Below are 288,358 nucleotides of genomic sequence, written 5' to 3' on the forward strand. Positions count from 1 at the left end.
GTAGTTTAAATCGGCCGCGGTCCATGTAGTACATGTCGGACCCGCGTGTCGCCACTGTGATCGCAGACCTAGCGCCACCACCAAGGCAGGTCTCGTGATACGAGAGTGGACTCGACCCCAGTTGTACGAGAACCAAGCTACCGCCCAGTTGTACGCGAACCTAGCTATCGCCCAGTTGTACGAAGCCTTTCTCTCTCATTAGCCGAGAGACAGAATAGCCATCAGAAGTTAATGGCTACGAACTAACAAGGAGCCATTTGTATCAGTGCCTATAGCTTCGAGTATTCAAGAGAGATGTATTCCAAGGAATAAATAAAAGTTAAGTAAAAAGCATCTACATACTTTTCTTCGTATTCATTTATAAGTTCTCATGTTCCAGACTTCACGCCCGTCTGCCTTAATCTAGCGTGCCTTTATTTTGGCTACTACCGTGTGGCGTAACAGTCTTGTTACGTCACTACAGATTGGCGACGAGGGAAAAGTGACCTTTTTTCTGCTTGCTTACATTTATTTCTGATTGCTTACATTTCATTGTGTCATGGCTTCGCCACAATCTCCAGATGTACTGTCCGAATTTTATCGCTTGCAGAATCAGCAGACGCAGGCGTTACTGGATGCCCTTGGACAGCTCGTCCAGGGTCAACGTGCGCTGCACACCGATGCGGCCGCCGCCGCTTCTTCGCTACCGCAGCCACAACCTGCTGTTGCACCTCCCTTTCGACCATACGTGGCAGCCGATGAGACGTGGCAAGAGTGGTCTCGCCAGTTCAACTTTCACATGGCTGCCTACAGAATTCAAGGTAATGAGCGGCAGCCGTTTTTGCTTTCTTGTGTCGGTGTGTCCACATACCGTGTGATAGTGAAATTGTTTCCCCGGCGAGACGTAGCAACTCTGTCCTACGAGGAAATTTTGTCTGCATTAGATGCCTATTTCAAAGAAACAGTTAATGTGGTTGCAAAACGGTATACGTTTTTTCGTACAAAACGTACGGCCGGTCAAACTAATAGGGAGTGGGTAGCAACATTGCAAGGACTTACTAGGGACTGTGCCTTTGAATGTGACTGTGGTCTTTCTTATTCAGATACAATGGTGCGTGATGCAATTGCACAGAACGTTTCTGATGTTCGCATACGGGAGCAAATTTTGAAACTAGTTAATCCCTCCCTTCAACAAGTGATAGACATATTGGATAGACAGGACACACTTGACTGTGCTCAGGAATCTTTTGAAACTTCGCCAGCCGTGTGTAACATTGACCGGCCCGCTGGACGCGCTGTGCGACCCGGTAACCGGGCCTCGCGCACGGACGCACAGCGACCGCCGCGTGCTAAGCCAGGTGTGCCGCGCCAGCCCACAAATGTCGTGAAATCATGCCCGCGGTGTGCTACTAGACATTCGCGTGAACATTGCCCGTCACGCCAAGCTATTTGCTTTTTCTGCAATAAGAAAGGACATGTTCAAAGTGTTTGCCAGAAAAAGCTCAGATCAGACAATCACAATCATTCCAGGCCCTTTGCTTCGCGCCGGAATCGAACCAAGGACACTCAGGCTCGTGGACCTTCGCCTATGGACATTCATGTCGTTAATTCCACTTCGTCCAGTGACACTTTCTCTAACAGTGACTGTGATCGTCCCACAAAAACTGTGCGTCGACGTCGCCGGAAATCACGTCAATTAGCAAGTGATTCTGTACCAGTGTCTGTTCCAATTGCACAAAACAGTCGCTCTTGTCGTCAGCAGGACGATAAACTTTTTGTGGACTTAGACTTTGAAGGCAGAGTGATACCATTCCAGCTCGATACCGGAGCTGTAGTTTCATTGCTCAATCACGACACATACAAACAACTGGGCGCACCTCCGTTGCGTGCCGCAAATGTTAAGCTAACTACATATTCCGGACAGAAAATTCCTGTGTTAGGACAGTGCAGTCTTCTTGCAACATACCAGGGACAAACAAAACTTGTGTCATTTTACGTTCTTCGTTCTTCTTCTGCAGTGAACTTATTTGGTCTAGATTTATTTAAGTTGTTTAACATGTCTGTTGTAAATCAGGTCCTATCAGTGAATCAGACTGTGCCTACAGACAGTGTTTCTCGGCTGTGTGACGAATTTGCAGACATTTTTGCACCGGGCTTAGGTTGCGCTAAAAACTATGAAGCACATTTAGAACTGAAGGTAAACGCGCAACCGAAATTTTTCAGGGCGCGCAATGTTCCCCACGCATTGCGTGATGAGGTCGCAAAAACGTTACACGATCTCGAATCACAGGGTGTAATTGAACGAGTGCAAGCTTCTCTCTGGGCCTCACCCTTAGTAATTTTGCCAAAACCTTCCGGAAAATTGAGACTTTGCGTGGACTTCAAGGCCACAGTGAATCCACAGCTAGTGACTGCTACTTTTCCTTTGCCCCGCCCGGAAGATCTTTTTGCTAAACTGTGCCCGGGAAAATATTTTTCAAAGTTGGACCTAGCCGATGCGTACTTGCAAATACCGGTGGACGACGAATCCCAGCGCGTATTGGTGGTTAACACGCATCTTGGATTGTACCGCTTCAAAAGACTGCCATTCGGGTGTGCATCCGCCCCTGCCTTGTTTCAGCAATATTTACAAACTGTTTGTGCGTCGGTCCCTACTGCAGCAAACTATCTGGACGATATAGTGATCTCCGGACAGACAGAAGAAGATCATCTTGCGAACTTACGAACATTATTTCAGGTCTTGCGGCAAAATGGTCTTCGCTTGAGGAAGGACAAATGTGTGTTTTTTGCTCGTGACTTACCATACCTGGGACATGTCATTAATGCCCAAGGCATACATCCGAGTCCAGAGCACCTCCGTGCCATACAAGACTTGCCGTCCCCTCAAAATCTCAAACAGCTACAGAGTGTGTTGGGTAAAATTAACTATTATCATAAATATGTGCGCAATGCCTCTTCCATTTCAGCTCCGCTTCATCGCTTACGCCGTAAAGGTGTTCCGTTCGTCTGGACGACGGAATGTGAACGCGCCTTTCGCCAGTTGAAATCGGCGTTGCTTTCTAATACTTGCCTTACGCCATTCGATCCCCAGCAACCCCTTTTGTTGATGGTAGATGCATCGGATGTCGGGATCGGTGCTGTGCTTGCGCACAAAGTTGGCTCACATGATCGCCCTATTGCCTTTGCGTCCAAATTGCTCTCGTCTGCGCAAAGAAATTATTCACAGATAGAGAAAGAAGCTTTAGCTCTCGTGTTTGGTGTTACTAAGTTCCATGATTTCTTGTATGGTCGTCACTTTACCATCATCACAGACCACAAACCTTTGACATCGCTTTTTCATCCGACCAAGCCTGTACCTCCACGTACAGCGCAGAAATTCATTCGCTGGTCTATTTTCCTCTCGCAGTACCGCTACGATATATTGTATCGGTCCACTGCTAAGCACGGAAACGCCGATGCGTTGTCCCGTTTGCCTGTTGCTGAGGATAAAGCATTCGATTCTTCCGAACTTGCTTGCATGTTCATTGATTCGGAAACCGATGTAGTGGTCGAATCGTTTCCGATTGATTTTCGTCGTGTCGCTACAGCCACAGCTGCTGACCCTGTCCTTGCTACTGTTTTACGTTTTGTTGCTACGCAATGGCCTTTGTCAAAGTCTCGGATCGAGGATCCGTTGGTTCGCCGATTTTTTGCTCACAAGGAGAGACTTTTTGTTCGACGTGGTGTTTTGTTGTTGCGTTCTGATAATGATCAGTCCAGAGTCGTGGTCCCACGTTCGTTACAGTCCTCTGTTTTACGGCTTCTTCACCAAGGACATTGGGGTATAGTGCGAACGAAACAACTTGCTCGTCAGCACTGTACTTGGTTCGGAATCGATGCTGCGATTACGAATATGTGTTCTTCGTGCCCGGCGTGTGCCGACCAACAGTCCGCACCGCCGCGGAAAGTCTTTGCATGGCCAAAAGCCACTTCCCCTTGGCAACGCTTGCACATTGATTTTGCTGGTCCATTCTGGAATGCTCGATGGTTGGTTCTGGTCGACGCCTTCAGTAATTTTCCTTTTGTTGTCCGGATGTCTTCCACGACGTCCTCCGCCACCATCCAAGCGTTGTCTGCTATCTTTTGCATTGAAGGTCTTCCGCAGACTATTGTTTCCGACAATGGCCCACAATTCATGTCCGCAGAATTTCAGTCATTCTGCCAGGCCAATGGTATTCAACATCTGACATCCGCGCCGTTTTCGCCTCAGTCCAACGGTGCCGCTGAACGATTGGTCCGGACTTTCAAGTCCCAGATGTTGAAATTGAAAGAGTCGCATTCTCGGGAGGACGCATTGTTGCTCTTTTTGTCTTCGTATCGCTCTCAGCCCCGAGATGGTCGCTCGCCGGCTGAGTTGCTCCACGGTCGTCCTCATCGCACCTTGATGTCTTTGCTGCATCCGCCGCATCAGGTTCCTGCGCAGCGGCAGACTCCTGCTTTTGCTCCAGGCGACGTTGTATTTTATCGCAACTATCGAGGTTCACGGCGTTGGCTCGCAGGGCGCATTCTTCGCTGCCTCGGCCGCGCGATGTATTTGGTTTTGGGGGCCTCTGGTGAGGTGCGTCGGCATCTCAATCAGCTGCGCCTCTGTCGTCGCTCGGGTTCTGCCGCTCCCCGTCTGCTTTCAGCGACGGTGCCGTCCGGTCAGCGCCCTGGGGACCCATCTACTGGCTCGCCTCATCCCCAGGTGTTACCGACGATGCCTTCCATTTTGCCCCATGGCGACGCGCCGCCGCCGCCGCAGCAGCAGCAGCACCAGCAGCCGCCGCCGCCGCCGACCGCATTCGACGCTTCGTTGCAGCCGCCAAGCGCCTCCCAGGGTCACGCGCCGCCGATCGCTTCCCGTGACCAGCTGTCCTCCGCCATGGCACTCCCGCCCGCTCCGGACCACGTGACGTCATCGCGCGTCGGCTCCCCCGACGCAATGGAGGTCGACACTTCGGCCCCTCATGTTTCTTTACGGGCGCATACACCACATGTTGACGTGCACCCTGGACTAGTTTTGCAGGCGTTTCCTAGCTCCCCTCGGACCGGATGGCCGGGTGCGGGTGGCACAGCCTCGCCTGTTGTTAGGCTCCCCACCTCATCGCATACGTCAACATGTGGTCCTCCCCACGGCGGGCGGAAGCCTTATTACACGACCGTTCGCCGATTTGCGGGGGAGGAATGTGGTGTCACCGCCAGACACCACACTTGCTAGGTGGTAGTTTAAATCGGCCGCGGTCCATGTAGTACATGTCGGACCCGCGTGTCGCCACTGTGATCGCAGACCTAGCGCCACCACCAAGGCAGGTCTCGTGATACGAGAGTGGACTCGACCCCAGTTGTACGAGAACCAAGCTACCGCCCAGTTGTACGCGAACCTAGCTATCGCCCAGTTGTACGAAGCCTTTCTCTCTCATTAGCCGAGAGACAGAATAGCCATCAGAAGTTAATGGCTACGAACTAACAAGGAGCCATTTGTATCAGTGCCTATAGCTTCGAGTATTCAAGAGAGATGTATTCCAAGGAATAAATAAAAGTTAAGTAAAAAGCATCTACATACTTTTCTTCGTATTCATTTATAAGTTCTCATGTTCCAGACTTCACGCCCGTCTGCCTTAATCTAGCGTGCCTTTATTTTGGCTACTACCGTGTGGCGTAACAGTCTTGTTACGTCACTACAACCTCACTGTTTGGTCCCCTCCTCCAAATCTAAAAACCAGGGCTACTCATCGAAATCAGGTACCTCAATGACGAGAGACCAGAGTACTCACCAAAATCAAGCACCTCATGGTAAGAGGCAAGAGGACTCATTGAAATCAAGCATCCCGTTGGGAGCAGGAAGCTATTACAACCATGTCGTTGCTCCCAGATCGCGCTATACACGGTTTCTAACCAGGCATTGAAACGGCTAACCGTATTGTGCTCAAATTTGTGACACCCAAGTAACAATAAATGAAGGTGTGACAAAGTGACATAGGAGGTTGGGGACCATTCCCGTAATTATGCGTCGATTTGTCGTTAAGCTGGCTGGGTCTCATAAAAGTCATACAGCAGGTGAAGATTGACTTTATTGTCATAAAGCAAAGGGATTCTGAATTATTTCCATCTTCAAGTGCAAAGTTAGCACAAGGATGAAGAGTCCCAGCAGAGAAATTACATACAATACATATACGTGTTCTCGTGTCCACTGTCAGCGAAGTTGTTGTGAAATGGAAGCTATAAATCCAAATACCGTGCAGAGCGGCAAGGAATAGAAGACAAAGTTATCGGGAATACGGGCTCGTTGGTAGGAAAGAGAAAAAAATAACCGCACAGTTCCGCAATGAATTTCAACAAGTAATATACTGGAATGAGATTTTCACTCTGCAGCGAAGTGTGCGCTGATATGTAACTTCCTGACAGATTAAAACTATGTGCCAGGCCGAGACTCGAACTCGGGACCTTTGCCTTTCGCGGGCAAGTGCTAAGCCATGTCTCCGCAATATCCTTTCTTTTCAGGAGTGCTAGTTCTGCAAGGTCCGCAGGAGAGCTTCTGTTAAGTTTGGAAGATAGGAGACGAGATACTGGCAGAAGTAAAGCTGTGAGAACGGGCGTGAGTCGTGCTTCGTCGGCTTTCAGCCGTGTTACCGTGCGGACGGGCTCGGCGCGCCGGGCAGTGCTCCGCAGGTGTTGTTGTTTACCCGCTAGCGCGCGGTCGCGTCGTTGTCTTGCCGTATAGTACCTGTACCGACCCGACATGGCGTTCTCATATCGAAAAGCTACAATCAAACTAACGTTCAACGCATCTTACACGAGACCGAAGGCCCATGAAATTGAACGGTTTCTACGAGACATCATGCACATCGAACCACAAGAACTGATAGGAATTCATCTGTCTATTGTAACCAGCACAGTGTACCTCAAACTGATTGGCGAAGCGGCCTGCGACAGATTACTCCAAAGATCTGCAAACGGCTTTCGCTTCTGTCACGCAGACGGTAACGTGAGCGTGGTAGGAGTTGACCATGCTGGTCTGGGGGTGCGTACCGTGCGCATCTTTGAACTACCGTTCGAAGTTCCTGCCAACCTAGTCGTTGATGCGCTGCGCCCATACGGCACAGTTCTGAGCCACACACAGGAGAAATGGAACACATTCGAAACGTACCCTGTCCTTAACGGGGTACGACAAGTGCGCACAGAACTTAAGAAGCACGTTCCATCGTATGTTTTCGTTGGTGGCTGCCGCGCAATTGTTATATATGATGGACAACCGAGGACCTGCTCGGGCTGCGGCCAGGAGGGCCATGTTAGAACTGAGTGTCTGCAGCGCCGCCTCGTTCAGGTGCCCCGCAATGAACTTCCCCAACGATCCACTATGACCTCTCTCCCGCTAACATATGTGGAGGCGGCACGACATGATGTGATGGATGGTCAAAACCTGCTACCTCCTCAAGCCGCTGCCAGATCCGTTGGAGAGTCAGCGCCGTCGACGACGCCGCAGCCCAACGGTGCAGAGGTTCCTACAGCCTCCGCCCACCGCAGCGTCGGGGGCACCCAGCCACCGTCACTGTCGGGATCAGACACAGGGGTTCCCAGCGACCGAGACTATGTCGAGCCCCGCCCTCCAGTGGATGTCGAATCTCGGACCCGAAAGCAAAAATCACCCAAGCGACACAAGAAGAGGCGATGGTCAGTTGACGAACAGGACAGGAATGTGAAGCCGGCGGAAGACATCGACTTCGTTGACTCGCCCACAACTGCAACGGACTCCAGTGGCATCATTCACCAGAAGGTGCCTGAAGACAAGGAACACTCTCCTAAATCTGGTAGCCCAGAAAACGAGGCGCACTGCGTCGATTCCCAAAATATGGGCTCCTGTGAAAGCGTCCAGCCCCCAATGACATCACAATCGTCTCTTGGTGATTGGGCAGACGATATGGAGGCAGATGATGCACAGCAAACATCGATATCTCTACCAGAGCCCATGGCAGACATTGAGCCCGGAGGGCTCTGCCAGTCAGGGACTCCTACGGCACAGTAATGCACAGCATGCAGATGGATGGCTGTGTGGTGTGTGAGATCACTGTGGGATTGCACCGGCACACTGCCTCCGCCACTTGATATGTCTCAGTCATACCGTGTGGGAACAGTCAACGTAAATGGTGTCCACTCCACTGTCAAGACACGCATGTTACACGACATGATCAGAGCGGCAGACTTGGACATTGCCCTTCTCCAGGAGGTCCGTCTCGAGCTGTGTTTAGACTTATATGGCTACACCACGTACAGCCTACCCGTAGGTGATGGCGCAGGAGGAACGGCCATCCTTCTCCGAGATGGCATAGACGCGACGGACGCGACGGACGCGACGTACTTGCCGAACGGGCGAGGCATCGCACTCACACTTGGCGCAGTGCGCCTCATTAACGTCTACGCTCCCTCCGGTAATTCGCACCGTGGTGACAGGCATGTCTTCTATTCGGAGGAGTTGGCCCCACTTTTGCAAGGAAATATGGACCATTACATAGTGGGAAGCGATTTTAACAGTGTTCTGCGGCCCGAGGACCAGATACCGAGTTACGTCCCACGCCCGGCTCTACAAGCATTGATACGTGACCTCGCGCTCCACGACACATGGCTCTTACATCATGGGACCCAGAGTGGATATACGCACTTTACCAGCCATTCAGCCAGTCGTCTGGACCGGATATACGTCTCGCGTGCCCTCCGCACAGCAACCCGTGATGCAGAACTCTGGCCGACGGCCTTCACGGACCATCTCGCGTACATCTGCACTGTCACCTTGCCCCGACAACTCACAAGACGCAGCAGAGACCCGTGGACGCTGAACGTCTCCCTCCTTCGCGAGGAAGCGTGTCGGCGAGCAGTCACTGACACGTGGCGTCGATGTATCAGGCGCCTGCCTATGTATGCTTCCACGTTGCTGTGGTGGCTGGGATGTGTCAAACCTGCCCTCCGAAAGACCTTGATGGCCTACGGGCGTGACAGATCGAACTGGCAAAGGGCAACATCGGAATTTTACTATACAGCGTTACGTGAGCTGGCGACGCAACCGCCGTCTCCCGAACGTCAGATGTCCGTACAACGCATCAAAGCTCGTCTACTTCGCATCAGGACAGAGCAGCTAGACGGTGTCCACATCCGTGCGCGAGTGCAAGACTGTATCCCCAACGAAACAGCGTCAGAGTATCACATTGTGCGCGAGAGGTGCCACCGCAAACGTCAGCTCATTACGGCGGTAAACATGGAGGACGGCGGGCGCGCAGTGACACAAACGGACATCGCGCACACGTTCGCCAGACACTATGGGACCTTGTACATGGAAGATCCGCGAAATGTACGTGATTATGACGAGCTGTTGCACGATTTTCCCGCCCCTCGGGACGTGGCACCCGATGATAGTCTGCTGTTGCCCATTACACCCGACGAGCTGACATCGGCCTTGGCACGTGGAGCACCGAACAAGTCGCCTGGACCGGACGGTTTACCCCTGGAATTCTACCGCACTTTTTACCACCTTATGGGTGACAAGTGGCTCCAAATGTTTCAAGACCTGATCCGCCATGATTTCACTGTCCGCACAGAATTCACAGAAGGCATCTTGATCCCAGTTCCGAAACCGAATGGTGGTTGTAGGTGGCAGGACTTTCGCCCACTCACACTCCTCAACAACGACTACAAGATCTTCGCCCGTATCCTCCGCGCGCGTCTCCACACCGCTATCGGGACAGCCATCCACACCGATCAGACATGTTTAGGTGGTGTCAGCAACATTCATACGGCGTTAGGAGCATACCGCGACGTAATTGCTTTGACGGCGGCCTGCAAAATACGAGGCGCCCTTGTCGCCGTAGATTTTGACCACGCATTCGACCGCGTCGAAATTGCTTTGACGGCGGCCTGCAAAATACGAGGCGCCCTTGTCGCCGTAGATTTTGACCACGCATTCGACCGCGTCGAATACGGCTTCTTACGCGCAGTTTTGCAACACATGGGCCTCTCTCCGGAGACTGCACAGGTGGTCCTTCGCTGATCCACGGAGCGCGCTCCCGCATGATGGTCAACGGTTATCAGTCTGGTCACATTGTTGTTGGACGGTCAGTGCGACAAGGGTGGCCCCTGTCGGGCATATTATTTGCTGCAGCGCTTGAACCAGCTTTACAAGGTCTACGGCAGCGATTAACTGGTATCTCCTTGCGGGACGTGACCTTTTGTTGTGGTGCATTCGCCGATGACGTGGTGTTCCTGGCCAGATCAGAGGATGAAATGCATATGGCGCTACAGTGGCTACGCCAGAACGGGGCGGTCGCTGGGAGCGTCATCAACGTGAAGAAGACAAAATACATGGATGTCGGAGGGGGGATTTCCCACACAACGGCGGTGCCCTTTGACAAGGTGCCCGTACTCAAGTGTTTAGGAGTGCAATTCTACAGCAATGTCCGCCGCACGGCGGCGGCTACGTACCGCCGGCTCCTACACCAGACACGTGCTCTGCTGCAGGACAACAAACTGCGTCGCTTGGATATGCTCCTCAGAACACGTTATGTCAACACCTATCTTGTCTCAAAACTGAACTATTTTGCGCATATCCTTCCCTTGACAGCTACGATGGCCGACAGATTTCAAGCAGCATATGGACATTTCGTAAGCACCGGTCTGGTTTTTAAAGTCCGATACGCCACCCTGACACTGCCGCAGCGGACGGGCGGTATCGGTTTAATTCACGTATATAACCATGCGCGATCGCTTTATCTCAACACTATGCGTCGCACGTGGACCTCTGCCCACGCCACTCTGACGGGCACCCTGATAGCGGAAGTGGCACCACACTCTCTGCATCCCCCGGTTTCTGTAGGACACATTTCACCGGCACTCACTCACATCAGAGACTTCTTTATTGACTTCAGCTACTTACGGTCAGAACTTCCGACGACACGGAAGCCCAGCACAAAAGACTATTATCGCCTCTATCAGCAGCGGCAACCTGTAAATACGGTCACCCACAGACATCCTGAAGTTACCTGGAACACGGTGTGGCGAGCGGTACACACGCCTTTTCTACCTACGACGGTGCGTTCATTGTGGTACGTGGTTGTGAATGGGAAGTTCGCTACTCGTCAGAGGTTACAGTCCATACATCTGACGGACGACCCCTTGTGTCCGACATGCTCAGTCGCTGACTCGGATGCACACCGTCTGACGTGTGCCGCGACCAGCGAGTGCTGGCTACTGACGCAGCGCATGCTGGCATTACTCTTGCGGCGATTGCCGGAGTCTATTTCCCCTGATGACGTATTGCGCCCCGACGTCGTATACTTTCCATCAACCAGAACGAAGGCCGTTAACTGGCTAAAAGGCATGGCCGTTTACTACATATTTTGCGATGGTCCCAAAGGCACACTCGACTTTTGCTCCCTATTGATGACGACACGTGCAGCTTTCAGCCGCCACCCGAAGTACAGAACTCGTTTCGCAAATTATTTAGGTTCATTATTTGCGGATCCTCCTGCTCACTGGGGCGTTCCGGGTATGAGACGCTGAAAATGAAGAAGAATCCTGGAGCATATTGATCCTCTACGGACGGAATAGGGGGGAACCCCTCCCAACAGACGAGAAGACAACTCGGACGCTCGGCTACGGCAGTTGTAGGATCTTTCTTTGTAATGAAACAAAAATAAATCTACAATACAAAAAAATGTTATAAAAATTAAAGAAATAAATAAATAAAAAGAACAACATCGACAAACCCACTCCATCCTCTTCCTGATCCTTCGATCCTCGAACTCGAACACGTAAAAAAAAAAAAAAAAGAAGTTAGTAGAGCACTTGCCCGCGAAAAGCAAAGGTCCCGAGTTCGAGTCTCGGCCTGGAACACAGTTTTAATCTGTCAGGAAGTTTCAAGTAATATACTGTTCAAAAGAATTAAGAGAAATTGTGTATCAACATCCAGTATGTTATATCTATTTTGATGCTGGTGGACTGGCGGTATCTGTGGTTTTATTGCATGGCTTGAGATCTTCGCTTTCAGTGTAGGCAACAATTAAAATCATTCGCCATCTATTGGCTAGGTTATGTATGCAGTGTCAGGTGACCCCTCAGGAGAAAGTTACTTCCGGTGTCCCAGTGTTTTCTAGTGCGGTATACAGGTGGCGCATGCACTGTGGGATCTTAATACAGTGCAAGTTGCAAGGGCGCTCTGTTTGATACAAAAAAAATGGACTTACTGTCGCGTTACTACAAATGCCGACACGTCTTCTGTGTCAGATATAGGTTGTGGATACGCTACAGTACACAAGCCGAGTTGGACACATTACAACCCCACATGAAGAGCGATATCTGGCCATCTCTGCAATACGATGATGTGCGGTTAGCGCCAGAGCACCACAAGACGATATCAGCAGGGCAACTGGAACCTTTGTGTCTGATCAGATTATAACGAACAGGTTACGAGAAAGGACCTTATGACAAAGACGTCCTTCTCGAGGGCCCAGCTTGGAACGACACTTTGCAGTTCACCTTCAGTTCTGCCGTTCCCACGCCAAATGGCAACTTCGTGACTGGCAAAAGTGTTATTCCCAGACGACTTGACATATCCTCTGACGCAAGGTGATGCCCGTGTTCGTGTGCGGAGACCCGTTGTGACCGCTACCAGGAAAACGACGACTTCCAAGGTTCTGTGATGTTGCGGAGAGGCTTTGGTGCTGATAGCCACACGGATCTTGCCGGTGTCCATTATCGCCTTACCGCCAGGCAGTGCATCGAACAGATAATGCTCGATCATGAGGTGGCTGCTACATACGGTGGTGCCCCTGAATTCCTTCTAATGCCAGTCCCTACCTGGCGGGCGTCACCGGGGTTGTCTTAAAGTAATGGAACGGCTGCCGGCGAGTCCCGACCTAAACACACTGTGCATGTGTGAGACATCCTTGATAGATGTGATCGCGGTCGTTCTGTTCCACCACAGACTCTCCAAGACATCTTATGGGCTCTCACTGAAAAATGGAAACGGGTACCACAGGGTGACGTCCATCAGACAATTATAAACGGTCACGTTATTGAAGCTCTCAAAGTCCAATGAAAAGCACCCAGGGTGACGGGATGAATGATTGTTTCCTCGTCGTTTTCGACACGTATCAGACATTTCAGTTCCTTCTATATAAATAATTGAGGATATAATGATGTTTTGTTGTGTATTTATTTTGTGAAAGATAAAGGTAACATACCTAGTCCTCAATTATTACTCATCGGACTATGGCACACGCCGAAAGTCATGTTCCCCTAATTCTTTTGAGCAGTGTAGCAAAAGGACTAAAAGGACTATAACTGACTCTGTGGTTGGGACATCCGCAACTGTGGTAGTATGTTTTGCAGCATGGACTTCGCAGACAGCTGTATTTTGAATCAATTTTATTAGGGCACTATCGGTTTCATGGCTTCTGGTCACATCATCATGCGCACATAAACTTTAAAGTAAGGTAAATAGAAGGCCCAACCTTCTTAGTTCGTACTATGATGTCCGTCGGCCGGATAATCAATGAATAAAATGTTGTTTGTCTATTTTAATATCTATATGCCAATGTTTATCCTCGTCAAACTTTTTAATCATTGAATGCCCAGTCTACAGACAGTATGATTTTCACGAACAGTTTCTTTCTCTCTTTCTTTCTCGGGGCCTTTGTCCCGCTCCAACGCGGGGTCGGCTCTGTTAGTACGGATTTGGCAGTGTTAATGGCAGAGGGTGGCCGGAAGCCCTTCCTGACGCCACCCCGAACCCCCCAGGACGGAAGTAGTGTACACCAGCTGTCTGCGCCCAGTGGAAGTCATGAAATAGTGCGAACGTTTTCAAACGTCTGTGAGTCGTGTAACTGAGGCGGAACTTGGGGACCAGCACGGTATTCACCTAGTGGAATGCGGAAAACCGCCTAAAAACCACATCGAGGCTGGCTGGCATTCTGGCCTTCGTCGTTAATCCACTGGGCGGATTCGATCCGGGACGGCGCGCCTACCGGAGTCTAGGAAGCAGCGCATTAGCGCTCTCGGCTACCCTGGCGGGATTTCACTAACATAGTTGGGCCTTCTATATTCTTCGCCAAGTTGTTCACAACGTTTTAATGTTTATATGCTTCTGCTGACGTGGCTAAAAGCCACGAAGCCAGTGGCGCCTTAACAAAATTGGTTTAAAATACAACTGTTTGCTGAATTCTTGCTACAGAGAAAGAGCAAAGAGACTGTTCAAGAATCGCAAGAGGCGTTCGTGAACTTGGAATGGGTATGGAGACACGGGGATACCAACCGGATTACATCAGCATGAGATAGAGATTTTGAAATCAAATACTAGATTTTAAGTGCTACCCAGGAGCTCATATAGGCTCAGACACAATTTACTAACAGTTAGCTGAAGATTAAGAGAGTAGACAGGAAGAATCAGCGTGGAAAGAAGTGGGGTATGCAATTAATAAGGAATGATGATGTGCATTTGAAGTTCTCTAATGCTGAAGATACTCTCATAATGAATGCTGAAGAGCACGGAAATCTCTAAAGAAGGGCCATCACAGAAATTGGACAGACAAATATAAGTACAAGGAACGTAAATGGGAAAAAACTTTGAGTAACAGAAGAAATACTTCAATCAATCAACGAATTTTGTACAGCACACGCGTAGGTGGGTCGCTCTGCGATTTTCGGCAGAAGGCGTTTTAGTATGGCGCCATCTATCTGCAAATCATATAGCATGTGTGATTTCTGTGCCTGGCATTCTTCGTACGCTTGTTCTGTATGTAGGGCGTCGACGTGCGGATATCATCCAATGGTCCCAACGCCTTCTCCAGTATCACCTTGACCTTTTTGCTGCATGGTGTAACCAGTGGCTCCTGAAAATCAAGACCCAGGTAATCATCATAGGCCATACCACTCGCTCCTTCCGGCTCCTGGATTTCTCCCTTACCATCTGTGTCTGTTCTGTCCGCCTCTCCCCCACCCTCACCTACCTTGGCCTCCCCATTGACCATCACCTCACCTGGATCCCTCATCTCCGCTAAATCAAATCCAAAGCCCACAACTGCCTCCAACTTCTCAAACTCCTCTCTGGCTGGACATGGGGGTTGCACCCCTCTATCATCCTCCACACCTACAAATCCTTAATCTATCCCATCCTCTGTTATGCCAGTCCTGCCTGGATATCCGCCCCCCCCCCAAATTCTATAAGTCCCTCCAGATCCTCGAGCGCCATGCACTCCGCCTCACCTTCCGTATACACCTCCCGTCCCCCAAGCAGATACTCTACGACCTCATTCCTTTCCCCCATCTGCTCCTATTCCTCGAACATATCCGCATACTCTACACCTCCCGCTGCCTCGATCCTCCTCACCCCTTGGTTGCTCCTCTCCTCTCCAATCACCACCCTCTGCCACGCCTTTACTGTTGTGTCACCCCTACCCTCCATCTCTACACCCTTCATCTCCTTTCCCAAGGTGGCTTCCGTCAACTCCCCCTCCCGGATGATGCCCTGTGTCCCTCCATTTATCCCTTCTATCAACTCTGATCCTCACCCCTCCCCTCCTTTCCCCTGTCCTTTCCCTGGGCTCCCTCTTCCCCCTCTTCCATCCTGTTTTCTCATCACCTAACTTCTCTCTCTGCCTCCCCTCTCCCCCTCGAGTCCTTTTGTATACCAGTCCTCTGCCTTTCTCCACTCCCTGTCGCGTCTGCCCAGCACCTGCCCCCCTCTTATGGGTCCTCGTCCTCCATCGGATCCTCTCCCCCCTCCCCCCATTTCGTTTTTTCCTCTCCTTCCCCCTCCCCCTTTCCTTTCCCGTCATCTGTCCAGGTTCCCCCCATCTGCCCTCGGATGTGGTGTATCATATTTGTGCCAATTTTTTAGTGCAATGTTCAAGTGACTGTTCAGTGTTGTTCGTCTTTCCAAAGTGTTGCGAACAGAAATCATGTATTTTATTAGCATCATCAATCCTTTGTTCTATGTTTTAAGTTCCACGATTTTCCGCCATTTTACCATTTAAGTCACCGATTTTATTGCCTGCTTTTATTATTTATCATCTTCATCTTTTTAAAACAAATTCTGTAGGCTGAAGAGCGGCGTACTAAGCTGCTGCCAGCCCGCCCCCTTGGAGGGGGAATCTAAACTCAATAAAGAAAAAAAAAGTGGATACCGTCAGTCGTACCTAGCCACCAGCAAGGTAGAACCACCTGAAGACGTCGGACAGTTGCTCTGAGGAAATCAGGACACGTTCATAGTATTTGTTGACCCAGTAAGAGCGTTCGACAATGGCAAACGATGCAAAGTATTCGAAATTATTAGGTCAACAGTCCACAGAAAGCACAACATGTAAACCGAACACAGACGAATGTAAATAAGATTAGTGAGAAAACTACCATCCAAACTGAGGAACATGTATTGGACGAAATGAAGGAATTATGTGATGTTGAAAGCAACATAACCCACGACGCACGCAGCAAGGAGAACATAAAAAATTGACCATTTGCGAGGACTCGCTTACTGAGGATTCCGTACAGACTTAACTACGTATAAAGACAGAGTATCCATTCCGGTAATCAAGAATCTCCACCATTTTTGCCTGACACACTGATACGGGTGAGATATCGGTAACATAGATTTCAAGATATTCGGGTAGTTTTAACTTCAATAATGTAAATGTGATAAAATCATGCAGGAGGCAGGCAACCATTGTTATAACAATCAGTAGTTCTCCATTCAGGCTGACTGGGTCACAATGGTAAAAGGCAAACATCATGCAAGGAAAGACTTTAATGCTCATACGAGGCATTTCGGAATTTATCCATCATCAGAAACACAGGTGCGGTTACTGTACGTAAATACGGCGTTTCTCATACAACGTGAAACGCTATAGGGTAGGGTGGGGCTTTCTGAGACATGGACAGAAATAAGAAAATATTCTACTGCGCAGCCCGCGCGCGGAGCCTGGATGCCATTACGTCACAGAATCTTTGCTAGACAAGTTGTGCACAAGCTGCAGGAAGTGTTTTCAAGTATATTTAACCCAGAAAGAAGGAAACAGAAGAGGTAAGACAGTACTGCTTACAAAAATCCGCCATCTAACATTAAGCCAGTTTGAAATAAGATCTAGTGTTGGAATACATGAATGTTAGTTATCAATCTATCCGCTATTAGTTGTGTAGGATCCAACAGGTCGGTCAACAGAACAACTAACGAGATATGTTGGAAATATGAGCGACTGCTTTAATTAAAAAAAAAAAAAAAAAGGTAATGGGGATATGTGAATCAGTCTTCGTGGGGCTTTCTGAACCCTAATAAATATGTATTATTTCTTCTTTATTGAAGTATTCATGTAGTTTAATTATTGTTGTTGTTGTGGTCTTCAGTCCAGAGACTGGTTTGATGCAGCTCTCCATGCTACCCTATCCTGTGCAAGTTTCTTCATCTCCCAGTACCTACTGCAACCTACATCCTTCTGAATCTGCTTAGTGTATTCATCTCTTGGTCTCCCTCTATGATTTTTACCCTCCAATGCTAAATTTGTGATCCCTTGATGTCTCAGAACATGTCCTACCAACCAGTCCCTTCTTCTCGTCAAGTTGTGCCACAAACTCCTCTCCTCCCCAATTCTATTCAATACCTCCTCATTAGTTATGTCATCTACCCATTGAATCTTCAGCATTCTTCTGTAGCACCACATTTCGAAAGCTTCTATTCTCTTTCTGTCCAAACTATTTATCGTCCATGTTTCACTTCCATACATGGCTACACTCCATACAAATACTTTCAGAAACGACTTCCTGACACTTAAATCTATACTCGATGTTAACAAATTTCTCTTCTTCAGAAGAGTCTACAATTTATATCTTCTCTACTTCGACCATCATCAGTTATTTTGCTCCCCAAATAGCAAAACTCCTTTACTGCTTCAAGTGTCTCATTTTCTAATCTAATTCCCTAAGCATCACCCGACTCAATGCGGCTACATTCCATTATCCTCGTTTTGCTTTTGTTGATGTTCATCTTATATCCTCCTTTCAAGACACTGTCCATTCCGTTTAACTGCTCTTCCAAGTCCTTTGCTGTCTCTGACAGAATTACAGTGTCATCGGCGAACCTCAAAGTTTTTATTTCTACTCCATGGATTTTAATACCTACTCTGAATTTTTCTTTTGTTTCCTTTACCGTTTGCTCAATATACAGATTGAATAACATTGGGGAGAGGCTACAACCCTGTCTCACTCCCTTCCCAACCACTGCTTCCCTTTCATGCCCCTCGACTCTTATAACTGCCATCTGGTTTCTGTACAAATTGTAAATAGCCTTTCGCTCCCTGTATTTTACCCTTGCCACCTTTAGAATTTGAAAGAGAGTTTTCCAGTCAATATTGTCAAAAGATTTCTCTAAGTCTGCAAATGCTAGAAACGTAGGTTTGCCTTTCGTTAATCTTTCTTCTAAGATAAGTCGTAAGGTCAGTATTGCCTCACGTGTTCCACTATTTCTACGGAATCCAAACTGATTTTCCCTGCGGTCGGCTTCTACCAGCATTTCCATTCGTCTGTAAAGAATTAGCGTTAGTATTTTGCAGCTGTGACTTATTAAACTGATAGTTCGGTAATTTTCACATCTGTCAACACCTGCTTTCTTTGGGATTGGAATTATTATATTCTTCTTGAAGTCTGAGGGTACTTCGCCTGTCTCATACATCTTGCTCACCAGATGGAAGAGTTTTGTCAGGACTGGCTCTCCCAAGGCCGTCAGTAGTTCTAATGGAATGTTGTCTACTCCCGGGGCCTTGTTTCGTCTCAGGTCTTTCAGTGCTCTGTCAAACTCTTCACGCAGTATCGTATCTCCCATTTCATCTTCATCTACATTCTCTTCCATTTCTATAATATTGTCCTCAAGTATATCGCCCTTGTATAGACCCTCTATATACTCCTTCCACCTTTCTGCTTTCCCTTCTTTGGTTAGGACTGGGTTTCCATCTGAGCTCTTGATATTCATACAAGTGGTTCTCTTTTCTCCAAAGGTCTCTTTAATTTTCCTGTAGGCAGTATCTATCTTACCCCTAGTGATATGCGCCTCTGCATCCTTACATTTGTCCTCTAGCCATCCCTGCTTAGCCATTTTGCACTTCCTGTCGATCTCATTTTTGAGACGTTTGTATTCCTTTTTGCCTGCTTCACTTACTGCATTTTTATATTTTCTCCTTTCATCAGTTAAATTCAGTATCTCTTCTGTTACCCAAGGAATTCCACTAGTCCTCGTCTTTTTACCTACATGATCCTCTGCTGCCTTCACTACTTCATCCCTCAGAGCTACCCATTCTTCTTCTACTGTACTTCTTTCCCCCATTCCTGTCAATTGTTCCCTTATGCTCTCCCTGAAACTCTGTACAACCTCTGGTCCTTTCAGTTTATCCAGGTTTCATCTCTTTAAATTCCCACCTTTTAGCAGTTTCTTCAGTTTTAATCTACAGTTCATAACCAATAGATTGTGGTCAGAGTCCACATCTGCCCCTGGAAATGTCTTACAATTTAAAACCTGGTTCCTAAATCTCTGACTTACCATTATATAATCTATCTGATAGCTTCTAGTGTCTTTAGGATTCTTCCATGTAAACAACCTTCTTTTATGATTCTTGAACGAAGTGTTAGCTATGATTAAGTTTTGCTCTGTGCAGAATTCTACCAGACGGCTTCCTCTTTCATTTATTACCCCCAATCCATATTCACCTACTATGTTTCCTTCTCTCCATTTTCCTACTCTCGAATCCCAGTCTTCCATGACTAATAAATTTTCGTCTCCCTTCACTACCTGAATAATTTCTTTTATCTCATCGCCGGCCGCGGTGGTCTCGCGGTTAAGGCGCTCAGTCCGGAACCGCGCGACTGCTACGGTCGCAGGTTCGAATCCTGCCTCGGGCATGGATGTGTGTGATGTCCTTAGGTTAGTTAGGTTTAAGTAGTTCTAAGTTCTAGGGGACTGATGACCACAGATGTTAAGTCCCATAGTGCTCAGAGCCACTGTTATCTCATCATACATTTCATCAGTTTCTTCATCATCTGCAGAGCTAGTTGGCATATAAACTTGTACCACTGTAGTAGGCATGGGCTCGTGCCTAATTTGGCCACAATAATGCGTTCACTATGCTGTTTGTAGTAGCGTACCCACACTCCTATTTTTTATTCATTATTAAACCTACTCCTGCATTACCCCTATTTGATTTTGTATTTATATCCCTGTATTCACCTGACCAAAACTCTTGTTCCTTCTGCCACCGAACTTCACTGATTCCCACTATATCTAACTTTAACCTATCCATTTCCCTTCTTAAATTTTCTAACCTACCTGCTCGATTAAGGGATCTGACATTCCACGCTCCGATCCGTAAAACGCCAGTTTTCTTTCTCCTGATAATTTTTAATTATTTTTAATTATTATAGCTTACAATAATAATTGAATAATGTTCTAATTAGGCTACAGCAATTAGCAAGACATACTAATTTAGTAAATACAAAAAGAATTTTTGATTTTTCGCTTTGTTCAGATGGTAAGAACATATAAACGAAGGACTCGACGGTAAGCGCTATAACCAGTGTTTTACATAGGCATATAAGCGCGCTGCAGCTGGGCTTTATAAAGTGCCATTTACGACGCTCTATACACGGGTTCAAGAAACTCGTTTCCTTCGGGGAATGGAACAGAATCAAACGCATCAAGCGATCTCTCAGAGGCCCCTCCCGCCAGAGGTTCGAGTCCTCCCTCGGGCATGGGTGTGTCGTGTGTGTGTGTGTGTGTGTGTGTGTGTGTGTGTGTGTGTATTTCTTAGTGTAAGTTAGTGTAAGTAGTGTGTAATTCTAGGGACCGACGACCTCAGCAGTTTGTTTCCTTAGAAATGCACACACATTTGAACATTTTGATCCCTCAGAGAAGAAGAAAAATGGACCATCTGTCTGTTTTATCACCAGAACAAGAAAAAGATTTGGTTTAAAGATTGAAGAGTTTATCTAACCATGGCTTTGGACAAACCTCACTTAGCGTTAGAAGAGCCGTGTACCATTATACAAAAATCAATGATATTGTGGTTCCATGGGGAGAAGATACGAAAGTGGCTGGTAAGTATTGGTTCCTTTCTTTCATGAAACGACATACAGAAGGTATTTCATTAAGGAAATGTGAGGCACTTTCTAAAGCTCGAGCCATGGATTAAATGAGGAAGCAGTTAAACAATGTTACAATGTTTTGATGTTTGTCGTACATGAATTTTATTTGCAAGGTAAACCACCAAACAAATATATTGTGGACGAAAGCGGTTTCCCAAGAACAATAGGCCTGAAAAAATTGTGGCGGAAAAAGAAAAAAAGAGAAGTAGTTGCACTGACAAGTTTGGAGAGGCGGTAAAATGTGACAGCCGTTGTTGTCTTCGTTCTTGTCTGTTGTGCCGCTGGGACATATCTTTCACCGTTCTTGATCTTCAAATGCGAAAGAATGCGAGAAGAATTCAAGCTGGCAACTCCTCTAGGTACTCAAGTGTCTATGTCAGATTCGGGCCACATAAATGAAGATTTGATTTTGAGTTGACTCCAACACTTTAATAACCACCGTTCACAAGGCAGATATCTTTTTCCTTTGGATGGTCACAGTTCACACCTTTCTCCCCAATGTCTGGAATACTGTGCGAAGAATCACATTGAATTGGCGTATCTGCCACCACCTACTACACATATTCTGAATCCGCTGAACAGAACTTTCAAGACATTAAAGGCGTATTACTACCAAGAAGCAAATTCATTTATACATAATAATCCACCAACCTCCATTACAAAATCTGTTTTTGGTAAAATTTTCGACGTCACCTGGAAGCGAGAAGTTTGTGTAGGAAATGTTGTAAAGCGATTTAAGGGTGCAGGAATTTTCCCCGTCATTCCTAACAAAATACCATCACACAAATTCCTTCTTTTGTCTACATTCCTGAATGATGTATACTGTTCTGTTACCACAGAATCCGAAGTAAACCCAGTCCCTGCAACTCTTTCTAATCCTCCAAGACATTCGGAAAGTCAGAACTCATCGACATCATCTTCATCATTTTCTTCTGTTTTGCCATCTCCAAAGAAAACTCCCGGTACCACACGTGCGCGAAGAGAGAAAAATTTAGCTTGCAATCTGACTTCATCAGCTCGTCTCAGTCTTACGCAAAGGAAGAGAAAATTGCATTTTGAACACTCCCAAAGGAATGCGCTGGATGTTCAAGAGAAACCTTCAAATGAAGAAGGTGATTCATCTTCATAATCGCCGGCCGGTGTGGCCGTGCGGTTCTAGGCGCGTGAGTCTGGAACCGCGAGACCGCTACGGTCGCAGGTTCGAATCCTGCCTCGGGCATGGCTGTGTGTGATGTCCTTAGGTTAGTTAGGTTTAAATAGTTCTATGTTCTAGGGGACTGATGACCTCGGCTGTTAAGTCCCATAATGCTCAGATCCATCTGAACCATTTTGAATCTTCATAATCACCGGATGCTGAGTCTGAGGAAGAAAACGTACTTTGTTGTTTTTGCAGCATCAAATATTACGACCCAGATCTGTGAAGAAAAGGGAATGGATCAGGTGTGATAAGTGCAAGGTGTGGTTTCATGAAATTTGTGTGGAGGCTGCTGGTCTTAAACAGTCCCGCTGTGGGAAATGCGTGTAACAACTACTGCGACATTAAGAAGTGTAACTGAAGTGTAATCTTCCATATATTGTTATTTTGTATAATTGTAGGACAGATGACAATGATTCACATAGATCCATTTACGATTCAAATAGCCTCAGAAATTTTTAATTTTCCCGATGTGTCAACGTTCTATATTTTGTTATCTACAGTGGAGAAGAGTAGGTTTTGAAGCATTGTGCCCGTATCATGCAAAACTTATAACTGTGACCTATTCTCCAACAAAATTTAACATATGTAATGAAATAATTGGGGCCCAGAAAGTTGAAATGATTCATTTAGCCCCACCTTACCATATTTACATGCAGTAATCGCACTTGGATTACTGATGATTGCCTAGACACCCCATATTTGACGACGAGCAGCGAGACGTAACACCTAGTACGTGCAACATTTCTAGTCATACTACATCCAGCCCCAACAGAAGTCACATATTGATCCATTATGTCATATTATTGGAATTGTACAATCACATTTGCAACACTCACGCAACGTTATCAGTGTCAGCCATTAGACTGTGACCTAGTCAGCCTGAGGGCGAAAATAGTGATGCAGAACTACTGATTGAATTCCGAGACTGACATCAGATAACATGTAACAAAAAAATATTTTTACGTGTGACATAATTACAAATTAATGTTTTGGGTATTTTCCCTTACTTGCACTATGAAACTTACTTCTTCCCAAATTTCTTCGCTCTAGATTATTTGCAAGCAACCTATAGGTTTTTATGAGTGAGTTTATATCAAAATATGTGACATAAATGGCCATGCTTTTGCATTAACTTAGAAGGTAACTTTCATTGTACCGCAATGGGATCATAGACCCTAGTATGCGACGTAAATTTCAACTTGAACGTGCGGTTTACTCAAACCATTGTTCCCCATTCTGGTAGATGGCGCTGTAATCGACAAATATCAAGTGTGTTTCTGCAATTAAGATCCGACATATTCGATTCTACATTTCATTTACGGTGTAGATACAAACCTTTGTGGTGGTGATGTAACTTTCTATGGGACCAAATTGCTGAGGTCATAGGTCCCTAGGCTTACACATTACTTAATCTAACTTACGTTAAGGGCAATACACACACACCAATGCCCGAGGGAGGTCTCGAACCTCCGACGGTGGGAGCCGCCCAAACTACGGCAAGGCGCCCTAGACCGCGCTGCTACCCTGCGTGACAAACCTTTGTGTTCTAATGGCTGACACTGATAACGTTGCGTAAGTGTTGCAAATGTGATTGTAAAATTCCAATAATATGACATAATGGATCAATATGTGACTTCTGTTGGGGCTGGATGTAGTATGACTAGAAATGTTGCACGTACTAGGTGTTTCGTCTCCCTGCTCGTCGTCAAATATGGGGTGTCTAGGCAACCTGCTTTCTCGGATCGCTAGACAGCAATTCGATCAAGTCATATTAAAAAAAGTCGTATTTATTAAAAAAAGTATTTTACAGTACTTAACTGTATCATTTACATAGATTTATCGCAAGCAAAGGGCGGCATACAAAATAAGCAATCCTGTTCAGACAAGACTGTGATACATAGTGTGTACAAGCGAAGTAACTGTCGACGCTTCTATCCAAGCCGCTCGTCTTGAAGTTACTCTTCAACTGGGTGTCGCCAATCGGTCGCGGCAATTATGTCCTCTTCACATAGGGACCACTGCCGTCGCGTTGTCGTCCTGGAGAGGGGTCGGTCGGCGTGTCATTGGTTGACGTCTTCTCACAGCCATCTCTGCTCCATCGTTCTCGATTGGTGTGTCGGCTCTTGACTTTACGCTGTAACTCTCACGTCAGACTGAAACTGAACTAGGATGTGTAGGAGGGTGAAAACGTTGTTACATTTATTCTAATAGTATGTGGTGGTGGAATTCTGGCGACGCACGGAGCATACAGCGAATGTGATTTCTTGGAGAACAAGGAATTGCTCAAAGCGAAACGGTCGTTGCAAAACGGATTCTTTTGGTTTGAATAAAGGGGTTTAGTGATAGGGTGGATGGAGGTTTGATGGGAGAGGGTTTAGCCTGGCTTTTATGGGGGCAGATGGGATAGGAGACTGTGCAGGTATTACATAGCGGCGGGGGTTGAAGATTGGGACATTGTTTCAGGTGGCAAATAGCTTTATGGCGGGGAAAAGTACGAGGTTTTTCTTCATTTATCTGTAATTTGAATTTCCATCTAGAGTAGCAAGCTAGCAGCAACCGTGATGCCGCTCTTAAGGTTTTAATCAAAACGATTAAATAGAAATCCATTTATAAGAATAAAAAGAATGATCTTATTTTTTATGGACAGTGATATGAATGATCTTGAGACTTGCAAATAGGGTGCTGCTGTGGACTCCTGGTAATGTTTCATAGGTGAAGGATTTGGGTACAGATGGGTGTATAGAGAAAGTAATATGAGAAAGGATGTGGGGCAAGTACTGAGAATGGTCAAAATATTGGATGCATGCCTAAAGGATGCAGGGAAAGGATGGGTTGGAAACCTCATCTAGAAAAGGAAGAGGCAGGGTAGATTTTAGTTGACAGGATAGGTAGGTTTTAGGAACGATTCTATGGTTTGGGAGGGGATGCCGGTTGAAATGATCCCGAGGAAGGACATGCAATGTGTGGACGCGTCAGGAATTTTAGACTTGCTGATAGATGTCACTCACAAGCAACGCTTCTCAAGAGTGGGAAATACAAGGAGTTGTTGGGAGTCGTGATTGCTGGAGACATAGGACTGGAAAGGATATTCCAGGTGTTAGAATGTGAGCACTTCCAGCTGGGAAAGATATGGGTGGCGGAGGGTAAAATGTCACGAAAAATGGCGCGGAGCGCATGAAGTTCTTAAATTTGTACGCAGTGGAAAAACCAGAGGAGTGGATATTCGTCTATCACTTGCAAAGATGAGGAGGATAGGATGGACGAGCGTCTTGTAGGTTTATTTGATGGTCAAGTCATTTAGTTCCTTTGTTAGTCCAGTAAGTAGTTTTAATCTATTGTGGGCTTTCTTTTTGATGCTTAATAGTTGGCTTAAGATTAGATTTTGGCCTACATCTGCATTTACATTTTCCAAAGCATTGTGAAGTGTTAGTTCAAAGTAAATTCGTGTTTTAGTAATGAGAGTGGGACTGTTGTGGATTTTGAGTCGGAGGTATTGAGAACAGAAAACTCTATGGGTTTTTCTCATAATAATTACATCGGTTTCTGCAGCATTCGTGGAGAGGTACTACTGATTAAACAAGAACGTGTAATTATTGGTTGGTTGGTTGGTTGTTTGAGGTTAAAGGGACCAAACAGCAAGGTCATCAGTCCCTTGTTTCAAATAGACTCCATTCTGCTAACGGGACATCTCAGTATAGTCAGAAAAATAAAACGGATAAAGGGGAAACGTAAAAGGGCAGTCACGTTGTCATTAGTAAAAACAAATGAGGGAAGTTGCAAGAGAACGAACCCAACACTATGCTGAAACAGCATAGGCAAGACCACCTGTGACTTAAAAGGTACAACTGCTATAATGCAGAAAATACGTATGGGAATAGAAAAACTAACCAAGCCTTAAAAAGAAGGGGTAAAAACAGAGTAAAAGGGAAAGAAAAGAGGATTCCGGTCAGGGAGGTGAATCGGGAATCTCTGAACACTGCCTACAGTGGGAGACACCCAAACACTCACCGCCCTGCCCCAACACCAGAGGGAGATTAAAAACTTTAAAACTGAGAATAAAAACCACTCTCCCGGAGGAAACCTAGAACCAGAGAGACCATCCGGGAATCGTCAGCCAACATCAAAGGTAAAGTGTGGGGGAGTCTGTACTTAGCACGCAGAGCCAAAAGAAGGGGGCATTCAACCAAAATGTGGGCTACTGACTGGAAGGCTCCACAACCACATAGCGGGGGTGGCTCATCACGCAAAAGGAAACCATGGGTCAGCCTGGTATGGCCAATGCGGAGACGACACAGCGTGGTCGAGTCCTTGCGGGAGAGGCTAAAGGAAGAACGCCATGGGCCTGTATTCACCTTAATGGCACGAAGTTTATTAGACAGTGGAGTAGCCTCCCAAGAATTGGCCCATGACTGTGCAAAGTGGGATTTGATGTGAAGCCGTAAATCCGCTGCAGGAGGGGTTACAGAAAACGGGGGGTAAGTAACTGCTCCCCCAGCCAAACGATCAGCGAGCTCATTACCCGGGATACCCACATGGCCCGGGACCCATAGGAAGTCAATGGAACAAGCAGCACGGTGAAGATCAGCGAGATGGTCATGGATGGCAGAGACCAAGGGATGGCGCGAAAAACACCGGTCAATAGCAAGAAGGCCACTCATCGAGTCCGTACATAACAAAACGCGGTTGTGTTGGGATTGTTTAATAAAGGTAAGGGCCCGGGAAATTGCCATCAATTCCGCAGTAAACACCCCACATGAGGGTGGCAGTAGATGATTTTCCGTTCCAACAAAGGACGTGAAGGCATACCCAACATGATCAGCAGATTTAGAGCCATCAGTGTAAAAAACAACAGCATCCCGAAACTCCCATAAAATTTGGCGGAAAAAGGAACGGAACACCACCGGGGGGATGGAATCTTTCGGACCGCGGCGGAGATCCATCCGAATTCGAGGCCGAGGAACTAACCAAGGAGGGGTGGAGGGGAGGGAGCGAGGAAGACAGGACAAAGAAGGAAGCCGAAAATCACGGGTAAGAGACGCAAGGCGCAGCCCAACCGGTAAACCCGCCCGAGGGCGGGAGTCAGGCGGGCGACGTCCATGGTCTGGGAATAGGATAGAATAGGAAGGATGAGCGGGAGAAGAACGGATAGTAAGGGCATAAGACACCAGAAGCTGGGACCGCCGAACAGAAAGGGGGGGGATCCCAGCTTCAACCAGGAGACTATCAACAGGGCTAGTAGGGAAGGCACCGGTGGCCAAACGGATACCACGATGGTGGACTGGATCCAGCACGTGCAGCGTGGAAGGAGCAGCTGAACCATAAACTTGACAACCATAGTCCAAACGTGACAGAACTAGAGCACGATAAAGACGGAGGAGGAGGGAACGGTCCGCACCCCAGGAGGAGTGGGCAAGGAAGCGAAGGACATTGAGTTTACGGAAACATCCTACCTTCAGGAGTCTGATATGGGGCAGCCAAGTGAGCTTGTTGTCGAAAAGAAGACCTAGGAAACGAAACTGTGGAACCACAGGCAATCTTTGTGCAGCGAGATAGAGCTCTGGATCAGGGTGGACCGTAGTACGGCGACAGAAGTGGACCACCCGCGATTTTAAAGGAGAGAATTGAAACCCGTGGGAGAGGGTCCATGCAGAGGTACGCCGTATAGCCACCTGGAGCTGCCGTTCTGCAGATGGCATCGAGGAGGAACTAACCCAGATGCAGAAATCATCCACATACAGGGCAGGGGCGACCAAGGGACCGACAGAGGCCACAAGTCCATCGATAGCAATGAGGAAAAGAAGGACACTCAAGACAGAACCTTGTGGGATGCCCGTCTCCTGGGTCCGTGGAGAACTAAAAGCAGTACCAACTCGAACTCTGAATGACCGATGGATCAGGAACTGGCGGATGAAAATCGGGAGGGGGCCCCGAAGACCCCACTGATGAAGGGTTAGTAAGATGTGATGGCGCCAGGCCGTGTCATAGGCCTTGCGAAGGTCAAAAAACACTGCAACCAAATGGCGGCGCTGGGAAAAAGCCTGCCGAACTGCGGATTCCAAGCGAAGCAAATGATCGATTGGAGATCGTCCCTCTCGAAAGCCACACTGGTAAGGGGACAATAGATCCCGAGATTCGAGGACCCAAGTGAGCCGACGGGCTACCAGCCGTTCAAGTAACTTACAACCAACATTGGTCAAACTAATTGGCCGATAGCTGTCAACAGATAGGGGGTTCTGACCAGGCTTAAGGACAGGAACCACAATGCTATCCCTCCACTGAGAAGGGAAGTCACCCTGGAGCCAGATACGGTTAAACACCCGAAGAAGATGGTGCCGTTGTGGAGCACTGAGATGTTGAAGCAGCTGGTTATGAATGGAATCTGGGCCAGGAGCCGTATCATGAGAAGCAGATAGAGCAGAAAGAAATTCCCATTCAGTGAAAGGTTCGTTGTAAGATTCTGACTCACAAGTGGTGAAACATAAGGAGACAGCTTCAGCCTGCTGTTTTTGATGAAGGAAAGCAGCTGGATAGGAGGCCGACGCTGATGCCACTGCAAAATGGGTCGCAAGATGTTCTGCGAGAACTAATGGGTCCGTACAAATGCCATCTGGGAGGTGAAGGCCTGGGAGGGTGGACTGCCGATGGCAACCTTGGAGAGAGCGAAGTGTAGCCCATACCCGTGACAGAGGGACAGTGGAACCAAGGGAAGAAACGAATCGTTCCCAACATATCCGCTTGCTCTGTTTGATTAAATAACGGGCTTTAGCGCGAAGGCGCTTAAAGGTAGAAAGGCTGGCTACAGATGGGTGCCTCTTAAAGTGTTGCAAAGCTCGACGGCGATCACGGATGGCAATGGCAATGGCCGTACTCCACCACGGGACTTGCCGACGACGAAATTGTCCAGATGAGCGCGGGACAGCAAGGTTAGCAGCGCGAACAATCGCGTCAGACACGTCACATAGGACGTCATCAATACAACCCGACAAAGAGGGAGAAAACTCGACCTGTGCAGTATATAGAGGCCAATCGGCACGGTGGAAAGACCAACGAGGTAACCTCTCCATCGGGGAGCGGGAAGGGAGCGTGATAATCAACGGGAAATGGTCACTATCACAAAGGTCGTCGTGTGGCGACCAGTGTAATGAAGGGAGGAGAGAGGGAGAAGAAAGAGAAAGATCAATGGCAGAAAAGGTACCATGACCAGCACTGAAATGAGTAGGGGAGCCATCATTAAGAAGGCACAGGTCGTGGTCTGCAATAAATTGGTCGATAAGAAGACCTCGTCTAGATGGAAAGCCACTGCCCCACAAAGGATGATGAGCATTAAAATCCCCAAGGAGGAGGAAGGGAGGAGGAAGTTGCTGAAGAAGGGTGGTTAAGGCAGCAGGTGTAAGAGTCCTGTCAGGAGGGAGATAAAGATTGCATACTGTGACTGCAGAGTCTAAGTGGACCCTAACAGCAACTGCTTCCAATGTAGTTTGGAGAGGAATCCACGTACTAGCAATGTCTGTACGGACCAACGTACAAACGCCACCAGAAGCCCGCAAGGGTCCGACCCGATTTCGACAGAAAACACGGAACCCACGGGGGGTCGGTGAGTGAGCATCAGTAAAATGAGATTCCTGGAGAACCACACAAGCTGCTGAGTAGGACGAAAGAAGGGATTTCAATTCCGGAAGGTGACGATAGTAGCCATTACAATTCCATTGGAGAACCACAGAACGATGGTTTAAATGAGGGCTGAACACGCTAAATCCAGTCATACCGCCGGGTCCCCACCCGTCACCGACAAGGAGGGGGCGACATCCATAAACGACAGGTCAGAATCCGGTTGTGAAGCCGGGGAAGGGACCTCCGGTGACACCAGAGGCTCTTTGTCCCGGGACTTATGTTTCTTCTTCTTTTCAGGCTGAGATCGAGGAGGGCTGTGTGGCATAATGGAGCCAGCTGCAGCAAGATCAGGAACAGAAAGAGACCGGGCGACCTGGGGGCCGATAGACCGCGGCTCTCGCGGTCGCCGCGCGGCAGCAGACCTTTGACCTGGAAGGTGCCGGGAAGGGGCATCCCGGGAGAGGCGCCCTTGACCGGCAGACGCCGAAGGAGTGGGACACTTCTCCGGCTGGGGAGGGGGAGCGGCGCCCAGAGGAGAAGGTGTGGGAGCCGCAGGGGAGGGGGGAAGGAGAGGGGTCCGGGACGGGGGTAAGGAAGGGGGAGGAAGGGATGAAGATGTAACCAAGGCGTAACTAGATGTCATGGACACAGGGTGCAATCGTGCATATTTCTTACGGGCCTCTGTGTAGCTTAAACGATCAAGAGACTTATACTCCTGTATCTTTTTTTCTTTCTTATAGACTGGGCAATCTGCTGAACGTGGAGAATGACTACCATGACAATTTACACATACAGGAGGGGGAACACAGGGACTCCCTTCATGGAGTGGACGTCCACAGTCACCACAGAGAGGGTCCTGGGTACAGCGAGAAGACATGTGGCCAAAACGCAAGCACTTAAAACACCGCATAGGAGGTGGGATGTACGGCTTCACATCACAGCGATAGACCATAATCTTAACTTTCTCAGGAAGGGTATCCCCTTCAAAGGCCAGGATAAAGGCACCAGTATCAATACGATTATCTTTAGGACCCTTCTGAACACGCCGAACAAAGTGAACACCCCGCCGTCCGAGATTGTCCCGAAGTTCCTCATCAGTTTGAAGGATGAGGTCTCTGTGAAAAATCACACCTTGTACCATATTTAGAGACTGGTGAGGGGTAATGGACACGGGAATTGTGCCAAGATGGGTACAGGCACGAAGGGCCGCAGATTGGGCAGCCGAAACAGTTTTTATCAGTAATGAACCCGACCGCATCTTGCTCAGGGAGTCCACTTCGCCGAACTTGTCTTCAATGTGTTCCACAAAGAATAAAGGTTTGACACTGGTGAAAGTATCTCCATCAGTCCTGGTGCAAACTAGATAACGGGGGAAAGGTTTTGCCCCTAGACGACGGGCCTGACCCTCCTCCCAGGGGGTAGCCACGGAAGGGAAGGCCGAAGGGGCAAGAGAAGCAGCACTTGAGGAATCAGTACCACGCAGAGAGACGGCCGCAGAAGAGCGGCCAGAGGTTTGGACCCTTATGCGTTTCATCTGCATAGCGTCCGCCCTGATACCACCCACTCCGATCAGGGGCTCTCCTCACGGGCGCCACCCAGCCACAGCAAGGGCCGTCTGGCACGGCGGCCATTGCCGGGAGTTCCGATGCTCCAGGATGACGAGCAACCACTCCAAGGCATGCATGAGGAGGTCACAGCTCAGGTATCAGAAGTGTGATCCCTGTGTGTTCAGGGGGCTCAACCAAAAGGGTACATAGCGACCCCACCACACGGGCTGGCTACCGTGCTGGCTATGCATCCTAGCATCAGACAACGACGTAGAAGAAAAGGTGGAATATACTAGGAGGGCACACGTCGGAGACACTAGGTAAGGTGCTCTTCCCCAAATGGCTCACACTACGGAAGAGAAATTTTGGAATGGAGGTCAAACCCCAGAGGGGGACCAAGGAATGCCAAAAGGAGGAGATGATTACGCAACAAAGCCAGAGTGTAAAACCAACAGAACCAGGAGGATAGCGGGAGCCAACATAAGCAAGGACACCAATAGAGGGAGAGGAGAGGGCGAGGGGAAAGGGGTATGGAGGGGAAAAGAGGGGAAGGGAAAGGAAATGCAGCCCGGGAGAGAAAGAAGGCTGCAATGGCTCGGGGCCCCGTGCTCGCCACGCACGTATCCACGAAAGAGTTGTGGACCCCCTGGGGGAGTGTAATTATTATTGTGGAATTGGAAGGATGGCACAGCAAGGAAATCTTAATGTAATACGCGAGGCGATGGTTTTGGAAATGGACTGTGTGTAGGTTATTCGACGGGATGTGGTCTAACCACAGGTGGTATTGTGTGTTGGTGTTACAGCGAGAAGATCAATAAGTAGATAATAAACGTCTAATATAGTTGTGGCACTGGATACAGAACTTTATAAAAAATAAGGCGAGGAAAGTAATAAAAAGTAAATTTTATAAAATCATGGCACTTTCTCTACTTCCATATGGTAGCGGTTCCTGGACACTTACCCAAACGACAGAGAATTAGGATTCAAGCTCTGAAACGAGATTCATAAGCTATGTGAAAGGATGCACAAAATTAGATGAAACAAATATGAACGTAATAGAAAAGAGTCAAAAGTTGAGCTAATAAACGATGTAACAGATGAATGTAGAGATAAATGGGAGATCTACATCTACATCTACATCTACATGGATACTCTGCAAGTCACATTTAAGGGCCTGGCAGAGGGTTCATCGAACCACCTTCACAATTCTCTATTATTCCAATCTCGTATAGCGCGCGGAAAGAATGAACATCTATATCTTTCCGTACGAGATCTTATTTCCCTTATTTTATCGTGGTGATCGTTCGTCCCTATGTAGGTCGATGTCAACAAAATATTTTCGAATTCGGAGGAGAAAGTTGGTGATTGGAATTTCGTGAGAAGATTCCGTCGTAACGAAAAAATGCCTTTATTTTAATGATGGCCAGCCCAAATCCTGTATTATTTCTGTGACACTCTCTCCCATATTTCACGATAATACAAAAGGTGCTGCCTTTCTTTGAACTTTTTCGATGTACTTCGTCAGTCCTATCTGGTAAGGATCCCACATCGCGCAGCAGTATTCTGAAAGAGGACGGACAAGCGTAGTGTAGGCTGTCCCCTTAGTAGGTCTGTTACATTTTCTAAGTGTCATGCTAATAAAACGCAGTCTTTGGTTAGCCTTTCCCACAAAATGTTCTATGTGTTCCTTCCAATTTAAGTTGTTCGTAATTGTAATATCTAGGTATTTAGTTGAATTTACGGCTTTTAGATTAGACTGATTTATCGTGTAACCGAAGTTTAACGAGTTCCCTTTAGTACTCATGTGGATGACCTCATACTTTTCGTTATTTAGGGTCAGCTGCCTCTTTTCGCACCATTCAGATGTTTCTTCTAAATCGTTTTGCAGTTTGTTTTGATCTTCTGATGACTTTATTAGTCGATAAACGACAGCATCATCTGCAGACAACCGAAGACGGCTGCTCAGATTGTCTCCCAAATCGTTTATATACATAAGGAACAGCAAAGGGCCTATAACACTACCTGGGGAACGCCAGAAATCACTTCTGTTTTACTCGATGGTTTTCCGTCAATTACTACGAACTGTAACCTGACCTGTCTGACAAGAAATCACAAATCCAGTCACATAACTGAGACGATATTCCATAAGCACGCAATTTCACTACGAGCCGCTTGTGTGGTACAGTGTCAATAGCCTTCCGGAAATACAGAAATACGGAATGGATCTGAAATCCCTTGTCAATAGCACTCAACACTTCACGTGAATAAAGAGTTGTGTTTCACAGGAACGATGTTTTCTCAACCCATGTTGACTGTGCGTCAATAGACCGTTTACGTCGAGTTAATTCATAATGTTCGCACACAATGTACGATTGCTCAAAAATCCTGCTGCATATCGACGCTAACGATATGGGCCTGCAATTTAGCGGATTACTCCTACTACCGTTCTTGAATATTGGTGTGACCTATGCAACTTTCTAATCTTTGGGTACGGAACTTTCGTCGAGCGAACGGTTGTGTATGATTGTTAAGTAAGGAGAGTATGAATCAGCATACTCCGAAAGGAACCTAATTGGTATACGGTCTGGACCAGAAGATTTGCTTTTATTAAGTGATTTAAGTTGCTTCACTGCTCCGAGGATATTTACTTTTACGTTACTCATGTTGGCAGCTGTTCTCGATTCGAATTCTGGAATATTTACTTTCTTTTGGAAGGCATTTCGGGAAACTGTGTTTAGTAACTCTGCTTTGGCAGCACTGTCTTCGATAGTATCTCCATTGCTATCGCGAAGAGAAAGCATTGATTGTTTCTTGCTGCTAACATACTTCATATACGACCAGAATCTCTTTGGATTTTCTGCCAGGTTTTGAGACAAAGTTTCGTTGTGGAAATCCGCGCTAAATTTCGAGCTTCTGTAAAAGATCGCCAGTCTCGGGGATTTTGCGTCTGTTTAAATTTGTCATGTCTGTTTCGTTTTTTCTGCAACGGTGTTCTAACCCGTTTCGTGTACCAACGAGGATCGGCTCCGTCGTTTGTTAATTTATTTGGTATAAATCTCTCAATTGCTGCCGATGCTATTTCTTTGAATTTAAGCCATATCTGGTCTACACTTATATTATTAATTTGCATGAATGGAGATTGTCTCTCAGGAAGGCGTCAAGTGAATTTTTATCTGCTTTTTTGAATAGGTATATTTTTAGCTTATTTTTCGAGGATTTGGGGATTACAATATTCAATCTCGCTATGACAACCCTGTGTTCACTAATTCCTGAATCGGTTTTGATGCTCGTTATTAACTCAGGATTATTTGTTGCTAAGAGGTCAAGTTTACTACTCGCGGTGGCTCATGAACTAACTGCTCGAAATAATTTTCAGAGAATGCGTTTAGCACAATTTCGGAATTAAACATGTATTTTCGCCAACATATTGAGGGTAAATTAAAGTCACTACCAACTATTATCGTATGAGTCGGGTACGTGTTTAAAATCAGACTCAAGTTTTCTTTGAACCTTTCATCAACTGTATCATCTGAATTGGGAGGCCGGTATAGGGATCCAATTATTATTTTATTCCGGTTGCCAACAATGACCTCTGCCCATACTAACTCACAGCAAGTATCTACTTCAATTTCGCGACAAGTTAAACTACTTCTGTCAGCAACAAACACGCCACCGCCAACCGTGTTTAGCCTATCCTTTCGGAACACCGTTAGGTTCTTCGCAAAAATTTCGGCTGAGCTTATATCCGGCTTTAGCCAGCTTTCAGTCCCTTTAACGATTTGAGCATCAGTGCTTTCTATTAGCTCTTGGAGCTCTGGTTATACCGACGGTTCCTGTACCTACGTTCTTTCTGTGTTCAGCCTGCACGCCTTGTGACTGAAGCCCTTCTTGTGTTTTCCTGAGACCCTCCAACCTAAAAAATCGCCCAGTCCACGCCACACAGCTCCTGCTATCTGTGTAGCCACCTCCTGCGTATAGTGGACACCTGACCTATTCAGCGGAACCCGAAACCGAACCACCCTTTGGCGCAAGACGAGGAATCTGCAGCCTACATGGTCGCAGAACCGTGTGAGCCTCTGACCCTCCCCTCGGCTCTGTACAAGAGGTCCGCAATCGGTCCTGTCGACTATGCTGCAAATGGTCAGCTTTGCTTTCATCTTGCAAGCAAGAGTGGTGGCCTTTACCACTTCTGTTAGCCGCTCGAAACCAGAGAGAATTTCTTCTGAACCAAAGTGACACACATCATTGGTACCGACGTGAGCAACCACCATCAGTTGGCTGCACCCTGTGCTTTTCATGGCATCCCGGAGGACACTTTCCACATCTGGAATGACTCCATCCAGAATGCACACGGAGTGCACATTGGTTTTCTTACCCTTCTTCTCAGCCAAGTCCGTAAGGGGCCCCATAACGTGCCTAAAGTTGCAGCTCCCAACTACCAATAATCCCACCCTCTGTGACTGCCCGGAACTTGCAGGCTGAGTGGTTTCCTCTGAAACAGGACAGGCGACAGCATCTGGCTCAGCGAAAGCATCAGCCACAGACAGCACCTGGAACCTGTTTGTCAGACAAACCGGGGAGGCCTCACGTGCGGCCGCCTGGGAAGTCTTTCGCCGCCTGCTTCGCCCCAGGGCGACCTCCCACTCGACCACAGGTGAGTGGTCGGCCTCAGTGCGAGCAGTAACTGGATTGGCCACCGGTGAGGACCGACCGGAGGACTTTTTGACGTGCTGGACGTCCGTTGGATCCCCACGGCCGGCCCACAACAGTGGTGCTCATCCACTGCAGCCTCAAGCTGTGTAACCGAAGCCATCACAGCCTGAAGCTGGAAGCGAAGTGTCACCAACTCAGCTCGCATCTGCACACAACAATCGCGGTCCCTGTCATACTAAAGACCATGGAAAATTGAACTATGCAGATAAACGGACTATCGGCACATGCTGTGTAACTCTTCTCTAGACCCTGACGAAAACGCACGAACTGTGTCTAGTAATACGCAGATATTCAAAAACCTAACTACCGAAGATAGATGTGGAAATAATGTCAGAATGGCAGTTACCACTATAAGCCATGAAATAGATACCAAGAAACAGAGAAAGTGTAATAGGGAAACCTATTTAGCATTCATTGATTTTATTAAGACATTTGATAATGTTGATAGAAACTGTAGATAATTATGTGGAAAAGAAGATATAAACGATACCTAATAAATGCTTTAAAGATCTGTTTAAGGGCAAGTAAAATGAAACCGAGACATATGGAAAAAAGTAGGTTAACTGTTTATTATTTCAAAACTAATCGCCATAAATGTTAATGCATTTACGATACTGTCAGACAGGAAGGTCTATGCCTTCATATAAAAATCTTTGCAGTTGCCTACGGAATCATGATTGTACCTCTTCGTCAGAAGCAAATCGACGGTCATGAATGTCTTTCTTTATGTCTCCAAAACTATGGAAATTGCGTAGGAGGAGTTCGGTAATGTATGGAGGATGTGTAAGGGCTTCCCAGCGAAACTTCCGCAGCTTATCGAATGGGCATCATTCGGTTGCAGGATAACGCCTGCCCACATGTTGCCAAGGTTGTTTTGACTACGCTGCAGAAGTTTCGCTGGGTATTCCTCACACATCCTCCATACAGCACGATCTCTCCCCATGTGATTTCCATTTTTTTGGAGCCCTGAAGAAAGATATTCGTGGCCATCAATTTGCTTCGGATGAAGACGTGCACGGCTGGATACAATTATGGTTATGTAGGCAACAGCAAAAATTTTTGCATGAAGGCATAGACTGCCTTGTCTTCAGTCGGATAAATGTAGTAATTGTTATGACGATTACTTTTGAAGTAATTAACAGTTTGCATACTTTTTCCCACCTGTTTCGCTTTCATTTGACTACCCGTTATACAAACACACGACTGGTAACGGTACTCTAACACAGCTATTTTTGGCGGGATACGACAGATAGTCATTGGCGCTTCCGGAAGGTCTGCGGAGAGCCAGCAGTGAACAAAATCACAATGAGTCATTGAGCGCAGCGTCTGTCATCAACGGAACAAGATCGTGCGAACCTGTCCGATCTCTCACATGCCAGCCAGCATAGTATAGCATAGCTTAGCAGCAAACGAAGAAATTATCTGATGGAATGCGAAAAAGGAAGGAGATTTTTAACGGGGCTATAAAGATTAACAGAAACTTCCGCTTGAACTGCTTGATGGCGAAGACCGAAGACAACATTTATTAAATAAGATTTGTGATGAGTACCATTTAATGAATTCAGGAAAGAAGACAAAATCAGTGGCTTTTAACGGAAAACGGACAAAAATTGTGATTAACGATATAACAATAAAACAGGTCAAATATTTTAACGACGAGTGGCGTTCAGTACTGAAGTAACACTTTTTTCTGAAAGCAGGTTGGGTCAAAATGGCTCTGAGCACTATGGGACTTAACATCTGTGGCCGTCAGTCCCATAGAACTTAGAACTACTTAAACCTAACTAACCTAAGGACATCACACACATCCATGCCCGAGGCAGGATTCGAACCTGCGACCGTAGCAGTCGCGCGATTCCGAACTGAGCGCCTAGAACCGCTAGACCACCGCGGCCGGCTGAAAGCAGGTTGGTTTGATCCAGGATTTCAATACACAGTATTATTCCGCACTTCTCTGCTAAAAAACCCTATTTTTCAACAGAATTTCTGTTCAGTGCGACTGCCTTACGGCACCTCACTGGAAGGGCCCTTATGCCCGAATGGTACCATTCCACTAGTCAACGTCGGATCCAACGTCCTGCTGCATCAGTAACCTCCCCGTTATCCACGTACTGCTTCCCATGGAGTGAATCCTTCTCTGGGCCAAACAGATGGAAGTGGGTGCGAGATCTGGGCTGTAGGATGGATGAGGAAGAACAGTCCAATGAAGTTTTATGGGCTTCTCTTGGAGGCGCACATTTGTGTGAGGCCTTTCTTTTTCATGGGGAAGGAGACGGTTCATTTGCATTTTTGTGGCCAACAAAACGCTGAAGTCGTTTCATCATTTTCCTGACGGTGGCACAATACACTTCAGAATTGATCGTTGAACCATGAGGGAAGACATCATACAGAACACCCCTTCAGAGTCCCAGAAGACCGTAGTCACCACTTTAGCGACTGAGGATGCTGCTTTGAAGTTTTTCTTCGGAGGAGATGTGGTGAAGCGCCACTCTGTGGATTGCCGCTTTGTTTCCGGTTCTAAGTGATAAACTCATGTTTTATCGCCTTTGATGATGTCCGACAAAAATTCTCACGATTAGCCTAGTAACACGCAAGCAATTCTGTCAGATGGTCCTCCCTTGGTCTTTATGATCTTCTGTCAGACGGCGAAGAACCAAGCAGACACACACCTTTGAGTACCCCAGCTGGTGGACGAAAGTGTCAGCACTACCAACAGAGACATCCAGATGGGCAGCGAGGTGTTTGACTGTGATCCGTCGATCACCTCGATTGAGAGTGTCCGCGCGTTCCCACACTGCAGGAGTCACAGCTGTGTGCTGCCGACTGGCACGCGAGAGACTGGAGAGGTTTTCGCGATCTTGTTGCGTTGATGACAGACGCCTCGCTCAACGACTCTCTGTGCTTTTGTTCACTGCTAGGTTTCCGCAGACCTGCTGAAAGCGCCTATGAATATCTGTCATGTCCCACCAAAAATAGCTCAATGACAGCCCTCTGCTTCGAACGCACCTCTGCTACAGACGCCATTTTGAAGTCTACGTATACTGTCGGCACCTATTGGAACTTCATGAAACTATAGAGGCTGAAGTGGGAATATTCCTCAATGTTAAAAAAAAGAAAAATGTTGCGTTACTTTTTGAACGACGCTCGTCGTGTTTAGGTTGCGAAGTAGTATATAAGCTTGACGAAGACGTAGAGAAGTAGTTGACAAAGTTTGGGGATATATGTGGAACCTTAAAAACTAAAAATAAAATATAAAACGAGGAAAAGAAACTGAAATTTTAGAAAACAATGCCAGTATACTTTTTTACGGGAGTGAGTGGTGGGTTATAAGTAAACGCTAAGAAAGCCACATACAGAGGTTTGTTTTCTAAGACCAGAAAAGGGATGCACAAGAACCAATATATTTCGAAATTCAGAAATTAGGGAAGGACTGAATATATTTAAGATCCTCAATAAAATACAAAAAGGTTGGAAAAATTAGAGTAAACGTAGGAGAAAGATTACCTCTCCAAATAACGAGATTTAAGCGACTTGCTAGAGGAACTCAGGAAGATCAAGGAAGCGATGGGTACCGTAATAGGCAAAAAAGGCCTAGTGCTTGAAATGAAGATTATACATCGTGAATAAGTACGTCTTGGAAGATCCAAGAAGGGACGGCATCAATAAGGCGGAGCAACTACCACGGGGACTACGCCTACTCGTCATCACCTATTTCGAACAAATTTATCGTATACCCAGGACTTGGCCAGAAATGTGAGCGACACAAGTGGGAGCTCCAGATGGCCAAAGCATTTAAAAAGAAAAAAAAATACCATTTTTGTCGGGGGTTGGAAGAGTCATCAGCCATTTATGTCAGCGCACAGTGGTGAAAATCGGTATCTATGCATGGATATTTGCAGGAAAATTAACATTGTCGGTTGGAACAGTTGTGCACAATGTATACGCTGTAGTATGAAATCCAGTATATCGACAAATGCAGTCAAATGGTATCGCATTTGATGCCAGTAGTACTGCATATAACAAGATATCAACGATTTACGTGGTAGAGGATGGAACTCAATGTAAAGGCAGTCGGCTCTGTGGGGTGTGGGTGTGTGCGTACATGCCATTACGGCAGATAGGAAACAGACAGCATTAGTGACATTGAAAATGTTGTGCACATCACGCACAATTGTGCCAATGTCACGCAGAAAACAGTTATCACGTGTTGAAAAAGCAAAAATAAATGCGTACAAGGAAATGGAACTCTAATCGTCAAATTGTCAAGAAGATCAACTGTTCGAGTAGAGTCACTGTTAATTTTGTTAGACTGGACGCACGATGTGTACAGAACAGAAAATATTGGCAAAGTAGAAAATTAACTGAGGCATGGAAAGGGTTACTTTTGCGCAAAGCAAGGGCTGAAAATAACCGTTATTGTTCTCAAATTTTTGCTAATTTACGGTTGCCAGTGACTGTGTACGACGAATTATATCACATGACAATTGTCTTTCATACAATAAACGACATTAACACCGAAGCATAAACAGTCTATATTAGAGTTTGCTAATAAACGTATGTCAGGTACTTCAGAATGAGATAAAGTGATATTTAGTGATGAGAAGATGTTTAGTTGACATGGGAGAGATGGATTTCAGTATTATTGGCATGATCTGAAAACAGAGCAGTAGGCAAGAACGAGCAGAAATTTTGATGGTGGAAGTGTTATGATTTGGGCAGCATTCTGCATTAAAGGGAAATCACGCATTCACTACGTTTACATGCGATACATCTTCCGAAAGACGAAAACCAAATTTCGCTTTCATGTTTACATGTTAAGGTCTGGAGCGGATTTGCTAGCCCAGTGAAATATGGCGTCTGGAAAACAAATGTTCAAGTTTTGGTACAGTCAGAACAGTCATTATTTATTTTCACTTAAATATTAGAGGTAGGCAGAAACAGATGTTCCAAAAATGGTTCAAATGGCTCTGAGCACTATGGGACTTAACATCTATGGTCATCAGTCCCCTAGAACTTAGAACTACTTAAACCTAACTAACCTAAGGACAGCACACAACACCCAGCCATCACGAGGCAGAGAAAATCCCTGACCCCGCCGGGAATCGAACCCGGGAACCCGGGCGTGGGAAGCGAGAACGCTACCGCACGGCCACGAGATGCGGGCACAGATGTTCCAGTTTTTGATATAGTCAACATAGTCATTATTTCTTTTCACTTAAATATTAGAGGTAGACAGTTTCATGCTGGGTCTAATATTTTTACTTTTCCTTCACCGCACAATAAGTTGCCCCGTTCACATTAGTCGAATATTTTGAAAATAAGACGTAACCTGACAATCTAGGCAGGGTTCAGAAACGGTTGAGCATTAACGTGGTAACTAAAATCGGCTGTGGAAGTGGAAAACCGGCAGATAGAAATGGATTTACAGAATCGAATTTGGAGTGTTCATGTAACCAACCAGAAACGTTTTTGTTGAATAGGTTTACGAAACCCGAATTTGGAAGCCCCATGTAAACGTAGCAATTGCTTGGATGAACACTAAAATGGACTCTGTGTACAATGAAATGCTAGAAATAGAACTGATTGGAATGTATGAAGACCTAGGGGACGAAAGTCTAATGCTTCAACAAGATAATGCATCTGTGTATGGTTCTGCTAGAAACAAAAATGTGGTTTGAAGATAAAAGTTATCTCTGTCTTGCCCTGACCTGCGTGTAACCCGGATTTCGACGCCGGGTAAAACCTCTGAGTTACTTGAAATCCGTGTTTATCGCATTGGAAGGCAATATGAGACGGTATGTGAGCTGAAATGAGCGATACGAGAAGAGCATCCGACAATTTCACTACGAGAACTACAAACCCTAACAAAATCAAAGCTGAGGTAATTAGGAAGAACGGAGGTTGGACAAAGTACTAACGATGGAGTAACACGACAGGAGCATAAGTGCCTTTATACTAGTTTCCAGCTTCTATCCAGGAAATGCAAGCGCCTTACTTTTTACTCGTGTTATGAAAGAAACTTTGTAATTACATGAATGAATGGTGTCTGTTCTTTCGGACATGGCCACCAACCACACATTCGTATAAGTGACTCGCCTCGTTTGGACATGGACACACCATATTCGTTGCGGATGCACAAATACGTCCGACTTCCTGCGGGAATCTCACAGTAGCGAGCATGGAGGAAATAGGCAGGGCTTGCGGGTAGATAGCTCTAGGTGGCAATGTGCGTCGGCCGAAAGGAATGCCGAAATAGTGGAGTTGAACAATATATCCGAGTGGCACAATAGTCAATGCAGCTGTCTAATAAACAGGAGATTCTGGTGTAAACACGCCCGGGAGGAAAGGGGATAGATATGCAGTTCTGATAAAAGCTAGCCTTCAGCACTTGAGACTGTACAACGCTCCCTAGACACAGGAACGGGGCTGGATATTTAACGACAGTGTGCCTAAATCCAGGTACCTGGTCCTTCCAGCGACGGTTGATCTGCTGTTCTCTGCACTGCCTGCGATGATGTGTCCTGTAATAACTATTGTCTAGCAGAGAGGGAAGCCATTCACACCAACAATACCAAGTTGATCTGGTAGAATCCACTGTATTCTGTTAAACACTCGCACAGGGTGGGGCTGCACTGTTGGCAATTAGCATTATTCGACAATGGACGTGATCAGTATTTGTACTCCAAGTACGTGTCCATTGAGACGTATAAGGCTGCTGTCTAAATGATGCCATCCAATGCAAAAACAAGGTGCAATGACTGTTCAAAAATGTTCAAATGTCCGTGAAATCTTATGGGACTTAACTGCTAAGGTCATCAGTCCCTAAGCTTACACACTACTTGACCTAAATGATCCTAAGCACAAACACACACACCCATGCCCGAGGGAGGACTCGAACCTCCGCCGGGACCAGCCGTACAGTCCATGACTGCTGCGCCTTAGACCGCTCGGTTAATCCCGCGCGGCAATGACTGTTCAAAGGATGTTTTATCAGTCGACGATTGGCACAGTTCTTCCAACAGTACTAAACAATTCAATAGCTTATAATATGAGCGTGCGCGTGATCGAATCGCGACGGGGAAGCTCCATAAAATTTCGGGTACGAATACGAACGAGAAACTACCTGCGCTCGTGATATTCAGCCAGTGAAAACGATATGTGTACTAGGATCATTCCGGACCACATTATTTTTCCGTTACCGCCGCAACGCGGTCGGTTGTTGTTCTTCCGTCACGACACACGAAACCGAGAAACATCACCTTTTGGATAAACGTTGATACTGCGTTGTGAGCACTGAAAATAAACGCAAAACTTGGGTGGCAAACGTTTTCAATTACCTGAATGAGATTTTCACTCTGCAGCGGAGTGTGGGCTGATATGAAACTTCCTGGCTAATTGAAACTGTGTGCCGGACCGAGACTCGAACTCGGGACCTTTGCTTTTCGCGGGCAAGTGCTCTACCAACTGAGTTACCCAAGCACGACTCACGCCCCGTCCTAACAGTTTTACTTCTGCCAGTACCTCGTCCTACTTAGGGTTCGCAGGAGAGCCTCTGTAAAGTTTGGAAGGTAGGAGACGAGGTACCGACAGAAGTAAGGCTGTGAGGAGGGGGCGTGAGTCGTGCTTGGGTAGCTCAGTGGTAGAGCACTTGCCCGCGCAAGGCAAAGGTCCCGAGTTTGAGTCTAGGTCCGGCACACAGTTTTAATCTGCCAGGACGTTTCATTTTCAATTATCTCACCATAACTCGTAAGATACGTGATGCAGCCACGTCATCAACACAGCTCTCCGACCACGCTCCACGAAAGCTACGCCACAGCTCCCCACTGTCGCTCTGCGCTCGGCAGAGAGGCGACTATCGATGGAGTCAACGATACAATTCTAAGCTTAGACTGGGTTCGAATCTGAGTCTGGTACACGTTTTCACTCGTCGCCGCTGATGCCGGACAAAGTCCTGATGCAGCTGATATCAGTAATCCTTTCATTTCTCCCCCATTCTCCTTCAATTTACAAACTTTGTAATTCCATCACGATTGCTTATGTCGTATGTGTGTCCTTGGCAAATTCGATACATTTATGCTTTTGACAGTGTACTATTACTTTCGTGAAACCCTGCCTTTCAACTCATTTCCATTACTGTACGTTCCAGGCAGCGTTTAGCGCAACAGAAGGACGGTCATCCTAGGATTTCTGGGTCGAGTTCCTATGCGGAAACTATTCCTTTTTAATGTTGAATTTTTGCATTACTTATGTTATTCAGTCTGTATATTGAGCAAAGCGTAAAGAAAACAAAAGAAAAATTTGGAGTAGGAATTAAAATCCAAAGAGAAGAAATAAAAATTTTGAGGCTCGCCGATGACATTCTAATTCTGTTAGAGACAGCAAGGGACCTGGAAGAGCAGCTGAACGGAATGGACATGGTCTTGAAAGGAGGATATAAGATGAACATCAAAAAAAGCAAAACGAGGATAATGGAATGTAGTCGAATTAAGTCGGGTGATGCTGAGGGAATTAGAGCAGGAAATGAGAAGCATAAAGTACTGAATGAGTTTTGCTATTTGGGGAGCAAAATAACTGATGATGGTCGAAGTAGAGAGGATATAAAACGTAGACTGGCAATGGCAAGAAAAGCATTTCTGAAGAAGAGAAATTTGTTAACATCGAGTATAGATTTAAGTGTCAGGAAGTCGTTTCTGAAAGTATTTGTATGGAGTGTAGCCATGTATGGAAGTGAAACGTGGACGATAAATTGTTTGGACAAGAAGAGAATAGAAGCTTTCGAAATGTCGTGCTACAGAAGAATGCTGAAGATGAGATGGGCGGAGCACATAACTAATGAGGAGGTGTTGAATAGGATTGGGGAGAAGAGGAGTTTGTGACACAACTTGACGAGAAGAAGGGATCGGTTGGTAGAACATGTTCTGAGACATCAAGGGATCACAAATTTAGCATTGGAGGGCAGTGTGCAGGGTAAAAATCGTAGAGGGAGACCAAGAGATGAATACACTAAACAGATTCAGAAGGATGTAGGTTGCAGTAGTCACTGGGAGATGAAGAAGCTTGCACAGGATAGAGTAGCATGTCGAGCTGCATCAAACCAGTCTCAGGACTGAAGACCACAACAACAACGACATGGACCAAATAAGCCGAAGCAATGTAAGACGGATCAGGCGTGGCAATTAATATCTGAAAATGAAGGAGAAGAGGACAATGATGATGATGATGATGATGATGATGACGGTAGTGATAATGATAATGGTGGGAATTGAAGAATGGCACAATGTTTCAGGAGATAATTAGCTTTATTATGGGGGCAAGTAAGAACGGGTGATTTTATTTTGAGGGATATTGAAACATCCCCTTTGAGAAATTTATACAAGACTGTGCTTTACCTGACAATATTTTTAGCGCAACGCAATCTGACTTCCAGAAATCCCTACAAAAGAATGGCCCTGACTAACATTAACCTATGCATTTCACAAATCGCTTACCTCACAAAAATCTTGGTTACTCGAACTACTGCAATACAGCGAGCGCCACTACTGCCAGCTAAATAAAAGATTCAAACTACGGAAGGCACTAACTACTGATAGGCATAGTTAGCAAATGAAAGATTTTAATAGAGAACAAACAATGTATTTACCTTAATAGTCATAATATATATAGCAGTTCATGACAAATTACAAAACTCCGCCATCTCTCTCCCCACATCCACCACTGCTGGCGGCTCACCTCCAACTGCGCAACGCTACGCGCTGTTCGCATCCAGCTGCCGCTGCTCAACACTACAATGACAGACAACAATGCAAACTACCCACAGACTGCACACAGCACAGCCAGTGATTTTTCATATAGAGCGCTACGTGGCGTTACCAATAAGAAAACATAAACAGCCTACTTACAATATTTCCGACAGTTACTTTTATGTAAGACTACTGCACCGAGGGGTCAACAACCGTGTGAACGGAGTGGAGCGGCGAAGGACGGAAACGTAAGACCGCAGTTAATCTCGAGGTGGAATTGCGAAGGCTGCGCGAGCCGAGGTGACGGGGCACTCGGTCGGCCGATCACCTGGCCGGCGGAGATAAGTGGCCACTCGTCTGCCCAAGGCCGGCCGGCGCTCACTGTGTCACTGTGCTAGGGGCGGCTGTTGTCGGTCATCGGCCCGCGGGCTGCGGCGGGGAGGCAGGTGACGACGGACCCACAGTGAAAGTGGGGCCGGGCGCGCCGCCATTGTTTATATAAGGCGGCCGCCGGCGGCCGGGGCAGGAGTCGCGCGCGCTTACTTGTCAGTGATGCTGCGGGCCACGGCGCAGTCGGTGTCGCTCGTGCTGGCGTCGCTCCTGGCGACGGCGACGGCGACGGCGTCGGCATCGGCGGCGCAGCCGGCCAAAGACGTGCTGGTCGCCGCCCTGCTGCCGCCACTGGCCCCGGGAGAGGCCGCCCCCGCCTCGGACGTGGGCGGCGCGTGCAGGCAGCATGCCGCTCTCTACCGCACCGCCCTCCAACAGCTGCAGCCCTGGGCCATGCGCAGTGAGTACCCCGTGCCGTGCATTTCGAAGAGCTCTTCATTTTTTTTTATGCGGCCTGCTATGAATTCCTCCCCAGTGCCAAGCTTCTCATTTCAGAGTAGCACTTGCAATCTACGTCCTCAGTTATTTTCTGGGTGTGTCCGAATCTCGTTCTCAAAGCTTTTCGCCCTTTACCGTTCCCTCTAGTACGGTAGTCGTCGAACTACGGCCCGCTAATATCCGTGCAGGCCGCGGTTCTCGTATGGGGAAACTCCCCATCGCACCCCCCCCCCCCCCTTCCCCTCCCCTCAGATTTTGTGGTAAGAGGGGCCTTTTTTTTTTCTTTATTGATTTTCAATTCCTCCCCGAAGGGGGCGGGCTGGCAGCAGCTTAGTACGCTGCTCTACAGCCTACAGACTTTTTTAAAAACGGAAGAAGAAAAGAAACAAGAAATACAGGCGATAAAACGGTGACGTAAAGTGTAAAATGGCGGAAAAATGCGGAAAGTTAAAACAGAAAGCAAAAGGGGTTGGCAATGTTAATAAATTACACAGGAATCAGACAAGTAACATAGTAGACACACAATTAAAAAACATGGCGACAGTCTGGTTTCTGTTCGCAAGACATAAAAAATCACACCCAGCGACAGTATGATGGCCGTTCGCAACGCTTCCCAAAAGACACAACACGGAACACTCACTGTAAAACACTGCAAAGATGACACTCCCGAGCCAAAGGCAGATGGGGGGGGGGGGGGGAGACTAAGAGGGGCCAGTGGACAGCTCGTTAAAAACTGAATTCAGATCAAGCATGAAAACAGGAAGAAGGTGTACTGAACTTTCTTTTTTTTGAAGGCAAAATAGAAACAATGAACGGTGTCGTGCTTCAGTGGTCACGGTGTTGGACTGCCCTGTAGAAGAGCCACGTTCAAAGCTTCCTCGTGTCAATGTTTTTCTTTTTCCGCTGCATTCAGATTTGTGTCTGTGTCATGGCGTAACGTCGGTTTGCAACAGCGAAGTGAGAGGAAGGGACCTATTGTGAAAGTTGATTCTGCACAACTACTCTATTAGCAGCCGAAAGGAAGTGGGTCTCGAATGGCAACCGCGAACTTTGATGACAAGGCGACAAGTCAACATAATCCTCAACCGGAAAACATGTCTGGTGTGTCATAGATAGCTTTAGCGACCACGTGTGTGTCAGATGATAGGCATGAGTTATCGACGTACCTAATTTGTACTTCTGGTGAGTGACTAAGATATGCCTCCTTCGCCGAGTTAGGTGTTCGTATGAAAGTGAGTGTGATCACTCCCAAGGAAATGATGAAAACGTAATAGCTTATCACATAAGCTGCAACAAACGAATGCAACAGTTTCAGAACCACACAGTTTCTCTGTGCTCTGTCAAAACACGTGTTTTTTACGGTTTTGAAGTTGCGTTCCATTTTCGAAGTTCTGACTTGAATTTCTTTGTTGTAACATCACATCCGTTTTCGTTGTTTTCATTTCTGTGAGACGTCTGTGTGGTATCTCGTCTACTCTCACTATTCACACAGTTACTTGCAACGGTAATGTATTCACACCACATGACTCATATTCTATTCTGCTGCCTCTCTACACGGTAATCTTTCTGAAAGGACCCATGACCACACAAACACCCACAAAGGTATGATGTGCTTGGTGTCTAAATGGTTCAAATAGCTCTGAGCACTATGGGATTTAACTTCTAAGGTCATCAATCCCCTAGAACGTAGAACTACTTAAACCTAACTAACCTAAGGACATCACACACACCCATGCGCGAGGCAGGATTTGAACCTGCGACCGTAGCGGTGGAGCGGTTCCAGACTGTGGGGCGGTTGTTGTCTGTGAGGATACTTGTCCTGGTATAGCCGTGCTGCCCTTCGACCTTTTCCATCTGCTTGGCCAGACATAAACACCATCTCGGCTTGGTCCCGACACGAATATCGGACAGTTCTGCTGCTTGTAGTACGCTTCGTCAATCATGCAGCCTACAACACGCAAGGTACACACGGCAAGTGGTGAGAGGAACTGTCATTCGTCCGCCCCATCTACCATGGCGACGCAGCATTTCCGAACACACGTTCATAGGGCTTTTTTTTACTCATTTCCAGTCAGGGATCCGTCCCTACAGTTTGTCGGTTTTATTAATGTTGACCCTGTATATGGTGTTTAGAAACGAACAAGAGGGGAGGAGGAGGAGGAGGCGGAGGAGGAGGAGGAGGAGATTAGTGTTTAACGTCCCGTGTCGTCCTCCCGAATGAGAGTACAGTGTGCTAACCACTGCTCCACCTCGCTCGGTGCTATATAAAACAAACTTACCACAGCTAAGGACTAGGAAAATACTGCAATGACCACGTGGTATCCAAGTTTAAACCTGTGTCTGATTTTGGTTAGCAGCCACAGGACACACGCTATGTAAAATAAAAGGAAAATAATAGAACATCCACGGAGGATGCCACAACTGTGGCGAAACATGTTTAGGTGATAAAACAAAATAATAATTCGTGTACTCGCAAAAAGGTGGACCTATCCTTAATTCGTCATTATGAGGTTTTTAGGTCACTACCTATATTTCAGCATTAGGCCATTTTAAGCAGTTACGTCAAAAATTGTTCCACTTTTGTGACGACGGTGACTTGCGCTTCACAAAAGTTGGACTAGCTTTGACGTTGATGGTATTATACTGTATTCTTATATACGGTACTTCTGTCAGCACCACCAATATTTTTGAACGGGGGGGGGGGGGGGGTTGGAGGGGTTCGGTTGAGGGGAGACACTATTACACTAGCACCCATGAACAGTGCAGAGATCAACACCTTTTGATAAATCTTTTAAAGCTCGAAGAAGTTTCCCATTAAAAACGAATACACCGTCCTTGACAAAATATCAACCTCGTTTCGAGATTAGCAACTAGCCAACAACTATGCCCTTTGCGAAACTATACTCTGTCGTATCATTATCTGGCAATGAAAATATTTAAGATGAGCTCTAGACAAAACAAATGGTAAACTTCTATTTATTTACTTATTGCATGCTGCTAAAACTACAGTTTCTCTATGGAGATATTAGTTATAAAACGTTTGCGTTTCGAGTCGTATGTTTTGGAACCGTATCAGAACTGAATGACGACGTCGAGCTTATACGAAGTAGGGGCACACTTCATCTGTCTGTCCGAAGAGAGAAACAAAAATGCTGAAGAACGTTTAAATTGGGTACATTAGGAAAAAAGCACTCGTAATATCACGCTGGAATTGAACCTGATTCCAGGACGGAATTCGCGAATATTCGTTAATCCATATAGTGGCCATTATATCAGACAACTAACAATTCCCTTAGGCATCCAAAAATTTATTCTTTTTACGTACAACATGTGAAAGGGATTGAAAGAAACCACGTCTGGTACTACAATAACAGCTCTCGTGATTTGTTGGCTATAGAAGCAGAATTTCAGTCATGGTAATTACATGAGAGAGGGGGGGATAAATAAACTTGCCATGGCTGCTGCCGGGGTTTTATGACAGATTTCTTGAGAAGCCTGAACTGAAATTCTGTAACATTCTCCCCTAGAGTAAGTAGATCTGCTATTAATGGCACTACTCTTTTCTGTATCCTCTTTCTTGCACTTTCGCAAAGTAGGCTCCCAGCCTAGCAATAAAGGTTTAATCGGAAGTGGTTTTGCTGTCAGCCTGCTTAATGAGTTTGATGCACTTAGGAGTCTTCGTATTACGGTCTGGAATCCACATGCATCACAACAAGATTCGATATTGGCCAATTTTAAGGGAGCAGGGAATTCTGAAATTTTAAAGAAATGGACAAATACAGTACTTCTGCTTTTGCCTTTACGTGAGACACTGTGTACAACCAGATATTAACCTTGCGTGTAGTGGTATTACTAGAAGTATCTGACTGAATTAAAAACCACCACCACCTCTCAGCGTATCTGAGAATGGTTTGATTGATTTGCAACACCTTGTGAGAGATGCACTTTGTGGGAAGTGTATTAAAATTATTTGTAATATATTCCTATTAAAGGAAGTTTAATTTTATTGTATACTACTCCAATCCTCTATGACTTTTTATTATTATGACTTGGTGAATGCTTGGAGCGTAATCCACGTATGTCTATTTAATAGGCTATACAATATAATTCCTATTTTTAATCTCTCTACTTTGCTTTTTATAGTTCAGACCATTATCTGAAAATGACTACACTGCCGAAACTGCGCAGTAATGAATGTAGAAGAAAGACACAGTTATTTCGAGTGGTTTTGGACCGTGGGAATCAATTAGAGACGTGTCGAAGTGTACAGAAACTAAAACAACAATTTCTCGTCGAACACCACTTACAACGTACAGCTGCTAGAGACAGCATAAGACCAAATATTCGCTTCTTAGGTTTTCTCGATATGATTTATTCTCTAATTTTGGTTATTTGCGTAGTTTTTGCGCAAGTATACTCGTAGTATGACGTCGGTTGCAAACAAGAAGTCATAAATAAGCGAAGCCCTGGTGTTTGACAATTGACTGCTGCAGCCTGGTTGTGGGACGTAACTAATGGAACGATGTGACGCGAGGGTTAAAGGTCGGGCCACGCTGAACGTTAACTCACCGTCACATGGCTGTGTGTTCACGCTAGATTGAAAGTCAAGGTCACCTCACGCCACACTCCCCAGTACGGGGTGGTGAAACTGAGGTTATGAGAGACCGTCGTACAAAAGTCGGTATTTGTTATCAGGATTAAGGAGCTAGCAAGTGGCAGTATGTCTATAGGGTGTAAAACAATATATGTGTACAAAACTTTAGAGAGCATAACGTTACTAGAATAAAATTTTCATTCTGGAGTGGAGTGTGTGTTGATATAAAACTTCCTGGCAGATTAAAACTGTGTGCCTGGACGAGACTCGAACTCGGAACCTTTGCCATTCGTGGGCAATGCTTTATCAGCTGAGCTACCCAAGCACGACTTACGACCCCTCCTCATAGCTTTCGAGCCTCGGTCCGGCACACAGTTTTAATCTGTCAGGAAGTTTCAAAATAACTTTGCTTTTCATGTGTCGGATGGCACAATTGCACTGTTCTCCCCGCTAGGGATCCATGAAGGTTCTGATGCTAATATTGCTCAGTATGCTCAGTAGTTGTATTCAAACAGCCGCGTGATGAATTTTGTCTTAGAGATGTTGCTGAAAATGTCGTCTGTCTTCATTAATGTGCAACTGGCATCTGCGTCTTAATGATTCTCTAGGACGCTCAAAACAAGCAAATATTTCTTTAACCATGGCTGCAGCTTCAGCCAAATGGGCATCCAGCTCTTCTGGACTGTCTATTGCTGTCTCATACACCAAACGCTTCATCTCCCCTCAGAAAAAGAAATCCACAAGTGGTCATCAAAATTTCGATAAAACAATTTTCATCACGTATCAGTTTGAACACCGTCTCTGGACATCTCTAGCGTCAAAACCTTAATGAACCCCTAGCAGGTATTTTCGAAGTCCTTGGACCGAGTGTGTAGGGGGTGACCTATCACTTCATGGACATCAACTTCTGTTAGAGACAGAACATTCGCTGACGCTAACTGGCGATGCTAGGCTGTAATTCACCGCGCCTGGGATGACGAGTTTTCACCGACCTAGCAGGGTCCACTAACCATATGTGCTACATACTACCTGACATGGGGAACTGATTTTCAATAACAAAACCATAGGAGCGAGTGTCTCTAAGCAGAGAAAGATATTTTAGAAGCGAATCAGGAACTTGAATTTTACTGGATCCAGTCCCTTTCACGCTGGCCAGGCCAGATGTTCACACATTGCACATGCACGCAGCGGAGTGCCTATGCCCTCAAACGTTTGGGGCCATAACTAACACAGAAGGACACCGTGCCTCGCCAGGAAGCGTCAGCTAACATTTTGTCTGTAACAAAAGGTATTTCTATACATACGGTGCAAAGAGTTTGAAACACGCTGCAACCAAAGCGAAATTCATAGCTTCCAGGAACTGCATGATTAGAAGTATTGTGTGAACTTTAGTGTTTATTCATTTTAACAAATGTATAAACGGGACACAAACATTCAGAAAGTAGAACTCCTTCCTTTTATTCTTGCAGCTTGTTTCCTTTTTGTCTGAAAGCGTCGAAATATATACATACGTTCCTTCATTGATTTCTCACTTTGACGAAAATCTTACCAGTAGATGAGTTTATGTTGTTTATGCGCACAGCAGGCTTTTGTTTTGTACGTGTACTTTAAAAGGTATACCGTTTTACGCTTCCAGATATCTGCTCCCTTTTGTGTCGAACGAACTTTTCTATTTCAATACAGCCCTAATGCAATTCGTAATGTCATGAACACGAAGCAAGCAACAAAATAAAAGGGAAACGATCCAAACCACACCCAGTTATAAATATGAGACATTCAGAAAGAGGTTTGTACCTCAACATTTGTTACTGAATGAGCAAACTCATTTCAGTTCTTCCATTCTAGTGCATTGCTCTACTCTAGCATATGTTTAGTCGAAGTTATTGTAAATACTGTCACAATGAATTTTTAAATCGATAAGTTACTCTGGTAAATTGCCAATAGAGCAAATTTTGTAATTTAAGTCAAGAATCTTTGGATTAAGAAGTTTAAATGTTTATATTTCCTAGTTTACCATCTTTGGGATCAGTTGTGTATTAGAAAATGGGCTTGCACGCGAAACCTAGGTCGTACAGCAACAACGAAGTTCGTGAAACAAGGCTAAAATTTAGTTGCAGCAATGTACGAGGGCTTGATGAGAAGTAATACATCCGAATTTTTTATGTGAAATGTCTTAAGGCTTTTTAAACGAGACAAGCATTACTAACATTCTGCATCTTTATTCTTCATGTCTCTCTATTTGTAGCGCCCTGCCACTAAAGGGAGCCGTATTGTAGCGTGTAACATGGCGGTCTGCAACTTAACTATGTCGATGCTTAAGAAACAGCGTGCTGTAATGGAGAGTCGAACTCAAAAGAATTCGTCCACATCTCCTTCAGCACGATAGTGCGAGACCACACACAAGTGCTGCGACATCTCCAACAAATCGACGTCTTCCACTCACTGCCATCGATCTTCCTCCATACAGTCCCGACTTGGCCCATCCGACTTTCATCTGTTTCCAGAACTTAAAGAACACCTTCCAGGATTTTACTTTCATAGTGATGAAACGGTGCAAGCAGAGAGGAGGTTGTGGCTCCGTCAGCAGTCGACCGACGGTGTCATCAAACTCATCTCCTGTTGTTCGTCGCCAGGGTGGCTACGTTGAGGAATAAATACATACACGTAAAGACTAAAGCTATATAATGATAGTAACGTTTGTTTTATTTAAAAAGCTTCGATAGTTTTCACATGGAAAATTTCTGAGGCATCACTTTTCAGCTATCTCACATTTCACCAAGGACCACAGTTGAATCAATTAAAATTACAAGAAAATAAAATTTCAGAAGACACAGGAGAACAAAATCTGCAACTGTAACATGGGGAAACGTGACGAGAAGAGGTTAACTTGTCACCAGCCGAAACCGGCCTCTAAGTTATAGATTTTATCCAGATAATTCTTGACTAAGACATTCCGATGCGTTGACAGTTGCTGAGAATATCGCTGTTTGTGAAATATTTTGATGTGAAGGGGACGTTCCGTTACGTAACGAGTGTAAGTCAAGTTACAAACTCGGGTGTAGCGGGGTCCATGTCCACATCAGGCCATCCATATTTACAGTTTTCATGGTTTCCCTAAATCGCCTGATGGAGCAAGATGGCGCAGTCACGACTGCCCTGACACAGGGCCGGACGGCGGCTCGAATCGCTGAAGGGCCATCCAGGCGTAGATTTTCCGTGATTTCCTTAAACGTTTAAACTCATGACTGCATTATGCAAATTCATTGTGAAATAAATTCTGAAGTGCAGTCAAGAGCTATGAGTCATCGCCGCCTTAAAATAATTTCCTTCAATCGTTTAAGGCAAATGCCGGGCCGATACCACTAGAAAGAATATGGCCTTTTTTGCTTCCCCTTCCAACCTCGAGCTCCATCTCTAATGACCTCACCGTCAACGTAACGCTGAACCCTAATCGTCTATAATGATCATTAGTTGACCTTCAGTTGAAGAAAAATCCTTTCTTCCTTCTTTCTTTTCTGAATGACTCGATGTGATTGTAGGGATGGTCTCTCGCAAATGGTTGGTTCAAATGGCTCTGAGCACTATGGGACTTAACTTCCGAGGTCATCAGTCCCCTAGAACTTAGAACTACTTAAACCTAACTAACCTAAGTCAGTCGACATAAAAGACCCAGGAAAAGGCCGCTGCAGTCGTGGCCGAAACGTTGGTTTTTCTCCAGCAGCAGTAGTTTTTACATTATGACGCGGTACCAAACCCAGAAAACTTTTATGTCAGTCGTACAACTGATGAGCAACTGATCGGCCAAATGGGGCAAGGGGCTACCACCAGCGTCTTCTCAACGAGCGTTCAGCGAACATTACTGCGTATGGGCCTCCGCAGCAGGTGCCTGGTTTACGCACCCATGCTGGCTGCTGTTCATCAGCGACGAAGGCTGGGATTTGCACGCCAGTGCCGCAACCGGACGTCCACTGAGTTGCGACAGGTGACATTTTCAGATGAACCACGTTTTACGCTGCATCCAGCAGATAACCGTTGGCGTGTACTACCCTGCTTCAATCGTCGGTAGGGTCTGGGTCGGAGGAGGGAATGTTGTGATCTGGGGAATGTTTTCGTGGCGTTTACTGGAAGATACAGTGGTTCAACCCAAGTATGCATCTATCCTTGGGATCATGTCCACCCTCCATGCAGTTTTCTTTTCCTGGGCGCGACGATATCTACCAGCAGTATAACGCAATGTGTCACATGGCTTGCAGATTAGGTGCGTGGTTCGAAGAGCAACAGGTTGGGTGTATCGTACTCCCCTGGCCACCAAACTCCACGGATTTAAACCAAATCGAGACTCATTGGAACTACCTTCGCTCCATGGATCCTCAACCGAGAAACGCAGAGCAGCTGGCCGCGGCACTGGAGTCGACATGGCTCCACATCCCTGTCCGTATCTTCCAGGACATCATTGACTCCCTTCCTGCACGTCTCGCACTGCGAAAGGTGGTATTCAGCTGTTTACATTAATGTGAAATAATCTTCCACTGCAGTTTCATTGCGTTGTGTTGACTCCGTAATATTTCAACGAACATACACTACTGGCCAATAAAATTGCAACACCACGAAGATGACTTGCTAAAGACGCGAAATTTAACCGACAGGAAGAAGATGCTGTGATAAGCAAATGATTAGCTTTTCAGAGCATTCACACAAGGTTGGCGCCGGTGGCGACTCCTACAACGTGCTGACGTGAGGAAAGTTTCCAACCGATTTCTCATACACAAACAGCAGTTGACCGGCGTTGCCTGGTAAAACGTTGTTGTGATGCCTCGTTTAAGGAGGAGAAATGCGTACCTTCACGTTTCCGACTTTGATAAAGGTCGGATTGTAGCCTACCCCGATTGTGGTTTATCGTATCGCGACGCTGCTGCTCGCGTTGTCGAGATCCAATGACTTAGCAGAATATGGTAGCGGTGGGTTCAGGAGGGTAATACGGAAGCTGTGCTGGATCCCAACGGCCACGTATCACTAGCAGTCGAGATGACAGGCATCTTATCCGCATGGCTGTAACGAATCGTGCAGCTAAGTCTCGTTCCCTGAGTCAACAGATGGGGACGTTTGCAAGACGACAACCATCTGCACGAACAGTTCGACGACGTTTGCAGCACCATGGACTATCAGCTCGGAGACCATGGCTGCGGTTACCCTTGACGCTGTATCACAGACAGGAGCGCCTGCTATGGTGTACTCAACGACGAACCTGGGTGCACGAATGGCAAAACGTCATTTTTTCGGATGAATCCAGGTTCTGTTTACAGCATCATGATGGTCGCATCAGTGTTAGGCAACATCGCGGTGAACGCACGTTGGAGCGTGTATTCGTCATCGCCATACTGGCGTATCACCCGGCGTGATGGTATGGGGTACCATTGGTTACACATCTCGGTCACCTCTTATTCGCATTGACGGCACTTTGAACAGTTGTCGTTACATTTGAAATGTGTTACGACCAGTGGCTCTACCCGTCATTCTATCCCTGCGAAACCCTACATTTCAGCAGGATAATGCACGACCGCATGTTGCGCTTCTGTACGGGCCTTACTGGATACAGAAAATGTTCGACTGCTGCCCTGGCCAGCACATTCTCCAAATCTCTCACCAATTGAAAACGTCTGGTCAATGGTGGCCGAGCAACTGGCTCGTCACAATACGCCAGTTACTACTATTGATGAACTGTGGTATCGTGTTGAAGCTGCATAGGTAGCTGTACCTGTACACGCCATCCAAGCTCTGTTTGACTCAATGCCCAGGCGTATATTTTTCAGGATCTATGCACCCAAATTGCTTGAAAATGTAATCACATGTCAGTTATAGTGTAATATATTTGTCCAATGAATACCCGTTTATCATCTGCATTTCTTCTTGGTGTAGCAATTTTAATGGCCAGTAGTCTATATTCCGAGGATACGTCAGTGTTGCTTGTTAGGGTCCAGTCTGACTGTCGTGTCGCACAAGGAACTTTCCGTTTGACGTTGTCCGGTAACAGGGAGTGCGTGTGTTGGACCCGATTCTGGACATGCCATGATAAGATTACGGCAGCTGCGAGGTGTTATCAAGACAACACTAATTTCTCGTCTTTCTCTACAGGCAATCCAGCAATTGAAGAGACTGAAGAATTTTTTAAAAAGTTCAAGGAATTGTATTCTTCTTAAACACATTGGCAGGATTAAATCGTCAACGGTATTCAAAGACAGAAGATACCACATTTAAGAAGTACTTTTCGAAACCGTACTTTACGTGAAAGTGGTGTCTGTTTTGGTATGAAGATTTTATGATACACCACGCACGTACTTCAGCACCTGTTAAACACTATGGAACGCGAATTTCGTGAAGATTGACCTGGTTTTCTGAAACATACCAGTTTGAAGACAGAATCTCCCTAAATAAATATTTTTTCTGGGTAGACTATTGTTTTTATCTTGAAATACTTTATTTCATTATTAGTAGGTATTTTCGCCAGTTCGGGAATTAGCAAGCCACATCCCAATAAAAAGTATTATGCTTACCGCATGTTATGATCTACACAGCCATGTGGGCGGAGAAACATGTAATGGCATCCCTAAGGAATGCGCGAACTTCGACAGTTTACTGCGTTTGCAAGTGAAGCAACGTTATGAAACGCGATGAAATAAGTCTTAGGAGGAAATCTCTCTGCTTAATACACTCATATTCTGTTCACTTCTTCAGATCATTTTTGCGAAGATTTTAAAATAATCCAGTGACAAAGTGTAGTTATGGAATAATTATATCGTAGCTAACTGTAAGACCACACTGTTTTCTTGTTTCACATATTTGAGTTATTCCGTAATAATTTGCGATAGGACAGTGTCAGACCATTTGGTTCATACTGATGCTTATAACTGTGTGAAAAATATTTCGTTTCTAACAAGGTAACACAAGTGATACACGCGTGTTTGTAGTAGTAGGGGAACTCTGGGCAGAACGAGACAACGGAGCACAACGGCACTGTACTGTTTTCTAGACTGGAAAAGGTTGAAACCTATTGTAGTGACGCGTAATTAAGTCTCTGAACGGAAGGGACTGTGTGATAGTGATAACCATTTTGACTCGATTTAGAGAGCGACTTGTAAGTGAACGGTTATGCTTCACGTTTCCACTTGTGATTCTATAGCTTTTGATAAATTTAAATGCAAGGTAAGCCGTTCATTCTTAACTGTACGCCCTACAATGCCATTCGCTGTACGTTAGTTACATAATACGTTTGAATCCGTCAATTATTATGTTCCACAATCGTTGTTAACCTCAGAAGCGCTCTTTGGGCGGAACGGGACAGGGAAAAATGGGATTTTGTCCCGTCATACCAGTTCATTTTTTGATGCAAGTAGATTTAAATCTGTATATTTCTTTTTTTCCCTCTTGCTTTCCCAGATGGCATGAACTTATGTTAAAAAGACTGAGAAACAGTACTTGGATATCACTTCAATAGAAATAGCAGTTTCTGGTACTTTATCTTCCAAAATGGTAGTTTTAAAAGCATCGAACGAATTTAATGTACCAAAATCAACGTTGGAGAGAAACATTCGTAAAGCTAAGAATTAATCCGAACTACAGAGTTTTAGATCAGATGAGAAATTTAAAAGTGTGTTCACTGCAGAACAAAAACACGAGCTGGCAGCATACCTGAAGTCAATTGTGACAGAAATTTTTAGTCCAACGATGAAACTTCTCACTGTCAGATCGTTAGCCTATCAGCTGACAGAAATAAATGGCTTACCACACAGATTTGACAAAGAAACTTGCCTAGCTGGACAGGACTGGATTATGGGATAACACTATCCTACGTTTTTTATTCACAAGCCAGAAAATACATCTTGGTGCACGAACGATGGGATTCAATAAAGTAACAGTAACTTGGTATTAAGCATGTACCATAATTATTTTTCGTAATGATGCTGAAGTATTTTCTTATTTTTAACTATTTTTTTGGAGATCCCACATTTCCTAGCCTAAATTATTGTTTTGTATTAGTTTTTAGATGATATTCCTCATAATTACAATGTTTGTGCAATAATTTCACGAAAAATTACATTATCCCATTCTCTCAATGGGTGCCCCAGAGCAGGAAATATACAAGATTTCCTTTGAAAAAAATGTAAAAGATAATAACATACAGTTTTAAGTGATTTTTCAAGGAAGACATATTAGGTTGTACTACAATGTGATTTTTTTTTTAGTACAAAATGATTAAATGTCAAGTATCACGAGCTGCCCTGACTTCTCCTATTGTTAGTGTTTCATTAATTTATTCATTATCCTGAAAGAACAGCGCTATTTTGTCATGTCTTTTTGTAGTTCATGGGATTTTGGCTTTATTTCAAACCGAGCGATGCAGGGTCTTAAGACGGCACAAACTGGCAACACTGTCGACCTCAATTTGCTTCCCAGGTAATGTTTCTTCGTCTCTGGATGACTCGGCACTCACTCTCCACCAGCAGTCTGGCTTTATGTGATTCTTTCGCAAATATGTCCTCGATACACATGAGACATCAGATCTCCGTCAAGAAAGATAATTAGCTACGCATATAAAACGGAAGTGTGAATAACGTACGAGAAGTAATGGCCCTGTAAGAAAACTGATCATCTGAGAGCAAAGGCAGAAGTGAAGTTTACAGTTATCTAGTTTGGATGATTAAAAACGAGCAGTGGGAGGAAATTTCCTAAACACCAAAAAAATATTTCTGTGCTAAATGATTATGAGAAATCAGAAATTATCTGAAATAGTTCAAAAATGGAAGCACAAGACATTCTAAACAGATGACTTTTGAAAAAAGGTTTTAGAATCCCACATGCACTAACGACATTGGGAGGGTTGGCGGTGAGGGAGAGGGGTGCTGGGGCAGAGTAGAGTATTTAATTTCGCTTCTCTTCTGCATCTATTCTTGCAGCTTCCCTTACACTTCATTAGTTTTTCCAAAATGTATTACCATCTAAGTTCTTTATTTTCCGTACTAATTTTGAAATTCTGAATTCCCATTCTTTATCTTATCTCTTAATGCAAGGCTCAACATTCATTGCTAAATATCGAGCAATTTAGGTATGTATGCGCCTACTTCAGTGACTGCTATTGGGCAGTGCCGCTTTCAAGCTATTCATTTCCGTATACGTAACTCAGACTAATAGCAGATGTAAATTCGAAATTTCATTTTCTTGTGTAGTGCAGCGTAAAAGAAATTCATTCTTCTGCTCTTGAGTTCGACATCCTGCTTCTCGGAGATTGTAGTCTGCCAACTGGCGTAATATCTAGCTCAAAACATAGCAATACACATTTTGTACCCTCTTTCATGTAAGACATGAGCTTCAGATCGATGGAGAATTTATTATAAAAGAGGAACCGTTAGAAGACTCTTGTCACGAGGTCTGTCTGTGGTGGGACTGCCCTACGTTCTCATATCGCGTATAATATTTTGCTCATTATTCCTGTCTTCATTCCTAAGACTGGTTAGAGACACAACGTTCACAAACTCCCCTTCTTTCGGAACTATTTTCTTGATATTGTCAGTGTGCATTTTATATCTTCCCTACTTCAACCACATTGAGTTATTTTGCCTCCCAAACAGCAAAACTCGTCCACTATATGTAGTGTGTCATTTTTAATCTAATCTCCCAGGCATCGCCCAATTTAATTCGATTACATTTCACTAACCTCCATATATCGTTGTTTACTCTCATGTTAACCCTCAAGACAATATCTGCATCTAAAACTACATCCATAATCCGCAAGCCACCTGACGGTGTGTGGCGGAGGGTACTTTGAGTACCTCTTTCGGTTCTCCTGTTCGCTCAGCTGCTCTTCAGAAACCTCTACACTCTTTGTAAGAATTACTACGAGTATACTGTCAACATTCCTCAACGTTCTAAATTTTTCTCTGAATTTTAATTCTCTTCCCAAATTTCTCCTGGTTTTCTTTACTGTTTGCTCAGTGCACACATTGAATAAAATGGGGAGTAGGCTGCAGCCTTGTTTCACTCCCTGGTTAATTACCAACTCCTAAAAGAGTAGTCTGGTTTCTGTGCAACTTGTCATTAACCTTTCGCTCCATGAACTTTGTCCCTGCTACCTTCAGAATTTCACAGGGCATTCCAGTCAGCGTTGTGAAAAGCAGCCCTAAATCTATAAATACTATAAACGTAGGTTTTCCTTATGTCAGTCTTTCAAGAAAAATCGTAGGGTCAATATTCTCCCGAGGTTCCTAGATTTCTCCGGAACCCAGACAAACTTTCCCCGAAGGCTCACTATCAAGTAAGTTTCTGGGTATTTCATCGGTGCTTTGAGTTCCAATTGCGAAGGAAGATTTAGTGTTTAACGTCCCGTCGACTACCGAGTCATGAGAGGGAGAACACGGACCGGGAAGGAAACTGGTACTGTCCATTTTAAAGAAACCGTTAAATCACTCTCCTTTGATGGTCTCAGGAAACCACATGGAACTCAGATCATGATGGACGAAAATAAATTGAATCTCCACTACCCCCGAAAGCCAGCGTGTAGATACAGAGCGCCACGAAACATATACGTACCAAGTTTCTACAAAATTGTGTCGCATAACGGAAATAACTGTCGTTAGCACGATGGGAATCGTATCTTAATGGATGTTAACGACACCCGGAATCACCTCCGTCCTCTTTTTAACTACTTAGTTCACGGAAGAGGCTCCTGAGAAAAAGTTTCGACGTAAAAGCATCCTTCTGTCACTCCTCTAAAAGTTGGTATCACAACAGACGAGGTGTCACTTGATGAATTCTAATTTAGTGCCGCTTTCGCCTGTGACTACGCACTTACAATTTTGCATCCCTGTATCTCTTCTGTTTGTGCTCAGGCAATTGCTTTTTTATTTGCTAGCATCACCTTGAGTTCGTCCGTAAACATCGTAGGGCACTTACGGAAAAACAGCACAGAAAGTGCGGTTACGTCTGTCGTATTTTCTGGTTTCATTGACTAAGTTTAAGGAAACGCGCAATGATGTGCTGTCAGCTGGTTCAACAACAAAAATGAAAATATTTTCATTATAGCTGTTCTTTCGAATCAAAAGTTTTACGTACATGATGAATACCTTCGGAGTTCAAGAAGAATATAATAATTCCAATTCCAGACGAAGCAGGTGCTACCACGTGTGAATATTACCAAACGTTCAGTTTAACAAGTCATGCTTGCAATACAGTGACACGAATTATTAACAGAAGAATGGAGAAACCGGTAGGAGCACACCTCGGCGAAGATCAGTGAAAGTTCATGTGGGAACACGGGATGCAGTACTGGCCTACGGCTTATCTTAAAACTTAGGCTAAGGAACGGCAAACCCGCGTTTATACTGTAGCTTTTGACAAAGTCGACTAGAATAGATTCTTTAAAATTCTGAAGGCAGCAGAGATAAAATACAGGGAACGAAAGGCTATTAACAGCTTGTACAGGACCAGACGGCAATTACAGGAGTCGAGGTGCTTGAAAGGAAGCAGCAGTTATTATAGGAGTGAGGCAGGGTTTTGTTGCCTATCCCTGATACCATTCAATCTGTGCATTGAACAAGCAGTAGAGAAAACAAAAGAAAAATTTGTAGTAGTAATTAAAGTTCTGGGAGATTTACCACCGATGTAATTCTGTCAGCGACAGCAAGAACTTGGAAATACAGAAGAACGGAATGGACAGTGTCTTGAAATGCGGATATAAGATGTGCATTAAGAAAAACAGAACAAGGATAACGGAATGTACTCGCATTAAATTAGGCGATTAGGAATTGGATTAGGAAACGAGACATTGAGTGGTTTGAGTTTTGTTATATGGCAGTAAAATAATTAATGATGGTTGAAGCAGGGAAGATATAAAACATAGTCCGGCAATTTCAAGAAAAGCGTTTCTGAAAAAGAGAAATTTGTTAACATCGAATTTATACTTCAGTGTTAGGAACTCTTCCCTTAAGGTATGTAGAGTGGAATCGTGTATGGAAGTGAAACTTGAACGATAAACAGTTCAGACAAAAAGAGAATAGAAGGTTTTAAATTGTGGTGCTACTGATTAATGCTGAAAATTAGGTGGGTAGATAATGTAACCAATAAAGCGGTACTGGATAGAATTTGGAAGAAAAGAAATTTGTCGCACAATTTCTTCAAAAGAAGGGATCGATTGATATGACACATTCTGAGACATCAAGGGGTCACCAATTGTAGGCAAGTGTGGGGGTTAAAAACTGTAGAGGGAGACTATTAGAGGAAAACAGTAAACGGATTCAAAAGGATACAGGGCGCAGTAGTCATTCAGGGTAGAATAGCGAGGTGAGATGCATCAAACCACTCTTTGGATTGAAGATCACAACAAATTTAAAGGATTTTTTAATTAGATACATGTAACGTGGATCATTTGAACGAATTTTATTGAAATGATAGGGAACTGTTTACAGGATAAAAATACATGTTTAATTTTAACATCGATGCAGATATTATTTTTCGATCTGACTCATGCAGCTACACTTGAAAACAAGTTTTTAAGCAGGCTTGCAGTTTTAAAACCTAAATTCTTTTATAGAATAGGTGTCCAGAAGAAAAGATTTAAGTTCAGATTTATTACATCACTACCTGATACGTTATCGGAAAATTGCTCAAAGATTTTTGTTGATGCATGTTGCACTACTTTCTGAGCCTCTGTCAACTTGAATAACAGGTAACAGTCATTTTTTGGTCAAGTTTTGTAGTTATGGGAATCACTTTTCTTCTCAAATTGTGGTGGATTACTTATAACGAATTCGATTAGTGAATATAAAAGCAGCCATGACATTATTGAATCAAAATATACAAAATATGTTAGGCGGTTGCTTCCAACGCTAGCAGTTATACAGAAACTAAAGCAGGTGATCCTAATTGTTTGAGTAGCTCAGTAATATCCTTCTTCCAAATCAACTTAACGTCGACATACACAGCCAACAATTTGCAGCATTCTACCCTGTTTACTGACTCCTCTCTGTGTGTGTGTGTGTGTGTGTGTGTGTGTGTGTGTGTGTGTGTGTGCGTGTGCGCGCTACATAAATTGTTGGATTGTTGTACAGAACGTCATGTGTTTCTCATACTTCTTTTATTTTTTGAGTCATCAGTTTTCTGACTGGTTTTTGCGGCCCGCCACGAATTTCTCTCTTGTGCCAATGTCTTCATCTCAGAGTAGTGCATGTCAGAATTTCTGACTTTGAGTCCAACTTTTTTAAAAAGGTTTTTGGCTTTCGGAAGGTGCCAATCAACTATCTCAACTTAGAAAATGTTACACTACAACTTGTTTTTGGCAGTTCAGCAGTTCAGAGCATAAATTGGTTTAAGTCGTATCCTTGTACGCAGTTATATGGGCTTAACAAAGGACAGATTCCGACATGAAACAAATTTTCACATACGTACTATACTGATGCGAGTAAACAAGACGAAAATTTAACACAAGATACACAGAGATAGGGTTCTATAAGAATCCTATAACTCAATAAGAAGTGATAAATCGCCGTTGGTTCACATTTGAGATATTCCCAATTCAATTCATATTAATGGTAATGTATCTAAATTAACAATAAAATGTTCTTTTGGATGTCCTGTAAGAATTGTTTCAAAAACTGAGGTTGGAGAATTGAATATTTGTGCAGATCTGCAGGTACAATCTAGACAGAACATGACAACATTATACGAGAACTAGATTTGTGTATTCGATAGGTACAAAAAAACCAGTACTCAGGCGCATACATATTGGAGGTACATATTGACATACATTTATAGACTGAAGTTCCACATCCGGCCGGGCTGCACGTGGGAAGATTGTGCTTAGGTCTTGCTCTGGAATTCTAATTACCAAAAGCGTTAGATCAGCAGCGGAGGGAGCTATACCTGGCTGTTGACACTGTTCACAAACTCTTACAGTATTTTATGCGTCACTATAGTATTGGATACTGACAAGGTTTGGTGTCCGCTAGGAACTGTCCAACTGCTAAATATGTTGCAACTCCTTTTTCCAAGTTGACTCTATTCCAGGGTTACATGGTTTGTCAGAGATGCACAGAACATCACTCCAGAATTTTCCACATCTGCTCTACATACAAGAAGCCCATCTACCATGTTTTTTCAGTCCACTAATGCTCTCATAAATAGGACTAATTTTATTTTTCTAGAAAGTGATGTAGTGCTCGGATAAAAAAAGTGTGTCTGTCGCCCCAACTGTTCAGTCTCTACGCCGATATTGATCCCATGACGGCATATGCCACCTAGGGAAAATTGGTGTATTGATAATGATTTCAAAGTCGTCCACTATCAGACCGTGTAGTGGCGTAGCTGCCAGAGCGCCATCTGTGTGAACTTTTTCATAGTGAAAGCTCGTAGCCAGAACGCTCAGTGTGGAGCAAACGTATGAAGAGCGAGCAGTTAGCCACGCCACAGAAACGGACTCGTGCATCGTACAGCCAACTGATAGAGTTTGAAAGGGATTGTGGCCTTCCGAGTGGCGGAAAGGTCGTTTCAGAGAATTGCCACACAAATTGGATGCACTGCGTCAGTTGTGCGACGATGTTGGTATCAGTGGTCACGTGAAAATTCTCTGGATGACCACCCAACACAGACGCCTGCCAGAATCGCCGTTCCGTAAGGGCAGCAGTGGCATATCGCAGCGTATATGAGAGGGCTTGTGAGCCCAGACGTGTCAACACAAACTGTTGCGAACCGGTTAGTAACAGTGGGACCACAGCTACGCACACGTCTTAGTCACGCCACAGCATCGGCGTTCACGTTTCGATTGGTGCCATCAGAGGGTCGCTTCGGAGATGGTCTTCAACAATGAACGCAGATTCTGCTTGCACGCAAGTGATGGTAGTTTGGGCTAGCTGTTTCGTATCGTGCATTCGTGCAAGACACACTGGCCTCTCTTCTGGCCTTATAGTGTTCACTTTTAGTGTGTCTGGAGGGCAAGCTAACCAGAGTTCGGCACGTGCAGAATGCTGTTAGACCCATTCTTTTGCCGTTCATACAACAGAAAGGCGATATGTTGTTTCAGTAGCATAAAGTTCACCCAAACACTATCTGTGAAACTCAATGTACTCTGTAAAAAGTGGAACAACTTCCCTGGCCAGCATGAACTCCAGACTTGTCTCCAATATAGCACGTGTGGACTATGATGGGACGAGAAATGACTCGTGCGACTACTCAGCCAACGACTCTTACAGAACTACGTGAACAGGTCGACCAGGCGTGGAACAATGCATCCCAGGTCAGTATTCGCCATCTGTACGATCGCGGGACGCCAGAATCAGCGCCTGCATTGCCATCCATGGGGCCTCCAACACATTGTAATATGGATGTTTCAGCATGGCTAGATACCTGGTACTGATCTGCGAATATAATTATTTCATGTACCCTATATGCACTCTTGAGCGAAACCTCTAAATGTACTAGTTCTTTTCCGGTAGGTTAGGTGAAGTTAAGGAATTCTACTACCCACGCAGAAAAATGACCCATGATGGATGGAGCATGGAGGACATGGCTAGCACTGGAAGAAGGGAATTCGTGACCGAGTTAAGTCTACTGGTATCAAATATAGACCTTAAATTGAAGAAATGTCTGAGTATGTACGCTTGAAGCAGACTTGTATGGTAATGAAACATGCACTATGGGCAAGCAGGAACGGAAGAAAATCGAAACATTTGAAATGTGGTGCTACAGAAGAATACTGAACATTAGGTCGACCGACAAAGTAAGAAATGAGAAGATTCTGTACAGAATCGACGAGGTAAGGAAAAAATGAAAATCACTGACAAAAGGAAGGGACAGGATTGTAGGACACTACTTCCATGGGAGTAGTAAAGAATAAAAACTATAGAGGAAGACAGAGTTTGTAATACATCCAGCAAATAACTGAGGACGTAGGTTGCAAGTGATGCTCTGAGGTGAAGAGGCTGGCACAGGATAGGAATCCGCAGTGGGCCACATCAAACCAGTCATAAGAGTGATTAAAAAAAACTGCCGCTCAAACGAAGTAGGACGCTTACGAATGCAATAAACGAGTTTTGAGCTTGCCGCTCTAGTAGCGTGGGGTGCGCATGGTTTCATTTCTCAGAACGGTTGCACAGTGTACTGCGAACTGCTGCGCGGCGTGACTGCTATCTTCCCACCGACATACAAGATACGTCGTCTAGTGTTCAGTTTCAATAGCAGTGTTTTGCTCTCAGCGATACGATCACTAGTTTATTATCTGTTCCAAATAACATGCTCTCACCTGGAAAGTATTACTTAGGATATCTGAAAGCATTACCTCAGGGAGTGAAAGTGTAATGTCGAACCAGTTGTATCCAGTAGCGTTTAGTCGCCTTCTCCATCTTCTCGCCACCAATTTTTTAACATGTTCCCAATTCTGTCAACAATCTGGAAGTTCATAACGGCGATTTTTGGAAGTTCAAACGAAGTATATTATAGCCATTGATAAATAAATACAAGCCCGTTTACTAGTGGTCCGTGAGTGGGCCCAGGCGGCAAACTTATCGAAAAACTGGCACTACTTGGCCGTAGAATTTAAAATTTAACGGTTGAAAACATTTATCATTTAATGTCAATATTTACTGAGCAGCAAGTTATACAGCTGTTTACAGGGAGTTGACAAAAGTCATGGTGTCGCGAAGCTGTACTATCGCGTACACGAGGTACAGAAGGACAGTGCAATGGCGGACCTTGTCATTTGGTGATACATGCGAAAAGGTTTCCGACGTGATTATGGTCGCACTACGGAAACTATCAGACTTTCAACGCGAAATGGGACCTGGACCTAGACGCATGGAACATTCCATTTCGGAAATCGTTAGCGTATTTCATATTCCGAGATCCACAGGTTAAGAGTGAGCCAAGAATTGCAGGCATTTACCTGTCACCAGGGGCAACGCAGTTGCAGACGGCCTTCACTTAACTACCGAGAGCAGCGGCGTTTGCGTCAAGTTGTCAGTGCTAACAGACTTGCAACCACTGCGTGAAATAACAGCAGAAATCAATGTGGGACATACGACGAAAGTATCCGTTAGGATAATGCGTCGAAATTGGCGTTAATGGACTACGGCGGCGAACGACCGACACTAGTGTCTTTGCTAACAGTAGGACATAGCCCGCAGAACCTCTCCTCGTTTCGTGACCATATCCGTTGGACCCTTGAGGACTGGAGAAGCGTGACATGGTCAGATGAGTCCCGCTTTCAGTTTGCAAGAGCTGATGGTAGATTTAGAATATGGGGCAGACCCCCATGAAACCATGGACCTAAGTTGTCAACAAGCGCTGTGCAAGATGGCAGTGGCTCCATGATGGGTGGGGTGTTTACGTGGGATGGACTGGGTCCTCTGATGCTACCGAACCGATCATTGACTGAAAGTGGTTATGTTCGTGATTGGTCTGGAGAACTTTCTGGACAGTTCGAGTGAATCATTTGGCGATCCTGATCGCCCGATGTGAGTCGCATCGAACATTTAAGGGACATAATAGAGAGGTCTGGTCGTACACAAAGTCCTGCGCCGGCAACGCTTTCGCTTTTATGAACGGCTATAGAGGCAGCATGGTTCAATATTTCTACAGGGAACCTCTAACGGCTTGTCGAGTCTCTGCCCAGGTCGAGTTGCTGCACTATGCGGAAAGGAGATCCGACGCGATGTTACCTTGTATCCTATGACCTTTTAAACTTCATCGTAATATTTAACACTCGAAACGATGGGAGACTAGAGCTTTGCGCACAATGGTTAGTGACATCGTAATCTAATTTCCAAAACTGAAATACGTGATCCCACTTCTTCACAGAGTTGGAAAAGTTTAGTACTATATTTTTACTTTCCCAATCAGTTATAGAAAAATAACTCGGAAGAGTTTCAGGAAATTTGCAAAGGGGTTAGTGCAAGATATATCATAGTCACTTTTCTCCTGTCAATGCTTAATCTGTAAACGATGTACTGAGTCTCCAGAATGGAATTTTCACTCTGCAGCGGAGTGTGCGCTGATATGAAACTTCCTGGCAGAGTCTTTATGCAGATATCCGTAATACTATTAGATGTACCCGGATGCTTCGAGACAGCGGAGATATAAATAACACACTACTTTAGGGCTCGCATTCAGGTTGTACAACTTCATGCTTCTCACTTTTTTTTCTATGTTCTGATGAGTTAAACGCTAGAGTCGACTGACACCTTCCGACTGGAAAGATTTCGACAAAAATAAACAAATAAATAAAACGGTTTACAGTAACGACACTGTCTTTGATTTAGACAAATTAAACATCAGATTAGTCTGACTATAAGAGAGAAAATGCGCCAAGTAAGAGAGAGTGTTCTTATCAGGATAAGTAGTTCTACTAAATCGTTTCTGAGAATACTCCATAATATCTCATAATTTCATAATAACTGGGGCCTACCAGCTGTTGGGATAATGTGATCGGAAATACTTTCAGGAATGAAGAGTATCTTAGGCGCTAGGTGTAAAACTGGCTCCTTCTGTTATAATACAGTCATACGACTTCATTAATTGTAACAAAGCAATGTCTGACAAGTGCTTAAATGATTTTTGGGTTTCCTTCCGAGAATGAAGGGACGAAAATATAGAGCTGACAGAATTCCAAAACGTTCTGTAAAAGCCTACTAAAACATCCAGGTGCTGTGCAAAACTCTTTAGTGATTTAGCGCACTAGAAAAAACACATTTCTTTCTCTACTCGTCGTCTTCGTTTCGAAGCTCACACTTCTGTCCACTTCTGTAATGACGTCCCCAACGCTAAATGTCTGAAGTTCTGCTGCTTCATACTTTTTAAAATTGGAACTTCATTGTTTCGCACTATGTGTTGGTTTGGTTATGAAAACTGGACCAGTTTGTTGTTTATCTCACTTAATGAGTACAATATCGGTTCGCAATCACATAATTTATGTTGAAATAGTTAAATTTGTTAAATCAGTGACTCGGTTTACGGCGGTATCACCCGAGACAGCCAAAGATGGGCAAACTAAATGGCTGATACCGATTTCGAAAAATTACTGCTTGCTTAGAGTGATAATACACTTGTGTCCAGAATTAAAGTAAAGAAACCGAAATTTTGCAAGGTTGTTTTTATTTTGCCCCGAATCATTATAAATAAGAGACAGTAAAATAGGAATAACGTAAAGAATACAGAACGTAAGCAACTGCAACATGTATAGCGGTAGACAAAAATGTTCTTCGTTTTTTCAACATAACGGATCGAACACACATTCCGGCAACTGGTTAACGTCTCCAGTATGTGGTGTGACCACTTCTGGAAGCAATACAGGCCTGACCTCGACGGGGCATGCTATGAATTATGTCATCGGTCTCAAACAGAGGCAGTAACGCCCATTCTTCCTGCAGAGCTGCTTGCACTATTGGAAACTGGTTGCTAAATGCTGACGTGGTGCAAGCCGTCTCCGTAGTGCATCCCAACATGCTCTATGAAACTGAAAGCGTGAGAGCGAGCAGGCCACACCATGCGTGCAATATCTTCTGTTTCTAAGAAACCATCAGCCACTCGTGCTCTATGAGGTCAACCATTATCTTCCATCAATACGAAGTCTGGGCCCACAGCAACTCGCAACAACTGCAAAGAGATCCCATGATATCGTCGCGATACCTGACAGCAGTTAATCTTGCCTATTCACCCATACAGTTTCGTGAAGAGGGGTTTGAGAGGTAAACATCATCCCTGTCCACATCTTTATGGCTCCTGCTCGATGTCGGTCTCTTACCACAATGTTTGGGTCCCGAAATCGTGTTCCATGTTTCCTCCAGATGCGAATCCATCGAGAATCGCTCTCCAGACAAAATCGAGATCCCTCTGTGAAAACAACATTGACCCACTGTTCGACCGTCCACTCTAGACTTTCCCTTCTGTGAAGACGCATCAGAGGTAGACATACAGAATGTCTCCGACAATAATGGCCACTCTGCCAAAGCCTTCTGCACAACGTTTGCATCGATACGACACGTCCAGTGATGCTGCAAGCTCACATGTCAGATGCGGTGCAGTACTAAGGCGGTACTGTCGTGCCCTTAGAGCCAAATAACTATCCTCTCACCTGAAATCACATGTTGCTGGCTTTGCCCTGTCTTCGGGATACACTGCTGCCACATCCGAGAAACAACAGAACTATTCACAGTAAGCCATCGGCCCACAACAGCTGCTATTGACCTTTTTGCTTCTTTTCTCTGGCCCTCCACGGCAGAGAGTCTGGTAGGCATCTTATCTGTGCCATACTGCACTGTCTGTGACTGTGTGCACAGCGATTGTCGATTTGGGGCTACGCGGCAAACACTGCGTTGTTTCATAGGTGCCCTGACGTCATAGTTGGCATGGTTGTCAGTTAATGGAATGCCATCTTCCGTGCAGAACACGATCGTATATATATCTGGTTGACAGTTTGTATGATTATATCGTGAATTAGACACAGGATGGGGAAATAGTGGTTTGTTCCAGTGTAGGAAAGTATGGGTAGTAAAACTCAGAATAACCATGGGGATACAAGGAATATGAACACACATCGTTGCAGAATGAAAGATTGATTCAGAATATTGTCCAACGTTTGAGTCCGGTGCCATGATTAATTTTTGCAGCGAAATTTCAGCTAATGTGCTTCTTTTGTGATTTGAAGAATTGATCTTCTTTCGTTAGCTACAAGAGAAGTCTCAAAATCAACACAAAACGAGTAGCTGACGGGAAAATAAGTCCATATTATAACCGTGAAGTCTAGACTGAAAATTTCCCATTAGAGATAAGAAGGACCGATCTGCAATTACTTTGAAGAATATTTATCTCCGACGACCGGTTTGAACAGTGATGACTGTCATCTTCTGATCTTTAAAGCATTATTGTTATACGAACAGTACGCACGACAACAAGATTTTTAAAGCTCAGAGGACGACAGTCTGAAATGTTGAAACTGGTCTTCCCGGTAAATTTGAACATGGTCTTGATTTTAAACAGTTCTGTAAGTGATAACAAGAGTGGTTAGTCGTACTTTGTCTTGAGCGAGTTAAAATCACTGGCAACAGACAGGAGCACAACGGCATGCTAGTTTTCTTGTGACATTGGTCTCGCCAGAAACTTTGTACGTTTAGCATCAGATTTCCTTGCCGCCTGGTGACTTAGAGTTAGAAGATTTCCGATAATTTTAGAAGAGGTGGTGGAAGGATGTGTCGCTTGTAGCGTGGAAGGAAAATTGCGAGGTTTAACGGAAAACAAACAACCTGGTCAGGTTATGTTAAATAACTGAATCAGTTTGTTGCGGCTTCTTAAAAATATTCCCAAAGTGGAATGGTGACGGAAACCAGTTCCCACAATTTCCGCACAGAAGCTTGCACCTCGAACGCAACTGTGCTTGAATCAATAGCAAAAAAAGGGGATTTCCAAATGCTAGACTGTCACTGCGATTCGGCAGAATTTCTCAACTTTTCATTCTTCACTGCTCTAATCTTGGCGTCGATAAAGTGTAAACACGAAAAAAAAGTCGCCGAGTAAAAGAAATGGCTTCGAAGACTTTTTGCTACATCATAATAGTCTTAGGTAACGTGTTTCGGCATTACTATTGCCGAACAAGCAACTATTTAGTCGAGGGACGTATTGCTTCATCCAACATACATCTCGCGCATTGATAGTAAAATTAGAGGTAGTTGGAGCTAAACAAAATAATGTCAGCAGTCTTCCATTCCGCTTACTTTGCGGGCGTGGAGCAAGGAGGAGGAAAATGATACTGAAGCGCTCCTTCGTCTCGTCCTTGGAGAGGTCGTGACACGAGACCAAGTCTCACTCACGGATGCGGCAGGACATGCGCGGGACATATTACACGACTTCCTGCTCCACAGGTTAGGAAACGTTTATCGGTGGACTCTGATTAATTCTCAGCACTTCCAAAGTACTCTTCATGCTGTAAACAGAACCTGGGTTCATCCGAAAAAATCACTTTTTGCCATTCGTGCACCCAGAATCGTCGTTGAGCACACCATCGCAGGCGCTCCTGTCTTTGACGCAGCGTCAAAGGTAACCGCAGCCGTGGTCTCCGAGCTGACAGTCCATGGTGCTGCAAACGTCGTCGAATTGTTCGTGCAGATGGTTGTTGTCTTGCAAACGTCGCCATCTGTTGACTCAGAGAACGAGACGTGGCTGCACGATCCGTTACAGCCATGCGGATAAGATGCCTGTCATCTCGACTGCTAGTGATACGAGACCATTGGGATCCAGCACGGCGTTCCGTATTACCCTCCTGAACCACCGATTCCATATTCTGCTAACAGTCATTGGATCTCGACCAACGCGAGCAGCAATGTCACGATACGATACCGCAATCGCGATAGACTACAATCCGACCTTTATCAAAGTCGTAAACGTGATGGTACGCATTTCTCCTCCTTACACTAGGCATCACAACAACGTTTCACCAGGCAACGCCGGTCAACTGCTGTTTGTGTGTGAGAAATCGGTTGGAAACTTTCCTCATGTCAGCACGTTGTAGGTGTCGCCACGGGCGCAAACCTTATTTGTATGCTCTGAAAAGCTAATTATTTGCATATCACAGCATCTTCTTCCTGTCGGTTAAATTTCGCGTCTGTAGACGTCATCTTCGTGGTGTAGCGATTTTAATGGCCAATACTGTACAAGCCACAAAATAACTTAACCTCCCCCCTCCTAGCCCCTCCCCCCCAGCTGCGACCAGAAGGCCATCATCGACAGTAGCTGACAACACAGAAGCAGTACACAACTAGTTATTCGATACCCTCCCACTTACCAACAGTAGTTCGAGTGATGCCTTATTTCGCGACATATGAGTTGTCCATATACTACTTTCGTCTAAGTCTGCAAAATATTGTCACCATCAACATACATTTCACAAATAGCAATTAAAAATTTTCATGCACTACCGTACCTAGTACGATATACACTAATTAAAACGGACAAAAACATAACTTATTACTCGATCGAGGTGGAACGGTGATCTGTACACATCCGACCTCGGCCAATAGCCGGTGCCGTCACCGTCTTTCTCAAACATTGGGCTGTCACTCCCACTACTAGCTTTCTTGGGATAGCCAATCCACTTTTCTCTCCACGTAAATAAAAAGTCCTACATCGCTTCCTACGACACAGACTTTAACATAACAATACTTGAAATAATTTTCCACCCACGTTCACTCTTACGAAACGTAACGCGGAGCTGCACAGCCTGAGATGGGGTCCACCTCTTCATCGCGGAGGGGGGTCTGCCCCTGCAGAGTGCGTCAAACTTTTCGTTCCCACCCACATTGGACGCCAGACCTCCCGACACCGCTTTCCAAACCACCGTTATCATGACTTGTGCTTTTCCGGGCGCTCTGTCTTATTCCAGACTTTCGAAACCACTTTCCGAACCACCGTCATGATGACTCGACATTTTTAGGCGTTCCGTCGCTCACTCCCTGTGGGAAACGGTACATCGGGTGGTCAGTATGTGAGGACTGATGGTGCCACCTTCAACTGTGTGTTTTTAAAATTTCTCTATTCAATGACAACGGTTTCAGTGCTACATTGCACTGTTATCAGACCTCTAATCGGCAATAACTGGATCAAAACTAACTATCCATCCTGCCAATATTGGATAAAATTAAACTGGCATCTGCAATTCATTTCGTGTATGATGGCCTCGCTATAGATATCAAACAATTGGTCTGGAGCTGTCGCTGTCTCGTTCACTTGGGAACATGATTCGGACCAGTTGTTATTTGATGTGCATAGTGAGCCCTTCATACATGAATAGATCTGCAGATGCTGGTTTAATTTTATCCCTTGTAATGCCAGGAAGGATAGTTGGTTTTGGCTGGTTGCAGCCAACTGTAGCACCGACTAGTGGCATCGAAGGTGGTATCATCAATTCTCACATACAGCTTATGTTCTAACAACTTCTTATCTTAAATATCGTAATTCTGTAACTTACGTCCTCTGAAATGAGCGAAGTCACTGAGAGGACATATTAATGTCATTTCTCACGAGGCTGAAAAGTCACCCAAAAACATCACTTTCCAGGAATGGATTGCAATTCCACAGTGGAGCGTGTGCTGATTTGAAACATTCTGGGAGAGTGAAGCTGTGTGTTGGGCTAGGACTTGAAGCTGGATCTTTGCTTTTTTCAGGTATATTCTCACTGAGCGATCTATCGAGACACATTTCAGGACATGCCCTCACAGCTTTCCTTTCGCCAGAACCTCATCTTCTACATTCCAAACTTCACAGATGTTCTCTTACATACCTTACAGGACTAGCAATCCTGGAAGGAACTATATTGGGGAGATACAACTAGTATAAATTTTCACCCTGCAGCATTATCCTCTCTTCCAGGAGATCTAGTCCCTCTAGGCAAGCAGGAGAACTACGTGAAATTTCGGAGATTTCGAGGTAAGGTACTGACAGAACTAAATCTGTGAGGACGGGTCGTGAGTCATGCTTGGATAGCTTAGTCGGTGACACTTCCCCGTGAAAGATACAAGAGGTGACAAAAATCGTGGGATACCTCTTAATATCGACTCGGGCCTCGTTTTGTCTGGCGTAGTCCAGTAGCTCGACGTCGTTGGAAGACCCCTGCGGAAATACTGAGCCGTGCTGCTCTATAGCAGTCCATAATTGCGGAAGTGTTGCTGTTGCAGGATTTTGTGCACAAATTGAGCTCTCGATTACGTCACATAAATGTTCTATGGGATTCATGGAGGGTGATCTTAATAGCCAAACAGTTCACTCGAATAGTCCAGAACGTTCTTCAAACCAGTCGCGAAGAATTGTGGCCTGTTTACATCTTTGGGAACATGGAATACCGAAATGACTGCAAATGTTCACCGCGTAGCCCAACATAATCATTTACAGTCAATAGTCGGTTCAGTTAGACCGAAGGAGCCAGTCCATTCCATGTAAATATACCCCACACCATTATGGAGCTATCACCAGCTTTTAAGGTGCCTTATTGACAACATGGATCCGTGGCTTTGGAGGGTCTGCACCATACTCGAACCCTACCATTAGCTCTTACCAACTGAAATTGGGACTCATCTGACCAGGTCTCGGTTTTCCAGTCGTCTAGAGTCCAACTGATACGGTCACAAGACCGGGAGAGGCGCTGCGTTCGATGTCGTATTGTTAGCAAAGACACTAGTGTCGGTCGTCTGGTGCCACAGCCCATAAACGCCGAATCTCGACTCCCTGTCCTAACGGATACGTTCTTCATGCGTCCCACATTGATTTCTGATGTAATTTCACGTAGTGTTGCTTATTATTAGCACTGACTACGCAAAAGCCGCTGCTCTCGGTCGTTAAGTGAAAGCCGTCAGCCACTGCTTTCTGTGGTGAGAGGTCATACCTGACATTTGATGTTCTCGGCACACCCTTGACACTGTGGATCTCGTAATATTGAATTCCCTAACGGTTTCAGAAATGGAGTGTCCCATGCGTCTAACTCCAACTACCATTCTGCGTTCAAACTCTGCTACCTCTTGCTGTGCGAGCATAATCATCGTCGTACACCTTTCACATGAATCACCTAAGTACAGATGACAGCTCCGTCAATGGACTGGTCTTTTATATTTTGTTACGCGATGCTACTACCATGTGTATATAGGCATTTCGCTATCCCATGAATCTGGCACCGTGTAAATCACCTTGCTGAGCTTGTTTCAGTGTCAAACCACTCAGGTCATAATAGCCTCTGATGATACCTGCAGCACTAGCAGACTAAACGTTAAGCTGTGGTCACAGTGTCACCGAAGTCGGGGCAATTGCCAGACATAGGCTCAAGACTGCCAATCTTTCCAAATCAGCCTTCCAGTATGGATTGTGAGAAATATTTTAAGTTCAGTACTAGAAAGCAGCTTGTGACATCTTGAGGATGAAAAATATAACGAGGAAATGTCTGACTCTATCGAATGAAATCTCTAAATTATTGAAAATAGCAATTTTCGAACAGCTTGAAATGAAACAATAATTAACTGAACGTTACCTTGCATTATACTATGTATGTCCTGTAGCTGTCTAGCCGTTTCAGCGTCATGTATATGCTTTTTGCAGCATGTCATCTGTAATAGAGGCAAAATCTGTATCACAATCTTTAAGCCTAGTTATAACCTCAGATAATTCTGTGTTAAAGTGAGAAAGGTGTCGAGTGTACATTTTGATGCTTAAACTGTGGGAGATCTTTTTTGGATCGTGGTCTCTGGGCATTAGCTGTCGGCGAGCTATTATTACTGCTTCCTGGAGTTTTCGTTCCAGGTGGTTGTAAAGGGACACCCTCCTCTAGCATTATGTTTCCTCAGCAGAAGTAGTAGATATCAGAAATATTTTCGAATGTTGAAGAGGTCAATATTATCTTAGCTGTTTCTCTAAAAAAATTCCTATGATGAGTCTGGACTAAGACAGAGTAGCCAAAAAAGCACCACTTATGACGACGGTGTAAGGAAGTCTAGCGTAAGAATTCAAAAGGGGCGGGAGCGAAACGTTCGACGCAGGTTGCAGGGGCAGGCGCCCATCCGTGATAAAGAGGTGGAAGCATCTCAGGCCGTGCAGCTCCGCGAAGGAGTAGTAGTAGTCTCTAAGAAAATTAAGTTTCCAAGAGTGAACTTGGATGGCAAATTATTTCAAGTATTGTTATGTTAAGGTCTCAAAAAAAAAAAAAAAAAAAAAAAAAGGTGCAAATGGCTCTCAGCACTATGGGACTTAACTTCCGAGGTCATCAGTGCCCTAGTCCCCTAGAACTTAGAACTACTTAAACCTAACTAACCTAAGGACATCACACACATCCATGCCCGAGGCAAGATTCGAACCTGCGACCGTAGCGGTCGCGCGGTACCGGATTGTAGCGCCTAGAACCGCTCGGCTACTCCATCCGGCGTTAAGGTCTCCATTGTAGGGACCGATGTAGGGCTCATTATCTTCAAGGAGGGAAAGTGTTAATAAAGTGGATTAGATAACGTGACTGTAGCCCGAGAAAGTTAGCAGTGGGAGTGGCAGTCCATTGTTTGAGAAAGACGAAGCAGTACTCTGATACGAGTTTCTCAACGGACATCACGGGCTGCCGATGCAACTACTTCGATCTGAAGATGATCCAGAGTGACCGAAATATGTCATATAATTAAAAATATGCCACTGAGACTGAATAATAAATGAGAATTGTTTTAAATTTTGACATATTTCTGTTTTGCCGAATTAATTTGAACTTTTGTAATGTGTTCGTAGTCTTACTTTTCGGTGTCACCGCGAATCATCTCGAATATCTGACTGAAAGTTTCTCTTTTCATCTCATACATTCGTAAAACCAGTCTGGTTGTTGCAGTACAGTGTAGGCTACTAGTCATGTTCTTTTCAGAACATACATAGGTTAGAATGTCGTGCCCCTTTAGCTGAGTGGTGGTCATCGCGGCTGAATACCACGCTAAGGGGTCTGGGTTCGATTCCCGGCTGGGGCAGGAGATTTTCTCCGCTCAGGGACTGTGTGTTGTGTTGTCCTCATCATCATTTCATCTCCATCTCCGGCGCGCAAGTCGCCCAATGTGGCGTTGAATGCAATAAGTACTTGCCCTCGGCGGCCGAACTTCCCCGAATGGGGGACTCCCGGCCCACAATGCCGTACGCTCATTTCATTATAGGTTAGAATAGATTCTAACCACGTTCATATCCCCAAAAACTGACGGAGATCGAACTCTCTGTGATTAAGCTATCAGTCAACGTTATCGGACGCCCTCTGACGACGACATCTCGCGATCGTCATCGACGCAACTCTGAAGGCAGGTTTAGGAACAGGAACAAGGGGTTAGACCCTAATAATGCCCGTAAAAATATTTCTGTCCTGTCGTATCCGAAATGATCTTGTTATCGAGTGGCTTTAAATTTGTCACATACGCGTATCACCGAAAATTTCCACAATTCTGAGTGTGCTGAAGCGCGTGATAAATGCCGTAGAAATTCTGGTCAAATGCCTCTGTTTTACATTGTGCTATTTGTGGTGTATGAAACTTGCTGACAAATTACCAAGGAGATCATAAGGATGCAGAGAGCGGTTCACGCTGCACATCAGCGTGCGGTAGTGGCCGCATATCTCCTGGTTGGACGCACAGCAGCCGGCGTCATCGTGCCTGCGCTTGCGGCAGGCGCGGAGTCCCCGCGAACGCAAACGCGGCAAAAAGCGGCTGGCAAACAGCGCCAAGGTCGCTCGCTGACCCACTTCCCATGAACCCCCGCGGCGCGGAGCCGGGTCAAGGACGGCCGCAGGGCGCGCTTCGGGGCACGCAGTGCTTCGCTTCGCAGCCCGTTTTTTGCGCGTAGCAAAAATTTGAGCAAAGTGACGTCCGTCTCAGCTTCAAATGCTACACTGTGGAAGGCTCTGTTGATACACAATGACAGCACTGTACCATTAAATTCGGCGCGGGCGTCCTAAGGTCGCTCGTCGTGGTTCAGTGACTCTCTCTCACCATCCAGCTCGTAAATATTGACCTCTTGGAGGAGGAAGAGCAGGGAGAGAACCGATGAGAAAAGAGTACACTGCGAGAACAAGAAACCTATTTTTCCTCTTTTTTTGAACAACTTCAGCTCTTTAATACCTTCAACAAAGGACTCATCCGAAGAGTCACTTTGTTCCTTAACACCTCCATCTATATTCTGCAACCCACTTGACGGTGTGTGGCGGACGATACTATCTGTACCAGTGTCAATCCCCCTTTTCCTGTTTGTTTGCGAACGGTTCGAGGGCAGAACGACTGTTGGTAAGCTTCTGTGTAGTATAGTACACTACTGGCCATTAAAATTGCTAAACCACGAAATGACGCGCTACAGACGTGAAATTTAACCGACAGGAAGAAGATGCTGTGATATGCAAATGTTGCAGGTCCTGTACGGGCCTTTCTGGATACAGAAAATGTTCCACTGCTGCCATAGCCAGCACATTCTCCAGATCCCTCACCAATTGAAAATGGCTGGTCAATGGTGGCCTAGCAACTGCCTCGTCACAAAACGCCAGTCACTACTCTTGATGAACTGTGGTATCGTGTTTAAGCTGCGTGGGCAGCTGTACCTGTTCACGCCATCCAAGCTTTTCAGAGCATTCACACAAGGTTGGTGCCAGTGGCAACACCTACAACCTGCTCACATGAGGAAAGTTTCCAACCGATTTCTCATACACAAACACCAGTTGACCGGCGTTGCCTGGTGAAACGTTGTTGTGATGCCTCGTATAAGGGGGAGAAATGCGTACCATCACGTTTCAGACTTTGATAAGGTCGGATTGTAGCCTATCGCAGTTGCGGTTTATCGTATAACGACATTACTGCTCGCGTTGATCGATATGGAATCAGTGGGTTCGGGAGGGTAATACGGAACGCCGTGCTGGATCCCAACGGCCTTGTATCCCTAGCAGTCGAGATGATAGGCATCTTATCCACATGGCTGTAACGGATCGTGCAGCCAGGTCTCGAACCCTGAGTCAACAGATGGGTACGCTTGCAAGACAACAACCATCTGCACGAACAGTTCGACGACGTTTGCAGCAGCATGGACTATCAGCTCGGAGACCATGGCTGCGGTTACCCTTCACGCTGCATCACAGAGGACGACACTTTGAACACTGGACGTTACATTTCAGATGTGTTACGACCCTTGGCTCTACCCTCCATTTCATCCCTGCGAAAGCCTACATTTCAGCAGGATAATGCACGTCTGCATGTTGCAGGTCCTGTACTGGCCTTTTTGGATATAGAAAGTGTTCGACTGCTGCCCTGGCCAGCACATTCTCCAGATCCCCCACCAATTGAAAACGTCTGGTCAATGGTGGCCTAGCGAATGGTTCGTCACAATACGCCAGTCACTACTCTTGATGAACTGTGGTATCGTGTTGAAGCTGCATGGGCAGCTGTACCTGTACACGCCGTCCAAGCTCTGTTTGAGTCAATGCCCATGCGTATCAAGTCCGTTATTACGGCCATAGGTGGTTGTTCTCGGTACTGATTTCTCAGAATCTATGCACCAAATTGCGTGAAAAGGTAATCACATGTCAGTTGTAGTATAATATATTTGTCCAATGAATACCCATTTATCATCTGCATTTCTTCTTGGTGTAGCAATTTAAATGCCAGTAGTGTATCTTCTCTGTGCAGCATAGTATCTTCAGGGTCTTATCGCAAGATAGACGAAGAAATACACTGATGTGACAATAGTCATTGGATAGCTCCTACTATCATGTCGGACCTCCGTTCGCCCCTGCATAGTGTAGCAACATGACGCGGCATGAACTAAGCTGCTGGAAATACACTGCATAGATATTGAGCCATGATGCCTCTGTAGCCGTCCACAATTGCGGAAGTGTTGCCGGTGCAGGAATTTGTACACAAACTGAACTCTCGATGATGATGTGGGTGGCCAAATTATTCGCACGAACTGTCTAGAATTTTCTTGAAACCAATCGCAAACAGTTGTGGCCTGGTGACATGGCGCATTATCATCCATTAAAGTTCCACCGTTGAATGGCTGCAGATGCAAGTGACCATTTCCAGTCAGTGGTCGCTGTAGTTGGACCAGAGAAAACACTTCATTCCATGAAAACACAGTCTACACTATCATGGAGCCGCCACCAGCTTGCACGGTGGCTTGTTGACAACTTGGATCCATGGCTTCGTAGGGTCTGCCTCACACTCGAACCCTAACATCAGCTCTTACCGCCTAAAATCGGAACTCATCTGATCAGGCCACGGTTTTTCAGTAGTCTCTCGTCCAACCGATGCTGTCACGATCCAAGGGAGGCGCTGCAGGCGATGTCGTGCTGTTAGCAAACGCACTCGTGTCGGTCGTCTGCTGCCAGAGCCCGTTAACGTCAAATTGTGCCGCACTGTCCTAACAGATACGTTCGTCGTACGTCCCACATTGATTTCCGGAGTTATTTAACGTAGTGCTGCTTGTCTGTTAGCACTGACCACTGGATTATGTCTCATAAATGATCGATGGGATTCATGACGGACGATTTGGGAGGCCAAATTATTCACTCGAACTGTCCAGAATGTTCTTCAAATCAATCGCGAACAATTTTAGCCCAGTGACATGGCGCACTATCATCTTATAAGTTCAATCGTTGCTGGGGTACATGAAGTCCATGAATAGCTGCGGATGGTCTTCAGGTATCCGAACATAACTATTTCCAGTCAATGATAGGTTAAGTTGGACCAGAGGATCCAGTCCATTCCACGTAAACACGGCTCACCCCATTATGGAGCCACAACCGTCTTGCAGAGTGTCTTGTTGGCAACTTGGGTCCATTGCTTCGTGGGGTTTGCGCCACATACGAACCGTACCATCAGCTCTTATAAACTGAAATCGGGACTCCTCTGACCAGGCCACAGTTTTCCAGTCGTTTAGGGTCCATCCGATATGGTCACGAGCACGGGAGTGGTGCTGCAGGCGATATTTATGGACCATAATCACTTGTTACTAGCCAATTCTTTGTCACTAAACTTCGAAAAAACACACTATATGCAGTTCAGAACTTGTAAGGGGTGTCGCACGAGTATATGCCTAACATACGATGACAAGCAGATAGAAGAAGTGGACAGTGTTAAATTCTTGGGATTACAGCTTGATAATAAATTGAATTGGGAGCAGCACACCACAGAACTGCTGAAGCGTCTTAACAAATCCATATTTGCAATGCGAATTGTGTCAGACATACGGGATATAAAAATGAAAAAGCTGGCATACTATGCTTTCTTTCATTCCATAATGTCATATGGGATTATTTTTTGGGGTAATTAAGCAGGCCAAGCTAAAGTTTTCCGGGCACAAAAACGTGCAGTAAGAGTTATATGTGGTGTTAACTCAAGAACACCCTGCAGAAGCCTGTTTAGGGAACTAGGGATACGAACTACTGCTTCCCAATATATTTGTATCTTAATGAAGTTTGTTATTAAAAATATATCACTTTTTCAAACCAACAGTTCAATTCATGGAATCAATACTAGAAATAAGAATAATATTCACAAGGATTTAAAGTCACTTACTCTGATACAAAAAGGTGTGCATTATTCAGGAACACCCATTTTCAATAGCTTGCCAGCAGCCTTAAAAAGCTTAACAACGATTGACATTCAGTTTAAGAGAAGCCTAAAGGATTTATTGGTGGACATCTCCTCCTACTCCATTGATGAATTTCTCAATAGAAGCAACTGATTTGTGTGTATATATATAAAGTACAATATAACTTTTGCACAATTTCAGTTCAGTAATGTGTTCATTGTAAATAAGTATTATAGTAGTTCTATTACATGTTAATTACCTTATTAATAAAAAACCTTTTATTTTAAACTCAGTGCATTAGTGTTTGTAAAATGATTCTTTCACATAGTGTTCACTAAAAAAAAATGACGATCATTCCACTTGGGACCTGTAGAATGGTACATTAGCTTATTTGTTTGAGTTGTAAATATTTGTCATGTTTTATTGTTGTTCTGACATGTTCTACATCCTGGAGGACCTCCTTACTACAGATCAATTGGAATGAAAGTAAATCTAATCTAATCTACAATGTGCTGTTAGCAAAGGCACTGGCGTTGGTCGTCTGCTACCGTGGTCCATAAACCCCGAATTTCTCCACACTGTCTTATGTTGATTTCTGTAGTTATTTCACGCAATTTTGCTTGTCTTTTAACGCTGAAAGCTCTGCGCAAATAGCCGGCCGCTGTGGCCGATCGGTTCTAGGCGCTTCAGTCCGGAACCACGCGGCTGCTACAGTCACAGGTTCGAATCCTGCCTCGGGCATGGATGTGTGTGATGTCCTTACGTTAGTTAGGTTTAAGTAGTTCTAAGTTCTAGGGGCCTGATGACCTCACATGTTAAGTCTCATAGTGCTCAGAGCCATTTGAATCATTTTCTTCGCTAACGACACTGCTCCCGGTCGTCAAGTTACGGACGTCGGCCATTGTGTTCCCGGCACAATCTTGACACTGTGGATCTAAAAACAGTCCGTAACGATTTCCGAAATGTAATGTCCCATCCCGTGTTCAAAGTCTGATAATTCCCGCCGTGTGCCCCTATTCACGTAGGAAACCTTTTGACACAAATCAGCTGAGAACAAACGACAGCTCCGCGAAACACTGCTCTTTCATACCCGTGTGCGCGATGCTATCGCCATCTACACTCCTGGAAATTGAAATAAGAACACCGTGAATTCATTGTCCCAGGAAGGGGAAACTTTATTGACACATTCCTGGGGTCAGTTACATCACATGATCACACTGACAGAACCACAGGCACATAGACACAGGCAACAGAGCATGCACAATGTCGGCACTAGTACAGTGTATATCCACCTTTCGCAGCAATGCAGGCTGCTATTCTCCCATGGAGACGATCGTAGAGATGCTGGATGTAGTCCTGTGGAACGGCTTGCCATGCCATTTCCACCTGGCGCCTCAGTTGGACCAGCGTTCGTGCTGGACGTGCAGACCGCGTGAGACGACGCTTCATCCAGTCCAAAACATGCTCAATGGGGGACAGATCCGGAGATCTTGCTGGCCAGGGTAGTTGACTTACACCTTCTAGAGCACGTTGGGTGGCACGGGATACATGCGGACGTGCATTGTCCTGTTGGAACAGCAAGTTCCCTTGCCGGTCTAGGAATGGTAGAACGATGGGTTCGATGACGGTTTGGATGTACCGTGCACTATTCAGTGTCCCCTCGACGATCACCAGTAGTGTACGGCCAGTGTAGGAGATCGCTCCCCACACCATGATGCCGGGTGTTGGCCCTGTGTGCCTCGGTCGTATGCAGTCCTGATTGTGGTGCTCACCTGCACGGCGCCAAACACGCATACGACCATCATTGGCACCAAGGCAGAAGCGACTCTCATCGCTGAAGACGACACGTCTCCATTCGTCCCTCCATTCACGCCTGTCGCGACACCACTGGAGGCGGGCTGCACGATGTTGGGGCGTGAGCGGAAGACGGCCTAACGGTGTGCGGGACCGTAGCCTAGCTTCATGGAGACGGTTGCGAATGGTCCTCGCCGATACCCCAGGACCAACAGTGTCCCTAATTTGCTGGGAAGTGGCGGTGCGGTCCTCTACGGCACTGCGTAGGATCCTACGGTCTTGGCGTGCATCCGTGCGTCGCTGCGGTCCGGTCCCAGGTCGACGGGCACGTGCACCTTCCGCCGACCACTGGCGACAACATCGATGTACTGTGGAGACCTCACGCCCACGTGTTGAGCAATTCGGCGGTACGTCCACCCGGCCTCCCGCATGCCCACTATACGCCCTCGCTCAAAGTCCGTCAACTGCACATACGGTTCACGTCCACGCTGTCGCGGCATGCTACCAGTGTTAAAGACTGCGATGGAGCTCCGTATGCCACGGCAAACTGGCTGACACTGACGGCGGCGGTGCACAAATGCTGCGCAGCTAGCGCCATTCGACGGCCAACACCGCGGTTCCTGGTGTGTCCGCTGTGCCGTGCGTGTGATCATTGCTTGTACAGCCCTCTCGCAGTGTCCGGAGCAAGTATGGTGGGTCTGACACACCGGTGTCAATGTGTTCTTTTTTCCATTTCCAGGAGTGTATATCACATCGCTACCCCATGACTTCTGTCGCCTCAGCGTATTTTACAGGAATCATGGCATTAGTGGCCCTTGAAAACTATGCAAGGTATGTATTTATCCATTCAGAGACAATTGGAACCTGTTTTGAATGCGTACGGGTTTCCTACACAGTACTGGGCATGACGATGTGTTGTGTTATGTTTCCATATTTTTGTCCATCCCCTACACAGACAGTTAAGTCATATTATGCAGACAGAGACGACAACACGTGAGTATCCACAGGGCTCGCACATAACATAGTATTACTCACCCGTGACCAGCTCACTATATTGTCCCTGCCGAAGTTACGTGCCTTTCAGTGCCTAACAAACCCTTCATAGGATAATAAAATTATAAACAGCCGACCAGTTGCAATGGATAAAGAAATTATTTACCTAGGTTCCGACAAATATAAATTTGTCTTTTTCAGAAAGTAGCCTAAGGACAATGAACATCATAGCTTATATTAGAAAAGTATGAAACTTAAGCCAAGAATAAATTTTAACACAAATTAGAGAACTCTTGCATTACAGAAATATGATAACGACGACTGGTACTTACAATTTTACGTTAGTAAGGACTAATGTACCATCGCCGTTTTTACAAATGTCGGCATAGATCCATTTGTCAAAAATGAAATATAGCCCTAGAATTAGGGTTTGTCACGTAAATATGAAATAGTACATGGACCTTGTTTCCTTTACTGCTTGCTCAATATACCGATTGAATAACATCGGGGAGAGGCTACAACCCTGTCTCCCTCCTTTCCCAACCACTGCTTCCCTTTCGTGCCCCTCGACTCTTATAACTGCCACCTGGTTTCTGTACAAATTGTAAATAGCCTTTCGCTCCCTGTATTTTACCCCTGCCACCCTCAGAATTTGAAAGAGAGTATTCCAGTTAATATTGTCAAAAGCTTTCTCTAAGTCTACAAGTGCTAGAAACGTAGGTTTGCCTTTTCTTAATCTTTCTTCTAAGATAAGTCGTAATGTTAGTATTGCCTCACGTGTTCCAACATTTCTACGGAATCCAAACTGATCTTCCCGAGGTCCGCTGAGACAGCAAAGGACTTGGAAGAGCAGTTGAACGGAATGGACAGTGTCTTGAAAGAAGGATATAAGATGAACATCAACAAAAGCAAAACGAGGATAATGGAATGTAGTCAAATCGGGTGATGCTGAGGGAATTAAATTAGGAAATGAGACATTTAAAGTAGTACAGGAGTTTTACTATTTAGGGAGTAAAATAACTGATGATGGTCGAAGTAGAGAGGATATAAAATGTAGACTGGCAATGGCAAGGAAATCGTTTCTGAAGAAGAGAAATTTGTTAACGTCGAGTATAGATTTAAGTGTCAGGAAGTCGTTTCTGAAAGTATTTGTATGGAGTGTAGCCATGTATGGAAGTGAAACATTGACGATAACTAGTTTGGACAAGAAGAGAATAGAAGCTTTCGAAATGTCGTGCTACAGAAGAATGCTGAAGATAAGGTGGGTAGATCACGTAACTAATGAGGACGTATTCAATAGGATTGGGAAGAAGAAGTTTGTGGCACAACTTGACTAGAAGAAGGGATCGGTTGGTAGGACATGTTTTGAGGCATCAAGGGATCACAAATTTAGCATTGGAGGGCAGCGTGGAGGGTAAAAATCGCAGAGGGAGACCAAGAGATGAATACACTAAGCAGATTCAGAAGGATGTAGGTTGCAGTAGGTACTGGGAGATGAAGAAGCTTGCACAGGATAGAGTAGCATGGAGAGCTGCATCAAACCAGTCTCAGGACTGAAGACCGCAACAACAACATGGATCTTGCAGAGCTCACAACCGACTGACTCTAATCGACGAGCGTAGTTAGTCTGAGACCAGGGCAGGTGGCGCTCGTGTCGAGAAACATGTGCCAATTGGCGTAAAAAGGCAACGTCCTTAGGTAAAGTAACAATAAAAAAGGAAGAAAATTAACACTCCCGTTATAACAGTATGGGAGTATTGGTACAAATAATGTAGTTATACATCAAAAAAGCAGGTGGCGCTTACGCCGAGAAACTTACGTCCAGTGGCATATACAGCCAAAATATAAAAAATTACATTACTATATTAGTGACGCCCACAAACGGTGTATATGTCAAAACTTTAAAATTGACAGTAATGGTTCTTGTCAAGAAAGAATTACGAACACTGGTACACGATCCTGTTAATACACATTCACAGGGAAAACCAAAATTTTAGAGCCAGACAAAATCACGCAAGGGCCGATGTAGTAGCAAACATACATCGTGAGAAAACTACCATTACATAAGGGGTAGTGAGCTTAAAGCATTGAAGGTGCATCATAGCTTCCTGAGGATATAAACCACTAAGGTTACCAGCATTAATGTTATACGATAAACAGTACAGGTTTAAAGCCTTCGAAAAATTGTCTACAAGCAAGGTTCAACTGGTCGTTCAGTATATTACCGTCCTTGAGCTCAAGATGACTGAAAATTTGTAGCTCTTCCCACAGATCTAATCTACGCCCTTTGACTCCTCTGTGTAGGATAACAGTGTCTTCTAAATGTTTAGGCGTATGACTGAGGTGTTCACCAAAAGTAGAACTGTGTGTATTCGCTCCTTTTTTACCTAATAGGTGTTCTTTATATCTTGTTTATTCATAGGATGTTAGGACAGGTCGTTCGCGTGGCCAGTATTAGTAATTCTTCACGACTGTTTCTTTGTAACTATTATTATTGCACAGCTAAGATGTATTGTTCGTCAGTGTGTCAAATACGGTGATGAACGACTCCGAAACACGATGTTGTCTTTCTAGCGTGACGTACAGATGCGGATCTACCGGCTGTCAACCTATTTAGGTCAGCTTGCGGTTAGCTCATGTACCGCTGTCCGCTATCGCAATTTTCCGCCGCTATGCAGCAGTGGACGTTTCCCTTGATATCATCTGACACAGAAAGATCTTCCGTGACGCGAGTGAATTCTGTCGCCTGCCAGTAGCCTGCAGGTGCTCTTGCAAACTTCTCGACGCCTCCTGCGGACGTTTCCGATGACCTTATTTCTTGTTCCGTTGTGTCACCTTCGGAAAGTCACCTTCGGAAACAGACTACAATCAGCCCTCCAACGTTTCTAACTATTCAACTGCACTGTGGAAATTTGACGGAAAGCTAAATATTCCACCCATCCATTGTGTTTACGGGAAAATAATCTGGCAACGGTTTGGAATTTATTCTGGGGCAAGAGTGCGCCGTTATCGGTCACGCAAATGAAGCTTCCTGCCCGTTTATTATATTTTGGTTCCATGAATCTTCCGTGTTTTATATTTGCGACAACTAGTCGTAACGTGGGACGTGCCGATACGTGTAAAGGTAGGATAATTTTTTTCTTTATTAAAACATACCTAGCCGCCCGCGGTGGTCTAGCGGTTCTAGACGCTCATTCCGGAACCGCGCGACTGCTACGGTCGCAGGTTCGAATCCTGCCTCGGGCATGGATGTGTTTGATGTCCTTAGGTTAGTTAGGTTTAAGTAGTTCTAAGTTCTAGGGGACTGATGACCACAGATGTTAAGTCCCATAGTGCTCAGAGCCAAAACATACCTACATGCTGGTCATCTAACAACTGGATTTAAAAATAGAACTGTATTCTACTACGAAATTTTCTAAATTTAAACCCTATTGAAACACTAATGTCAGTTCATTTACGAAATAAGACTAGGTGTCAAGTAGACATCACTTCAGTTTGTATTTGAAAACTTTGATTATATTCTGGAACTTTTAATTCACAAGAGAAGCGGTAAAACATTTTTGAGACTGAATAAATGGTTCAAATGTGTCTGAGCACTATGGGACTTACCATCGGAGGTCATCAGTCCCCTAGAACTTAGAACTACTTAAACCTAACTAACCTAAGGACAGCACACACATCCATGCCTGAGGCAGGATTCGAACCTGCGACCGTAACGGTCGCCCGGTTCCAGACTGAAGCGCCTAGAACCGCTCGGCCACAACGGTCGGCTAAGACTGAATACATTGCTTCACTCTGTGGAAGAATGAAGTTAAATTGTGGACAATGGAAGCTATTTTGGTCATAGTGCTCTCTCCCCCTTTTTTTATCGATGACATATCTTGTCTTGCACTGAATTTAATGATCTATTTTTCTGTGTTTTGCGAACATTTACCGAGAACGGATCAGTAACGAAACTTTTATTCCATAAGGAATGTTGCGCACAGCGACTGTGTAGGAAAGGTAATCATCAATCAGTCGCAGTCGCAATCCCATTAGTTTTTATCGCTTTTGTGCATCTAGATTTCGTCTTTACAGTTTTCAATATCTCATGTAATGCTCCTTCTATTGTTGCTCCTCTTCGGGCTTGACTACATGTGGTTTATCATTTTAATACATTTACTTCCATTGCCAGACATAACATAGCTGTCGTCTCTCTGCAGAAGAAATTTAAAGGAATGTTTTAATGTGTGTTATGAAGACATATTCGTTTAGAAGGAGCATTAGTTTAAAGATCAGTATTACTTGGCTCCGCAACAGAGAATAGTATAACTTGAGGAATAACGATATGAGTACTGTAATCACATTGAATCCATAGTTGTCAAACGTTTTTAAAAATTGTTACATTTTACTTGTGTGATCGATGCCGACGGCAAATAAGACAGGTAGTCATACCGACCGATGACCATTGCTAGTAGGATTGCGTGTCATTGATTGTAGCAACGCCGCCTTTGAATAACGGCGTTATGCCCTTTCACGCGATGAACGGACTTGTAATGGATTGAAAACCAGAATGGTGGCCGTATATCGTGTGAACGGGCTCACTATTATGATCGCGTTAATAGCGACGCGCGATATTTTAGGGATAAGTTAGGTACTAGTGGCCTCACTCTGGATGCACGAGCTAGAAGCTGTCTGCTGTGGTCACGTCTCTATTGAGTGCTGAGTCTGCCATATTGGTTTCTGGTGGACTTTTCGTATGTCGAGTTTTGTTTCTGTTTATGGTCTTTTCGTTATCACAAGGAACTTTCTGAGAACGTGAGTAAAGTGCACTTTTCCTAAATATTTTCACTGAAGTTTTTAAATGTAACTTTCGTAAATAATGAGTGATACGCTAGTGTGAAATCACGACTTTGGTACTGTTATGCTAGAAGGGGTATGCTGTGTTTACGTTTATTATTTAAAAAATGCTGCGACAAGATCTTGTACGAGTTTATAGTTCGGTTCAAATGGTTCAAATGGCTCTGAGCACTATGGGGCTCAACTGCTGAGGTCATTAGTCCCCTAGAACTTAGAACTAGTTAAACCTAACTAACCTAAGGACATCACAAACATCCATGCCCGAGGCAGGATTCGAACCTGCGACCGTAGCGGTCTTGCGGTTCCAGACTGTAGCGCCTTTAACCGCACGGCCACTTCGGCCGGCCTTATAGTTCGGACCTAGTACGCTTGGAGCGCTTCAGAAGACTATTATCTTTCTTGAACAGTTTCGTTCATCGTCTAAAAAGGGTTTCAGTTGGACAAATGAATACACGGCATGCAATGTGGAAGCGACCGTCTATGCAGGAGCAGTTCGAGCGACTGCTTGGCCGTGCACAACGGGTAAGTGCTCAAGTGCGAGGTGGACGGTTGTGACATCTCCGCGGCGGCGCCTGTGTGTTAGAACGTAATTAGCGGCGATAGGACCAGAGTCGCGGAAAGAAGACACGGTTACGGCGCTATCGCAGTCGCAGGAATTGCTGATGCACGTCGGTCGCGCCAGACTAAACAGCAAAAGCACTGTTACGCGGGAGCCACGTGCCATTGCGAAAATGCAGTGCCTCTTGCGTGGCCGACGGAGTATCGAGATACCGCCACAATACCAGCCCATGGACTGCTGAGCAAGGCGACCCAGTTCTACAAGTAAACAACTAGTCTCGCCCTCGAGAAACACCATTAAAATTCCCTTCCGGCTAAGTTCATTCATGCTTCACTACCTCTCTCGCAAATTAAACCATAGATCCGCAACGCTTTTTAAAGTACACCAAGTACGCTGTCTTGCAGTCCTTGCAAAGATTGAGCGTGTATCAGGTACGCAGCGAGCACGTTGTACAAAGTACGAAACATACGTCTCTGTAAAGTTACTCGGTGCAACGAATGTGAGTCAACAGGCCGAATATGGTTGATAAGTTGCTTGTAATTTGTTTTCCTGGTGACCTGACTGTAAAGTGTAGAGATACTTCATTTGGTTAACAAATATATCTGAAAACGATTTCCACATTTCAAATAGGGCACTTACAACCTTCATCCACGTATTTACTTTTATACCTTGTCTATATCAACGAAGGTTGCTAATACCTTTCAATTGCGTGTGAAGCGTCAATGAAATGGAACGCCACCAATCCGCAAATAAAGTTCCTGGTACGACTAACTCCTGGAGGCTTTTGAAATAACAATTTTTAGTTAAAATTCAGTTTGTTTTATTTTGACGCCCTGGCAACTGATTTTGCCGGGGATAAGACTTCATTTTAAACGTCATATACGAATAGTCACCACAAAAATAAAATTAGAAATAACGTTATCCATGTTGAAGAAGTGGAGTGATAACGACCGTGGCAGCCGAGAATAAGCGCTGACAAATGTTCAACCTATCTCAATGCGAATAAATTAATTGACAAAATTGCATGTTTCATGTATCTAGTTTCCACATATAAAATAACGTATTTTGAAAATCTTAAACATGGCGCGATTCAGCAACTGTATAAATTTGAAGAGACTGAAAAAAAAAAAAAAATCAGCCAACCAGTTGGAGAGCAAAGGTTTATTTAGCCCTTGGCCTAGGTTTCGATACTTATAAAAATATATTTTTCTTCAGGAGTGGGCCTTGTTATATCACTTCGTGGTACATTACATTATGCCGAGCGTCTCTTGTCATACACAAAACTGATATAAAAACCGGAAACATCACATGCCATTGCTTAGGACAGCAGCCAGATTACACTCAGCGTACGTCAGAATAAATGGACGAATGTATTCGCCCACTGGTAAAGGTTCTACTCTACATAAAATTTTATACATGTAGAAACAACGTATCCTGGAAAACATGCCAAGATCTGTGACCAGTACTTGTGTATGGTGACTTTTAAACCGACAACATTCAGATCTGCTCTCGCATGCCAGTATAACGGCTCTGCAGCTACCAGTAATGCCTCCCATTTCCGGATAGAGGTTCTCTGCAGGCTAGAAATGGTCCGCAGTAGAACTGCTGGGGCAGCTGTTCATCGATGTAAAGCGTTTAGTGTTTATATTACTGTCCAGGAATAGAACTGTCCACTCACAATGCATTATATCAAGTCGATGTACTCCATACAACTGTATCCATACCCTGAAAACCTCTGTGAAATGGCATGGCGGAGGGTACTTGACAATGTACCCCATGTAAAAGTTTATTCCCAATCCATTCGCGAATGTAGCACGGAAAGGATGAATGCTTACAGCCTGTCTTTGATCTATAATTGATCTTATGGAAGTCTATCGTTCGCACGGACGCGGGACAGAGGCTGATGATACAAATAAAGAAAGCGAACCACCACATCCGTATCATCAAAGAAATTTATTTAAAACTATTATTTTCGGTGACGCTATCTTCAGGTCCACTATAAACCAAATTTTTCATGCCTTGATCCACGTATCGTAGAACCCGTTATTACTACTTGTCGTGGACTGCATACATCAGGAGTGTATAGTCTACAATATGTTGTCATCACTGTGACATAATCCATGAGCCAAAGAATGAAATTACTCTTTCGGTTTATAGTGGACCTGAAGATGGCGTAAACGTTGCGTCGAAATTAGCCGTTTGAAATACAAAATATCTGATGATACGGATATGGTGGCTCGTTTTCTTTACATAGTAATTAATTTTGTTTAGGTGGTATGTAGGTAGCATTAGTACATTCCTACGTTCACCACTTGACACTGGTTCTCCAAAGTTACAAAGTAGGTTTTCGCAGGACAGTTTGTATCTGATTTCAGGCGTTTGCCAATTCACTTCTTTCAGCATTTTCATAACGCCCTCTTCTAGACGAAACACTACTGTGACCAATCGTGCTGCCATTCTCTGTTTACGTCCACTATCCCCTGTTAGTTCTATTTGGCACGGGTCTCGCGCGCACTTGATCCATATTCTAGGTTGAATCACAAGAGTGTTTCGTAAGCAGTCTCCTTTGTAGACTAGATGCATTTCCCTAGCATTCCACCAATGAGAGAAGGTCTGTTGCTTCCTTCAACTAATGGACCGTATATGATCATTTCGTTTCACATCCCCATAAATTGTGACACTCTGGTATTTGTATGAGTTCACTGATGACGATTTTGACTCATTGATACGGTGGTCATGGAATACTAAATGTTTGCATTATGTGAAGGTTGAAGTGTGTTCTCACATTTATGAACATCTCAAGCAAGATTCCAATTATCCCACCACTTTTAAGTTTGATTAAGAAACGACAGGATACGCTTGCAGCTATTTCCAGCTAGTGCATTATAAGTGACTGCATTATCTGCAAAAAGTGTACCACCACAAAATGTGTTTTCGTAGTACAAACACTTCAGTCTTTGTCAGTAATTCACAAATTAATGGATATTTCTGAAGACTATCACGCTCTTAAAGGCAGAGCCACGTGTATAATAGTGCAAGATCGCAAATGCGTCTTCTATTTTAGAGTGACTTCATTTTGTTTAGTGTTAACTGATATGCAAGTGAAAATCGGCCAATACTCTCCTAGCATAAGTTTTTTCCACACTTGGTACTCCATAGTGAGGGGGTGCACAGCTTTATTTAACAACTAACGTCACATGTGAATCAGTGTTAAAGATTTTAGTTTATAGCTCGAAATATATCGCTAGGAAGACCTATGAAGCCTTTCATAAAGGAAATCTTCAATCTTGGTTACAGTGTACAAAGTTACATGATACTAAGTTAATGCGTGATGTTTAAAAAACCTCGAACGCTGACGTAGTAGATCCAAACGGGTTGTTCATACAACTGTGTGTTAAAATCATTTTCTGCGAAGATGTCGGTCTTCAGCAAACGTCTGTGTAGTTAAATAGTGCATGAATTATATGTTGGGGGCGTCACTGACCACACTGAAACGCCCATTCGCCAAGGACACATTATTTTCACACCTTTCGGTTTAAGCAGCGCAGTTATATTGTTTTACTGAATAGGACTAACGCTTTATTTTTATCTTTCTCCTCTCAGTGCATGAGAACTTATTAGCGCATAAATGCTGATGCGACCTTTGAAAGGTTCAACGACGAGGTCAGAAATAATTTAGAGTTATTGATTCGTATGTGTATGCGCCGTCGCCCGACGGAGTGGCCGAGAGGTTCTAGGCGCTACAGTCTGGATCCGCGCGACCGCTACGGTCGCAGGTTCGAATCCTGCCACGGGCATGTATGTGTGTGATGTCCTTAGGTTAGTTAGGTTTAAGTAGTTCTAAGTTCTAGGGGACTGATGACCACAGCAGTTAAGTCCCATAGTGCTCAGAGCCATTTTTTTTGTATGCGCCGTTTTTCAACATGGACAGAAATTTTATCGCTGTATTTTTCAAGAGATGAACTTAACACGCAAAATGGAAGCAACCATTTGAAAAAAGTACATAATATTCTAATAGAACTTGGTAATTTACAGTGAAGGTGGATCAATAACAGAGCGGTAACACTGAACAATCTAAAGATAAGACGGTCTTGTCTGCACCTAGGTGAGAAATCCCTTGCCCTTTCCTATCACCTCTTTTATGATTGCAAATTAATCCATGGGTCATCTCGTAACAGAGCTGCAGGTAAGAGGAAATACTGCCACCAAGAAATACTACCACAAATTCGACTACCTTTAGTACATCAGTGTAGAGTTCAAACATACATTTACATATCTAGAAAGGCAGCTACGAAGACCCGCCGCTGGACTGTAATTAAACTGCTGAAGAACCGCATCTTAGTTGGTGAGACGTAAGTGCGTAAGTGATTGAGATTAATGAGGTTAGACATTGAAATATTTTTCTGTTCTCTATAAGACGCCGCTATGGAAACTGTTGGCTGGAGATACCGTGGAATGGAAAAAGTGGAGTTCAATGTCGTGTTTGGTCCAAAAGATCAAAGATATAGTAGTTCATTCGTCTTGTAGTATCTCCCAATAAAATAGATAAGTACTGCAATAGAAAAATGCACTTTCAAGGTGACCTACAAATAGGGAAGAGGTCAAACGAGTTGCATAAATATCGGACTAGTGTGCTAACAGAAAGAGTGACGTATTTGGGTCATGGAGCATTTATGTTGGGATAACAGTAGTTGAACAGCAACCAGTTCCAAAGAAATATCTTATTGTTCGTGAATACTGACAACTGATTTTTTTATCTAGTAATTGTATGTTCCATAATATAGTCTGTGAAATTAAACGTTGTACGTCTGACTCACTTGAGTACCTCAATCGCAGTCTTTCGCTTCCAGTACTGTTCTATAAAACATCCGTGGCACCACTTTCATAGTGTCATACGATATTTCCAACATTGTAAGGTGTAAAATCGAGGTTCACATACTTCTAATTTTGAACCGGATCTCTTTCGAACACGAGATAGCGAGTACGTTCAGGAACAGACGGTAGCCTGTGACTAAACTATTTATCGTATTGTTGTTTCTGTTACATATCGCAGCATTATGTAGGTAACAGGATGTTCCGGAACACAAAGGGCTGATGACGAGACACATTTAAGTTGATCAACGATAGAGCTCCAGCGACGCGATAGAAATGAACAGAGTTCACAGAAAGAGAAACCTACATCTGGCTCACGTGCATTATTATATGGAATCACATACTAATTCATAACTGCAGTTGAAATACAAATTATTGTAATCACACAGCTTTGCCATGCAGTAGAGTAACATGAGGTTGAACGCTTATGAAGACAGTACATGGAACCGCATACGGTGGGGGGGGGGGGGGTTGACAAAAATATGGAAACATCAAATGCACAACACATTATCATGCATAATACGGTGTGGCGTGCAGCACAGCTTCCAGGCATCATGGAATGGATAAATACAGGTCCTCCATGGTTTTAAGGGAAACTTAATACATTTTTCCTGCAAAAAGTGGCAAGTTCAGGTAAGCACGAGGGAGGTGCAAAGCAGCCATGCACCCTTCTTTCGAAAGTAGACCACAAAGGGTCAATGGTACTAGGATACGGTGACTGCGGTGGCGAGGGAGATGCAAAAGTTCATCCTCGTGGTCCCAAAACCATTCTAGCCGGCATGAGCTGTGTGAACAGAGGCCTGTCGTCTTGGGACACAGCATCGTCTTTGGAAAACAAACATTGCCTAATGGGATCGACCTGATCAGCCAAAATGGCCACATGGGGTCCATGGAATACCACAACATGCTCCCCAATTCGTCACGAACTCCCCATGCTTCACTCTTTGGACATAAACACGATCAGACTTTGGAAACTGTGTGAAAAAAGACTCATCCGACTAAATTACTTTCTTCCATTGCTCCATAGTCTAGGTTTTGTAGCTTCGGTACTACGTTTTCCTGCTCCAGGCACATGCATCATTGGTGTATAGTTTTTAAATTCCAGCTCGCTCTCCAGTTCCCTGCTTACGGCGGTTCCTTTGTGTTGTTTTGGTGCTAACATGGTTTACGAGTGCGGAATTCATTATGCTACTCCCGTCCTCTTATTTTTCGTCAGAATCGTCTTCAGTGACCGCCTGTCATGATCACTCAAACACTTCCGTCCGCATTGTGACTTAGCGAATGTTTTTCCACTTACACTGTACGCGGCATAAATCTCCGACAGGTACCTCTTCGAACACCAAGCAATTCGGCTACTTTAGCTACTTAAGCATCCACCGTACGAGTACCACATTCGAATTCACTTTGCTCCGACATAATGTATTCACAACGGCACAGAACACTGTTCTCACCATGAGTCACACTTGCAACTTATTGAGGACACTGCAAAAGCGCCGTTTGTTGTCAAACACAACAGCACAGCCTGCAGGCTTGGCTAGCATCTGCTTTTATGTTCAAGCATTTTTGCCCACCACTGTACATGGGGCAGAAACAACAGCGTGCTGAGACCGGGTCTGAAACTCGTATCGTGCACGAAAAAGAAAGCCCACAGCCAATCTGCTGGGGCTGCTGACGCAGTAGTATGTTCTTGTGGGTGATAAAGGACGTGGTACTCCTGCCAGGATGGCTTAGACGAGCATAAATAGAGCAATTAACTAATTTAATCATGTAATAAAACATTGATCTGAATGGGTCAGCAGTGTAAGAGTCTGTGACGATGGTCCGAGGTAAGTTCACACCTGCCGAACGGTTGTGGCAACAGATTGACCTCTGCACCGCATCATCGGACCAGCGCTCGTTACTGATCACATACCGAACGCTTCACAAATTGCGACGAACGAATTTTGGATCACAAAGAAAATATTGCTGGAGCCATCGTTTTTAATGATCTCGACAACGCCGAAGCGATAATCGTGGTGTCTTTGCAAGAACCTCCCACTTGTACTAAACCTTCAGAAATGTCTCAGTTTAGCCAGTTTTTTATTCCATCGCTTGCGCCTTGTCCCGCACGTACGCAGTGTCGGCCATGGTTAACCGGATTTGGCATGTTGTGCCAAGGGGTGGCCGGATGCCCTTCCTGCCGCCACCCCGGACCCCCCAGGACGGAATGAGTGTACCCCAGCTGTCTGCGTCTAGTGTAAACCATGAAATAGTGTGAATATGTCTCAAATGTCTGTAAGTCGTGTAACTGAGGCGGGACGTGGGGACCAGCCCGGTATTCACCTAGTAGGATGTGGAAAACCGCCTAAAAACCACATCCAGTCTCAGTGTAGCCATTAAGTCAGCAGAAATGGTATAAGTGGCGTACGGTATGGCTGGCCGTGCTTTTCCACCAGAGTTCTGCGGAGATTCAGACAACCCGTCCCTGGACTATCTTACAAGGGAACCTCCCCATCGCACCCCCTCAGATTTAGTTATACGTTGGCACAGTGGATAGGCCTTGAAAAACTAAACACAGATCAATCGAGAAAACAGGAAGAAGTTGTATAGAACTATGAAAAAAATAAGCAAAATATACAAACTGAGTAGTCCATGTGCACGATAGGCAACATATAGGATAGTGTGAGCTCAGGAGCGCCGTGGTCCCGTGGTTAGCGTGAACAGCTGCGGAACGAGAGATCCTTGGTTGAAGTCTTCCCTCCAGTGAAGAGTTTACTTTTTTTATTTTCGCAAAGTTATGATCTCTCCGTTCGTTCATTGACGTCTCTGTTCACTGTAATAAGTTTAGTGTCTGTCTTTTGCGACCGCACCGCAAAACTTTGCGATTATTAGACGAAAGGACGTGCCTCTCCAATGGGAACCGAAAACATTTGATCGCAAGGTCATAGGTCAACCGATTCCTCCACAGGAAAACACGTCTGATATATTCTATACGACACTGGTGACGACATGTGCGTCACAAGACAGGAATATGTCGTCGACCCACCTAACTTGTACACTTGGCGAATGGGTAAAAAGATTCTTCTACCTTGCCCGATTTAGGTTTCCTTGTGGATGTGATAATCACTCCCAAAAGACGAACAGATAATAATTATCTGAAAATAAAAAATTAAAAATTTCACTCGAGGGAAGACTTGAACCAAGGACCTCTCGTTCCGCAGCTGCTCACGCTAACCACGGGACCACGGCGCTCCTGAGCTCATACTATCTTAGATGTTGCCTATCATGCACATGGACTACTCAGTTTGTATATTTTGCTTATTTTTATCATAGTTCCACACAACTTCTTCCTGTTTTCTCGATTGATCTGTGTTCAGTTTTTCAAGGCCTATCCACTGTGCCAACTTATTACTAAATCTGAGGGGGGTGCGATGGGGAGGTTCCCTTGTTAGTGGGTCGTCGTGTAGGATTATTTCTGTTTTTCCGAGAAGCTCTCGCAGCTTATGTCCCTCGCAGAAGCAGTATTAGCGCTGTCGTGTTCTCTGTAAAGAGCAATGCTACTTCCTGTGGATTGAAGTGATGAAGCTGGGAGCTATATCATTCGTATTAACGTTCAAAAATGATGCCGTTATGATGTATTTGTTTACTAAACAAACTGGTAACATCGACACAATTAATAGTCATTAGATGAAAACTAACAATTTCTTGAGAGCATGGTTCTTACGTCAGAACTAGATCGGAAGGCATACTATCGGTGACTGACGACTTTGGCGCGCAGCCTTTACCTCGTGCTTACATTCATGATATTTCGTAGCCGTTCATACATTTTCGTTAGCTTAGGCAGTATTCATTCCTTTATTTGTTATGACCATAGATTTCTGGCGTTGTAATATTGCTGTAAGAACATACTTAGGACCTGTAGGATTCTCTTACTATCTGTTTTGGAGAAACTGAGTTTTATTAGCAAATATTTAATAAGCAAGATTACTTGCTTCGCGTCGGAATAACCGTGTTTGTCGCGCGGGTAGGCGCGCGGTCTAGGGCGCTTTTCTACAGTGCGCGCGGCTTCCCCTGTCGGGGGCTCGAGTCCTCCCTCGTGTGTGTGTGTGTGTGTGTGTGTGTGTGTGTGTGTGTGTGCGCGTTGTCCTTAGCTTGCGTTAGCTTAAGTTAGATTAAGTAGTGCGTAAGCCTAGGGACCGATGACCTCAGCAGTTTGGTCCCATAGGAACTTAACACAAATTTGCAAAAAGAACTGTGATTTCCCTGATTACCTCGCTGTTGACCTAACGGGCATTCACATGTCTAGCCACAGCGCGTTACACCTCCGTCGACTGGTAACGTCATGTCGTCAACTGGCCCCTTCAGCCAGCTTGGGAACTGAAATCTTACTCCCGACTGCGTGCGTTGTGCGGTACCGGTTTTACGTGATATATGAACACGCGATTCAAAATTGTGAAATCGTAAAATACGGAAATGAAATGTGGTTTGAACAGAAGGGTAACTTACACCTGTCTCCTTACTTGGTCGCTGTCCTCCTTGATTCGTCTCCTTACTTGGTTGCTGTCCTCCTTGATTCGTCGCTTTTGTTTAACGGAGGAAGCAGTTGGAGAAGACAATAACACAAAGCTGTCTTCAGTAATGGCGTTTCTCTCTAGTCATCAGTGTCTGGCAGAAGAATACTGCTGCCTTTGGCTGGAGAACGAGATCCAATGAGTACATAAGTGATGTACAGAATTACTTGGCGCGTCTGCGTTTGGAGGGCTATAAATTACAGTCTCTGCACACCGACGTCAGTTAGCTGTTCATACAGCAGTGGTGGAGGCAGCCACCTTACGACCCATCTCACTCAGTTCTCCACCCTACATTGGTGAGGCGATTTACTCTTCCATGCGCACTCTAAAATGTTCGACTGGCCTGCATGATCACCAAACCTGCACCCAGATGAAACTGTTTCCGGTCGTGGTAGGACTGTCTGACCTGTTCTACTTTACTAGAAATAGATCTTTATCATTTGCGTCCACAAGGGGACGCAGAATTCAACACTGCCCCTCAATATATCATCTAACCTCTACTATCGTCCCTCTGCATGATTACAAGGCTCCTTTCATGCCTTGGTCTCCCTCTACAATTTTTAACCCTGCCCCACCCCGCATACATACACTTCCTTCCGTTAGAAAATTGACGACTGGCTGATACTTCACGTTGCATCGTAAATACCGATCACTTTTTTGCGTCATGTTGTGACATAAATTTCTTTCTTCCCCAATACAGTAAAGTACCTCCTATCTGCTCATCTATCTATAGCATTCTTCTGTAGCGCTATATTTCAGAAATTTCTATTCTGATCTTCTTTGAACTGCTTATTGTCTTCCTTACAAGGCTACACTCCAGACAAGTATCCTCAGAGAAGACTTCCTAAGACTTACATTGATATTATATGTTAACAAATTCCCTTCTTTCCAGTAATTCTTTTCTTGCTGTAACCAGTCTACTTTTTATATCTTCCCTATTGTGGGCATGTGGACATTATCTGTTATTCTGCTGCCCAAATAGCAAAACTCATATACTACTTTTAGTGTCTACGTTCCATTACCTTTGTTTTGGTTGGTTGGTTGGTTGGTTGCTTTGGGGAAGGGGACCAAACAGCGAGATCATCCGTCCCATCGGATTAGGGAACGATGGGGAAGGAATTCGACCGTGATCTTTCAAAGGAGCCATCCCAGCACTTGCCTGAGGCGATTTAGGGAAATCATGGAAAACCTTAGTCATGATGGCCGGCCGCGGGTTTGAACCGTCGTCCTCCCGAATGCGAGACCAGTGTGCTAACCATTGCGCCACCTCGCACGCTTGTAACATCTTCTCAAGGCGCTTGTTATTCCGTTCAGCTCTCTCACACGATCGCTGTTTCCGGAATCCATGTTGATTCCTACAGAGTAGATTCTGGGTTTCCAGAAATGACACAATACGCGAGCAAAAAACATGCTCTAAAATTCTACAACAGATCGATGTCAGAGATATAGGCCTATAGTTTTGCGCATCTGCTCGACGACCCTTAATGAAAACTGCAACTACCTGTGCTCTTTTGCAATCATTTGGAACCTTCCGTTCCTCTAGAGACTTGCGGTACACGGTTGTTAGAAGGGGGGGGGGGGGAGACGGCGGCAAGTTCTTTCGCGTACTCTGTGTAGAATCGAATTGGTATCCCGTCAGGACCAGAGGACTTTCATCTGTTGAGTGATTTCAGTTGCTTTTCTATTCCTTGGACACTTATTTCGATGTCAGCCATTTTTTCGTTCGTGCGAGGATTTAGAGAAGGAACTGCAGTGCGGTCTTCCTCTGTTAAACAGCTTTGGAGAAAGGTGTTTTGTGTTGTGTCTAGACAAGACAGCCTAGACACAATGAGAGGAAGCCGAAAGGCACGCGCTAAGCTAAAGCAGGATGGCGTGAGGTCTGTAACAGAATACGTAATGAATGCTATAAAGAAAAGTACGTAGCTTCTGTAATACTTAACTTTAATCCATCCTTGGTACATCGCTATTGACGATATAAGTGAGACTCCATAGAAACATGCAATGTTACTAATGGCGCCTTGCTAGGTCGTAGCCATGGACTTAGCTGAAGGCTATTCTATCTGCTCGGCAAATGAGCAATGCTTCGTTCGTATAGTCGCTAGCAAAGTCGTCCGTACAACTGGGGCGAGTGCTAGTCCGTATCTTGAGACCTGCCTTGTGGTGGCGCTCGGTCTGCGATCACACAGTGGCGACACGCGGGTCCGACATGTACTAATGGACAGCGGCCGATTTAAAACTACCACCTAGCAAGTGTGGTGTCTGGCGGTGACACCACATTCCTCCCCCGCAAATCGGCGAACGGTCGTGTTATAAGGCTTCCGCCCGCCATGGGGAGGACCCCATGTTGACGTATGCGATGAGGTGGGGAGCATAACAACAGGCGAGGCTGTGCCACCCGCACCCGGCCATTCGGTCCGAGGGGAGCTAGGAAACGCCTGAAAACCTAGTCCAGGGTGCACGTCAACATGCGGTGTATGCGCCCGTAAAGAGACATGAGGGGCCGAAGGGTCGACCTCCATTGCGTCGGGGCACCCGACGGGCGAAGACGACATCTGGTCCGGAGCGGGCAAGAGTTCCATGGCGGAGGACTGCTGGTCACGGGAAGCGATCGGCGGCGCGTGACCCAGGGAGGCGCTTGGCGGCTGCAGCGACCCCTCCACTGAGGGCGGCGCCGGCGGGAGAACAGGCGGCGGCGGCGGCGAGTCGCCACGAGGCAAAATGGAAGGCAGCGTCGGTAACACCTGGGGATGAGGCGAGCCAGTAGATGGGTCCCCAGGGCGCTAACCGGACGGCACCATCGCTGAAAGCAGACGGGGAGCGGCAGAACGCGTGCGACGACAGAGGCGCAGCTGATTGAGATGCCGACGCACCTCACCAGAGGCCCCCAAAACCAAATACATCGCGCGGCCGATGCAGCGAAGAATGCGCCCTGCGAGCCAACGCCGTGAACCTCGATAGTTGCGATAGAATACAACGTCGCCTGGAGCAAAAGCAGGAGTCTGCCGCTGCACAGGAACCTGATGCGGCGGGTGCAGCAAAGACATCAAGGTTCGATGAGGACGACCGTGGAGCAACTCAGCCGGCGAGCGACCATCTCGGGGCTGAGAGCGATACGATGACAAAAAAAGCAACAACGCGTCCTCCCGAGAATGCGACTCTTTCAACTTCAATATCTGTGACTTGAAAGTCCGGACCAATCGTTCAGCGGCACCATTTGACTGAGGCGAAAACGGCGCGGATGTCAGATGTGGAATACCATTGGCCTGGCAGAATGACTGAAATTCTGCGGACATGAATTGTGGGCCATTGTCGGAAACAATAGACTGCGGAAGACCTTCAATGCAAAAGATAGCAGACAACGCTTGGATGGTGGCAGATGACGTCGTGGAAGACATCCGGACAACAAAAGGAAAATTACTGAAGGCATCTACCACAACCAACCATCTAGCATTCCAGAATGGACCAGCAAAATCGATGTGCAAGCGTTGCCAAGGGGAAGTGGCTTTTGGCCATGCAAAGACTTTCCGCGGCGGTGCGGATTGTTGTTCGGCACACGCCATGCAAGAACAACACATTCGTAATCGCAGCATCGATTTCGAACCAAGTACAGTGCTGACGAGCAAGTTGTTTCGTTCGCACTATACCCCAATGTCCTTGGTGAAGAAGCCGTAAAACAGAGGACTGTAACGAACGTGGGACCACGACTCTGGACTGATCATTATCAGAACGCAACAACAAAACACCACGTCGAACAAAAAGTCTCTCCTTGTGAGCAAAAAATCGGCGAACCAACGGATCCTCGATCCGAGACTTTGACAAAGGCCATTGCGTAGCAACAAAACGCAAAACGGTAGCAAGGGCCGGGTCAGCAGCTGTGGCTGTAGCTACACGACGAAAATCAATCGGAAACGATTCGACCACTTCATCGGTTTCCGAATCAATGAACATGCAAGCAAATTCGGAAGAATCGAATGCTCTATCCTCAGCAACGGGCAAACGGGACAACGCATCGGCGTTTCCGTGCTTAGCAGTGGACCGATACTAGATATCGTAGCGGTACTGCTAGAGGAAAATAGACCAGCGAATGAATTTCTGCGCTGTACGTGGAGGTACAGGCTTGTTCGGATGAAAAAGCGACGTCAAAGGTTTGTGGTCTGTGATGATGGTAAAGTGACGACCATACAAGAAATCATGAAACTTTGTAACACCAAACACGAGAGCCAAAGCTCCTTTCTCTATCTGTGAATAATTTCTTTGCGCAGACGAGAGCAATTTGGACGTAAAGGCAATAGGGCGATCATGCGATCCCTCTTTGTGCGCAAGCACAGCACCGATCCCGAAATCCGATGCATCTACCATCAACAAAAGGGGTTTCTGGGGATCGAATGGCGTAAGGCAAGTATTTGAAAGCAACGCCGATTTCAACCGGCGAAAGGCGCGTTCGCATTCCGTCGTCCAGACGAACGGAACACCTGTACGGCGTAAGCAATGAAGCGGAGCTGAAAGAGAAGAGGCATTGCGCACATTCAATCACACCTTGTGATCCCAAATCGTGTAATGTTCTTGCGACCTCATCACGCAATGCATGAGGAACATTGCGCGCTCTGAAAAATTTCGGTTGCGCGTTGACTTTCAGTACCAAATGTGCTTCATAGTTCTGAGCGCAACCTAAGCCCGGTGCAAAAATGTCTGCAAATTCTTCACACAGACGAGAAACACTGTCTGAAGGCACAGTCTGATTCACTGATAGGACCTGATTGACTATAGACATGTTAAACAATTGAAATAAATCTAAACCAAATAAGTTCACTGCAGAAGAAGAACGAAGAACGTAAAATGACACAAGTTTTGTTTGTCCCTTGTATGTTGCAAGTAGAGTGCACTGTCCTAACACAGGGATATTCTGACCTGAATAACTATTTAACTGAACATTTGCGGCACGCAACGGAGGTTTGCCCAGTTGTTTGTACGTGTCGTGATTGATCAATGAAACAGCAGCTCCGGTATCGAGCTGGAATGGTATGACCTTGCCATTAAAGTCCAAATCTACAAAAAGTTTGTTGTCCTGCGGATGACAAGAGCGACTGTCTCGTGCAATGTGAACAGACACTGGTACAGAAGCACTTGCTACTTGACGTGATTTCCTGCGACGTCGACGCACACTATTTGTGGGACGAACACAGTCACTGTTAGAAAGAGTGGCACTGGGCGGAGTGGAATGAACGACATGAATTTCCATGGGCGAAGGTTCATGAGCCTGAGTATTCTTGGTTCGATTCCAATTCCGGCGCGAAGCAAAGGGCCTGGAATGGTTGTGAGTGTCTGATCCAAGCTTTTTCTGGCAAACGCTCTGAACATGTCCTTTTTTATTACAGAAAAAGCAAATAGCTTGGCGTGATGGGCAATTCTCACGCGAATGTCTAGTAGCACACTGCGGGCATGATTTTAGCACTGCATTTGCCTGCTTGCGCGGCACACTTAGCGGAGAGCTTGGCAGCAGCTGCGCGGACAGGCGCGAGGGCTGTTTACTGTTCCGTGCAGCTCTCGCCCGGCGAGCCGGTGAATGTGACACACGGCTGGGGAAGTTTCAAACGATTCCTGAGCAAAGTCAAGTGTGTCTTGCCTATCCAATATGTCCATCACTTGCTGAAGGGAGGGGCTACTAGTTTCAAAATCTGTTCTCGTATACGAACATCAGAAACGTTCTGTGCAATTGCATCACGTACGATTGTATCTGAATAAGGGAGTCCACATTCACACTCAAAAGCACAATCCCTTGTAAGGCCTTGCAATGTTGCAACCCACTCCCTATTAGTTTGACCGGCCGTACGTTTTGTACGAAAGAAAGTATACCTTTTTGCAACGACATTAACTGTTTCCTTGAAATAGGCATCTAAAGCAGACAAAATTTCTTCGTAGGACAGAGTTGCTACGTCGCGTTGGGGAAACAATTTCACTATCACACGGTACATTTGCACCCCTACACACGCCAATAAATGAGGCAGCTGCTCGTTACCTTGAATTCTGTAGGCGGCGAGATGAAATCCAAACTGGCGTGACCACTCCGTCCATGTTTCTACGTCCCCCCAGGGGGTCCACAACTCTTTTGTGGATACGTGCGTGGCGAGCACGGGGCCCCGAGCCATTGCAGCCTTCTTTCTCTCCCAGGCTGCATTTCCTTTCCCTTCCCCTCCTTTCCCCTCCATACCCCTTCCCCTCGCCCTCTCCTCTCCCTCTATTGGTGTCCTTGCTTATGTTGGCCCCCGCTATCCTCCTGGTTCTGTTGGTTTTACACTCCGGCTTTGTTGCGTAATCATCTCCTCCTTTCGGCATTCCTTGGTCCCCTTCTGGGGTTAGACCTCCATTCCAAAATTTCTCTTCCGTAGTGTGAGCCATTTGGGGAAGAGCACCTTACCTAGTGTCTCCGACGTGCACCCTCCTCGTACATTCCACCTTTTCTTTTACGTCGTTGTCTGATGCTAGGGTGCATAGCCAGCACGGTAGCCAGCCCATGTGGTGGGGTCGCTATGTACCCTTTTGGTTGAGCCCCCTGAACACACAGGGATCACACTTCTGATACCTGAGCTGTGACCTCCTCATGCATGCCTTGGAGTGGTTGCTCGTCATCCTGGAGCATCGGAACTCCCGGCAATGGCCGCCGTGCCAGACGGCCCTTGCTGTGGCTGGGTGGCGCCCGTGAGGAGAGCCCCTGATCGGAGTGGGTGGTATCAGGGCGGACGCTATGCAGATGAAACGCATACGGGTCCAAAACTCTGGCCGCTCTTCTGCGGCCGTCTCTCTGCGTGGTACTGATACCTCAAGTGCTGCTTCTCTTGCCCCTTTGGCCTTCCCTTCCATGGCTACCACCTGGGAGGAGGGTCAGGCCCGTCGTCTAGGGGCAAAACCTTTCCCCCGTTATCTAGTTTGCACCAGGACTGATGGAGATACTTTCACCAGTGTCAAACCTTTATTCTTTGTGGAACACATTGAAGACAAGTTCGGCGAAGTGGACTCCCAGAGCAAGATGCGGTCGGGTTCGTTGCTGATAAAAACTGCTTCGGCTGCCCAATCTGCGGCCCTTCGTGCCTGTACCCATCTTGGCACAATTCCCGTGTCCATTACCCCTCACCAGTCTCTAAATATGGTACAAGGTGTGATTTTTCACAGAGACCTCATCCTTCAAACTGATGAGGAACTTCGGGAAAATCTCGGACGGCGGGGTGTTCACTTTGTTCAGCGTGTTCAGAAGGGTCCTAAAGATAATCGTATTGATACTGGTGCCTTTATCCTGGCCTTTGAAGGGGATACCCTTCCTGAGAAAGTTAAGATTATGGTCTATCGCTGTGATGTTAAGCCGTACATCCCACCTCCTATGCGGTGTTTTAAGTGCTTGCGTTTTGGCCACATGTCTTCTCGCTGTTCCCAGGACCCTCTCTGTGGTGACTGTGGACGTCCACTCCATGAGGGGAGTCCCTGTGTTCCCCCTCCTGTATGTGTAAATTGTCATGGTAGTCATTCTGCACGTTCACCAGATTGCCCAGTCTATAAGAAAGAAAAAAAGATACAGGAGTATAAGTCCCTTGATCGTTTAAGCTACACAGAGGCCCATAAGAAATATGCACGATTGCACCATGTGTCCATGACATCTAGTTACGCCTTGGTTACATCTTCATCCCTTCCTCCCCCTTCCTTACCCCCATCACGGACCCCTCTCCTTCCCCCCTCCCCTGCGGCTCCCACACCTTCTCCTCTGGGCGGTGCTCCCCCTCCCCAGCCGGAGAAGTGTCGCACTCCTTCGGCGTCTGCCGGTCAAGGGCGCCTCTCCCGGGATGCCCCTTCCTGGCACCTTCCAGGTCAAAGGTCTGCTGCAACGCGGCGACCGCGAGAGCCGCGGTCTCTCGGCTCCCAGGTCGCCCGGTCTCTTTCTGTTCCTGATCTTGCTGCAGCTGGCTCCTTTATGCCACACAGCCCTCCTCGATCTCAGCCTGAAAAGAAGAAGAAACATAAGTCCCGGGACAAAGAGCCTCTGGTGTCACCGGAGGTCCCTTCCCCGACTTCACAACCGGATTCTGACCTGTCGTTTATGGATGTCGCCCCCTCCTTGTCGGTGACGAGTGGGGACCCGGCGGTATGACTGGATTTAGCGTGTTCAGCCCTCATTTAAACCATCGTTCTGTGGTTCTCCAATGGAATTGTAATGGCTACTATAGTCACCTTCCGGAATTGAAATCCCTTCTTTCGTCCTACTCAGCAGCTTGTGTGGTTCTCCAGGAATCTCATTTTACTGATGCTCACTCACCGACCCTCCGTGGGTTCCGCGTTTTCTGTCGAAATCGGGTCGGACCCTTGCGGGCTTCTGGTGGCGTTTGTACGTTGGTCCGTACAGACATTGCTAGCACGTGGATTCCTCTCCAAACTACATTGGAAGCGGTTGCTGTTAGGGTCCACTTAGACTCTGCAGTCACAGTTTGCAATCTTTATCTCCCTCCTGACAGGACTCTTACACCTGCTGCCTTAACCGCCCTTCTTCAGCAACTTCCTCCTCCCTTCCTCCTCCTTGGGGATTTTAATGCTCATCATCCTTTGTGGGGCAGTGCCTTTCCATCTAGACGAGGTCTTCTTATAGACCAATTTATAGCAGACCACGACCTGTGCCTTCTTAATGATGGCTCCCCTACTCATTTCAGTGCTGGTCATGGTACCTTTTCTGCCATTGATCTTTCTCTTTCTTCTCCCTCTCTCCTCCCTTCATTACACTGGTCGCCACATGACGACCTTTGTGATAGTGACCATTTCCCGTTGATTATCACGCTCCCTTCCCGCTCCCCGATGGACAGGTTACCTCGTTGGTCTTTCCACCGCGCAGATTGGCCTCTATACACTGCGCAGGTCGAGTTTTCTCCCTCTTTGTCGGGTTGTATTGATGACGTCCTACGTGACGTGTCTGACGCGATTGTTCGCGCTGCTAACCTTGCTGTCCCGCGCTCCTCTGGACAATTTCGTCGTCGACAAGTCCCGTGGTGCCATTGCCATTGCCATCCGTGATCGCCGACGAGCTTTGCAACACTTTAAGAGGCACGCATCTGTAGCCAGCCTTTCTACCTTTAAGCGCCTTCGCGCTAAAGCCCGTTATTTAATTAAACAGAACAAGCGGATATGTTGGGAACGATTCGTTTCTTCCCTTGGTTCCACTGTCCCTCTGTCACGGGTATGGGCTACACTTCGCTCTCTCCAAGGTTGCCATCGGCAGTCCACCCTCCCAGGCCTTCACCTTCCAGATGGCATTTGTACGGACCCATTAGTTCTCGCAGAACATCTTGCGACCCATTTTGCAGTGGCATCAGCGTCGGCCTCCTATCCAGCTGCTTTCCTTCATCAAAAACGGCAGGCTGAAGCTGTCACCTTATGTTTCACCACTTGTGAGTCAGAATCTTACAATGAACCTTTCACTGAATGGGAATTTCTTTCTGCTCTATCTTCTTCTCATGATACGGCCCCTGGCCCAGATTCCATTCATAACCAGCTGCTTCAACATCTCAGTGCTCCACAACGGCACCATCTTCTTCAGGTGTTTAACCGTATCTGGCTCCAGGGTGACTTCCCTTCTCAGTGGAGGGATAGCATTGTGGTTCCTGTCCTTAAGCCTGGTCAGAACCCCCTATCTGTTGACAGCTATCGGCCAATTAGTTTGACCAATGTTGGTTGTAAGTTACTTGAACGGCTGGTAGCCCGTCGGCTCACTTGGGTCCTCGAATCTCGGGATTTATTGTCCCCTTACCAGTGTGGCTTTCGAGAGGGACGATCTCCAATCGATCATTTACTTCGCTTGGAATCCGCTGTTCGGCAGGCTTTTTCCCAGTGCCGCCATTTGGTTGCAGTGTTTTTTGACCTTCGCAAGGCCTATGACATGGCCTGGCGCCATCACATCTTACTAACCCTTCATTAGTGGCGTCTTCGGGGCCCACTCCCGATTTTTATCCGCCAGTTCCTGATCCATCGGTCATTCAGAGTTCGAGTTGGTACTGCTTTTAGTTCTCCACGGACCCAGGAGACGGGCATCCCACAGGGTTCTGTGTTGAGTGTCCTTCTTTTCCTCATTGCTATCGATGGACTTGTGGCCTCTGTCGGTCCCTTGGTCGCCCCTGCCCTGTATGTGGATGATTTCTGCATTTGGGTTAGTTCCTCCTCGATGCCATCTGCAGAACGGCAGCTCCAGGTGGCTATACGGCGTGCCTCTGCATGGACCCTCTCCCACGGGTTTCAGTTCTCTCCTTTAAAATCGCGGGTGGTCCACTTCTGTCGCCGTACTACGGTCCACCCTGATCCAGAGCTCTATCTCGCTGCACAAAGATTGCCTGTGGTTCCACAGTTTCGTTTCCTGGGTCTTCTTTTCGACAACAAGCTCACTTGGCTGCCCCATATCAGACTCCTGAAGGTAGGATGTTTCCGTAAACTCAATGTCCTTCGCTTCCTTGCCCACTCCTCTTGGGGTGCGGACCGTTCCCTCCTCCTCTGTCTTTATCGTGCTCTAGTTCTGTCACGTTTGGACTATGGTTGTCAAGTTTATGGTTCAGCTGCTCCTTCCACACTGCACGTGCTGGATCCAGTCCACCATCGTGGTATCCGTTTGGCCACCGGTGCCTTCCCTACTCGCCCTGTTGATAGTCTCCTGGTTGAAGCTGGGATCCCCCCCCCCTCCCTTTCTGTTCGGCGGTCCCAGCTTCTGGTGTCTTATGCCCTTACTATCCGTTCTTCTCCCGCTCATCCTTCCTATTCTATCCTATTCCATGGCCGTCGCCCGCCCGACTCCCGCCCTCGGGCGGGTTTACCGGTTGGGCTGCGCCTTGCGTCTCTTTACCGTGATTTTCAGCTTCCTTCTTTGTCCTGTCTTCCTCGCTCCCTCCCCTCCCCTCCACTCCTCCTTGGTTAGTTCCTCGGCCTCGAATTCGGATGGATCTCCGCCGCGGTCCGAAAGATTCCATCCCCCCGGTCGTGTTCCGTACCTTTTTCCACCAAATTTTATGGGAGTTTCGGGATGCTGTTGTTTTTTACACTGATGGCTCTAAATCTGCTCATCATGTTGGGTATGCCTTCACGTCCTCTGTTGGAACGGAAAATCATCTGCTGCCACCTACATGTGGGGTGTTTACTGCGGAATTGATGGCAATTTCCCGGGCCCTTACCTTTATTAAACAATCCCCACACAACCGCGTTTTGTTATGTACGGACTCGATGAGTGGCCTTCTTGCTATTGACCGGTGTTTTTCGCGCCATCCCTTGGTCTCTGCCATCCATGACCATCTCGCTGATCTTCACCGTGCCGCTTGTTCCATTGACTTCCTATGGGTCCCGGGCCATGTGGGTATCCCGGGTAATGAGCTCGCTGATCGTTTGGCTGGGGGAGCAGTTTCTTACCCCCCATTTTCTGTAACCCCTCCTGCAGCGGATTTACGGCTTCACATCAAATCCCACTTCGCACAGTCATGGGCCAATTCTTGGGAGGCTACTCCACTGTCTAATAAACTTCGTGCAATTACGGTGACACCAGGCCCATGGCGTTCTTCCTTTCGCCTCTCCCGCAAGGACTCGACCACACTGTGTCGTCTCCGCATTGGCCATACCAGGCTGACCCATGGTTTTCTTTTGCGTGATGAGCCACCCCCGCTATGTGGTTGTGAAGCCTTCCAGTCAGTGGCCCACATTTTGGTTGAATGCCCCCTTCTTTTGGCTCTGCGTGCTAAGTACAGACTCCCCCACACTTTACCTTTGATGTTGGCTGACGATTCCCGGATGGTCTCTCTGGTTCTCGGCTTCCTCCGGGAGAGTGGTTTTTATTCTCAGTTTTAAAGTTTTTAATCTCTCTCTGGTGTTGGGGCAGGGCGGTGAGTGTTTGGGTGTCTCCCACTGTAGGCAGTGTTCAGAGATTCCCGATTCACCTCCCTGACCGGAATCCTCTTTTCTTCCCCTTTTACTCTGTTTTTACCCCTTCTTTTTAAGGCTTGGTTAGTCTTTCTATTCCCATACGTACTTTCTGCATTATAGCAGTTGTACCTTTTAAGTCACAGATAGTCTTGCCTATGCTGCTTCAGCATGGTGTTGGGTTCGTTCTCTTGCCGACTTCCCTCATTTGTTTTTACTAATGACAACGTGACTGCCCTTTTACGTTTTTTCCCTTTTTCCGTTTTATTGTTCTGACTTTTCTGAGATGTCCCGTTAGCAGAATGGAGTCTATTTGAAACAAGGGACTGATGACCTAGCTGTTTGGTCCCTTTACCCTCAAACAACCAACCAATGTTTCCACGTCTGCTTGAAAATTACGGAATGGTGGTGCAACTGCATGTTGTGGCTGCGGTAGCGATGAAGCGGCGGCGGCCGCATCGCTTTGCATTGCACGTTGACCCTGGACGAGCTGTCCAAGAGCATCCAATAACGCCTGCGTCTGCTGATTCTGCAAGCGATAAAATTCAGACAGTACATCTGGCGAAGCCATGACAAGTAAATGTAAGAAATTAGAAAGAACAAGACCCTTTCCGTTGACTCGTCGCCAAAAATGTTGTGTCTAGACAAGACAGCCTAGACACAATGAGAGGAAGCCGAAAGGCACGCGCTAAGCTAAAGCAGGATGGCGTGAGGTCTGTAACAGGATACGTAATGAATGCTATAAAGAAAAGTACGTAGCTTCTGTAATACTTAACTTTAATCCATCCTTGGTACATCGCTATTGACGATATAAGTGAGACTCCATAGATACATGCAATGTTACTAATGGCGCCTTGCTAGGTCGTAGCCATGGACTTAGCTGAAGGCTATTCTATCTGCTCGGCAAATGAGCAATGCTTCGTTCGTATAGTCGCTAGCAAAGTCGTCCGTACAACTGGGGCGAGTGCTAGTCCGTATCTCGAGACCTGCCTTGTGATGGCGCTCGGTCTGCGATCACACAGTGGCGACACGCGGCTCCGACATGTACTAATGGACAGCGGCCGATTTAAAACTACCACCTAGCAAGTGTGGTGTCTGGCTGTGACACCACATTTAGTATTTAAGCTTTACGCGTGTCATCATCTGTTTCAATGCCATTATCATCCCAGAGTGTCTGGATATGGTGTTTCGATCGACTTACTGATTTAACGTAAGACCAGAACTTCCTAGGATTTTCTGTCAAGTCGGTACGTAGAATTTTACTTTCGAATTCACTGAACGCTTCACGCATAGCCCTCCTTATGCTTTGACATCGTTTAGTTTCTGTTTGTCTGAGAGTTTTTGGCTGCGTTTAAATTTGCAGTGAAGCTCTCTTTGCTAACTTTGTTGTTGAACCACGGTGGGTTTTTCCCGTCCCTCCTAGTTTTACTCGGCACGTACCAGCCTAAAACGCATTTTACGAGAGTGTCGTGTTGTCATTTTTCAAGAGGACAATCAACTGGCATGCTTAATACGTGACCCTATGAACTGTCTGCGGGATGTTTAGATACTTCCATTGACAACAATATCCTCAAACCTGTCCCTTATAAAACATGCGGGCTCATTTCGGTCGTCAACTCGGTGACAGTGCTAACATCATGGATATAATGTATCAGTTAGAAGAGTTGTGAGTCAGTTTGCCTCAGAAGAGGAATCAACGACTTAGACACCCTACCCAACAGAATGAGTGCCTGGATCCAGACCAGAGGAGATGCAATGTAATAATGGTAGGGGGACCCATTCTGCCAAGTTCTATCTACATTGGAGTAGCGTTTGTAATCGCTGTAATAACATCACATGCCCTCTGAAGCCCTGAACTTCCATTTCCTCCTCTTCTTCTGGGTATTTCGTTGTATTTGTCAGACAGTGTATTATGAACTGCTTCAAAAATATTTACATCTTCGTGATTGTTTCCGTTTCTACGCGTCACCATAAACAAACTTTTTTTGAGTGGTCAGGTTCTCCTGAATGTACACATCAGCTCACATTAGAAGATGTCTAAAATCTCAAACTATGATGAACAGTTAAGAAAGACTACATTTATAGCCACGTATAAATTTAATCTACCGGCCCTCGGTTCACTTTGGAATTAGTTTTTGCACTAAGGGTCCTGTCCTTGAGAGGGAGTTTCTGGTGGAGAGGACTAGCGATGGAGCTATCCGCCGAGAGCCAACTATGTCCACTCTAGGTGGTAGTTCTGCTGTGCAGAGGAAACTGATCACAATAGCGAATGCACGGTGCACTTTCAAGAGTGGAGAGAAACAAAAAATGCCATTGGCTCGCGACGCTCAGATGACCATTCTGGACTTGTTGGACGGTAGTTTAGCGGAGTATGTTGAACGGCAGCGAAAGTCAATAGAATGTGGAATAGTCTGCCGCTATTTTCCTGGTTCGGGCGATGGCGGTAAAGTTCGGTCGAAGAAAAGCACAGTTGTTTACGAAAACATTTCAAACAATGGACGCTACCTGTACCATCCGGACAACTTTGAACTGGACCTCAACTGTAGTGATCATGGAAGTGTCGTCCTCAAAGTGAGGATCATTACATCGAGTTACGAAGAAAATCTGCTGGAGTTTATGAGGACATCACTAAAACCGCAAGATGAACTCCAAACAGTTTTGACGTTAACTAACGACAAAATGGTTCAAATGACTCTGAGCACTATGGGACTTAACTTCTGAGGTCATCGGTCCCCTAGAACGTAGAACTACTTAAACCTAACTAACCTAAGGACATCACACACATCTATGCCCGAGGCAGGATTCGAACCTGCGATTGTAGCGGTCACGCGGTTCCAGACTGTAGCGCCTAGAACCGCTCGGCCACCCAGACCGGCAACTAACGACATATGTGAACCAAAACCATGTGACATCAATCTGTTTACGAACTGTTTGCCCTACATAAGAATGCAAAAGACCTGTGTGAGACAAAAAATGTTCAAATGTGTGTGAAATCTTATGGGACTTCACTTCTAAGGTCCTCAGTCCCTAAGCTTACACACTACTTAACCTAAATTATCCTAAGGACAAACACATACATCCATGCCCAAGGGAGGACTCGAACCTCTGCCGGGACCAGCCGCACAGTCCATGACTGCAGCGCCCCAGACCGCTCGGCTAATCCCGCGCGGCCCTGTGTGAGACCTTTGCTACGTAATGTGTTTGTCATCTTCATTTGCTGACGTATTCTGCATGGTATTATCCCTCTTCTTCTTTGATTATGTTGATTGCATTGGTTTACTGGCAACATGAGAAAGAGAAATTATCTTAATGACGGAAGCTGAGACAGAAATCAACGTAATCAAAGATTTTGGCTTGTTACTGACAGGGCGAAACATGACCGTGAGAATAAATATCAGTAATTCAGTGTCAGCACATGATTTGCATTGAAATACTTCTTTAAAAGGTGTCTAACTTCGTTACAGGACCGAGCGAGGTGGCGCAGTGGTTAGCACACTGGACTCGCATTCGGGAGGACGACGGTTCAATCCCGTCTCCGGCCATCCTGATTTAGGTTTTCCGTGATTTCCCTAAATCGCTTCAGGCAAATGCCGGGATGGTTCCTTTGAAAGGGCACGGCCGATTTCCTTCCCCATCCTTCCCTCACCCGAGCTTGCGCTCCGTCTCTAATGACCTCGTTGTCGACGGGACGTTAAACACTAATCTCCTCCTCCTCCTCCTCGTTACAGGAATTAAGAGTAAATGCAGATTCTCTTATTAACCGTGCAATTTGCATTCCGTGCTGCAGCAGTGGCGGCTCATCAATAGCGTCACCGTATTGGTGACTTCCAACTTAACGTGGCGCTCGTCGTTAAAAGCGGCTACAAATAACATTAAAAAATCGAAGTTAGAACAAGGAATAATCATAACACTAGTGAGAGATATTGTATCTTTCAAATAAGTGGTAAAGAAAATACGAGAGTAACTTCTGTTATTATTTTAAACAGAGGAGGCCAGCGAGGAAAAGGTGAAGAGGAAGCTGAACAACTTCAGCATTTGTCGTTCGAACAAAAGCAGAAAGAAACTATGATCATAAATCCTATACATTCTACAAATGTCTTTAACATTATCAGATGAGTTATTAATTTTGCAAGTTTTTTTTACATGTTGTTCTATTGTACGTACAGTATTCTAGAAGTACTCTGACGAAAAAAAATATAGAGCGTGCAAAACAATTTACCCGTGCTGTGTGTGTACAGTTCAGACGAGCACATCTTATCGGCAGCTTCCCAGACAATTACAAATAGTAGTACCAGACCCGTGTACAGCTAAGCCGATAGCACTAGTTATCAATCTGATTGCGACAACGACGTCTAGACTGCCACTGAGATAAAACACCAGCTCTAAGAGTAAAGCCGCACAAGGCTCTGTAACTCTCGTCGTGTGTCAGATACAAGGAACGCAGGTCATTGATCATTTATTTGAACACACGCTACCAGAAAAACAGGTACAGGTATTTCAACGAAATATTACTACGCTGATGACACTTTCGAGATCATAAAATAGATCTATGAAACATCTATTATAATAAAAGGACAGCGTATTTTAAAAAAAAATCTCGTTCGGTTTCCCAAGACTGTCGTCTACATGAAAGAAGGTAGAAGCTTGCGAAGAATTGTAACTCAAGTATCGAAACAACAAGTTTATACCTTGCTGCCATTTGTAAATTGCTAGTTCACGCGGCTGTCAGTAGGGGTCTCATTGGTGCAAGCACTTAGTTCATTAAGCATTGTGTGTGGAGCCGAAATGACGATAACTCAGTAACAGAGGTGTACTGTGTTCATCGTTTCAGCGGGTGCTACTCAATTGGAACAATGCGACGTGATTTTTGTCGAGAGTACAGCACTTTATCTCACAATGTAGAGGACTTACCTATCCCCATTGCACCACTGTCCTCGAAGGTCACCTGATTTCTCGGTATTTTTTTCTGAAGGTTGGGTTGGAGAGGGGCCACTTAATGGAAGACTACGTACACGTGCTTCCCCTCCCAACAACTTTGGGTGAATTGCGGCAAAGTACAGCAGCAGCGGTGAATGCAGTAGCTCCAGATACGTTCGATATAGGACAAGTTTGACTAAACGTAATTGGAACAGATAACCGATGGTTGGATGTGAATCCATTAAAAACATACCGTTGGAAAATAAAATAGTTCGTTTGAGGTGGAAAAAAGTGACCTAGTGGGGTAAGTTAAAACTTTCCCCAAATTTCATGCAGAAATAGGCCTATGGAGTCGGATAAATCTTACTGAAATACCCTATATATATGTGTGTGTTTTCTTATTGCGATATAACGAAAGTAATGCTTTACAGCCCACTTACGAGATCGACTCTACGCTTCATTTCGCCGACGCATCTACTGACATTCCAGTAACAAGTGCATTTTTACTCCTTTTTACCGTTCCTCCTAGATAATCTAACAGAACTGTACACATCTTCTTGAGGCAGTTATCAACTTGTAAATACTTTATAAAGCGCATGCCACACAAATGCTGACCTTGTTTGTATTCTATTCCGACCGGTTTCGGTCATAAACAGTGTTCACGGTCCTGTACGAAATGCAAAACGAAAATCTTATCAAATGGAGAAACGAAACGACCTGAAAGGTCACAAGATTGTTTCGAAATAACTATAGAAAAATTACTTACTTAGAAAAATTACTCTGAAGCCAACACTACACATCGAGACTAAAAGCATCGTTCATTTCGAACATTACAAGTATGACATCTGTGTGAAGAGGAACTGCATTAAGATATACACTGGCATTACAGGGCCAGAACTCATAGTAACAATTCATGATTCAAGGACTACGAAGATATTGCATTCGTGGCCAGGATGAAAATTACGCTAATCATACTTCTTCTCGTAACAACATTGTATTCCAACCAAACCTTTTCAAGAAGACAAAGTAATAAACATTTAAAATTACATTGCATAAGGGGCTTTTTTTACATGATTGATTACTTTACTATAACAACCATTGTTGTCGTGAAGGTTAAAGAATAATATGAATTGAATTGATTACACTATGGAATGATCTAAGCTTTGCTTTGTTCTTGAAATTTTTTTTATTGACAAGTGACATTTTTGGAGAGGCGCTCCTGACATAAACATATGGTAACTGATTGAAGGATACAAAGTTTTTGCAAATCATTATGTGAATATCTACTTTTGTTAATTTGATATGTTAATAGTATATCACTTCTGAAGTACTGCTATCTTGATTATGGCAGGACTATGGCCTGGTTGCTCTTCCACCCACTTGGTGACAGATGACATTATGTTAGACGTGTCTGTGACATAAAAATTACATAAAGTTCTTATAATTCCAAGTGCTTTGTGCTTATGGTTGTATATGTATATTTTGTTTGATGATATGTTGTGAGTTAAATCACAGCTAACATGCTTATGATGCTGGTTCTCACTTGGTTAACCTCCTAGGTAGTCATACATTATTACTGATTCCCATACGATTAATGAATGTGATAATGTATGATTGTCTTAGATGAAGGCTTTGTGTTGACTTTTTGATTAGGTAACAAGTAGGGTGATTCAGGTTACCGAAATTTTTGTTCTATGAGTAGGTCTTCTGCTTTATGGCTTCGTATGTCAGCATGCGTTGATGACTGCTCTAAGCTCATGTACTATATTTTTATATTTTCATTTATAAAATTGTGTTTTGGCCTTGGCGTAAGGCGCTCTTGAAATGAACATTGACATTTTCAAAGTTCTTATCTATGGTTGTGTGAATGTATACTTTGTTAATATGATATGCTATTTGTATGTCGCTTCTGGAGGATTGTGATCTTGATTATGCCATGGGATATCCGCCTAACGGGTAACGCGTCATAGCAGCTCTTATCGTTTCACATGATTATGACTATGATGATTTCTGTTTGCCTTTGACGAAGGTGTTTCAGATATTCGGTTTAATAGTTATTGTGTTACTAGACGGTACTTTTTTCCTAAAAAATCTGTGAAATGTGTTAATACCATTCAGCTATGTAAGCATGAACTGGATATTTGCTGCATGGTTTTGCCTCATTCTGATAACTTTGTTCTTTTTTATTGTAAAGAATAGACTTTGTGACTACAGAGGGTGTTGTATTAGAGTAATTAAGTATGCAAAAAAGCCCCTTATGAAACGTAATTTTAAATGTTTATTACTTTGTCTTCTTGCAAATGTTTGGTTGGAATACAATGTTATTTCGAGACGTATCATTAGTGTTATCATCATCCTGGCTGCGAATGTGACATAGTACTTGATCTCTAAATTGTTTACTATGAGTTCCGCCCTATAATTCCAGTGTATGTATCGTACTGGTTCTCTTCAGTCAGTTGCTCTTCACACAGATATCGTACTTGCAATGGTCTAAATGAACGATACTTCCTGTTTTGATATGTAATGTTAGCTGCAGATTAATTTGTCGGCGAAAGTAATTATTCTGTTGTTACATTCTAAATAATCCTGTGACCTTGTAGGTCGTTCCGTTTTTGCATTTTGACATGATTTTTGTTTTGTATTTCGTACAGGACCATGAACATAGTTTATGACAGTAACCGGTCGAAATAATATAAAGATAATGTCAGCATTTGCGTATCATGCATTTAGTAAAGTAACAAAATTGTATGTGTCACCAAATAGCATCAGGCATTCTTAAGAACTGTTGTCAGCTATAATGTACTCTGAAACAGGTACTCAGTTATACCGCGTATACAGTGTGGTCGGAAAAAGCATGAAAAGCTTATAAGGGTGTTGTAGACTAGGTCGAACTGAGAAATAATTGTCAAGAATAAAATACAGATACAGTTGGTGTCAGTTGCTCTCACAGCGTAGATCACAGCGCACGAGACTGCTCAGCCTTAAGCTCGGGTTCGATCCTTACTACCGTTCCATGTCCACTTTCTGTAACGTTCTCCAGTTTCATTTTAGGAAACCAAACGAAGCACACCTTTGGTGACACCGTTTCTGGCAGTTTGAATTTTCGCGCGCAGCGGAATGATACGTTGACTTCAGTGTTGATTACTGCGGAAACGGCACAATGTATTGATTTTTTTCTTAGATGTTCTTTCTCAGCACAACCTACGCTGCAATACCTCTAGAAGCTTTTCACACTGTTTCTGATCATCCTGTGTACTTCCTTCGTGAAATGCACACCAAACGCCAGTAAAAAATGCACATAACACAAAATAAACATAACATAAAGGTATTCCTGTGCGTCCTTGCCCAAAAAGATGTGACAGTGCGCTTTTCGAAGTTCCGAGGAATTAATGAGAGGTATTGCTGGATTGATGATTTGCTGGAAAAAAATAAGAGTCGTCATGACGTCAGCGACGAGGTCATTAGAGTACGATCTCAGATAGGCGAAGGATGGGGAAGAAAATCGATTATGTTTTCCAAAGAAACTATGTCGGCATTTGCCTTCAAAGTTTAAGCAAAACCATGGAAAATGTAAATCCCGACTGGCATACTGGGATGTCCCCTCCCCCCACTCCACCCACATTCCACCGGCAAAAAAAAAAAAAAAAAAACCCAACATGGGTCTCGATGAATTTCAGTTTTAGTTTAGCCCCCTCCAGGGTGCTAGAAACATTTGGTAAGCGCCCACGAATTTCGAAGTGTCAGTTTGAAGTCCCTTTTCAGCAGAGAGAGCAGAAAGAATATTCTGTTCTCTGCAGGATAAGAGATTTATTTTGGTCGGCAAATGTTTCCAGTTCCAGTTTTCGTAATTTTTTTCCGAAAGGATTAAATCAGTTTTATATAGAATCACGTTCCGTTTCTTCATTACGACAAAATGCAAATAAAGAGGACATTTTGATTACGATTGTAAATGCTTTCTCGTATAGAATACGTGGAAGTAAACATAGTCACTTTTTGAATAAAAAAAAGTAGTAGAGCTAGTATTACAACAAATAATTCTTAGTTGTTTCAAATGTTTATTTCTGATGATGTAAACATATTGACTACTTAGTCTGTTTGACAGTTTTACGTTACGAGCAACGCAGTCGTATTTTTTTTGGATGAACGCCTTTCGTGTTAGTTATTACGTGGGTCGTAGCCTGTTCGTACATTGAGTGCTGAAAAATCAGGAAGGATTCAGACGAAGTCATTTCGTATTTTCCCCCCTTTTGTATTAATGGAGTAAAAGTGCCGACACAAAATACATCTTAGCTGTAGGATCAAGCGCTTCGGTACTTCTAACCGTTTGTAGGCCATCGTCAGTGATTTCCGATGTTTACTCCGTTATGAACGTCACAGAGTCAATAGGCGCGTATGACACCAAAAGTTAATACCGTTCTTCCATAACACGTTGACTGACGCAAGCTTTTTAGTGCTGGATGTTTCACCGACATGACAGGCCCACGGCGTTACGAGTTCTGCTCTGCTGTGGCTGCCGGCGGCCACTCGGCAGTTAACGTGTTAAAGTTCTTGCAGTTGTGAGATATGCAGCTCTCCTGATACTAGCCTACAAATAACTGATATCAAAGTTGAAAAAGCTTGCCACGGTTATCACAACGAGTGAAGAGAAACGATATCTAATCTGCATCGTTAAACCTCTTATCAGAACCAGTTAATACAATGCTACTTCTCTCGTGTTGCATAGATAAAGTAACTATTGCAATACTTAAAAACGTGACATTCGGTGGAAAGACGAAAGTTCATTTTTATGATCATTATTCTGATAGCCACGAACTTCACATAGCCGGCCGGAGTGGCCGAGCGGTTCTAGGCGCCTCAGTTTGGAACCGCGCGACCGCTACGGTCGTAGGTTCGAATCCTGCCTCGGACATGGATGTGTGTGATGTCCTTAGGTTAGTTAGGTTTAAGTAGTTCTAAGTTATAGGGGACTGATCACCTCAGAAGTTGAGTCCCATAGTGCTCAGAGCCATTTGAACCATTTGTTTCCCATTTGTTTCACAGAAAAGGCATTTCTGCAGGGTTAAAGCCGTTCTAAAGCCATATCAGTTAGCTGCAAACTGTTTTTAACATTGTGGCAGTGCTGTATTGGCACTACCTCAACAAAGATGATTTACATTGCTCGGGTTTGACGAACGTCTTCTTCTTCTTCTTCTTCTTCGTCGTCGTCGTCGTTCAGATGAAATCTGCCGTGGTTCCCTGAACTGACCACGACTGATTTCCTCCTCCACTCTTTATCAAATCAATCAGTGAAATGTTGTACACTTCCGCAGCTTAGTGTTTACCTTATCTGCCTGCCATCTCGCGGATCCAGGTTCTAATTTATGTACTGCCAATAATTTTACCGGGCACTGAAGAAGGTCAAGGTGAACGTAGCTATTTAAAGGAGAAGTAGCGGCTGTAATCCATGAAAGCCACGACTGATTGTATAATATAAGGACATCCTTGGGTGACCTCAGTTCATAAAGAGATTTCACGCAATATAGGATATTAATTGTTACAGTGGCTATTCACCATAGGTCTTCGCAAATAGTACAACGTGTCAGTATCGTAATCTAAAATATACAATCGTCTAATAAAACGTTGAGAGGTACACGTTGGAATAAAAGTACGAGGTTACACTTCGTTGTTTGTGGTTGGTATAATCACAGTCAGTACTATGCGTTCGGCGCAGAATAAAATGCAAATATATAATAGGCTGACCAGGGATGACAGCTCAGCGAAAGACGTAACCATGTAAACATCTTGCTTGGCATCTATCAGCTGAGACATATCCGGTTATAAGATACCGGGGTCGATTCAGATAAACGTTGTGATGCTACTGTCACAATGTTACATTACTGTCGCATATCAGTGAAGATACTGTAGTGGTGTGTTTGGGAAGGCTCTCCAGGCTGGAATGGTGCGCCGCCGGAAACGTTCTGTCGCCTCCTTTGTCGGCAAAAGACAGTCTGTGAATCTCATCAGGTCAAGCGGGGCTACGTTGGGGATAAGGGAAGTTTCGCAAACGTCGGCAAGTGATCCCTCCAAGACTACATAATGCTGGGCAGGCATCTGCGCCCCTGTGATCACTGAACACTGTGGCCACTCCTCCCCCGCCCCCCCCCCCCTCCGCCTCCCACTACGTGCGCGCAGAAAGGCAAGAATATATTTAAAGAGCCAGACGCCGGAGCACCATCCATTCAGAGTGCGAGAGTCAGTTGAATTCGCTTTAAAAATTGGCTCATCCAATAGAACAGCGTTCTTGGAGCATACGTTTGATCAATCACCAAGACGGCCCAGTACCAACTTTGTGTTTAGAAACGTGACTTGCACCCAAAACCAGGGAAGTTGATGGTTGGTGTGCTGACATCATGGATACAGATAGTCTGCGTAAACCGTTATGTTGGCCACTGATGCAGCGTATATGGTTCATGATCACCCCTTCAGCGTCAACTAAGGCCTGAAGACAGCGCATTGAAGCGCCGAAACTGGTAGCTACACAATAAATAAGATCATAAGGACGGCGGTAGACGTTTCATTTCTTACAATAGTGAACGGCCGTGGTCCCCAACCTCCAGCCGAATTATGGACATACAAAAGCTTAAATACAACTATGTCGGCGTTGTCCTTGTGCGCAGGGGCCAATAGTAAGTATGATTCACTCCTTATTTTGTGGAAGCAATAAGCACTGCACTCGCTCGTCTTGTATTACGAGTTTATTTCATTAACCAGGGGCTAGAACTTTGTAGGTAATGACTTAAAGTGCGAGCCTGTAACATAACAAACGCATATACACACAAGCTCAGACAAAAAATGAAGTGCAAAATTGCTTAATACACTAATTACGTATTGAATGCGTAAAAGAAATGTTTAGAGGAACGAATTGCACATTGAGTTTTCCGTTAATATCTCGTACTCGTATTTTATTTGTCTATAGAGATAGTGAAGCAGTTATTTTTTTTTATGAGGAACAACTCAATTTCCTTTACAGTATTCAAGAACCGTTGGAAATAGTAAAGTGGTAGAAAGCTTGACAATACAGGTTCAGCCAGACAGCCGGGAAGTGTTAGTGCCAAGGCTTGATAACGGTAGTCCAAACGGTGTGCAGCGCGGGATTAGCCGAGCGGTCTAAGGCGCTGCAGTCGTGGACTGTGCGGCTGGTCCCGGCGAAGGTTCGAGTCCTCCCTCGGGCGCGCGCACGCGCGCGCGTGTGTGCGTGTGTGTGTGTGTGTGTGTGTGTGTGTGTGTGTGTGTGTGTGTGTGTGTGTGTGTTTGCCCTTAGGTTAGTTTAGGTGAAGTAGTGTGTAAGCTTAGGGACTGATGACCTTAGCAGTTAAGTCCCATAAGAGTTCACACACATTTGTACATTTTTCTAAACGGTGTCTCGGTGGTGATATTTAGAACACTTTCAGCTTTTCTACATGAAAAATGTTACAAGAAATATTAAGAAACGTTATATCACTGTAGCGCTCCCTCGAACTCTCAAATATCGTTTCGTGTAAACAGTTTCACCATCTGACTAGACGAAGTTAATTACACAGCAATATTTTTTTTTTGCCTTTAGATACTCCTAACTGCCAAAAATCCCTTCCGATTAATGCAAAGACTTATGAAGTATTTTGTCCCCGATATTGGAGAAACCATGTACGTCATGTTACGAAGAATATTCAAATACTGACGTGAGAGAGAAATACGGCGTAATTGACTTATTCCAAAATGCAGAATTAATCAATTGTATGTACATAATTAGTAAAATGCACAGTGTAAAATGTATTTGAGTTAATTATAATCAGGTGTAATTTATCATGCATTTAGTTAACTACAAAATATCTAGTTTATTGGGATGTGTTCCAGTTTTCACCAAAGGTAACAACACCATCTTTGCCCGATAGTGGATACGTCAAGTCGTTTGGTAATAGACAAAGTACCGAGCGTCTGCGTATGAGATTTTAATTTCATGTGTGATTCACTTTTTCCATATTGTTGGAGACAATTAGTAGGTCGTCTGCATAAGATAAATACTGTAAGTGAGTTTTATCCTCACACAGCCTAACAATAGTCAAAGAAATAATTTCCCTCTCTCAAGTCCTGCTTACGTTCTTCAATACAATATTGAACGATAGGAGCGATAATCACTCTTCTTGTCAGATTCCTGTTTTAAAGGCCAGAAAGTTGAATCAAGAATTTAATTTTTAATGAGGTGGGTATTTTGTTTCCTCGATATGTAGTTTTTCTGCTTACTTTGAATTCTTCTTCTACATTGTTGCCCATGAAAATTGCAACACCGTGAAGGTGGCATGCAACTAACGTCAAATTAGCTCGAAATGCTTGGGTAGGGATATGATTAACATTACAGTGTGTCTGCACAGAGTGGGTAGATGTAACAGATCTACATTACTATACAAGGAAAGATTACAGAGCTCATTTCTCATACAGAAACCGCGTTTCAGTGTTGTTTGTTGCCGAGAAGGTCTTGTAAGAAGAAAAAAGTCAACCAGCACGTGTTGGAATTAGATAGTGTGAGCACAGTGGCCTATGGAGACCGGGTTCATAGATCATCAAAATCGCTGCTCGTGTTAGTAGACATCCCACGACTGACATGCGAATATGCAATCGATAACTGCAGGGTGGACATACTCAACTCCATACCGGATCTCAAGTGCCCCACGCGACTAGCAACGGAGAGGACAGATTTGCTGTTTAACCCAGGGTCGAGTAGCCATTCCATTTGCCTCGATTCGGAAAACAGACTTGTTTGAAACAAGAGAAGTATCCACAGTAACAGTGGGACAACGGCTGGAACACCACAGAAAGTCAGGATGGCGACCATTGTCGCCATCAGCTTCATGCTGTAGAAGGAAAAAGATGCGTAGACAAGATAGACAGGAGTGGCGCGAGCTCCTTTTTACAGACGATACCCGATCCAGTGTGAAGCTTAACGACGGACGTGTCGGTCTGTGACGTTCAGAGAAAAACTGTTGTCGCCAGACTGCATTCCTAATCGTCATGTGGGCATAGCAGCTGACATGACGGAATGGGGTACCATCCGGGTTCACGGCACGATCACCTCTGCATCGCATAGCTGATGATTTTGACAACATCCATTAAATTCCTCACGTGTTCAAGCAGGTGCCAGAGACCAATCGTAGCCACAACACTCAGGTGAAAAAGTCATGCGATACCTCCAAATATGGCGCCGGATCTTCTTTTTCCATGCTCAGTGCAGAAACTCGACGTGGCGTGGAGTCACCAAGCCGTTGGAAGTCCGTTACAGAAATATCGAGCAATGCCCCTCTACATCAGTCCATAACTGCCGGTAATGAATTTTATGGACGAACTAACTTTAGATTATGTCCCATAAATGTTCGATGGGATTCATATCGGTCGATTTGGGTGGCCCAACCAATCACGAACAATTGTGGCCTAGTGACATCGCGTACTGTCATCCATAAAAATTTTCCATTCTTGTTCGGAAACACGAAGTTCATACCCAGTTGATTCCATGTAAATACAGCCCACACCAAGATAGAGTCACCATCTGTTAGCACAGTGCGTTGTTCACAATTTGGTTCCAAGGCTTCGTGCTGTCTGCACCACACTCGAACTACACCATCAGCTTTCACCAACTGAATTCAGGACGCATCTGACCAGGGCACGGTTTTCCAGTTGTCTAATGCCCAACATATTTGGTCACGACCCCAAGAGAGGCGCTGCAGGTGATGTCGTGCTTGTGCATATCGATAACCCAAGGCATTTGTCAGCTATGTGTTTGATGGATGAATTCTGGGACAGAGTTGTATCAGTATGGAATGGAATAGCTGCCCATCTCAATTCAGCTCGAAGCACAGCTAGGTTAGACTTGGCCGGTACGTCAGTTCGCTGTACTAAATTACGCACTATTTATCCACCAATAAATCGCCTACGCATTTAATCACATATTTTCCGCACTAAGCTACGAGCACAGGCGCAGAACCACAGTAAGTAAAATGTGGTCGGTTGCTATTCTGTGTGTGTGTGTGTGTGTGTGTGTGTGTGTGTGTGTGTGTGTGTGTGTGTGTGTGTGTGTGTGTGTACTGAGAAATCAGTGCCCAGAACAACCACCTCTGGCCGTAATAACGGCCGTGGTACGCCTGGGCATTGAGTCAAAGAGAGCTTGGATGGCGTGTACAGGTACAGCTGCCCATGCACCTTCAACACGATACCACAGTTTATCAAGAGTAGTGACTGGCGTATTGTGACTAGCCAGTTGCTCGGCCACCATTGACCAGACGTTTTCAACTGGTCAGAGATCTGGAGAATGTGCTGACCAGGGCAGCAGTCGAACATTTTCTGTATCCAGAAAGGCCCGTACAGGACCTACAACACGCGGTCGTGCATTATCCTGCTGAAATGTAGGGTTTCGCTGGGATCGAATGAAGGGTAGAGCCACGGGTAGTAACACATCTGAAATGTGACCACTGTTCAAAGTGCCGTCAATGCGAACCAGAGGTGGCCGAGACGTGTAACCAATGGCACCCCATACCATCACGCCGAGTGATTCGCCAGTATGGCGATGGAGAATACACGCTTCCAATATGCGTTCTCCGCGATGTCGCCAAACACGGATGCCACCATCATGATGATGTAAACAGAACCCGGATTCATCCGTTTTGCCATTCGTGCACCCAGGTTCGTCGTTGAGTACACCATCGCAGGCGCTCCTGTCTGTGATGCAGCGTCAAGGGTAACCACAGCCATGCTCTCCGAGCTGATAGTCCATGCTGCTGCAAACGTCGTTGAACTGTTCGTGCTGATGGTTGTTGTCTTGCAAACGTCCCCATCTGTTGACTCAGGGAACGAGACGTGGCTGCACGATCCGTTACAACCATGCGGATAAGATGCCTGTCATCTTGACTGCTAGTGATACGAGGCCGTTCGGATCCAGCACGGCGTTCCGTCTTACCCTCCTGAACCCACCGATTCCATATTCTGCTAACAGTCATTGGATCTCGACCAACGCGAGCAGCAATGTCGCGATACGACAAACCGCAATCGCGATAGGCTACAATCCGACCTTTATCAAAGTCGGAAACGTGATGGTGCGCATTTCTCCTCTTTACACGAGGCATCACAACAACGTTCAGCAGGCAACGCCGGCCAACTGATGTTTGTGTATGAGAAATCGGTTGGAAACTTTCCTCATGTCAGCACGTTGTAGGTGTCGCCACCGGCGCCAACCTTGTGTGAATGCTCTGATAAGCTAATCACTTGCATATCACAGCATCTTCTTCCTGTCGGTTAAATTACGCGTCTGTAGCAAGTCATCTTCGTGGTGTAGCAACTTTAATGGCCAGTAGTGTATGTTCCAAAAATCATGCTGCGCACGGACGTTAATGATATGGACCTGTAATATAGTGGAGTAGTCTTACTGGCTTTCTTGAATATTTGTGTGGCCTGTGTAACTTTTCAGTCTTTCGATACAGATCTTCTGTAGATCGAGAGGGTGAATATGACTGCTAAGTAGGAGTGTGTGTTGGCACAGTGTACGACGCGAGCGCAAAGCTGTCCGGGGGCGTGCTGACGGGCGCCGTGTCGCAGCTGGGCCAGCTGGAGGAGTGCCTGGCGGTGCGCGGCCCTGCCTCCAGCCCCGCGCCCCCGCCCTTCGCCGGCCGCCACTGCACGGCCTCGCTCAGCGCCGCCCTGCTGCCCCTGACCTCGGCGCCGCCACCCGCACAGGGGTCTCTGCGGGAGCTCATCCTCGCCGTCGCTGCAGCATCGGTGCGTATTTTACGGACGAGGATTTCCAAGAGATGCCCGAGAGCTGGTAAGAAGACTCAAGACGATGCAATGTAGAAAGCGCATCGGGGTGGTTGGTTGTTTGGTTGGTTGGTTGATTTGAGGGAATGGACCAAACAGCGAGGTCATCGGTTCCACCGGGTGAGGGAAAGAGGGGGAAGGAAGTTGGCCGTGCCCTTTCAAAGGAACCGTCCCGGCATTTGCCTGAAGCGATTTAGGAAAATCACGGGAAACCTAAATCAGAATGGCAGGACACCCGGGAACCGCGCGACTGCTACGGTCCAGGTTCGAATCCTGCCTCGGGCATGGATGTGTGTGCTGTCCTTATGTTAGTTAGGTTTAAGTAGTTCTAAGATCTAGGGGACTGATGAGCTCAGAGGTTATGTCCCATAGTGCTCAGAGCCATTTGAACCATTTGGCCGGACACGGGTTTGAACCGCCGTCCTCCCGAATGCGAGTCTAGTGTGCTAACCACTGAGACGCCTTGATCGGTACCATATTAGGGAGCAGTGAGAGTTCTCTAAGTCCTTTGTAGGTAGCCGAGCTAATTGCACAGTAAGTCGTGGTCATACATCATAGTGGTTGCTACACTTTTTGTCACTGGCTGCAGTGAACCATTATAGGCACACTTTTCATGGTATTGAGCCATTGTTAACCGTAGATGGACAACGTTAATCAAAAAGTTAACTTCGCTAAACGTTAATCTGTTACTTTTGAGTTAACTTCATTAACACGAGATTTATCGGAAGTTAATCGTTAACTTGTAATTGCAATCTTTATGTGGTCGTTGCAATGAAACGGCAAGTGCATCAAAATTATCACCGTTGCTTAAATAAAAGCGTTTAAGTTGTAAAAGTTTAGGCAGGACACTGATGATAAATAAAAAAAAGTTTAATAATTTTGTTTTATAATTATTTAGTTATCAAATTTTAAATCACAGGAGAATCAGATAGTATCCGACGTAAGGTGCGTATTTCCCTTCATAAACAGCAACGTGTTAAAGTTTACACACGAAAGCAATACTCGTTTAGGAGACGAAATCTTTTTGTCCACAGTAAAAAGTCGTTTGACTGCAGAACTCGAGAGTTCAGGGGTGTTATATTTAATTAATAAATTTACTGAAACCTCTTCCCCAAGAAATACCGCATCATTGAATGAGTCTTTCGATTTCACGTCCAGCAACGTTTCGGCTAGTCTCTGGGCTTTACTTTTTACAGACGTGTTGCCACTTATCTTTACACCGAGCGAGTGGTTAGCATTCGGGGGGATGACGTTTCAAACCGCGTCCGGCCATCCTGATTTAGGTTTTCCGTGATTTCCCTAAATCGCTTCAGGAAAATTCCGGGATGGTTCCACTGAATGGGCACGGCCGACTTCCTTCCCCTTCCTTGCCTAATCCGATGGGACCGATGACCTCGCTACTTGGTCACCTCTCCGAAATCAACCTACCAACCAAGCTTCTCTTTACGTTGAATGAGACAAGTAAAAAACTCTTCCTCTTAGTCTTCGTTGTTGCTGCTTCCGTCACCACCGCTTAAAGTATCTAACTACCGGCGGTTTCGTGCCTCAAAGCCTTTTCTACAACATTTTCCACTCGTTTTCTTACTACTTCCATTCGAGTGTTGTACCACGGATGTTCATCAGTTGTAGAGCTGGAACCCAATTCCAGGATTTGTTTTCTAGTGAGTCCACTAACAAAAGTAGTAGTTAGCGCGAACTCAGTAAACAAGCAACAGCCAAACCAAGTTATTCTCTCTCACACTCAAGTGTTTACATCAATCGCGTGCACCCCAGTGCAGTCACACAGATACTGGGTCAGAAATCCTGCCTCGGGCATGGATGTGTGTCATGTCCTTAGGTTTAGGTAGTTCTAAGTTCTAGGGGACGATGACCTCAGATGTTAAGTCCCATAGTGCTCAGAGCCATTTGAACCATTGAACTGGGCCAGAACTTATCAGAACACGATGTCCGCATGCAACGCTGCGTCATTTTTGTCGTAAATAGTAGGTATGTAATCGGCGATTAACGGCAAGAAAGAAAGTTAACGGAAGTTAGTGTGTTCGCTAACGTTTCTCAAAATTAACTTAAAAGTTAATCCATTACTCGAAAAGTTAACCTTGCGGATTAGTGATTAACGTCATACGAGGTGCTCCCGCTGTTATTTATTGATCTTTTCACAAGATGTTGATTTTACATCTGGCATTTGGTTGGGAGCGAAAATTTTTCTTAATTTATTTTTCGGACATAAACTCAATCACTTGAAAATGGTGTAAAAGGCCGAAGACTGGGTCGTAATTACATAAACAACAATACAGTCAAATGGCGGTGTCTTCATTTAAAAATTATCGTATGTCTGTTGCTCAGAAACATAAAAAACTGTTTAAAGGTCAGTGTTCGTACTCAGAACCTCTGTGGAGTAACGTATCGACGTGTTTTCGAAAAATACACTCTGATACCCAAGCAACTCCTATAACCATCGGCACACTGGTAAAGCGCTTAGACGCATACGTGTTGAGTGGCCTCTCCGCAGTTCGTCTCGCACAACACAGGTGAGTGAACCTAACTCCCGATAGAAAGCTACTCCTCAGAACATCACATACACTATTTAAATCCAAACTGCAAGATTTGTTAAATTTATATTTATTCATTTTTTGGAGTCATCAGTCTTCTGCCATGAGTCCCTCTCAGTGTAGCACTTGCAACCTACGTTCTCAATTATTTGCTGGGTGTATTTCAATCTCTGTCTTCCTCCACGGTTTTTACCCTCTACAGCTCCCTCTAGTACCACGGCAGTTATTCTCTAATGTATTAACATATCTTTTCATACTGTCCCTTCTTCTTGTCAGTGTTTCCCACGTTTACCACACGTTCCTTTCCTCTCCCATTCTGTGCAGATCTTCCTCATTCCTTACCTTATCAGTCCATCTAATTTTCAACATTTCTTCTTTCCCGATTTTCCCTCAGTCCATGTTTCACAACCATACACGGCTGTGCTCCAAAAATACATTCTCAGAAATTTTTTCCTTAAATTAAGACCTATGTTTGATACTAACGACTTCTCTTGACAAGTAATGCCCTTTTCACCAGTGCAAGTCTGCTATTGATGTCCATCCGTCATTGTTTATTCTGCTGCCTAGGTAGCAGAAATCCACAACTTTATCTACTTCGTGACTGTCAGTCCTTATGTTAAGTTTCTCGCTGTTCTCATTTCTGCTACTTTTCAATATTTTCGTCTTTCTTCGATTTCATCTCAATCCTTATTCTGTACTCCGTTCATTCCATTTAGCAATTTCCGTAATTCTTCTTCATTTTCACAAGGGATAGCAATGTCATCAGCGAATCGTATCATTGATACCATTTCACTTCAAGATAAAATTCTGAAAAGAAATAACTAAGGATCCGTGACACCTGAATCTCGTAGACACTCGTTTATTGACAGAAAGAAAACATTGGAACTAAAAATTGAACAATGTCGCATGAACTCCAGTTTGTTTTATATCAGTTTGGAATTAAAAATGGTGTTGAAGTTCCTGACCAGACCAAAATCTCACACTGTATGCGTTTTGTTCGAATATAAGCACGACTGTCATCTGAGGAGTGATGAGAAGCTGGAGAAGAGACCTCTAATTCTGTGTGCAGCTGCAATGTCAACTGCGACTAAGCAGAAAGGCTAGGCTTAACTCCCCCCCCCCCCCCCCTGCTTTAGTGGTGTGGAAGTAAGAACCCGGATGTGCGACATGTGTGCTCTGTTTTTTTCACATGCCTCACTCTTCAGCCATTGGCTACCTTGGTAACTGGAAACACTTGGGGGTACGCACCGCAAAGGGCCTCTGTTTCTGTTTCTGACTCTGACTAGAGACATTTACATACTGAGAAAGGTACCACTGCGGCCACTTAACGCAATACTCGTCGTGTTTTCTTTAGCCACTCTATAGTGTTCAATATGGATGATATTAGTACATAAACTGGCATAAAAATAAACTCTAAATGATCTACGCATCTTTAAAAGCCCGCTGCGGTCACATGTGTCATCACGTGGTACACAACTAGTCCAACAAGTTATACAGACCATCACAGCACATGACACTAGAGTCGTAGCGGCTGTATCTGGCTGGGAGAGACAGATTGCTTCAGACGTTTCAGAATTCTTATCTGCACGTTTAAATAAATGCAATTTCTCCGTAACACACCGTTATGACCTGACGAAACTACAATCGTCCAGTCATAACTGTGGGTTCTTCGTTCTGGGAGATAGTTGATCGGAACTACAAGTTTATTACATGAATGACAAAAACATTTACTTAACTTTATTCAACTCATTGTCACAGGAATGAACCAAATATTTGCAACTGTCTTTGAACAGTAAGGCATCACGTGATGCACAACGTTAAAAACTCTTCTTCTGATGTGTAAGTTCGTCATTTACAAAAGCACAGTTCCTCCTGCGGTTTGAATTGCCCTGGTAACCTGATTAGAGGATATTTACTGCTTCATTTGAAGTCACGAACTGAGGCAGAGACAATCGACTTTATATCGACTTCTGTGCGATGGCGCTGTGGTGCTGAGAGCGATGGCGCGTCATCAGGAGTGCCTCCCATTCGTCGTTGTGGACTGCAGCGAGGCATAGCTGATGCCTGTGGTATCGATTCCCGTCGCCGACTTCGGTGTGGCACCGCGATCTTTGGACGATTCCGCACACAAGACAAAGTTAATACCTGTAGTGGTAACCTTTTCACTGACATTTTCGATTCCTGTGACCCTGTACGGGGCCGAGCGTTCGCGAGGTATGCTGGGAAAGGTGACTAGTATGACGTCACAAGTTTGTTGTCGAGGCTTACGAGAAAGACAGGCCGCGGCGCGTACGTCACGAAGGTAGTCCTGCGCTCACTCGCTCGATAGCTCAAATCAGCAGACAAAATACGGTTTCTACAAGTGTTAACTCGTAACTAGGCGTGTCCGTACAAACGGAAACTGAATCTTCCACTGGAATCCGCTGTTATGGAATCTTACTGTTATTAGTCCTATAATGATGGGAAGTCCATGGGCCTACTTCTAATCTGTTACGGCTGTACTGGCGTATAATAAAATAAAATCATGTTAAAATGATCATCAGTTGCATAAGGCACCACTTCCAGCTTGTAATGAGTACTCTTAAGCAGAAGAGACTAAATGCTATAAACAAGTCGTTATGCCATTTATAGCGAGTATTGATCTTAAATTTTGCTATAGTACTGTTAATCAGTAAGACTTCATAATAGCAGATTCCAGTGGAAGATGCAATTCTCGTTAGTACTTACAAGCCCAGCTCCGAGTAAACAGGCTTAGAAACGCATTTTGTCTGCTGAGCTGAGCGAGCGAGTGAGTTCAGGACTACCTTCGTGACGTACGCACCGCGGCCTGTCTTTTCTCGTGGGCCTCGTTTGGTGTGGTGCGTCTCTCTCTCTCTCTCTCTCTCTCTCTCTCTCTCTCTCTCTCTCTCTCTCTCATGAGCCCTGGAGCACAACTGCTAGCTGTTGCACATCGCCTCACCAACCCCCTTCTCAAGTGCGCAGCCCTATAGTAGGAAATGAAATCTGACGCTTGGTGTCGAAGTCAAGACATGAAGATATCGAGCAAGTTCTCAGTTTGAGCAAAATTTAGCCGAGCATGGGAGACTTAGTAGATGCTGTATCGTCAGCCAGCAGTTCAGAAACGTCTCTGGCTGTATTTAACGCAGCTGGTCATAAGTGTGTAACTTCCTGTTTGGCTCTCCATCTGGAGCTATTTTAAAAGTAACGTGAAAGTTAGTTGCTATGACTCGATCGTTCGTTCGTTCATGAGATTTTTAAAATGTTTGCCTGCTTCTTACAGAAAACTAAATGTACTGTCCTCTGTTATAGAAAGGATAGACTGTAATTACTATTGCGAATAGCATGTCTCGGTGCACAAATTTTCATGAAGACAAAACAGACTGGCATCCCTGTGCAGGAAATTAAATCAAAACGGTTATTCAAAAACCACTGGTCCCGGCGGAGGTTAGAGTCCTCCCTCGGGCATGGATGTGTGTGTTTGTCCTTAGGATAATTTAGGTTAAGTAGTGTGTAAGCTTAGGGACTGACGACCTTAGCTGTTAAGTTCCATCAGATTCCACACACATTTGAACATTTGAACAAAAACCACTACCAACATCAAACTGCACTGCCCAAAATGTTGAAACACTGAAATTACGTAGCAACACTATGAAACACCACTGTTCACTGGTTCATTAAAAATATTTATTACAAATAAAATGCTTAGAATTTGCGCAGTGGAAACATGAGATGAGAAACGAAACAACCAATAAAATGAGAAGAATCTCACCTGAAAAATTACGGCGCAATCAGCAGTACGAAGAAATCGCGCCAGCTAAAATATGCTAAAGTAAAACTAAACTACTGGGATTAAGATAGGGATGATTTTCTCATACTAAAAAAAAGCTTCTTACTTGAAATCAAAATACTAATCTGTTCATTATAACGACAATGCTGTATTTTAAACTCTTATTTCACAAGAACGTAAAACTTACAGAAAACTGAAAATTTTGTTTTCTTTATAAAAGCCTTATAAGACAATGTATTTACGATTATGAAAATTGAAATGAATTAACTGAAATGATCTAAAATATGTTGGGCAGGTGGACTGTTCTGTTTCAAGAATCGCTCACATTATCAGTGCGCGCCAGCAAAAATCATTACCTTAAAAACACATCCATAATGCAAATCCATTCTCTCTGTCCCATAACTGCTGCGTCTGTAAATCTTTCCATCAGCTTACTGCACGTCCAACACTAGACTAATCTCCGCTCTGAAACTGAGCCAAGATACACAAGTTTAGAGTTACTACTGTCACTGCCGTAAGTCAACTTTTCCACAGATGTCACACGCGACTACTTCGCTCTCGTAACACGAAATTTCCACTCACTCTGAAACTCTCCACAAATAAATATCCTGTCCCCCCCCCCCCCCCCCCCTGTATACGGCCACCTTTCAAACGTGGCGCTGGCTGCCTACAGGACATGGACGTGCAGACGCTGACGGGCACGGTGACGTACAAGTGGTCCTTCTGCGTGCCGTCCACGTGCTCGGCAACCGACGTGGAGGCGGAGCTGGCAGCCAAGCTGTCGCCTCTGTCTGCAGACCCGACGGCCAACATCAGCCTCTCGGTGCCGCCCTCTGCCTGCCTCTCCGACGCCGACACCGCGGAGCCTTTGTCGCCAGAACTCATAGCTTTCCTGTGAGTAATCCCACCTGCCTGATCTACACCTCTTACTAAGTTACTACGATCAAGATAGGCTTGTCGTTCTCCCAGATGTACATTGTTGCCGCAGATCTACCTCCAAACCTCTCAAAAAAATTAGTTCTGCAGGCTTTCGTGGCCATTGTCATTAATGGTGAAACCTTCCGAGTCGTTAAGCCCGATATATTCTTCGTCCACTACTTGAGTGTTTGAAGTTTCGATCACTGAGAAAACTATCTTGACCCACGCTGACTTGGTCTTAGAACCAGAAAAAGAGGAGATATCATATTATTTCTTGCCAGCTCAAGCAGAAATCCATGCAGCGGCATTGTAGAATTGATAGCCGAATTTGCAGGGGACATTGATGTTGACAGCTAATAAATTATTTGCGTCTGCAGAAGAGACAATACATATGGATTCATCAAAAACAAAGGGAACAACGAACCCTCGATATTCGAATTTACGGAGCCTGTGTGAGTTTGAATGCAGATGTTTTATTGGTGCTTATGTTAAAAGGATTAGAGGTACGTTACTACCTATGTTAGACACAATAGCTTATTTAGAAGATCCAAAGACTACTTATCAATTATACATGGGTGGAGGGGTTCCTAGTGCCTCCCAAATATTCGTGGTGCCGCGGAGATAAAGTACTTAGGGCGACCAAAACTAGCAATCGAGGGGTAGACTGAACCCAAAAGCCTAGAGAGAGACAAGCAATCTAAGGGAAGAAAAGAAAAAAGGTCCTTCTCGAAGGGGGTTGGAGTGATAGGCTTGCGCCCTATTCTCTGAAAAAGACATGGTTGCATTCTGTCCTGAACACAAGACTCAATGAGGAAGAATTGACAGACGCTTACTTGGCTGCACTAGACAATATCTATTGGTATTTGGAATATTCAACGTCTGAGATCAAAACAGACGGAAGTCTTAGTTGAAATAAGTGAGTTAGAACTGGATGTCACAATTCTAACCGAAATTGAGAAGGGATCCGGAAAATGTTGTGCGAGCAACTAGTACATAATATATGAAGTAGTGTACCAAAATTCCAACATGCGATAGCAGGAGTGTCGATACTAGTACACAATACGTGAATGAGACAATTAACATAGAGTAACTGAAAAAAATTATGAAAGTGGAATTTAATGGACATAATCAAAATACAACTGCAATTGGAGTGTATGTTATAAATGAAAATCATTTAACGAAGAGAAGGAAACTTTTTTTGATAATTTTGGAGATGTAGCAGAAGCAGTACATGATCGAGAGGCAATGGCAGTTTTTGGTGACGTAAGCAGTAGGGTTGGAACATCTGAAGAAGGAACTGGTCCTGCTGGAGAAAAAATAGTAAACGACAATGGAAATAGATTAACCGGTCTTTCTAAGGAAATGGAGTTTATTGTAGCGAACACATTTTTCCAGCGTAAAGATATGCATAAATACACTGGGGAACAGTATACTAGGAATCTTAAATCGAGAGCAGATTGATATTGCTGAAGGAAGAAAAGGGAAGACGTTACTGGCAGACATAAGGCTATATACGCAACCAGAGTGCGCCAGAACCATATGATAGTACGGAAAATATAGGTAAGACCAACTATTACGAGTATGAAGACTGAAATTACAGAATATAAGAGTGATGTTTAGGAGTCTTTCTTGACTACTTTCGCGTCAAAGTGCTATACCAAAATGGGCCCTAGAATAAATTTAAAATAGAAAGCGTAGAATACCGCACAACTGTGCAAGCAGCAAGAGGAGCCCTAAGAGAGGATGAAAAGAAAACACATTTACAACCCTTTTCCAGGGAGTTGGAAGACATGATTCAGGCAAAGACAAAAACTATATATGAAACTGTTAAGTGGCAAGTCAGACCAAGATCAGATCAGATAATAGGTTAAAACGAAAGTCAGGGTGGAGAGGAATGAACACTGGCACAGACTGTGCAGAAACATATATGGGACAACAGGATGTAATAAATCTGATGATCATCTAAAAAAAGAAATAACAATGAATAGAAGAACATCGTTAAAAAACTCCCCTACAAAATGGACAGGACGATATTCAACACCATTGTAGGAAAATAGGCTGGACAATAATTGAGAAGTTAAGAAGTTGGAAGAAATCGATACAGAAATAATGGAGCATGTGAAAGCAGTGCTGTCTAAATCAGAAGTATCGTAAATAAAGCCTCAGGATCAGGATATATACGTATGGAACTACTGGAGTGTTGAGGAAGTGTAGTGATAAGATACCTACAGAACTGTTTTGGAAAGTAGAGGTGGGAGAAGATTCACTTATGGAATGGAATTTGGCATTTATCTCCTCAATATATGAAAAATGTGACAAGAGGATGTGCAAAAAATTTTAGAGGAAGAAGTGTTATCCCAGAAACATCAAGCTATTCTCCATTATTATGAGTAAGAATGAGAAAAAGGTGTATCGGCTTTAAGTGAAGAGCAATATGATTTTAGGAAGTGATGACTTTGTCTTGATAACATTCACTAGATCAGTTACAGGAAAATGCAGGATTAAAAATTAAAGCGCATGTATACCACCTGTGGACCTGCAGAAAGTGTATGAAAATATTCCTAGAATAGAATAATCGGAATCAGTGAGAAAGGGTTAATGTGAGAGAAGGATTGCTTAACCTGGTTAAAATGCTAGACAAGAATACAAAAGTAGTGATTAAAGTGGAGAAACCAGGTTACCCGAAATATTTTCGTTGGCAAAGGTCTAAAACAAGGTTATGATATGTCAGCTTTTCTGTTTAACATTGGTTAGGAACGGCACTGAATGGCTGGTACAGGGAATACTTTGGAATGGGAATAAAGATTGATGACAGTACTCTTCACTCGCTTTTATTCGTGGAGTACCAGGTAATATTCGCTCAAGTTGAAGATAATATCGTATACATGCTGAGAAAGTAAATTGGGTTTGGGAATAAATCTGGAAAAGACAGAATGTATATATACGGAATAGAATTTGGTGAAACTTGGTACAGGGGGCGGAGAAATAAAGTTCCGAAGAGCGTACAAATATTAAGGAACAATAACAGTTAACTCCGATGCATATGACAAGGACATTAGTTCCAGAATAGCAATGGCGAAGAAAGGTACTTAAGTTTCGTGTGGTACTCGTAGAATTGAATAATAATATTCAGAAGGACACCAAGAATAGAATATTTCAGCGTGGTGGAAAACTTCTGTATGGAGCTGATGTGACCTCAAAGAACGAAAAGTATGGAAAAAGAACAGTGAAAATGAACTACAAGATGTCTACAGTTAACGAGGCAGGATAGGATACGAAATGAGATGGAATGGACGCAAATTGAAACAAAGCGCTCCATACAACAAACTTTGGACAATTCAGCGCTTCAGTAGTATGGGCACCTACAGATAATGTCTAACCACAGGGAGCTGTGGAAGATTTTAACCATTTGACTACCAACTGGACATACGTGTCCCACAATACGTTATCAGAGAACCGATTGGAATTTGTTGCATGTTATTGCTATATATCAGTGTCCAACTGATAAAGGAAGCCTAATAATGGTTAGCCGAATTCTTATGATTACAGATTGCATCTGTAGATTGCGCGTACTCAAGTTTCATTGCTACCCCTCGTCACCGTATTGTCTCATCGAATTAGTTCGCTCTTGCAGATAAGCAACAGAGTTAAAAGATTCGCAAAGCAGGTTGCTTTCGCGGCTTCCCGGACGCATCGCGTCAGCGACTTGCACCACGAATGGACGTTTGACACATCACAAATGAAGTCCATATTGAGCACCTTTAGAATGAATTATACACTTGGAGAGGTGCTCTTTCCACTGATTTTTATTTTCAGTATATCTTGTAGGTTTTGCGCAGTCTTCTGAACCCTGGAGGTACTTTCGAATAATCCTGTGTGCTACCCCCACCCACAGTTCCTTGGACAACGAAACGGGGACAAATATTCTTTTCATATTGTTACTTCTGACTCATAAATTAACTAAAATAACTGTACATAAATGTTTTTGAAATAAAATTACTGGTCAAGAAGTTAATCTGGGAGCTGTCCGGAAGAAGGAGAGGGAGGGCAGCGCTAAGATGGGAAAGATACATACAGGGAACAATGAGAGGCGACATCTAGGACCGGATGTCTAGAACGAATGAGGCCTGTGGAGGTCGTAAACGGCTAAATCCTGTGGAGAAACGCCGAAGGAGAAGGTGAAGGAGAATGAGAATGATTATTGAACCGGGGTTAGGTTTGGTAGCTACGCAGAACAATTGAAACAATTTTCAGAAACAAAAAAGGGATTATTGAACCGGGGTTAGGTTTGGTAGCTACGCAGAACAATTGAAACAATTTTCAGAAACAAAAAAGGGAACTATTGTTGTTTAGATTACGCAGGAAGAATTGCGAGGGTAGAAGAAAGCTGGTAACCGACGGCAGTATTACCTCATGAAGTCGGTAGGACTTCGGATGTGGCGCGTATTGTGCACTCTCTGGATCAGTGGCAGGCGGAGTGCTTGTGTGTTAAATCGGATACGATTGTGATAATATCACATTTAATGTTATAATGCAGGTGATCATTTCTAGCTACTCCTCCTACTTCGGTTCACCAAGATCTAGGGGCCAGTCTGTGTTAGCTTCTTATTTAACGAAAGATTCTGAGTCTTCAGTGATGAACTCACACCCACAAAACGTAGATAGGTTCTAGACGGTCTGTACTCCAAGACGCTAAAGAGAATCCACGAGAACCGTATCAGACTCTCTCTCTCTCTTTCGAAGTAGTCACGTAAGGAGTCATGTGCACTGAGCCCCTATGCCAACAGAACTGCTGAGTCGTAAGAGATGTTCTAGAAGGACGGTAGAAATGAGTCTGCTTTCTGAGTTGGTAAGAGCGCGCGCGCGCGCGCGTGCACACACACACACACACACACACACACACACACACACACACACACACACACACACACCGTAAGCCAGCGGAGGCGTATTTGTTAGGCGGTCTTGCCGCGCGGGGTAGCCGAGCAGTCTAGGGCGCCTTGCCACGGTTCGCGCAGCTAGGCCTAGGGACCGATGACCTCAGCAGTTTGGTCCCATAGGAACTTACAACAAATTTCCAATAATTTCGTTAGAGGAGCGTCATACTACTTCCATAGCAGACTATGGGCAACGTTCGTTTCGGATGTGCCATGACATGTACATGACGACGAAGCTTTTGAAATAATTTGTTCGCCACCTTGATAATTACCTAAATAACCGAAAAAAGCACTTCGTCATCAGGCCACATGTGGCCCACCGGGACCATCCGACCGCCGTGGCATCCTCAGTTGAGAATGCGGATAGGAGGGGCGTGTGGTCAGCACACCACGCTCTAAATAACTGAAAGCAGGATGATAATTGTGCGGGAAACCCAAAAGATAGTTCTCTGGTTCCTCGTGGTAATTGTGACGTGTAATACTAATTCTATTATTTGTCTGCGAAATAAGCCTATCAGTTTATATGACTTCTTAACTAAACGAGTTATCAGAATTGTAAACCTGGTGATGTGTCACTCATTCATACTCCAGTGGCACCTTACAACTTGTGTTTGCCATTGACACACTCTTTTCCCTTGAGATGGTCTCCGCAACGGGTATGAGACGTTGCTTCTAAGGCATACCCCTCTCTCTCTGTCTGTCTCTCTCTCTCTCTCTCTCTCTCTCTCTCTCTCTCTCTCTCTCTCTCTCTCTCCTTCTCTCTTTTCCTCCTCCTCCTCCTCCTCCTCCTCCTCCTCCTCTCCTCATCCTCTTTTTTACACCCCTCCCTTCCGATGACGACCATCTTGAGTCAGACATTGTTGAAATAGACATCCTGATCCATTTATTGATGTTCTTGGTAACCTGAATGGGTGGGTCCAAGTCACTATAAGCAAAACATCCACAAAACCTACAAACGTACAGCACTACTTCCGGCCTCAATTGCGCCCTCGACGCACTGCGGTTTAATCGCTTCATTTGGACGTCGGCGCACTCGATGTCTTGCATTTGTTGTCTGTTTGGCTCGTTGAAGAGCCGGTGTGTGCAATAACCTTTTGCCTGATAGCCGTCTCCAGATATCCGTTGCATACAGTGCTCTTCGCTTGGAAACTGGTTGAGATGGACATGTACTCCCTCACAGCAGCAAATCCTGTTGGAGTTAACACCGAAGGTCATCGACAAGGCGTGACCCTCGTCTGCATTCCCTGTTGGTTAGGATCATTTTACTGTATTGCTTCTTAGGTCGTGTTACGTGGCTGCTGTCTAACATCCCTGAAAATTGTCATCCAAACTTTCTTCTCTTCTTCTTCCCCTTCGTCGTCATTGTTGTCCTCTTCATATACACGGTAGTTTTAATTTATAGTCCACATCATATGAATATCTTTTACATTTTCCGTTCTGAAATTAGCTACTGTTTCCGATAACTCAAATCACTGTCAGTTCAAGTTCGCCGGCACCGTAGACTGCAATGAGGCACCATAGGCTAGACAGTGTTCTGGGTGTGCGAGGGCAGTTACAGCCATGGACTGTGCGGCTAGTCCCGGCGGAGGTTCGAGGCTTCCCTGGGGCATGGGTGTGTGTGTTTGTCCTTAGGATAATTTAGGTTAAGCAGTGTTTAAGCTTAGGGACTGATGACCTTAGCAGTTAAGTCTCATGAGATTTCACACACATTTGGACATTTCGTGCGAGGGCGGGACGGGAGGGAGACATTGTTAGCAAGCTTGTGAATCCATGGAACTCAAATTCGTTTCACAGGTGCAGTGCTACTGCCAGTTGAATCCAGCGTTTCCAGATAGACAAAGGTTTTCCGCGACATCGAATATATGGCCACTTTTACGACTGATAAGAATTTTACATCAAACACTGGACATTTTTATGTTTATTTCGAGTATAAGACGCACCTGAATTTTGGAGGCAATTTTTTGAAGAAAAACGTGTCTTATAGTCCGTAAATTACGATTTAAAAAGTCAGTCAGTCCTGTGTAGACTGTAACCAGCTTTACACAGCTGTTTCGCAGGGAAGTATGTCAAGTAGGCGAAGAATGCCTATACCTTCGTCCACTCTTAATTTACACAGTACTGTCAATGGTAACGTGACAATAAATATGAGAACTTGGTCAAATGTCTTCGAAAAACGAAACCTTCCTGAGAAAGTACTTACTTTCTTTACATTTGTTACGGTTATTCAGTGCGTCACAAAAGTAAAAGTCAAGTCGTATGGCATGAGTGGCTGAGACCCAGAGGAAATAACACTGCGGAGGTTCTGACGTAAATACGGCCGCCTAGCGTATATGCATATGTGCATTACGGTCAAGTCTGGAAAGTTGCCTACACACTAGGTAAGTCGAACTCTGAGTGCAAACCTCATTTGATCCGATTAAACGCAGTTTATCCGTTTATTGTCATCGCTCAATCACATAGGACACTTCTTAGCTGATCTCCTTCGCACCCTTTTTCGGTTGCTTTAGCATTATTCATCAGAATGAAGGCGTCGCACTCGCGCTAGTAACTTTTTTTATATTCTAAAGATTGATCAGTTACGAGAAGGTCTCGCGCACTTTTGTTCCGTACGGAATTGTGTGTGTAGGCAGTTCAGCCATTCGGGGAATGCAGAATCGCCGCGCAGAGTGCCCGCGCGGTTAGAGGCTCCATGTCACGGATTGCGGGGCCCCTCCTGCCTGAGGTTAGAGTCCTCCCTCGGGCATGGGTGTGTGTGTGTTGTTCTTAGCATAAGCTAGTTTAAGTAGTATGTAAGTCTAGGGACTGACGACTTCAGCAGTTTCGTCCCTTAGGAATTCACACACATTTGAACATTTGAATTCAGGATCTTGGTGATTTTTGCCTGTTATCGATATTGATACTGGTAAATGCCCTTCCCAGAGATTCCAAGAGAAAGAGACAGTTTTAATTTTAAGTTCAAAGTCGGATAAAAAACAGAGAAAAAATTATTTTTAATGATATAATTACACTTTCACAATTTGCAGAATTTTTCCTTTGGTTGTAGTGTGAAACCTTGCTTCTTGCCAAATTTCGTGATGCTAGGTCGGTGGTTCCCAACCTGTGGGTAATTACCCCCTGAGGGGTGGAATGCAATTTTCTGAGGGATAAAATCTAAATTATTCGATTCTATTTCAGTCACGAAACTAAATTATTTTCAAAAGATCATTACAATTATCACAGTCCACCCACTACACACATATATTATGCTTCATTCCGTACATCGGCGATGATAAAAGTGAGACATACGCGTAACAAAGCTAAATACTCAAGAAAATGAGTACCTGAAATAGTCCAGAAATTGATTCATTACTCGCTTCGAAACAAGTAAATTAATTAATAGGCAGCACGACACAGCAATAATTACATAAGGGCTATTGTAGTGCTGTATACAGTTTTATTATTATTATTATTATTATTATTATTATTACTATTATTACTAGAGTGGTTAGACACAAACCGTTAACAGCCTGAGGTCGTCCAATTTTTGGCAGTTCAGGAGTAAGGAGGGCAGCAATGATATAATTTACGAAGATTAGTGCACACATCTGAACTCGTTTGATTTTAAATGGGATTGCAGTGTACTGGCAAAGCTACTGCCGCAGTGGAAAGGAGTAACGCAGGAAAGCCTGTTTTGTAACAAGTGTGTACACTGACTGTGCATAGTCTTTCTTTTCTGAGGAGTTTTGGGTAGCACTTGCGATGCACCACGAATTCCTTCGCCATTCATTCTAACAAACACGCACATGTCTCTCATCAGTTTAAAAACAAAAGTGTACCAAGAAAAGTCTTTCATCCTACAATTTAGTTAGGTCCTGAAGTTGGTGATAATGTGGGGAGGGTCGGGGTAACAAATGTCAGGAGGGGGGGAGTCTAAAGTCACTTTAGACACTATCATGTATATATACTGTAGTGTATATATAACCATCGCTTGTTAGGGTTCCGTACCTCAACCAACAAAGACAGAACCCTTACAGGATCACTTCGTTGTCCGTCTGTCTACCTGTCTGTCTGTCTGTCTGTCAAAATCCTGTTTCTCAGGAAGAGGTAGACGTATCAAGTTGAAACTTTCGTCACATTGCCGATGTGGTATATGCAATCAAAAGATAAGGGGGAAGCGGAGTACTAGCTAACGTCTGATTGCACTCAGGGTAATGGTCTAAGAAAGGCTGGGAACCTCTGTAAATGTAAGTCAATGGGAAGTGTGCTGTAGATTTTGATGAGTGAGTTTGCGAGTATCAAAGTGTGTGATAAAGCGCCTTATCTTTTGATTGCATATACCACATCGGCAATGTGACGAAAGTTTCAACTTGATACGTCTACCTCTTCCTGAGAAACAGGATTTTGACAGCCGGACAGACAGACAGACAGACAGACAGACAGACAGGTAGACAGACGGACAACGAAGTGATCCTGTAGGGGTTCTGTCTTTGTTGGTTGAGGTACGGAACCCTGACAAGCGGTGGGTTATATATACACTACAGTATATATGCATGATAGTGTCTAAAGTGACTTTAGAGGGGACTAGACGCCAAAGGAAACCCTAATGTGTTCTGTTCAACGATCGACCTACAAGATATAATTAGAAATGGAAGCTCAGAGCAGCGGCGTTTGCGTAGAGTTGCCAGTGCTGCCAAACAAGAAACACTTCGTGAAATAACCACAGAAATAAATATGGGTCGTATGATGAATGTATCCGTTAGGACTGTAGGGCGAAATTTGGCGTTAATGGACTATGGCAGCAGACGACCGTCGCGAGTGCCATTGCTGACAGTACAGCATCGCCTGCAGCGCCTCTCCTGAGCTCGTGACGATATCGATTGGGCACTAGATGTCTGGAAAACCGAGGCCTCGCTCGACAGACGAGTCCCGGTTTCAGACGGTAAGAGCCGATGGTGCGGTTAGAGCGTGGCGCTAACCCCATGATGTCTAAACACACGTTATCAACAAGGCACTGTGCAAGCTGGTTGTGACTCCATAACGGTGTGGGCTGTGTTTACGTGGAACGAACTGGGTCCTCTGGTCCAGGTGAAACGATAATTGATTGGAAATGGTTATGTTCGACTACGTGGAGGCCATTTTCATGGACTTTAGGACTTAACGTTCCCAAACACGTTGCCGGGTCATAGCTGTGCGCGATTGGTTTGCAGAACATTCCAGATAGTTCGAGCGAATGACTTGGCCACCCAGTTCGCCCGACACGAATTCCGTGGAACATTTATGGGACATAATCGAAAGTCAGTTCGTGCACAAAATCCTGAACCGGTAACACATACCACCGCTGCTATAGAAGCAACTTAGCTCAATATTTCTGCAGTGGACTTCCAACGACTTGTCGAGTTGCTGCACTACCCTGGACAAAAGGAGGTTCCACACGATATTAGGAGGTATCCCATGACATCTGTCACCCCACCGTATTATCCTACTTAGACGTGTGTTCTGTGAAATTCACGTCCAAATTTTCGGTCCATCGGGAAGTGGGAAGCTGGAACAGAAGTTAAGAATTGGTGGTAAGTCCTACGTTACTTAAAAACCAACAACAAGAAAGCGGAAAAACCAAACGGCTTCTTCTACTTTCGGAGCACCGAATATAGAACTCAACTCCAATTACAAACGTAATCGAGGTATATCAAGTGATGCCTGTGCAGGTCAGGCCGGTATTACACTATCAAATTTCTTTGTCAAAGATTTGATCAAAGATGTGATCCAGTATTCGGTCCAATATATTTGACAAAGATCTTTGACGTAGCGCTACAAGGGGTATTACACTGTCATCAAATTTTTCGTCAAAGTTCAAGATGGCTGACAACAACTTGTTATTAACCGCAACAGTTCTACGTACTCCAGTTGCATTGTGTGCACATGCGGAAAAGAAGTGGGGGGGAAAAATGGAACCATACATACGAGGTTGACAGTCTTAAATTCCTGGGATTACAACTTGATAATAAATTCAGTTGGGAGGAGCACACCAAGAACTGCAGAAAGGCCTTAACAAATCTGTATTTGCAATTCGAGTGTTAGCAGACATAGGCAACATAAAAATGAAAAAGCTTGCATACTTTCATTCCATAATGTCATATGGGATAATATTTTGGGGTAAATCTTGAAGTCAAACAAAAGTTTTCAAGGTCCAAAAGCGTGTAATACGTATTATTTGTGCAGTAAATTCACGGACCTCCTGCAGAAACCTCTTCAAAGAACTGGGTATACTAACTACTGCCTCTCAGCATATTTACTTCTTAATGAAATTTGTCGTAAATAATATATCTCTTTTTCCAACAAACAACTCAGTTCATACATACAATACCAGGAATAAAAATGATCTGCACAAGGACTTAAAAGCACTTACTTTAGTTCAAAAAGGGGTCCACTATTCAGGAACACTCATATTCAATAATTTGCCTGGAAACATAAAAAATTTAGTTAGAAATAAAGATCATTTTAAAAGGAGCCTGAAAGACTTACTACTGGCCAACTCCTTCTACTCCATTGGCGAAATTTTTAATAGAAACAAATGATGTATTGTATTTATTCATACTATTAGTATTGTTATTTCAGCTTTAAAAAAATCGACATGTTCCACATCCACGAGGATCTCCTCAGCACGGATCTATGGAACGAAAAACTAATCTAATCTGGGTGAAGCCGTGGGTTTTACGACGACATGATAAAAGCATTCAACAAAACTTGTTACGTGAGCTTACAGTGGAAGACGTCAAGTCGTACATCAATTACTTAAGAATGGATGAGCATACATTTCTGTATGTGCTCAATGAAGTGTATCCTCATATCACACAATATTGACTTAAAAATTGCTACATCTTCAGAAGACAGGCTCACTATAACACTCCGATTCCTTGCTACAGGAGAGGGTTATGTTAGGTTAGGTTAGGTCAGGTCAGGTCAGGTCAGGTTAGGTCTCCAATCTTCTTAATCTATTTTTGTATTCAGAGTGCTTCACGTTGTAAAGCGTCTCATCAGCTTCAGACATCTCTCTTAATTTTGTAGTTGTCGGCACACACCTATTGTATTTACCGGCAATGGTTATAAAAACACTACAAACGACAGAACGCTGCAGCGATGCTAGCGCTCCATGTGGTAACATGTCACATTGCAGTGAACAGAAGACAAGCGGTTTCTTTGATCAAATATACAGCGAGGCCCTAGATTTGATCAAATATTGGACGACATTTGACAAAGTCCCTATTACAGTATCAAAAATCTTTGACAAAGATATTGGACAAAGATATTGGACAAAGATATTGGACAAAGAAATTTGATAGTGTAATACCGGCCTTAGCGGAAAAATGAGATGCTCTTTTGTAAAGGGTATGCCAGGAGCAATGGTCAGTCCATCTTCGCTACTGTGAAACACATCTCCTACTGAACAAGCTTCTAAGGTATACATTTTAGAGCCCATGTTTACTGCTTTTTTGCTTAGAATGATCTTGCCTGTCATATCCAAGAATCTTGGCCGTTCCTACTGGGACATCCTGAATATCTTGCAGCTAATGGCTCCTTTTTAACACCACGTAACACAGGCTTCGTATGTCTGGACGCAATTTCTCTGACTCAGATGATGGTTTTTCTCTAATCGAGAAATAGCAGAAACGTTATAAATTTTCAAATGTGGAAGACCTTAAAAATGTAATAAATCCTGCTAGGCCATCTTGGCTGTACAAGGTCTTAGGCTTGATAGGACATAGTTCCTTCGTTTTTGACAGTGTCTCAAGCAAATACGTACACACCTCGACGCTCCGGGCTTCATGACTTGGGATAACAAACGCTCTGGAAGTCATAAATTGCAAGTAAATCTATAGTAACCATTGCAGTGGTAGTAGTGGTGTATTCTGAAACGAGGAGTCACTGTCCATTACGCAAGAACAGCAGAATTTTTGTGCTTGCCTTCTGTAGCAACATTGCGTGACACGAAGAAAGAGGACATTCGTTCTGAACTTCAATTGCTTAGTGAAGAAAACAAGAAACTTTATAACAGAATTCGAAGTGTCGACAACTTCAACACTAGGCTTCGATCACTCTGGAAAACTCATGGCTGTAGATCTTTTCTGACTTTGAAAAACTGAAAAGAAAAGAAAAAAGGTCCATTTTATCTGATTATCTCAAAATTTTTGCAGTTCCTCAAAATGTCAATTATTCTCAATAATCAACAAATGATTAAAATACTTGTTTAAATTGGAACGCCTACAGTTCTTTCGCTCCCTTGGGAAACTTTTCTTGGCACTAAGCACAATTTCTCTTTTTTTTGTGGGGGTAATCAGTCTTCTGACTGGTTTGATGCGGCCCCCAACGAATTCCTCTCCTGTGCCAACCTCTTCATCTCAGAGTACCACATGCAAACTGCGTCCTCAATTATTGGCTGGATGTATTCCAATATCTGTCTTCCTCTACAGTTTTTGCCTTCTGCAGCTCTCTCTAGTATCATGGAAGTTATTTCCTGATGTCTTAACAGTCCTATCGTCCTCTCCCTTCTCCTTGTCAGTGGTTTTTAAATATTTATTTCCTCTCCGATTCTGCGCAGAACCTCCTCATTTCTTACATTATCAGTCCACCTATATTTCAACATTCGTCTGTAATACTACATCTGAAATGCTTCGATTGTCTGTTCCGGTTTCCCCACAATCCATGTTTCACTACCATACAATGCTGTACTCCAGACGTACATTCTCAGAAATTTCTTCTTCCAATTTAGGCCTATGTTAGATACCAGTCGACTTCTCTTGGCTAGGAATTGCCTTTTTGCCAATGGTGGTCTGTTTTTGATTTCCTCCTTACCCCGGCCATCGTGGGTTAATTTTCTGCCTAGGTAGCAGAATTCCTTAATTCCATCTACTTCGTGACCATCAATCCTGCTGTTGAATTTCTCGCTGTTCTCATCCATCTACTTCTCATTACTTTCTTCTTTCTCCGATTTACTGTCGATCTCTATCCTGTACTCATTAGATTGTTTATTTTATTCACCAGGTCATGTAATTCTTCTTCACTTTACATAGAATAACAATGTCATCAGCGAAACGAATCATTTTAATTCCACTCCTTCGTTCTTCGTCGTCCACTCTTAGTTTTGGCTCTTGTACATATTGTCTATTACCCGTCTCTCCCTATAGATTACCCCTATTTTTCTCAGAATTTCGAACATCTTGCACCATTTTACATTCTAGAACGCTTTTTCAAGGTCGACAAATCCTATGAATGGGTCTTGATTTTCCTTTAGTCTTGCTTCCATTATCAACCAGAACGTCAGGATTGCTCGTCTGGTGCCTTTACCTTTTCTAAAGTCAAAATGATCGTCATCTAGTACATACTCAATTTTCTTTTCCATTCTTTTGTATATTATTGTTGTCAACAGTGTGGATGCATGAGCTCTCAAGTTGATTGTGCGATTATTCTCGCACTCGTCAGCTCTTGCAGTCTTCGGATTTGTGTCGATGATATTTTTTCGGAAGTCGGAGGGTATGTCACCAGACTCATGCATTCTACACACCAAGGTGAATAGTCGTTTTGTTAACACTCCCTACAGTGATTTTAGAAATTCTGATGGAAATTTTATCCATCCCTTCTACCTTATTTGGTCTTAAGTCCTCCAAAGCCCTTGTAAATTCTGATTCTAATATTGGACCCCCTACCTAACGTAAATAGACTCCTATTTCTTGTTCTCTTGTATCAGACGAGTATTCCTCCTCATAGAGGCTTTCAATATACTCTTTCCACTTATCCACCCTCTCCTCTGTATTTAACAGTGGATTTCCCGTTGCGCTCTTAATGTTACCACCCTTGCTTTTAATTTCGCCGAAGGCTGTTTCGACTTTCCGTATGCTGAGACAGCCCTTCTGATAATCATTTCTTTTTCGATGTCTTCACATTTTAATGCAGCCATTTCGTCTTAGCTTCCCTGCACTTCCTGTTTATTTTATTTCTCAGCGACTTGTATTTCGGTATTCCTGAATTTCCCTGAACATTTTTGTACTTCCTCCATTCCTGGATCAGTTGAAGTATTTCTTCTGTTTCTTCTCAGTTACTTCCTTTGTACCTATGTTTTTGTTAGCAACTTCTGTGATCGCCCTTTTTAGAGATCTTCATTCATTTTCAACCGTACTGCCCACTGAGCTATTCCTTATTGCTGTATCTATAGCCTTAGACTACTTCAAGCGTATCTCGTCATTCCTTAGTACTTCCGTATCCCATTTCTTTGCGAATCGTTTCTTCCTGAGTATACTCTTAAACTTCAGCCTACTCTTCATCACAACTACATTATGATCTGAGCCTATATCTGCTCCAGGGTAAACCTTATAATCCAGTACCTGATTTCGGAATCTCTGTCTGAATATGGTGTAATCTAGCTGAAATCTTCGCTTACCATCCGTCCTTTTCCAAGTATACCTCCTTTCTTGTGATTCTTGAACAGAGTATTCGCTATTACTAGCTGAAACTTGTTACAGAACTCAGTCTTTCTCCTCTCTCATTTCTTGTCCCGTGCCCATATTCTCCTGTAAACTTTTCTTCCACCCTTTCACATAGAACTGCGTTCCAGTCCCCCATAACTATTAATTTTCATCTCCCTTTACGTGCTGTATTATTCTTTCAATATCCTCATATACTTTCTCTCCCTCTCTTAATCTTCAGCATGCGACGTCAGCATGTGTACATGAACTGTCGTTGTCCTTGTCGATTTGCTGTCGATTCTGATAAGAACAATTGTATCAGTGAACTGTTCACAGTAACTCACTTTCTGCCCTATCTTACTATTCATAACGAATCGTAGTCCCATTATACCATTTTTGCTGCTGTTGGTATTACCCTATACTCATCTGACCAGAAAACCTTGTCTTCTTTCAATTTCACTTCACTGACCCCCAATTTTTCTAGATTGAGCATTTGCATTTCCCTTTTCAGATTTTGTAGCTTTCCTACCACGCTCAAACTTCTCACATTCCGCGCCCCGACTCGTAGAACGTTATACTTTCGTTAATTATTCAATCTTTTTCTCATGGTCACCTCCCCCTTGGCAGTCCCGGAAGCTTTTGCCAATGGAGAGATCATGACGACACTTTTTTTAATACACGCCTCATGTCCTGTGGATACACGTTACGTGTGTTTAATGCAGTCGTTTCCATTGCCTTCTGCATCCTCATGCCGTTGATCATTGCTGATTCTTCCGCCTTTAGGGGCAGTTTCGCACTTCTAGGACAACAGAGTGCTCTGAACAGCTGTCCGCTCCTCCGCCTTCTTTGAAAAGGCCGAATGAGGGTGAGTTCTCATGCCGGAAGTCTTCGGCCACCAATTAGCTTTCTATCTTTCAAATAAACCCCTTTATTTGCTCACTGCGTTTTTGAAGATGATGATTTTTTTTCAGTCCATAATACTTTTGAAACAATGTCTCCCAGTACAGCATGCAGTAGCTTCTCGGGGTTAGGTCAGCATAGTGGCTACGTATGGAACAGTATGCTACGCCACGGCCAACAGACGTATTTTTCATAGGAGGAGCTTCATGTTGTTCTTATAACAACTGGACTGTACCTGTTAGCACAAATCAATCAAAATTGTTCCTGGGAAGGCGATGCAACTGGAAAAAGAGCTGGTTCTTTCAGGCATATACATATGGTTATTAGGCAGTGTGTATGGCTCATGGGCTAAATTGACACATTGTGCGTGATCCGCACAATTGTGTATCACCATTCTGCAAATTGGAGCTGCAGTATGCAATCAAGAAACGATACATTAAGCAGCTTCAAAAGCTACAGAAGTGTATGCTGATGCTTAAATTTTACTGTAGCGAGATGAGTAACAGGCGGCGTTTTTTGGTGCTTTACAGGTGTCTGGTGGCGCTACTAGCGGCTGTGGTCGTCATTGGAACTGCACTGGATGTTTTTGCCGCAAGGGAGATGCAACCTCCACGTGAGTAGTCTGTTTTGCTGATTATGTGGCAGAAACTTAGTTATCGTTATAACCTGTTTCATAGTTTTCAGAGAGAACCTTACAGTATTCCCAGAGTTACTTTTGAAGGCATAATATCGCTCTTAAAGTTAGTTCCTTTAGTACCATACTTAAGATAAAAATATTGGCAGTATAAAAATTAATACAATCGGGAAGGGTTGACACTAAAATGTAGTCCAATAGTTTTCCGTTATTTTGAATAATTCATATGTGAAGCGCAACTCATCGTGAAAAGTTCCCGTTAATTCAAGTTTATTTCATATCGCCATTGATGTGAATTAGTTAGCTTCTTCAACAAATTCTCTCATTTACAATTACGCTTGAGGTACCTACTTTCATTCTCTCTTTACGAATTCAAAATGCCGTTGATTTCTGACTCTAAAGTCACACCCACCCTCTGATACTTTTATTCGGCAGTACTGAGCAGACATTGATCGCTCCAGATATTATCTATTTCCTGCGTCTTCCCACATGTTCAGAAACTTTAGTAAAGCACTGACGATCCTGAAAGCGAAACCATCACTGTTGCTTATTGTGATATGTGGACCAGAATATTTGCGAGTCTCCCCCTTAGACTCCTTCTCCGCCCTATCAATAGCTTGCATTCTGAGTTAACACTATGGTGCACATAACTAGGGATGAAAGTAACTTTCGCTTAATATGTTACTGCCAAGTAACATAGCTCGATGGAGCTTTGACTATGCATAGAAATAGCTGCTACAGTTCAGCATAGAAATTAGTTGGACATAACAATGAAACGAAGAGAAATGACACTTTTATTCAAATAATTACATTGAGGTCACAGCGATTCATGATGGCCCATTGACGCTACAGAAAGAGGGACGTGGTTCTCCATAAGATGTGAGATCGCTACGGTCGGCAATACTTGTTCTGAAACATATTCCCATGTTAGCCACAAGGTTGCTAAGGAGTTCTTGACCTAGGACGCCACGTTTGTCCACCACCACGGTTGACAGGTGCTAGATGGTGACTGTGGACGTGCAGCAATATGTCTTCCCAACGCATCCCATACGTGCCCGATGGAATTTGAGTCGGGGGAACGACCAGACCGGTCCATTTGCCGCATACCCTCTGGTTCCAAGAGTTCCTCCATCTACGCAGTTCGATGCGGCAGTGCATTGACATCCAGAAACATGAAATCCTGGTCGAACGCACTGCTGAAAAGACGCACATTGGGAACTACTACAGTGTCACAGTAACGTTGACCGGCGGGGATACAGTGTACAAATATACGGAGGTCAGTACCCCAATGCAACATTATTCCACCCCACACCATAACATCTGAACCACCAGAAAATATCATGTTTCATGGATGACAATGCGCGACCGCATCGAACAACGGTGGAGAAGCTCTTGTAATGAGAGATCTTCAGTGGAATGACTGGTCTACCCGTTTCCCCGACTTAGATCCTATACAGCATATGTATAAGGCAGTGACCATCCAGCTGTAGTTAACCGCGCTGGTTGAGGAACGGAAGGCCCCACCACAAGATCTCGTAACCAACCTCGTAGCTGGCTAGCATGGGAGCACGTCGTAGAGCATGCCCTGACTTTTGTGGTGATCACACACTCAGTTAACAACCGTGTCCCACGTTTTATAAAGTCGACGGAACCTTCATGAATTGCAGCTACTTAGGTATAATTGCTATCTTTGAATAAAAGTGTCATTTCTGCTCGTCTAATTGCGTTTACTTTTCGATTACCTTCTGTACTATACGGCAACAGTTCTTCCTATGTATGGTCCAAATTTCATCGAACTCCGCATTCTCTAGTTTCAAAAACTCTGTTTGGAGGGAACGACACAGTGCTGTTGCGAATGTAGGACGATAATATCGCTTATCTAAAACAAAAGAAAAGGAAGAAAAGGGGGAAATGCGGTAGAAGCTTCCTACTCTTGGCGTACAAAATGCATACTAACGAACGCGAGGTCGGTACCAGACTGCAGCGGTGTTTCCTCCAGCAGTGTTTCGTAACACTGAACTACGTGCGTTTCTAATTACGTGGAATCGTTGGCTCCCAGTTTCTTCTCTCACACATTCATTTATGTTTCTTTCCATACTAGAGTTGCGCTCTACCAAAATTACTGATCGGTGGTTTTCGTACAGTACATAAATGACATAGTAAATGGTAGCATTACTCGTTATATTCGTAGCATTGGTAAGAAAAGACACAAAAATACGTGTGAGAGAGAGGAACTGGAAGCGGACGACTTGTTTGTTTGTTTGTTTGTTTGTTTGTCTTGCACACTATTAGAACCGCACATCGTTCAGTGTTAGTCTGTAGTGTGCTTTATATGATAAAATATAAATTTTGCTTCATGAGTAAAAAAAAATTATTACTGCACCTTTCTTTAACCAAAACAATGACTTTTGATACGCCTACACTTTACATGCATAAACACAAAAAGTCTATATAATTATTAATGTAATTTTGTACTAATAGAATTTTCATTATTTTCAAAGATAAGAATTTCCTGTTGTAATTGCTTAGCAGAAACAGAAAATGTTTTATATAAGCTCGACGAAGTATTCAAGTGACGTTTGATATATTCTGTTTTGCAGTTTTTCAGGAAATTGCGTTTTCTGGTGCTATTGGATAAAGCTGTATTTGTTTTTACTTTTACCGCAATGTCCCTCTTTCACGTTACAAATAAAAAGTTTTGGAATACAACCTGAACTGAACAATGACAATTAAATTTTTCTTTGATAATGTTTATTTGTAAGTAACAGACAGGAGGATAACAATGTAGAACAAAAATATTCCACAGGTTACGTGGCCCTTTGTACCGATATATCCACATCCAGTTTCGAGACGGTTGACCAGTTGCACTTTCTGAGGTAACCTAGTAGGGCACTGATCGCATCCGAAAACAAAGCGATTGAAATAGGGTAACGCCTGACACATATGCAACACGCCTAATCTACAGGTAATGCGACTGCGAACTTACTGACCAAACTATGAAAACTACCGTAGATTATGCTTCGTTACGATAGTCTAAGGTAGCCTACGGTAATCAAATTTTTTTGTTTATTTATAGACGCAGTCACATTCCTATGACACTGTCATAACCAGTTTCGGCCATACAATGACCATCTTCAGATTCTAAAAGCGGCATACACTGAACACACGTTGATGCGTTGCCAACGCATGAACCTGTGTTCAGTGTATGCCGCTTTTAGAATCTGAAGATGGTCATTGTATGGCCGAAACTGGTTATGACAGTGTCATAGGAATGTGACTGCGTCTATAAATAAATAAAAATTTTACAAAATAATCAATCACTCACTCCATGGAAAAAATGTCGTTTTTTTCCAAAAGCCTACGGTAGCTTTACAGCTCTGTTCCCTAATCATGCTGTTGGCAATTCTACCATGTACTTAATTTATATATTGCACCAAAAATCACCAAATCATACTTTTGGTTGAAGGCAACATTTCGAGGAGGGCAAAGAGATAACCTGGTCCGCCAACAAACGTTTCGAGTTAATGTTGAGCATTACGTCGCATAATTTGTCTCACGAGCACCAGATGTGTGTGGCTGTGGCCGACATTAGGTTTTCGCTAGACGCCATCTAGGTTCCCGAAAGTGCAACGTTTCAGATCCTGAAGCAGTTTTGCACAGAGTGTAATTGCATGTCGACTTCTCCGTGTGAGGACGTGTGTTTGGGGCGTGTCTTACAGGCTGGCGGCGGGCGGCGTGCGCCTTCTCGCTGCGCGCGTCCTGGAACACCCTCTTCAACGCCGGGGGCGGATCTGGGGGCGGCCGCTTCGAGTCCTTCGACGGGGTGCGGGTGCTGTCCATCCTGTGGATCGTGCTGGGCCACACCTACTACATGACCGCTGTGCAGCCGCTCGTCAACAGCATAGAGATCGCCGATGTGAGTATCTCTGGCCAAGTGGCTGTTGGAACATTACGATTTTATCTTACCGCCTGAAGCACAGGATGCTATGGGCTGTCCTACAAGGATAAAAATAGATCTACCAGATGGTTACAACTGAAGTGCTGCTACTCACGGTCGTCCTCTACGGGCTTTAATGATCGTATGGCAACGAATCTTGGTGGATATGTTAATGGGTTAACGCGAAATCCACTAACACTGAAAAAAAAAAATTAGTTCCAATTTTGGCCACCAGGTGCAAATCTGGCACTGCGAATCCAAGAAAATACGCAAAGAAATGTTTCCATATGTGATGGGTTAGGAAAGGGACATGGGTGGAAATGGTCAAACAAGTGAGAAAGGCATAATATTGATTTTATTATTAACCATTTTACATGAAAACAGGTTTTCCACACAACTGTGCTCTTCTAAAATAAGGACCCACGTGCTGTACCAGAATGTCTCGATAACGTCCAAACATCGCAGTACAGGTCCTGTGGGTGCATTGTATTCAAAGACGGAACCAGAATAAAGATGCTTGTGAAACCACATAGGGAGAATGCAATTGGTCTTCGTGCACAACACGCTGTTTTACAGTACCTCAAATACCGCAGTTCTGTGTATTCACTGCAGGCTATAGTGTAATACGTGCCTTGTCACTGCACAGAATATTGCACGGCCACATGTCATCAACTTCGATCAGTGCCAGAAACCGACGAGTAAATTCAGAACGGTGCTCTGTATCATGATGTTCCAGTCGCTGCATCGTCTGAATCTTGTACTGGTACCAATGTAAAACAAATCGCAAAGTTTTCCGTACTGTTGATATGGTATGAAGTGCACTAGCGCTACCCGGGGTAAACTTTGCATGGTCAGTTACAGGAATAGCGACCTCGTTAAACTTCCGCCGGGTTAGGACGCCTTCCTGTTCCAGGCGCCATATCATGCTCACCAGTATTTATTAGCTCCTGAAATCCATTAAATAACATCGGGTTTCTCCTCAGGCCTTTTAGTCGGTAATAGCCTCTCACTACAGCACTGAAATTGCTGCCGTTCACATAAAACCGTTTCACGAACAGTGCACGGTCTCTCTTCTCGATAGCCGTAGTGTTCATTCACATTATAGCTTGTCAAATGACAGCTTGGATATCATAGCGTTATACAATGTACAGCGCCAGATTTGTGCCTGGTAGCTAAAAATTGAAACCAAATTTTTTCCAGCCTAAATCGATTCGACATTAAGCATTAGCATATCTACCAAGTTTCGCTGCCAAACGATAATTACAGGCCTTACTGGGCCTCTGTTAGTAGCTGCACTTTAATTGTGACCACCTGGTATACTACTAAGCGACTATCACGGAACCCGGGGCCTGAACCGACTTTCAGGTTGCCTGTATAATGGCTTCTAGGGGCAACAAAAATTTGATTTTTATTATTTCGTATGTTTATTTCCAGAAATAAAAAATTTAAAATGCTCTCCTAATCACCTCATTAAGAGGTATAACATTTTCCGAAAGATTAAACACATCAAGACACGAATTACAGTTACAAATTGTGCATGTTCTGAGGCGGCGCAACTAAACGCGAACAAATACACAAAGTACATTTATCCAGTATTTGAATAAGACAGCGCTTAGAGACTTACAAAAGACTTACCACACAAGTTAGAACCCCAATTTTTTCTTCGCTGCCACCGACCACAAAAGGTGGAAGGAGAAAAGTTCGTCGCTTACTAGATTTTTGTTGTTCATGCAGTTAAACTTCAGCATCAGATGTGACTTTTTTTCTTTAGTACTTCTTTACCTCTAACTCTATTCGCAACACATTTCGCAGACAATATCAAAATATAACATTGAATGCACTTGCAAAATTATATGGTTTAGAAGTATGACATCGTAAACACTGATATGCATTAAAAAATGGCTTTTGTTTCGAGCGGAGAGCAAATTACCCAGAATATACTCATCCAGTGTCCGATAACGAGAGCACTTAGAAACTTCCTACAAAGTTTGACACGTTCAGCGCCAAGCCGATTAAACCGGGCTTCCCGTTGAGGCGGCAGTCCCGCGGGCCAGCGATCACTTGGCGTGTGTCATCGCATAAACTGGCGCATACTGATGCGCCTGCTCGGGCGGCAACCCACCTGACGAGCGAGCCGTGCTGGCCACCCAACAAACAGGCGCTACCGTGGAAAATAGCAACTGCTGCCAAAAGCAAAGAAAATGTGAGGACACCACTTGACGGTTGTTGACATTGCTTATAAACAAGCCTTGTCCGGTAACAAGACAACTTCCAAGAGACTATCAGTTATAAGAAGTCACACTTATGTAAGCAGGGACTAGTTTTCACAGCGACTGTTTTTGAAAAGCTCAGATGCCCATCGTAGCAAAATTGTCGCGAGGAGAAGACAGTGATTATTAGAGTTCGTTATTTGTACCACGGGAACGTCGCCGTGTAATGCGGTTGCCATCATTCGACAGTGATGATCCGTCTGATGTTTCAGTAAGGGATCAAAGCACGTGATAAGAACCTCGGGGCAATCAGCCGATTATGTCCAATTTACGAGAGCCCACGATGCCAAAGTCAGTGACTTCTTGTCACAGATAATGTACTTGAACATTTCAGCAAATATATATAGTGGGTTCCAACAAACAAGGATGAAATAAAGCCGTTGTTTGGACTGATTTTGAGGAAGGAATTCGTGAAACTTCCATCCATACATTTATATTGGCTCCAAGATCCAACGTTTATTGAAACATTCCTGCTAAAAGTAATGAGCAGAAATCGTTTCGAAATTCTGTTGAGAATGCTCCATTTCACAGAAAATACGAAAGTTGATGCTTCAGATCTTCTCTCAAAAGTTCAGTTCATCATCGATGAACTGAATAAAGATTTAAGGAAACATTGTGATCCTGCCGAAATACTATGTATCAACCAGTCTACAAAACCGTACCAAGAACGGATCACATTCAGGCAATATTTGAAACAAAAGAGACTGAGATATAGCATCGAAATGTTTAAATTGTGCTGCGATGATGAATATTGCTACAGTTTTCTGATTTACACTGGCGAAGTACATGATAAAGAAAGTACCAAACATTTGGTTACTATTCGTCGACTAAATCGCAAGCCAATTCCCAAAAGAATTGTAATCACCAAACTAAAACGCGGGGAATTAACTGAAAAAGAGAATGCTCAAGAAATTACCTTCTGAAATGGAAAAAGGGACGTTTTGTTTCCGCCAACGGAAACGAAAAACGTGACCACCAAAAGAGGGTTTTATCGAAAACCAAAAGTTGTTACTGCATATAATAAGGGAAAAATTACTGTTAATCTTTCTGATCAGATGAGTGCATATAGCAGTCCATTAAGAAAGATAGATAGAATTTGATCTTTTTTTGAATACCGCTGTATTGAATGCTTTGTATATATTCCAAGATGCGACGGGTTAGGAAATGTCAATCATAGTATTTCAGAAATAATTGACAGAGGCGTTCACACGGCATTCACTTGAAGGAACTCCAGTCAGTAAGGATACCACAAGCAGCAAACACCAGCTGCAAACAAAGGAAGGAAAGGAACATAAAGTGGGTGGATATTGTTTTGCATGATGAAAGTCAAACACAAAAACAGACGGTCGCAGTGCAGCTAGAAATTTACGAAAATTACCCTGCCAAGTCCAGGGGCTGACGCCGCCACAACGAAGAGTCCACTGTCGCATGGGACCGATGGCGTACTGAACGCGATAAGCTTAGTTTTCTAAACTTTCTCTTGCTTACATGCTTAACGTCAAATATTTAACACAGTAACTCATTTGTAAAGTTATCAGGAGTCTGAAACTGTTTTATACATGGTAGTTTGATTCTTTACGGAATCCGAGGTTTACTGGTTGATATATATGCGATAATCTGCGAGGTATCGGAGGTACTTGTTGAAACACACTCAAACAAATTGAACGTGATTGTAAATTAACAGAAGGTTACTATTTTGTCTGTTTCACTATGCAATGAATTTTCCAAGAAGCTACACTCCTGGAAATTGAAATAAGAACACCGTGAATTCATTGTCCCAGGAAGGGGAAACTTTATTGACACATTCCTGGGGTCAGATACATCACATGATCACACTGACAGAACCACAGGCACATAGACACAGGCAACAGAGCATGCACAATGTCGGCACTAGTGCAGTGTATATCCACCTTTCGCAGCAATGCAGGCTGCTATTCTCCCATGGAGACGATCGTAGAGATGCTGGATGTAGTCCTGTGGAACGGCTTGCCATGCCATTTCCACCTGGCGCCTCAGTTGGACCAGCGTTCGTGCTGGACGTGCAGACCGCGTGAGACGACGCTTCATCCAGTCCCAAACATGCTCAATGGGGGACAGATCCGGAGATCTTGCTGGCCAGGGTAGTTGACTTACACCTTCTAGAGCACGTTGGGTGACACGGGATACATGCGGACGTGCATTGTCCTGTTGGAACAGCAAGTTTCCTTGCCGGTCTAGGAATGGTAGAACGATGGGTTCGATGACGGTTTGGATGTACCGTGCACTATTCAGTGTCCCCTCGACGATCACCAGTGGTGTACGGCCAGTGTAGGAGATCGCTCCCCACACCATGATGCCGGGTGTTGGCCCTGTGTGCCTCGGTCGTATGCAGTCCTGATTGTGGCGCTCACCTGCACGGCGCCAAACACGCATACGACCATCATTGGCACCAAGGCAGAAGCGACTCTCATCGCTGAAGACGACACGTCTCCATTCGTCCCTCCATTCACGCCTGTCGCGACACCACTGGAGGCGGGTTGCACGCTGTTGGGGCGTGAGCGGAAGACGGCCTAACGGTGTGCGGGACCGTAGCCCAGCTTCATGGAGACGGTTGCGAATGGTCCTCGCCGATACCCCAGGAGCAACAGTGTCCCTAATTTGCTGGGAAGTGGCGGTGCGGTCCCCCACGGCACTGCGTAGGATCCTACGGTCTTGGCGTGCATCCGTGCGTCGCTGCAGTCCGGTCCCAGGTCGACGGGCACGTGCACCTTCCGCCGACCACTGGCGACAACATCGATGTACTGTGGAGACCTCACGCCCCACGTGTTGAGCAATTCGGCGGTACGTCCACCCGGCCTCCCGCATGCCCACTATACGCCCTCGCTCAAAGTCCGTCAACTGCACATACGGTTCACGTCCACGCTGTCGCGGCATGCTACCGGTGTTAAAGACTGCGATGGAGCTCCGTATGCCACGGCAAACTGTCTGACACTGACGGCGGCGGTGCACAAATGCTGCGCAGCTAGCGCCATTCGACGGCCAACACCGCGGTTCCTGGTGTGTCCGCTGTGCCGTGCGTGTGATCATTGCTTGTACAGCCCTCTCGCAGTGTCCGGAGCAAGTATGGTGGGTCTGACACACCGGTGTCAATGTGTTCTTTTCTCCATTTCCAGGAGTGTATTTTCAATAATGTAACTACATTATTGTTGATGGTTTGAAGACCTGCACGCTGGTTTATTTCGTACTTGGCTCTTTATCATTTCATAACTACAGCAACACACACTCATTTAAACTTGCTTGTTCCCCCTGTAACGGCGTTAATCACAACACTTCCTTCCCTCGGGTTGTGCCCCATCAACCGATCCGATCTTTTCCTCATGTTATCACACAAATTTCATCCCTCTACAATTACATTTAGTACCTACTCATTAATAATCAATATAACCGTTTACTGAGCACCACATTTCGGAAGCTTCTGATTCCTTTTTGTTTGAATAGTTTAACGTTCGTGATTCACTTTCGTAGTCAGTTAAACTTCAAATATCTTCCTGGCGCTGAAATTAATATTGTGCGTTAATTTTTTTCTTATTTCCTCTCCCTGAATTTTAACTCCCTTTCCAAATTTGTCCCAAGTTCCGTTACTGCTTGTACAGTGTAGAAATGGCTACAATACTGCCTTAACGTCCTCTTATCTGCTGCTTGCCATTCATGTCCTTCGTCTATTGTAACTCCAGTCTGATTTCAGTTCGAGTTGTAGACAGCCTTTTAAACCCGTATTTCATCTATTCTACCATCTGAATTTTAAGTAGTTTATTTAGCTTAATATTGTCGAAAACTAAAACTAAACTCCCCGCGAACAGGCCACGAAGGCCCAACGTTACCGACCAGCTGCCGTGTCATCCTCAGCCCACAGGCGTCTCTGGATGCGGATATGAAGGGGCATGTGGTCAGCACACCGCTCTCCCAGCCGTATGTCAGTTTCCGAAACCGGAGCCGCTACTTCTCAGTCAAGTAGCTCCTCAGTTTGCCTCACAAGGGCTGAGTGCACCCCGCTTGCCAACAGCGCTCGGCAGACCGGATGGTCACCCATCCAAGTGCTAGCACAGCTCGACAGCGCTTAACTTCGGTGATCTGAAGGGAACTGTTGTTACCACGGCGGCAAGGCTGTTGGCTAATATTGTCGAAAGCTTTCCCTTAATCTATAGATGCCATAAATTCGTTTCTTTCTTCAGTGTCTTCAACATAATCAGGATACATTAGCAGGAACAGGACAGGTTAATATCTCTAACAATAATTCAGTTTTCCACCTTGCCTGTATTACGAGCATTTCTACTCCACTCCTATACTCCGCAAGCCACCTGGATTTGGCGAAGGGTGCTTCTAGTCCATCTCCCCCCCCCCCCCCCTCTTCCTATCACTGTCCCATGTCCCATTCATGAATGGCACGTGGAAAGAATGATTGTTGGGAAGCCTCTACTTTAGCTCTAATTTCTCGAATTTTCTCGGATTCGTCATTTCGAGTGTCTTATACGTGAGGAAACAACTCTCCAGACAATGAACTGCTTTTGCCATTGTGCCATTTAGCTTACTTGTAACAACTACATCTGTCATTTAAATACACACGTGTTACGAGTAATACCTCGAAAGTGCCGCAATTGATTGTGTGAAGTTAAATTACTGCGATCGCAATAAGTCAAGATGGAAAATGGAATCGGCTTTAAATTTTATAACTGTAGCTCCACATACGAAAAGAACTTACTGCCAATATCTCAGTCCAAGAACGGCCATTAATTTTCTCTCCCTTCCCAGAGTGGTTCCTCCAAAAAAAGCTATGACCTATATCCGCCACCAACCTTATTCAAATGGGTTAAGGCCCCGATGTTCCTTCCTCTTGTGGAATATTGCTGCACGGTGTGCGATCCTTATCCGATAGGATTGACGGAGGACATCGACAGAGAAGGGCAGCTGGTTTTGTATAATCTCACAACATGAAAGATAGTTGCACGGGTTGATATTCGAGTTAGGGTGGCAGTTATTAAAACAAGGGCGTTTCTCGTTGCGACCGGATCTTTTCAAGAAATTTCAATCACCAACTTTCTCCTCCGAATGCGAAAACAGTTTGTTGACTTTGACCTAAACAGGAAGAAATGACAAGTCTTAATTAAGATAAATCAGTGCTCGCAAGGAAAAGCTTAAGTGTTCGTTTTTTCCCAGGTGCTGTTAGAGAGTGGAACGGTAAAAAAATAATCCGAAAGTGGCTCGATTAACCCTCTACCAGACACTTACGTGTGAATGCGGGTTAGTGGTGTGTGTGTGTGTGTGTGTGTGTGTGTGTGTGTGAGAGAGAGAGAGAGGGGGGGGGGGTAATTTCATCATGAGTCTGTTCCTTCATATAAACAGCGTAAAGCAGTGGTACAGTGGCTTCACGATGTTACCGCAACACGTGCACATTTTCTGAGAAGCGAGTGCGTCTCACTGTCGCACAGAAACTTTCGTTCCCTAGCAATGTAGTTGTCTCGCAGTCTGTCACGCAACTATACGAAGGTGTTCCAAATCTGCCATCCGGTAAATGTTCGTGCGTGATGCTCATACTCTATCCACGCCTCCAACCCGTGTTCAGCTTCAGTTCTCAACACCGACCGAGGTAGCGCATTGATCACAACGGATCACCCATCGGGCGTTATGACGGTCGCTAGAGATCACTTCCAGTCAAATTCCATCAATAGCGTTGTATCTAATTCCATTATGTGTTCCGCAGTAACGTGTGCACCAGAAATAAAAGAATGAATGTTTGCAACTGCAAGTAATGCCTTGAAGTCGATCTCATGAGGTAAATAATTCTCGCCACATCCATTGCTTGTTTCGTTTTTATATCTTGTCGCAGCCACATGACCCCCACAACGCTCCAGTCAGTTAATACACGTGTACCATCTGATGAACCGCTAGACGAACCAGTCACAGTAAATAAAAACTGAAGATTCGGAAAAGGCGACTAGTTGCAGTTACTTCTGGAAACCTTTAAATCCTATGGCGTTTCTTTGTCACTAATAAAGTAGACGTCAGTGGACGTTGTACTTTCAGGTCCTCCGCGATCGCCTGAAATAGTAAAAAATTAGAGATGGTAATGAACAGTCTGTTAAACGAGCTCAGCTATGTACGCACCATTTCTGGGCTCAAATTTCTGTTCGAAGAGGTCAAATGCATCGTCAGTATCCACAATTTGTTAATTTTCGTCCTGTAGCAGACATCCTAGACTACCGATTTTACTTTCAAGCATTAATTTTATTTTAATACTGAGTGTGGGAGCAGTTAAGAAAAAATGTTCTTAATACCGTATTTTGTGTCCAAACATTAAAGGAAAAATGCATATGACTCAGTTCTTATGGCACCAAGCTGTGCATTGGTGCTATAAACCTAGTCTAGTTAATCGATCCGTTGCAGAGATTGGGCACGTCCTTAAGCGTAAAGCTTGCTTTCTGTATGGTCGACAGAGTTGGCGCAGTGGTTAGCATACTGAAATCGCATTCGAAAGGGCATCTGTTCAAACCCGCATCCCGCTGTTGCTATATTTTCCGTGATTTTCCTAAATCGGATAAGTCAAACGCCGGGATGGTTTCTTCGAAAGGGCACGGCCGCTTTTCTTCTCCTTCCTTCCTTAATCCGAGCTTGTGCTTCGTCGGTAATGACTTCGATGTCGGCGGGACGCCTCCTTCCCTCTTTCTCCTCCTCCTCCTCCTCCTCCTCCTCCTCGCTTTCGATATGAAGCATTCGAACCCGGGAATAGAGTAAGATATGAATTTCTCTCCTGGTTCCGAGTGACCTCTGGCGGAGGATTGTGAAGTTACATAGTTCACGCTGCAGTCGCTAGATGGCGCGCACGTCTCGGAAAGCGCAGAAGCCTTCGATACGCCTGCGTGAATGGGTCTAGACCTCATACGGGCAAGAACGCCGATTATCACGAGGAAGGCTACGTGTTCGGAACGGAGGCACACATTTTGTATAGGCTTTGACTGATAACGTTCACAGTCAGACTACATAGCTGCTAAGAAATCAGTGAATGAAATACGTCTGATTGCTTCAATGAAAAAGGATAGACATGTATTTTGTCTTTATAGGCTAATAACGTCGGATATGTTCGAATTAAGAAGTGTATTGGAATGAGAAAGCTGCTGACTGAAACCACATTTGATCAATCCTAATCTTATTAAAATCTGAAATAAAATTTTGTCTCGTGAATGTCTCATGAAAAGCGAAAATTTGTACTGGACCAGTATTCCAAACTGGATTTATTGCTTTTAGTGAGCAGTCGCCATAGCCATTTTTTAAAAAATGTATTTCTTTTAGTCACTAGGCTATCTCAGCGTGCCTCAACGCCTGATGAAAATTTTCGCCGTCACCGATGTTTCCTCCTACGACCTCAGAATAGTACAATCAGAGCTTCTCCCACGGGGCGTATGGAGGAATGGTTTTTGAAGAGAACCGTTAACTTACCATGCCATAGGGACTTATACCAGATGCACGGAAACGACGAGAATGATTCATTGTGGCGCATACTTCGTTGGAGTACCGTGTCGTACAAAATTTTTAACATGTTTCTTTTTCAAGAAATTCAAAGTGCTTTTCTTTATTGTTATTTCTTCCGCAATGTTCTCAGTTCAGTTAAATTCTCTTCTGTATTTTCGTAAATATAAACAAATGTTTGTTGTTTGTGAACTCTGATTGATACTGCTGTATCACTGCTTCAACCACATAGCGTACCAGTAATTTAGTTACAACGCTAAACCATGGGACTCGTATTTTCTGCTGAGCACAGTCTTAGTAAATTAATTCTGCTGTGCTTCATTACTGCTGAAAACGATATTTACAACGTCCACATTCGCTTCTGAGGTTTGCTTAGAGATCACAACGGTAATTTTGTACAACATCCGACTACAATTTTCTTATTTCTCTTGACTTTTCGTTTTTGTTTATATTGGCTACGTCATGTATTACGTTACACTTCTGCCTATACTAAAACGACACATTGTTGCCAAGTTCTTTGGCATCTTAATCCTTCCGACTGAGGCTAATGTGTTGTCAATGGCTCTAAATTACTGAACTATAATTCAAAATGACTTCACTGCAAACATTTTTTGCTTTCTTGAAACTCAACTTATCATGCCGAGGAACTATAGATTCTCAATGTATTCAATTGATATTATTATGCTTAGGTCAGAAGTATCAAACATAGAACTGATTATCTGCTACGTCCATCAACTCTAGCTTTCAACACAATAGCGGCACATCTCTCATCTGACATTACGCGTATTTCCTGTATTCTTTGCTCAACGATGAATAATGTTCAGATTCTTAAAGAAGTCAATGATTATAGTAGCTATGATGAACCGGCTGATGTTAGTCAAGGCAGAGATTAAGGCGGGAAACCACATTAGGAGGCTGTTTGACACAGATTTTTTGGGGTGGGAAGAATTAATTAGAATTTAATCAAATTTTGACATCATGTCATTCATATTTCGAACAGTTTTTGTGAATTTTTTTTGAATAATTTCAACCAAAAATAACAGTTACGCTGTGATGTGAGTATAGTTCTCCAATTGCGTGCAGTGTAACCATTCCGGTTTTCATCTGAAATCAAAAAGGTTTTGATTTTACATTGATAACTCATTGTCTAAGAAAATGAACCTCAATGCAGGCGAAAATAAAGAAAATTAAAAATTTTGCTGGCGTTGGAATAATTTACTTAGATTTTCACGATTCTTTCTCTAATTATGCAAAGAAAAATACCGTTAAAATCATGATATCATCTCATAAGTTGGTTCATATAATTCGTAATTTTATAAAGAATCGTACTATCAGTTTTCATAATGATCAGTTCTATGCTTTTTGAGTTAGACTGTACGCAAATGAGAAAAATGTCATTTCGAGGTAACCGCGTTTGAAAAATAAATTCTCAGAAAATAGAAATTCAAGGAAGTTATAAATGTAAAATGTTTACCGATTTATCTGCAATTTGAGCACCATATAGTAAGCCTCCTCCTTCCTCATAGGCTTCGTTTTGCGATTGCACCAGTGCTTTCCGGCCTTCCTTCGATTCCAATGAATTACGTCGGTTCTGCCGGCTCACGCGCTGGTTTTCCATTTGTTCGACATAATTGAAGTTTTGCGTGTCTACTACGAATCCTGCCTCGTTCATGACCATCAGAAGAGATGAATTCCCTTCATTGAATAAGTCCACTGCTACATACGGTGCCAATTGAACGACTTTTTGTCCGGAGTGCAAGTGTTTAGGAGGTAATTAATAAATCTTCATATATTGGAAGAATTTCCTTTTGTACATCGGGTGCACTCGGTTCGATGCTCATAAAATCTAAACGATTGCGAATTTCGCTTTGAAATTTTGACAGCCTATTCTTGGATAGTTAAGCTAGCGATTTCTGCAATAAAAAATCGGATTTTTTTGAACTTCCTAATGTGATTTTCCCCCTTAAGGTGATAATCTCTGAGCTTCAGTCTTTAAAAGTGTTGCCACCCACAAGTCATAAATGAATTTTGAAATCATCATGTCTTCCACATTGATTTCTTTATTCTTTCCCGGTAGCAAGGTAAGCGTGCCCACACGAACAGACTTCGTAAATTACGTACTTCAGTCTGTAGTGCCTTCCTCACACCTAGTATTTTTTTTTCACTCTGTAACTTAAAAATACTTCCGATGCCTTTGAATCTGTAACTTCTACTTTTCCTAACAAAATTCCGAACGATACAACGTTCGTGTAAGAAATGCCGATCGGTACTGTCCGCCTCTCAGAAATGTTCAAGTGTGTCTGAATTCCTAAGGGACCAAACTGCTGAGGTCATCGGTCCCTAGACTTAAACACCACTTAAACTAAAACTAACTTATGCTAAGGACAATAAACACAACCATGCCAGAGGGAGGACTCGAACCTTCGGCGGGAGGGGCCGCGCAGTCCGTGACGTGGCGCCTTAAACCGCGCGGCCACATCGCTCGGCGTCCGCCTCTCCAAATGAAGCTGTAGTCCTATACCCCACTTCTACTGGTTATAATCAGACATGGCTTCGTAACATGGCAAGTGCATTTGGTGAGATATCCTGACAATCGCCACACCATTGAGGTATGTCCAGTCTCAAATTGGCCTAACTCAGTTCCAGCTGACGATGAGACTAAAGAAGCCTATGTTGTAATCTTCCTACAGAAAAGTCGTCACTGTTAATTGAATCAAAGACTTCATTTCAGTAGTCGACTGCCCGCATCTCGTGGTCGTGCGGTAGCGTTCTCGCTTCCCACGCCCGGGTTCCCGGGTTCGATTCCCGGCGGGGTCAGGGATTTTCTCTGCCTCGTGATGGCTGGGTGTTGTGTGATGTCCTTAGGTTAGTTAGGTTTAAGTAGTTCTAAGTTCTAGGGGACTGATGACCGTAGATGTTAAGTCCCATAGTGCTCAGAGCCAGCCAGCCAGTCAGTAGTCGACTGTTTTGCCCAAGCTGCCTGGGCGGACATAAACATCAAATTTTATCTTCCTGTACTTGTTATCTATATGTATTTGTTGTGTACATGGTTCCGCGTAGTCAGCGCGTACACAAACCAAATTCTGCTTCCGCCGATCCGCGTATTAATATGTCTCAGCCAATGAGATTGCTGCTAACGTAGAACCTTTTCTCCTCGCGGATCACACTCGCGCAGTGATACCTGAACGCTCAAGGTATTATACCGTGTACAGACCTCCGATTAGTCATTCTGCATCAATCTGCATTTTTTTGTACCAGTCTATAGTCTTGTTTCAGTCTGCGCCTAATAAGATTACCATATTCCTGTACATAGCCATGAAGAGAAATGTATAGACACTTTGTCAAGTATCAGAGATATGTGAGAATAAGATTAAGGTACCAAGACCAAAGGAACTTCAGATTGTCAATTGTAAATAGCATCCAGAATCAGGTTAAGTAAGGTTTATGATTTTCATTATTTAAATAAATGTGTGTGAAAATTAATCAAGTTCTGTTTAAAGTTGGTCACCGTCAATCTGCTACTCTAAGCGTGCAATTGGCATTTCTATCGTCTGACCTAACGGCAGAAGATGAACACGCCACGATAAGACCACGAGACATATTGCTGACACTCGCCTACTTCGTTAGAGCGACAAGTCAAATAATCTGATGGTGTGTGTACCGAAGGTCTTACAGTACGCACGCCACAGTATTCCTTATCACCCACAACACACTGAATGGCTTTTCTTCTTTATGCTACCCTCTTTGGTTCCTGTTGTCACTGCAGAAGAGGAAGGGGGAAGGAATCGCGGGGAGCGGCTCCTGCCCTACCTATTGATCTGGGGAAGCCTTCAGCAGTGCACCTATACCAGCCGCCGTGATTTCACCTGTGCCTGTCCTACAACTTCTTTTATCAATGCTCTCTTTTCACTATCCACCATAAGTCATTTTTCATGACACCGTCACAGTCCCTCACTCTCAGAAGTTTTCTATTGGCACGCTGATTGTGTAGGTGGAGAGACCATCGTCTCCTTTGTAAATCTCTTCACCATCATCATTTACGTGTTTGACGTATTCCCAAATTCTCTCATTTTATTGTTGTCTTCTTCATCTACTTAAAGCTTCTGTTGGCACGAATGTGGGGTAAAGAGACCAATAACAACGCTGATGAGTCGTTTGTAAGCACCATCATAATTTGCTTTCACGTGTTTGACCTATTTCCCGATTTCCTCGCATTTTATTGATCTCATCTTCATCTACATGTAATATGCTCATCTGAATCTGTGCAGCGATAGTTAGTGGCGGCTTTGTTGCAATTCTGAGTAGAGCTTCTGTCGTATTTCCCACAGTAAATGAGCAACTCACTTCGCTATTCCTCATGGTTTCAAACTTTTTAGCATCCACCGATAATTGTTCATCTATAGTGACAGGAACAGCAGTACGAAAGGTGAATGAAAGAAACTAGAATTCCTTCTGTGGACAGACGGGCTTATTGTTAGATGCCTCAACTGTAGCTTTCCGACTTCTTTTAAAAATCTGTTAAGTTGTCCCTATGGAAGCGTCAGGAAAGACTCCCTCTTTAGTACACGTTGTATCATGTTACACGATTTTCCTTTCATCATTTTATACGTCATGGTAGCGCTTGTCATTTAGGTCCTTTAACTTTCAAGGGAAAAGGAAAAATGTTCCTAGTTGCTGGTAAGGACACTAAGATGGACGCTAAAGCGGTGTATTTTTCTTTTTGTTCGAACTCTGCCTGACACCGATTGCTGCCAAGTACAGAGCTTTGTCATGGGGAAGGAGCCAAGCCTTTGAGTGCTAAAAAATGGGCAAGATCTACTTGTGTAGGACCTCAAGCAATAGTTTCACTACTTGCTCTTAGCAATGCTGATTACTGGAGGAACGCATTCATGATGTACTGTATAACGCGGGTTGAGAGATCGGTGACCTTACAACTGCAAAAGCGCAGAAAAAATAGCATAACCTTGTTTTCACATTGGCTCTCGTTTGTTTTTTCGTTCATGGTGATGCAGGTTACTGGCAAAATTGATGCTTTAAAAAAAAAAAGGTTCAAATGGCTCTGAGCACTATAGGGCTTAACGTCTGAGGTCATCAGTCCCCTAGAACTTAGAGCTACTTAAACTTGACTAACCTAAGGAGCTCACACACATCCATTCCCTAGGTAGGATTCGAACCTGCGACCGTAGCGGTCGCACAGTTTCAGACTGAAGCGCCTAGAACCACTCGGCCACAACGGCCGGCTTGATGCTTTGTTTCGGTGTCATACCCTTAACACCATGTCAGCTCACCTGTAACAATTTTCGATTAAATTCGATGCTAATACATTGTTTTACACTGCTCAACAGAAGTTTGGAATAGTCCACGATACTAGAGGTCACATAGAACTAGGCACTTCATGCATTATTCCGTTACAGCCCATGTACTGGACAGTCATGTGAACATACCGCTGCCGCAGCGGCACATGGCGAGCAGTGCGCTATCAACAGCAGCTGCATTCAGTTTGTGTTCGGCACGGCAGTTACACGCCACTTGGTGGCATACAACACTTTGGTAGTCAGAATAGCGGCTTTACTTCCAGCAGGTCATAAACGGCAAGATGTTGCCGGTCGATTACATGTCACTCAAAGTGTTGTGTATTAGGTGTGGCAAAAGTACAGAGAGACGGGAAATGTAAACGATAGACCTCGCAGTGGTCGTCCTTGTACAACACCAATGCAGGATCGTTTCCTCCAACTGTAGGCTCGCAGGCGCCCAACATCAGCTGCCAGAAATATTGGAAATGACTTCTCCCGGGCGACAGGGATTCGTATCTCAGACCTAACAGTACTTAGAAGATTGCATCAGGGTGATCATTCAAGAAGACCAATGAGAAGTCTTTTACTGAACAAACGAAGTCGACGCAATCGAAGCACCTGGGGTCTTGCACATGAACAATAGACCATTGCAGAATGAAGTCAATGTTTGCTGACGAGACCACGATTGGTTTGCGACCGGACACTAGAGGCGTTAGGGTTTGGAGAAGCGTTAGACGAAACCAGGAACGCCGATACGTTTAAGAAGTCCATCCGTTTGCGGTTGTAAGAGTAATGTTCTGAACGGCACTAATGATGGGACGGCGGACGCCTCTAATTCCCATCTAAGGCAATTTCACTAGTCTCAGATACCTCAAGAGATCCTACAAATGATTTTCAGGCGGTACACACGTTTGAAGTCAGTGACAACTTCAACCTAGTTGAAGACAACGCAAGGCCGCACCGTACTCAGGTGTCTCGGTATCTTCAAAGATGCAATATCAACCGAATGCATTGGCTCGCGCAGTCTCCAGACATGAATGCAATTGAGCATGCATGGAACCTTTTGAAGGTGGCCATTGCACAGCGTCCAAATCCACCTGACAATCTTCAGGACATCACTGAAGCTGCCGTTAAAGTGAGAGATCCCATACCCCAAGATAAACTTGATGGTCTCATCCAGAGCAAGCCTCGCAGAGAGGAAGAACTCATCCATGTGCGGGGAGAACATACCCACTACTAAAGACTGATAATGATCATCATGAGATAAAGATTTTCACCGCTTTTGTTTTCAATGTGTGCATTTAAGAAAGAGCCTGCTTTGTTTTGTAATGATTTTTTGCAACTAACCAAAGTCGTTCTTGCTTTCAAAAGGAATTATGTTTATTTTGTTAAGAAGATATGGTACAAACCTCAAGGGGTGCGCTTTAACAATGCATTGTAGTAAATTCTATTACATTGCAAACTTTTGTTTGTGTATAATGTCAGCAACTGAAATATCTCTGAAGACGTGTACTGGCCTTTTTTTAAAAAAAAGAAAAAGAAAAAGAAAAAAGAACAAAAAAACCTTTGGCAAATGTGGCTATTCGCGTGAGTCTATAGCTCTATTCCTCAAGCGACCTTGCCTGTATGTTCTTCACGGGAGGTTTCTTAGAGAACGACTATAAGATGCATGGGACTTTCGTGAGTCGTCCCGATGTGCACGAATATCTCTGATTTTTACAGTCACGGTCAAAAATGGTTCAAATGGCTCTGAGCACTATGGGACTTAACATCTGTGGTCATCAGTCCCCTAGAACTTAGAACTACTTAAACCTAACTAACCTAAGGACATCAAACACACCCATGCCCGAGGCAGGATTCGAACCTGCGACTGTAGACAGTCACGGTCATTTTGGGGGTGTATGCAGGGGGAATTATTAAGCAGCTTCACCGTTCTTTACAACGTACTTTCTCTGATGTTAACATTAAAGCTCTCCGTGACGCAAACGCTTTTCTTCTAACGCTCGCCACGGGATTTTTATGAGCGACAGCGGACGCTCTCGTGCTTGCTCAACAAACCTGTAACGAAATGCACCGTTGATCTCTCCATCTTCTCTACTAATGCTATCCCTGACTGACGACCAGTTCTGCAGAATCGTTCGAACGAAGGCTTTGCATGCTTGTCAGTGAAGTACCTTGCATCCTTCCAATGAAATGTGTTGCATCAGATTTTCCTAAGACTAGTTTTACGTATTCGTTAAACTCAGGTGGCTCCGACTGTGCTTACTTCCAGATGCTTTCGCTAGTTCCTTTCCCCATTGCCTAATCGTCAATGTGTACCGGAAGTTCTAAGCCGAGTAGACATTATATCGTCATGTTGGGCATCAACTGTCAATTTCCACATCAACTGTCGATTCTGTGCGAATGTTTCTGCATTTCTGTACAAATGTACGACTTTATTGTAATTTATACAATACTATTACTCGTGAACTGAGTCACGGAGTTTTCGACGATATCTGCAGTATAATTCTTAACTGTACTATAACACTGCCCTATGGTATAGCTGAAAGTACGTCTGACGAATTCTCGCTGTTACGAGCAATGTTTTGAGTTCTGTTCTAGGAAGACTTCAACCAATGGAAAAGCTGTTCGTATTTTGTCCGCTGGGCGTAGTTTGTCCACAAGGCTTCAGTAAAGAACTGTACAAAATTCCTTCCGAAGGTCAAGGAACGCGACAACCGTCTGCGTGCCATCATTTATTTTCTACAGCACTCAGAGTCTCATGAATGAACATTTAAGAGTTGCGTTTCACAAGATCATGTTAGGCAAAATCCTGGTTGATTTCTACAGAGCAAAATGGCTCTGAGCACTATAGGACTTAACAGCTGAGGCCATCGGTCCCCTAGAACTTAGAACTACTTGAACGTAAGGACATCACACACATCCACGCCCGAGGCAAGATTCGAACCTGCGACTGTAGCAGTCGCGCGGTTCCGGACTGAAGCACCTAGAACTGCTGGGCCACCGCGGCCGGCTTCTACAGAGCAGATTTTTTGCCTGTGCATGATTTATAATAAGCGATGCGGCATTTCTACTCCTTAGCTGAATGATTCAGTTTAATTACATCCAGCCATCAGTTCCCGAACGTAGTGCAAGAGAGTTAAGAAGCATTTTTTTCCTTTTTCTTCTTTTCTTTTTTCTTTCAGGAGAACCAGCTGATTTGGAGTCTCACACAAAAATCCTAAGCTTTCCAGTACAAAAGTCTAACATACATACTCAGAGAGCCAACAAACGATGCCTGGGGAAGGGTCCTCTGTACCACTACTAGAGTGGTCGTTACGAAGCTACACACCTCAAGGTCGTACCAACTGGTTGCAGTCCACAGGTGTTGGGCGCTGTGATCCGCCCGTCTCAGAGTTTTGTTGCCACGATGTTGGCAGTGCGGTTTCTGTCTTGACGTACGGTTTCTGTCTTCCATGGAACTGTGCACTGACGTGTGTTTGGCATTCGGCGAAATGCAGAAGCAACGGGCTTGCTTAGAAGGCGAAGACACATTCGAAAACAATCTAAAATTGTCGTATCGAATTTAATGATTTTTTTTAGTGAGCTGGCTAACAGTTAAAAAACCAGGAAAAGCATAAATTCTGCGCAATTTCGTAAAATGACAGCAAGACTTCGTGGTCTTTCCGATTCTACTGTATTCCATACTAACACTGCAGGAACGTCGGCAGACTCTCTAAATGTGAGCATCGGTTTTGATTCTTCAAGAAACGAATATAAACGAAAACGGAAATCTGTGGAATTTGATGATTTTTTTTAACAAAAAGTTAGTGGATAGAACTGTGCTTTAATACTACGACCAGTGATAGCATCCGACGACGAGAAAAATACGGGGTGATCTCTGTGAAAAAAGTTCCTCTTGCTCAGAAACTTCCTTCCTTTGCCTTCTCCGCTTAGTCAGTCATCATTCGCCTTTCCTACTTCAGCTGTTATATGCTCATACCATTTTACATCGCTTTGCAGCATTACGTCTAGATATTTAATCGACATGACTGTCACAGCACACTACTAATGCTGTATGAACTGCTAGCTGTCATTCATCCTACCAACTAGAAAGCTTTGGCTGTCTCTTCTAGTATCCCCCGGCAGACACTCAACGAAGACACCTTCCCGTACACCACAGCAACATCGGCAAACAGCCGCATATTGCTCCTCAACTTGTCTACCAGATCATTTATGTACGAGGGTAATCCCAAAAGTAAGGTCTCTTATTTAATTGTAAGTACATAGACCTGTTAACTTCTAAAATGGTTTACATCATTTTACAGCTTGAACATTTAGCTATTTTTCGACATAATCACCATTTCTGTCGATGCATTTATGTAGACGCTGTGGCAGTTTTTGTATTCCCATGTCATACCAGCTCGCTGCCGTGCTGTTCAGAAAGTTATCAACCTTTTCTTTCACCTCGTCGTCGGAGCTGAATCGCTTTCCGGCCAAATGTTATTTTAACCTAGGGAACAGGTGATAGTCACTGGGCGCCAAGTCAGGACTATAGGGTGGGTGGGTGATTATATTCCACTGAAAGTGTTGCAGGAGAGCAACGGTTTGCCGAGCGATGTCTGGGCGAGTGTTGTCGTGGAGAATGAGTACGCCCTTGCTCAACATTCGTCTTCTACATCTACGTGATTACTCTGCAATTCACATTTAAGTGCTTGGCAGAGGGGTTCATCGAACCACAATCATACTATCTCTCTACCATTCCACTCCCGAACAGCGCGCGGGAAAAACGGACACCTAAAACTTTCTTTTCGAGCTCTGATTTCTCTTATTTTATTTTGATGATCATTCCTACCTATGTAGGTTGGGTTCAACAAAATATTTTCTCATTCGGAAGAGAAAGTTGGTGACTGAAATTTCGTAAAAAGATCTAAACGTCTTTGCTTTAATGACTTCCATCACAACTCGCGTATCATATCTGCCACACTCTCTCCCCTATTACGTGATAATACAAAACGAGCTGCCCTTTTTTTGCACCCTTTCGATGTCCTCCGCCAATCCCACCTGGTAAGGATCCCACAGCGCGCAGCAATATTCTAACAGAGGACGAACGAGTGTAGTGTAAGCTGTCTCTTTAGTGGATATGTTACATCTTCTAAGTGTCCTGCCAATGAAACGCAACCTTTGGCTCGCCTTCCCCACAATATTATCTATGTGGTCTTTCCAACTGAAGTTGTTCGTAATTTTAACACCCAGGTTCTGAATTTCCCGTTTGAGTTTTTTGAGAGTCTCACAGTACCTGTCAGCGTTAATTGTGGTCCCAGCGGGCATAAAGTCGACCAACAATATCCCTTTCCGATCCCAAAAAACGGTTGCCATGACTTTACCGGCAGACTGTGTTTGTCTGAATTTCCGCGGCTTTGGCGAAGAAGGATGCCGTCACTGGCGTGCTTGTTGCTTGGTCTCAGGTGTAAAGTGGTATGCCCAGGTTTCGTCCCCCGTGAAAATTGTGTCCAGAAAGTTGTCCTGTTCGGCTGCAAGGCAGTGAAGAAATGCGTTGGAAGCATCATCTCGTTTCCATATGTGGTCCTCAGTCAGCATGCGTGGCACCCATCTTGGGCACACCATCCGGTAGTTCAATGTTTCCGTTGAAATTCTGTGAGCGGTGCGTCGGGAAACCTTAGGAACCAACGTGCAGAGATCATCCAGGGTGATCCGCCGATCTTCACGCATGCTTTGCTCAACCTTCAACACTGTCTCCTCAGAAATTGACGGTCTCCCGCTTCTTTGTTCGTCGTGAATTTCGGTCCGACCAGCTGCAAACTCTTTACACCACTTACGAACATTTTTGACATCCATACACTTCCGTCAATTGGAAATGGATTTTAATCGGCGCAGTGCCTTTTGCGTTCAAAAACCGAATAACTGCGCGCAATTCCCACTTGACGGTAACATTCAACGAGAGCTCCATTCTTAACGGCTGCCAAGCCAAGACTGAGCGCCCCAGCGCGGCGTGCGCACGTTTACACACAGCGCGTGAAGCACTCTTCATAACAGTGTGACCAACTGCCACACAAACAGAGTTCTGTACTTGTAAAAAATTGGAGACCTTACTTTTGGGATTACCCTCGTAGATAGAAAATAACAGCTGCATTACTAGGGTCGTAAAATATGCACTAAGACGGGTTTAAATGGTCCACCTCCTACAATATTTAAGTTCCGCAGCTCCGGGAGTGTGATAGTGCGAAGTTTACTTTGCATTAATTAATTCTAAGAGTAAATAACTTTTCTCACTCCGCGTAGCAATTACGGAATGAAAAGTAAACTTCACTGCAATGTTATTGCTTAAAATGAATCATCACATGGTCTTTCATAGCTTATTACCATGTAAAAAAGAAACAATGAATTGCAGAACACAAATATATCCACATATTTTCTTCCAGAGCAATATTCGTTGGCTGCGCCTCGTAACATCTGACGATCTTTCAAAGAAATTCATTAAGTATCATATCTATTACCCTGACCTGACTCAATAAAATAACCGCCAGTCAGTAACGAATACGGATGGAAGACTGGCATATACAGAGGTTTCCTTCCGTCTGCTTTTCGCACTTGTAGTGTTCAAGCTGTTGGCTCATTGCTGCTCCCCTCTACTGATTACGCGTCCTCCGTCCGGCCACTATCTTCCCTGGAGTGTGCATGTGATTGGTGACCTGGACGTTCACAAGAAGTAAGAGATTTTCCAAACGCAGTTAATGTATTTGTTGGTCGTACAGGATAGTGTTACACCCAGCTATCGTGGCTCCATTGAGTGTGTGGTCTTCGCTTTTTTTTAAACTTGTCTCTTAGTCCTAGAGCTTTGCAAATTCATTGAATGTAAGAGTATAAGCTAATTGTGCCTCTTGAGATATTTACTCTCTGTCGACATAGGACAGCCTGGTATTATGTGGCTCGTGCATTCAGGGCGTACTCAAAAAGGCCTACATCTATTGACATTTGGTTTTCATTACAAATTTTTCATAGTTGTTCGTCCTCAAGACCCGATCTTGCTACTATTAGAGCTTCTGATTCTGCTCCATTTCTTCCTCTTTTAATCCGCATGTGTCTGATCTTTGACAACGTTTAAGTTCACCACGCTCTCTAAATACTGATCATGCAGAGATTTCTCTCTCTAAAATTTTTTCCTGAGTAACCACTTTGATGTTACTTTGCAGAAGTCAGTCAGCAGCTGTACGTTCTGCGTTGTGTGTGAACTTTCTTGCAAGGTATTAAGCCTAAGCAATAACTTCTTTCTTTCCATTTGCATCTACGACATTCTAACGTGCCACTTCTATTTGTCTCAGACATCGCCCTACTTGAGTCAAGCATAGTTCGCCGTTGTCAACTGTAGGGTGAACTACACCATACACGGTCGACAATTTTCTTGCCGCATGATTTGCAGAAAAAAATGTTTTTGGGTTCAGTCGACCAGATCGACGCTATATTCAATTACACATACTACCAGTGATGCTATAGTCGTAATTGTGAGAGAGAGTGAAGTAAACGATGCAGGTTACCAGTTACGTGCTTATGACCGACGAGCTTTTCCTCAAAGCGAGATTGACTTCTATCTCTGTTATTTGTTGTCTCATTATGCTACTTAGATTTGGCGTATTAAACCGTTTGTACAAGTCGAGTACAATATTACTGCACTTGGGAGTGATGGCCCTTCGGTTGGCTTATCGTGAGTTTTTATGGTGGTATTTCACGAGGACATGTTGAGTCCCTTGTTGAGCACAAGTACAAATGTACTGAAATCATTCACAGTGTGATGTGTTTTCTTCAGTTACCATCGCACTTGTTTACTGTGACGTCACCGCGTATTTCCAGTAACAGCTACGGGAGGACAATTGCAACAATATTGTAGTCGGATAGTAACAGGTAGCTAAGTTTCTTGCAGCAACTACGTTATTTTAACTTACTGCTACGGCGCTTACACTGGTATTTCAATCACAGATTAACTTTCTCACTTTGGTAAGTTATTTAATTTCCACACCTTGAATGTCTGAATATCAACAGTATCGGGATTACCTCTTCCAATCGTCGTTATGACTTTCCTTCACACTATTACGCAATTTAGCTATTCCATGCTTCTGAAAAGTTGCGGTATTACTTTAACTGATATTCAACTCGTCTCTTATCTTCAAACCTTTCCACAAGCACCACTATTATATCCATCAGACAAAGAAATCCTTCTGTCACTAAGCAGAGCACACACATCTAAGATATAGTTGGTACAAGGATTTCCGGAACTTAGGGACATTTCTCTTGCAACTCTTGTCTCTAATGAAGTCAATAGGCATCACATTTTAATTTTTGTTTGTTTTCTCATCTTTTTGTTTGAAGATCGACAGTACAGAACAAACCACGCTAGACAGTCCTGAAGAGATCTGCCTCAGTTCTGGCTTATTTTAAATCAGTATGTCTGATTTGTGGCCATAAAGAAAAGGATGCCAGTAGAGAGAAACGATCGCATACGCATTTCGACATTAACTTGAATTGATAACTTAAATTGATAACTTAAATTTAGGATAATCTGTCAGGGATCTGAGCACAGCTCCTCCACGATTTGAGTCCCGGGTCTAAATTCCAGCGCAGCCTCAGTCGTCGGAATTCAGACCTATGTAAGCGTGCACACGCCGTGGGCACCTATCACGAACTGTGCTGGTTGCCGTAACTGGGACAGTTGCGTGCGAGTGCGAGGCGGCTGAAGCGGCCAGAGTCAAAGCGCTCCTGTCACGAAGAAGTAAGCGTGCCGCTACAGAAATCCTCGCGTGGGTGCCATTGGCAGTTCTCTGTTGCGGAAGTTCCCTTATACTGGTTTCTGACGAAACCTTTCTTCAGTAGCTTGGTGGATGCTGGCTCTGCTGGTGCCGAACACCCAACACCCCCGCCCCCCCTCCACCCAACTGCTTCCACACCATGACTGATGGTCAGCAACTTTAACTGAAATTATCTTACGGGGCGCAGAACATATCGAAACAACATTTTCCATAGGTGGTGCGTCATTGAAAGTTTATTACTGACAGTATGCCATTGTGTGCTCCTGCAGACAGTGTCTAAACCTCTCATTGAAAAGCGGACTATCGTGATGTGACACTAGTTGTGGTTTTACACGTAATCCCTGTGAGTTCAATAGGAAATATAAGAAATGCTTGTCAGCTGTTGCTGTTACTAAAGTATCGACATCATATGATTCAAAATTTTTGTTAACACAATGATTCGCTACATTCTTTATTATAAAGTAGAATTTAAATATCAAGCAATTAACAGGATGTAAACCGGCACTGCACAGTATAACTGAGAAAACTGTCATGGTGGAATTGAAGCTCTGTTCCCGTGCTTAAATGTTTGGATAATAAAACAAAATCGCGTTGTTGCAAGCAAGTGGACCCCTTTCATTTTTATTCATTTATTTAACCTGATCTGGTAAGGGTCATCAGGTTCTCTCTATCATCGGACCAGGGTTCCACACTTATAGTATCATCTATTACATTACAGTTACCTAAGAAATTAACAATTCTGATGTGACAACCAATAGATTTGAGTATCTGAAATGGCGGAGTGAAGTGTACTTATTATGGATTAATAAAGTTAATAATGACATTACTTGTACTACTGCAGCGTCTGTCACTATTAGTAAAAATAACAAGAGTAATAATAACGTCGTCGGCCGCGGTGGCCGTGCGGTTCTACGCGGTTCAGTCCGGAACAGCGGGACGGCCACGGTCGCAGGTTCGAATCCTGCCTCGGGCATGGATGTGTGTGATGTCCTTAGGTTAGTTAGGTTTAAGTAGTTCTAAGTTCTAGGGGACTGATGACCTAAGATGTAAAGTCCCATAGTGATCAGAGCCATTTGAACCATTTGAATAATAACGTCAATAATTGTGATATTAATAATGATAGTGGCAGATACTAGAAGAATTTATAAACCTACGAAATTTAAACAGACTGCCTCGGCTAAGATACTAGGAAATGAGGAAGACCAGGTTAGAAAGAAGGGTGTACAAGGGTAACGAATGCATGCAGAGACAATGGCAGTCTTATTGCTACTTTAGTAAATATGAGATTATCTGTCTTAAAGCTGGAGATGTTATTTAGTTCTCCACTTCAATGTGGGAGGTTGGTTCAGAATCGAGTTCTGATCTTGAGAGGGCTTCGAGAAGGTGACTGAACGATGGCATGGAAGAGATTATTAACTGAGAAAACAGAAGCATGGCTGGCAAATGAGTGATGTCGGCGGCTGAATACAAGATTATTGTGCCTGTATTATTCCGAATTACGACCCATAGTTTCTTCAGACATGCATGCATACATGCAGGGACTATAATAACATACTTTTTTTGTTTGTTTGCGGAGTTTATTTAGTAAAGGAAACGTAGGTTATTTACTGGTAGGGAGGCATTCGGAAGCTTATAGTCATTTTTTTGGGATGCAATATGCAAGAGTTTTGTTGTACTGTACTTCGCAATCAAGCAATGGAGACAGTGCGACCGGTATACAGAAAAGTAAATCTTGCGTAAATGTAAAAAGAAACTTCCTGGCAGATTAAAACTGTGTGCCGGACCGAGACTCGAACTCGGGAACTTTGCCTTTCGCGGGCAAGTGCTCTACCGTCTGAGCTACCCAAGCACGACTCACGCCCCATCCTCACAGCTTTTAATCCGCCAGTACCTCGTCTCCTACCTTCCAAACTTCACAGAAGCTCTCCTGCGAACCTGGAGGACGGGGCATGAGTCGTGCTTGGGTAGCTCAGACGGTAGAGCACTTGCCTGCGAAAGGCAAAGGTCCCGAGTTCGAGTCTCGGTCCGACACACAGTTTTAATCTGCCAGGAAGTTTCATATCAGCGGACACTCCGCTGTAGAGTGAAAATTTCATTCTAGTTACGTAAATGTAGACAGATAATCACGTAAAGCAAAGCAAAAAGGTACTGCCTGCCACACGCAAGACTAGAACTCTTGAGTCCCACGCGCTACAGTCGCTCACGTAGGCCGTGAACCACAGTGAGGTGAATACTTGACTTGTTTTGGGATGATCAGGTGCGAAAAACCTATTGGCTTAACCACTGCAAGTGCACCGAGATACGTCACCTGCTGACGTCACACGGTCAAACTTGTCATTCGCATTTGGCGTATTTCCCGACATTTAAGGCAACATGTCTTAAATTACTTGTCTCTTTTGAGGTTTTTAAGCGTTGATACCTCGTCACGCTACAGGTGATGTACACCTTGACTCTGAGACTGATGATGCGTGTTGCAGTGGCACGAGATGTGGTACCGCATGCCGCTGATGAACGGCACCGTGTCCACGGACTCGTTCTTCGTGCTGGGGGCGGCGCTGCTGGCGATGGGGTTCCTGAGGGAGCGCGAGAGGAGACAGGAGCGGGGGCGGCGCCTGGCGGCGGAGCTGTGCCGCGCCGCGGCGCTGCGCTACGTGCGCCTGACGCCGCCCTACGCGCTCGTCGTCTTCTTCTACGCGGCTGCCCTGCAGCGCCTCGGCACCGGGCCCCTCTGGGACTCCGTGGTGGGGCCCGAGGTGAACTTCTGCCGCCACTCCTGGTGGGTCAACATGCTCTACCTCAACAACTACCTGCACCTCGACCAGCCGGTGAGTGGTACAGCTTAATTCCTAGCTGTCTGGTCGGGTTGTTGATGTGGGAAAGGAATTAAAACAGTTCACGTATTCGTCATATTTGTGTTAGTTTGTGGTGGAGAGGTTCTGCAATTTTGCTTCCTCTGTAGCGAGAGAACTTACTTGATCGCTTTTGAATCGACTTTAGTGCCAGAGAAAGGGCGTAATTAGACACGTCCTATCAGTTGTAGTGTAACGACGTAAGTTTTGTATAAATGATTTTCTTTTGATATACGACCAGTGGTTGGGAAGGGAGTGAGACAGGGTAGTAGCCTCTCCCCGATGTTATTCAATCTGTATATTGAGCAAGCAGTATACGAAACAAAAGAAAAATTCGGAATAGGTATTAAAATCCATGGAGAAGAAACAAAAACTTTGAGGTTCGCCGATGACATTGTAATTCTGTCAGAGACAGCAAAGGACTTGGAAGAGCAGTTGAACGGAATGGACAGTGTCTTGAAAGGAGGATATAAAATGAACATCAACAAAAGCAAAACGAGGATAATGGAATGTAGTCAAATTAAATCGGGTGATGCTGAGGGAATTAGATTAGGAAATGAAATACTTAAAGTACTAAAGGAGTTTTGCTATTTGGGGAGCAAAATAACTGATGATGGTCGAAGTAGAGAGGATATAAAATGTAGTCTGGCAATGTCAAGGAAAGCGTTTCTGAAGAAGAGAAATTTGTTAACATCGAGCATAGATTTAAGTGTCAGGAAGTCGTTTCTGAAAGTATTTGTATGGAGTGTAGCCATGTATGGAAGTGAAACATGGACGATAAATAGTTTGGACAAGAAGAGAATAGAAGCTTTCGAAATGTGGTGCTACAGAAGAATGCTGAAGATTAGATGATTAGATCACATAACTAATGATGAAGTATTGAACAGAATTGGGGAGAAGAGGAGTATGTGGCACAACTTGGCAAAAAGAAGGGACCGGTTAGTAGGACACGTTCTGAGGCATCAAGGGATCACAAATTTAGCATTGGAGGGCAGCGTGGAGGGTAAAAATCGTAGAGGGAGACCAAGAGATGAATACACCAAGCAGATTCAGAAGGATGTAGGTTGCAGTAGGTACTGGGAGATGAAGAAGCTTGCACAGGATAGAGTAGCATGGAGAGCTGCATCAAACCAGTGTCAGGACTGAAGACAACAACAACAACAATGACCATGTGCAGACTTCGTCACCTACGTCAGTTACAAAACACTTAAAAATTATTTAAATTCTTTTTTAAGTTGTCTCTGAATGGTTCTTGAACGAAACTGTAATTGAAACATCATTTGAGTCGTATGCGCAGAATTCTGTCACTCAGTCCAATTGGTTTGCGCAAACTTTTTTCAGTTTGGATGTCGTTTGTTTCTTCTCAGAAATTATATTAATGCAAGTTATCTGCTTTAATAAATATTAAAACCACATTGAATAAACTTTTAAGACTCAAACTCGCGATGAACGTTGTCAAAAATTTATAACCTTGTCAAATAAATCAGTAATACTTCTTCCTTAATATAATTCTTCATAAATAAATTGTCGGAACACGTATTTAAACTTTTGTACTGTACACTAGTTTATTATCTTCATATATAGTACATATACAGGGTATTACAAAAAGGTACGGCCAAACTTTCAGGAAACATTCCTCACACACAAATAAAGAAAAGATGTTATGTGGACATGTGTCCGGAAACGCTTAATTTCCATGTTAGAGCTCATTTTAGTTTCGTCAGCATGTACTGTACTTCCTCGATTCCGTACCATGTACAGCGTGTGCAGGCACTATCAGCAGCTGATTGGCCTCCACGGGTACACTTCTGCGAATGGTTCTTCCAACTATGTGTCAATCCTCATTTCAGTGAAAATGTTCTGTTTACGGATGAGGCTTCATTCCAACGTGATCAAATTGTAAATTTCCAGAATCAACATGTGTGGGCTGACGAGAATGCGCACGCAATTGTACAATCACGTCATCAACACAGATTTTCTGTGAACGTTTGGGCAGGCATTGTTAGTGATGTCTTGATTGGGCCCCATGTTCTTCCACCTACACTCAATGGAGCACGTTATCACGATTTCGTACGGGATATTCTACCTGTGCTGCTAGAACTTATGCCTTTGCAAGTACGACACAACATGTGGTTCATGCACGATGGAGCTCCTGCACATTTCAGTCGAAGTGTTCGTACGCTTCTCAACAACAGATACGGTGACCGATGGATTGGTAGAGGCGGACCAATTCCATGGCCTCCACGCTCTCCTGACCTCAACCCTCTTCACTTTCATTTATGGGGCATTTGAAAGCTCTTGTCTACGAAACCCCAGTACCAGATGTAGAGACTATTCGTGCTCGTATTGTGGACGGCTGTGATACGATACGCAAGTCTCCAGGGCTGCATCAGGGATTCCATGCGACGGAGGGTGGATGCATGCATCCTCGCTAACGGAGGACATTTTGAACATTTCCTGTAACAGTGTTTGAAGTCACGCTGGTACGTTCTGTTGCTGTGTGTTTCCATTCCATGATTAATGTGACTTGAAGAGAAGTAATAAAATGAGCTCTAACATGGAAAGTAAGCGTTTCCGGACACATGTCCACATAACATATTTTCTTTTTGTGTGTGAGGAATGTTTCGTGAAAGTTTGGCCGTACCTGTTTGTAACACCCTGTAGACGTGAACCTGAATCTTGACAAGATAGGACTGAACATTTACAACATGATTAAACTTACTATGACGTCATTGTTGTAGAAACATTATAAATTCTTATTTTTTCAGTTTTTAGAAGCAGGACGCAATAACTAGGTTTCAGGATCTTCTGTTGCTCTTTGGCTGTCGACCCGCGACGTATAGTGGCCAGCAATTTTCTCTCTGGTCCCGGCAGTGAAGATACTGTCTCCGTTCGTTGTGCCGCCCTCTCCGTACATGAAACATAAAAATAAATACAAAACTTTAGATAATTCACAAACATTACAAATATTACAAAATATATAAACGAAACACTAAATTAAACTTATATTCACCTGAAGACTGGGCTGACACTAGTGGATGGGTGACGCTTCAATTTCGCGTCCCACTACACAGCAAGGCAGAACTTAGAAAAATGGCGAGTGAAGACTGTAGATCCGAATCAGCAGATGATTGTGCTGTTGGTGCGCGTCAGGTTCATTTCTTTAGATAAGTCTAACTGAGGAGGAGCGTTCAGTAAGTAGTGCAACAAATTTCTTCTGAAAGCAGGTCCGTTTTATTCAGGGATCAAATACACCATATTATTCCTACACTTTCGACTACAAAAAACTATTTTTCAACTAAATTCAGTGTTCAGTGCGACAGTCTTACGTCACATTACTGGGAAGGCCTCTATGCCCTCATAGTACCACTCTGCTGGTCCACGCCGGAGACAACGTATTTCTGCATCTAAACCTCATCATCCACGTCCCGCCGGACGGTGTGGCCGAGCCGTTCTAGGCGCTTCAGTCTGAAACCGCGCGACCGCTACGGTGGCAGGTTCGAATCCTGCCTCGGGCATGGATGTGTGTGATGTCCTTAGGTTAGTTAGGTTTAAGTAGTTCTAAGTTCTAGGGGACTGATGACCTCAGAAGTTAAGTCTCATAGTGCTGAGAGCCATTTGAACCATTTCATCCACGTACCGCCTTCCGCAGAGCGCATCCTTCATTGGGCGAAATCGATGGAGGTCTGAAAATGAGAGATCCGGGCTGTAGGGTGGATAAGGAAGGAACAGTCCAATGAAGTTTTGTTCAAAATGGCTCTAAATACTATGGGACTTAACATCTGAGGTCATCAGTCCCCCGGACTTCGAACTACTTAAACCTAACTAACCTAAGGACATCACACACATACATGCCCGAGGCTGGAATCGTACCTGCGACATTAGCAGCAGCGCGGTTCCGGATTGAAGCGCCTAGAACCGCTCGGCCACAGCGGCCGGCTGGGGTTTTGTGGCCTTCTCTCTAGTGTGCAGACTTGTTTGCATTTTCCTAGCGAGGAACACGCTAAAGTCGTTTCTTCTGTTTCCTGAGGGCAGCGTAATACACTTCAGAGTCGATCGTTGCACCATGCGGGAGGATACGGAAGAGAATAACCCCTTCAGAGTCCCAGTAGACCGTCGCCACGACTTTAGCGGCTGAGGAAGCGGCTTTCAACCTTTTCCTCGGAGATGAGGTGGTGTGGTGCCATTCCAAGGATTACCGTTTTGTTTCCAGTTAAACCAAAAATTATTTCGAACATGCCAGTAACGCGCTTCATGGTTTGTTCAGAGGGGAAGTACCCAGCAGGCACACACTTCTCAGTACCCCAACTGCTGAACGAGTGTGTCAGCACAACCAAGAGACGTCCAGTCGTACAGCGACGTGTTTGACTGCGATCCGTCTATCACCTCGAATGAGACTGTCCACACGCTTCAATGTTGCATGAATGACAACTGTGTGCGGACGACCGGCACGCAGGAGATCGGAATGGTTTACGCGACTTCATTGCGATAATGACATACGCCTCACCCACCGGCTTATCGTGCTTTCGTTCACTGCCAGGCCTCTGTTAACATTCTGCAAGTGCCTATGAGTAACTGCGGTGGTCTGGTTTTTCATCAAAAGATATTCAGTGACAGATCTCTGCTTGAACGCAACTCCATTACAGACGCCTTTTGAAGGCTACTATAGCGCCGCTATCTATGGCAACTTCATCAATTTATAGAGGCTGAAGCTTAATATTCAACGACGTACCATAACAAATTCCGCATTCTTTCAACCGAAATCGGCCGAGAATAAGAAATGTGCTGCACTACTTATCGAGCGCCCCTCGTAGATGACGGTGCTTCGTGTACGCCCTGACGGTAAGACGCGGTGCGCCGTGTGTGTGTGGCAGTGCATGAACCAGACGTGGTACCTGGCGGTGGACATGCAGCTCTTCCTGGTGGGTCTGCTGCTGCTGACCGCCGTGTGGCTGTGTCCCCGCGCCGCCCCCTTCGGCCTGCTGGCCGCGCTGGTGGTGGCCGTCGTGACGCCGCTGGCCATCGCCGCCGCCTACGACCTCACCGGCTCCATGCTCTACGCCACTGAGTGAGTACCGCAACAACACGGAACTGGTAGACCTAGTTTTAACACCATGCTTGACACACTGTGCAAATAATGAAGTATCCTCTTTTTATTGGCTATGTTGGTATCTCAATATCTTACTGCGGACTGCGTCCTTTGGAGTAGCTTCATATTTATAGGATTTAAAGGTGTAAGAGGTCCATGATTAAGGAATTTTGTTGCTAGCGCACTCGAGCAGATGTAATTTCGATGGATTGCTCACGCGCTGCCTGCGATATGTAAGCTATAAGAGAATCTCAGACCAGAGAGCAGTGTTGTCAGCTCTAGGAACTGTGTAGTAGTAGGAGCAAGTAGTAGCTAGCAGTCGTGTGTGTGGAATTGGCTGGGCCGGTCGTGTGGAGCGATGGCAGAGCCTGAGCGTTGTAGTATAAGGTAAAAGCAGCCTCGCGCATATGTACTATTGTAATATCAAGTCCCATGTACATGTTTTTAAAAAAATCTGTTAATAATAATCTCCCTTATAAAAATTAACTTTTGACAATCATTCATCTCAATTTAAAGAATTTACTAATTTCTCCAATCCATGGTCATCCCGATTATTGTAATGAAAAATCAGTTGTTTCTTTTTATACACTAGTGTAACCTCCCAACAGTTTATCATTCCGTAACCTCACAATAACGTGACCAATCTCTCAATAAAATTGTGGCTTACTCATAACCTTTCAATAATTAACTGACTGTGAATCTAAACTGGTGAATTTGGACGTCAGCAGTGCTGCGTCATGGCCCTGAAAGATCATACTGAATAAATTGAAAATTCTTACCTCAATAAGGTCGTCGGATAACGCGTATATATCTGCTCCTATAAGAAATTTTTCTGGCACAGCCCAGTGCAATGCTGGCCGATAGATTTGTCATGTATAAAAAGAAACAACTGACTTTTCATTACAATAATCGGGATGACCACGGATTGGAGAAATTAGTAAATTCTTTAAATTGAGATGAATGGTTGTCAAAAGTTAATTTTTATAAGAAAGATTATTATTAAGAGATTTTTTTAAAAACATGCACATGGGACTTGATATTACAATAGTACATATGCGCGAGGCTGCTTTTACCTTATACTACGACGCTCAGGCTCCGCCATCGCTCCTCACGACTGGTCCAGCCGAGTTCATACACACGACTGCTAGCTACTACTTACTCCTACTACTACACAGTTCCTAGAGCTGACAACACTGCGCTCTGGTCTGAGATTCTCTTATTGCTTACATATCGCAGGCAGCGCGTGAACAATCCATCGAAATTACATCTGCTCGAGTGCGCTAGCAACAAATTCCTTAATCATGGACCTCTTACAAAGGTAAGTACCTGGATAACAATGTCCTGAAGCAGCATGAAACAATTCATTTTTTTTAAAAATATTTATTGCGAATTATGTGTCGCCAGTAGCTGCGTGCGCAGCTTACACAAGGTGACAAGTTCTGCGATACCTGCTAATATCCCGTCGGACCTCTTTTTGCCCGGCATAGGGCAGCAACTCGACGTGGCAAGGAGTCAACAAATCGTTGGAAGTCCCCTGCAGAAATACTGCGCCATGCTGCCCCTATAGCCGTCCATAACTGCGAAAGTATTGCAAGCGCAGAATTTTGTGCACTAACTGACCTCTCGATTATGTCATATAAATGTTCACTCGTTTTGTCCAGAATGTCCTTCAAACCAATCACGTACAATTGTGGCCCGGTGACAAGGCGCACTGTCATTTATAAAAATTACAGAGTTGTCTTGGAACATGAAGTGCATGAGTAACTACAGATGGTCTCTAAGTAGCCGAACATAACCATTTACAGTTCACACGGACCACAGGACCCAGTATATTCCATCAAAACATAGAGCCACCACTAGCTTGCACACTGCCTTTTCGACAACTTAGAGCCATTGCTTCTTGAGGTCTGCACCACACTCGAACCCTACCATCAGCTTTTACCAACTGAAATGCGGACTTAGCTGTCCATCTCCTGTCGGCTAGAGTCAACCGGTATGGTCACGAGCTTAGGAGAGGCGCTGCAAGCGATGTTGTGCTGTAAGCAAAGGCAGTCGCTTTCGTCGTGTGCTGCCGTAGCCCATTAACGGCAGATTTCACCGCACTGTTGTAACGGATACGTTCGTCGTACGCCGTACGCTGATTTCTGTGGTTATTTCGGGCAGTGTCGCTTACCTGTTAGCACTGAGATCTCTACGCAAACGCCTTTGCTCACGGTCGTTAAGTGAAGACCGTTGGTCACCGCGTAGATTGGAAGGTAATGCCTGAAATGTGGCATTCTCGGCACACCCCTGGCAATGTGGTTCTCGGAATACTGAATTTCGTAATGATTTCCGAACTGGAATGTCTGATGCGTCTAGCTCCAACTAACATTCAGAGTTCAAAGTCTGTTAATTCCTGTCCTGCGTCCACGTCGGAAACCCTTTCATATGAATCAGCTGGCCGGGCTTTGTGGCCGTGCGGTTCTAGGCGCTTCAGTCTGGAACCGCGTGACCGCTACGGTCGCAGGTTCGAATCCTGCCTCGGGCATGGATGTGTGTGATGTCCTTAGGTTAGTCAGGTTTAAGTAGTTCTAAGTTCTAGGGGACTGATGACCTCAGATGTTAAGTCCCATAGTGCTCAGAGCCATTTTTTTTTAATCAGCTGAGTGCAAATAACAGCTGCGCCAGTGCACTGCCATTTTATACCTTGTGCACGAGATACCACCGCCATCTATACAAGTGGATGTCGGTGTCCCATGACTTTTTACCTCAGCGTAAAAGTATTGTAATTGTGAAGTCGCTGGTTCCAATCTTGCTAGTAACTACTGTTTTATTAATATTCTGTACTTGTTATTAAATGGAAATATTATTTAACAAATATTGAAAATAAAGTTTCAAACAACAACAACGTCTTTTTAAAATTACTGATCGTATGACAATTGAGTACACACAGAGAATTAAATGTTGGTTACAGAAATTGCAAACATTGATATAGGAAAAAGCACTTTATTTCCTCAGATTGAACAGTATCGATGGACAGCTTTTTGCTTTCAAGAATAGGATTTTCGCATGTCTGCACCAAATTTTAATTTATTTTCATGTGACTAGTAATTAAAAATAAAAGATGTTATTCTAATTAATAGATACGAATCAGTTTTTTAACATTCCCATTTTACAACAAACTCAGAATTGAAATAAAGTTAAAAAAAGTAACTACTAGCGAGATTCGAATCAATGAGTTTCCGTTCACAAAATTTTTACACTCAATTCAAAACACTATGGTACTTAACTACAAACATTTTGAACTCAACATTTCTTGGAAATCTTTTAGTAGTATCTGTTGTTTCCAGCGACCCTAAAACATACGAAATATTGTTGGTTCTTGCAAGGAAGAAATCAGGAATGAACCACTATTGGTAATGCTATTTATTTAATAAATAGCACCGTTTCCGTACCATTTACGTAATATGATCTAAATAACATTTTGTAACAAACTGACTTCTTTATTTATGTACTTTATGTTTAGTTAATGTTTATTAAATATAAATTGTAGATAATGCTTTGTACGTTGTAATACCATTATCAGTAGACGCGTTGCTGTTTTCTTCCTTGCAAGAAACGACCTATATTTGTACACAGCTACGGCCTCAAAATATCAGTTTTCGACTAAAAGCGATACCTGTGTATTAAGTTGAAAAATATTTCCCGAAATACTCGTTGTTATTTAAGTTCATGTAGATTTGTCTTTAGTGTCATGAACATGATTATATTTCTTATAGCTTATTCTGATGTGTTACTGAACAGTCTCTACAAGCAAGGAACGCGTCTCACCTAGCCACTATAATTCAGCCAAGGGAATTTCCGCACACAATGCGCCCGAGAGCTCGTTAGCACTCCCGTCACGTTGGGGAAAGCGTATTTACATTCGCACTCCGGAAACAGCCAGCCAACATACGTGACGCGAAATGACTATTACTAGAATTTCGGAGAAACTGGAGATCTGAAGTGGTGTGATCGATGGTCATCCTCCTCATCTTCGCGAGCAGAACTGAAAATCGGCGAAACGATAGTGCTGCCGGGACGACCTTCTGCCTTACAACGTGAGTCGGTTTGGGGAGTGCAAGTGGGAATCAGTTAACATCCATACGACACATAGCTCTCTCTCCATGCTTAATTTCTGCCTTGGTGGTAACCAACCACGGTGAAGGAATAATCATCATTAATATTCAGTGCACAAGTTTGTTACAATGTTACAAAGGAAAGGTGAATTCTGCAAAGCAATAACAATATTATTCGTCAAAATTGATATCTGGTGAGGAGGTCAAGCGAACTGAAAATTGCATATGCGATGGAGTATCTGTAAATAGACGCTGAATATATTGAACAGCATTTAGAACGGCTATTGGGGCAGTCTGTGACTGGTTACTGGACGAACGTCATGGGTAATGGACCGACAAAATTTAAAGTATCTTTAATTGGCAATATATCAGTTGAATTAACAGACAGTGAAAACTGGAGTATAATTTTCAACATTGTGCTATTGGTATACAGTTCAAGGAACACGTTGGAAAGAGTAAATTCACTTACTGCTACATATGTCGCCAGATGTTGCGACGTATACGCATCTCCTCAGCTGAGATAACATACAAAAACGGAATAACGCGTTACACCATCTCCGTGGTCGTTCACCCGATACGACAGTAGGAACTGAATTCTTGCAGACTGCGTTAGCTGCTTCTTTCACGTGCCAAGTCACCGCTGTACTCCAAACAGGAAGTACTCATTGGGAAAAGTCAGATAACGCCTTCTTGTAACAGTGGCAAATACTGTTCATTAAGTTAGGTTCCATCCTGTTAATGTAGGCTCCTATCACTCCGTTCTGTCTGATGTTTTTACTTTTATGTTTCATTTACTGGAATTGTCTTTGGTTCATTTTCTTCATTAAAGCGTGATTGTAGCAGCATTGCGCCCTTCAGTTGTTGGAGTTTCACAATGCGTCAAATTAAAGTTGTATATTTGCTAATTTCTGTAACTTTGTAGGAGACTGATTTCTAGATTGACGTTTACACTTCATAAAGATTCGAGGATCATATTTGTCGCCATCTCTGCATATGAAATCAGAGCACTGTAATCTGTCCTCGTAGAAGCGTTGACTGTGATCGGATCTTTTCATCGCTTAATCTGTCTTCTCTCTTTTGAATGGTTCAGACTTACTTACCCTCTTGCTTTCTTCAAGGTGTTTGGTGGTGCATTACCCTTATAATCTAGAGGACTTTCTTTCACAAGCTGACCAGCGGGCCGCTTCTGTAAAGTCATCGTTTCTGTGAACAACGAGAAATCCCCCAGCTCTATCGCTTAAGTTGAACGTGTCATCGCCACTTAGCAAGCCAGAGGCTCATTGTAGCCCGTAAGAGAGACCGCGGCTGATGCAATGCTGCTTGTTCACACTTTGTCGTTAGTCCCGAGAATAATGACGCAGAGGAATTGGAACCTAAGAGGGTCTGTTGTTTGTGTTTTTCCGTTAAGACGCTTCTACTGATTCTTCTTTGGCATACCCAATAAGATTACTCACAGCTGTCGATGCCCTGTCTACGAGATTATCTGCTGGTTCAGCATACAAGGGGACCCTCCATACTGTAAATCACGGATTTTGATGTGCTTCAAATATGTTGTAGAGGCACTTACCCTGAGTACCTGGCTATCCGGTTTTTTAGCGACGGGCCTTGCTTTTAGAGAAAATCGATTTTGAAGGTCATTGCGTGCTTTGTATACCCGTAACATTACACATATTCCGAGCAAGTCAGCGTAGCGCAGCGGTAAAGGGTCACGGCTACCGTGCTGGACGTACCGTGTTCGAATACTACTCGTGAACTTTTTTTTCAAAATCGACCGAATTTTTCAATTTTATTTCAAAGAATATCCACAAACAGTGTAAGTTGTGTGAAATTATAAAGATATATTCAGTTATTAATTTTTTCTGTCATGCTATATTACAAAATCTTATTTTTCATCGTTCACATTGCTTGATGTGCCAGAACAATATTGTGAGTGATACTTATCACAGAAACAACCGAAGCACAAATTTTTGCAGCACCACGTGCATTTTATGAAAGCAGCCGTCTTGCAGGTGCACGGTTTCTTCATTAGCGATACCGGGAAACATAATTCTTCTGCATTCAAAAAGATTTCTCTTTCATCCGCTAATTTCGATGAGAACCATGCGTAGCTAATCATGATTTCAAAATTAGGTGCGCTGAGTTGATGTAGGATTAGCGAATGTAATTTTATCGAATCTTACCTAGAAGCGATCTCTCTATTGACTTTCATCCAGTCGGGAGCATTCTGAATAATTTTCGTGAAGATTTTCAGCTGTCGGTAAAAATAAATATCGCAGGGCTGTCAATAAGGAGTGCACTTTGGTGGAACCACTTTTAGGGTGCAGGTGCTCGCTTTCCTTTCATCAGTGAATAGGTGATGGTAAAAAGTTTAATCGGTTTGCCCTCCCCACGAATCGATAATGTAGAAACATTTTTTCTGTCCCACGTACGGAAGAATTACAGAACGCAAAAATTCTTCGTTCACCAGTTTCGTGAACTTCCCGGATTTCGTGCAGGACACGACTACATTTCTGTATTTCTCAGTTAATTCATCTACTCGTTTTTGAACGTTAGGATCAAATTTTCCGGACGGTTCTTGCATACATAAAAGACATGTGGGAGCAGTATTCGAACACGGTACCTCTAGCGCAGTAGTCGTGTACCTTTACCGCTGCGCTACGATGAATTTCTCGGAATATGTGTAATGTTACGGGTATACAAAGCGCCCAATGAACTTCAAAATCGATTTTCTCAGAGACCAAGGCCCGTCGCTGAAAAACCGGATACCCACGTGCTCAGGGTAAGTGCCTCTACAACATATTTGAAGCGCCTCAGATTCCGTGATCTACAGTATGGAGGTTCCCCTTGTAATCTGTTCACCTCAAAAGTAAGACAAATTTCCTTGATGTCCAAATCATACAAATCTTCAAAATATTTCTTCAGAGGGAGAAATGTAGTTCACTTTCTCTCTTCGGATATACGATACTAGCAAATAAAAATTACTACAGTGCTATTACGGTAGAAAAAGCGATATTGAATTAATATAGTACGTCGTTTAGAGGAAACTTCCTTTTAATGCATCTACGAGGTGACAGAATTATGGGTTGTTAAATGGTTTCAGAATTATTTGAGGTGCAAATAAGTGAATCTGTGTACCTTGGATGTTCTCTGCGCTCGGAAATAAAATTGTCAGTTAAGACCTTACAAAAAACAGAACTCTGTGATCAGCCCCTGAACACCATACGGTGTCGACCGGCCACCGTGTCGTCCTCCGCAATGTGGCTGTATGGAGTGGCATAGCATCATCACCCCACTGTCCCGGGCATTGTCAACTTTTCAGGTCTTGGAGTCGCTACTTCTCATTGAATTATCTACTCTTTCGGCATCACGAGGATGGGTGCACCCCGAGATAGTACTACTACCAAGGAAAAATCTGTGACAGAACAGAGAATCGAAACAGAGACCATCGCCTAAGACTCAGACTTCCTGACCACTAGAGTAAGATTATTATTTGTGGCTGTTGAACTGACTTTCGTTGCTCAGCACTAAAACTGTCAGCGGTTCAGAAAATCTGTTAGTATGACACTCAGCAACGAAAATCCAAAATAAATTCTTCTAGACCAATCCCTCTTCCACAGAGCGAATGTTTAAGACGTTGGTAGCTTGTGCAGCACGCTACAAAAACAAGTTTACTGTGTTGGTGCATTTGTGCTTCATTTAATAACTCATTAATTTTCAATGTATTTAAACCATTGCGCTATTTAATATTCTGTAATGGTAAATATGCAGTCATACAGGTAAACAAAATAATTATACGTAGCGTTTACATTGGATAGTAATCGACGTAATTCTCTATCGAACATGTAAGCAACACAATAGCTAAGCAAGAGTTTGGAAAAAGGACTAATCGTTAAAAGGAATCGTTAGTCTGGTGGTTGATAAGAGGCGGCTCGCCACTGTTTCCTCTCCGTTTGTCGTACGTATTCCACTCTATAAGTTCCCGCGCAGTTTTTCTCCTCTACGGCTACTTAAAGCACTCTAGAAGTCGCTACTGGATGGTTGTAATTTAAGTGCAGCTACTTATGGAGATCGAGTGTAGACTGTAATTATCGTCTGGCAGCGAAACGTGGTAGTTATTCTAATGTGTTAATGTGGAACCGAAGCAAATTAGTTCCAATGTTGGTCACCAAGTGCAAATTTGGCGCTGTGAATGCAAGAAAGACTTACAGAAATGTTTCCCTATGTAATGGATTAGGAACGGGACGTGGGCAGAAAAGGTGAAACAAGTGAGAAAGACATAATGTTGATTATATTATTAACTGTCGCTTACACCATTTGTTCAATATGAGGACCGCAGATGTCGGCGAGATGCAGTGCAGTGCCAGATTTGCACCTTGTGACCAAAGCTGGAACTAATTCTTTCCCAGCGTAAATCGGCTGCGCTTTAATACATCAGCATAATTACGTTTTGCTGCCATACCATAATTACAGTCCGCATTGGACCTCAGTGAGTAGTTACACTTTAATTATAACAACCCAATACTGTTGCCTTAACCCCATGTCCTGTTATACTTCATGCATTAACCCCATGTCCTGTCAAGCCACCCCTTTTTCTAATTAGTCCTTTCCACATATTCCTTTCTTCGCAGCTTCCGTGGAGAACAATCTCGTTTCTTATCTGTCCACTTAATTATCAGTGTCCTTCATAAACAACGCATCTCAAACGGTTAAAATCCCTTCTTCTACATACAAATTTATATCTTCTTGTGACGCGGGAAGTTCAGTATATTCTTACAGACAAGGAAGGACTGCATTTACAGCAGCCACGAGGACTCTGCAAATAACTTTCCAAGCCGGGATTGCAATGAAAGCGTAAAGGACTTCGCCTTCAGAGTTTCATTTTGATCTTCGAGCCCTCGGCAGCTGCAGGCGAACAATAGGTTCCCGGTGCTGGTAAAGTCGGCCTGTCGATCGTTAGGGACTAAGGCTACAGAGGTCGTTAGTGTGCTAGCTCTTGATTGAGTAATAAGAATTTTTCAAGAAAATTGCGGGAACAGAGTGAGAATATTGTGAAAAAAAAACATAATCAACCGAAAATGTGTGATACTAAAAGTGAAGTTAATGACGTGACTGGAACATCGGTAGAAGCATTATTTCGGTTTATTTGCAGAGTATCCTGAAAGCACGAAAGTATCAGCATCGTGGATCGACACCCACGACAGTCGGATTATCGCTCTGCACTTTTTCCGCTGAGCCAGCCGTTGCCTGGAAGCCATCTTAACATAAATGGCTCATGACTCTCCAGACCCGGGCCAAAAATGCTATTTTTTTTTTCCTACATGCTTGGCTATCAGGAGCTCGCACTTCTGTAACTTTCATTTCTGGTCACGCCCTGCATGTGCCATAAATTTTGACGAAATCGTTGATGACGAGTACGTGAGGTCCCTTGTTAGATTGTCCGTTAAAAGCATTTCAAATGTCTGTTTTAAAGGGTTATATCGCATGAAGTAGTTTCTACGTCTTCTGATCTATTGAGCACTAAAAATTAACTCACAGAGTTTTCACTTCTGCTCAGGGACACTTTATATACTTCTACCTTCATCGTACTAAAAAAATAAGCCCAGGGTTGTAGATAGAAAAAGTAAGTAGTGTTGGTAATGTGGAACTGAACGATCTTTCCATTCATCCTTCAAGACGATCGTTAATATCTTCACGCGTTCAAATCGTATCTAATATAACTTGCTTTTGTTGTTGTCCAGTCTGGTGAGACACAGAAACTAGCTATCTTAATACACACATCAAAAAAAGTTTTGCATCACCCGGGTTACCAGAACTCCTGAAGACAGACGTTGACTGTAGATATTGTATCACAGACACAATCCTTTTGACTGTTCAGAGATGTCAATAATCCTTCCCCCCCCCCCCCCCCCCCCAAAGATGTACACAACCATGCATGAGCAGCGCCTATTGGACGGAGGAGGTCCGACAGCCGATCCGTTCCAGTCATATCACCAGGAAGGAAGTACTCAGCTCGTGTTATCTGTAGTTGAACCAGGCCTAGACGGTCAATACTGCGGTTCGATCGCGTCCGCATTGTTACTTTGTGCCAGGAAGGGCTCTCAATAAAGGAAGCGTATAGGCGTCTCGAACTGAACCAAAGCGATGTTGTTCGGACATGGAGGAGATACAGAGAGAGAGAGAGAGAGAGAGAGAGAGAGAGAGAGAGAGAGAAGAACTGTCGATGACATGCGTCGCTCAGGCCCCCCAGGGCTACTACTGCAGTGGATTATGTCTCTGACAGCAACGCCACCATATTTAATAATGCTTTTCGAGCAGCCACAGGACGTCGTGTTACGACTAAAACTGTGCGCAATAGGCTGCATGATAAGCAACTTCATTCCCGACGCCCATGGCGAGGTCCATCTTTGCAGCCATCGGCCTTCAACCAGACTATCGTCGGAGACGTGTTTGGGGGCAACCCGGTCAGGCTGAACGCCTTAGACACACCGTCCAGCGACTGCAGCAAGATGGATGTTCCCTGATGTTTTGGGTGGTATTATGTGGGGCCGACGAACGCCGCTGGTGGTCATGGAAGGCGCCGTAAGAGCTATACGATACGTGAATGCCATCCTCCGACCGATTGTGCAACCATATCGGCAGCATATTGGTGAGGCATTCGTCTTCATGGACGAATCGTGCACATATTGTGAATGACTTCCTTCAGGATAACAACATCGCTCGACTAGAGTGGCCAGCATGTTCTTCGGACATGAGCCCTATCGAACACGCCTGGGATAGATAGATAGATAGATAAGGGCTGTTTATGGACGACGTGACCCACCAACCATTCTGACGGATCTACGCCGAGTCCCGTTGAGGAGTGGGACAATCTGGACAAACAGTGCCTTGATGAAGTTTGTGGTTAGTATGCCATGACGAATACAGCCATGCATCATTGCAAGAGGACGTGCTACTGGGTATTAGAGGTACAGGTGTGTACAGCAATCTGGACCACTACCTCTGAAGGTCTCGCTGTTTGGTGGTACAACATGCAATGTGTGGTTTTCATGAGCAATAAAAAGGGCGGAAATGATGATTATGTTGATCTCTATTCCAATTTTCTGTACAGGATCCGGAACTCTCGGAACCTAAGTGATGCAAAACTTTCAAGGGAAGCACTTAGCCAATTTTCTCACACGTGCCGGAGAATGTAACGCGGGACAAACTCATCTCTATTAGAAATTTTAACTTGTTACGCATGTAAGAGTTAAATAATTCAACCTCTCAAAAACAGATTATCTTCCTATGAAAGCCAAAGACGGCGAATTGTCTTCTCGAGATGCACTTGAAGTAATCACTATTGAAGTATAAAATGCACTTAAAAAACTAAAAATAAAAAATAAACTGCTGTGGAAGATATGGTAACAATTGAAATACTGTAACTAGGAGGAAACAACCTGCTGGAAGATGAGGATACTATTCACAAATCAACTAACTCTCGAATAATACCAGAAAAATGGAAAAATGCTGAAGTGGTACCGGTCTCCAAAAAGGGCGATAAGAAAAACCACGTGGTCAGTTTATCACATCTTTACAAACTCGCAACTAAAATTGTAACAAACCGCCTCACAAGAGAAATGAGCATAAATCAACCTCCGTTGAGCAAGCTGGATTTCGGAAAGACTTTTTGTCTATGGGTCACGTCCTGACTACCCGTCGTCTTCTTGAGAAAACGACTGTTACGGGGTACTCAGTTGTGCCAAGCCCAGGATTCGAACGCGGGTTCCTGCCCGCTGACAGATTTGTGAATGGGAATTGTGGTTGAGAAGGGAGACGTGCTGGGGTAGTCGGTGCATTTCTGCAAAGCCACTGTGCCTGGGTGGCGTAGTGGATAGCGCATTGACTAGTGAGCAAAAGACCCGGGTCCGAATCCTGGCTTTGGTACAAATTTTCCATTCATTGCTTCAGTTTTCGTACAACTCATAGATATTTGAGGTTTCTGAATCTATATAATTTCATTTGATTAAGGCACTCGTGCCTTGGTTTGCGGGAGAATCCTCCGTTCCGTTCGACACTGAGGTTCTATTGCTACTTCTACACTGTTGGAGAGGTTCTGAAATGCTGTTCAGGTTTAGGGGAGATATCAAGTGGGCTGAGGCGTATATGGGAATTTAGTTCTGTCAGGGAGGCGTGCTAGAGCAGTTCGTTAGTTGTGCATAGCCACTGCGCTGGGGTAGCGTAATGGTTAGCGCATCTGCCCTAGTTAGCAGGAGAACCGTGATCGAATCGCAGACTTGATAGAAATTTTCATTCGTCGCTTCAGACTGCATATAGACATCACCCTGTACAACATCAGGATTCATCTGGCCTTTATAGATTATCGAAAAATTTTCAAGTCCGTGGAGATTTAGGCAATGATAGAGGCCCTTGAAAATGGTAGGATAAATTCAATGTACATAAAGCTTCTGAAATACATCTGTGAATAGGCAACAATTATAAAGTGGATGAAGACCTTGTCACCAGTAAGATTCCAACCGGAAAAGGAGTTCACCATGTCGACATCGTCTCTCCAGAACTGTTCACACTTATATTAAAAAATGTATTCAAATCACTGGACTGTAATAACAGAGGGACAGAAATGAGTGGCTCACATCTGAACCATCTGCGCTTCGCTGAGGGTGCCGTGCTCATAAGTGAAGGTCTGAAAGAACTAAAATGACCCAAGACTCAAAACCTGCCTCTGCAAAGACTGACTTCGAAATGAACATCAATAAAACAAAAATAGTAATCTCACAGAAGCAACCACTTACAGTCGGAAGGCAGTCTGTAAAACAGTTGATGAATACATCTAGCTTGGCCACAAAATTAAGCTAGGAAAAAACGACCAAATCCTGAAATTCCTTGCAGAATAGGACTGAGGTGGGTAGCATTCCAGAAACTGAGATTTATACTGACCAACAAGGATGCCCCAAATGACCCGACGGCTAAGGCTACAACCTACGCTGTGGACACCATGACTCTGAGGCAAATACACAAGGAGCCATTGAGCGACAGATTCTAGACATCAGCCTCAGGCATGCGATTCGATCAGAGGACATTAGAAGGAGAACAAAGGAACAGACTACCTCGAGAGAATTTTAAGACTCAAGTGGAAATGGGTCGGACACGTAGCTCGACAAGATCACAGCAGGTGGATCCTCAGAATTGATCGCAGGGGAGCAATGTACAGTAAGAGAGGCGTTGGAGGATCCAGAAAGGCTGGTAGCTGGAACACGATGGTACCGTGTGGTTCAAAAGCAAAGATGAAACATATGAAGGAGGTCTATATCTAGCAGTGGATTGAGATACGTTGTGGAAGATTGAGTATACATCTATACGAAAAACACAAGACTGGATCAAGTTTTGAGTATAAAACTATAAAGGCAATATTTGACCTTTTAAACGGAAAACACAATCGCATTGCTTTAATTTGGCATGAATGCAATACATAATATTTCTTTTTTGTGCTGATATGTTAAACATTCCAATGGTACTGTTCTTCGGACAAATGCATAATCGGTACGCATGCGACAGGATGCACTGCCGCGTATAAAAACGAGATTTTTCCGTGCCTGATACCTCGGGTTCTATTGGTGATAGACTAGGGACTATTTGTATACCTAACAGAGAATCGTCTTACTGTAACGATCCTGCGGTACAGGGTCGCAATTTGAATAATATACGCTTGTTCCAGCTCAGGCAAATGGAGCAAATCGGTTGGTTCTTTTTGCGTTGGATGTGGTCTACGATGCACCTGAAGGGATTTCTGGAGGCACCTTCTACTTCATCAGCAGTTCCTGAGAAAATCCGAAAAACAGGGTTTTTTTGGAAGCACAACCAAGCCGCGGTTTACAAAACGGATACACACACAAAATGGCTGAAATTTTTATGATATCTTCTTAAGATCAGTTTCTAGAGTGAAGTTGAAAATATTCTTGATATCTTTATCCGTTTCGGAGATACACAGGTTCAAATTTACCCTACTTGTACATGTAAAACACGGACTTGAAATCCGGTGTGAGGCGGAAACGTGCTTTCTGAAATGACGCAGTAAAGAGAAATGTGGTGTAAAGAGTCTCCGTTATCATCAGAAGGGTTCTGGGGAAGATAGACCGAGGCAGCTGCTACCCCACTTTCCAGTCAGTCTTTTAATAAAGAGGAACATATTCGACTTTTTGCCGCTGTTCTTTAAATATGATATTTTGGAAACAATTGTTTGAACAGCTAGAAGCTCTCACAGATGTTTTGTGGACAATTTGTACAGCCTGAAGTTGTCTGACAGAGGCCTGGAAAGCTGAAAGCTTATTCACAACAAAATATAAGATAGATGTTGTTATGGAACTTTGATTCTATGTTTTCTGTTTTTTTTTATGTATGCCTTTGTACAACAAATGTGTCGTTATGTGAACATAACATAAAATGTATAGAATCTAGGAACATATTAACTAGAGGGAATGAGTAGCCTAATCTTGTCATGAAAAGTAAGTAAAGTATCTGCGTTGTATGTTTCAGCGACGCCATGCTGTGGCAGGTGTTCAGCTTGCTGTACACGCCCTCGCACACCCGCGCCGGGCCCTACATCGTTGGTCTGGGACTCGGCTACACACTGCACCGTCTCAAGGGCAAGCAGTTACGCCTCACTGTGGTAAGCCTTGTGGTGTAAGCTATTCAGAGCACCTTAGGCAAACCAGTCACGTAGTGGCGCCCTGGTTCGATTACCGGCAGTGTACTGGGTGTTGTGTGTCCTTCGTCATCACTTTCATCATCATTGACACCCAAGTCGCCGAAGTGGCGTCAACTAAAAATACTTCCAATGTCATACGATCATTTCACTTCATCGAGTCCCTGTTACTGGCGGGATAGCACCACGCGGAAAACAAAATAGACAACACATGCTGACAGGTGAGAGTATTACCGAAACATCACGTTAATAAGTCATGGTTGCAAAATATTAACAAGAATTCTTTGCAGAAGAATGGACAAACTGAAACAAGTCTACCTGGTGGAGGGTCAGTTTCGGTTGCGGAGAAGTGTAGGACCTTGAGAGACAATACTAATCCTACGACTTGTCTTCTGCCGGCAGATTATGGTTACAGTGATCGCTGTATCAAGCAGAAATCTACAGATACTAATATTTGAATGTTGGTCCCTATTGTGGCCGGAACCGAGGTTGGATTCTTCCCAAAAGTCGGTGAGAGGGCCTGAACATGGCGTAGTAAATCGCCGAAACCGGTAGCTAAATAAAATGACAGTTTGTTAATTAGACGGCTAAAAGGTGTTCGATCTGACATTATGTACTGAACAGCCGAGTCTCGTAACCGTCTCTGGAAAGATGGATGTACCCGTACCTCCAGGAGACTGTTGATTTAGAACCTGCCGAGTCCAGTGCCTAGTCTTCGAAGTCTTCCATAAATAAATTAGCTACAGGAGAGGAGAGGGAGTTACCCTTAGCAACTGCACCAATCTGGTCGTAAAATTCAACGTTAAAGTGAAAATAAGATGACAGGAGATTGTGGCAAGTCATATATAGGCCAGACAACATGCACCATTCATGAGAGGTTCTGGGAACACAGCAGATACACACGCTTACTACAACCAGATAAGTCAGCTGTGGCATAACTTTGTATAGATGCGGGTCCTTCGATGAACTACAGTCACACAAAGATTTTAATGTCCAGCTCTCAGTTTTAGGATTCTGTTTTCAAGGAAGTCATAGAAACAAACCGATAACTTAATAAATATATATAATGGTTTTAATTTACATAATACAAGGAATCCGACTCATAATGTAATTAAATTAGAGAAGTCATCAAGGTGTTACCGCCGCCAATCATACAGCTGGCGAGTGTGTAAGTGTAGCTCTTTGCCGTCGACTAGCACCTGTGACCCGAATCCACAGTACTGCTGCTATGGAGTACATAAGGCCGCCCTTGGCACCTTGTCAGTCCTTTGACTAACTGTCAGGATTCCAGAACGTTAAGCGGCCGAAATATTAATTGAAGAAATAGTATTTGAGCGACAGCACGCTCGAAATTTGATGGATTGTTCAATAGGCAGCGAGAAGTTAAAAATGCACAACATTAAATAATTGTACATGTTTATACACTGAAGCGCCAAAGAAACTAGTACACCTGCCTAATATAGTGTCGGCGCCCCGCGAGCACGAAGAAGTGCAGCAAGACGACGTCGCATGGAGTCGACTAATGTCTGAAGTAGTACTGGAAGGAATTGACACCATGAATCCTGCAGGGCTGTCAATAAATTCGCAAGAGTACGAGGGGGTGAAGATCTCTTCTGAACATCATGTTGCAAGACATCCCAGATATGCTCAGTAATGTTCATATATATGGGCAGTTTGGTGGCCAACGAAAGTGTTTAAACTCAGAACAGTGTTCTTGGAGCCAGTCTGTAGCAATTCTGGACGTGTAGGGTGTCGCATTGTCCTAGTGGAATTGCCAAAGTCCGTCGGAATGTACAATGGACAAGGATGGAGCAGGTGATCAGACACGATGCTTACGTATGTGTCACCTGTCAGTCATAAGTAGACGTATCCAGGGTCCCATATCACTCCAACTGCACGCGCCCCACACCATTACAGAGCCTCCACCAGGTTGAACAGTCCGCTGCTGACATGCAGGGTCTATGGATTCGTGAGGTTGTCTCCATACTCGTACACGTCCATCCGCTCGATACAATTTGAAACAACTCATCCGAGCGGGCAACATGTTTCCTATCACCAACAGCCCAATGTCCGTGGTGACAGCCCCAGGCGAGGCGAAAAGCTTTGTGTTGTGCGGTCGTCAAGGATACACGAGTGGGCCTTCGGCTCCAAAGCCCATATCGATGATGTTTCGGTGAATGGTTCGCACGCTGATGCATGTTGATGGCCCAGCACTGAAATCTGCAGCAATTTACGGAAGCGTTGCACTTCTGTCAGGCTGAACGATTCTCTTCAGTCGTCATTGGTCCCCCCGACCTTGCAGGATCTTTTTCCGGCCGCAGCGAGTCGAAGATTTGATGTTCTGCTGGATTTCCTGATATTCACGGTACACTCGCGACATGGGCGGGGGGATTCCTCACGCCATTGCTCCCTCGGAGATGATGTGCCCCATCGCTCGTTCGCCGACTACAACACCACGTTCAAACTCCTTTAAATCTTGATTGCCTGCCGCTGTAGCAGAGCCAGATACTTGTTGTCTTATATAGGCGTTGCCGTTTGCAGCGCTGGTTACATATCTCTGTATTTCAATACGACTGCCTATACCAGTATCTTTGGCGCTTCTGTGTATAAAACCCCCCTATGAACCATGGACCTTGCCGTTGATGGGGAGGCTTGCGTGTCTCAACGATACAGATAGCCGTACCGTAGGTGCGACCACAACGGAGGGGTATCTGTTGAGAGGCCAGACAAACGTGTGATTCCTGAAGAGGGGCAACAGCCTTTTCAGTAGTTGCAGGGGCAGCAGTCTGGATGATTGTCTGATCTGGCCTTGTAACACTAACCAAAACGGCCTTGCTGTGCTGGTACTGCGAACGGCTGAAAGCAAGGGGAAACTACAGCCGTACGTTTTCCCGAGGGCATGGAGCTTTACTGTACGGTTAAATGATGATGGCGTCCTCTTGGGTAAAATATTCCGGAGTTAAAATAGTCCGCCATTCGGATCTCCTCGCCGCCCTCCAATACTAAATTGGTGATCCCTTGATGCCTCAGAATATGTCCTACCAGCGATTAGAGAACCAGATAACATATCACACAATCTCAAATTAGTATAAATGCACCTAGAGCCGGAAGTGAACTCGAATAATGCGAAATTCTACGTACCCGCTGCAATTCCGGTCTGTTACACAGTCTCGAATGAAGACACTTGCCATAGGTGTGATTATAGTGTTGCCGGATCGCCTTGATTTGACATCCATTTTCTGTCAAAAATATGCTCGGAAATTTTTGTAATGTTAGTTTGCAGGGTGCCCGATAGTTGGCACAACTTATGTTTTGTTTTTGTAGGAACAATGTAAGCCACTGGGCTGTAGAGTCTGATGTTCATTGCAAGGTGTACATACCAAAAGCTGGAACATTTTAAATTTTACTTGAGCATGTCTGCTCTAAAGTTTGACTTGCCTTCTCGCAATGTGACTTTATGTAATTCTTTATGTATGTATGTATGTATGTAATGTAGATTGCTGTAGGATTCGGGCGCACGCGTCACGCGTGTGTGTTTCATTGTTGATGGTATTTTAGTACCGCAACCAATATGTTGTGAGAACCTGGCTGTCGCTGAACCTGGCACTTGTCTGCCGCACAGTGGCAGGAGGTGGCGCTGTGGGCGGCGAGCGGCGCGGTGTGGGTGTTGGCGGTGCCGAGCGCGCTGCCGCTGTACGGGCGGTGGCCGGCGGTGCCGCAGCCGTGGTCTGCGCTGTACGCGGGCCTGCAGCGGCCGCTGTGGTCGCTCGCTCTCGGCTGGATGCTGCTCGCCTGCTGCAAGGGCCGCGCGCGCCCCCTGCAGTGGCTGCTCGGGCTGCCGCTCTTCCGGCCGCTCAGCGCCCTCGTCTACTGCGTCTACCTCACGCACTACGCGCTCCTCATCTACGTCGACGGCAGCGTGCGCACCGCCGGATTCCTGTCCGACTTCGGAACGGTAAGGGCAGATGCTAAGTACACACTATACCGAGGGTCTGAATAAACTACTCTATCTGGTCAGCTACAACCTATAAAGAGTGCTCTACTTGCCTAAGAAGTTTACTGAATGTGTAGGCGGAACACTGTACGGACACACTCCCAACTCGCTTTATTTGTTCATGAGACCCAGAAAATATTAGATACAGGCTCCCAGGTAGATGCTATTTTTCTTGACTTCCGGAAGGCGTTCGATACAGTTCCCCACTGTCGCCTGATAAAGTAAGAGCCTACGGAATATCAGACCAGCTGTGTGGCTGGATTGAAGAGTTTTTAGCAAACAGAACACAGCATGTTGTTATCAATGGAGAGACGTCTACAGACGTTAAAGTAACCTCTGGCGTGCCACAGGGGAGTGTTATGGGACCATTGCTTTTCACAATATATATAAATGACCTAGTAGATAGTGTCGGAAGTTCCATGCGGCTTTTCGCGGATGATGCTGTAGTATACAGAGAAGTTGCAGCATTAGAAAATTGCAGCGAAATGCAGGAAGATCTGCAGCGGATAGGCACTTGGTGCAGGGAGTGGCAACTGACCCTTAACATAGACAAATGTAATGTTTTGCGAATACATAGAAAGAAGGATCCTTTATTGTATGATTATATGATAGCGGAACAAACACTGGTAGCAGTTACTTCTGTAAAATATCTGGGAGTATGCGTGCGGAACGATTTGAAGTGGAATGATCATATAAAATTAATTGTTGGTAAGGCGGGTACCAGGTTGAGATTCATTGGGAGAGTCCTTAGAAAATGTAGTCCATCAACAAAGGAGGTGGCTTACAAAACACTGGTTCGACCTATACTTGAGTATTGCTCATCAGTGTGGGATCCGTACCAGATCGGTCTGACGGAGGAGATAGAGAAGATCCAAAGAAGAGCGGCGCGTTTCGTCACAGGGTTATTTGGTAACCGTGATAGCGTTACGGAGATGTTTAATAAACTCAAGTGGCAGACTCTGCAAGAGAGGCGCTCTGCATCGCGGTGTAGCTTGCTGTCCAGGTTTCGAGAGGGTGCGTTTCTGGATGAGGTATCGAATATATTGCTTCCCCCTACTTATACCTCCCGAGGAGATCACGAATGTAAAATTAGAGAGATTAGAGCGCGCACGGAGGCTTTCAGACAGTCGTTCTTCCCGCGAACCATATGCGACTGGAACAGGAAAGGGAGGTAATGACAGTGGCACGTAAAGTGCCCTCCGCCACACACCGTTGGGTGGCTTGCGGAGTATCAATGTAGATGTAGATGTATGTGTTTGACCACTGGATGCCACAAGAGGCGGACCTGCCAGTATAAAAGAGTCGAAGTGTGTTGTCATTAGAAAAGCAGAATGGGTCTGAAAGGAGAGCTTAGTGACTTCGAAAGTGGAAAACGCGAATGATCGTGTACGACTAAGCAAAGACCAGGCAGAGCTCATGTCCTCATAGACAGGGACCATCGAGCATTGCCTAGGGTCGGGGACGGCGGGTGTAAAAAAAAAGTCACATGAAACCAGCGGAAGCAATCGGTCGTGAATCCCAATGTGCTTTCAGCAGCCCAGTTAGCACAATCACTGTGCGTAGTATAACGGATCTTTTATGTTGGGATAAGTTTATTTTATTTTTTGCTAGATGTTTTCGTTAAATAGCTGAATAAATTGTAATTAGGAATAATTTAACTAAGCAAAGTAGAGAAGATAATGTCAAAGATATGTTCATTGGGCGGACATTATCGTAATGTAACGTCATTGCGTTGTTCGGTTGTTAAACCAAGTCGTTGGTGTTCCGTTCTGCTGTTCGGTCGTGCGCGTGTCTGAAAGGAATTAATTCCGGGACTATAATAAACTTTCACATAATAGTTACGATTCGATGTTCCGACAAAAGGAGTTAACGTCAGTGTTAATTTTAATTGTGGGCGACAGGATTAGTTTTGACAGATACGTGAAAACGGACGTAACGAAAGTTGTTCGCATATCATCCTTGAACGTGACTTTTTATTTAATTAACGATTGCGGGCTCATTAAAAGCTATTATCTCATGATTAGGATCAATCCCTCTTTCCTCCTAGATAGTGATCATTCATTAACATTTACGTCATAAGAAAAAGGATTATTAATAAGTGATGTTAAATGACAATTACGTGTTATTCCGTTAGTGTGGAACCGACGTAATATCTCTGAAATGACATTGATATATAATTTATGTTAAATACTGAACTGAGATAGGAAGTAAATTGAAATTAGTGATCATTTGATACTGAGACTATAGAAGCAGAAGCGCTTAAGGTTTCTCTTCTCTAAAATGGCAAAATAGGTACGAACTTCAACTCAATAGTCGACATTATGTATTGCAAAGATATTAGCGTTCATACTTATTTTGGCGACGCACTGTTAAACAAAGGAACGTTCAGTCTCTGTACGAGTAATAAAATTAAATCTAAAAAACATAATTAATAACGGCGAACCCCGCTTTAACAAACTGTATTGCGTGTCGTCATCGGGCAATAACTGCTCAACCCTGGAGACTTGTGAGGTGAAATTAGAAGTCGGGCATATACACTGCTGGCCACCGTAAATGCAACACCCAGAAGGAAGCATCCGAATCAAGTGAAATTTACACCATGGGTTTGCAGCGATGAGATATGCAACTGATTAGAATTTCAGCGCAGACGCACATCACGCGCGCCTGTGGCGCCACCTCATAGCGCCATTTAAGGCTTGGCGATTTCGACGAGTGTACGTTCGGCACGTGTGTTTACCTTGTGGTTGTTTCACAAGACGATCAGTTATGCCTCGTAGACAACAGCGAACATCGTTTGATCAAGTATCCGAGTTCGACAGAGGAAGGATAGTGGCTTACCGAGATTGTGGATTATCACACAGAGAAATCGCTAGTCGTGTTGGACGAAACCAAACAACTGTAATGCGGATATGTGACCGTTGGATACAGGAGGGTACGACGGACCGACGTGATCGATCGCATTCACCTCGGTGCACCACTGCACGTGCTGATAGGCAAATTGTGCGCATGGCAGTGACGGATCGCTCAGTGACATCTCGAACCATAGCACAGCACAACGCGTCTGTAACGCATCATCCAGTGTCTGCGCGTACCATTTGACGCCGTTTACAGCAGAGTGGTCTGTCCGCAAGACGTCCATTGCTTCGTCTACCATTGACGCAGAACCACAGACGTCTCCGTCGCCAATGGTGTGATGACAGACGGATGTGGACGCCAGAATGGAATGACGTTGTCTTTACTGACGAGGCACGCTTCTGTCTGCAGCACCACGATGGTCGGATTCGAGTGTGGAGACACCGTGGAGAGAGGATGCTGGACTGCTGCATTATGCACCACCACACTGGTCTTGCACCGGGTATTATGGTATGGGGCGGTATTCGATATAACTCTCGCACGCCTCTAGTACGCATTGCCGGTACTTTAAATAGCCGGCGCTACATATCAGAGGTGCTGGAGCCAGTTGTCCTTCCTTACCTTCAGGGCTCGGCCACAGCCATATTTCAACAGGATAATGCGCGACCACACGTGGCACGCATTGTCCAAAGGTTCTTCGTCAATAACCAGATTGAAGTGCTTCCCCGGCCGGCTCGCTCTCCCGATCTTTCGCCGATAGAAAACGTGTGGTCCATGGTTGCTCAACGAGTGACCCAGATTACATCCCCAGCTGCCACACCACATGATCTTTGGCAACGTGTGAAAGCTGCTTGGGCTGCTGTACCCCAGGAACACATCCAACGTCTCTTTGACTCAATGCCGAGACGTGTGGCAGCGGTGATCTCCAACAATGGCGGCTACTCTGGCTACTGATTCTGGGAGGAACTACATGTCACAGACGTCTGTAAACATAATCATTTGATACTTGGTCAACATGTTATCTACAAAATAAATTTTGTTGTGCTACCTCTTGTCTTTCTTGGTGTTGCATTTACGGTGGCCAGCAGCGTAAAACAAATTTCAAAATCCATTCAAGCTACAGTGGAGTCGGCACAACACGACGTGGGCAGTTATAGTAGGGAGTTTAAAAGAATCAGGAACAATGCCCTAGCAGCTCCTCAAAGATATATTTCTGTGCAATGTTGCAGTGCCTGTGTTGTTCACAAGTACGATCCAATGTTTCTTCGGACAGACATGCACGCTCGAAGGAACACTACATCGTATTTCTGAAGAAAACATGCTTTGCAATATCGTATTTTACCCTCGACGCCAGGGAAGCGACTTTTAATTAAAATCGCTCCCCTGTTCGGGAATATACACAACGGATGTAATAGTGCATGCTGTACACGTATGCTCGAAATTTTTGTCTGGTCGTGAGTCGTGCTCGGATAGCCTAATGGCAAGGCGGTAGCTCGCAATGAGCGGGAAATTCGGTTTCGAGTCCCGGTCGACCACAAATTTTCATTGTCGTCATTCCACTATACAGCTGAAGGTAGTCCACATTCGCAACTGCGAGTACATTTCCTGTAAAATATTTCAGTAGTCAATAATAAGCGATGCGTGAGGTGATATCATGAGCGACGACAGTGAATAATTGATGACTAGAAAAAGATTGATTGCCAGTGATGAACGACGATATGACTGCAGAACATTACCTGTATCGTGCGTAGCACCGACAGCGAAGTATGGATGATGATGATGATGATGATGATGATGATGATAATGACGACAACACAAACACCCATTCCTCGGGCAGAGAGAATCCCCAACTCGGTCAGGAATCGAACCCGAGACCCCGTAATCCAGAGGCAGAAATGCTAGCCACTAGACCATGAGCTGCGGACGAAGTATGGAGGAGGTGGTTCTGCGCTATGAGAGCGTCATTCGTGAGTATTGTGTGGTTTTTTATTGCACTTTGGAAAACGCTAAATGGGGAAGGATATGAACAGCTTTTACGGCACTGTGTACTGGTAAAGAGTTCGGAGGCGATGATTAATTGTATGACAAATCATCGGTCATACCACAGCATCTTTGAGCCAATGGTTTGTTGAAAATAACATACTTGAAATGGACTGGCCTGCCAAAAGTGCTGACTCCAGCCCAGTGGTACACATTTGGGATGGTTCAAGACGTTGATTTCGCTCCAATCCTCAGCGTCTAATGTCTCGATCTTTTCTGGTTTCGGCTCTTTAGGAAGAATGGGCTGCCGTTTCTCCACAGACTTTCAGGAACCTCCTTAAAAATGTCCCCAACATTACACCTGCCAAATGTTGAAGGTTGGACACACACACCACATTAATTTATACGTACAGGTGGCGAATGGTTTTGATCAGATACTATGTACAGGAAAAGGATTCACAGCCTAGTTCAAGACCTCTCCTCTATCCTAGAAAGAAGGCACTCCAACATTGTAAGCTTATCCGAAGAAATATTAGTTTCCCCCTTGAAAGAGCACGATGTTTCACTTCTGATCCCTATAGATAGATTACAACTGGTGACATACGGTTGCGTAACCCAACACCGTTGAAGTAAGTCAAGACAATGACGTCGCGTTTATTTTCCAGTCGGTTGCATAGAGTTATCGCAGTAAAATGGGTCGAAGCAGGGAGTGGCAGAACTGCAGGACTGAGATAACGTGTTTTGACGTGCACTCGACAACACCGTTAATGCAGTTTTCCCTACACATGTATGTATCAGCGCAAATTGTCCAACTCGTCCACAAGGAATGGTGTACCACTCGCAGTCATGCAACACGGCTCAAAACAATGTTTGTAAAATTATAGTAGCTGATAGGAGCAAGAGACAACTGTCACACATTGTCGATGCCAACCGGTTTTAAACGCTACTGGGATATCTGCTGTCAGTAAATGCACGTCCGTTTCAACCAGTTTCCGAGCGAACGATGCGGAGGAATGGTATACAGTGACCATTCCCAGTCGAGTAAGTCACTAAAGGTACAATTACACCTGTCCGCCTTGCGCCTAATTGCCCGTGTGACTGTGACTGCCTGCCTCGCACGCAAAGTACAGCCACACGTGTAGGTTGCATGCCTCTTCCTCAACATGTGCGTACGAATGATTACATTCACACCAGTGTTCCTCTACTTCCACGTGGGGCAAGCCACAGCCACAGCCGCACGGCGCACAGGTGCAAATGTTGCATAAGGGTCATTGCTCAGTGTGGCACATGGAACTGCACGTCTCCATGGAGCAAAAAACACAGCAACTGGAGAGTAGCTGCCTGGAAGCATGTGGTGTAATCCGAAGAGCGGCGATTTTGCGTCTTTTCAGATGATTCAAGGCTTAGAGTGAACTAGTGACCCAATGAGGCATTTGGTCTGCAAGGTATGTGGAGTGGAGATTTAGTTCATGCTGAAGGTGGTTCTGTGATTTTGTTTACCATAACTTGCGCCCCCCCCCTCCCCCGCCGACCGCCCCTCCACCCAGTCAGATTAGCATGAAAATGAACTAGGCCGTATTGCCCTTTTTTACATATTTTCGTGATGAGAATGCCGCTGACATTCCCAGGATAACTGCAGGCGTTTTCAGAGCTGCACACATGGGTCATAGGTTCATCAGGTGACAAAAACCAGAGTCCTGTCGCACCTCAACTGCGCCGCTAAATCAACATCATCATAGTCGTCGTCATCTCTTTCCAAGAATTAGGTGTTGTAGCCACCTGCTCCGATATCTAACGACCTTTCATCAATCTCTTACGAGGTCTACCTAGTTCTGTTTCCAATCAGCCGATAATTCATAACCTTTTTTGGCAGTTTGTTTTCTATCATTCTCTACACATGATCCTTTCATTCTATTCTCTTCTGTCTTGCCACTAACCGAAAAGATTTTTGAATCTGATGTTTTTTTCGTTCCTTATTTTATCCATATTATTAATCCTCCATATTATTAATCCTCTTACATGTCTCATGAAATTAATCTCTTCTGCCTGTATACGAGTTTTTGTTACTGTCCATGATTTGGAGCATTATAAAAGAGTAGGTACAGCCACAATTTCATAGAATTTAATTTGTGTTTCTTTTCTTGTTTTTCTTCTCAAGTTCTTCCACCTATCCCACAGATGGCTTGCAATTTATTAGTCTTCCTCTCAATGTCTTTCTTATAGTAAAAATTAATATCACGTTCTAGATCATTGAAATGGGGCACTTGTTCTAAAATTTTCTCATTTATTATTATTATTATCATTATCATTATTTCCGATGTGACTGGATTCTTTCCTTTGAAAGCTATTATCTTTGCCTTAAAGACAAGTTGTATTATATCTCGATTTGGCTCAATCTATTTACTGTTCTTGAATGACACAGTAAATTATACAGGAATAAGTTTGCTAAGTGCAGGGAATAAAATTTATGGAAAATTTGTTAATCAAAGATTACGAACTATCGCTGATGCAATATTCTCAGAAGACCAATCCGGCTTGAGAAACGTACATTAGAGTAGTCGTAACGTATAAACAATGATACAAATTATTGAAAAACCTCGGAAATTTGGCTTAGTAATGCATTTAGTATTTACTGTTTACGAGAAAGCCTTTGAGAAGGTAAAAAAAAAACCTTTTGTGGAAAATACTGGAAATGAAAGGTTTTCCTAAACACCTTATTAATGCCATAGAGAGTTTACATGCAATCACAAAAATAGCTATAAGTCAAGGTTCGAAAATGTCAGAAGATATTTTAATAAATTAAAGTGTTCGAAAAGGGTGCAGTCTACCACCCACTTAATTTAATTTACATATTGACGGTCTAGTTATGAAATGGAAAGGTGAACTACAGTTAGAAATTAAAACAGGATCTAGCATACCATTAAATATTCCGTTACATGCTGATGACCAGATGATTATACAGGAAACCGAAGACAATTTACGAAGAGAAATATATGGATTAGGCCCGCTAAATTACCGAGCTTAACACCATAAAAATGTGTGATAAGGTTTGGAGGAGCAGGTGTAACGTAGCGACGGATATCTCGGCGTATTGGTAGCAATGTGGGATCTAATCATCAGTGGCTGGGCTCTGATGGGTATGCCGTACCTGAAGAAGCTTGACGACACTCACTTAAAACTTCCCGGCTAATAGGTCGTGGTCGCTGTATAAGACCTTGTCATAACGTTGCCTCTCCGACTGCTGGAGACGTCTTCAGAGGTGAAGCGGTGAACTGCAACCAGAACTTGAGGGACCGCCGAATATATTAGCAATGTATAGTGCAGCATAGTCCGTCACGAGGCGTCGGCTACAAGGTTATCTCTCAAAATGCCAAAATTCTCAACTGAAGGTAACCTATCGTCATTTATTCGTTGCAACGTTGACAACCAACTTTTATCTAACTTAACATCTCCTTTTTTTCTGTGTAGAGGGCACCACAGTCTATCAGGTGATGTCGGCTACTAGATTACCTCTTATAATTCTAACATTCTCGATTGAAAGTAATCGATCGTCATTCTTACGTCGCAACATTGACAACCAAATTCTATCCAATTTATCATCTTCCTCTTTTCCGTTAAAATTATTACGGTGTGTATAGATCTCAATAGCCTCCCTATACGTGCGTACATGATAATGCAATGTTTTCGCTATAATGCTTGTCACAGTGAATTTTATTTCATGGTCACCCTCTTGGTTAACATGTTCCGCTAATGCCAATTTATCCAAATGTGTGCACACTACTTAACCTAAATTATCCTAAGGGCACACACACACACACAAACACACACACACACACACACACACACACACACACACACACACACACACACACACACGCCCGAGGGAGAACACAAACCTCCGCCGGGACCAGCCACACAGGCCGATTTATCCGTATTTCACTGAGACGAAAGTCATATCGGAAAAATCGCATTATCATGCAAGCATGTATAGAGAGGCTTTTGACATGTATATATTGTTTCGAGTTCTGGTTGCAGTTCCCCTCTTAGCCTCTGAAAACATCTCCCGCAGTCGGCGAGAAACGTTACGAGAAAGTTCTATACATCGGTCATGGCCTGTTAGCCCAGACATTTTAAATGATGTCAGTACCGGAAGTTTTACACTTTACGGATCTTGAGGACGCTCTTCCTCTCTGAAGTCAGGTTTGAGACGGTGTTACACGATATTGGCATGGTTCCTCCCGGTTTTATGGTTATTTGTCTGCGTATTTGTATTGTATTGTGTGGAACTGGCGACCTACAAACAACGGAGAGGCTTCGTCCCCGCCGTAGCCCTCTGTGGTTCACAACCCCACAACAGGCTACAGCAGTCCACTTACCCCACCGCCGCCCCACACCGAACTCATGGTTATTGTGCTGTTCGGCCCCCAGTGGACCCCCTCCCCCCCGGGAACGTCACACACCAGACGAGTGCAACCCCAATGTTTGCACGGTAGAGTAATTATGGTGTACGCGTACGTGAAGAAAGTGTTTGCGCAGCACTCTCCGACATAGTGTAACTGAGGTGGAATAAGAGGAACCAGTCCGCATTCGCCGACGCAGATGGAAAACCGCCTTAAAAACCATCCACAGATTGGTCGGCACACAGGACCTCGACACTAATCCGTCAGGCGGATTCGTGCTGGGAACCGGCACGCCTTCACGGCCAGAAAGCAGTGCGTTAGACGGCACGGCTAACCGGGCGGGCCGTTTATCTGTCTACTTACCGCTTGTCCATCACATTACAGAAGACGATACGCTGTCAGAGTGAAAACACGACGTCTTGATTATGGGTACAATCGAACACATTCCTTTATTATTCAGTCACTTGCGTGTTAAGCGCAGGGCCAGTTACTGTGGTAATTTTTGGTCATTCAGGGTGGTCGCTCCCCTTTCCTGTTTACCGTTCATCCGTCTCGGCTGTTGTGCCCGGCTGTAGTAGTGAGCTGGGCTGTGCGGACGGCAGTAACCATGCTGGCTGTTCATTCCCGCAGATCCAGTCGGCCATCGGCGTGCTGGTGACGTCACTGGGCGTGTCGCTGGTGCTGCATCTCACTGTGGAGCTGCCCACCGTCGCGCTGTCCAAGGAGTTCCTGCGCCCGCCTCCCCCGACGGGTGAGTCACGCCTCGTCCGACTACCGTATCGCAACTGGGAAGGAACAATCCTTCCCGTTCAAATAACTTACGGGAATGCAGCTGGTTGACGTCGTCGACAACGGCCGATATTTCGACAGGAGCACACTCTGCCACTTTCAAGGCAAAACGGCAGGAAGTAAGCGCTGTGCAAGGAAATTTAGTACCTCGGTTTTCAGAGAAAAGCCGGAATGATCACACACACACACACACACTCTCTCTCTCTCTCTCTCTCTCTCTCTCTCTCTCTCTCTCTCTCTCTCTCTCTCTGTAATGCCGGCCGAAGTGGCCGTGCGGTTACAGACGCTGCAGTCTGGAACCGCAAGACCGCTACGGTCGCAGGTTCGAATCCTGCCTCGGGCATGGATGTTTGTGATGTCCTTAGCTTAGTTAGGTTTAACTAGTTCTAAGTTCTAGGGGACTAATGACCTCAGCAGTTGAGTCCCATAGTACTCAGAGCCATTTGAACACACTGTAATCACTAGCTCCATCACAAACCAAGGACGACCGACGTCAAAAGTTACCGACAGTAAAATTAATAATCGACGGGTGAGATAGCAGGAACTCTGTCCCTCTGTTTTTTGAGATGGGGGAGAGCAGGACTCCATGCAGAATTTAAACGAGAACCACAATCTTCATTTATAAAGTTAATTTCTAATTTAGTTTCAATAGCTTCCTCAATAACACTATCCCAGTAACAGGATGTGCATACCAGAATCTCCGCGATGTTATACTCCATTGGATGACCGGTGCCAAGACAGTGCTCTGCAGTGGCGGATTTGTTAGGCTGTTGTAAGCGTGCGTGCCGCTTATGCCTAGTACACCGGTCCTTCACACTTCTGATAGTCTGACCAACATATGACATGCCACAACTGCAAGGAATACAGTTGGCATCCGATTTAGGCAACCAAGACTGTCCTTTACGGAACCTAAACGAACGCTAACCTTAGATGGCGGTCGAAAAAACACACTTCGCATTATATTTCCGCGATATGGCCAACTCTATTCGAAATTCTCCCTGCGTAAGGCAAAAAGTCCGTAAGCTTTGGTGTCACCTCGGTATATCATCATCATCACTCACCCGGCGCACAATTTGTCTGTAGCACAACGATACTTTTGCTGTTTGGAGTTCCATGGCAGTGAGAATTTGAACAACCTTTTAGGATACCTGAATTCAATCCACCTGAATATTTGTTTCACAGTGCTGATGGATAAGGATAGTTGTCTTCTCATCCTTGGAGTGCTAGTCGAGAGGAAGGTGGATGGTGCGTTGGGGCATACTGATTACAGGAAATATGCTCACACTGATCAACAGGCGAAATTTCCATCATCCTGCTCAACGTGAAGCGGTACTTCGTACCTTGGTTCACAGCGTCCATGTCATCTCGGAGCCTGAGAGTTTGTCAGCCAAGTTAGCCCATCTCGAAGTCACCTTTCGTCAGAATGGTCATAGTGAAACACAGATCAGACGTGCGTTGTGCTATCGACGAACCGTGCACAGGGTGAGGGATGATAGCGAGGTGGCACCAGAATCTACGGGCTTTTTGCGTTACGCAGGCAGCCTTTCGAACAAGATTGGTCGTATTTTGCTGCAATGTGATTTGAAGTGTGTTTTTCAACTACTGTCTAAGATCAGCGTCCTTTTAGGTTCCATAAAGGATGATCGTAGCTTGCGGAAGGCGGTTGTCTACAATACTCCTTGCAGTTGCGGCATGGTAGATATTGGTGAGAGTGTCAGGACTGTAGAGGACCGCTGTACTTAGCATTGGCGGCACAAATGCTTCCAACAGCCCAACAAACCCGTCATTGCAGAAAATTTTCTTGGCACCGGTCATCCTATGGAATAAGACAACACGGAGATTCTGGCATGCTCTTCCAGCTACTGGGATAGTGTTGCTAAGGAAGACACTGAAATTAAGTTAGCAAATAACCTTATAAATAAAGATTGTGGTTCTTCTTTAAATTCTGCATGGACTCCTGCTCTCACGCATCTCATAAAACAGAGGGACAAAGTTTATGCTACCCGATCCATTGATTATTAACTTCACTATCTATAACTTCTTACGATCTTTGGTTTATGACGGCACTAGTGATTACATTGTGTGTGTGTGTGTGTGTGTGTGTGTGTGTGTGTGTGTGTGTGTTTGTTTGTTTTATCTTTCCAGAGTTTCTCTGATAACCGAGGTATTAATATTTCCTTGCACAACGCTTACTTACTGCAGTCTTGCCTTGAAAATGGTAGGGAGTGCTCCTGTCGAAATATCGGTGGTGGTCGGCGACGGAACCCGGCTGCATTTCCATAAGTTTTTATGAACATTGTATACACTGGGAGAAATTCAGGTCTCACAAAATTCTTCTTGTTTTTCCTTCCTGTTTTACCCACAGTAAATGCGTCGAAAGCAACTGGTCTTCCGTAGCAGTTGGTTTCGTCTTAATTTTACCACAGAAATACGCGAGTGCGATTCACCTGAAACCTCTCTTACACTAGTGACGTTCTTACCTGAGTCGACGAGAGAGTCTGCAGCAGCGCCTGTGGCGTACTACTCCTGTACTGAGTGCCGCCTGTCACTCTCGTTGTCTTTTCGTTTACACGTCGGCGCCAAATTTTTTTTGTTATGATGATTTGCTGCTCTTCAATCTGGCACCTGAACGGTAAAGTGAGTGTTTCAGCGACCATCCTTGTTCAAAAAAAATCGTAAAATTAAGTACCTAACAATGACAATAGGTGTTACTAATGACCAAATCAAAATTTTTCTTTCGTCATCGTCAATGCTATAGGGCTGTTACGTCTCTTAACTTTCCAGCCGTCTTTTTCTTGGTCTTCCAACAGATCTTGTACCTAAAAGACTGAAATGTAGTGATTGCTTTGGTGGTCTCGAAGTTGGCATTCTAGCTAGACGTCCTAACCAGCTTTGTCGATTAGACATGAACTTCTCATATATAGCTTATATTTGAATCTCTTCTTGTCTTGTGCACCCCTTCAGTGCTCTTAGAAATTTCATTTCTTCGTCTTGTAGTTAGTTTTCTTACTTTTTAATAGTCTTCCAATGTTTTACTTTGAATGACTTAATTTTGAGTCTTTCCTAAAGTTATTTCTCAATGTTCTATTGATTGTTCCGTGTATCACTTCACTTAAAACAGATATATTGTGAAAATTCTTAACTAAGGTCACGTGGTAAATTCTCCACTCTGCTGAGAAGTAAGAGAATAGGTTAAGTGTTGCTCGAACATCTAAAAACATCATTTATTTGCTCAGTAAAATACGTACATACAAACATACCAAACAATATTTCTAAGGCAAAAAATAGCGTGTTTTTACTTTATCCTTTTTTATCTCCCTTTCTTTCTAAGATCCAAATAACATGGAAAACTGCTCAGTAGATGTGACGTTCATTAAGAAATGTTTATCTGTTTACGTTCTTATTTGTGCACAGGGAAGGGTTTTTCTTCGTCCAGATGTTGTAAATTGTACATTATTACGTACGTTCAGATATTTGGTTGGCCTTCTGGGAGAACACTAGTAGAAAAAGCATGCAGTTCTAACGTATCCTTACGATGTGACACGAAGAACTAAACTACTGAACTGGAGATTAAGAAGGCACAAAAAAAAGGCGAACGCTGCACGCTGCAAGAATAGGTTAATTTCCGCCACTGACCTTACTGACCTACTTGTAAAGTGGCTGGCGGCTGGTTACAGGCAGGTACGTGCCCCCCCTCCTCCCCCTCCTCTCTCTCTCTCTCTCTCTCTCTCTCTCTCTCTCTCTCTCTCTCTCTCTCTCTATTTTTCCAAAATCTTTGAGCAGAGTTGTTATACTGATAACGCAGTTTACATGGTCACGTACCAAATTTTACAAGCATTAAATAATAAAATAGCGCCGGATGGTACATTCTGCGACCTATTTAAGACATTTGATTGTGTGAATCACGGTATTGTCGTTGATATACTGAAGCTTTATAGAATTGCCGGTGTACCCAAACGATGGATGATATATCTAACCAAAAGATGTGGAAACTTGTACCTAGTAGTTCAACCAATACAGTCTGGGGAAATAATTGTGACTAGGGAGAAATCATGTATGGGGTGCCCCAAGGCACAAACTTAGGTTCACTATTGTTCCTCATTTATGTAAACAATCTTCCATCTCATATACAACAAGCAGAATTAATTCATTTTGCAGATGACATTAGTGTTGCCATTAATCCAAGTATACGTACAGAAACACAAGAAATGGTAAACAAAATTCTTAAAAGTATGATTGGCTGGTTTTCTGCAAATGATCTCGCCCTCAGTTATAAAAAGACACAACAAATTCATTCCTGCATGTCTAGGCGTACTACACAAATGGTAAGTGTAACACAGGGTGAGGAAATAATAAACAGGTTGGAAACTTCGAAATTCTTGGGTGTCCACATTGCTGAGAATTCAAACTGGAAAAAGCACATTTTGTAATTCCTAAAACAACTTAGTTGAGCCACATTTGCACATAGAATCAGTGCACATCTTGGGAGGGACAATCCAGTAAGTTGACATATTTCGCATATTTTCATTCAGTAATGTCATAAGGAATAATTTTCTTGGGTAACTAATTTTAAAGAAAGAAAATCTTCGTTGCTCAAATAAGTGCTGTAGAATAATACGTGGTGTTCACTCATGATCGTCTCTTTAAGGGGTTGGACCCACTGGCTACAGCTTCACAGCGTATTTATTTCCTCATGAACTTTGTTGTAATTAATCCACTACAGTTAAAAAGGAGCAATTATGTACGGGATACAGTACCGAAGGAAGAATGACATTTATTAATCCACATTAATGTTGCCTTTATCACAAAAAGGGGTGCTTAATGCTGTAAGTAAAATGTTTGATCGCTTACCCAGTGACGTAAAATGTCTGACAGACAGCAAAGTAAAGTTTGAAAACAATCTGGAAAAGTTTCTCCTGGATAACTGCTTTTATTCCTCACCACAGTTTCTATTTCTGTAATGTGTAGGAAGTGGTGTAGTCGTTACGCATCACAAAGATGTGCTGTGCGAAATGATCCATGGAACATAGAACTACCTCTCCCTCCTCCCTCCCTCCTCCCTCTCTCTCCTCCCTCTCTCTCCTCCCTCTCTCTCCTCCCTCTCTCTCCTCCCTCTCTCTCCTCCCTCTCTCTCCTCACTCTCTCTCCTCACTCTCTCTCCTCACTCTCTCTCCTCACTCTCTCTCCTCACTCTCTCTCCTCACTCTCTCTCCTCACTCTCTCTCCTCACTCTCTCTCCTCACTCTCTCTCCTCACTCTCTCTCCTCACTCTCTCTCCTCACTCTCTCTCCTCACTCTCTCTCCTCACTCTCTCTCCTCACTCTCTCTCCTCACTCTCTCTCCTCACTCTCTCTCCTCACTCTCTCTCCTCACTCTCTCTCCTCACTCTCTCTCCTCACTCTCTCTCCTCACTCTCTCTCCTCACTCTCTCTCCTCACTCTCTCTCCTCACTCTCTCTCCTCACTCTCTCTCCTCACTCTCTCTCCTCACTCTCTCTCCTCACTCTCTCTCCTCACTCTCTCTCCTCACTCTCTCTCCTCACTCTCTCTCCTCACTCTCTCTCCTCACTCTCTCTCCTCACTCTCTCTCCTCACTCTCTCTCCTCACTCTCTCTCCTCACTCTCTCTCCTCACTCTCTCTCCTCACTCTCTCTCCTCACTCTCTCTCCTCACTCTCTCTCCTCACTCTCTCTCCTCACTCTCTCTCCTCACTCTCTCTCCTCACTCTCTCTCCTCACTCTCTCTCCTCACTCTCTCTCCTCACTCTCTCTCCTCACTCTCTCTCCTCACTCTCTCTCCTCACTCTCTCTCCTCACTCTCTCTCCTCACTCTCTCTCCTCACTCTCTCTCCTCACTCTCTCTCCTCACTCTCTCTCCTCACTCAATCAACACACACTCACTCACTCACTCACTCACTCACTCACTCACTCACTCACTCACTCTCTCTGTCTCTATACAGTGGGACTTGGTTCGATGAACATCTATAAGTGCTGTTAGCCAGTTGTAGGAACTATCTCTTCCTTCCAGGTACCAATCAAGCGCGGGCGACCTCCGTCTCCAAAGGCGGGGTGGACTCGCGCGCCGAGGAGCACACCGTGGACGTCGGCTGCTACGAGAACCAGGGCCTCGACCTGTCCCTGGACAAGCAGGGACCCTCGCAGTCCAGCACAGAGGCGACCGCCTCGCAACCCTGAGGCTACACAGCGTCCAGCAGCTGGTGCTAGAACCTTCTTCTCGCGGCACGCGGCCTGCCTGCAAAGACAAACAACACGGGTGTTAGTGTTGTAGAAACGAGCAGGACACACTGTTGCACAATACGGTGTTATGTTCCTGTTGGGACACCTGACTTTTAACAGATAAATTTACAGTGCAGGGTTTCCTGTGTTTGAAATGGACGTTGTTGTAAAAGTTGTACTTAAGGTTTTGCTACGTGCTGCGGCTACGGTCGTTTCGCCCACTAGTCGACAATTACTGTAATTTCATAGTAGTACTATTGCTAGGGTAGGATTGTCAGCAGCGTTGGACCGGTCCCCACATTTCTATACACCAATGGGACCAAATTTATTTTAGCTGTATGATGTATTTATTACTCTTGTACCTGAATAGTATATTCCTCTGCAAGTGATCATTGTCATTTAAGGTTTGAAGAGTTCTATTTTTATATTATAATTGCTGCCTTGCCGAGTAATAAAATATTGAAAATACAGGGTCCTAAATGCATATGGAAAACGTAGGTGGGAACTTGATGCCTGTCACCGTTAAGTATATCACGGGATTCATCTTTGTTACTTGTCTCAAACGTTTCACATAGCAGAACAAGATCTTCTGTAGACTAAGTTCCTATTACAACGTACTTAAAAGCTTTTAACATATTTTTTTAAGCTTAGACAATATTTATCCGGAAGCTAGTTACGGGTTCACTCTATCAGGAATTTTATTCGGCAGGCAAATAAATAGTGTGGACTACGAATAATTGACATGGTTGTGATCTGGGGCAGCTTTAACCTGTAAGAGATATCTAGATATCTTTATTTTTTAAATTTGACAACCACCTACCACAGGTTTCCATTGATATACTGTCTCCATTGTTTAAGATTTAATATGTTAATTCTTAGCATGCTGTTTATTATAATACAGGTAACTCCATATTTATGATTAAATAGTTTTTTGTGTGTTGCTCAAAAGTTCCTAATGCTGTTTACAGCTGAAGCTGGTAATTGGAAACTGTCTTTCAGCCATACTAATTTGCATAAAACACAAAGAACAAAAATTGTAAATAAAATTTTGACTGCAATAAATAAGTTTTTACGCGGGTATAATGTTACGTGTTTGGCAATGTTTGTTGTATTCACCAATGACAACTTTGTACAATAAGGACGAACGTTGGTGGCTGAGGCAGAGCAATAGTTCTGTCCTTTGCAAAGCGTTGAGGCTGCCCAATGCGCAATACCTTGTGGAAGAGACCGCCATTTGTGTACTCCAAACAGGAAGAGAGAATACAGGTGGATAATACAAGGACGTGAGACGGCTTTCGCAACCAATGTGAAGCAGTTCAATCGCCGTAAGAAATCCGATTGAGGTATTGCAACTCTGCAATGAATCCCACAGCAGTCTGTCCGTCACCATTTCAGAACGTTACAAATCCCTCACACGTCTTTACATAGGGTTGTGGGAACAAGATTTAAAGTTTCATGCTTATAATCTGCAAGTGGCTGAACAGTTATTGCCGGCCGGCCGGCGTGGCCGAGCGGTTCTAGGCGCTACAGTCTCGAACCGCGCGATCGCTGCGGTCGCAGGTTCGAATCCTGCCTCGGGCATGGATGTGTGTGATGTCCTTAGATTAGTTAGGTATAAGTAGTTCTAAGTTCTAGGGGACTGATGACCACAGCAGTTTAGTCCCATAATGCTCAGAGCCATTTGAACCATTTTGAGTTATTGCCGTGAAATAAAATGAGCAGGCGAGATTTCTACATAAGCTTACTGGACGGGACTGACAGGATGTTGCATTTTTGACAAATCTTGTGATGTCTGATGGGGCAAACTTTCATCTGAATGGGTCTGTCAACAAACAAAACTTTCGGTATTACTCGGACACAAACCCACCAACCCACAACTCCCAAGTCCCAGGCTTGTCCGAAAGTCATCGTCTGATGTGCTATTGAACATCCCCCCCTCCACAAACCCAACTTTCTTTTTTTTTTTTTTAAGACGAAGACCTGCCACCACTGAGTGTCAGTTTCTAGTGGTATGTGTGGTTAATAGTTTATTAATTTGTAAGTGGGCTGCTTCTGTATAGGCAGCGCTGTGTAGAGCTTTGCATTGGATCTCTGCGCTTTCTTTGTAAGAGAGCCTGTGACTGGTTGGACTCATTGTTGGAAGCCAATCGCCAGTAGTGTTGGGTAGTTGCAAGTTAGTCACTAGCATGATGGAAGTACTCTTGGGCAGTTGGAGGTGAACAGCCAGCAGTGATGGATGTTCGGTGTGAGAAGTTAGCATTGATGGAGGGTAGAGGTGTAAAGTGTTAGCGTTGGCTAACGATCTGTTCATGTTCGGCTTGGAGACTGAATATTATTCATCATTATATACCTTTGTACTAGATGTCAATGACGATTTATATTCGTGTTTGAACTGGATGTCACATTATTAAGGTAAAAAAAAATACATTATTTGGTTTGCAACAAAATCTTTCCTTTGCTAACCACATGCCTATTAGTAAATAGTGGCTTTAGTAGTTAGAATGTTTTATTTAGTTGGCAGTATTGACGCTCGCTGTATTGCAGTAATTCGCGTAATGAAGATTTATGTGACGTAAGTGCTTAATGAAATGTATAGGTTACTGTTAAGATTTCTTTTTAGTCAGGGCCATTCTTTTGAGTTAATTTGGTAGCAGTTAGATCGCGTTACCGTTGTGTATTGAGAGTAACTAATGAAAACGAAAAGTTTGAGTTCTGTTTGCCAGGGCAAATTCAGTAGGTCAGTGTTGTAAGGATAAAGACTAGCAAACTGACACTTGCATTCAATTTCACTCAGCACTTTAAGCAAATATTTTATTAAGAAGTTTCAAATTTCACAGCTGCAGGTACATTGCCATGTAAACACGATATGGTTCCAGAAAGACGAGACTGAAGTCCACATGGCCCGCAATTCAGTGACTACACTGTGATGTGTTGGCAGAAGAGCCAACACCGTGTAGCTAGAGGAGGCCGAAATGCAAGCGTTTAAACTCACGCAAACTGGCGTGAGGTCTGGAACAGGACAATGTAATTAATATAGCCAATAAGGTACGTTGCTGCTGGAATACTTAACTTTAATCCATAATTGGTGTACATCGCTCTTGACGGTACATGTTTTACAATCTCAGTATTAACTGGTAATGGCGCCTTGCTAGGTCGTAGCAAATGACGTAGCTGAAGGCTATGCTAACTATCGTCTCGGCAAATGAGAGCGTATTTGTCAGTGAACCATTCCTAGCAACGTCGGCTGTACAACTGGGGCGAGTGCTAGGAAGTCTCTTTAGACCTGCCGTGTGGTGGCGCTCGGTCTGCAATCACTGACAGTGGCGACACGCGGGTCCGACGTATACTACCGGACCGCGGCCGATTTAAAGGCTACCACCTAGCAAGTGTGGTGTCTGGCGGTGACACCACACACTGGGATGACACACTCCATACAGGCTACTCCGACGATTCAGTGATATCCCACGGCAGCCAGCGATAACTTCATCTTTTAGCTTCTGATTTTTTTCTGAGAGCTGCTCTCAAGAACAAAGACCTTTTTCTTTACGGCGCCTCAACAATAGCGATTAGTTGAAAGGTGGAATATGCGAAGAAATAGCTGTTCCTCAAAAATAGTGAGAGAACGTAATGAGGAGCTTCCAGGGATGTCTTCATAGGAGCAGCGTCAGTAATGGAATCCTTTTGTTTTATGTAGTTTCCAAGAAACCAACGAACAAGGTAATGCTTCGCAGTTGCTAAAATGTATGGGAATTGCAAGTACACCCTAATCTTCTTCTCCTGCATCTCTATCTCCTCCTCCTCCTCCTCCTCCTCCTCCATTATCTGCTCTCTCTCTTTCTCTCTTTCTCTTTCTCTCTCTTTCTCTTTCTCTCTTTCTCTTTCTCTCTCTCTCTCTCTCTCTCTCTCTCTCTCTCTCTCTGCCTCTGTCTCTCCTCCCTTCATCTCCTCGTTTCCTCTATGTCCGTTCCCACTTCCCCTACTCCCACCTCCTCTTCCCCCCTCTCTCTGACCTTGCAATCGCAAAGGAAACCTTGATTGTAGACGCTTAAAATGAATGGATAAATCGTTGGAGTCACTGGGTACAGGATATGACACAGAGACCTCTTCAGTTGCTTTATCTGTGAGGATAGTAGCTTCAGCGATAGTATTTTGCATAGTTTTGATTTGCGAACCTGTAGCACTACAACGTTTCGGACGATACTGATTCCGTAGTAGCATTCTTATAACTACGCAATAAGCCATAGATACAACTTTCTCGTTTTATTAGCTGTGGCCGAGCGGTTCTAGGCGCTTCAGTCCGGAACCGCGCTGCTGCAACGGTCGCAGGGTCGAATCCTGCCTCGGGCATGGATGTGTGTGACGTCCTTAGGTTAGTTAGGTTTAAGTAGTCCTAAGTCTAGGGGACTGATAACCTCACATGTTAAGTCCCATAGTGATTAGAGCCATTTTTTCGTTTTATTATAAAACCGACTTCGAGGGAGAAAACAAAACAATACATTGTCTTATATACAGGACGGGGCAAATAAAAGCGGTCTGGATGAGTGCATGCGACTGGATATGAATTTATGCATAAAACTACCCCACTGACGCGCACACCACTTGTACACCCGACACGTGATCCACATCGGTTCAGACAGTGGTGCGGGCTGTGTCTGTGTGAGTGGAGCAGTGCTGATGGTTCTCACAGTGGAGCGTGACGACGAAGTCGTGGAAGCGGTGTGATCAGTTGTTTGCTGAGAAGTTTAATAATGTCAGAGTGCCAGCAAAGAGTGCGATGCAACGCTTAGTCCGAAAATGGCCTCAGACAGGATCTGCTTTGAACAAATCAAAAAACATTCCGAAACGTGCCCGCACAACGGAAAATGTGTCTGCAGTTCACCAGAAAATGCTTCTGACTCCTACCAAACCAACCCAACGCCAGTCGCAAGAGATCGGCACATCACGTCGATCGATACTCGACCTGGACTTGTTCTCCGAGCTACTTTTATTTGCCCCACCCTGTATATTAAAAATAGCCTATGTCCGTCCGAATGTTTATTACATCATCGTGTGACAATTCTAAGTAAATCGGTCAAAACATGAGTCTATTTTGTAACAACATTTAACAACTTCTTGTTTTTATCTATTCTCATAGATTAATTTAGATTTGACTTCTCAGTAACGGCAATATGTGTAGAACATTTGTCTAGAAGTTGTATTGGTTTAAATATGCAATAACCCCAATAATAAAAAGATGAAACTATACTTCTTCCCGACGGCCACCCGATCTGACTAGTAACAGTAGATAGCTGACTTGGTCTCTTTTAGATTTTCGTACGATTAACACAGTTTACATTAACTGGCGGATGATGCGGTTATTGGTTTTCGATTTACTCGTTTACGACCCATTTTTTAACAACTCATTTGATTATGAAAACAACAGTGCAGGGAAGAGAAGTTTGCAGTAGCTTCATAGCTGCAGTTAAATGTTCCTTGCGATTCTTTACTGGGGGCAAAATCCGCTTCTAGATACCTTCAACCAGGTCGATTCTCGATTTGTTTCAAGCGCGTTTTCAGTTTTGTAATCTTGTGCCAGCGATTACTCAGAAACACCGAGTAGAAATGCTTATTAGGTTTTCATACTTCACGTTCATTGGTTACCTTCATTTACTACCGTAATTTTATGCGTTATCCTGAGTAACTATATTGTCCAAGTGACAAGCGTAAGCAAGGGAAATTTTGTTCCACTGGTGGTGATGTTTGGAGAAAAGAGAGTGTGAAACACCCTACTCAAATAAATTATTTGCTGCTCTTCTCGGTAGCAAAATTGGGCTGATAAACATAAAGTTCCCATCGAAAGAACGAACTGTAAAGCCCAATCTCCTGGGAACGATAGACGGTCCTTACGCTCAGTGACAGAACAGAAAACGTACTTTCAAGAAGATGGGATCCTTGGATATGCGTCTGTTTACTAATGGCAAAATTCGGTTGAAGGTGAACATTGAAACTGCTTTGATTCTTGAGTCGAGAATACTAAATGCTGATTATCTGTTTTGTGTGAGTTCACATTCACGTAAACCTTTTTAAATGAGCTTAAAATTATTTTATGAGAAAATTAAAGTTTACAAATCCAGTTTTCGGTACTTCTCAAGCGGAATAATAGAGAGTTCTGACATGCGCTAAGGTACGACATTATTCCTTATGCAAATGAGCAAAGGCTGAAAATTCGGTTATGGAGTTCGTAAATGCAGTAACTGCAGAGTCAAATGCATTTCAGAGAGCTTACTTTCCTCTGTCCCGTAAGAGATGTATTCATTGACTGATGAGACAGCGCTGGGGTTCCCAGGTTGTGTTCTATCTTCTTAGCACACCGCTGATCCAACAGTCTTGTACATTCTGTAAAATTCAGACATCTCGAAATCATTACGTAACGTTATACCGTTTCATCTGTGCTGCTTTCAAATACCAAACTATGGAGTAAGGACAAAAAAAATTCTCATTCTCGATAAACGCTCCACGCCCTGTGCACGTGATCAGCTGGTGGCGTCGAGCCGGCGTCATCTGGAGCGTACCAGTTACAAATTATTTTGCTCAGTAGTGACACGCTCTGAGACAGACGCTACACAAACACAGATATCGTACAGAGCAAACAGCGTTTTGCCAGGGGTGTATATTAAACTACACGCTGCAGCCATGCTGGTTGCTTAAAACAGCACTGTACCCGCCTCCGAATCCAATGTCGCTAATGCGCACTTGAGCGGTGGGGCTCAACACAAAGGTAGACGATTCGAACGCCGGGTCTGGAAGAAATTTTCATCGTTGGAGAACGACGGGAGGTGATGGCTCACAGCTTCTAGTCACCAGATTTAGAGCTAGTTTCCTTGGGTTAAATTCTAAACTCTTCAGCAGTTTACCATGGAATGAGGACATGTGACACGCTGTTAATAGAACTGATACAGTGAACATTAAAGTGGGGTGTGTCCACCTTTCGCCTTTATGACGGCTTGAGCTCTTCTAGGGTCATTTTCGGTGAGGTATCTGGCTGTGAAGGAATGACAGCCCGCTATCTACATCCATACTCTGTAAGCCACCTGACGGTGTGTGACGGAGGGTACTTTGAGTACCTCTATCGGTTCTCCCTTCTATTCCAGTCTCGTATTGTTCGTGGAAAGAAAGATTGTCGGTATGCCTCTGTGTGGGCTCTAATCTCTCTGATTTTATCCTCATGGTCTCTTCGCGAGATATAAGTAGCAGGGAGCAATATACTGCTTGATTCCTCGGTGAAGGTATGTTCTCGAAACTTCAACAAAAGCCCGTACCGAGCTACTGACCGTCTCTCCTGCAGAGTCTTCCACTGGAGTTTATCTATCATCTCCATAACGCTTTCCCGATTACTAAATGATCCTTTAACGAGGCGCGCTGCTCTCCGTTGGATCTTCTATCAACCCTATCTGGCACGGATCCCACACTGGTGAGCAGTATTCAAGCAGTGGACCAACAAGCGTGCTGTAACCTACTTCCTTTGTTTTCGGATTGCATTTCCTTAGGATTCTTCCAATGAATCTCAGTCTGGCATCTGCTTTAACGACGATCAACTTTATATGGTCATTCCACTTTAAATAACTCCTAATGCCTACTCCGAGATAATTTATGGAATTAACTGTTTCCAGTTGCTGACCTGCTATATTGTAGCTAAATGATAAAAGATCTTTCTTTCTATGTATTCGCAGCACATTACTCTTGTCTACATTGAGATTCAATTTCCATTCCCTGCACCATGCGTCAATTCGTTGCAGATCCTCCTGCATTTCAGTACAATTTTCCATTGTTACAACCGCTCGATATATTACAGCATCATCCGCAAAAAGCCTCAGTGAACTTCCGATGTTATCCACAAGGTCATTTATGTATATTGTGAACAGCAACGGTCCTACGAAACTCCCCTGCGGCACACCTGAAATCACTCTTACCTCGGAAGACCTGTCTCCATTGAGAATGATAAGCCGCGTTCTGTTATCTAGGAACTCTCCAATCCAATCACACAAAATTTTTCCTCAAAAGACGAAACAAGAGAAGATAGTGATGTTGGACGGTGGAGTTTGGCGCGAAGTCGACTTACTAACTCAATCAAAAGTTGTTACATTGGGGTTATGTCGGGACTCTGGGGAGGCCAGTCCATTTCGGAATTGTTAATTTTGACAAACCACTGTCTCACGGGCACTACTCTTTGACAGGGTGCAATGTTATACTGATACACTCATCATCTGCTATTTTTACTATAGGCAGCATACAATGCTGGTAAATGTGTTATTATCCTGCCATATTTAGCGTTTTGTGAAGCGCAATAATGAGACCACACCCTAACCACAAAAATCAACCCGCACTTACACCTCCAATATACTTCTCCTCCCTCCTCTTCCTCCTCCATATCCATATGGAACACGTGAGGCAATACTGACCTTACGACTTATCTTAGAAGAAAGATTAAGGAAAGGCAAACCTACGTTTCTAGCATTTGTAGACTTAGAGAAAGCTTTTGACAATGTTGACTGGAATACTCTCTTTCACATTCTAAAGGTGGCAGGGGTAAAATACAGGGAGCGAAAGGCTATTTACAATTTGTACAGAAACCAGATGGCAGTTATAAGAGTCGAGGGGTATGAAAGGGAAGCAGTGGTTGGGAAGGGAGTAAGACAGGGTTGTAGCCTCTCCCCGATGTTGTTCAATCTGTATATTGAGCAAGCAGTAAAGGAAACAAAAGAAAAATTCGGAGTAGGTATTAAAATTCATGGAGAAGAAATGAAAACTTTGAGGTTCGCCGATGACATTGTAATTCTGTCAGAGACAGCAAAGGACTTGCAAGAGCAGTTGAATGGAATGGACAGTGTCTTGAAAGGAGGATATTAGATGAACATCAACAAAAGCAAAACAAGGATAATGGAATGTAGTCTAATTAAGTCGGGTGATGCTGAGGGAATTAGATTAGGAAATGAGGCACTTAAAGTAGTAAAGGAGTTTTGCTATTTGGGGAGCAAAATAACTGATGATGGTCGAAGTAGAGAGGATATAAAATGTAGGCTGGCAATGGCAAGGAAAGCGTTTCTGAAGAAGAGAAATTTGTTAACATCCAGTATTGATTTAAGTGTCAGGAAGTCATTTCTGAAAGTATTCGTATGGAGTGTAGCCATGTATGGAAGTGAAACATGGACGATAAATAGTTTGGACAAGAAGAGAATTGAAGCTTTCGAAATGTGGTGCTACAGAAGAATGCTGAAGATTAGATGGGTAGATCACATAACTAATGAGGAAGTATTGAATAGGATTGGGGAGAAGAGAAGTTTGTGGCACAACTTGACCAGAAGAAGGGATCGGTTGGTAGGACATGTTCTGAGGCATCAAGGGATTACCAATTTAGTATTGGAGGGCAGCGTGGAGGGTAAAAATCGTAGAGGGAGACCAAGAGATGAATACACTAAGCAGATTCAGAAGGATGTAGGTTGCAGTAGGTACTGGGAGATGAAAAAGCTTGCACAGGATAGAGTAGCATGGAGAGCTGCATCAAACCAGTCTCAGGACTGAAGACCACAACAACAACAACAACAACATCTCACTATTGGCACTACACATCACGGCACGTAACTTTCTCTAAGCACTCGCCAAACCCAGTCTTCCACAGGGTATAAAAGGAGTCATCACTCCGAACTACTCGTTTCAAACATCTATTGTACAGTCAAGCGTCGCATAGCATTGAATACTGAACGGGTTGTGAGAGGCTGCTCTGCCATTGCACCCCGTTCTTTCTAACTCCCTACGCAGGGTCATTGCGCAGGCTGCCCTGGTGGTAGCAATTTCAAACTCGTGCGTCATTTCTTCCGCAGATTTCATGAAATTTTTTTACAGCCACAACGCTCTCTCTCAGTCAGTACACGAGGTCTGCCTGTCTTGGTTTAGCCGTCGTTGTTCCTTCACGTTTCCATTCACAATTACATCACAAAAAGTCTACTTCAGTAGCTTTAGAACTGTTCAAATGTCCCTGATGGATTTGTTACTCAGGTGCCTAAATTCGAGGTCACAGAGCACTCCTGACCGACCCATTTTGCTGTTACTCCTTCTCTACTGGCAACAAATACTCCCCTCATCTGGACTGTCGCTCTGGACGTTGACGTCGAAAATAAGCAGTGATCGCATTAATGCACCGTGTAATTTCCCACTTAGGTCTTGCACTAGCTCTAGTTGATTGTGTAGCACTTCGCGGTTGCCCAGCGCGTAGGGCAGTCTTCATACGAGGCTGTGCAGAAACTGGCTTTTCCTTGCACCAGCCTCTCACAACACACTGATGAACCAAAACATTACACCTACTGACCACCACGAGACTGAATGCTGCATGATTGCATTGCGAACATGTGACGCGGTAAGGAAAGCATATGAGTAGAGGAGAGAAGCGTGGGGAGTCACTCTAGGGACGAATGGGGGGAAATCCACTAATGTAAGCGACTTTGACGAAGAACAGATTGTTATGGTCCTCGCCTGGGAACGAGCATTTCGTCAACGGCGAAGCTGGTCGGATCTTGGCAAGCTGCTGTCTTGAGAGTCTGCGGAAAGTGGTTGAATGACTGTGGAATCAAGATTGCCTGACGATATCTGACGTCGCCGTCCCATTGCAGAACGTGGCGGTGGGAGAGTTTTCCGCTCAGTAAAACAAGGTAGTGGGCGAAATATGGCAAATCTAACGACAGAGTACAGTGCTGAAGCAGACACAAGTGTTTCGGTGCACAATATTGTTCAACAAGGAGTACCGCTGCGGACGATCACTATGTGATCGCATGCTGACCAAGCGACATTCAGTGAATCACGTTTCTGGTAACAGCAGGTCAGGTGAACTTCTGCTCGAAACATGCAGCACACCACATACTTGTGGTATGATGCTATTGAGGTACATTCATCTGGGCTTACGTTGGACATGCAGTGGTAACCGAAGACACCATGACAGAAGTAGACTACCTGCAATCCATTATGCTTGATGTCTTCCCCAACAGCGGTGGAACCTTCCAGCAAGATAACTGTCCATGTCATAAAGCTAGAATCGTGCTACAATTATTTGAAAAACATGATTGTCAATTTATGTTGATATTTTGGCCATCAAATTCACCTGACACGAACCCGATGGAACACATCTGGAACACTGTCCCGTAATTAACGAGAATTGCATGACTTGTAGTGTGTAAACATTTGGTACTACGCATCTCCGAAAATCCACTATGGTCTAGTCGAGTCCCTGTCACGAAGAAACGTTGTTGTATCACGTTCGAAAAGTGGCCCAACACGATATTAAAATGGTGGTCTTAATGGTTTGGCCAGCCGCTGTGGCCGAGCGGTTCTAGGTGCTTCATTCCGGAACCGCGTTGCTGCTACTGTCGCAGGTTCGAATCCTAAATGGGGCATGGATGTGTGTGATGTCGTTAGGTTTAAGTAGTTCTGAGTCTAGGGGACTGATGACCTCAGATGTTAAGTCCCATGGTGCTTAGAGCCATTTGAACCACTTAATGGTTTGGCTCATCAGTGTATAGTTTTGGGGAAAACCACAGTCGCCAGAGTCAACTGCTGCGGGCAGTGACGAATTATTAACAGAGGTTACACTCGGCTGTCGCAGGTGAGCAGCTTAGCTGCAGTGCAGCCAGTCACTTGCTATGTCGCTGTTGTGCGACGTCGACCGGTGAGCTAGCGCACCCTCAGGAACGTCTCCTCGCCGTTGGTATTGACGTAACGAGCGTAAGTGGCGCCTATGGCATACGACTTCGCTTCGCACACCCCCCTCCCTCTGTGATGACATTCATTTTTTATTTAATCTTTATATCCGCGTAGACTGTTAATGTACATGGTGATTCAAAAAGAATACCACAACTTTAAAAATGTGTATGTAATGAAAGAAACATAATATAACCTTCTGTTATACATCATTACAAAGAGTATTTAAAAAGGTTTTTTTTTCACTCAAAAACAAGTTCAGAGATGTTCAATATGGCCCCCTCCAGACACACGAGCAATATCAACCCGATACTCCAACTCGTTCCACACTCTCTGTAGCATATCAGGCGTAACAGTTTGGATAGCTGCTGTTATTTCTCGTTTCAAATCATCAATGGTGGCTGGGAGAGGTGGCCGAAACACCATATCCTTAACATACCCCCATAAGAAAAAGTCGCAGGGGGTAAGATCAGGGCTTCTTGGAGGCCAGTGATGAAGTGCTCTGTCACGGGCTGCCTGGCGGCCGATCCATCGCCTCGGGTACTTGACGTTCAGGTAGTTAAGGACAGATAAGTGCCAATGTGGTGGCGCTCCATCCTGCTGAAATTGTGGAATTTGCAGCTCTCTGCTAGCTCTGCGAGTCGATTTTCCTGGTCTGCGAACAAATGCTTGCTGGATGCGTGCTACATTTTCATCACTCGTTCTCGGCTGTCCAGAACTTTTCCCTATGCACAAACACCCATTCTCTGTAAACTGTTTATACCAACGTTTAATACACCACCTGTCAGGAGGTTTAACACCATACTTCGTTCGAAATGCACACTGAACAACTGTCGTCGATTCACTTCTGCCGTACTCAATAACACGAAAAGCTTTCTGTTGAGCGGTCGCCATCTTAGCATCAACTGACGCTGACGCCTAGTCAACAGCGCCTCGAGCGAACAAATGTACAACTAAATGAAACTTTATAGGGCTCCCTTAATTCGCCGACAGATAGTGCTTAGCTCTGCCTTTAGTCGTTGCAGAGTTTTAAATTCCTAAAGTTGTGGTATTCTTTTTGAATCACCGTGTATTATTTAAATGAACACGACTTAGAATCAGAGGGAAGATTCATGTTTCAATAATTATGAAGCCGCTGCCGTTAGCCCAGGTGACATCGACGATGCTCAGAAACAAAGGTATAAGTGGCGATCAAAAGGTTTCCGTTCGAAGGTCGTACAGTCCAGAATCGGTATGTCAATCATTCAAAATCGCCATGAGCATTGAGGTAATAATCCGAACGACTGACTAGGTTCACGATACCCGTTTGGTAAGACGCCGTGTCCTGCTGCGTGAAAAAGTCTGTAATTGCCTGCAGTACATCCTCGTCCGCCAGGAGTAGCCAACTCTTCAAGGCCGTTTATAAGTCACTGAAGGCGTGATAATCGCATGGGGAGAGATTAGGACTATTTGGCAGGTGCAAAAGTGTGTCCCACTTGAGTTGGCGTATTGTGTTGTATAGAACTGGGGACCCAGAAACGACGGAGAGGCTTCGTTCCCGTCGTAGCCTTAAGTGGTTCACAGCCCCACAACAGGCTATAGTAGCCCACTCATCCCACCGCCGTCCCACACCGAACCTAACTTTATTGTGTGTGTCAGATTTCAGTAGATCCCACCGGGAAGGTATCACACCAGACGAGTGTAACTCCATTGTTTACGTGGTAGAGTAATTATGGTGTACGCGTACGTGGTGAAAGTGTTTGCGCAGCAATCGCCGACATAGTGTAACTGAGGCAGAATAAGGGGAACCAGCCCTCATTCGCCGAGGCAGATGGAAAACAGCCTTAAAAGCCATCTACAGACTGGCTGGCACTCCGGACCTCGACACTAATCCGCCGGGCGGATTCGTGCCGGGGACCGGCTCTCGTTCCCGCCCGAAATGCAGTGCGTTAGAGCGCACGGCTAACCGGGAGGGCTTGAGCTGGCATAACTTGTGATCTCTCCAAGATGCACTGACGCCCTGTGTCGAATCGCGACCAGCATCGAACTTGGCGTACCATTCCACAACGATCCCACACCTACATTCTTCGTTCTCCAGTGGGTGCCTATTGGTGTTTGTCCTTCGGCAGCCAAGAGTAAAATAAAAGCACGTTCGTCCTGTTTGGACACTTTCGGTAATAACGTCGACATAGTTTACTTTTGCACATTTACTGTACATATGTCGGAAAGACACGAAAGCCACGGTAATCCATTGCCTACATGTCGCTAGTTACACACCAGTACCGGAGTCGCTCTACGTTGCAACGCCCTCAAACAGAAATTTTTGATCCCCCCTTATCCATTGAGGCGACACCTACTATTGTGTCGGATCTTCTTTCGCCCGGCATAGTGCAGCAGTTCGGCGTGGCATGGAGTCAACAAGTCGGAAGTCCCCGGCAGAAATATTGAGCCACGGTGCCTCCATAGACCTCCAAAATAGCGAAAGTGTTTCCGATGCAGGATTTTCTGCACGAACTAACCCCTCGTTTATGTCTCATAAATGAAGGTATTAATGTCGGGCGATCTGGGTGCCCAAATCAATCGCTCTAACTGTGCAGAATGTTCTTCAAACCAATCGCGAACAATTGTAGTCCTGTGACAGGGCGCATTGTCATCCATAAAAATTCCGTCGTTCTTTGGGATCATGAAGTGCATGAACGGCTGCAAATGATCTCCAACCAGATGAATACATCCAGCCACTTATCAGTCCATTCCAAGTAAACACAGCCCACAGCTTCCAAGGCTCTCGGATGTCCGGCCGGAGCCGGCCATGGTGGCCGAGCGGTTCTAAGCGCTTCAGTTCGGAATCGCGCTGCTGCTACGGTCGCAGGTTCGAATCCTGCCTCAGGCATGGATGTGTGTGATGTCCTTAGGTTAGATAGGTTTAAGTTGTTCTAAGTCTAGGGGACTGATGACCTCAGATGTTAAGTCCCATAATGCTTAGAGCCATTTGTCCAGCTGGATGCGATCGTTGAAGTCCCAAGATATTTCAGCGAATAACATTTTCGCCATGATCAGGTGGTTCTGATGGAATAGTCTGTCTGCTCATTGTCAGTGTTATTTATGTCCGTTCAGTCGGGCTTAGATTCCCTGCGCCCACGGTCCGGTTGCGGCCGCCGACATTCCGTTTGCGAGCGCCGACGCTTCGATTGCGGCCGCCGACCCAGGTCCGCACCCACCCCGGAGTCGCGCCGGCTGGTGGAAGATGCAGAATCCCGTGGAGTGTCCTCTGCGGCCGCAATCGCCGTCAGCACCGGGAATCGAAGCCCGACTGACGGACATAAATAACACTGACAATGAGCAGACAGACTATTCCATCAGAACCACCTGATGATGGCGGAAAGGTTATTCGCCGAAATATCGTAGGACTTCAACGATCGAATCCTGACAACACATACTCTGCGAAAGCCTCCGATCACAGTCCACAGTATTATGGAGCCACCACCAGCTTGCACAGTGCCTTTCTTGACAACTTGGTTTCGTGGGGTCTATGCCACACTCGAAACCTACCATCAGCTCTTGCCAAATGAAATAGCGACTCATCTGACCAGACCACGGTTTTCCACTCGTCTGCGGTCCAAACGATATGGTCACAAGCCCAGGAGTGGGGCGCAGATGATGCCATGCCATTAGGAAATGCTCTCACTTCGGTCGTCTGCTGCCATAGAGCATTATCGCCAAATTTCGACGCACTGTCCTGACGGATACGTTCGTCGTACGTCTGTCATTGATTTCTGCGGTTATTTCAAGCACCGTTGCTTGTTTGTTAACACTGACAACGGTAGGCAAACGCCACTGCTCTCTAAGGGAAGTATGTCGGCCGCTGTGTTGCCCATGGCGAGAGGTAATGCCTGAAATGTGGTATTATCGGTACACTATTGACTCTGTGGATTTCGGAATATTGAACTCCCTAACAATTTCCGAAATGGATTGTCCCAAGCGTCTAGCTCCAACTGGCATTCTACGTAAATAGTACCTTATCCCTGTAGTGCGGCCGTAATCACGTCGGAAACTTTTTCACATGAATCACCTGAGTACAAATGACAGCTTCGTCAATGCACTGCCCTTTTTACCTTGTGCACGAGATACTACCGCCATCTGTGTATGTACATTTACTATCCTATGGCTGGCTGGCCGGCCGGTGTAGCTGAGCGGTTCTAGGCGCTTCAGTCTAGAACCGCGCGACCGCAACGGTCGCAGGCTCGAATCCTGCCTCGTGCATGGATGTGTGTGATGTCCTTAGGTTAGTTAGGTTTAAGTAGTTCTAAGTTCTAGGGGACTGATGACCTCAGATGTTAAGTCCCATAGTGCTCAGAGCCATTTGAACCATTTTGATGTACGCCGAATCGTCATTGAGGAGTGGGACAATCTGGACCAACTGTGCTTTGATGAACTTGTGGATACTATGCCATGATGAATACAGGCATGCATCAATGCAAGAGTATGTGCTACTAGGTATTAGAGGTACCGATGTGTACAGCAATCTGGACCACCACCTCTGCAGGTCACGCTGTAGGGTGGTGCAACGTGCAATGGGTGGTTTTCATGAGCAATAAAAATGGCGGAAATGATGTTTATGTTGACCTCTGTTCCAATTTTCTGTACAGTTTCCGGAACTCTTGGAATCTAGGTGATGCAAAAAAATTATTTTGCGTATATATTATCCTTCACTATTTGCAGCAGTCTGCCAATGCTGGAGTAACTTTTCGATTTCGCGACAGTAGAAATCACGTGGCTCTGAGGCACAGAACTCGTCGACCCATATTCGGGGCAAATTTTCATCCGGAAAGAAAGTTCATTGAAGGCTGTTCGATAGACAGCGCATAAGGCGAAAATCTGAGCGCGCAAAATCTGATGAAAAAGGTTTGTGCAGAATGACTTCCCAACCCAACTGCTGCAGGCCTACAGCGATTTTCGTCAGTACAGCAGAATGCGGGCGGGCGTTATCGTGGAGTAACATCACTTGATGAAGTCTTCCTGGCCGTTACTCTTGGACTGCGTCTGCAGGACGTCTCAGTTGTTGACGATAAATGTCAGCAGTGGTAGCTACATCTCGGGGAAGCAATTCGTAGTACACCACACCGTCGCTGTTCCGACTCGTGCATAACGTTTTCTTTTGTGGATGCACGCACGTCTCTTTACGGGGAGCTGCTGCTTTGTTTGAGCTCATGAAAGCCTTTCTATTACTTATGTTAGCATAAAGACACCATTTTTCGTCGCCGACAACACTAGAGGACAGGAATGGTCGGTGTTGTTCACGAGGCAATTGGTGATGAGCAAGTAGAGATGCACATTTGGCCATCCTATGGCTTTCGTCACCTCATTGTATCCACCCAACCACCAACATGCCCTTCAAATTATGAATGAACTGTCGCTGTAGTGAATTCTCGGCAGAAAGCGACCGATTCGCAGAGGGAGCAGTGAGCTGGGCACCGTTGCAAGTGTGGTCATAGTCTCCACTTGTTTATTTAAGGGAAAAAGACCGTCGCAGTCGTCAGAAGGGAGCACCTGCAGGTCTCGGGATGGTAGGGCCTGCCACTAGCCTCGCGGTGTGTCAGACGTGGAGGCCGCGTAGGGCCACGCCGCCCTGCCGTCTGGCGGCAGCGGACTGCGTCCTCGACCTCCCGTCGAAGACCAAGGACGGTGCGGTCACTGCCACCTCGTGCTGAGCTGCTGACCGGCGCTCTCGTGTGCGACCAGCTGGCCCTGCCAAGTTCTCTCCAAGGACAGATAACTCCTACGGAGACTAAAGGCTGGCGCGGTGACCATTAACAAGCTACATCCGCCAACCGTTATCTTTTGTGTCCGATTTTACTTCGTTTCTGTATCTTCGTAGTGGTAGAAAAAACAATACTGGCCATTAAAAATGCTACACCAAGGAGAAAAGCAGATGATAAACGGGTATTCATTGGACAAATATATTATACCAGAACTGCCACGTCATTACATTTTTACGCAATTTGGGTGCATAGATACTGAGAAATCAGTACCCAGAACAACTACCTCTGGTCGTAATAACGGCCTTGATACACCTGGGCGTTGACTCAGACAGAGCTTGGATGGTGTGTACAGGTACAGCTGCCCATGCAGCTTCAATACGATACCACAGTTCATCAAGAATAGTGACTGGCGTATTGTGAGGAGCCAGTTGCTCGGCCACCATTGACCAGACGTTTTCAGTTGGTGAGAGATCTGAAGAAACTGTTGGCCAGGGCAGCTGTCGAACATTTTCTGTATTCAGAAAGGCCAGTACAGGACCTGCAACATGCGGTCGTGGATTATCTTGCTGAAATGTAGGGTTTCGCAGGGATCGAATGAAGGATAGAGCCAGGGGTCGAAACACATCTGAAATGTAAGGTCCACAGTTCAAAGTGCCGTCAATGCGAACAAGAGGTGACCGAGATGTGTAACCAGTGGCACCCCATATAATCACACCGGGTCATACGCCAGTATGGCGATGACGAATACACGCTTCCAATGTGCATTCACCGCGATGTCGCCAAACACAGATACGACCATCATGATGCTGTAATCGGAACCTGGATTTATCCGAAAAAATGACGTTTTGCCATTCGTGCACCCACGTCCGTCGTTGAGTACACCATCGCAGGCACTCCTGTCTGTGATGCAGCGTCAAGGCTAACCGCAGCCATGGTATCTGAGCTGATAGTCCATGCTGCTGCAAACGTCATCGAACTGTTCGTGCAGATGATTGTTGTCTTGCAAACGTCCCCATCTATTGACTCGGGGATCTAGACGTGGCTGCACGATCCGTAACAGCCATGCGGATAAGATGCCTGTCATCTCGACTGCTAGTGATACGAGGCCATTGGGATCCAGCATGGCATTACCCTCCTGAACCCACCGATTCCATATTCTGCTAACACTCGACGCCGGCCAGGGTGGCCGAGCGGTTCTAGGCGCTACAGTCTGGAACCGCGCGACCGCTACGGTCGCAGGTTCGAATCCTGCCTCGGGGATGGATGTGTGTGATGTCCTTAGGTTAGTTAGGTTTAAGTAGTTCTAAGTTCTAGGGGACTGATGACCTTAGAAGTTAAGTCCCATAGTGCTCAGAGCCATTTGAACCATTTAACACTCGACCAACGGGAGCAGCAGTGTCGCGATATGATAAAGCGCAATCGCGATAGGCTACAGTCCGACCTTCATCAAAGTCGGAAACGTGATGGTAAGCATTTCTCCTTACACTAGGCATCACAGCAACGTTTCACCAGGCAACGCCGGTCAACTGCTGTTTGTGTACGAGAAATCGGTTGGAAACTTCATGTCAGCGTTGTAGGTGTCGCCACCGGTGCCAACCTTGTGTGAATGCTCTGAAAAGCTAATCATTTGCATATCACAGCATCTTCTTCCTGTCAGTTAAATTTAGCACGTCATCTTCGTGGTGTAGCAATTTTAATGGCCAGTAGTGTATTATTGTCAAAATCGAGTGTCAGAAACTTCGTCTGGTCTCTCCTGCTCAGGTGTCCGTCATTACAACGGAGATGAAACACACACACACACACACACACACACACACACACACACACACACACACACACACAGAGAGAGAGAGAGAGAGAGAGAGAGAGAGAGAGAGAGAGAGAGTTAATTATTGAAGTCTGCACACAACACTGTCTCACAATTTCGTGTGTGTACCATCTGTTGCCTATGAGTAGCGTCTTTGATCAGTAATCAAAACGTCCTCGGTCCCGAGTTCGAACCCCGCCGTGCCCTTGGGCTGCAAAACTGCCCCTAAAGACGGTAGAATCAGAAATGTTCAACGGAATGAGGATGCAGAAGGCAATGGAAACCAATGAATTAAAGACACACAATGCGTAATCACAGGACATCTGGCCCGTAACTGAAAAAGTGTCATGATGATCTCTCCATTGGCAGAAGAGTCCAGAGTAGTCCCCATTCAGATCAGCGGGATAGGACTGCCAAGGAGGATACGACCATGAAAAGAGACTGAATAAGCAATGAAAGGATAACGTTCTACGAGCAGTAACGTGAAATGTCAGACGATTTAGGAAAAATGTGCACCTGGCGCTTACTTAAAACAATTTGAATAATATTTGCAATTTCAGAAAAAATGATTGCCTGCACTTACCAATCTCTGTTAATAGCCTCCCAGTTAACAGTTGTAATTAAGAAACTTGTGCCACCTTTCTCAGTGAGTCTTTAACTGGTAGCAATTCAGGTTACAAGATATTTAAGATCAAAACGCGCCACGGAGCTCAACAATTACATTTCAACAGGTCAGCGCCAAGCAAGCTCCGAACTTTGTTAACAGCCATCAGAATAAAGCCAGATGTCTTAAAGAACGTAAGATACATACAATAAGTTATCACTGTTTCACAGCTCCAGCCTCGAACCGTCAACAGACTTATATGAGGTGGCTCGGCGCTTTCAAACAATGCACGTTGGTTGGTCTCTCGGTCACTACGCCAACCGCGACAGACTCGTGGACACCCGTTAACTGGGGACGTGACACAGGCCCACGGATGGACTGAATTATAACAGACTAAATTTCTAAATCAACAAATTGTTAAAAACAAGGATGACAAACAGTGTCTACACACATTAGCAACGACTTTGAGTTTAAGCTATTAGAAACTGGGAACTCAGCCACAAGTCAGGCATGTAACATTGTTTCCGGAACATCAGTAATGGCCACCAAACTCAAGGTAGGTTATTAGGCTTATAGGGCGCAGTGATCTCACTGAAAATCACAACTATAAAACATTTTGAGTATCGCGTATTATACGGTTCAGAACATTGGCTGCCATAAATGGTGCTTATTATGTCTCAATAAATGGTAGAATTATTTTCACGAGCTCCACTAGAAATTCAAAGCAGGGCAGGACACTGTCCTTTACATGTAAACCAGCACTTATCTGAAGAAATGTCACACCAGATTCAGAAACAGGAATTGGCCATATGGTTTGCCGAACAGTCCCGGGTAGAAATCAAAACCTGAAGGTCGTCGCTACTCCCAACGATGATACCGGCGTCCAAACACCACGCACGCCACCACGAACGTGGCAACCATACCGATCAGGGCTCGGTCCCTCTCCTCGGCTCCGCATACGCTGCCCGTAGCATCCACTCCAAGATCCTAACTGGCTGTCCTTTCCGCAGCGCGGCCGCACTCTTTGCCGACGCACTACTCGCGCCCTGTCTCGATCTTTTCTGATACCACCAGCCAGCCAATTCTCCATGCAAGGATCGCGAACCAGTCCGCTAGTAATATATGGAATTAATGAGCTATTATTAATTATTAATTATTAATTTGAGGAAGAAATTTCTGAGAACGTACGTTTGGGGCATAGTATTGTATGATGAATGGAAATGCCAGGTGGCTAGGGCCTCCCGTCGGGTAGACCGATCGCCTGTTGCAAGTTTTTCGAGTTGACGCCACTTCGGCGACTTGCGTGTCGATGGGGATGAAAGGATGATGATAAAGACAACACAACGCCCAGTTCCTGAGCGGAGAAAATCTCCGACCCAGCAGGGAATCGTACCCAGGCTGCTAGGTATGACATTCCATCGCGATGACCACTCAGCTGCCAGAGGCGGACATTGTACGGTACTCATCATGGACTATGGGAAAACCAGAACAGAAGAAAATCGAAGCATTTGAGATGTGGTGCTACGGACGAATGTTGAAAATTAGGTGGACTGATAAAGTAAGGAATGAAATGGTTCTCCGGAGAATCGGTAAGGAAAGACATGTATGTAAAACGCTGAGATGTAGAAGGGATAGCTTTGTAGGACCTGTGTTAAGACATTATGGAATAACTGGAAGCTGTAGAGGGTAAAAACTACAGAGGAAGACAGGGATTGGAATACAGGCAAAGAAAGTTGAGGATGTAAGTTGCAAGTTCCACTCTTGCCACTCTGAGATGAAGAGGTTGGCACAGGAGAGGAATTTGTGGCGGGCAATATCAAATCAGTCTTCTGACTGGCAACAAAAAAACCACTTCTTTTCAAATTGCTTTAGCGCCAGTTGCAACTGACATGTCGCTAGGTTCTAGAGGAGCAAAATGTAGTGAAACCGTTCACGAATAAATAGCACTGTACTTGCTCTCTTACTGTTGACGTTATGGTGTTAATGACGTCGGGAAGTGTGTGATACAATCCGTATGCTTCACTGAGGAACACTGTTTCTGCTCAAACCCGTGTGATAGTACTTTCCGAACAGGATACCTGAAATAACCGTGTGACAGAAATGACCCATTCAAATAAGCAGTCGTCCCTGGAAGCCCTCTTGGTGAAGTTATTGGTGAATGTCACCACTCCACGTATTATCGCTGGCCTTCTCAAAGCTATAAGACTAGTATCTAGTATTGTTTGCGGAGGAGTGCCTGCTTCATAGTCGCCATCAGCAAGAGCAAGAGCAGGTGAAAAGATATCTCTTGAAACTACATTTTCAACGACAATGGAGCTGTTTCGAATCGACATCCCAGAGAAGACGGCGATTGCCCCTGCCACAGCGATGGAGATTTTCATCATCGTTTTTTTTTTTTTTTTTTTTTTTTTTTTTTTTTTTTTTTTTTTACGATGAAAGTGCAGTAACATGTCTTTACTGGGTCCTGGGATCTATTATTTATTACGAATCCAGTGAGCTGAAAAATAAGACAGAAATACCAATTAACTTCCTCCAGCATCTGTCAAGAGACAGAAAAAAAATAGTTGCGAAAAATAGTCCAAATTTCAGCTCAGAATCTGGAATTTGTAAGCATGGATCCCCTGCAAGACTGAAGTTTTTTTTTGAATGTCAAAGAAGGCGTACCTACACACTAGATCTGTATACTCTGAACAGGCTCGTGGAGAGCATCTCAAACAGATAAGGACATCATCTTTACGCCAGTGACTGTTATAAGTTTTTATTACACTATTGCAATTTCGACCTTAGGCTGTGCTGATGATATGCTGATATTATGGTGCTGATATTATGGCTTTAAGCTATGTCAACGTAATGTAAGCTGACATATTTGTATGTATTTTTTTTCTTCTTTATTCAGTTTCGATTCCTCCCGAAGGGGGTGGGCTGGCAGCAGCTTGTATGCCGCTCTTCAGCCTACAGAATTTGTTTTAAAAAGATGAAGATAATAATTAATAAAATTAGTTGATAAAATCGGAGACTTAAATAGTAACATGGCGGAAAATCGTGGAGCTTAAAACACAGAACAAAGGGTTGATGATGCTAATAAAATACATATGAAGAACACAGGCAAAATAATAGACAATTAAAAAAACACGGCGACAGTCTGGTTTCTGTTCGCAAGAGATACAAAATTCACACCCAGCGACAACATGATTTCTGTTCGCAACACTTTGGAAAGACGAACAACACTGAACATTCACTTGAACACTGCACTAAAAAGTTGGCACAAATATGGCATACAACAACTAAGGGCAGATGGGGGGAACCTGGACAGGTGATAGGAAAGAAAAGAGGGAAGGGGAAGAAAAAAAAAACGAAGGGGGGGGGGGAAAGGAGCCGATGGAGGATGAGGACTCATAGGAGGAGGGGGGGCGGGTGCTGGGCAGACACGACAGGGAGTGGGGAAAGGCAGAGGGGGGGGGGGAATACAAAAGGATTCGGGGGGGGGGAAGAGAGGCAGGGAGAGGCGGAGAGTAAAACAGGATGGAAGGGGGGGGAAGAGGGAGCCCAGGGAAAGTACAGCGGAAAGGAGGGGGGGGGGGTGAGGACCAGAGTTGATAGGAGGGGTAAATGGTGGGAGAGAGGGCATCATCCGGGAGGGGGAGTTGCCTGAAGCCACCTTGGGAAAGGAGATGAAGGGTTGCATTTGCCTGAAGCCACCTTGGGAAAGGAGATGAAGGGTTGCATGGGGGCTTAATTAAATATAATGAAATGCAAATACTTTTTAATTTTGGTAGCTGTCTGTCCGGTTACTATGTCTCGTAAACGGTTGGCCCTGACTAGTTTTAGTACGCAATCTGACTGCATAGAACAACAACAAAGAATGAAAGAAAATTTCCGTTAATACAATTAATTAATTAAGTCCCCAGCAACTATAAAACCTACGAAACCAAAACACAAGTGTAATTGTTCTGTGTGTGGAAGTGTGATTCAACGTACACATCTGGCACGGTTCTTCGTCAATAAGACAAGATATTTTGAACACCATTTATATTGAAGTAATTAAAAAAATAGAAATACTATAATTGTGTAAGGAAACCAGAATTACACTCTAATACAAGAACACAAGCCAGATGCTTTGTTGACTGAACCTGTAATGACGCATTATTTAAGACATTGAAATAATAAAAAGAAAAGGGAATTTTTTTACCTTCATATATATTGACGAAAAGCACTCTGATCATTACAATATCTCCATTCGAAGAACATCTGCTGTCTAGCCCATCAAACAACTGCATAAAACATGGAACAAGCACTCCCTACTACAACATCTCAACACCGACTCACTACTACCACATCTCGATAAGCACTCTCCACCACGACTTCTCGACAAGAACTGCCATTGGAGGCGGCTGAATAATACTCTTTGGCGCAATCTCTGGCGCTGTGGCTCAGTGTAGCCACCTTTCATATGGCCTTCCTCCACGGGCCAGAATTTGATGGTACTTTTGCCAGCATTGGTGGTGAAAATACCACCAAATTCGTCCACAAAAATACAGACAAAAATAAAAGATAATATTAATACGTAAATGTCACAAATTTAGATAAAATTATGCACTGACCTTTCAATAAACTAATATATAAAATACAGTAAGCAATACAAATTCTTTCATACATGCGACTTTACATAATAGTTTACACAATACACACAAAATCAGTTTATACAAATGTTCACATAAAATGCTTTCAATTGAAACACGTATGTAACGCAGCAGCGATGGCGAGGCATTGTAGCATCTGTGACCAGAGAGTATGCGCTTGACCGCGCGAGTGTTGCGAGCGGTTCTCAGTCTGTCAGTTAGTCGTTGCGAGTCTGTAGCTGTGTCTAGTGGAGGGCAGTACTCTGTCAGTAGTGGTCGCGAGCAGCAGTAGTCGTCGCGTGCAGTACGCTAATAGTCGTCATGCAGAGCAGTCGGTAAGTAGTAGCAGCCCAGTGCGGTTGTGTGATGTAGGCGGTCGGCAACACTGGTCAAGATGGTGAATAAGGTATACTGTTAATTAATATAATCATTAGATAATGAAAAATTTTATTTATTGTAATTATTCTCCAACAAGTCCCCCAATAATAATTTTTATTTCAAAAGCATTTTTTCAAAAAATTTAATTTTTTATTGAACTAAAGATTTCGTTGCACTTCCCATTTCATTCCACTTCTTTTGAACAAAAATTTCACTAAAATCACAAAAAAGAGAATATTATTATTTGCAATGCAGTTCCTCCAAGCGGTGCGCGACAACAAGAGCAGAAATGTGACATCCATTTATTCTGAGGTAAGACTTTAATTCTGATTGTTTTGCACAGGGCCAAAGACCGATATTTCGGTTTAATTGAATTTCCTTATCACTGAATGGACTTTAATTTTTATGAAAAACTTATACTTGACGACTACTGCTCGCGACCACTACTGACAGAGTACTGCCCTCCACTAGACACAGCTACAGACTCGCAACGACTAACTGACAGACTGAGAACCGCTCGCAACACTCGCGCAGTCAAGCGCATACTCTCTGGTCACAGATGCTACAATGCCTCGCCATCGCTGCTGCGTTACATACGTGTTTCATAACCCTCCACTGGGGGGGCAAAAATTTGGCAGCGATGGTGAGTCATTTGGACTTGCCAATCGCGGCAAAATTTTTTAATTAATTAAGAAACTTCTACAATTTACAGAATATTTAATGTAGTACATAAAGTAAATGTTGTGCACACGCACTAAGTACAAGATATATCAGACAAAGACAAAATGTGAGTACAAAACATAGTAACAAATCAGAAAAAATGTATATACAAATTATTTGACAGATAACAAAGTGCACAGGCACTGAAAAAATTCTTTAGCATATTCAGAACAAATAAACAGACTGGCAAAAAATATTATGTTGACAAGTGACGTGAGTGCACATGCACTGCAGTTGAGAACATATCAGTAATTGATGAAATGTATGTACAATTAGTAACAAATGGCATAAGTGCATTCGCATTAAAGTATTGAATATACAGAATAGTAGAAAACATATTGAAAAATGAGATAAGTGTACAGGCACTGAAGTTCAGTAGAAAACATATTAACACCTAACAGAAGTGCACATGCACTGTAGTTCAGAACATATCATAAAAATAAAAATGTATATACAATATAAAAGACAAGAGTGTACATATACTGTACTTCAGAACAAATAAAAAAAATGTCTTTAGTATTTTTGCAATAATGGCAAAAAAAAAATCATGTCCAAAGTGCACACGCACTGGAGAAATGTCTTTAGCATTTTCACAACAAATAAACATAATGGCAAAAACATCATGTCGACCAGTGACATAAGTGTACTCGCACTGGAGTTCAGCGAATCGAAAAAAATGTATAACCTACGAACAGAAATGATGTTACCAAAAAAATGATTTTCATTATGTGACAAGAATTAGGATAGGAAAGGGAAGGATTGCATCATGGTTGTAGCACTTTAGATTGCACACAGCTGTTCTGAAAGTCCATATCTTTCCACAGAAGTACAACACCAAGTGACACGACTTGAAGTTCTTTTCCCATCAGAATTTATCAGTGTAGCAAAGACACTGAACTGTCGTAGTAATGTTCCAGGTTTTCATTTTGGCAGTACATTAGGTACACCAAACAGTGCGACCATAATAACGTCTTCATCGCTCACGGTGGTGGACAGCATGTCGTGTCAACACCACGCTCTTACAAGGCGCACCAACGTAGAATTAGTGCAAAACCAAAGATAGTGCTCCATGATCACTAGGATAAACAGGACAAATGGACATTGCAATAATTCAGGGTAGTCAGCTTATGAGGTGAAGGACATCAACTCACATAATATTGACAATTAGAGACTTAATTAGTTTGTGGCATTCATAGCCCAGTTATTGAACATTTCTGTACCAAGTATGTAGTATTACAGAAAAATGTTCATTAATTGTTTTACATGGAATCAGTAGCCTTCTTTTCCTGGTTACAAAGCATTATTAAACAATCGCATTCTTTTCAGTTACAGAGTGTAATTAAGAATCATTAACCTTCTCCTAATTACAGTTAATTAATCATTTGTCATTAATTAATCATTTGTCTAATTACAGTTAATTAATCATTTGTCGTTAATTAATCATTTGTCATTCCAATAGTAAGAATTATTAGTCTTCTCCTAATTACAAAGCATTATTAAACAGTACCATAGTTAATTAATTATGTGTCATTCCAATCTATTAAGAATCACTAGCTGGCATCATGGGTAATCGTATTACAATAAACAGTGGCGGTCCTTGGCCAGTTACAAAGTATATTTAATATGACAGAATAATGTTCATCAGAAGTCTTAGTTGAAAAGGAGAGTCAATTATTGGCCTAGCATTAACATAATACATTGAGTGATACAAATTATTGGCACTCATTGGCCATTAACCAAAACATGAAAACTCAACATGGGAAAAAAAGGGCTAATTAATGGCATAATTAATAACAATTCTTCAAGTGACATTAATTATTGGCACTCAGTGGCCAGCAAGTATTGAATAGAATCATCATTCAGTATTATTCAGATTATTACGAAGTCATTATTAAAAATCAGTTAATTACAGTCATAGCATTAATAATCATGGGCATTATAAGTAGTCTCATTACAATAAACAGTGTTTCTCCTTCAGTAGTATTCAGATCATTACAAAGTCATTATTAAAATCAGTTAATTAGTCATAGCATTAGTAATCATAGGCATTATAAGTAGTCTCATTACAATAAACAGTGGCAGTTATTAACTAGTGACAAAGCATTATTTTAAATATATACTTTTTTTTTGTCTCATTAAGAAGTCATTACTCAAGTGACATACTATTCAGAGCTAATCAGTATTATTCAGAATTTTCTCAAACTGGTATCACTATTTGGGACTGGTAATACATTTTTTTTGTTAGCAATGCATTGCGTTGAGATCGATAATTAATTGCTGAGGCATAACACTATTTGCTTTTGACCTATTGCTGCAAATGAGGATAGGTAACGTCATTCGTCATGAGTCAGCTGTAGCAAGGTTATGCAACAAGGCAGTATATGTGATCACATTCATAAATGATAAACACAAATGGGTAAAAAATAAAAAATGCAAGTACTAGAACAGGTATAATAAGTAACAGGTTTAGTAAGTATCATGAAAAGCTTCTCCTGAAAAAATACAAAATGGATTATTGACCTGAAAGAAGAAACGCATTAGTATGCTGAAAAGTAGTGAACCTCGAATTAACAGGTAGTGAAATGTGTATAAAAATGTGTTCCATAGCTGTCCTTTCCAAAACTTTCTGTCATCCTACTATGCAATGTAACACCTGCTGTCAAAGCAAACTGCAACAAATACTTAAATAACTACGTAGCATAAATACATAACTTCAACATTATCCTCATCTGTAAAGAAAAAAACTTCATTATCCATCACTTCATTACCCACATTACCATAACTTCAGTATTATCACCACCTATAAAGAAAAACTTCATTATTCATAACAGCATATCCTTCATCATTATTCGTCAGCATTCATTATCATCTGCAAAAATCACTTCATTACTCATTATACAACTATTCCTTATCTCTAGCATATTTCATCACTAAAAACTAAGATGTGTAGTTCTCTCTGACAGCCTGCATCAATCACCTTGTATTCTGAAAGAAAAAATTAGTTAAGACTGCTATTCTGTGATGAGTATTGTATATTCTTGTTAATGCTTGTTAATCCTGATCCATTTACTCTTCCTCATAAAGTTATCGCATCTCCTTTCGTTTATTCCGTAGGTGAAATTCCCATTTCTGTTGAATTTATTTCTTACACGCATCATTTCTTTCTGAAATTCATGAACAAAGATTAATGTCTTGCATTTAAATCATATACCCACTAAATAATAACTGGTTTATGGTGACACAATTAGCCATACAGCATAACATGACAGAAAACGTAATATGTCAAAGACATTGACAGTGTTCAGATGCAAAAATGTACACAGAATAATACGATGCAGCAGCAAAAAATGTAAAACAGTCACGATCTTGAGATGTCATAAAGCAAAAAATGTCAAAGTCAACTGGTGTGTGTTATATCCTAACTATTTCACAGTGCATACTAACAAAACTGGAATACAATCGTACATAAAAAGACAAATGTGACGTTCGTTGTGTTCAGCTTGTATGTAGTGTAGTTAATAGAGGCGAGAATTAAAGACTTTAATGGAGAGAGAATTTGATAAAATTAATACGTCATTACATAGAATTGCATAATTATTCATAAAATACGTAAGTTCATCTGGAAAAATATGCACGGTCTGATGTGTAACGACAAGAAAAGCGACCTGCTAACCTTACCTTGCCGGGCACTTGCCAAGAAAAAATACGATAATCATCAGTAATTAGTCAGGTGAAATAATTGCATTAGTAAATGGCATCATAGTGTGTTGAATCATACAGTGGTTTCACTCAATAAACGGTTTAATGTTTGAGATGTGGTGATTGCCTTTCGATTTTCTAGTTCTCAAAGTTTCGACGTGTACAACATTCGGGTGAGGAATGCTGCGAATCCGATATGGACCTGCGTATAGAAGTTCAAATTTACTGCACTTACCTTTTAATTTGCTGGATAAATAGTGTGTACGTACTAGTATCTTCTGTCCAACGTGAAAGACGCGGCGTGTACAAAGCTGTTTTTGCTGTCTTCTCCGGCGCTCTGCGGCACGTTTGATGTTGTTCAGCGCAATGTCAATTATTTCGTGGTGTCGTAATCGACGAGATGTAGGAAATGTTATTAATTCTTTAATTTTGTTAGGTGGTTCAGCATTTTTCAGTATAACAGACGGAGATAGCATAGTGGATTCATTTGGAATGGAATTAATTACATCTTGGAATGAGAATATGTGTGTGTCCCAATCAATATGTCTTTTGTGGCAGTATATTCGGCACAGCTTACCAATTTCTTTCATTAATCTTTCACAGGGGTTCGAAGAAGCGCGGTACTTGGATATATAGATCGGAGAAATGTTTCTGGCTCGTAACATGCGTGTCCATACGCTACTACGAAATTGAGATCCATTGTCAGAAATTACTTTCATTACATGCCCTACATGAGATAGAAAATGTTTTACAAATGCTTTCGAAACAGTTTTAGCAGTAGCTTTGCGTAATGGAGTGAAAGTAACAAATTTTGAAGTAAGCTCAACAGCGACAAATATGTAGCAAAAACCTCTGTTAGTTCTCGGAATCGGACCAAAAATACCTACTGCGGCCATGTGTCTTAATTTAACAGGTATAATGGGATATAATGGAGGAATATGTGGTGTCTGATTTAGCTTTCTGGCAAATTTTACAAGACGCTAAAACTCGTCGTATACGTTTCTCCATGTTGGTAAAATAACAGTTCTGTCTCAGTACAAGAAAACATTTTCGTGCTCCGTAATGTGCGTAACTTAAATGAGTGTACCAAATTAATTTGTTAACCAGTTCGTCAGGTATGCATAATAACCAATTGTTGCTGTCAGGATGAGAGCGACGAAACAGAATGTCATTGCGCACAGTGTAATGGTTTCTAATCGTAACATTATTCTTATCTTGCCAAAGGTGTTTAATTTCTTTCCACACGTTGTCTTTATTTTGCTCTTTTGCTATGTCCTGTGATGACGATGAAATAAAGTTTTCAAATGCAACTTGCTGAATGTACATGACACTGAAATTTGTTTTGCAGAAGTTGGTTGCTACGTCTTGCTGATTGTTGCCGAGAGAACGCGATAGTGCGTCTGCTATAACATTTTGTGTGCCGGGAATGTGAACTATTGTAAAATTAAATTCCTGTAAATAAAGTTTCCATCTACTTAACCTGTCGTGAGTGAATTTAGCCGAAAGTAAGAATTGTATTGCTCTGTGGTCTGTGTAGACGGTAGTATGTCTGCCATAAAGAAAGTGTCTAAACCTCGTGAAAGCCCATACAACACATAATGTTTCAAGTTCTGTAACGGAGTAATTTCGCTCAGCAGGTGACAGAATGCGACTTGCAAATGCGATGTTTTTAATTACTATTGAACCATCTTCTTCAATTTCCTGGAAAATATGTACGCCTAAAGCGGTGTTGGAACTGTCAGTGGCAATGGAAAAATTTCTACTAAGATCCGGGTGCGATAAAAGTGGAGCATTCAACAAAGCATGTTTCAGGTTCATGAATTCAGAGTGTGCTTGCTTATCCCAAGACCAAATAGTGTTTTTACCTGTTAATTGGCATAATCTGGGTGTGTCTAAAGCAGAGTGATGAATAAATTTACGAAAAAAGTTAATTAAGCTCAAAAAACTGCGTAATTGCCTCTTTGTCGTCGGAACAGTAATACCACGTAGAGCTTGAAGTTTTTCTGGGTCAGGTGCAATGCCTTCTGCTGAAATTACGTGTCCAAGAAATTTTATAGAAGTTTTGCCAAAGTGCGATTTACTAAGATTAACTGTAAGTCCTTGTGCATGAAAATTTTGTAACAGTTGTTCAAGAATCAGATTGTGTTCAGACCAGTTAGCTTCTGCGATAAGAATATCGTCTACATACGTCGTGATTCTGTCTTTAATGCAAACGTGTGTCGGATGGCGTCAAAATTAATAACATTTTCGTGAAGAAGATTCTGCGTGTCAAAATTATTGCTTACGTTATTGGAATATGAAACCTGTACTGTGTCTGGTCAAATTCTGTCGTACGTGCTATTATTTACGCGAGAATATTGTGGCATATCCACTATATGAACTGCTCTGTTATTTCTTACTGACGTGTTACGCTATCGATGACACCTATTGTCTGTTTCATTCATGATTATTTGTTGTTGCTGATGTTGTTGCTGCTAATAAGATCGACTGTTATTCAATGTACGCTGAAAATTGTGCTCGTTATTTTTACGTCTGTCATGATAGTAATTTCTATACGGCGCATTGCGATACGAATTGAAATGGTGTGTTGTCTGTACGTAGTTATTTCTTTGCTGCCATGCGTTACTATTTGTTGGGGCTGGGACTATACGTGCACGCGGCGAAACATTAAAGTTTGGTTGACCTTGTAGACTGCATTGTTGGTTAGGTATGCTAAGCGGTTAACTTTCATGCTATTGTAGTGAAAAACATCTATTGTTACAAAACTGTGGTTCCGATTGCTCAAAATTTTATACATACTGATGATTACGATTTTTATCTGTTATTAAAATTACGCTGGTTCTGGAGTGCCTACTGAAAATTGTCACATTCGGTAAAAGATTTGTCGTATCCGGTTTTCATTACATATTCTTAATCCTAGATAGAGCAATAGTTAAAGAGCAGTTTTGATAGATATAAAGGATAGTAGAAGAAAAGGCAGCAGTGCAGAAAACTAAAGATGAAACAGCACTACTACAGCTAGGGGCCCTATGCTCGCTACGGCACATATTCATTAAAGCGTAATGAATCCCCTGAGGTCAATTACGCACTGCAAATAAATTTTAGCTTTTGCGTTGCAAGCAATAGCGGTAAAATTCCAAAACCAAATTGTTGTAACCATGTTAATTGAAGTTTCCTCATTACAGGCAATGCTGTTGAAAGTACAATAGCAAATTGTCTTATCGGGTTCAAAGCTAGTTTTTGCATTACAGGCAATAGCGGTGAAAGTACAAAGATGAATTGTCGTATACAGCTCAAAGCGTATACCGGTGTTCTGTCATTATTAAATTCCTTAGATTTTCTTACAAATGCAAATTGCTCGAAATCTACGTTCTCGTCACTCAGTTTGATAACACGTTCAGGTTTGTGTGTGAATCTGTTCGTCTGTGTCATTTCGGATTTCAAGTTGCATAGCTTTTCAAATTTTAAGTCGCGTGGCTTTTCGGATTTTAATTCGCGTAGTCTCTGTAAATTGTTCACATTATCCACGTTGCGCGAGTCTGACAAATGTTCGCAAAGTGGCGTCTGCTGTGATGCGTTATTAACTGAAATACTTTTCATCTCTGTTACTTCTTGTTGTAAATTCGACAATTTTCTATGCAACGTGTTATTAGACGAATCGATCTCATTAATTGTCTGCTGTAAATTTTGAAATTCAGGTGTTTGGATAAATGAAACTGGTGCAGTATCGTCTGATTTATTGTCATTAGTATTTTCGATAACATCAATACGACTGGCCAATTCATCACATTTTTCAGTCAGTATTTTAACCTGATCATCGGTTTTAGAATCAGACGCATTAATCTGTTTTTGCAACTTGCGCGTAGTTTCGCTCAGTTTTTTAACATCAGCTTTGATGACATCGCAATCCTGTGTTAGATCTAATTGTTCGAATCTGTCTGTCACTGTTTGAATATTTACTGTGTGTGTATCTGTTTTTGTTTTAAGATCAGAAATTTCATCCCGTAATTCCGCGTTCAATTGTTCTATGGTATTAATTTTGTCGGACACTGTAGTAATATTATTGTCTACATACGTCTTCGCTTTCGCGAACATTTTACGTTTATCCTCTTGTCTTTGTGCAGTGATTGTTTCCATAACCTGACGTTTGACTTTATTTTGATCCTGAATAAATTTGTGGAAACGCGTATCACTGTTCTGTATATGCTGATTAAAGCGCTCGTTAATCTGAGTGTTCTGCTGTTCGAATTTCACGTCTATCTTTGCATCCATTGTGCGCGAAAGTTCTACCGTCATTGCTTTAAATTCGTCCCGTAATTGTGTAGCTTTTTCAGAGCATTGTTTAGCGACTCCGCTAATTTCGTCTCTGAGTGTTTCTGTTGCGGCTCTTTGCATTTCCCTTAATTCTTGCGCAACAGATTTAATTTCTTCGCTATTTTTTCGTGAACAAGCCTCAATTTCCACTCGCAACTGTTCCTTAGTGTCATGACACTGCGCGGCAACGGCTCTAATTTGTTCACTAAGCTGTCTGGAATTGTCGTCTAATTTTTTATTAAGCTGTTTGTTCTGTTCCCTAAGTTGTTTGAAATTTTCGTCATTATTGTCGAGTTTTTCATTAAACTGTTTGAAATTTTGCCGCAAAAATGCCATAATTGGATCCGATTCAAAATTAGCATTTCTATTCTCTGTGCTGTTCAATAGTGGATCTGGAACTTTCTCGCTTACTGTAACCATTTGGTTATTCTGAGATTTAGAAAAAAGTTTGTCAGTCGAATGTACACTGTCAGACATTATTTCGGAATTAAATAAATCCGTCCTACTTTCAGTACATTGTTCATTTTCACTAGACAAATTTGTCTGTACGTTACTTGAATTTTCCAAATCGCGTGTATTAAGCTGGGCAGCGCTCATTACAATAGAGCGTCCCGCGTCATCGATTGTCGTCAAATCAACATAGGACATAACCGAGTTCGTTTGTTCATCATTAAGACAAAAGTCATCATTAGTGGTTGGAATATACTGATTGTTAGTGAACGCAGGATTGTCATCATTACACTGCGTGTCACAATTACTGTCGGTCACGCTGTTTAAGTCGGTAATTTCATTCAAAATACCTCGCGATACACTATTCACAGTCTTTCGCGGCATTTTTACAATAGTCACAATTTTTCACAAAACAATAAGCACAAATGCAAAAACAACACACAAATACAACAGAGCAACGAATTGCCGTTGACCTGTAGAAAGAAAGTTACAAGTTAATAAAAGCGTTGCGCCAAATCCTAATTATATCTAAGCAAACAAGAGCAGATATCTGACTGTTGTTCAAAAGACTCTCAACGAAATACGATCCTGGACTGGGTGTCGCCAAGTGTAACCTCCCCACAATGAATTTAAAAGAAAAAGACAATACTTAATACAAATGGGAGCCAAGTGTAACCTCCCCTAGCAATTAAATTTAATGACAATAAAAGTGAGAATCGCAATCTGACTTAAGTATAAGTTTTTCATAAAAATTAAAGTCCATTCAGTGATAAGGAAATTCAATTAAACCGAAATATCGGTCTTTGGCCCTGTGCAAAACAATCAGAATTAAAGTCTTACCTCAGAATAAATGGATGTCACATTTCTGCTCTTGTTGTCGCGCACCGCTTGGAGGAACTGCATTGCAAATAATAATATTCTCTTTTTTTGTGATTTTAGTGAAATTTTTGTTCAAAAGAAGTGGAATGAAATGGGAAGTGCAACGAAATCTTTAGTTCAATAAAAAATTAAATTTTTTGAAAAAATGCTTTTGAAATAAAAATTATTATTGGGGGACTTGTTGGAGAATAATTACAATAAATAAAATTTTTCATTATCTAATGATTATATTAATTAACAGTATACCTTATTCACCATCTTGACCAGTGTTGCCGACCGCCTACATCACACAACCGCACTGGGCTGCTACTACTGACCGACCGCTCTGCATGACGACTATTAGCGTACTGCACGCGACGACTACTGCTCGCGACCACTACTGACAGAGTACTGCCCTCCACTAGACACAGCTACAGACTCGCAACGACTAACTGACAGACTGAGAACCGCTCGCAACACTCGCGCGGTCAAGCGCATACTCTCTGGTCACAGATGCTACAATGCCTCGCCATCGCTGCTGCGTTACATACGTGTTTCACAATGATTCAAAAAAACAAGTAGTTGATAGTTCCAGCAGTGGCACCCAGCAATGGTCAACAGGTGCAAACAGCAAGAAGTAACATCATTTCAGTAGAAACAGTTCCAACAGTGGCACCCAGCAATGTTGAGCAGGTGCAGACACCAACAGGTGACATTATGTCAGTAGAAACAGTTCCATCAGTGGCACCCAGCAATGTTGAGCAGGTGCAGACACCAACAGGTGACATTATGTCAGTAGAAACAGTTCCATCAGTGGCACCCAGCAATGTTGAGCAGGTGCAGACACCAACAGGTGACATTATGTCAGTAGAAACAGTTCCATCAGTGGCACCCAGCAATGTTGAGCAGGTGCAGACAGCAGTCCATAATATTCACTACCACTAATCACACTGTTCATCAGAGTTTATAAGCAGAAATTAAACATGTCCTAGTGGCACCAATCATGTAGAAAAAGTGCAAGTAACAGTCCATAATATTCACTATCACTAATCACACAGTTCATCAGCAGAGATTAAACATTTCTAAGTGTCACACATCAATGTTGAACAGGTGCAGGTGTGAACAACAGTTTGAATGCACACATAATTGCTTTTACAAAATTATTATCAATGCTCTTACACTAAACATACAAATTATAATAAACACACAAATGATATCAGATAATTGTCACATTAATTATTACAAATACACAAATACCAGTAAACCTATAATACACTCCTGGAAATGGAAAAAAGAACACATTGACACCGGTGTGTCAGACCCACCATACTTGCTCCGGACACTGCGAGAGGGCTGTACAAGCAATGACCACACGCACGGCACAGCGGACACACCAGGAACCGCGGTGTTGGCCGTCGAATGGCGCTAGCTGCGCAGCATTTGTGCACCGCCGCCGTCAGTGTCAGCCAGTTTGCCGTGGCATACGGAGCTCCATCGCAGTCTTTAACACTGGTAGCATGCCGCGACAGCGTGGACGTGAACCGTATGTGCAGTTGACGGTCTTTGAGCGAGGGCGTATAGTGGGCATGCGGGAGGCCGGGTGGACGTACCGCCGAATTGCTCAACACGTGGGGCGTGAGGTCTCCACAGTACATCGATGTTGTCGCCAGTGGTCGGCGGAAGGTGCACGTGCCCGTCGACCTGGGACCGGACCGCAGCGATACACGGATGCACGCCAAGACCGTAGGATCCTACGCAGTGCCGTAGGGGACCGCACCGCCACTTCCCAACAAATTAGGGACACTGTTGCTCCTGGGGTATCGGCGAGGACCATTCGCAACCGTCTCCATGAAGCTGGGCTACGGTCCCGCACACCGTTGGGCCGTCTTCCGCTCACGCCCCAACATCGTGCAGCCCGCCTCCAGTGGTGTCGCGACAGGCGTGAATGGAGGGACGAATGGAGACGTGTCGTCTTCAGCGATGAGAGTCGCTTCTGCCTTTATGCAAAGGATGGTCGTATGCGTGTTTGGCGCCGTGCAGGTGAGCGCCACAATCAGGACTGCATACGACCGAGGCACACAGGGCCAACACCCAGCATCATGGTGTGGGGAGCGATCTCCTACACTGGCCGTACACCACTGGTGATCGTCGAGGGGACACTGAATAGTGCACGGTACATCCAAACCGTCATCGAACCCATCGTTCTACCATTCCTAGACCGGCAAGGTAACTTGCTGTTCCAACAGGACAATGCACGTCCGCATGTATCCCGTGCCACCCAACGTGCTCTAGAAGGTGTAAGTCAACTACCCTGGCCAGCAAGATCTCCGGATCTATCCCCCATTGAGCATGTTTGGGACTGGATGAAGCGTCGTCTCACGCGGTCTGCACGTCCAGCACGAACGCTGGTCCAACTGAGGCGCCAGGTGGAAATGGCATGGCAAGCCGTTCCACAGGACTACATCCAGCATCTCTACGATCGTCTCCATGGGAGAATAGCAGCCTGCATTGCTGCGAAAGGTGGATATACACTGTACTAGTGCCGACATTGTGCATGCTCTGTTGCCTGTGTCTATGTGCCTGTGGTTCTGTCAGTGTGATCATGTGATGTATCTGACCCTAGGAATGTGTCAATAAAGTTTCCCCTTCCTGGGACAATGAATTCACGGTGTTCTTATTTCAATTTCCAGGAGTGTATTTATGGGTGTCAGTGCAACCCACAACAAACAAGTAAAATAATATTTAGAAGATAGGTCGGTACCAATTATCTGGGATTAGGAAAGGAAAACACACAAGACACACTCACTCATCTTTCGTCCACATTAGTGCTACTGTGTAATTGAATAGTGTTAACTGTGTAAATGCAATTATGTCAAAATTTGATGTTCAACTTGTGTGTCAAGTAGTAGTGGCACAGTGTATAACAGTCAATAATAGTTAGTCAACGTCATAGTCATCATGTCAAAACCAATGTTTGCCAAGCCAAATCAAATGTACGGTTGCTGAACAACTGTCAGTGAGCCAAGATATGCAAATGCTTCCTCTCTCAAAAAAAAGTATATACTGCTTAGTGATTTAACAAAGTGTGTGTGTAGACAATCTTCCTTCTACTTGAGTGTTCTAGTCTGCCATCTTCATCCTCCTTGTCCCATATAAACCAACAGAAAAAATATGCTCCTCACTTACTTTGCCTCTTATCCATCAAAACTCCAATAATCATCAGCATCACATAATCTTAATACTTCAATAATACCTCTTACGTCGATACATATAAAACTTATCATCAATATCATTTACCTTACCTCTTGTCCACCAAAACTCCAATAATCAAGTTCACACAATCTCAGTACCTCAATAATACCTCTTCAATACGTCGATACATATAAACCTTATTACCAATATCATTTCACTTCCATAACAACTCTTTCCTCTAGTCAGTCTCCTCGAACAAGTACAGATAAAATCCTAGTGCAAACTTCAATTCATCATACCATGCAATCCGAAGACACAGTGCCCACACACAACCTCTGTGTAATCCATCTGACCCAAATCTTTTACTCATTATGAATTATAAGATACATTTTGGTTACCTTGTCCATCATTAAACAAAAGAAATGCATACATGACCTCTAACAGACTTTAGTTCGAATAACTCTCAGTAATTAAGTACGATTACGGAGTGTGAATGATCATAATATTTCACCACTTCAAGAATCATGGCAGAAGCAAACATGTGGAGTATTTTTTGTGTCAAGTGTCACTTGCTATTTCAATTGCTCACGAAGAATGCAGTGTAATAACTGTCAATGGTCTAAACCTAGTGTTGGTGAGTCATGTCGTTAGCTTCCTTCCTGTTAGCGTAAATTTATACAGCTTCCATAAAACCTCCAGCTCATGTGACTTCTATGAAGTTTCTTGTACTAATGTCGTTCGTCGAATTATAGCAGTTCATTTTCTTATCTTAAAAATATAAAGCACTGAGCATAAGCAAAACATGCAATAGCGAGTAAATATGCCAGTGGAGAACAGAATGTCAATAATGGATGCAGCACAATTCCTACAACGAGGCTCTGCCAAGCAAACAATCTGAAATTAATACCATGGTGTGACCCAAACTCCATGTTCGTACACTGTATATCAGAATTTCTATGTACCAAATTAAAGAGTAGTTATGACAACAAAACAGAAATGTATAAATATGCAATCCATACGCAAAGCAGCAAGTATATATCTTACATAATAAACAGGTCATTAGTATCATATCAGCATAAGCAAATAAATGTTCGTATGTAATCTTAATAAGTAAACATGAAGGCGCAAGCAAATAAATCACAAAGTATAACTTACACACATAACCACAATCAGCACAATTAATCAGGTGACAATTATAATTTAAATAAATAAGCACAGCTGGCACATAATAAAAATTAAAAAAAAGTGACATCAGTGAAAAAGCAGTGCAGCCAAGCGATGCATAATAACATAAGTAACAACCCTGTTCATTAATCAATCATTGTCAAAATCAGTAAACACAAAGTATAAATCACGTACTCGCGAGCAGCAAATTACGTCTAAAGTAGGTACCTAAGTGGAAATATGTTAACTGCAAAGTAAACTCAATTAACAGTTACCTTTTTGGTTTATTACTTTTTTCTTCGAAATTACATTCTTCCTGAAATTTTCTCCATAGCAGGCCCTCCTAACGTCGGAGACACACAAAATTTACCTGAAGTTCTTAAATATTTTATACAACCGTATGCTGAAAAATACTGAACGTTAGTAACATAATTTTTCAAGTCACTATAGCTTTATACTGATTTTAATCGGAGAAATTAGACTGTGTATTTGTTTACGGCTGTCAGTGCATTCGCACTGAGCGCTCGATCAGCTGTAGGCGCGTGACGTAGGAAGTAATTGTTTGCGGTCAACGACTGCCTTGTGCGGCGCGCAGACTTGAATGTTGCTTTGAATATGTGCCGCCGCCGGAACACGGCGCGGTATCCTTGTACTCTCCGTGTGTTTACATATATCTGTTAGTTTCTCTGAAGTATGTCATCCCACAAAAATTTTAACGTTCGATATTTGATGTACTCCCTTAGAGCGCCGAGATTTAAGAGTTTCTACTTCGACAGTGTTATCATGAATAATTTTGCGAACTCTATATGGACCGTTATAAAGCAGAATAAATTTGCGACACAAGCCTTTTCTTTTATGAGACAAACGATGAGACTTAATTAACACCTTTTGACCAACTGACAAGGTTTTTAAACGACCAGGACGTTTAGCTGATATCTCTCTTCTAACAGCCGCAGATGCAATATTTTGTAGAGCCAGGTTGACAACTTCAGAATGCTGCAGTATCTGTGAAGGTGGAAAAGGAACGATTTCAGAAATTCGATTTGTCGGTGCTTTATTTTTTAATATCAGTATTGGCGGTAAAGAAGTTGAATCATTAGAGAGTTCATTCGCAATGTTTTGACAAATATGAAGATACTGATCCCATGTTCTGTGATTCTGATGAGAATAAAGACGACACAATTTATTGATTTCCTTCATCCATCTCTCTGAGGCGTTACATTGAGGGTGAAAAAGTGAAATGAAAATTGGTTTAATCTTACGACGCCGTAGAGTACGAAGCCAAATTTTAGAGCGAAATTGTGATCCATTATCTGATATAACCTTATCAACATGACCCACTTCTTTAAGAAAATGTTTGATGAAAGCGTTAGATACTGAACGAGCTGTTGCTTTGCGTAAAGGTGTAAAACACACATATTCTGATGTCAATTCCACTGCTACCAAAATATACGCAAATCCATTAGTAGAACGAACCACTGGATCGAACAAATCGACTGCAGCCATCTCCTTTAATTTCACTGGAATGATAGGAAACAACGGTGCTCTGTGAGAAATAGTTGCCGGCTTAGCCTTTTGACATAATTTGCATTTGGCAAGAACAGATCGGCAATAGTTTTCCATATTACTGAAGTAGCAATTTTCTCGTAATTTATGAAAGCATTTTCTGGGACCAAAGTGTGCATAACTGAAATGTATATACCAAATCAATTTATTAACCCACTCATCAGGAATACAAACTAACCAAACAGAGTTGTCGACCGATTTTCGTTTAAAAAGAATATCATTGCGAACTAAATAATACTGTCTAATCGCTACGCTTTCCTTTCTCCTCCACTTCTCCTTAATGTCCTTCCAGATTGGATCCTTATTTTGCTCCTTAGCGATGTCCTGGAGCGAAGACGAAATAAAATTCTCAAACGCAACACCTTGAATATACGTCAAACAATAATTGTTTTCCTTGCTGTCCTCCTCAGCACTTTGTTTCAAACCCACAGGTGCACGTGATAAAGCATCAGCAATAATATTTGAAGAACCCAGTATGTAAACAATACTAAAATCAAATTCCTGTAGGTACAGCGCCCATCGTTACAATCTTCCATGTGTTAATTTTGTTGACATAAGAAATTCCAGAGCTCGGTGATCGGTGCAAACCTTAGTATGTCTGCCAAACAAAAATGTCCGAAATTTTGTGAAAGCCCATACAACAGCCAAAGCTTCAAGTTCCGTAATCGAATAATTCTTTTCTGATTTAGGGAGAACACGACTTCCAAATGCAATAGTCTTCTGTACTACAACGCCGTTTTCTTCTATCTCTTGAAATAAGTGTGCACCTAGGCCTTTGTATGATGAGTCCGACGCCAAACAAAAATCTTTAGATAAATCCGGATGTGAAAGAAGTGAAGCAGCAACTAAAGCATCACGAAGTTGTTCAAATTCTGACTGAGCTTCCTCATCCCAACACCAATTAGAATTCTTTCCAGATAATTCACATAAACGAGGTGTGGCCAAATCGTCCAATCTAACAAAGCGTCTAAGTAAATTACAGACACCAAGAAAACTAGAAATAATATGGCCAAGAAATTTCACCTGAGAACGACTAAATTCAGATTTTTCCAAGTTCACTGTAATGCCAACTCTTGCAAAAATATGTAATAATGAATCCAAAATTTTGTTGTGCTCACTCCAAGAACGCTTAGCAATAAGAATATCGTCAACATATGAAGTAATATTGTTACGAAGATAAACAGGTAAAACTTCCTTTAAACTACGAAAGAATGCTGCTGAAGATACAGTAAGTCCAAATGGTAATTTCCGAAATCACTTTTGGGTAAAATAGTCATATCTGGTTATTGTTTACCTACTCTCTAAATACACTCCTGGAAATGGAAAAAAGAACACATTGACACCGGTGTGTCAGACCCACTATACTTGCTCCGGACACTGCGAGAGGGCTGTACAAGCAATGATCACACGCACGGCACAGCGGACACACCAGGAACCGCGGTGTTGGCCGTCGAATGGCGCTAGCTGCGCAGCATTTGTGCACCGCCGCCGTCAGTGTCAGCCAGTTTGCCGTGGCATACGGAGCTCCATCGCAGTCTTTAACACTGGTAGCATGCCGCGACAGCGTGGACGCGAACCGTATGTGCAGTTGACGGACTTTGAGCGAGGGCGTATAGTGGGCATGCGGGAGGCCGGGTGGACGTACCGCCGAATTGCTCAACACGTGGGGCGTGAGGTCTCCACAGTACATCGATGTTGTCGCCAGTGGTCGGCGGAAGGTGTACGTGCCCGTCGACCTGGGACCGGACCGCAGCGACGCACGGATGCACGCCAAGACCGTAGGATCCTACGCAGTGCCGTAGGGGACCGCACCGCCACTTCCCAGCAAATTAGGGACACTGTTGCTCCTGGGGTATCGGCGAGGACCATTCGCAACCGTCTCCATGAAGCTGGGCTACGGTCCCGCACACCGTTAGGCCGTCTTCCGCTCACGCCCCAACATCGTGCAGCCCGCCTCCAGTGGTGTCGCGACAGGCGTGAATGGAGGGACGAATGGAGACGTGTCGTCTTCAGCGATGAGAGTCGCTTCTGCCTTGGTGCCAATGATGGTCGTATGCGTGTTTGGCGCCGTGCAGGTGAGCGCCACAATCAGGACTGCATACGACCGAGGCACACAGGGCCAACACCCAGCATCATGGTGTGGGGAGCGATCTCCTACACTGGCCGTACACCACTGGTGATCGTCGAGGGGACACTGAATAGTGCACGGTACATCCAAACCGTCATCGAACCCATCGTTCTACCATTCCTAGACCGGCAAGGTAACCTGCTGTTCCAACAGGACAATGCACGTCCGCATGTATCCCGTGCCACCCAACGTGCTGTAGAAGGTGTAAGTCAACTACCCTGGCCAGCAAGATCTCCGGATCTATCCCCCATTGAGCATGTTTGGGACTGGATGAAGCGTCGTCTCACGCGGTCTGCACGTCCAGCACGAACGCTGGTCCAACTGAGGCGCCAGGTGGAAATGGCATGGCAAGCCGTTCCACAGGACTACATCCAGCATCTCTACGATCGTCTCCATGGGAGAATAGCAGCCTGCATTGCTGCGAAAGGTGGATATACACTGTACTAGTGCCGACATTGTGCATGCTCTGTTGCCTGTGTCTATGTGCCTGTGGTTCTGTCAGTGTGATCATGTGATGTATCTGACCCCAGGAATGTGTCAATAAAGTTTCCCCTTCCTGGGACAATGAATTCACGGTGTTCTTATTTCAATTTCCAGGAGTGTATATGAAGGTAAAAAAATTCCCTTTTCTTTTTATTATTTCAATGTCTTAAATAATGCGTCATTACAGGTTCAGTCAACAAAGCATCTGGCTTGTGTTCTTGTTCCCTTGCCGGTCTAGGAATGGTAGAACGATGGGTTCGATGACGGTTTGGATGTACCGTGCACTATTCAGTGTCCCCTCGACGATCACCAGTGGTGTACGGCCAGTGTAGGAGATCGCTCCCCACACCATGATGCCGGGTGTTGGCCCTGTGTGCCTCGGTCGTATGCAGTCCTGATTGTGGCGCTCACCTGCACGGCGCCAAACACGCATACGACCATCATTGGCACCAAGGCAGAAGCGACTCTCATCGCTGAAGACGACACGTCTCCATTCGTCCCTCCATTCACGCCTGTCGCGACACCACTGGAGGCGGGCTGCACGATGTTGGGGCGTGAGCGGAAGACGGCCTAACGGTGTGCGGGACCGTAGCCCAGCTTCATGGAGACGGCTGCGAATGGTCCTCGCCGATACCCCAGGAGCAACAGTGTCCCTAATTTGCTGGGAAGTGGCGGTGCGGTCCCCTATGGCACTGCGTAGGATCCTACGGTCTTGGCGTGCATCCGTGCGTCGCTGCGGTCCGGTCCCAGGTCGACGGGCACGTACACCTTCCGCCGACCACTGGCGACAACATCGATGTACTGTGGAGACCTCACGCCCCACGTGTTGAGCAATTCGGCGGTACGTCCACCCGGCCTCCCGCATGCCCACTATACGCCCTCGCTCAAAGTCCGTCAACTGCACATACGGTTCACGTCCACGCTGTCGCGGCATGCTACCAGTGTTAAAGACTGCGATGGAGCTCCGTATGCCACGGCAAACTGGCTGACACCGACGGCGGCGGTGCACAAATGCTGCGCAGCTAGCGCCATTCGACGGCCAACACCGCGGTTCCTGGTGTGTCCGCTGTGCCGTGCGTGTGATCATTGCTTGTACAGCCCTCTCGCAGTGTCCGGAGCAAGTATGGTGGGTCTGACACACCGGTGTCAATGTGTTCTTTTTTCCATTTCTAGGAGTGTATATTGACGAAAAGCACTCTGATCATTACAATATCTCCATTCGAAGAACATCTGCTGTCTAGCCCATCAAACAACTGCATAAAACATGGAACAAGCACTCCCTACTACAACATCTCAACACCGACTCACTACTACCACATCTCGATAAGCACTCTCCACCGCGACTTCTCGACAAGAACTGCCAGTGGAGGCGGCTGAATAATACTCTTTGGCGCAATCTTTGGCGCTGTGGCTCAGTGTAGCCACCTTTCAGGGTGTAGAGATGGAGGGTAGGGGGGACACAACAGTGAATTCGTGGCAGAGGGCGGGGATAGGAGAGGAGCAACCAGGGGGTGAGGGGGATCAAGGTGGCGGGAGGTGTAGAGTATAAGGATATGTTCGAGGAATAGGAGCAGATGGGGGAAAGGAGTGAGGTCGTAGAGGATCCGTGTGGTCGACGGGAGGCGTGTACGGAAAGCGAGGCGGAGTGCATCTGGACAGACTTATAGAATTTGGGGGGGGGGGGGGCGGATGTGCAGCCAGGACGGTCATAACAGAGGATGGGACAGATTAAGGATTTGTATGTGTGGAGGATGGCAGAGGGGTGCAACCACCATGTCCGGCCAGAGAGGAGTTTGAGTAGCCAGAGGTGGTTGTGGTTTGTGTGTCGTTGTCAATAGTGTTAAATACACTCGTGACATTGTTACACAGTGTGAGCACACGTATTCAAGCATAAAGCCATAATATCAGCACTTGATAATGGCCCAAGGCCGAAATTACAATAGTGTAATAAAAACTTATAACAGTCACTGGTGTAAAGATGATGTCCTTAAAAAAACTTGTTATTACTGTGAATACACACACAACAAGTTTATTCAGATGTAGAGACTGCATCATTTCTATTCGCGGTGAGTTAACTCCTGACTGATAGGGTAACATGTGCCGGCCGACACCAATTTCCGTTCCACGATACTCTTCCTTGAGTACAACCTATAGTTCAGGTGGTATGACGTCATAAACAGTGAGACACTTGAAAAACTGCCACATCGTGCACGGCCTTTAAATTCATTACTTCGTTTCTACTAATGCCATTCGCAACACATTTTAGACAGTATTCACATATACCGGTGAATATACCTACAAAATAACCTCATTGAACGACACATAGTTCAGGGGTAATGACGTCATAAACATTAAGCACAAGATCAGATGGCGTGTGGTACGCGCATGGACTCAAAGCTGTAAATAAATACATGGGCAACGTAGAGTTTCTCTGCTAGTTTTACAGGATGCCCAGAAAATGTCTCAAACGCTTGTAGGGATGTTGCAGGGCGGGTTATATTGAGACGTAAATGTTAAGAAAAAAATTCGATACATTGCGCCTTTTCCGCGTTCCCTAGCATTGAGATTAGCCAATCGGGTCGTGGCGCGCACACATTCAAGCGGCCTGCCGGCGGCGGTGTTGGCCAACGACTGCTGTGTTTCGTTAGCCGAAACTTGAACTTGCGAGCGCGACAATCTGATTGGCTAACTTCAGTGCTAAATAGCTCTTAAACGAAGCAACGAATCAAATTTTTTCCTCAATATTTATGTCTCAGTATGAAGCATTTAGATGAGAAGCAGGTGTCTTTTCTGTTTACAGGTAATTAACAGCAAAAGTTCCGAAGGGAATATATATAGTGAAGACGTTCATGAATAAAGAGCATTGTATTCTCTTGTTGACGTTATGGTGTTCATTCCGTCGGGAGGTGTGTGATAAACTTCGCACGATTCATTGAGGAGTACTGTATTTCTGCTCAAACAGGTCTGATAGTACTTTTCGAAATCGACACCTGAAATCACCTTGAGGCAGAAAGGGCCGCTTTAAAAGAATCAGTCATCCCTAAAAGCCCACTTGGTATATATACAGGCTTGATGGTTGACGGTGCATCTCGTTAAACTGCAGAGCTATCCATAAAAACAGATATGATTTTCACAATAATAGACAGCTACTGAGGAAATCATTGTCTATGCACGTGATAATGTTGATTAGACTGTACTGAAAATATGCGTGTTTTATAGAGTTCACAACACAGCGATGTCTGAAATTCGGATATAAGCGAGATTTCACCTTTCGTTGTTACTTTCTATTATTGTGTGCATATTTTCATATTAATCAGATCATTAATTTATGTAAGTATTTCTTTCTTTGCCTCTCCTACACAAAGTTCCTTATCCGAAAGTGATGCAGTCTTAAGAATGTTTGTGCATGTATTTCACCTGATAAAATTGGGGCCTTCAGGAACGCTCTCACTGACAGATATCCTCGGTGTGTTAAGATTCTTAGTAATATAGTTATAACAATAATTATAATCAGATATGGCAATGCATTTATGATTTTTAGTAATGTGATACTTGCTTCCGTGGCCAGCTTCATTTAACATAGAAAAACAGCGAGGGATGGTGAAACGTAAGATTAGAGAAGTCCCTGAAAAATTAAAATAACGTAACAATATGAATGAAAAGGATGAATTTATGTTTGTACTACGCTGGCTGCCAAATACCAGAGCCTAAAAGGCCGCACTAAACTCGAGACAGGTGCGTTACCGGCGAGTAACTGCCGCTACGTGACCTATGTCCAGGATGAGGAAGAGAAGAGGCGCACCCTATTCGCCGATGACTACCAATGATGTCTAACGCTGCAGTAGACAGTAGACAACAGCAGAACCCTGCTTTCTGCCACTGAAAACCAATTACAATGAAGTTTCCCTTGCCTGCCGGCGTAAAATGCCAATAATATCAACTTTTCTTAGAGTTGTTACGTAACGTCATGCTCAGTAGAACAATCATGAAAAAATATAAGAGATCAGGGACAACAGAAACACCAGTAGACCCACAAGAAGGCCACGGTGACAATGGCCGAAATGTTGGTTTCCCGACGATAGTTATTTATTATATGACGCGGTACCATATCTAGAAAAATCTGATGTTAAGTATCATACTTATTAACATTGTGTTGAGTAATTTCTTCATTACGTTCCTGTGAAATGTGGGCAATGACATTCTGAGAGAAATGCTTATTGGCAGTATCGAAACTTGGCTAAGCCGTTGACTGCTCCGGATAGAGCAAGAAGCAGCACGATAAGATAGCACAAAGAAAACAGAAATAGACAGGGATGACGAAATTGTGCATAGCATTGATATTGTGATAAAAGTACTGGTTCGTTATTGGATAGAAGGAAGGCAGCTGCTATGTGGCGACAGGGAAGATATCTCGTTGAATGCGCACTGGTTTTGGATAAGACATAGGCTATTCTACGAAGACGAAGGACGATTTACATTAGGTGTAGGTACAGGAAAGATACTGGGGGTACGAGAGGACTTCAAAAAGTAAGTTACGAATGTCGTCCCATGCAAACATAACCGCGCAACGAGAGTGCCACATCATCACATCTGGGTTTCCTGCAGACAGATCTGCTGCCGTACGGATAACAGGTACCTCAGTGTACGAGTGGAATGACGCGGAATCTGGAATTGTTCTCTGAAGTTGACGTGTGCGGGACAGTAAGATTCTTGTGAGCAAAACGCTATGTTGTACGCAAATCCACGATGAAATTCTTGCGCATGTGGGCCAAATGTAATGTCTCGTCCAACCTCGGTGAAATGGAGTCAAGGCGGTATATGACGTGAGTGATGTTTATTAGGAAGGAAAGCCACCGACATCGACCACTCACTACCATATACAGGCAATCGAGGGACTGATTCGTAGCAATCGCAAATTTTCTATCGATACGAACGGAACCATTGGTAGATAGTTCTGATAGTTGTTTACAGAGGCTTGGTGACTACGCTGAAAAATAGTATCAGGTGTCTATGCCACTTGTAGCGTTGTTCTCGGGGGACGAAAATAAAAAGAACTGTTACTTTGTTTTTTAATGTCGAAAAAGTGAATAATTTTGGTGGGCCACTTGGCAACAGGATCAGGGATTTATTACGCTATTATAATAACATACGTTGACCATTAAATACCTGAATAAGAGCAGCATATATATATATATATATATATATATATATATATTTGAGATCGCTCGGAAGAAACGTTATCATTTCTGTGCATTTTTATAGTCGCGATGTAGTCATACCCGGATCAACACTAAGGGACCAGAAGATTTATAGACTTTAAAAGAAATGCAACACTACACGAAAAAGTTGGTTCAGAAATAATAGGAAAACGATATTGTTCCTTCTGCCTCATGCTGCGTTCGGCCCATCAGCGTGATCGTAATTTCTGATGAAGTAACACAAAAATAATTATCATTCAGTTAAATCAGGAGATGGAATCATCAAGGTTAATTTACGAAAATAAGCACACTTATCTTTAACACACGTTTTTTTAATGCTACGTACCTTTTCATATTAAATTACAATAGATGACCATTGTGGTTAAATACTTTATACATAACAGTCAAAATGTCCTCTTGATGCTGTCTGTTCGATATCAGTTACAAGAAACTACATCTTTTCTGATTAAAAAAAATAACAATTAGCATATTCACTCAATATTTTCACATCAAATATAAAATACATTTGTGGAACGCAGCAAGTCCGCGTCCGCCTCTCATGGAATACAAACAGTAAAAGGTGAGGCGCCAAAAGCCTCATTTGTCTTGAAACAACAGAATTTTTTTTACACCATTAATCGATATATGTACATAGAGATTTACTGGCACCGCGCAAGAACGGCAAAGATAAAGAATAATAGATTCTGTCGCTGCTATGCGATGATTCATTTCTTTTATTTTACAATTGTTCGATAACTTTAGGCCATCAGGCGTCTACTATTGAGCGTATATTAATGTTTGTGAGGCGAAAATTACTAATATTACACTGCCTCCCATGAGGAGGAAAGGAATACCGAAGGTATTACTTTCATCCTCATGCACATTGGAATATTTGTAATTTTCGAGTGTAACATACAGGTTATTAAAAGTTTCATTTTATATTCATTCCATAATAAAAGAATTAACGTTTCAATTTGTAATTACTGACGGTGGATCATTGTGAATTTGTTCTGTGTTTCTGTCAGTGTTTGCATGGATTCAGTTTTTTTTGATGATTCTTAAAATTAAGACTGTAAGTCTACATATTTACAAAATTTATAAGGAAATAGAGTCACACTTCATTTTTCATCGTTGCAAAAGTAATTTGACTACCACAACTGGTACACAACTTTCTGTTTTGACAGTATTCATTATACTGTCATCGTCTTGTCGGTTGATTGCCTTGTTCGTCGTCGCACTTAATTATACATTTATTTTCGTCGCACATACACTATTTATGATAGGCTTGGATTGTAGAGCGGCCACTGGTGATGGCTTCGACAAGGAAGTCCATATCTTTCACTTTCAGGGCTCGAGTGTGGCTCTCCGAATTATTTCACATATGAAACAGATAAAATATCTTATATTAGAATAGCTTACAAAACTAATTTTATATACATGTGGGATGGGATATAGGAGGATGGGATCCTTTGACGTATTTTCGTGTGCTTATTTTCATTCGTATCGTGACCTCTCGTCAAAGTTTACATTTCAACAGTGTTCAGAGGTGACCTTGTGACTTGTCTCTGTGTACAATCAGTCATTATAATAATTACGTTAACTTCTCTATCTTAGAGTCTCTCGGAAGGTTTATGATACATACAAAATGTTTTCAGTACTGGGTGTGAATGTTTTTACTACAGAATGTAGCGCACAGCAACTGTGTTGGCGGTTGAACGTTTACATTATTTCGTCACGTGGTGGCTGTCCGCCTCCACTGTTGCGAGCAATCTTGAAATTCAGTCTGTGCGCGCGCACGTGACCGGAGCTTTCTTGCAGAGCGTTGATTTCTTGCTTGAGGTGCCGTGCGTCGCTTTTGTTCGGCGGATCGTGGCTTTGTGCTTTTTTAGATTGCTGGAGGGAGCTTCTGCCACCGAAACTGCCTCACATCACTTCCTGTCCACTATCCAGTTACGGATTCACAGGTAAGTGGTAGCTACCGCTGCAACTGCATGTGTGGAATGACACTGATTATTACACACTGCACACATCAACGAAATTTTCACACATATGGTGCAGTAGAATACTGCCACTGAAAATCGTCGAACTTTGAAACTTCACTTGCACTGTGGTGAGCGTCTGCGTGAACGGTGTATTAACAGAAATTCTCGCGTCATAACATCACACGGTATTTACAAGTTGATTTACATACTAATATTTACAAGAGTTCATTTAAATCGATAAATAATCTAATTGACCACTTTGAATAAAAACAATTGTTTCTTAATTAGTCTTTTTTTTTATTTATGCCTACGGTCACAGGTAGGCTATTATAAGTACTTTTTCTTTGACCAAATCCATTCCAATCTCCTTTACAAATTAATTTCATTCATAGTAATCTTTATCACGCTTGCTTATTCGTTTTGTAGGACCAATACTTTTTCTTTTTTTTTTTTTTTTTTTTTTAGTGCTCGTCTTATTTAGTGTCAAAAGTTTTTCTCGTATGTGCTTGTCTTTAAAGAAAGTTCGAGGACAGATTTGAAAATAGCAATTCCGCCTCTGAGTTTCGTGTAGAAATACAAACAGTCGAAAAAAGAAAGGTGAGAAAAGCGGGTCTACTCGCTGATCGTCGACAGAATTTAAATTACTCCTCAACCAGGTCGAAAATTTAATTTACCTTGCGCATTACAAAAGCAATATGCGCGTCACGAACCTACTCGTTTTTATATGTAGTGCCTCACTTCCTAAGCACACGTGCATCTTTACAAGTTGATCCTGAGGAGTGGATAGGATCAAGGATCTTAAAAGGATTTGCACTTAGGAAAGGGATTCAATAATCACATAATCACAGAGAAAACAATAAATATTGCAGGGCACACTTAAAATAAAATCTATCACTTCAAGCATGTATATCGTAATATGTATCTTGCTGCAGCTTGCTTACTACTCTTTGCTCATTTCTTAGACTAAGTCAAGTTTATGCATTACGCATTTGGGTATTAATTATCATTTGTATATACACTCCTGGAAATTGAAATAAGAACACCGTGAATTCATTGTCCCAGGAAGGGGAAACTTTATTGACACATTCCTGGGGTCAGATACATCACATGATCACACTGACAGAACCACAGGCACATAGACACAGGCAACAGAGCATGCACAATGTCGGCACTAGTACAGTGTATATCCACCTTTCGCAGCAATGCAGGCTGCTATTCTCCCATGGAGACGATCGTAGAGATGCTGGATGTAGTCCTGTGGAACGGCTTGCCATGCCATTTCCACCTGGCGCCTCAGTTGGACCAGCGTTCGTGCTGGACGTGCAGACCGCGTGAGACGACGCTTCATCCAGTCCCAAACATGCTCAATGGGGGACAGATCCGGAGATCTTGCTGGCCAGGGTAGTTGACTTACACCTTCTAGAGCACGTTGGGTGGCACGGGATACCTGCGGACGTGCATTGTCCTGTTGGAACAGCAAGTTCCCTTGCCGGTCTAGGAATGGTAGGACGATGGGTTCGATGACGGTTTGGATGTACCGTGCACTATTCAGTGTCCCCTCGACGATCACCAATGGTGTACGGCCAGTGTAGGAGATCGCTCCCCACACCACGATGCCGGTTGTTGGCCCTGTGTGCCTCGGTCGTATGCAGTCCTGATTGTGGCGCTCACCTGCACGGCGCCAAACACGCATACGACCATCATTGGCACCAAGGCAGAAGCGACTCTCATCGCTGAAGACGACACGTCTCCATTCGTCCCTCCATTCACGCCTGTCGCGAAACCACTGGAGGCGGGCTGCACGATGTTGGGGCGTGAGCGGAAGACGGCCTAACGGTGTGCGGGACCGTAGCCCAGCTTCATGGAGACGGTTGCGAATGGTCCTCGCCGATACCCCAGGAGCAACAGTGTCCCTAATTTGCTGGGAAGTGGCGGTGCGGTCCCCTACGGCACTGCGTAGGATCCTACGGTCTTGGCGTGCATCCGTGCGTCGCTGCGGTCCGGTCCCAGGTCGACGGGCACGTGCACCTTCCGCCGACCACTGGCGACAACATCGATGTACTGTGGAGACCTCACGCCCCACGTGTTGAGCAATTCGGCGGTACGTCCACCCGGCCTCCCGCATGCCCACTATACGCCCTCGCTCAAAGTCCGTCAACTGCACATACGGTTCACGTCCACGCTGTCGCGGCATGCTACCAGTGTTAAAGACTGCGATGGAGCTCCGTATGCCACGGCAAACTGGCTGACACTGACGGCGGCGGTGCACAAATGCTGCGCAGCTAGCGCCATTCGACGGCCAACACCGCGGTTCCTGGTGTGTCCGCTGTGCCGTGCGTGTGATCATTGCTTGTACAGCCCTCTCGCAGTGTCCGGAGCAAGTATGGTGGGTCTGACACACCGGTGTCAATGTGTTCTTTTTTCCATTTCCAGGAGTGTATAAGCCTCTCACTAGAGTGTTGTTGTTTGCTGCTGTCGCTACCTGTGAAGCTTGGGCGAGATCCTTATTCTATGTGCTGCTAGCTTGTGAATTTGCAGTATCGTTAATGCTCAATAGTACCGTGAAGTTGGCATAATAAACCATGTTACTCATATGTTCTTTTACTCAGCTTGTTTATAGTCTGGACTCATCTTACTTTGCGTTATATAATAAACTTCCTTTTTATTCCATCACGCTTTTACTTAAGGTTAACGTCAGGCCTTTTTAGAACAATTGCACTGCGTCATCAATCTGTTCATGCTTAATCCTAGATATCTGTTCACTTCAAAGAGATGTTGTTTTATCGCTGGCACAGCACTGTGCAGGAATTTACGAGTTAAATCTACCGACTGTTTTACGCTAACAGGTGGTGCCTTATTTACGTCACCTTTGAAAATAGGAAATAACCTCATGGAATCGAATCTTTCTCACAACTTTCCTCTTTTGTCTGGACGTTTAAGTATTTCCTTTTAAAACAGGTCATTAATCTGTCCTCGATTAAATTTCACTTACTAATACTAAGCACATATAATCATCATTTTCATATTACTATTTAGTGAGAGAAGTGCATTATTCGCTCCTTCCTGCTCATTCTCAAATTACTATTTAGCGAGAGAAGTGCATTATTCGCTCCTTCCTCTTTCCTCATTTTAGTACCTCGGGGCTAATTAATACCTCTCGAGTACATCATTTTCTTACATACTAACTTATAACTAAAATTGAAAATCGCCTCTAGGACATGTCCTCCTGTTTGCATAAAGATTATTCATGTAAATACTTGTCTACAACTTATTCTGTATTTTATTTTCCAGACGCGTTGTTTTAATACATAAGGTTTCCTTTCAGCACCGGTTAACGTCCGTAGTCAGTTCAGTTCCGTTCTTGTTACTCATTGGTTAATCCTGATCTCCAATACCTTAGAATTTTCTCACAGCTTAAATTAACTTAATTCCTGGCGTTATAAAATTTTCTTAAATCTTGATGGTGGAACAATCCTTTGATTTTATTCGCGGCAGGGTCAGATAACAAATAGCTACCAATGTGTGGTTTCCTCATTATCACAAAGGGACCTTCATAAATGTGTTGCCACTTACGATTCTTCTTTAACAACAGGGATGGTTTAAAGTGAGTCCTGACTAATAACTAACTCCAAGAAACTTCTGCAGATGCTCTTCAAGAGCCTCTGGTCTCGTTCTTATGGGTACTATAATTTTATTGAGTAATCTTGCATCTAGGACTAGCCTTACGCTACCATCTGATTTTAGCACAGACAATAAAGGACTCGAATAAGGTGAATGAGATACTTCTATCACATTCCAGCGTAACATTTTCTTGATCTCGCACTTGACAGCTTCGCGTCTCGCATATGGAATGGAATAGCTTGTTCTACAGTAGGTTGAATGGGGCAGGACATCCATTCGATATTCAAAGCCTTTTATTAGTCCAGGTTTCTTAGAAAATACTTGAACGTAATCTCTTAACAAATTGTAAAGCTCATTCTTCTGTTGTTTGGATAATTCAATGGACTCACTAGCTTTACCGTATAATTCATTCTGACCGGGAATTAGGTCTTTATACTCATCGTCATTAACACTTTCAAGATCTGTCATGTCTTCTGTCTGACTGTACTGTTGTCTTTTAGTCCATGGCCGTACTGCTATTTGAAGCAACCCAAAGTTTGTCTTCACCTTACTTCTTAACAAATTTACAGTTACTTGTTGCTGGCTCGCAACTAGAGTACAGATTCCACACTCGATGTCAATTTTAGCTTTCGTCTGCCTCAAGATAGGTTTTTAACAATAAGAAAAATGCACGTTACTGAAATAGACTCTATCTGGATTTGAAGCTGAGTCTGAAGATTTACACGTTGTGTTAGTGGACCAATTTTTCCCGATACGGTGCAACCTTGAACTGCAAGTGATAAAACTTTGCATACAGAGGATATTTGCTTAAATAAACATAAAGATAAGACATTTATATTAGCTCCTGTATCTACAATAGCTGTTATTGGTATGTTGGCAATTGATACCCTTATGGAAGCTTGAACTTGTTCGTCCCATACGTCATCATTGTCTTTCGTCTCAGTGTCTGCTACTAGATCATCGCGTAAGTTTGTCTCTTTGTCATACCTAATTGCTTTAATTTCGTGTGGACTAAGGGACAGGGTGCCCCCATTCAAACTTGCAGCATCCTCTAAGAGGCTCAAAGGTGATGCTTTTAATTTTCCGCTCGACGCTTACTTTCCTGCTGATTTATATTTCTTAATGTTTCTTCCGTCTGGAACTGGTGTTGGTTTTGTGGTACGAACTCGGTTGGAAACGGATCTTGTTGTCCTGGCGTATTCGCTTGCGCATAATAGATTTGCGTATTATGCGGGCGTTTAGGCTTCAGAGTTCCCGAAGGTCCGTTCGCTTGTGGCTGAAAAGTATTTTGCTGTGGCTTGTGTTGATTGTAACCGTTAGTGAAAGGTGTACATTGGTCTCCACCTTGATTATGCCATTTATTTCTTTTCCACTCTCGATTTGAATCGTAAGACTGATCGTTTTGATAATTCCCGTTGATCGGTTGCGTGTTTCCATATTGCTGGGGCTGTGTGTTATAATGTGCATTTTCGTACTGAGGTGGTGACGAATTATATATTGGATTGTATCTCTGGCCGTTATTGTACTTATTTTTGTATTTGCTGTTGGAGGACGTAGTGTGTCTATTTTTGAAACCGTTGTGGGGTTGGTACTGGCTGTCGCTGTGACGCGCTTTCGCTCGGCCACCATTGTTGCCTACGTATTCTGTATTGTGCTGGCCGCCTGCACTGAAGTGGGCGTTGCCAACATCAACTCTAGCGTCCTCGTAAATCAGATCTAACGAGTCTAACACAGATAGGAAAGTGTCCGTATCGTCCTCAGACACGTTTACTAACTTTTCTCTGATCGCAATCGGTAGCTTAGTTTTTAGAATCATAATAACGTCTTTGGCGGTGATCGGCGAATCCCAGAACTTGATTTTCGCTAAATACTTTTCAGAATATCTTCTCAAACTACCGCGCTTACTGTTAAACACTTCTGCGTTGTAAACCTCTTTTCTCAGGCGCTGCTGCACACCAGAACTCCAGAATTTAGCTAAAAACATCTGTTCAAACTCTTTGTAACTTTTACAAGAGTCGACCATTTCGGTTCCCCATAAGGCAGCATCGCCTACGATAAATCCACTAACGAATTGAATTCGCTGGCGGTCACTCCAGCTATTCGGGAAAATTCCTGAAAAATTTCGGAGGAACACTATAGGATGAATTTCTCTTTTCTGTGGGTGAAAGGTCGGAAAAATACGATGTTTGATCACGCTTTCCTCCTGCACCAAACTGACAAAAGTGGGTGGGCTGGTAGTCTGGTTAACTTGTGCTTCTATAGAACTATGAGTTTGAGCGTTATCAAATGGTGAACGGTAATGTACCTGCTGTTGTTCATTACTTCGTGGTGAATTATTCCAGTTTCCTGACACGGGAGGTGGGGAATTTTCAACTTGACATTTTAGTGTACGAACTTCATCAACTATCTGTTGACGCCATTCAGGTAAATCTTGAGCTAACGTTCGTCTTATCTGGCCTAATTCTGACATCACCGTGTCTCCTGTTTTTCCAGGGGCTGCCAATATTTCAAAGGTCACGTTTTTGACAGTTTCCCTGAGTTTGTTCTTGACCTTGTTTTCTATGAATCCGTCTTTGTTTTTAATCCACTCTTGGTAGTGATCAGACAATGCTTCAGCATGTGCCTTAACAGTATTCTTTATTTGATCCTCTACATTAAGAGTCTCAATCTGTTTCGAAAGATCATCAACAACATTCTCGATCGTGTCTACTGCGGTTTTAACTCCTTTGACCTCATCAGAGATTGCAGTATAATCTTCTTTTAAGGTCGCAGCTTGTTTTTGATATTCTATCACTTTTGAATTTATCTTTCCCTTGGCTGCTTCGATTTTTTCATCTAACCGTTTTGAAATATCCTCTATTTTTGACTCTACTTGTGTGTCAATTTCTAGCCTCATGATCGTGATCTGACTACTGATTTGGCTTTGGACATTACCCAACAGGGTATTTAAATCAGCTGTTATGTCTGCCTTTAGTTCGGCCTTTACCGAATTTAACCGTGTATTTAGGTCATTTATCTCCGTTTGCAGATCTGTTTTTACTGAATTTATGTCTGTTTTTACTGAATTTATGTCTGTTTTTACCGAATTTATTTCTGTTTTTACTGAATTTATTTCTGTTTTTACTGAATTTATGTCTTCTTTTACTGAGTTGCACAGATTTGTAAGGACCTGATTTTTATTATGCCGTCTTTCGGCCTTCTCTTTTTCTTCGCGGGCCTTTTCATCTAATCTTTCCCGTTTTTGGCTTTCGAACTTGCGTTCCATTATTGCTTCGATCATTGCAGCCAAGTCATTTTTTTCAAAAGCGGGAATAGTTTGCACACTTTTTTGGACCAGCTTCTAAAACTTCGGTCGAGGCTGCTTCTGCCTCCGCTCGTGTACCTATCGCGCGTGATCGTAATGGATAGTGAGGTCCATTCTCATCACCGCTGTCGTCTGGTTTTGTTTGTGTCCGCTGTTTACCGTCAGCCATGTTCATGAATTATTTGTCAAACGTCAAAATGCTACAGATATTGTTTGTCACTGCCGTCAGTCGTTTGTCTGTGACGTAATGCTATGGCTTACTGGGACCTAAGCTAAAATTTTAACTCTGGGTAACAACTGACGTTCATTTACGCCAAGAAGACAAGATGGTTCCTACTAATTACAAACAAATGAAATATCACACGTTTTATCAGTTTTGAGCGTAGTTATCCGCCATATCGTAATTTTTTTATGCACTGTCAACAATGGTACACTTTCACTGAATTTAACTACATAAGAATGGACTATGGACAAATTGAAATAAAGCTGTTTCAAGGCAAGGAAAGACAGGTTTACGTTCTGATCAACTCGAAAGATGCTACGTCACTACGAAAGCTTGGCTACTGCGTATAAAAATTTGACTTACTACGGCTGTCTTGATAATGATACAGCTGGATGCTCGCGTTTTTTGGTAATTTCATCAATCGTTCTTCTGAATTAATTAAAAGGTTTTCCCACTTCTCTTTCTCGGTTGAATTGCATCCACATGAAAAAATGAAACAGTTATTAGAACAAGCAAAGAAAATTATTTAAACACATACATGAAATGATTTTTTGATCAAGTCCCTGTTCGGGCGCCAAGTGTAGCGTTGTTCTCGGGGGACGAAAATAAAAAGAACTGTTACTTTGTTTTTTAATGTCGAAAAAGTGAATCATTTTGGTGGGCCACTTGGCAACAGGATCAGGGATTTATTACGCTATTATAATAACATACGTTGACCATTAAATACCTGAATAAGAGCAGCATATTGATATATATATATATATATATATATATATATATATATATATATATATATTTGAGATCGCTCGGAAGAAACATTATCATTTCTGTGCATTTTTATAGTCGCGATGTAGTCATACCCGGATCAACACTAAGGGACCAGAAGATTTATAGACTTTAAAAGAAATGCAACACTACACGAAAAAGTTGGTTCAGAAATAATAGGAAAACGATAATGTTCCTTCTGCCTCATGCTGCGTTCGGCCCATCAGCGTGATCGTAATTTCTGATGAAGTAACACAAAAATAATTATCATTCAGTTAAATCAGGAGATGGAATCATCAAGGTTAATTTACGAAAATAAGCACACTTATCTTTAACACACGTTTTTTTTAATACTACGTACCTTTTCATATTAAATTACAATAGATGACCATTGTGGTTAAATACTTTATACATAACAGTCAAAATGTCCTCTTGATGCTGTCTGTTTGATATCAGTTACAAGAAACTACATCTTTTCTGATTAAAAAAAATAACAATTAGCATATTCACTCAATATTTTCACATAAAATATAAAATACATTTGTGGAACGCAGCAAGTCCGCGTCCGCCTCTCATGGAATACAAACAGTAAAAGGTGAGGCGCCAAAAGCCTCATTTGTCTTGAAACAACAGAATTTTTTTTTACACCATTAATCGATATATGTACATAGAGATTTACTGGCACCGCGCAAGAACGGCAAAGATAAAGAATAATAGATTCTGTCGCTGCTATGCGATGATTCATTTCTTTTATTTTACAATTGTTCGATAACTTTAGGCCATCAGGCGTTTACTATTGAGCGTATATTAATGTTTGTGAGGCGAAAATTACTAATATTACACACTGTGAGGTCTAGTATAGCATTCCATAAAAGTTACTTGGCCTTCCACAACAGTATATAACTTACTTTTTCAAGTCCCTTCGTAGCACATCTTGCATTGCAGTAATACAACGATGATAATGTCACATTTTACAGACGGGAATCGTAAGTTTATGTGCCACCTTAAAACCGTCAGTGCAAGACGAAAAGGTGAGAGTTGAGATGCAACTGAGGGGGGATGGGAGAACCTTTATCTTAATCGTTTACATTGGCTTTATCATAAAAGTTTCTGCCATTTTGATTCATCTTAAACGTTGCCAAAATACCAGTGTCCTTAGCATGTGGTCTGACCGAGCTAGGTGTACTTTGTAAATCATTCGAAGGCTGTAAAAGAATTTCCGAATGCTACGAATAGCGCAGAAGCCTCGTAGATTCTGTCGCCCTAAACCTACTGTCACGTGGGATGAGTTAGCTAACGCTGACGTAGCGACCTAGCAGCTTTGTGACGTCACGTCATGCTATTTTACGTCGAGGAGTCATTTCGTCACGGGAAACGAAATACAATTCTGTGATATTTCGGTAAAGTGCTGTGTATAGTAGGACCAATAAGAAGCAAGAACCCTCTCTACGATTGAATTTTCTCATCTTGAGAAATGAGAAGAAGCTATCTGTTTCACCTGGTGTTGGTGACCAACAGCGCATTAATACTTCTTTAGTTTCGACAGATTTTGTCATCATCTTATGGTTCGTAACATAGTGCTTATACATGGGAAACACTCCTACCTTGATTTATGACAAAATGTTTGAGAAAAAAGTTTTTTGTTTGACATTACCAGAAACGGAAAAGGTATATGAACATTTACATATCTTCCACAATTTTTGTTACAAAACGTGTTATTTGTGTATGGGTACCTCATGTCAAGTTGTCATATTAGTGTATAAAATGTGGCACATTATGCAAAGGTTTGTGAGAAACAAAACGTCAGAAATAAAACGTGTAAATAAAAAAGCAACTTATGCATGTGGCTGTATGTGTACATGTATTCTTCACAGCTCCACCTTAGATGTCGTATACGGTACAACTGGATGGCAGTGTTGCGCAGATAACAAGTGTACAGCGTGATGATGATGATGATGATGATGATGATGTTTGGTCTGTGAGGCACAGACAACTGGAAACTGTAAAGCACAGGCCTAGAAAATCAATCCAAAGAAAGGGTAAATGTTACTTCTTCTGGTGAACAGCACTCCTTTTCAGTTTCAGCAGAGTCACGATATAATATATTCATTCTATGTTATTATACATTACCGTTGTGAATAGTTACACTTCAGTGGTGTAATATTCTGTAATGGCTGGAAGTGCCGCAACACGACGTGGCATGGACTCGACTAATGTCTGAAGTAGTACTGGAAGGAATTGACACCATGAATCCTGCAGGGCTGTCAATAAATTCGTAAGAGTACGAGGGGGTGAAGATCTCTTCTGAACAACACGTTGCAAAACATCCCAGGTATGCTCAGTAATGTTCATATATGGGCAGTTTGGTGGCCAGCGAAAGTGTTTAAACTCAGAACAGTGTTGCTGGAGCCAGTCTGTAGCAATTCTGGACGTCTAGGGTGTCGCATTGACCTGCTGGAATTGGCCAAGTGGGTCAAATGCATAATGGACATGAGTGGATGCATGTGACCAGGCAGGATGTTTACGTACGTGTCATCTGTCAGAGTCGTATCTAGACGTATCAGGGGTCCCATATCACTGCGACTACACACGCTCGACACCTTTAAAGAGCCTCCTCCAGATTGAACAGTCCCTTACTGACATACAGCGTCCATGGATTCATGACGTTATCTCCATACCCGTTCACGTTCATCCGCTCGACACAGTACGAAACGAGACTCGTCCGACCAAGCAACATATTTCCAGTCATCAACAGTCCAGTATCGGTGTTGACGTGCCCACGCAAGGCGGAAAGCTTTGTGTCGTGCATCAAGGGTGCATGAGTGGGCCTTCGGCTCCGAAAGCTCATATCGATGATGTTTCGTTGAATGGTTCGCACGCTGACACTTGTTGATGAAGCAGGATTGTAAACTGCAGCAATTTGCGGAAGGGTTGCACTTCCGTCACGTTGAACGATTCTCTTCAGTCGTCGTTTGTCCCGTTCATGCAGGATCCTTTTCCTGCCGCAGATATGTCGGAGATTTGATGTTTTACCGGATTCCTGATATTCACGGTACACTTGTGAAACGGTCGTACGGGGAAATCCCCACTTCATTGCTACCTCGTAGATGCTGGTGCGCCGACTATAACACCACGTTCAAACTCACTTAAATATTGATAAACTGCCATTGTAGCAGCAGTAATCGATCTGACAACTGCGCCAGACACTTTGTATCTTATTTATAAAGGCGTTGCCAACCGCAGCGTTGTATTCTGCCTGTTTACATATGTCGGTATTTGAATACGCATGCCTGTTCCAGTTTCTTTGGCGCTTCAGTGTAAATACTTTGTAGATTGATATCTATGGAATCTATGCACTGCAGGTTCCAGTTTGTCTGTTTGCGTGGTACATGAGGCTAATCCCTACACCAGCCCCCGCTCCACTCCCCACCACTCACGCCATTTCTTCAATGCTTTATTATTTCTAAAATTATATTGTGTGTAAGTATTCTGTAGATAGTGTAATTTGGACGTACACTCTCCTCGCCCCCGCCCCCCATCCCTCACACCTGCCGCCTGCTTACCGTCCCTGATGGACCTTCACACTACAATTTCAAGTAAATGCACTGTGTTAGAGACCAGAAGATGACAGCTAAGTCTCCCGAAACCGGTTGTCGGAAATAAAGAAGAATTTATGCGATATTGGCAATAGACAGTCTCTAACCAACGCTCTCAATGTCAGAAGCAGAACTTCCGCGACGCCATATTGTACTACCCGTGGCATGCTTATGCCAATATTTAGTAGGTTTTATGTTGTAACTTACACCATATGGATATATTACGCTATTTCTAAGTACCTGAACATTGAATCTCTCAAGAATGCGTTGTTATTTGTACGGTTTGTCGTAATAAAATGACAGGAAACGACTCACCGGTATTTAAAGAACTTTAGTGTGTGGCCGGCCTGATTGACCGAGCGGTTCTAGGCGCTTCAGTCTGGAGCCGCGCGACCGCTACGGTCGCAGGTTCGAATCCTGCCTCGGGCATGGATGTGTGTGATGTGCTTAGGTTAGTTCGGTTTAAGTAGTTCTAAGTTCTAGGGGACTGATTACCTCAGAAGTTAAGTCCCATAGTGCTCAGAGCCATTGGAACCATTTTTTAGTGTGTGGCTATTTCCATGTTGTGAAAATAAGCTTTTTTAAGGCAATGTCACATTGAGGATTCATCAAAAACATGGCATTCTTGATATGATATGTTATAATTAAATCATAGTTAACAACAAAAAAATGGCTCTGAGCACTATGGGACTCAACTGCTGTGGTCATAAGTCCCCTAGAACTTAGAACTACTTAAACCTAACTAACCTAAGGACAGCACACAACACCCAGCCATCACGAGGCAGAGAAAATCCCTGACCCCGCCGGGAATCGAACCCGGGAACCCGGGCGTGGGAAGCGAGAACGCTACCGCACGACCACGAGATGCGGGCAGTTAACAACATTTCGTCGGTTACAGCCTGTAGGAGACCAAACATATAATATAAGATTGTTTCCTGGAGAACTTCGTTGTCGCGTAGCTAGTAGGGACACCACATTATGAAACAGAGACTGGCGGGTTTGCAACCAACTGTAATTACGTTTGTTTCTCTTTTCCGTTTTGTAAAAGGCTGTGGGACCTCCTTATTAAATAAACAGAATTAATTTCTGGAGTCCTTGATGTTATGTAAATTTCTTGTACTCTTTGTCATGAGTGAGTCTGTTCCATTTTATGAACTTTTATAAGCTGATGTAATATGTTAGTGGATACTGAAGGTATCCTTTGTATGATATATACTAGAGACGGAACAACACGGCTAGAACATGGAAACTGGAATTAATGTGCGATTTAGCACAGATAAAGTAGGAATTTTAGGCTCGTCAGTTTCTGAAAACAAACTGTGTGGTTTGCGACGCAAAAAAAAGGCGAAAATTGTCATTGGAGAGCGCTGGAAGTGCAGAATCACGTTAACGAGATCGTGAGGTAGAGTGTCCCGTTCGCGTCCTCGTCAATGTTAGCTGTCTCGTCCCGTGTGATGACGGCTACACAGATCTGAAGTTAAAGTAGAGCAAGAAATCTCCCTGGAGCACGCCTTCGACCGTTGTCAGTCAGCATGAACAGCACAA

The 288,358-nt window shown here is 44.0% G+C and overlaps 1 protein-coding gene across 1 annotated transcript; it reads left to right on the forward strand.

Annotated features, from left to right (window-relative positions):
• Positions 1-21,009: 21,009 nt before the first annotated feature.
• LOC124709006 (O-acyltransferase like protein-like) lies at positions 21,010-225,746 on the forward strand. The gene is made up of 12 exons (XM_047240639.1): positions 21,010-21,111; positions 46,611-46,758; positions 129,458-129,693; positions 136,742-136,962; positions 153,790-153,872; positions 157,613-157,809; positions 184,173-184,520; positions 189,419-189,612; positions 204,261-204,393; positions 208,052-208,384; positions 218,287-218,407; positions 224,472-225,746. The coding sequence occupies exons 1-12, from the start codon at positions 21,010-21,012 to the stop codon at positions 224,636-224,638; spliced, it is 2,283 nt and encodes a 760-aa protein (XP_047096595.1). The 3' UTR covers positions 224,639-225,746.
• Positions 225,747-288,358: the final 62,612 nt, after the last annotated feature.

This window comes from Schistocerca piceifrons, chromosome 7 (assembly GCF_021461385.2).
Source record: "Schistocerca piceifrons isolate TAMUIC-IGC-003096 chromosome 7, iqSchPice1.1, whole genome shotgun sequence".
NCBI classification, from domain to species: Eukaryota; Metazoa; Arthropoda; class Insecta; order Orthoptera; family Acrididae; genus Schistocerca; species Schistocerca piceifrons.

What these genes read in the sequence shown, in the direction of transcription:
- LOC124709006 (XM_047240639.1), top strand. Translation starts at nt 21,010, where the DNA reads ATGGCTTTGGACAAACCTCACTTAGCGTTAGAAGAGCCGTGTACCATT. An exon ending in AGAAGATACGAAAGTGGCTG is followed by an intron (nt 21,112 to 46,610) that starts GTAAGTATTGGT and finishes TCGGCGGCGCAG; the next exon opens with CCGGCCAAAGACGTGCTGGT. An exon ending in GCAGCCCTGGGCCATGCGCA is followed by an intron (nt 46,759 to 129,457) that starts GTGAGTACCCCG and finishes GTGTTGGCACAG; the next exon opens with TGTACGACGCGAGCGCAAAG.